Genomic DNA, 288,358 nt, shown 5'->3' with positions numbered 1-288,358 from the left:
AATATGTTGTTATTGCCAAGTAACACAGTTTAACATTTTTGTATGGAATGGCACTGAAATCTACATTATCCTTTTTTGTTGAGTAGGAACTAGTTTTTGAAGATCAAGGAGTTAATAATGGATGTGATTATACATTTTATTGAGCATAATTAATCCCTATGCAAAGGATTTCACCAATTATAAAATTGTAAAGCCTAAGCAAAAAAAGGATTGATTATAGATCATTGATTTGGATCTAGAAGGTTCACCTAGTTATCTATTTAAGGAGGGTCTATGACCTAATTTTAAAGAGAGAGAGAGAGAGAGAGAGAGAGAGAGAGAGAGAGTTGATGCATGCATGTGAAGTATGAAGGATTGGATCCATGCAAGGGTGAAGGTGGATCAAACAGAGTGTAGAAGCTGACTACAATAATGAAGTACAAAGTTATAGACATATCGGATTAGAGAGGTGATTAGTTAATATAAAAAGGAGAGATATGTTATATGCATGTTAGTGCAAACTAAAGGATCATGTACAGTACATTTTAATTGATTATAATCAAGGTTTAAATCTCTTAACATATTGGTCCTAACAAACCTTTTGTAAATCTCTTAATAGTTTATTTACTTAGTTGTAAGGTTAAATCATTTAATCAAAGTAGACTAAATAAGTCATGTTAGCTCTTAAAAGGATAGACCCTTCACAAGGTAGATCATTAGATGTGATCAAACTTGTATCCTTAATAGTGAACTTTATTGTTGTAGTACTGGATATTTATGGGTGTCATTCCCACCATTGTTTTCTCTTTACATTGGAGGGTTTATGTATAACCAAATATTTGTGTTTATATGTTATGAGTTACTTTACATGTCTGTGAGTTATTCATGATATTAGATGCTAGATCTGATTATACATTGTAGTAAATGTTCATTTAATTTATAGTCTTGATGAAGTAAGGGTTTATGGTGAAGCTATCAAATTTGATACCTTTTTGAAGTGTTCAAGTTTTCTAGATCTTGATTCACCCCCCTCCTCTCAGTATCTCACTTTCCTTATCAGATTTCCAATAGTTTCTCTGCATGAGTATTGAGTAACACTCTATCTATAACACCTCACTTGGGAACACAAGAGAAATTAACCTACTATGTTACAATATTTTAGTGAACATTTTTCTTTAGTTTATACAACATAAGATAATGATGTGGAAGCAATATATACATACACTTCAAGTACACATAAGAAATTATAAATACAATTTATTACCCTCAAGGATTCCTTCACATTGAAACACGTTAAAGAAATTTTTACTAATTAGTTTTAATCTTAAGTACAATATCCATAATAAGAAAGGAATAGTTCAAAGATATTTTATCATAAGCATATACATAAGTACAATCGATACAATGAAGCACATCCAAATAACCACATCCACTACACATATCACATGGTATATTAAAAAAAATAAAATTACATCAATTAATAATATATCATCTTGTAGGATCTTAGGATATAAGGTACATGATATATAGATACATCAAATGAACAGAATCTCCAACATAAAAATAAGAGTGATAGTGGTACAACTAAATCAATGAACATCCAATATTGGTGCCAATCTAAGGGGGACCCAAATGGAAAGAAGTCACTACCTCCCAACCATGTGGTCCCTAATTAGGCTCTCACTCTCACTATGTAGGGGAGATAATGTATGATCCACACACAGATAATCAAACCACAAAATCAATAATATAAATCCTAGTAAAGGATCCTAAAAGCTCTATACAAAAAGTGGTACTACTCATAGGAAAAGATGATCCTAGAGGTAATCCAGAATAAAAACATAAATATAAATATAAATAGGAAACCTAAGCTGCATATGAGTAGGTGTCATCACATAAGTCAACTAGGTATGTGCAAGATCATGGTGTGCCAAAAAGTGGCGATCTGAAAAATCTGTAGTTTTGAAATATCTCAAAGCATTTCAAAATCTATTCCAACTTTTTTCCCACCCATCCTGATACTAAATGAAAACAATTAATATCTTTATAAGGTCTACTAAATCTTTTGATACCAAAACTATATGGTCAACTTTAAAAACATCCTAAAAATGTGCTTTTGGCATGTTTTTATATGATTTTTACTTCAAACATGTAGTTGATAACTTTTTTTCACCAAAATTTGATGAAATGAAAAGGGTTTCTTAAGGGTTTCTTTCCATAATGTAAGGTTTGTCAAATTATGAGTTTAGTAAGTAATTATTACTTATTTTCTAATGGAGTACGTATAAAGTGCTAACTGACACACTACTTGAAAAATAACTATAACTTTCAAATGGTACAACATTTTTTAAATCCAAAAGATGCATCACATTCTATGTTTCTTCTACTATAAGGGAAAAAAATGAAAAATTGAATTTTGTAGAGTTTTCAATTAGTTAAGGTGGTCAGACACGAGAGTTTTTTTATTCCAAAAATACTAAAGTCAAAAATTGATTATTAATTATTTATTTAGAATAAAAATACTCAAAAATATGTGTCACATCTAGGCATGAGTCTACTACTTATATCTAGAATATTATTAAAAAAATTATCATTTGATTTTGATGAAGGTGGTCAAACATACGTCTACTTATTTTTTTTTAGAAATTTTTGTAATATTGCATTAAAATTTCAAAATTTTGACCAATCAATTTTTATTTTTTTGAGATAAGTCCTAATAGTTTAGAAACTAGATTCAATTTGCTAGAGACTCTTTTCTCTCAAATTTTTGATATAAAGTTAATAACAAGTAGAAAATTGCACATCAAGTTGACATAACCCTGATTTTCTAATTTTTTATTGCAACTTAAGAGCATAGTTTGGTTGACCATGATCCTACACATACCCAACTCTAAAGTTACCCTGGTAGTCTTTTTGGACTTTGGCCCCCTAATAAGTCTATGTGGCATCAATAATCCTTTTCATACATACAAGGAACCTAACTATGCAAGATCATAGCCCATAATAGTGCTCAAGGCATGGCTGATGAACACTTAATCTTGTTAATTCATTTAAAACCCCTCATGTAATGTGAGGTGTTATCACTTAATTCATAAAGTTACAATGAGTTACTTTGGCATCCAATTAGGGCCATGACCCCCATTGCAAGCCACTTCCCCCTATACACCTAGATAACCTACCCTAATGCTCCATTTAAAAATAATCTAAAAATACCTAAAATATTCTCCTAAACCATAATCATGAAAGTCGCCAATGTAAAATAATGGAGCATAGGAAGGAATATCACATCCATGCAAGGATTCATTATCCATCTCAATATAGCATCTCAAAGAATCATCCATCACATAATAGATCTATCCCATAATTATATTAACAATCCATAAAGTCACATAATCATGAGAACAATAAACCAATATGTCATGCCCAAAAATTTGAGGCAAAAGAACACCAACAATTTATTTATTTTTAGAATAGCAGTGACTAAGGTTATAACATACTAGCATATAATGTATTGTATAGAGATAAAAAACAAGGTAAGTCAAGTTTGAGTCACATGGTTTAGGTATTAATTTTGTATGGATTACATCACCAAAGCATACAGAGTCAGTATTCAATCATACTACATGGGTTTGAAACCCTAGGTTCTAATGCTACAGGAACATGTAGTATGGGTTGAATGAGTCAATTTATTAAACATTAATTTCAAATTACCAAGGTATGACATCAATTTCAAAACACATTTCAAGGTTTCCAAGTTCTTAAGTTGACTATGATGCTCTCCCTTTTAACACTATACTAGATCAATCCTTGGGAGAATCTAATTATACATTTAAGGGTTAATCTATCATAACACTAATACTTAATTTTGGATATTATCATAACTCATTTATAAAAAATTAAAATATTAAAACATTTATCATTAAACTATTTACAACATATAACTCATCTTTTATCATAGCTAAACTCATCATATTATGTTACCTAGTCAACTTGAGTTATAATAGTTCCCTATCCAACCACCTTCTAGGTTAAAATTCAAATGCAATATATCCCAATACTATAATTGCCACATAAATTTAGATCCCAACAAAAGACTAATAACATAAAATTTCTAACTAATCCAATTCCAATCCTACTCTTCACTTAATTATTGAGACAACTAATACTAGCCTTTGACATAATAGCTTTTAACCCTAATGCAACTTCAAGTTTACTAAACCCATAATTTATTCCATAATATAATTATGAAATCATTAAAAAAATAATTCCCTTGATAAGATATAAACATATTTTCAATCATGTTCTACTATGGAGTGAAAAATCTTTAAATGTATTATCAACCTCTTTACTACATACTAAACCTATCTAACATCTAACACTTTCAATTTAATGTAATTAAATATGTAAATAATGACACAAAATTTTTGAATGAAAACACTATTCACTAATACTAAATTTAAATATAAATTTTATAAAACATAAATTAAAATCTATTACACTAATTAAATCTACTTACATCATATATAAAATAAACTATCCTTAGTTAAAATAATAAACTTACTTTAACATTCTAAACTAACTAACCCTAATATTCTAACCATCCTAACAACTAACCTTACCCCTTAAGCTACAATAACATGCTAAACTATTGTCCTAACCCTTACTCAACACAAGTGGGCCACTCGGCCACTAGGCAGCCCTCTATCACATTTTACTAATAAAGAAATTCTACATAGCATCATGCACTTTTACTAATTCCAATCACCAAATTACTAATCAACATTAAAAATTATAATATCTTACTTGACTACTCTAAACATCTGCCTAAACTAGGCTACTTACCTTTTTCTCTTTCCAAAGACCCTTGGAGTGCTTCCCCAAGGCCTGAGAGCTTCCACATGTTGGCAAGCCTATCCTCCTTCCTTGGGTAGCAAAATTGTTCATGAAGTACACTTGATGTGGAGTTTTGAGATACATGGGGATGGGATAGGAGGAAAATAAGGTAAATAAACTAATCAATACTTGAGATGTGTACTTGCTGATTTTCACCAAACTTGCCCCAGTGAAATTTAGAGAGTTACACACGTATGATAGGGATTTGGCAGGTACTTCCATGCATGGGGTTGAGAGAATATTTTTTGGAGAGGGGAAGGAAACTGGAAGGGATCGATGGAGACATTGTCTAAAAAATGACATTAATTTTATAAGGCCATGTTTCTTTTTTTGGTGTTTGCATTAATGGTAGGCCTTTATCCAAAATTAGTATAAGACTTTAAATCCATCATTGCATTTCCTTTGACTATTAATAGATATAAATGATTATCTGTGTGAGTGAAGAACAGTGGGGGGGTTAAGATAAGATAGTGATGTGATCAGGTAAGAGTAGTTATGAGTAAAGTAAAGACTTTGAATTTACTCTATTTGTAAATAATATAAATTATTTGAATAAGGTTAAATGTTAAATGGTGAAGGTATCTAGGGAAGATTAATTGTTATCCTTTTGAATTTCAAATCCTCCCATGTATTATCTAGCATCCTGTAGATGCTCATTTTGAGTATTTCTTTCTTTCTTTCTTTCTTTCTTAACTTTCTAAAAGGAAAAAGTTACATGGTTTCAATTTCAACTTCCTAGTGATGATATTAGGACCATTTTCAATAATTTTAAGGGCAAATTGAGAGGTAAGAAGAATGTATTCCAACTTATATTTAAATCTAATGATTTATCGACTTGTTTATTATGCAATTTATTATATCCAATGTAGGTTAATCCAAGGACCATGTTCCCGATTTAATTTGCACTTGAACTTATATTGAAAATTAACACAAAATATACTTAAGATCAAATCCTTTCATTCCTTCATCATTTATACAAATTACAAGGGAATAAATTTGTCACTATAATGTAAATAAATATTTACATTTAGAGACTCGAATGACTACTGAAACATTTCAATAATTCAATGAAAATTCTCTTATATAAGGGACTATCATTTTATTTTTCTAAACAACAGTGGGCTAGCCACTTCATATTTATTTTATTCAAAACCTAATTCAAGGACTCCATAGGGAAAGAATCAGGGAAGAAAACCCGATATCATAGTCATTTCAAAAATAAGGTTAACAATGAATTTTACATAAAGATCCTTATCTGGAGGAGAAGTCTCCAAAACATTTGAATCAAAACACCAAAACTCTAAATCCAATTTGGCTCCATATCAAGGTATCAACTATAAAACTTGCAAATTTACATCAAGGTACCATATAGAAACTGAAACTCACCAGTTGACAAACAGATTCAACACATATACGCATTCAACCAATTACTCTCATCTTAGGTTCCTTATCAAACTAAGACTAGGGAGAAGGTGGATTTTTCTAGGGTAGGAGAAGTCAATCATAACACCAAAAATATGTCTCTTTCGAGACTAATAATGACAAGAACTTTTGTTCTTACACTTCTTATCTTCCCAAACACAAAATGGTTTGTATAGACAAGTAGGGGCCCATAACACCCTACATTTCTCCCTCTCCTCATCATGAGGAGAGACTCTACACTAACCCGGAGTTCAACTGAGGCCCTCCTCCCATACGTGGCCACTTCTACCCTATCTGAGGGTTAGTAATTCCAACACAACCCTTGCAATTTCATCACAAAAAAAAATGTAAAACATGAAAGGAACACAATTAAGAAACCCATAACAACCCATCTCTTACATGTTTCATTATATATACGAACACATGCACATGCAAAAGGCCTACTTAAGAAAATAAAAACATAGCATAAAGAACAAGACCTTGATGAATTCCTACATTTACAAATGGTTATGAAAAACTAAAAATTTGAGAAAAGATAATCCTTCTTCCTCCTTCAATCTTAGCTTTACTCTCTCTAAATGTAGAGATTGGGTGAACACTCTTCAACCCTCTAATTTACAACTAAATAGATTTCTAAACTCACCCACCTAAAATCGCAATAACTCCAAACTTGACTATAGCCTTCTAGGGTCTTACAACTTGATCCTACCATTAAGCCAACCTTTTTGGTGAAGTGTAAACTTGGCAAACTCATGAAGAAGTTCAATTTTCGCACTTAAGGAAAAATGGGATATTTAGGAGGTCATAAAAGTCAACAAAAGGGTCTAGAGGGGTGGAAAATATCCCCAACCCATACACATACCTCCCTAGGCACTTGGTTTGCACTAATTTAGGCCTCTAGGATCATTTTAGGACCTATATAATTGGTGTGAGGCCTCACTACTTTCTTAAAACCAACACCTATTATATTAGTAAAAAAAAGAAAAGAAATAATAAAATAAAAAAAGACCCATGACTCCCAAGTCACTATCACAACATATCAACAAAAAATAATAATAATAAATATATACTAAAGAACTATTCAAACTTTTTACATATATATCCTAGCGGCCATAAAATGGAATAAATAATACAAAAAGAATAGTCAAGTCAAACTCAAGCCAAGGCTCCACTTGGCGAGTTCCCTAGTCACATGAGAGAGGGGACAAGCATTAATCACAACTGATATGATTTTAAACTTTTTTCTTCCTATTCCTATCTTTACACCTAGCATAATCATAAAAGTGCAAGGTTTTGTTTGGAAGACATCACCCACTCCATCACACCTAGGTAGGGGGTTCCACACATGTGGAAGGGGAGAGAGTTGGAGGCATTGGGGAGGGTCCCTAGGGGCCTTAACAACATCAAATAGAGATGGAAAATCCTCCCTGTCAAGGAATAGCAAGTCCCATTATTTTAAAATAAATAATGATTAAAGAATGATGTTAGAGCACGTGACCTAGGTAAGCTCAAATTTTGGAAAGGAGGGAAAAGAGTAAGGTAATCATGAGAATGATTCTTATTGCTTCCTTGTTTCAAACAAATACTTGTTAGGGAGTAGATAAGGGTTGTTATTGTTTAAATAAAATTCAATTAGGTTCAAAGGCTAGTCTTGATTTATGATCATGTTCTAAGCAGTTTAGTACTAATAAGTTTGGCGGGGGTACAGAAAGAGTTTAGGTAGTGAAAAAGTTGAGGGAATTGATTTTAGGAATTTAATTTATGTATAGAGAAGGACTGAAATTCAACAATAATAAAGTATGTTATGTAACACAATTAAATAAATGGGGATGAATTTTTAATAATAAATAGGAGAACTAGGATTCATCTAATAAATTAATAAGTATTAGTGGGCTTGCAAATGACTAATAGTTATCAGTATGCAATAAATAGTTTATGAAATTAAATCAGTGAAGTATACCATTTAATTTATGATTAAGTCAAGCAACTTAACTAGCATTGAAAAAATAGGTATTAGTTAAGTGAATTTAACTTAGGATGTTACCCTATAATATGGTAATTTGAAAATTAACTAGGGGCTTCCATATTATTCTAATAATAGAATAGAATTGAATGTAGTAATGGTGTAATGGAATATGAGAGGCTTTATGTGAATTCCCTTGGTAACTTCTTTAACTAATCATATGCCATAACACATAGGAAGACCTAGATACATGTTGATATTAGGAGAGTTTATTTGAATAACCTTGCATAGGAAAATAAGGGAATCAAACTCAAGGATATGAATGTATAGAACTTGATGGAAACAAATTACCTAAGACTCTATACCATGTAACATCATAATGTACTAGATGATCTAACAATGACCCTAATGATTAAACACATAACATATATGTATTGCATCTTCTATAGGTGTACCTTTTACGCAACACTTCTTCAGGTGCAAGGCTCAAGTACATACCAGCTTGAATGTAGGGCAAGACAACTAGAAAACCCTAATGCATACTGTTATCCAAATTGAGTATCAATCAACTAAATAATTATTAGTTAATCTTTATTGATCAAAAAAATAATTAATAATACCTCATTAGTTATGAATCGTTATGATCAAAGTTGAAACCTGATAACATTCTTGAGTGGGTAGGAATCATTATCTGAATGTGACTTAGTTTGATAAGAATGTTGTTATAAGTAAAGACCCATTCATATTACCTTAGTTTAAATTCAAAATAAAAAATTGTTGTGTATTGTCTTGTAAAATTAGGGCATGACAATTGGCTTGAAAATTTTTATCTTTTAGAACCTTAAGAATGACACCTTTCCACTAAACCCTAATTAGGATAATTAATCTAGGTTCCCAACTAATTAGTCTTAGATTACTAACTTAATCAATCTTAGATTATCAAGTTACCCTGTTAACCCTAATTATCATGTTGATATAGATATATGAATTATGAGTGCCAAGTGACACCATAAGATTCATTATTATGTAACATTTAAACATTTTATGATTACAGAATGATACACACATTTAGATTATGATATAATAAAGTACAAAACATCAGGTCTGCATCTCTTCATTAGACTTGACCTTCATTTTACAGATTGAACATAGGGTCGATTATTGATTCTCCGTTAGATCCCATGGTTAATAATCCTATGCACTCAATTCACACATTAGTAGCTTGAGAAAAATCACATGTATATATTTAAAACTCATTTAGATAATCACATTAATCAAAACATCAACTTTCATTTAAATAATCCTTCCTCATTTCTGCACACATTAATCATCAGTAATTGCATGATTAATATAACATAACCTATTCATCAATTCAAATTAAAGTACTAGAATAATCATCATTAAGCATGCATATACCTAAACATTGTAAACATCATCAATAGGGCATACTGAACTATCTAAATGCATATAAACTAATCATCAAGGTACCATAATTAACATCGTCATCATAAGGTGAAACACCTCATATCATCGTTAGTGCAAATTAATGTTTAAACAGTCAACATAATGTAGAGGTTTTCAAATCATAGAGTATTTAAAACATGAATGTATCAACTGATCTCAATTTCCATTAGGACATCTCAACTATAAAACATTACTTTATATCCATTCCAATCTCATATAATAGATTTAATAGAGAAATTCATATTTAATAAGTACATATGAGGAGGAACCTTACACAATATCAATAACATCCATCTCCATCTTAGAGTAAGTAAATCACAATAAAGATAACCATTCAAATTATAGAATAAATCATAAAAAAACACACTCCACAACACAACCATCTAGAACATAGCTCAACATAAATGATAAAATAAGGTGACCAGGTAAATTAGACTTAACAAAAAAATGGTCGTCACCTAGTTTTGGTTAAAAGATATAATGATCAAAACAAGAAGGATTAATTACACTCACAATCCAAACCATACATAGATCAATCGACACATAAAAATGGTTATACCATTTCACATAGAAAATAAAGTCTTGTAGCCTCTAGTGTAGAATACTAATTAGTCAACTACATAACTCCCAAAATGTCATAAAGAAAATACAACAAAACTATATAGTAACAAATCACGATAATAAAACAAGTTTACTTTTGCAACAAAATTAATTTGTATTCTAAAGTTCAATTTGACTATAATAGTTTATGTTCAAAACATGCATTAATACCTACGGTATAGGTGTAAATAAATACTTCATATATATATAATCATCATGATTAATCAATATTATAATAATATTAATTCTTATAATTCATGGAATAATTTAATATTCCACTCAAACATTAACTCTTAATTAAATATTAATATTTTATTAATTCTAACTATAGGATATTATTTCATATTATTAATTTAAATGATCTTAGATTATACATGTCCTAATTAATAACATAAAGTATTCGATTAAATAGTAATAGAAATATCATTCTTAAAGTATTAATTTAACTTCCATATAAGTCCAATATTAATATACAATCTCCATTGAAATCATAGTTATATTATAAATAACTCAACTTGAATTGCAATTATAATTAAAATTTAATTTAATTTAATTCCACCCATTATATCTACTCACCATAAATAAATGATTATCTAGTTAACTTCACTCTAACCTCACTTAAAATATAACTAAAACATAATTAAATATTCACTAACTTACAACTATATATGAATTTATAAATATCTAATTAGATTATTTTCCACCAAGAGTTGATTGAACTTAGTTGTATAAATAAAAGCATTATTATTATTTATTTTACAACTCACATATAACAATAATTTAATTATTTGTTTAATTTTCTAAAATAAATAAATAATAATAATTTTTATTTTATTTCTAAAATGTGAAATTAATAATGAAATTTTATTTTTTTTATAAGTCTGAAAAATTAATAGATATAAAATAAAAATAAGCTTGCATCCATTATTTCTTTAAAATTAAATAATCGAGAGAACAAAAAAGGTACAGTATCAAAAGAGGGGGGGAGGCAAGCCTCAACCACCAAGCTCAAAGTCCAATAATCAGCCGAAATCAGCCAACTAACACATTAGGTAGCAGTTCTAACAAGATTACAAAAAGAGGAGATAGATAAGCTAATCCTAAACATCATCATGATCATCGAACCAAGCTGTCCATCCTAGCTCTCCTTCCATCCACACGACTTTCTTCCGCTTGAGAAGTTGAGCAAAGAAGTCAAGTCTATTAGAAAAGGGGCCTCTATTCTCATGTATTTCCTTGAGTAGCTCTTTAAGAATTTTTCCAAAAGCAGTCTGGTTATCAAGAATGCTGGCCAATTCCAACTCATGCTTCATCTCATAAATGAACATCGTAGCAAGCCCATCATGGAGGAATCTTTTTAGCTTGTCCATCTCGAGCTTCATAATGTAGCAAATCTATGAGACAATCTTAAAATGGATGAGTTTCAAATGATACAAAGTAAGGGATCTACCAACATCTTGAAATTTTTCCTCATTTCTACATTTCCAAATAAACCAAAGAATATGAGAGGATAGAATGTTCCAAAAAAAATTAGCATCTTTTTAAAGACCAGATATGTTGCCAAGAATGGTATCTAAAACAGGAACATGATCAGCTATATAAATTCCAAAAAACTTCCATATAATCCTAGCAAATTGACAAGTAAAAAATATATGCCTTAAATTTTCAAGAACCTGGCAAACAGTACAAAGTTCAGTATCACCAACATGATTTTTAATAGGAAGTCTATCAAGAAGAAGTTGCCATTTAAAATGTAAGATTTTGGGGGGAATATGTGATTTCCAAAATCTATCAAGAATTTTTTTCCATTCAAGAGAGTTCAAGCTCATATACCAAGTGGTATTAAGGTGAGAAATAATAGAGTTTTCTTTATTGAGCACCATATATATATCTTTAGCTTTAATTTTATGTAGGAGAGATCCATCATCCCAATGGAAATTCATAAATCTATGAGGGTCCACATCACACCTACAGGGAAGATTAAGATTGCAGCACCCATTGGCAACCATATTATATGTACATTTATGGGAGATAGGAAGATCGAACTTGATTCTAATATCCTGCCAACTAACAAGGTTATCATTCTCCAAAATGTCAATAAGACTTTGGATACCAAGGCTGTTCCAAAATTTTGCAAAACAACCTTGAGTCATGGCAAGAGGCTTACCCTTATGTTGCAGATTCCACCATATAAAACACTCACCGTTAATAGAGTTATTGCTAGAAAAGTTGGAATTATAGATGAAACCCCTCACAAGCTCCCAAGCTTTCCAGATAGACTTGAAAACCAGGGAACCCTGGACAGAGAAAGGGAAGGACCCAGCAACTAGATCAGCAAAAGGAAGATTTTTCCAATGTTTGGCTTGCTTAGGATAACTAGACTGAATGTTGTTTCTAAGAAGGATCTTCTAGGGCTCTTGACCATCAAGAGCCTAAAAAATCCACTTAGCAGCAAGGGAAATTCCTTGGATCCTAAGGTCTATTAGGCCTAAGCCACCAGAGTTCTTGGCAACATGACACCAACTCCATTTAACACATGTTTCTTCCTATGACCTTTGCCATCAGACCATAAGAATCTCCTAATGGATTTTTGAATCTCAAAAACTTGGTAGTTACAAAACATCTAGACAAAGGAGTAGTATATACTATAGGATGATAAGATTTTCTGACACACCTGCACTCTACCAACAAGTGACAACACCTTGTTATCCCACTTGTAGAGCTTCTTAAAAATTTCACCCTTAATCCAAATCCACATGTCTTTGAGAGACAAGGAGATGGAAAAAGGAACCCCCAAATATCTGACAATCTTATTAGGTCCACCCCATGAGTATCCAAACTGGAGAAACCAATTAGGAGGCTCCTCTTTCCAACCAAGCATAACAGATTTGGATTTGGAGATGTGAGCTCCAGAAATGGTCTCAAATAAATCAAGTTTAAGATTAATATGCTGAATATTACTGTCATGCCCATATTTTCCTACCCAAAAATAAGAAATAGATTTCTTTAAAGGAAGACATGATTAAGATAACTATTTTCAACTACAAATTTTAGATCCACACTATAAGGAAATTGAAACTTTGATTAACTAATTGATTTGAACTCAAAAGAGCATTAGATTTCCATTTAAAAGTCTTTCAAATATGCATCTTAATAAGACATAGAACTATTTCTTTTATTTTCTTGGTTTTCTTGTATTCAAATAGGAAACCTTTCATACATCACAAATGTAAGATCACAAACTTCTCTTTTGCATTGAATCATATACACAATCTTAAATCAAGTAGCAAGGCTTAGCTTTTATAAGTTTCATTTTCATTTCTTTGCAAGATACAACAATAATTATCAAAACCATTCACACAAGTGCCCTTTTCCACCCTACCATAATGGCATCATGAGGCTGCTTGTGCCCTAGCCATACCCCCGGGCAAGAGAACTCATTTCAACCAAGAGATCATGGATACAATCCTAAGAGTTCTCTCTAAACACTATTTCATAAATTTTCTAACAATATTTCATCTCAATAAGTAAGAACTACTCTAAATGTATATAAGTTACTTATCTTTTCAAGAGCTCTCCCTTTAGATGGATCTTCATCTTCAACCAAGAATCATTCCTCCTCTTCCTCCATCTTCTTCTTCCTCTCCATATTTCTATCATTCTCCCCTCCTCTTCTACATATATCTTCCCCTTTTCATCTCCAACAATGGTGAAAAAGTCCCTCCTCCAAAGTCTTCCTCCCTCTTTAATGAAGGCACATGGCTCTCTTATCAATGTGTCATAACCCATTGTTTCCCACTATTCATTTTCGTCACATTTGAAGTGGGGCTCTTTTGAGGTGCCATAATTTAAATTTTAACCATGATTTGACCCTCAACTAACCCCCAACCTTAGGTAGTATAAGTGGGTTAGGTTATTTTAACCCAGAATGCACTCTAGGATCCATTTTAACCCCTCTAAAGTCCAACTTTAGTTCATATCCGATTTTACAAAAAGTTTGCATTGAGGTCGACTTTGATTGTTGTACAAGAGTTGGCATAGTTTTCTCAAAGGTCTTCATAATCATTCGATTAGGCCTTCATAATCATCTGCTGTACAAATTCAAATTTAACATCAGTAACTCAAACATATAAATATAAGACTGTAAACATTAATACATATCCTTGAATTAACCATAGATCAACCCATTAGATCAAATATCATATTCCAACATCATTTCTTCAGAATCATTTGCATATGAAATTCATTTACAAATAAGTATCATTCTTTTTACTTTAATTTCTCTAATTACAAACTTTTCAAGAATAATAACCACATTAATAATTCATAGCATATGTATCAAAACACCTTACACCTTACACATACATTAATCAAATTTATCAAGCATAAGTACTTACTCTCACTAATTATAGGATTCAAATCATAATATCTCTTAGAATAACATAACAAGTATCACTAGTATTCATTGTGTTATCTATATACTATTCATTTCTGTACTTCTTTATTTTGAATTAAAATGATACATAATTTACTTCAAAACAATAATCACATAACACAAACTTGATTTCCATTTTCATAGTCACCTTATGTAGAATGTATTTACCACAACACAATATCTATTCAATTCAATTGGCCATAATTTCAATTACTAAAACTATCTAATTATCATGATGAGATAAGATGAATAATATAAATTATTTATCCATAAGGTAACTCACATTAGCTAATCAAGATGTTAACATAAATTACACAATTCATCATAGTGTGAATTAGTTCTAATGCTACCAGTCTCATAAACTATCTAAACTATCGTATCATATGTAAAGAGGTATGACCATTTCTATTTATAATTATTGTCAATTGTATGAACAAAATCCACAGTTGATCATAAGTTGAGTCTAACTTTGCACATTAATTAAATAAGTAGAATTCTTCTATACAAAGTATCACATACACATTTATACCTAATATTTAGATGGTTACGAATGATAAGTCAATCTTTTTTAAACAATACTAATCATAGCAAGTCACATAAGGATTCTCCCTAATCATATTATTGCATAAGTCTTATAATGTTCTTCTAATGAGAAAATTAAAATTTACTACTAATCAAATTATATTGTAGACAAATTAACAATCATACTAGTCCTTACTTAGATGGGACCTTACATTCCCCTCCACTAGTCTTTGACTTCATCCTGGAAGTCACCAGTGTTTGTTTGTTTGTTTGTTTGTTTGTTTTTTGTTCTATCTATCAATTCCTACTCATGTAAGTGATCTTTGCAACATTTAGCAATTTATAATTGTATGAGCATACATAAAACATGATATATTAAAAAAAATTGAAATACTCAACTAGGGAAACAAGGCTCAAATGAGTTACACTCAAGCACCAACAAGGCATACAACATATCATAACAACACATAAACTCCCTTCCAAGGCTTAACGCAATGATTCACCATTGGAATCATGAAACAATGGGTGAAGGTGCGCTCTCCAAGGAGGAGAATCTCTCAACTTCAATGTTGAGCCCAACTAAGCCCTTCACCTAAGGCATCTCTTCCCTCCCAAGGGTGAGTGAAGCCTTCACACCCATTGACATCCTATACACTCAAACACAAGCCACATCACTGGGATAAACACATCACAAGGTTCATGAATGGTCAAGAGGTAAAATGTTAATCTCATCTGAGTCTAAAGTGCATTGTACCATATAACTGTCTGAACCCACATCCATAGTCCAAAATCAATAATCTGTGATCCAAGCCTCACTTGGTGGCTCGATGGTAAACAGACCCATCACACAAGAGGTCATCCATACAAAACCACTTGTCATATCCCTTGTTTATGTAAGGTGGTTAGCCCCCAAGGAATACACACCACACGCATAGGAAGGTAGTGGATAATAACTACATAACTGCCTCACATACCCCCATCCTTGAGGGTTCCCTGTGTCTGCTTCCTCGTATACACTCATCAAGTTCATCTCCATCGTCCTTGATGAGGAATCACATTACAACACAAGACCAAAATCCACAAACACCAAGGAAACTAGTCTAGCCACAAAAAAAAAAAAATTCCAATGAAAGAAGTTAAATCATATATTTCAACAACAATAAAACAAGAAAATTTCAATGTATTGCAACAATAAGCTAAGTAAAAAAAAAAATGAAGATTAAGGTTGTGGCTAGACTATCAAAGAGAAAGTAAATAAACTTGTTGGTCTACACAATAAAATAAATCATAAAGTGCACATTACATCACTATGTGACTATATCTAGCCACCTCACGAGGAAGGAGGGAACAACGTCTGGCTAGCGCAGTAGCCCTTCATGTGGGCACTCTAGGTGCACTAACCACATGGCATGGGGTTTTCACCTCGGCAACACCTCACATTGAGTGGTATAGACTAAGCACGTTGACTCACCCGACATGACCATACACCAGGTGGAGAACACCCACTCTAGTCGTATGTCGCATGGCAGTGTTCCTCACGGAGAAAGCACGTGTAGGACACACTCCGCATAGCAATCTCATGTAAGCATCGCCGTAGCCAGAGGTATACATGACTAGGGTCCACCTATATGCACTTCTGCGTACACATGACCGAGCATCCATGGGTACCCCTCCACAAGAATGCAAGCATCTCCTATATGCTCTACATCAAGTGGGAACTGAAACATACAAAAACAATAGCGCCTTCACGTAACTATATACGTGGCATCATTTTCTCGAGCTCGGCTCGCTACCATCAGCAACACGACATCATTACCCATTGCATCATGTCGAAACATGTGCGGAAATGGTATCTATCACAACATGGGAAAATCCTCCTTCCACATGTTGGATCTCATAGGAGAATATACACAAATATGTCTAAGGAGTCTTATTCTGAGTATTGGTATTTTGTTTTCAACTATGGGAATAGGTAACAACATTATCCTTTGTAAACATCCTTAAAGGTGGTATTTAGTAGGGTTACAACCAAGCAATAACTCATACAAGGTATGACTTCCACATACTTATGTACAAACATAATTTCCAAGAACATTTGTTTTTAATTTACATGGGCACACATGACAATTGTTGGTTTTATACAACACTTCAACACAAATGGCAACACTGGTTTAATCGCATGGATGAGGAAACACAAGACATCATGAGTCATGGCTTCACATAGGTTACTAACATATATAAAGGAAGGTATGATATATTATATTGCTTCATGAACCCATACGCTTGCATCTACATAACCACATGTAATATTAGCATTAACCACAATGCTCATCTAATCTTCCCTAGATGAGGACATCAAACAATATTTATAGCCACATAAGATATTCCCACAACATTAAAAAAAAATCTTATCAACACAAGAACATATTAGCCCATGTACATCATTGCACGATTTCATTTTTCATTGGATCTCTACTCTACTCATTATTCCATCCACTAGTTTATTATTGAACAAAATAGCTCACATTGTCATTACCATAACATACAAGCTATCCACATACATATAAATTTTCTTCTCTTACAATACATACCTTAAATTAAGCAAGGAGCATCTATTGGGAACTTGCATAATCAACATTTTCAATCACTAATATAAGATGGTACACATAAACATTCAATTTTTGAATACACACCTAAGCAAGGAAAAAAATAGAGAAAATTAACCAAATGACATGGTATATCACTAATTTTAGATTTGAGAGTGAAAACGATATATAACTTATATTCCAATTCCTCTATAGGTATTGATTATCCTCATACTAAGGCCTTACTAAAGGTTTTAAGTACATTTAGCAATCTAATTCCTATAAGAAGTTTCTTATTACATCCTTCAAAATTTAAAAACTATGAATGACTATTAAAAATGATGTCGGTTTTCTATAGTCTTGACCCTTTGGTCTAGTACCCTCTTATATCTATCACAAGTAAACATCACAAAACTTTATTTATCTTCTAAATGTGCCAATACTAATTTAATTATACTCCTTGAGATTATGTTTCTTTGTAAAAACATGAAAAGTTGAATCTTCTCTCATAGTTTAGACTTTTAGCATTTGAACTAGAGTTCTCATGATATCTACTAATTTTGATAATCTCGTAGGTTAAATGTGAAATCTTATATTTAGTAGTTTCTTGAATATAACAATGTTATTTTTAAACTACACTTTTGTGGTATAAGATTAACATTAATCCCAAGATTTTATTTCAAAGAAAACAATTTAATAAAATTCACGCTTGACTAATTATACAACATTCAATATCTTAAAATTCAAACAAACTTGAACATCCAGTGTCTTCACTTCCAGCTATTACTTAATATAGGATTTTATTTATTTTTATCTAATTACCAATTTTATTTATTTATTTAATTATTTATTATTGAGTTTAATTTCACTTTTGAAAGTAAATGATAAACCAAAAGATAAAATGTCCTAAGCAAAATATTTGCATTCGACATAATATGAGTTGTATTTCTTTAAAACCAATATGAGATGCCATTAGTTATAAACTTATTGCCCCCTTTTTAAAAAAAAATCCTAAAATTCTAAATCTTTCATTGTTCCCTCTTTAATATAAGGATGGCATAGGTTGATTACTAATAGTACAATCCCTTCAACCATTAATTCAAATGTTCTATGCATTATCAATACAAAGTCATTTAAACCCATAAGAATCAAGTGACAAAATGATAACTATTATTATTTAACCAGGTAATAAAATGAATGCTCAAGACAATTAAATTACCAATACATATGTATGTATAAAAAATATAACTTACAACTAGGTTGCCATTTATGCTACTTCTTTGCAAGGTCACTTTATATTATTTCCTTATTGGTAGCTCCCCTTCACTTTGTTTTACAACATAGCAATAAATTTTCATTTATTGATTTTAGACTAACTTTATTAAAGTGAAATCATATATATATATATATATATATATATATATATATATATATATATATATAATTTTTTTGTAATCCCCAATGTTATTTTCATTTTAATGACTTAATATCTAAATGGATTAATTAATTCCATTACATTATTGTATATAAACTATTAATTATTTCCTTAACATCATAATGAATATTTTAAAACAACATTATTAATTCTATTAATTAAATGGACACAAATATTTAATCTAACAATCCTCCTTGTTAAGCTCACTCTTAAATGTAAGAAATACTAAAGATAGTAATGAAATATTCTAATTAATTACTCTCTTTAATTTATTAATTACTATTATAATAATACTAAATTTAAAATACAATTTCTAAAATGTTGTTTAGAAAAAAAACTTGCATTTATTAAATTTAAAGCATTTTATAAATTCTACTATTTACTAAAAGAGAAAAATCATGTTTCCCTCATAATAAATCAAAAAAATCATTTTACACCACTTAAATATTGAGCTTAGAAGGAAATCTTTTTAGATTAAAAGCTCAATATTTTACTAAATTGCTAATATTGAAATTAGAAAGAAATCTTTATTAAAATCCCACTTCAACATTTAAAATGAAAACACTTTCTTTTTTATTTTAAATCTGAAGTTTAAATTCACTTTCCAATAGAAAATTAAAAGTCAACAAGAAAATAAATAAAATAATCACAACCTAATTAGGGTTCTCCAAAAAAAATTATAGAAAGAAACCTAAATCTACTCTTTCATTATTTTCATTTCAATCTTGTTTCTTTTATTTTCTCTTCTTCTCCTTTCATATTCTAACCCTGATGCATGTTGTTCTTATTCATTATTGTTTCTTGCTCTTGTTTATTTGTGTTGCAGGTTTGGATTCAAGAGCTCAATGAAAGAGATTTAGCATTCTTTTCATCTCTATTTTTCAAAATTTTGTTATTCTAGATTTTGTTGCAGGTTGAAAATGAAGCTTTGATGAAAGATTCATGGTGTGTGTATATACTTGATGCATATTTACTCATGTTGGTTGTGTAAATATGCATAAAGCATATTCATCCATTAGGGTTGCAGATTTGAGCAGAGAGCCATGCTTATCCTTTTTGTGACATAATAATACCCATACTTTCATTTTGCAAGTTTGTAAATTTTGTTTGTATGCCCTCTACTATAGACGTTTATTACTAAACTTTATTTGTATTAATCATTCTCTATTTTCTCTAATCTAGACATATGATTACATGAAGAATTAATCTCTATTCTTTTTTTTTTTTAAGGCCCATACACTAGGCGTGGATGCTTCCTCCAAGGCATGAGATGATGTAATCTTTTTGACAAAATGAACCTATGGACTATGTTTGTTGTTATCTCTTTCCTTGCCTTGGCATGCGCTCCAAACAATGTCCTTTCTCCAAAATGTGATATGCCTTATTGCAAAAGTGGGTGGTTGACATGGACTGACAAAGTCATTTCTTGCATTAAATTATTTTCCCTTTTCTCCAGCGCCAACTCTCCCTTCCTAAAACTCATGGAGTGTGTCGCTGTCAAAAAGGACAAAGGGGGTTCAAGACATAGTCAGTAGCATTAATGTTCTCTAAGTACTCCTTTTAATATCCCTAAATGATGGCGCCTAGGATTGATTACAACTTAGCATGGAAGATACTTACTCTATTATATTTTTAGGCTTTGTTTAGTGCTATGAAAAGATGGCGCCTTGGGTTTTCAAAGGGCTGTCACAAAAGTCAAGAATGGCATTTATTTAGCACTATTATATATATCTTTTTAAATTTGTTTCTTTATTGATAGTGATGAGACATTTATGTCTTATAGTCTATTGTTTGTTTTGAATTTTGTTTCTAGCTAGGAGTTGTCAATTCTTTTAGAGTCTTAGGTAGGTTCTTATTCAATAAAATATTACTCTGTAATTGGGAGTAGGATATTTTCCACTTTTCATACAAATTCCAGAGAGTTAATACTCTCTCCCAGCTTTTAGTTTTCATCTTGCCCTTGTGTTTCTTTTTAGATTATTTTGTCTATAGTATTTGTTTGATTTATAAATCCTTCAATAATGATATTGTGAATGATATTAATAAGAGGGTATTTTAATGTTTCAAAGCAATATCTAAATCAATGAATCCATTAAAAATCTCTTAATCTATAAAATGGAATTAAAACATGATCAAACATGAACCTAATAAACTGGGTTTTTCTATCATAATGGTATTTTAATAGACTTTTTCTTATGGTACTAAGTCATGAAGAAATTTCATTATATTTTCCCATGCCTATAATGGTCCCAAACAATGTCCCAATGTTGAAACCAGGCTCTAATACCAAATGTCATGCCCATATTTTCCTACCCAAAAATAAGAAATAAATTTCTTTAAAGGAAGACATGATTAAGATAACTATTTTCAACTACAAATTTCAGATCCACACTATAAGGAAATTGAAACTTTGATTAACTAATTGATTTGAACTCAAAAGAGCATTAGATTTCCATTTAACAGTCTTTCAAATATGCATCTTAATAAGACATAGAACTATTTCTTTTATTTTCTTGGTTTTCTTGTATTCAAATAGGAAACCTTTCATACATCACAAATGTAAGATCACAAACTTCTCTTTTGCATTGAATCATATACACAATCTTAAATCAAGTAGCAAGGCTTAGCTTTTATAAGTTTCATTTTCATTTCTTTGCAAGATACAACAATAATTATCAAAACTATTCACACAAGTGTTCTTTTCCACCCTACCATAATGGCATCATGAGGCTGCTTGTGCCCTAGCCATACCCCCAGGCAAGAGAACTCATTTCAACCAAGAGATCATGGATGCAATCCTAAGAGTTCTCTCTAAACACTATGTCATAAATTTTTTAACAATATTTCATCCCAATAAGTAAGAACTACTCTAAATGTATATAAGTTACTTATCTTTTCAAGAGCTCTCCCTTTAGATGGATCTTCATCTTCAACCAAGAATCATTCCTCCTCTTCCTCCATCTTCTTCTTCCTCTCCATATTTATGTCATTCTCCCCTCCTCTTCTGCATATATCTTCCCCTTTTCATCTCCAACAATGGTGAAAAAGTCCCTCCTCCAAAGTCTTCCTCCCTCTTTAATGAAGGCACATGGCTCTCTTATCAATGTGTCATAACCCATTGTTTCCCACTATTCATTTTCGTCACATTTGAAGTGGGGCCCTTTTGAGGTGTCATAATGTAAATTTTAACCATGATCTGACCCTCAACTAACCCCAAACCTTAGGTAGTATAAGTGGGTTAGGTTATTTTAACCCAGAATGCACTCTAGGATCCATTTTAACCCCTCTAAAGTCCAACTTTAGTTCATATCCGATTTAACAAAAAGTTTGCATTGAGGTCGACTTTGATTGTTGTACAAGAGTTGGCATAGTTTTCTCAAAGGTCTTCATAATCATTCGACTAGGCCTTCATAATCATCCGTTGTACAAATTCAAATTTAACATCAGTAACTCAAACATATAAATATAAGACTGTAAACATTAATACATATCCTTGAATTAACCATAGATCAACCCATTAGATCAATATCATATTCCAACATCATTTCTTCAGAATCATTTGCATATGAAATTCATTTACAAATAAGTATCATTCTTTTTACTTTAATTTCTCTAATTACAAACTTTTCAAGAATAATAACCACATTAATAATTCATAGCATATGTATCAAAACACCTTACACCTTACACATACATTAATCAAATTTATCAAGCATAAGTACTTACTCTCACTAATTATAGGATTCAAATCATAATATCTCTTAGAATAACATAACAAGTATCACTAGTATTCATTGTGTTATCTATATTCTATTCATTTCTGTACTTCTTTATTTTGAATTAAAATGATACATAATTTACTTCAAAACAATAATCACATAATGCAAACTTGATTTCCATTTTCATAGTCACCTTATGTAGAATGTATTTACCACAACACAATATCTATTCAATTCAATTGGCCATAATTTCAATTACTAAAACTATCTAATTATCATGATGAGATAAGATGAATAATATAAATTATTTATCCATAAGGTAACTCACATTAGCTAATCAAGATGTTAACATAAATTACACAATTCATCATAGTGTGAATTAGTTCTAATGCTACCAGTCTCATAAACTATCTAAACTATCGTATCATATGTAAAGAGGTCCGACCATTTCTATTTATAATTATTGTCAATTGTATGAACAAAATCCACAGTTGATCATAAGTTGAGTCTAACTTTGCACATTAATTAAATAAGTAGAATTCTTCTATACAAAGTACCACATACACATTTACACCTAATATTTAGATGGTTATGAATGATAAGTCAATCTTTTTTAAACAATACTAATCATAGCAAGTCACATAAGGATTCTCCCTAATCATATTACTGCATAAGTCTTATAATGTTCTAATGAGAAAATTAATATTTACTACTAATCAAATTATATTGTAGACAAATTAACAATCATACTAGTCCTTACTTGGATGGGACCTTACAATTACTACAAGATAGTTCAAGGAAAAGCGAAGTATCATCCGCAAATTGGATATTAAGAAGCTCAGAATTATCAGGGAGAGAAATCCCATTAACTTTGGGAGAAATAGTGTTATCTCTGAGGATATAGTATAGGGCATTAGAAGCAATGACAAAAAGAGTAGGAGCAAGGGAACATCCCTATCGAATGGACCAGGACAGAGGTATGGGATTAGATAGAAAACCATTGATTTCAATTCGAGAAGATGAATCCTTAAGCAAGACTTGAATATACCAAAAAAAATCATCAGGGAATCCAAATGCCTAAAGAATAAAAAAGATAAATTCCCATTCAACATGGTCATAGGCTTTCTCAAAATCTAAAAGAAACATAGCAGAGTTCTAATGCAAAGTCTTAGCCCAATCCATTGACTCCCAACTGGTGACAAGGTTCTCTAAAATATAGTGACCCTTAATAAATCCTGTCTGAGTAGGACATATGAACTTAGGAAGAACATTAACAAGCTGAGAAGCCAAGGCTTTCACCAAAATTTTATATGAAACATTAAGCAAAGTAATTGGCTGCCAATTCTTGATAAGGGACTTATCTCCATCCTTAGGGGTAACTTTGATCATCCCCATATTGATAGAATTTCCAAGCATGCCACGATCATAGGCTTCTGAATATAAGTCAAATAAGTCCTTGGCAATCCAATCAATATTGGATTTGTAAAATTCAGCAGGGAGACTATCAAGCCTAGGTGCTTTATCTTTTTTGAGGGCAGATATAGCATCAGAGATCTCCTAAACCGAGATCCTATCCCTAAGGATGGAGGCAGCATCCTCCAAAATTTTCTTGGGAATAAGCTTTTGACATCTACTTCTGAGCTCTTTGGCATTGCCGCTATCCTCAGAATTGAATAAGGCTTTGTAGAAATTCTCAAATGCAGCAGCAATGTCATTAATATCACTGAGCTCCTAGTTATCGACCACAATTCTATTAATTTTCTCCTTACTCTGCTTTTGTTTAAGGTAATTAAAGAAGAATTTAGAACCCTTATCCCCAAATTTCAACCATTGATGATGGCTTCTAATAGAGGCTCCAATGGTTTTAATATGTTGATGTTTCCTCGGTGTATCTCTGGCAGCTGAGACACGTTCAACATGAGGAATGGAAGTGGGATTAGCTTGCATATCTATTTCAGCAAGATGAAGGCATTCATTTAATACATTTTCCACTCATCTATAGTTTTTTGCCTTCCTTTGGCCAAGGGTTTGGAAATTTTTTTGCCACGAGGAGACATTTCTATTCCACCTATCAACCTGAGAGGAGAAATTATTAGCAAGATTAAACAACCTAACCATATTAACAGCAACACAAGAGTCCTGGTCATTAAGCAATGAAGTATTAAGGATAAATTTTTCATTATGACGAATGCAAGGAGCAAGAGCATTTCTAATGTTAATGAGAGCATTTATAGGGAGATGATCCGAAAGAGTAGAGGAAGAGGGAAAAATAGGGGAATGTTGTTGGTTAGGAGAGAATGAGAAAAAATCAAAGTTCACATAGAATCTCTCAAACCTAGAGTAAATCCTCTTAGAGCCCTATTGAAAATTACACCATGTGTGCCAAAGGCCAGAGGTATCCCTTTTATGTCCATAGGATCAAAAAAATTAAATTTATGTTTACAATGATCCCAATGTAACTTCTCTTGATGTTTCTAGGCAAAAGGAAGACCACCAAACTTATCATCTTGATCCTCGACCATGTTAAAGTCTCCGAAAAGGATCCATCGAATGTCAGGCAGATTATACAACCAATTCCATAAAGTGATCCTATCCTTAACCTCATTAGGGGCATAAATAGAACAGACGCCAAAGGATGAACCTTTAAAATCAATAACAACCCAAGTTGCTCGATTACACGGGGAGCAACCAGTTGAGTTAATATATTTTTCCCAGTAGGGATTGATGAGTAAAACAACACCACCTTTCCCTTTAAGATGATTGGTGAAAATTTTAATAGCATCCCTCCAGATAAAGTCCAGAGGGGAACTAAGAAGAAAGTTAACAGCTTTAAGCTCTTGTATCATTAAAAAATCTATGTTTTTATGCCCCAAAAGAAATCTCTTAATGATAGATTTCCTATCAGGAGACTCAAGGCCTCTTATATTCCAAGATATGCACTTCATGATGAAGAATGCAATGAAGGGCCAATAAGAGGAGCTGATATCTCCACATTGTTCTTTTTATTTTTAGAGCCTAAGGGCCTGCTTTTTTTCTTAGAGCCAATAAATCTCGTGAGGGAATCATCGTCTTTCTCACCATTCAATGGCTAGGTAAAGTTAGGCTAGGGGCCAATCAAGTCAAAATCCCCAATAGCATGAGATCCATCTAGGGTCTAGGTCATCATGCAATCAGAATGTCCAATGTTCTCATTAAACTTAGCACCAACCTGATTCAAAAACTTATTATTATCAGGACCTTTGTTAGCAAGTATGACTTCAATGAAGCAATCATCATCCAATTCGTTAAGGTAGAGATGGGAGGGCTAATGGTGTTATCATGAGAAGGGGGGACTACATTCAAGTTAGGACAACTACCCAAGTCTGTAGTGACCTCGCTCATGGTAGCAGCACCAAAACTACCATGAATTAAGCTCTAGCCTTTTGAAATATTCTTACTAGAGATCATACTATCAATAGGGGGTCCATCTTTAATCAACAAAGTAGGAGGAGCCAACGCAGCAAAAGGGTTAGTTTTAGGGGTAGCACTAAGCTAATCAAGGGCCAATTGTTGAGCATTCTTTTCCCTAGGTTTCTTGTTTTTAATAGCTTGAAAATCCTCATTATCCCTCAAAGTGTTTCTTTGATTAGAGATGGTAGCATATTGAATCTTACTAGGTTGATTAACTATAGAGTTATTAGTGCTGGGTTTATCATCACCTTTTCTAGTGAGAGGACCGGAAGGTTTATCAACATTCCTATTAGGATTTGAAGTAGAGGGAATAATATCCAGTTCTCTTTTATTAGGGATGCTACTATCAATGTCCCCTTGAGTCGATTCTCTCTTCTTCTTATTAATAATTGGGCAGTTCTTCTGAATATGTCCTTTTTTACATAAATAATAGGCGTTAAGACCCCCGAGGATTTCAATCAGGCAGGTAATAGTTTCTCCATGAATTTTCAAGGTAAGTTTATGAGGGATATCAATTCCTAGTTTTAGAGAGACTAAAACCCTAGCATCCAGATTAGACACAAGCCTGGAGGTTTCATCAATTCTAATAATGGATCCAAACGATGTAAGCAATTGAGCAAGAAATTTCCATAAGAAAGGAGGAACCCCCTTTATAATAATCCATCTAGGTGAAGACAATGCCAAAAATTCTTCACAGACCGCATCATGTGACAAGGCCAAAGACCTAAAGGAATTTTTACTGACATTCCAATACTGTCACTTTAGGGCTTCAATCTAAACCTCATGACTGCCAAAGAAAATAATAAAAAGCCCTTTTTGGACCTATCTACAGAAAGAGATTTTAAGCCCTAATTTCAAATTCCACAAATTATGAAACCAATCATCAAGAAACTTCCTAGGAGGGCATTTTTCAACATCTACGTAAGCAAAAAAAATTGCTGTCTCACAGAGCTGAGACTTCTCTATTGCAATTTCTTTAAGCATAGCGTCATTGGGAGAGACAAAAAATTCAGTCAAGATGTTGGGAGAGTCCTTATCTTCATTGAACAATCTCTTGCCTCCAACCACCTGCACAAATCTCGCATCAATGGAGACCCCATGATTGTTGGGTGCTACTGTTTCAGCAAAGGACTTCTTCGGAGGTAAGGTCGAAGGGCTAGGGTTAGGTTTGGCAGCCGAAGGTGCGGTGAAGAACTAGAGGGTAGGGTAGAAGCATCAGAGGCCAAGGGAAAAGTATAAGTTGGAGGCGATACCATAACATTATCAAATTTAACGGGGCCATCAGAGCTTGTTTCCATAGGAAAAGTAAACGTAGAACTGAAAGAAATAAATGAGAGTAAATGAGAGTAGGTGAGAAAACTCAAACCAAAGTGGAGGAGCATTCTCCTCCACAAACTATATCCACGTGTCTAGGGCATGCGTCACTAGTAGTACATCATTGAAGACCAGAGATCTGGAAGGAAATTTGCCAAAAAAACCCTGCTAAAAAACACGCTGCTTCCTCCCGCTGCTAAATCTCGCTGTTTTTGCTCACTGCTTTCCTTTTGCTTCGCATCCATTATTTTCACATGCCTCCTTAATTTTAAACATGCATGATTATTTTAATTTTTTTTATAACATGCATTTATTTATTTTCACATGAATAAATATATTTATTTATATTCATTCATATATATGCATAACTACATTGATTTCCATGTATATCTTTATACGTGTATTTCAAAGATAATTGTTTCCATAATAAATATATTTTGTTTTATTTATAAACTACACAAATATATTTTCACATATAATCTTTCTCAAAAAAAATTGAGAGATTATATTTAGCTTCTAATTTGCATAACAAAATCTAATTTATCTTTGACATTTTAATCTATTTGATTTTTATGAACTATTTTCTAAGGCATTTAAACAGATTCTAAATTAGATGAAATTATCATTTTGTTTTAATTATTTTGCATGCAAGTTTTCTCAAGAAAAACCTACTATTTTGGCAAATTTCATGCAACTTGATTTTGCTAATTTAAAACAAAGGTTTATAGATTTAGGTCTTTCCAGAGTTTTCTACACAAGAACCGAAATATTCATTCTTCTAATTTCTTAAAAAAATATAACCCAAAAGTAATTTCTCTTTTACATTTCACAAATAGAACCATTTGTGAAATTTATCAATCACTACAAACCAATTCGAAAGGCATGAAGAAGACAATCTTTTAAAAGGAAAGATTTGCAAGGTTCTCAAACCCTACCTCAAATCTATCAATAGAATTTTCAAGATAACGCAAGCCACAAATCACACAATCCAAAATACTGGGCTTTGAATTTACTCTTTAACTTCAATATTAAATTACCATGAACCTCTATGTAAACCTGTTGATTCTATCTTTTCATCTAGTTGCTCTCCCAAAACTTGTCTAACTCTAAAATTATCATAAAGTATCTAATCAAGAGCTCTAACCTTCTAAGGTTTCCTAATTTTTAATTTAATAAAAACTCACTTAGTTTTAATTAAATATTAGATAACTTAATTTAATAAATCTTTTCATCCACACACAAAGCACTTTTAATTTAAACTAATATTTTCTTTCTTTTCTCCACTTTATTTATTTTGTTTAACACATTTATAATCATAATTTATTAATTTAATTAAAATAATAATTAAAGTCCATTATTTAAATACAACTCTAATTTAATTATTATTAATTAAATAATTACAATAAATCATTATTTACTTTTAAATATTTTAATTATCTTTCTACAATTTTTTCAAATTAGACTTTTAAATTAAAGCACATATTTAATTAATGTTTCAATTAATTAAATATCATCATACTTTAATATTTTTTTAATCAATTAATATTTAATAATTGTAATTTCATAAGATTAATCCAATCATCATAAATAAATCATTTATCAAGAAAATCACATAGTCAAGCCAAGCAACATAAGAAAAACTTACCAAAGTCAAAGTCAAATAACATACACAGAGAAAAACTCATGGGTAACAAAAGGGTAGATAGTGAGATAAATGTCCTCTTTAGGACAAGTAATTATGCTTTGGCTAGGATTTGACCTGAACATTATCTCCTCATTCTTATAAGAGTTATTGCAATAGGGCACACTCATCCTAGCAATTCAGGGAAGTCGATGTTTGGTACCTTCAACCTGCATAAAATACATGTGCGTATATATCTATGTTAAATAAGAAAAGGTGGAGAGTGGTACATTGTGTAGATCATGACTCGTAGGTGACTAGGACTCCCTCCCTCAACCATATCAAGCACATTAAATAGAAATGCAAAATAGACACACACACACACGAGCAAGTATGGGGTGAGTATAATTAATAAACATAACTATTCTAACATAAGAAACTCATCATCATAAAGATATGGTAAACATCATTTGAAGACACATCATATGACAACATTATGAAGGTAGTTGCATTCACTAACTAGAATAATTAAAGCATCACCATTGCAAGTAACCATTATTATGTGATATAATCAATTATCCTACATACCAAAATATTGCATTTCAATTATCAATTAAGGGTTAACATGTTTATAGAAGAGTCAGATGGAAATTTAACAACAAAATCTACAATGATAGTAAACAAAGGGTATTAAACTGTCTTTCTTTGCTAGGCTATCCAAATCATGTCAATTTCTATGTTGCTTCACTATTCAAGATCACATGAAGATTTATCACTTGGGATATTTGATATGGTTTTAGAGGGTGGTTTGTAACTTGGTCTATGAGATTTATAAATCTTGTAGTGCTATTTTATAGAGAAACACATCCAGAGGCAACTTGAAGACATACATAAAAATCTTGAGCATATTGTGGATCATCACATTAATTTGTATAGATGTTTCTCCATCTACCTATATTTTTATGAACACGTTGGAAACTAAAATTGGTCTTTCACTCTACCACCTTGTCTTTGGTAATGAAAGTGTGTTATTTCATGCAAAGGGTATCTCTTATTCTTACCAAGATAAGATAACATATCTTGATGTGGTGTTATCATAGAGCAATATGTCTTTCGAAGATTTTCATCATTATGAGTAATTATTTCAGCCAAGTATGTCAATATGTATTTCAAAGTTCTATAAAAAGCTTCTCGATTTAGTGACATGAGATACATGGATCAAGATTTTTTGTGTGGGAAAGTGGTTATCATGATCCTCGGTCATCATTTCAAGCTCATTATGTAATCTAGTTTCAAGCATGCCTTCTATTGGGACATAGAAAGATCTTAGGTTTTGGATGGTATAATTCTCCATTGTCCATATCTGGGTTTGTTTTTCTTTGGTAATTTTATGTAGTTATTCAAAAAAAAAAAAAAAAGGAAGCAGAAAAAGAAAAGAAATAAAAGACCCAACAATGAAAACCTTCAGGCGTTGTTGGCTAGTTGATATCTAAAACATTGATTTTTGACATGTATTAACTATAAAATAAGCTCTTATTAGCAAAAACTATTTTTACAACACCATTACACGATAAGTGATTGAAAACTAGCTTGCCAACTACCACTTCTCATGATCAAAATTGGAAAAAAAAAATGAAAAAAAGAAAACAATGCAATAAGTGGGTTGAGCTAACCATTTTTTAGGGACATTTAGTTGCTTCTTAGATTCTTTATCTTTCATTTTTTCTTGCATCTCTTGTTGCTTCGTTGTGTGGTTGTGCTTCAATTTCTAGCGATCACCTTTATTTTGATCATCCATAGTATGCACTACACATTCAGTCGAGGTGCTATGGAAAATGAATCAAGCTTCCTTCAGTGTGATCTATATTGCTTTCTCCTGAATGGTGATCTTCTATGTAGTGGCAATTCCAAAAAGCCATTTTGGTTCTTTCTTTGTTTGTGCTTCGCAGTTGTTGTGATCGCTTAGCTTCCAAATCTTGGCATCCATAGGCATGCCTATTGGTAGCACAATCAATTTTATTTTTCATTATTTTACCTCAACTTTATTAATATTTCTTATTATATTGATCTTTTAGTTTCCTAAGGATGGTCAACACTTTACCTTGGTGGAAGGTATACAATATTTATTGCATCTTTGAATCTATTATGTCTTCCCTCATATTTTTCATTCCACCCTCCATGAATCCAATCACTTCACCCATGTTATATAGGCCAAAGTGAAGATAAGCTTTTACGATACCTTCTATATATAGAATTGGAAAACAATTGGTGTTAAAAATGAATTTACAAATGAAATATGAAGAAAACACCAAACGACCAAAATGAGATAGATTGAGGGCTTGTTATGTGAAAGATGATGAAACATAATGAAAGATCGATCCATTAAACTTTTTATAGGAAGTATTGATTAAATATTTAAAGCAAAAAGTGATACAAAATATTAAATTTAAGGGTGAAAAGGAGGGCCCAATACATGAATCCAAAATTCTACTAGTTCAAAGACCTCTTGATTATAATGACTGCACGAGGGCATGTAATATGCTAAGTTGGGGAATGATGAGAGCTATTTGTGTCCCATTCTTTAACATATTTTAGCCTATTTTATTAGCCTTTATACATATTCTACTATTCCATGTTTTAACTCATGTAGTTTATCATTTTATCACATTTATGTTGCATATGATTATATATTTATAAGAGGTAATTAATATAATTTGAGATTAAAATGTGAGAATTAACTATTTATTGTGTTTGATAATAAGAATCATTATGTCAAGCCATAAAAGTATATATTTCTTCATGTAGATTTAATCTTCCTTTCTAATACTTTCTAGTCAGGAACTAATGTGAACCAGTTGTATGGAAGGAAATATTTTGCTTAATCAAAATTCATTTGGTAGAAATCAAAATCTACCTATTTTTTTATTTCATTTGTTATTATATTGAGCCCTTTCAAAATAATTATCATATGCACATAATAAATTATGGTTGAAAACACTTTAGCCACATGAGGAGAATGGTTGACACTTGGTCATTACATACTTCAACTGTTGTTATAGCAGCCATGTTTTATTATACTGTTGACTATATAAAGACAAACAAACATCCTTTTCAATATGAATGAATAACAATGTTTATCTCTAATATGTGATAAGAGACATGGTTCATGTAAATCAAGACCTCCCATTTGTTGACCACTTGCCAAAACTCGTGGCTAATTTGCAATTATATTTGTGGAAATAGAAATCCATGTGCTTGTTTTAACTGGGCCATTTTAATATGAGGACCAAAATGCACGTCATAATATTGTTAAGATGGCCTATTTTAGCTAGCTATTGTTATAATATTGAGCTATATATTTCAGCTCTACTCTAGCTTTTGAGAGCAGATTTATATCAGATTCGGAAACTTCTCTACACAAATATTCTTGCAACAGACTGTATAAATTCTACATTATTTATGGATGAAATAAATATCACTATTACAATTACAAAAGAGTAGAAGGTTGTTTGTGTTTCCTCATTGGGCGTACTAAAGAGGAAGAATCCACTTCTTGGGATGATTTAATTTAGATTGTTTGTATTTTATTTTTATTTTCTATGAGTTATTATTTTCATTTGATTTGATATATGGAATTAGTGTATTAGTTTAGAAATTTTAATTTATGTAATTATAATGAGGATTTGTTTTATATTAGATGTGTGTTTTATTTTCTCTGTATTGTTATTTTAATTTGATTTCATGCATAGAACTATAATATTAGTTTATATAATTTAATAAATTTTATTGTAAATAAGTATTGTTAATTTGTATTTACTTCAAATTTAAGTGTGAATTCATATTTGTGTGGTTTGTTATTTGTTGAGCAATCATTTTGCACGATGTCAATGACAAAAACCTTTACAAACTTTTCTCTTGAAAAGTTGATCAAATTGGCCAACTCCAAGGATAGTTGTTTTTTAACCTACTAGGTAGCTCAATTGAAGACAAATGTAAATGTTCACAAGGAGGCCTTTCTTGGTAGTTTAATCTACAAAACTCTGGAAAAAATGCAACCACATTTGTATTTTTTGTATTTTCTAATTTTAAGGATGAATGCAAGTTCTAACAATGCAACTATATGAATTAATATTATATCAACGTGTTCAAAAAAAATTGTAGAGATAAGGTAACAATAAATTTTTTTAAAATTGTTGAAAATGGAATTCCTAATGGACATAAGTCATAACCACAAAGCATCTACGAATTAAATCTTCAAAAGGATCAAGTAGAAACCAATGAGATTAGGAACAACACGTCCTTGACTCCACTGATGTAATTGTCAAAGGAAACAATGAAAATTGTAGGATGTTTCACAACTCATCAAATTGTATAGCCACCAAAAGTGTTCTTACACAGGACAAATTGCAATGCAAGAACTCAAAAGTAATCATTTCTCCAATTTGTCACAAAGAGAGGAAGTTGTTAGCAAATGTCAAACACTAGAACTAATTGATCGCACAAGCATCAATGTACAATAAAACCATTGGCTCCATTGCTATTCATGAAAATAAAATTCACAAAATACACATACATTCCAACAAGAAACACTACACACAAAATAAGAGTACCAATAACATACTTTAGTACATCAAAATATCGATCTTGAATACATATTACACCTTTGTATTTATAGGAAACCCCATCCTTAATGCAATTTTTGGATCTAGGGCTTTCCATTTGCAAAAGTATGCTAAAATCATTGATTTTAAGTAGATTATATACAAACATACTCCTAACTAGGTGCTAAGTAGGTTTGCACTCTTTATTTTATTTATTACACGATGCATAGACCTTTACATGACTTAAAACTCTTAAAGAAGAAGATAAGAAGAGAGAAGTTTGTAGACAATTTGGGAGTCTTTGGTACTTCTTTAGATACAAACTTGAGCTCCACGGTGTATCTCAATCAATTAAACTACCACCAAAATGCATTTTCAGTGCATGAAACACTAAAAAATAAAATTTGTAGTTAACTATAGGCACCACCGCAACTAGTCCAAACCTGTCGGTGCATTTTCACACCTTTCAAAATGGCACACCTTTGCACTAGCACCCCTATGCACCTTCAGAGATGATAGGACCAAAACTAGTGAAACTTGTCTAAGTGTCAAAATTTTAGTTTCTAGCATCTAGGTTTTGCGACCCTTCCACCAAAATGATGTTTGGATATGTTACCTTGGACATTTGGAGTATGGTAGTGATTTCTTGGGTATCAAAAGTCTAGGATTCATACTTAGTTCTCACCTCCTCGAGATATTCACTAAATTCTTGTCGCTCCCTACAAAATTCTCTAGTTTGGAGTCTAACTCTTTGAGTGATTTCTCAGTCCTGAAAAATGTGCTTGATGTCATCTGATGAGGATGTAGTTTCAAATAAGGCTCAAAACTATTGCACCATCTTTTCACTTGAGCACAATTGAGTTCTAGTCACCTTCAAAAATCTCCAAACTGGTCATGCTATAATATCTATCAGCATCCAAAAATTGGTTGAGGGTCCTCTTCTTCACATCCTAAATATCTTCATATAGCTTGATCATAACCCTATTGCCAACTGTTATTTTTTCTATCTAGATATCAACCTTATATAACTCCTCCACCAAATACATATCTAGCAACATTCAATATCTTTGGCCTTTGATTGTACATAGTTCTTCCAAGTTGTTGGTCCAAGTAGCCACTTCATCCATCAACCCAAAATCTTGATCCACTATAGTAACCAACCTAACACCATTCTTTTGTATACTAATGAGTTCATATTTGACTCAATCACCTATACTCCTTTATCTTCAAAATGGTCATGCCATCTTTTGCAGGCATCCAAAAATGAGTCCCTATGTTTTGTGACCAAAGCTCATTTGTCAAGGGTAGCTAATAAAGTGATCTTAGGATGATTTGGGTCTAATGGACCAACTACCTCCTTCACAACTCCCCAAACATATAGGTCTACTTCCTCAATTCCAAAAATTTTGCCTCATCTTTATCCAAGTGTCAAAACACTTGCTTAAGGTGTATAATAGTCAAAACTTTGGTCATATCTCTGGTGGCCTTTCCCTGTACTACCTCCTTTACCTTATAATCTTTAGGAACAATATCCTCAATAGTTGTACAAGGAGGAAAAATAGCTATATGTGTTATCAAATCATTGGTTTGGCTCCTCATGACGAAGGTTAGTTGCTTAGGATCACCATGAATGGGTATTGGTGTTTACTTCCTTTGTCAATGCCTCTAATCTTTTTGCCTTTGTGTACTCCACTTATCTCCTTCGGTGAGTCAATACCTCTCCTTTGAACTATGCCAAAGTAGTACCCATAGGAGGCATGTATTGACATGACGACGAGGTCATTTTTGAAGCTTGCCTCTTTCCCCTATCACTCCTCTCTGGGGTCTTCTCTATTCTAGATGACTCTACTACTGGAGTAACCATTATGGTCCTTGAGGGAGAGGATCCTGACTCTTCCACAAGATGGGTTTTCTCTCTTCCTCTAGAAATTTGGCCCTCCTCTGAAACTTCATTGGTATGCAATTGCTTGAAATTCATATCCTCCTATCATTTGACTTTCTGATTCTACAATTGGCGATGTCAGTGGGGTGGCTTCATGTTTTGGTGGAGGAGGAGGAGGTAATGGTGGATTCCCAAGTTGGGGAGGTGGTATGCCCATTGGTCCTTGCAAAAGTGGAGGTAACTAGTTCCAATCTCCACCTAATGACTCCCTACATAGAGTATCCTTCATTACCCATCTTTCTAAATGAGTCCTTGTAGGCATAAAGTCAAATTTGGATAGATGAAAAGCATCTCAACTATCTCCTTCCAATGACTTGGTCCACTCTTCATGTTCTTGATCTGTAGATTCTTCAAGGTGAATTGGTCATTCCTGAACAAATGGGGGTGTCTAGGTTGCACTCCTCTTCTATGATCCTAGCTAACTAGGTCCTCTTATTAAGCATGAGATATTCAATCTCTTCTCCTTTCTCTTCATATTCCTCTTCGGATATGGTTTCTAGGATTTGAATAGACAAAGCACTCTTCTTCTTTAGCTTCATCATTTTCACTTCTATCACTGTCATTTCAATGTTGGACTTCTTCAATACTGATGAGGAAGCTTCTTCTTGAACCGAGGCTTCTTTATTATGATTTGAGGATTCCTTGGGTTGGGCCTCTTCTGATTAGGTCTCATCCTCCCACATAGCCTTCTTCTGCTTGTTTCCCTTGACCCTATCATTGTGGAAGTATGCTACATCTTGCTTATACTTATACATGATCTTTGGTCTTACAAGGGACTTTTTCTAGTATTTCAAAACTGTAGCCTCAATTCCTTCACCCTTCTTGGGCCTCACAATAGCTTGTAAAGTTGGTGCACTAGGAACTGGCTCTAAGAGGAAAGGCTTCTCCACCCAATCCTTAGTCAATTGAAAGACATGCCTTGCCTGACATTCTATATCATCATTCTCTTCCTAGCCAATTTCGGCATTCATTATGGGCCTCTCAAATATATTTTCATTTTTGTAGATAGGATCTAGCACATCTAGGTTGTCCTTGTTCCATACATGCAAGGGTATGGTCAAATTGAGGGCTCTTTCTACAAGTTGTACTTATCCTACAATAGTTCTTGATCTAAACATTGTAGTCATCTATACAATTTATCCAATGATCTTCAATAATAGCATGGGGTATGAATTGCTTCCCTACAAGATGTTGGACCATCCCAATGTTGTTGAAGTAGGGTTGAAGCAATGGATAATCATCCAAGGGATACTAATCCCATTCTACTTCATATGTGGCTATATCTTGCTTTTATTTTACCTCAAAAGCTCCAATGGTAATTGGCCACACCCATGTTTTCTTATGTTGCTTCCTCACTCTAAGCTAAGGCCAATTGCTTAGTGATCTCCAAGAGTATAAGTCTATTTGAAAAATAGCATGGAAGCTTTTTGGGGCATAGGAGAGTTCCATCCAGTCAAATGTAAGTAAATGTGTTAGATTGAATAAACTAAGCACCCACTTGTGCTACTCTAGCGATAGCCTCCATAGACAACCTCTTTGCATAATTCCCTTTAAGGAACTAGATTATAGAAAATCATTCACTAATCTCTTGAATGAAAGCTTCTTCTTTACCAACCCTAGATAGTTTATTGGCCTCACTGTCAAGAGATATACAACATAGGAAATCATGTAGAATTGACGGTCTGACTTCACTAAGATAAGCTTCCCATCTATGTTGTTGCTAATGATTGCGGCCTAGTCAATTGAGAAGCCTCTCCTTTTGATGGTCTCTATGAAGTGGACCATGCTACCAAATGGCCGGTTGTGGGGAGTACCATGACTCTGCTCAAATTGACTATGCTATAAGTGATGTCATCTATCATATATCCCTAGGTCATGTCTACCTTTCCAACTCTTCTATTTGTAGGGGGTCTAGAAAGAAGGTATTTCTCTTGCACCAAGCCTTTTTCTTCTTGTTCATGCTCTTGGTACCACTTGTCTCCTATATCATAGGTTATCTTCTAGAATTTATCTATAGGAGGTAGGTGAAAAACCTCCTCAATGTTATCAGGGTGAATATCAAAAACTAGCTACTAGTGATGCTTTTCACTACTTTCGCCTTGGGCACATAATGATGAGCTAGTGCCATGATCAACTTGGAGGATTAAACATGAGGTGGATGCCACATTCACCAACTCATTCAGAATCAGTGAGGAGATCATCTATGATCTCTCCCTCGGCTTGTTGCAAAGGACCACAAACATGTTCCCATGTATGTGTCCCAACTTTGTGTCTCAGAACTGAATGTTTGTCCACAAATTGAGATTTCTTTAGTGCACCCCAAAATTTGAATGTCATTGGTTTTGGTGCAATGTTTATTGTTATGGATGATGATGTCAGTTTAACCTGCACAAGATATATGTCAATATACCAATGTTTAAAGATTGAAGAGTTGTTAACTCATGCAACCAGACTAGGAAATACTTGATGAAACAAAGAAGAAACTGATGAAAAGACCCTAAAACCAATTCTAGCACACTATCACACCTTGTGCATGTGTGCATAGTGCACTTCATCATCTAATGGAATCCTGACATGCACACATGCAGTAGACATGTGCATGTGCACTTTCTTCTTGGGTGCGTGCTCCAAATGTGGGGTGTCTTAAGTTATACATGTGCATGTGGCACACATTTTGCACCATGCTCACCTATGAGAATGTGCATGTGTACATATGCACCCCAACTTTACCTTGAGTGCTCAAGCGTAGTTGGTGCAAGTTGACCATTGTGCAGGTGCGACACTCTACTGATCTTGAATGCAAATGAATGGAATGAGGGGGGTTCAACCACTATATTAATAGGCAAAAAGTTTTAGGATTCTTGGGTAGGTCATGAAGTGGACCTTATAAGTTGATAGGTGAATCTTGTGCTTTTGCAAAGAAAGCCTTTGGTGGAAGTAATGGTGGCAAACTTTGCTATTGTGAGAAGTTCTTTGAAATGGTTGTGTTGAAAGTATTGGAAAGTGAGGTGGAAGATGATGATGGAATTTGTGGCGTAAATGGGTAGAGCTTTGGTATCCCTTTGTTGGTATGAGGCTTTCAAAAATGGTCAAGTTCTAAGAACTCGTGCTTTCTCTATGAGGACCTCAATGCTCGCTAAAAGGGAGATGTTGGATCAAGATCTCCTAGTTTGTGCACCTCAGAGATGGCACACTATTGTGTTTAGCACACCTTTGTGTCCAATGAACCTTGTTGATTGACACACCTTTACACTAGTGCACTTGCACACCTTAGAGATTGTGAAACTCTAGACTTAGAAATTTACAAATTTGTGAAATTTTAGACTTAATAGTTGGCAGAATGGCCCTCTTTCTAGTGCCACATCTGTTGAGTGGTTATTTTGCACAATGTTAAAGGCAAAAACCCTTAAGAATTTCTCCCTTGAAAATTTGATCAAATTAGCAAATTCCAAGGTTCTGAATAGTTGTTTTTCAATGTACTAGGTAGCTCAACTAAAGATAAATGTGAATATTCACAAGGAGGCCTTTGTTGGTACTTTAATATGCAAAACTCTAGAGAAATGCAACCATAGAACAATAGATGAATGCAAGTTCTAACAATGCAACTATATGAATTCTTATTCTATCTACATGTTCAAAAGAAAATAAAAGAGATAAGGTAACAAGAGATTTTAAAAAATTGTTGAAAATGAAATTCCTAATGCACATAAGTAATAGTCACAACACATCGCTGAATTAAACCTATGAAAGGATCAAGTAGAAACTAGTGAAATTAGAAACATCGCATCCTTAACTCTATCAATGCAATCATCAAAGGAAACAATGAAAACTATAGGATGTTTTACAACTCATCATATCATATAGGCATGAAAAGTGTGCTTATATGAGACAAATTGCTATGCAATAACTCAAAGGTGATCATTTCTCCCATTCATCACAATAGAAGAATTTGTTAGCAAACAAAAAACATTAGAACTAATTGATCATACAAGCATTAACATACAATAAAACCATTGGCTTCATCGCTATTCATGAACATAAAATTCACAAAGTAAATGTGCATTCTAGCAAAATACACACATAGAATGAGACCACTGATAGCATACTTTATTACATCAAAATATCAGCTTTGAATACATATTACATCTCTATATTTATAAGAAACCTCATCCTTAATGCAATTTTTGGATCAAGGAATTTTTCATTGCAAAAAACATGCTAAAATCACTAATTTTAAGTAAATTACATACAAACTTTCTAACTTGATAATAAGTAGGCCTACCCTCTTTATTTTATTAATAACATAGTGCATGGACCTTTACATGACTCAAAAAATCCTAAAGAAGAAGAAGACGATAAGAAGGGAGAAGGTATTAGACAATCTAGGAGTCTCTAGTACTTTTAGATGCAAATATGGGCTCCATTATGTGTCTCTATCAGTTAAACTGCTGCCAAAACATGTTTTTGGTGCATGAAATGCTTTAAAAAATGGCAATTAAATATCAGCACTACTGCAACTTGTCTAAAACTATTAGTGCACTTGCACACCTTGCAAAATGGTGCACCTTCGCACTAGCACACCTAACACCTTTAGAGGTAACAAGACCAAAACTGGCAAAACTTGTCTAAGTGTCAAAATTTTAGTTTCTAGCATCTGGGTTGTGTGACCCTTCCACCAAAATGATGTCTAGGTGTGTCACCTTGAACTTTTGGATTATGTCAACAGTTTCTTGGGCACTAAGCAAGTCTAGGGATTCATATATCATTTTCACCTCCCAGTGATATTTGCTAACTTCTTGCCTAATCCCTACAAAATTATCCTGTTTGAGGTCTAACTCTTTGAGTGCTTCCTCAGTCCTAAAAATGTGCATGATGTCATCTTCTGAGGAGGCAACTTCAAATAAAGCTCAAAACTATTGTACAACTGCTTCACTTGAGCACAACTAAGTTCTAGAGTCATCTTCAAAAATTTCCAAACTGGTCGTGCTATAATATCCATCGACTTCAAAAAATTGGTCAAGGGCCCTTCTCTTCACATCCTAAATATCTTCATATAACCTTATCATAGCCCTGTTTCCAACCGCTATCTTTTCTATCTAATCATCAACCTTATCTAACTCCTCCACCATATATATATATATAACAACATTTGGTATCTTTGGCCTTTGATAATATGCAGTGCTTCCAAGTTGTTGGTCTAGGTGACCACTTCATCCGCTAACCCAAAATCAAGGTCCACTATAGTAACCAACTTGTCAACATTCTTTTGTATACTATGTAATAAGTTCATATTTGACTCAATTACATGTACTCTATCTACAATACCATAAAACCATCTTTTGCAAGCATCCAAAAATGAGTTTCTCTTTTTAGTGGTCAAAGCTCCTTTCTTTAGGGCAGCTAATAGTGTGATCTCAGGATGATCTAGGTCCAATGGACCAACTACCTCCCTCACATACTCCCACAACAAATCGTTCTTCTTTCTCAATTCCAAAATTTTTGCCTCGTCTTCATGTAAGTGTCAAAACACTTGCTTAAGGCTTGTAGTGGTCAAAACTTTGGCTATATCTTACACAGCATTTACTTATACTACCTCCTTTTATGTGATAATCTTTATGAGAAATGTCCTCGATAGTTATATCAGGGAGGAATAGCTATATATGATATTAGAGCATTGCTCTAGTTCCTCGCGATGAAGGCTAGTTGCTTAAAATCACCCTGAATGGGTGTCAATGTTGCCATTTCCTTTGTTAATGCCTCTATATACTCTGCATATCTACTTTGTTGAATCAATACCTTTTCTTTCAACCATGTTGGAGTGGTACCCATAGGAGAAATGTATTGACCTAATGATGAGGTTGTTTCGAAAACTAGTCGCAGTCCCCTATCACTCCTCTCTATGGTCTTCTTTGTACTAGATGGCTCTGCTACTAGAGTAATTGTTATGGTCATTGGGGGAGAGGATCCTGACTCTGCCATGGGTGAGGTTTTCTCTCTTCCTCTAGTAATATGGCCCTCCTCTAAAACTTCATCAATGTAAAATTTCCTAAAGTCATCTCCTCTTGTCCTCTGACTTTCAAATTCTATTATTGGTAGTGGCAGTGAAGTGGTTTCCTATTCTAGTGGAGGAGGTGATTGTGGATTCCTAGGTGGGGGAGGTTATATACCTACTAGCCCTTGCAGAAGTGCAGGCAACTAGTTTCAATCTTCACCTAATGACTCCCTACGTGATGTATCATTTATAAATCCTCCTAAATGAGTCCTCATAGACATAAAGTCAAATTCTGATAGATAAAAGGTATCTAACCATCTCCTTCCAAAGACTTGGTCCACCCTTCTTGTTCTTAATATGTAGATTCTTCAAGCTAACTAGGTTGTTCCTAAGTAGATGGGAGCATCTAGTTTGCACTCCTTCGTCTTTACTCTTATGCGGCCCTTGCTAACTGGGTCCTCTTATTAAGTAGGATATATTCAATCTCTTCTCCTTGCACTTCACGTTTCCCTTCGGCTATGGTTTTTGGGATTTGAGGAGGCAGATCAGTGCTCTTGTTCTCTAGCTTCTTCCTTTTCACTCCTATCACCATCATTCCATTCATGGTCTTCTTCAACATTGATGGACAAGCTTCAACTTGAATTAGGGCTTCATCATGTTGAGTTGGGGCTTCCTCAAGTTGGGCCTCTTCTGACTTGGTCTCCTCCTCATGCACAACCTTCTTCCTCTTCTTCCCCTTGACCCTATCACTACAACAGTATGTTACTTCTCACTTGTGCTTATACATGGTCTCTGATCTCTCAAGGGAATTTTCCTCATATGTCAGAACTATAACCTTGGTTCCTTTATGCTTCTTGGGGCTCCAAGTAGCTTGTAAAGTTGGCACATAGGGCACTAGCTCCAAGTGAAAAAGGCTTCTTCACCTGATCCTTAGTCAATTGAATGACATGCCTTGCATAATGTTGTATATCATCATTCTCTTCCCAACCAATTTTGACATTCATTATGGGCCTCTCAAAGATTATGCCCCTATTGTAGAGAGGATCCAGTTAATCTTGGTTGTCCTTGTTCCATACCTTCGAGTATGGTCAGATGGAGGCTTCATTTTACAAGTTGTAGACTCATCCTACAATAGTTCATGATCCAAACATCATAGTTATCTACACAATTCATCCAATGATCTTGAATAGTAGTCTTGAGTATGAACTACTTCCCTATGAGATGTTGGACCATTGCAATGTTGTCAAAGTAGGGTTGAGGTAGTCAATAATCATCCAAGGGATACTGATCCCGTTCTATTTCATATGTAGCTATTTCTTGATTTATCTTTACCTTAAAAGTTCCAATGATAATCGACTGCACCCATATTTTCTTATGTTGCTTCCTCACTCTGTCATAAGTTGTGGCTAACTACCTAGTGATCTCCAAGAGTATTAGTTTATATAAGGATAGCGCAGAAGCTTCTTGGGGCACAGGAGAGTTCCAACCACCCAGATGTAAGTAAATGTGTTAAAATAAATAAAGCAAGCACCCACTTGTGCTACTCTGGTGGCAACTTCCACAAACTGCATAATCTCCTTCAAGGAACTGAATTATAGAAAATACAAAACCATCATTACCAGTTTGTATTCTTGGCTCTTGAATGGAATCATATTCTGCACCAACTGGGGGTACACTATGTATGGCCATGTGTTAGCGTCCTACATGCTCCCTCTGTTTACCAACCCTGGATAGTTTGTTCGCTCGATGCTAAGAGATATACAACATAGGAAGTCATGTAGAACCAAGGGTTTTCCTTCATAGAGATGAGTTTCTCATCTAAGTTGTTGCTAATGATTGTGGCCTAGTCAATCAAAAAGACTCTCCTTTTGATGCTCCCTATGAAGTAGGCCATCCATGTTTCCAAGTGACATATCGCAGGGAGTCCCATGACTCTTCTTAGAAGGACTATACTATAGCCAATGTCATCTATCATATATCCTTGGGTCATGTCTACCTTTCCATCTCTTTTATAAGAAAAGGTCTAGCAAGAAGGTATTTCTCTTGCACCAAGCCTTTCACTTCTTTTTCATGCTCTGATACCACTTGTCTACTATATCATAGGTTATCTTCAAGAATTGATCTACAAAAGGTAGGTGAAAAAATTTCTCAATGTTATCATAGCGAAAATCTAGAACAATCTCCCCAATAATGTTTTTCACTACTTTCTCCTCAAGCCCGTAATGATGAGCTAGTGCCATGATCAACTCAGAGGACTAAACAGATACAGGGTGCAAGGCCACACTCACCAACCAACTTAGAATCAATGAGGAGATCATCTCTGATCTCTCTCTTAGCTTGTTTCACAAGACTAGGAATGTGTTCCAATCTATGTGTCCCAACTCTGTGTCTCAGACCTTTGAGTGATTGTCCACAAATTGAGATTTCTTTATTTCACCCTAAAATTTGAATGTCACTAGTTTTGATATTATCTGAGGCAGGAGCATCTTGGGTTGCCTTGTTATCCTACTCATTTTGTTCACTCTTCATTAACCTAGTTACCTAGCCAAGTGACTCTTCATTAACCTAGTTACCCAGTGTTCACCAAGTGACTATTCATTAATCGAGTTACCCATTGTTCACCAAGTGACTCTTCATTAACCTAGTTACCCAGTGTTTTCCAAGTGACTCTTCATTTGCCGAGTTACCCAGTGTATGCCAAGGGTCAGCATTTGAATGTGATTTCTACGAGCCGAGTTACCCAATGTACACCAAGTGATTCTTCATTCGCCGAGTTACTTAGTGTATGCCAAGTGACTCTTCATTAACCGAGTTACCCAGTGTATGCCAAGCGACTCTTCATTCGCTGAGTTACCCAGTGTACACTGAGCGTCAGCATTTGAACGTGATTTCTACGAGCCAACTTGTGGAATTTATTTTGTTCATGACATTTGTGTTAAGATATTTTCTTGGGATGCGTTCAGGTCGTTGTTGGGTCAGCCTTCCTCTTATGTAATGTTCTAGAATAATCTGTAAGCCATTTTGGCAAGTATATATAGAGTGTTTAGGCTCAGAGTTAGGTAAGTTTTTGGGAAGAAGATTAGAGAGCAGAACTGAAAGTGTGAATTTGCAGTTGGATCACTGAATGTGAATGTATTTGTAATTGGTTGTAACCTAGAAGGCCTTACAGTTGGGCATGTATGAAGATATTTTGATGAATCAATAAAAGTAATTCTCTCTTCTTCCTCCTTTGGTTGATGTTCTTTGTGTTCGTTTCCATTGTGTTAACTCTTGCAAGGTGATTTGGATAGTTGGGTGAGCCTTTGGCCCTAGTTATTCACCCTTTTCCTGCGTCAATTGGTATCAGAGCTTGAGGTTTGTCCTCGTGGAGATTGGATCGTGTAGAACCTTGATTTAGATTTGGTTGTAGGGTGGAAAATCTACGGATTTGACCTATAACTTGCAAAGGGTTATGATCTTGCAGGAAGAGGAAATAATGTTGATAATGCTATATTGGATCAGTTGAGACAAATTGCAGTCAGATTAGATGTTCTGTGGAGACAGCCCAGAGGAGAGGAGCACATATTGATCATGTAAGTGATGATGAAGCAGCAGCACCAAACCATAATCTAGAACCTGAAGAAGATCAAGATGAGGAAAGATTGTTGCAAATATTGTCTAGGGAAAATTCAAAGCCTGTTGTAGAAGTTGTTCCTTATGATGGAAAATTGGACACCAATGCTATGTTGGATTGGATCTCTGATATGGAGAAGTTCTTTGAGTATGAAAACACTTCTGATAATAGAAAGGTGAAGATTGCAGTCACTAGGTTGAAAGGTCATGCATCACTATGGTGGGAGCACTTGCAAACTGATAGACAAAGGAGAGGAAAGGAGAATATCAGAACTTGGCCAAAGATGGTGAACAAGGTAAAGAACAAATTCCTTCCTACTGATTACCAAGTTAGCTTGTTGAGAAAGATGCAAAATTTGAAGCAAAAAGACATGACTCTGAAAGAGTATACTGAAGAATTCTATAGACTGGACATCAGATTTGGACATGTGGATGATGATGTTGAGAAAATTGCAAGGTACATTAATGGATTGAGATCTAGAATACAAGATGAGATAAGTTTTGTGAAGTTGGAAAGCGTGGAAGAAGCATACCAGTATGCCTTGAAGGCTGAGGAGATTTTGACAAAGAAGCATGAACAAAGACAAAGAGGTAGAGGTGGCAGATTCTAGAGAGGTATAGGTAGAGCTTATGGTGAAGGTGGCCGATCTGAAAGTTCTGTGCAAATCTGAATGGAAGAATGATGACAAAGGCAAGACCGAATGGGAAAGTGGTAATTCTTACCGAGGAGGCACTAGTTCTTATCAAGGAAGAGGTAATTCCTATTCTAGAGGTGGATTTCATGGTAATTGTTTTAGATGTGGTAAAGAGGGGCATAGAAGTTTTGAATGTAGATCCTCTGAAAGTAGGCAAGGTAATAGAAACGCTATGATTCAAGAAGATGATGAGGGTTCACCAAGTGGACCTAAGGCTAGAGAAAATTTGATGGTGAAAAGAACCTTATGTAATAAAGAAGGTAATGAGGAACCTATTTTAAGGAGAAGTTTTTTCAAGACAAGATGTAAGATAACTAAAAAATGTTGTAAAGTCATTGACAGTGGAAGTTCTACAAATCTGGCATTAGAAGAGCTAGTTACAAAGTTGTAGTTCCAGAAGCTGAAACATCCCAAACCTTATCATGTTTCATGGATCAAAGATGAGCATAAGATATTGGTAAGTGAGCAATGCCTTATGAAGTTCAAAATTGGACATTACTTTGATGAAGTTTTGTGTGATATTATGCCCATGGATTGTTGTCATATTTTGTTGGGTAGACCTTGGCAATATGATAGATATGTTGTACATGATGGAAGATTGAATCAATATACTCTTTGCGTAAATGGGAAGAAACAAACATTGTTGCCTTTGATCAAAAGTCCAGATGAGGTTAATTGTACTACTCTAAAAAGTTGCACTATTAATGGAAAACAATTTGAAAAGGAAATGAAAAAGAATCAAGTTTGTTTTGCTATAATTCCAAGAAAACTGAGTTTTGTCAATGGAGACCAAGTGCAAGAAAATAGTGTTAACCGAGTGCTACTCAGTGGTGACCAAATGATAGATGGTAGTATTGACCAAGTGCCAGAAGAAATTGCAGACTTGTTGAATGAGTATAAAGAAATTATTGCTGATGATATTCTTGAAGGTTTACCTCCAGTAAGAAGTATAAGTCATTGTATGGATCTGATCCCTGGAGCTAGTTTGCCAAACAAAGCACTATATAGATTGACACCTACAAAGAATAAAGAACTTAACAGACAAGTGCATGAGTTGTTGCAAAAAAGGTTTGATCAGAGAAAGCTTGAGCCCATGTGCTGTCCCTACTGTATTAGCACCTAAAAAGAATGGAGAATGGAGAATGTGTACTAATTCCAGAGCCATTAACAAGATAACAGTGAAATATAGGTTTCCTATGCCAAGGATGGATGACATAATGGATTGTTTGAGTGGAGCAAAGTATTTTACCAAGATTGATTTGAAGAGTGGCTATCATCAGATCAGAATCAGAGAAGGTGATGAATGGAAGATTGCTTTCAAGACAAAAGATGGTTTGTATGAATGGTTGGTTATGCCTTTTGGTTTGACTAATGCACCTAGTACTTTCATGAGGTTGATGAATGACGTTCTGAAAAGATTCTTAGGTAAGTTTGTGATTGTTTATTTGGATGATATTCTAATATTCAGCAAGACTAAGGAAGAGCATCTTGAACATATTAGACAAGCATTGCAGAGGTTGAAAGAGGAAAAGTTGCTAATTAATCTGAAAAAGTGTTCTTTTATGCAAGAGGAGATTGTGTATTTGGGATTTGTGATTTCAACTGATGGATTGAGGATGGATCCTGAGAAGGTTAAAGAAATTTTGGAATGGCCGACACCTAAAAATGTGGGCAAGGTAAGATCATTTCATGGTTTGGCTAGTTTTTACAGAAAGTTTATAAAGAATTTCAGTGTTGTTTGTAATGCTATGACTAAAACAATGAGGGGAGATAAAAAAGAATTCAAGTGGACACATGGAGCTGATAAAGAGTTTTGAGACTTTGAAACAAAAAGTTGTTGAATTACTTGTATTGGTTTTATCCAATTTCAACAAAGTATTTTAAGTTGAATGTGATGCAAGTGGTAATGCAATAGGAGCTGTATTAAGTCAAGAAGGTAAGTCTGTTGCTTTCTTTAGTGAAAAGTTGAATGATGCTAAAAGGAAGTATTCTATGTATAATCAAAAAATTTATGCCATTGTTCAAGCATTGAAGAAATGGAGACATTATTTGATTTCTAAGGAGTTTGTGTTATATACTAATCATAAAGCTTTACAATACTTGGGAAGTCAACATAAATTGAATCAAAGACATATGAAGTGGGTTGAGTACTTGCAGAGTTTTACATTTGTGATCAAGCATAAGAGTGGAGTTACTAACAGAGTTGCTAATGCATTGAGTAGAAGACATTCTTTGTTGACTGAAATGAAGGTTGAAGTTCTTGGTTTTGATGAAATGAAAGAATTGTATGATGTTGATCCTGATTTTTCTAAGGTGTGGAGAGAGTGCAGAGCACCAAATCTGATAGACCACATAAGTAAGTACGATGAATATTTCATTCAAGAAGGTATGTTGTTCAAAGGTATTCAGTTGTGTATTCTTAGAAGTCCAATGAGGTTGAATTTGATTAAGGAAAAGCATAGTGGTGGATTAGCTAGACATTTTGGAATTGATAAGACATTGAGTTTGTTAAAAGAGAAGTATTATTGGCCACAAATGTATAAGGATGTTTAGAAATTTGTAAAGAGTTGTAGAGTTTGTCAAGTTGCAAAGGGAGTGGAGTCAAAATACTGGTTTGTATACACCTATTACTATTCCTGAGAAACCTTGGATTGACATTAGTATGGATTTTGTTCTTTGATTGCCTAAAACAGTGAAGGGGTATGATTCTATATTTGTTGTAGTGGATAGATTTTCTAAGATGGCTCATTTCATACCATGTAAGAAGACATCAGATGCTGAGCATGTTGTTGAACTTTTCTTAAGGAGATTGTGAGATTGCATGGATTACCAAGAAGTATTATTTTAGACAGAGATAGTAAGTGTGTTGGTTATTTTTGGAAGACTTTGTGGAAGAAGATGGGTACTGAGCTAAAGTTCAGTTCTATATTCCATCCACAAACAGATGGACAGACAGAGGTTGTGAATAGAAGCTTGAGAAATTTGCTGAGATGTTTAGTTGGGAATAAGCCAAGTAATTGGGAGATGGTAGTGGCACAAGCTGAATTTGCAAATAATATTTCTATGAATAGATGTACAGGGAAGACACCTTTTGAGATTGTTACCGGAATGCATCCTAAAGGTATATCAGATTTGAGAGATGTTGCTAGTGAAAAAAAGAAAAGCGCTGCAAGAGAAGAATTTTCTGATTTTATGGAGTCCTTGCATAAGGAAGTGAAGTTGAGGTTGGAACAAAGTAATCAGAAGTATAAGGAGAATGCTGATTAGTCTAGAAGACACCATGATTTTCAAGTTGGTGATGAGGTGATGGTTCATCTAAAGAAAGGAAAAGTCTCAGTTGAAACATACAGTAAGTTGAAGATGAAGAAATTTGGACCTTCTAAGATCTTGAAGAAGTTTGACAGTGGTAATGCTTATGAAGTTGAGTAACCTGATGACATGGATATATCTCCTATATTTAATATTGTTGATTTGTATAAGTATCATGAGTCAGATGATGAAGTTGTTGTATTAGAAGATTATCCTAAGAAGCAGATTGAAGAAGTTGAACAGATATTGGATCAGAGAGTTGGCAGGAGCACAAGAGGAAAAGACTACTATGAATATTTGGTAAAGTGGAAGAACAAGCCTATAGAAGATGCTTCATGGATTTCGCAATTTGAGTTGGATTCCACTCAGATTGTGACATCTCAATGATTTACGAGAATCATTCCTTTCAACCCCAGTTGTATGATGCAAGAGCATCCTGGGTTGCCTTGTTATCCTGCTCATTTTGTTCACTCTTCATTAACTTAGTTACCTAGTGTTCGCCAAGTGACTCTTCATTAACCGAGTTACCCAGTGTTCGCAAAGTGACTCTTCATTAACCTAGTTACCCAGTGTTTGCCAAGCGACTCTTCATTTGCTGAGTTACCTAGTGTACGCCGAGTGTCAACATTTGAAAGTGATTTCTGCGAGCCGAGTTACCCAATGTACGCCAAGTGATTCTTCATTCGCCGAGTTACCTAGTGTATGCCAAGTGACTCTTCATTAACTGAGTTACCCAGTGTACACCAAGCGACTCTTCATTTGTCGAGTTACCTAGTGTACACCAAGCGTCAGCATTTGAATGTGATTTTTACGAGCCGACTTGCGAGATTTATTTTGTTCGCAACATTTATGTTAAGATATTTTCTTGGGATGCATCCAAGCTATTGTTGGGTCAGCCTTCCTCTTATGTAATGTTCTAGAATAATCTGTAAGCCATTTTGGCAAGTATATATAGAGTGTTTAGGCTTAGAGTTAGGTAAGTTTTTGGGAAGAAGATTAGAGAGCAAAACTGAAAGTGTGAATTTGCAGTTGGATCATTGAATGTGAATGTATTTGTAATTGGTCATAACCCAAAAGGCCTTACAGTTGGGCATGTATGAAAATATTTTGATGAATCAATAAAAGCAATTGACTCTTCTTCCTCCTTTGGTTGTTGTTCTTTGTGTTCATTTCTGTTGTGTTAACTCTTGCAAGGTGGTTTGGATAGTTGGGTGAGCCTTTGGCCCTAGTTATTCACCCTTTGCCTGTGTCATTATCTTAGGTGTCGAATGATGATGAAGATGTAATATTAACTTGCACAAGAGACATTTCAGTATAGCAATGTTGGAATATTGAAGAGAGGCTAATTGATGCAACCAAACTGGAAAAAACTTTATGAAACATTGAAGAAATTGATGAAAAGACCCTAAAACCAATTATGGCACATTTGCACAAGGTGTGCATAGTGCACTTCATGATCTAATGGGAACCTAGCATGCGAACATGTGCAGTGGCGCACATGCACATTTGTGATTTCTTCTTGGGTGCTCCATATGTGGGGTGCCTTAAGTTATAACTGTGCATGTGGCACACATTCCACACCTATGAGGGTGTGCATGTGGCACACATTCCGCACCTATGAGGGTGTGCATGTGTGCCCCAAGTTTACCTTGCGTGCTCAAGCAAAGTTGGCACAAGTTGACGGGTGTGATCGTGTGGCGCTCTATTGATCTGAAATGCAAAAGAATTGAATCCCGATTTGGCCCCTATTTATAGGTTCACAAGGTCTCAAGGTGTGCATCGTGCATCCTACACTATAGCACCTGTGTGTGCCTTGAGCTAATGGTATTGTGCGCACATGGTGCACCCTTAAAGGGTGTGCATGTGCGCACTTTACTTTTTGTTAACAAACTTGGTTTCCTGGCTTCCCAACCTCAAACAACACTAACCGACTAGACATCCTAGACTCACCTAGACCCATAAGGGCACCCACCCTCCAAGGCACCTAACTAGATGCGATGTTCTAGAGAGTGGACTCCCTTGCCCTAAAAGCAAAAAAGGGGGTCCCCAATTTTGTGTCAAAAAATGGGGCATGTGTCATGAAGCCACAACATTATTTACTTCATACAATATTGTGTTCTAGATTAAAATTGTAAGCTTTCTATTTCATTTAGATTCTTAGAATAGTTTTTCTTTAAGAGTTTCAATTTTTCTCTTGTCATCAGAAAGTGACACTTCTTGTTGTCAATTTTGTCTTGGTTTTTTGTAGGTTTATTTTCATGTGTTGAAGTTTGCATTCATTCTCACTTGGTGTGCTATCTCCATCCCTTGAGAAGAAAGCCAATATACCTTTAATTTGTCTACAACCTCGGATTGATATTAAATGCAAGATGAATTGGCTCATGAACTTTATCATTTATTATTAACACTCAAACCACAGTTTGTCTCTACTGGCATCACCATACTTGTACCACATTTACTATAGCAACCCTAGCAAACTAATTTCTCTACACCTGCTTTACCGTAGTTGAGTTGGCTTCTCATTGTTAGCTTTGCGCATGGCTTCATTAGCATACCCTCATGCATACTAGTTTCATTGTGCGATGGACTTACCTATATGATGCCTCGTTGTATGATGAGAAGCCAATGTATGGTGCTTCACAGTACCTGTCACGCTCAAAAACTTCCCACTTAATGAAGTACTAATATCTGTGGAGTTACTCAACAAGCCTAACACATGTCGGGGAATTTTAGCCTCATCGAGCTTTTGCACCATTTGAATTTAACTATGTTCACCAGCTTTATCAATGTATCTACAACATTCTCTTGAGTTCCAACCTTTTCTAGATTTACTTTTTGATCTTCAATCATGTCACATACAAAATGTTATTGCACATCAATGTGTTTGTCCTATCATGGAATGTAAGATTATTTGCATAACGTATTGCACTCCTATTGTCACAGTAAATTGTATTTGTCCTTGTATCATAGGCAACATTAGAACACAAGCACTTAAGCCAAACAACTTCTTGACATGAATGAGTAGATTCCATGTACTCTACCTTAGTTGTTGACAACATAGCTACACTCTTTCATTCGGTCATCCAACTAATAGAGCTGGCATTCACCATGAACAAATATCTACTGGTGGATCTTCTACCAATGTCCCTATCTTAAAGTGGCTTGCCTGAATTTTCCATAAACTAACTCAAGGCTCCCATTGCTTGAGAAATGTTTGGTCTCGTACTGACCATTGCATACATAGAAGGCTTCCAACACCACTTGCATAAGGTAACAACTTCATGTCTTCAATCTCATCTAGAGATTTTTTTATAGTCATTAATTGGTAGCTTCATTCCATATAACATTGGAGCTAGTTCTTGCTTGCAATCAATTATATTAAACTGCTCCACAACATTTGTAATATATTTTCTCTCGTTGAGCCAAAATTTTCTTCCAACCCCCTTCTGATTTCCATCCCTAGAATAAGTTTTGTTGTCCTAAATATTTCATCGCAAACTTCATGGACAACTGAGATTATGATCTAAAATCATCCCCTTAATATTGCCTATATACAACATATCATCTACATATAGAGCAATAATAAGTATCTAATCACCTTTCGCTTTATAATACACACAATGATCAAATTTACATCTCATAAAACCCAAAGATAAAACATATGTATCATACTTTTGATACCACATTCTAGATTACTATTTCAAACCATAAAGAGACTTCTTTAGATTGCACACCAAATGCTCTCTACCTTTTTCCATAAAATACTCTAATTGGGACATATATACCTCTTCTTCAATACCACCATGAAGAAAGGTTGTCATCAGATCCATCTGCTAAATTTCAAAGTCATGTGTTGTTAAAAGTGATAGAACAAGCCTAATGGATGTTAGCTTAGCTATAGGAGAAAATATTTCTTCATAGTTAATTGCTTCTTTCTAAGAATGTGCCTTTGCAACCAATCTTGCCTTGTACCTGTCAATGCTGCCATCTGGACCGTACTCCTTAAATACACACTTACAGCTCACAAGCTTTCTCCCTTTAGGCAAGGGTACGAGATCCTAGGTTCAATTTTTCTCTAAGGACTTCATTTCATGGTTCATGGCATCCAACCAAGAATCTAAATCTATATTAATCACTCCTCTAACAATGCTAAGCTCATCAACATCTACAAGCAAGGCATGGGCACAATTAACATTCAATATGGAGTAATTGAACCTCTCCAACAAATAGTCATACCTATTGAGTTATTTCTCTCCTGGGTAGATCTCCTTACTTCCTGTGGTGAAGCTTCATGATGTTCAACGTGAGGTTCATGATCATGTGCTCTTAGAACTTGTATGACTACTCGAGCTCTCCTCACATTGGGATGCTCATTATGGAGCTCATTTGGGGTTTGAAATGTCATTCTTTTGGAAGTTCAAGGGATTTCAACTGCTTCTTTTTTCTTTTGTCTTCTCTAGTTGGTCTATTGAGACAAGTTTCATCTCATGAAAGATAACACTCCTTTTGTACAACACTTTTTCAATGAGAGGATTCCACAATTTGTATCCCTTCATATCAATGTCATAGATGATGAAGATGCATTTACCGCTTTCTTATCCAACTTTGACCTACTCACATCAAGTATAATGAGCATACGCCTCATAGTCAAAGACGCACAAATGTCTTAACAAGGGCTTCTTACCAAACCAAGCTTCCATAAGCATTTTGTCGACTAGCATTCTAGTAGGAGAACAATTTAGCAAGTAACATGTTGTAGCAACCGCTTCATCCCAAAACTTCTCCAAACCAGCCCTACCGAGCACGCTCCTTTCTCTTTCCATCACAGACAGTATGTTTTGGAGTATAAGGTGTCCTCTTATGCCTCTTAATGTCATGATCTCCACAAAATTCGCCATAATCTACACTACAAAACTCACCACCATTATCCATCCTTAAACATTTAATCTTTCTCCCAGTATGATTTTCAACTAGTCTTTTAAATTCCTTAAAACAATTGAACACTTCTAACATACTCTTCAAAAAAATAACTTAATGTTCTTGAATAATCATCTATAATTGACACATTATATCTTGACATAGACAAAGAAGAAACATCCATAGGACCAAATGCATCAAAGTGTATGTAGTCCAACAAACCAAAAGATTTTTTAGAATTGGAACAAAATTGAACACTTCCATAGAGTTTGCACCATGTGTTGCTATAATAGTTTTAACACACTTCATAAAGACACTATTACAATATACAAGTTTGACATCTAACCTATACAATGTTCCAATGCATCCACCCTTAGCTAAAACAATGGAACCTCTAGTCGTCTTGCAACATTCATGAAAAAATGTTACCTGAACCCCAACATCATCCATATTGTTGACAAAGAGTAAGTTCCCAGCCAAACCAGGTAAATGAAGTACTCCATCGATTCCCTTTACTATGTCATCAAGGAATTTGATCCTGACTCTTCCTCTTCCAATGATATCTAGTGTGGAGTCATTTATTGGGAACACCTTCCTGCCATCGCATGGTTCATACTTTCAGAATCACTCTTCATGAGACATCATGTGGAATGATGCTCTAGAATCGACCAACCATACATCGTCAGATGTAGGCACTCCCAAGGCTACTACAAAGGCATCAATGTCACTCTAAGAAGATTCAATGTCAAAAGTTTATTCCTTCTCCTTTTTCTCCTCTTTGCAATCCTTCCAGATATGACCTTTTTGCCCACAATTTGAACACTTCACCTTGGACTTCTTTCCAAAAGTAGAGGATCTCTACCGAGACTTTGACTTTGTGTCATTCTTCTTACTTTTGTCCTTAGATCTGCCTCGTACAATAAAAGCTTCTTTGGCCTCCTTAAAGAACTTCCTTTATATCTCCTTTGAGAGAAGTGCAGCTACTGCTCATCCATTTTAGTTCTATAATATGTTCTATTCTCTTTTGAATCTTTAAATGCCACTTAAACTTCATGTCACTTGCACATGGCTATCAAACTGAATGGGAATATCAATATATTTTAGAGGTAATAAAACAAATTCCCATCAACCATTGACTGACTCATTCACATATCATTTCATACTAGCATATACCCAACTTAGCATGCATCAGATACGAGCCAATGGGTGTTCAAAAGCCCTGATGTGATTTCCTATGTTCTTTCATTTGTGGTTTGATTACCACCTCCATATTTATCAGCACATAATCAATCCATGTTGAGGCTTGACTGTGCTACTTTGATGAAAGATTTGTATAAATTATTATTATAAGAGTTTACATATTTATTTAAAATATTGACCTTCAATATCTCCATGCACCCACCCACCTGATTACACAACCCAAAAATCTAAGTTTAGATGGATGATAAAATATGTCCCTGTGCATCTATTTGCTCCTCTCAGTTGTTTAAAAATTTATTTGTAATCCACTTTTATAGATAAATTGTTGCACAACACTTCAAGATCTTTAAATGATTTGTATCACATGCTGAAGAACACAATAAAAATTCTCATTATGATGACCAGTCATCGACTGACCAATTACCATTCAGTTATAATATCAATAATAATTTGGTCACACCAAGATAAATTATGGTTTAAATAATATTACAAGCAATTTATGTCTGTAAAGAGTGTTTCTTTAGAGAGAGCGAACAGAGTACAAGGATCTTAAAAGTAGAAATGACTAGCAGGATAACTTTAGGGTTCACCATTTAGAAACAGCCCATTTTGTTTGAAAAGCCCTTCAAGCTGAAGGAAGATCAGAAATAGCTTGACTGGCTTTGAAGAAGTTGGAAATATGCCAAGATTTTGGCTGCAAGAGACCTTGTTGCAGGAGTCCCTTTCTGGGCAAGATCAATGAGTGGCATTTGGGCTTGATTCCCATATTCTAATCTGTAGTTTTCATTTCTGAAAATTTTTTCTAGGATCCATACAGCTTTCTCTTGAGCTGCTGCACTTCCAATAGTAAGCAGCCTTAAAATAGGTCTAACACCATATGCCCCTGCAATAGCATTGACACCCTTTTCCCAAATCTCATCACTAAGCAAAGTAGACAAGGCATCCAGTGCTGCTTCATCCGCTTGCCTATCTTTGTCATCCAACACCTGTAGTAGCGGAACAAGCGCTCCAGCCTCAACCAGACAAAATGATGTTTTCACTGAACAAACACCACCATGGACTTCACAAGTCAAATTTGAAGATGGAGAAATACAAAACCAACTACATTTTTTGGACACTGGTGTAGTCAATGATAGTGAATTTTGAGAAAGTTGTGTTAGTGAAGTTGATGCTCTGGACTTGGCAATCGGAGGCCCACAATTAAGTACTTGCACAAGTAATGGTATTGCATCATGCTCCACAGTTAGATGTTGTAATCTTTTATCTGAAGGAATTGTAAAGCGAATCAAGGCTCCTGCAGCATTCTCTACCAAATGATTCCATGCAGACCGAACAGTAGTTTCAGTGTTATTTATGTGAAGTAAACTAATTATTACTTGAAGAGCATTGGCTTGTAAAAGAATTTCTGTTATTATACAATCATTTACTGGGAAATTGCTGATAATACCCAAAACAGCAGCCTTTTCATCCTCTCTTAGCGATACTGAAAGAAGTTTCACCAAAGAAACAATGTATGTTTTTCCAAGCTGATCTGCTAGTTCTCTTCCTGATCCATCTAGAGACAGGGAGTAAAGCAACTTTAAAGCACTTATTCGGAGTTCTTTGTCTTTAGCATGAAAAAATGGTAAGAGGAGCTGTACTGCACCACTTTCTTTCATTTTAAATCTAACCTGAGAAGCCGTTGGTGGGCATGCCATACCATTAAGAGCTTGAAGTAGGTGACCCTGAATAACAGGCCCAACAAGGTTCAAAAGTGAGAGTAACTGACAAATTATGTCATCATTTTCCAGCACCCCATCTGATATGTCACATTTCCATTCATGACTACTGTTGGCAACAGCTAAATTTGCCAGTATTGCTGCTGCTGGCTCTTTCAAACTCATCAGAACTGAGGTAACAGAAAATAAAAGCTGGAGAAGGGGAGGTATGATTCCAGCATTGATCATATATTCTGTGTTTTGGGAAAGAGTAGATAAATTCTGCAAAGCCCTCAATGCAGCTAATTTTGCTTCAAGTTTCCCTGACATATACATTTTCACCAAAGGGGATATTGCCCCGTCATGCCCCAAGGCAGCTTTACTTTGATCTGTGAGCTCCATTCTCGCCAGTGCACTTGCCATGAGAATCTTGGTCATATCCGAGCCTAGAAAGAAAGAAGCATCAAGAACAAAAAGCAACAATAAAATAGCTATACTGCAATTTCATTATTCAGCACAAAAAGATTAGAAAAAAACGTGCATGTCTGGGAAAGTATACAGTGATACAAGATGAACGATAGATAAGTAGATATTAAACTCCATTTTCAGCATGCAATAGATAACATTAATAGAAGAAAATCAATATATCATCTAACTTTCACGAGCCATAAGTAGCTTCGTTGTGTCAAATTTATGTCTAAATGCCTGCTGAAAAAAGAAATCTATCATTCTATACATGCATATGCTATAAGGCCACTAAATGAAATAGATATCTGTGATGTAAGGAATAGATTGTTTAGTATTCACAAGCCATTAGGTGCTTTGTTATGGCATATTTAAGTCTAAATACCTGCTGAACAAGGAAGTCCATTTTTTTTTCATGCATATAAAGCCACTAAATGAAATGGATATCTGCTATGTAACGTAAACAACCTTCTCTATTCGCATTGCCAACTCTGGGAAAAATTCATAGCAAATTGATTGATTTAGACCTTGAACAAGCAAACCTACAGCTGTAAATGATACTCTGTCAAGATTCAAGTAGAAGGAGCTTTTAGTGTCAAACGGATATAGATGTGCCTAAACAAGTATAACCAAGGGAAAACAAGAAACAAAATGTTCTACAAAGTTCAAGAAATAAGCACTTCATACTATTAAGCGCTAAATTGGACAAAAGAAAGGAAGAAAGGGAAACTATATGAAATAGGATCAATAGGGGAATACACAAAATGTACAAGAGGAAAACCTATTTTCTCAGGTCCATCATTTTAGTGTATTGTCCCCGAATGAATCTGAAATGAATCCCAGTTTGGTTAGGGTACAGCCTCAAGTTCAAGGTAACCCCCTTTGGTTCCTTCACATTGGGGTGCTTATGCTGTCCCCCGGGCAACTAGGATAACCCACGCATGCTTCTCCCCTGCTGGTTCAGGTTTAACTCTCCTATAGCCCTCATCTTTAAAAAAAGGAATGAACATTCATAAGCCAGCAATGATAGTATGGAGGAAAAAAAACATAGGTTTAGCCTTTTGTGTTTATCAAATGAGGTGAAACTTTTGTTATGCCCTCTTTCCAAAGCTAATGAAAAAAAATGCTTTTGACGAGTTCTTTTGGGCCCCAGAAGTTGTATTGAATCAACAAAGGTATTTCAATTTTTGAATAAATTTTTTTGAAGATTTTTTTTTTAGAATTAAATAAATAAAGTCTTTTTTTTTTTTTAAATTAGTCTTGAATGCGCTTTTGAGCTTTTTATGCAAATAAGGGTTTGTAATGCTGTTTTTTTTAAGTTGCATGATTAATTTGTAAGATTTTTTTGTTTTACATTTATATAGAAAGGCTGGCAATTTTAATACAGGTGCTCCAAATGTAGAGATTACATTTAAAAATTAATGCACCATCACCTCTTACACAACATATGACAGGGATCAAACAATTTCCTAATGTTGGGGGTATCTTTGACATTGTTGCCAAAGTGCATAAGAGTACCAGAGCTCAAATTATCGAATGACCACTCATTTGTGCACTACTACTATACAAAGATTAAAAGTTTGTCCTTAGGCAAACAAAATAGGGTTGCCAAAGCATGAAATGTTGGCTTATTACAGGATAAGATCATAATGACACAGAAACTAATTAAACAAAAACACTTGCACATCGTCTTGCGATGAAAAGCTTGCGAAAACCTCCTTGTGGATTATTACAACCAGTTATCCCACATCCTTTTATGCCAATGTCACCATCTTCTAAAGATGAGGATGTTTTGGTTTTGCATAAAAGATGACCATTGGAAGGCCTTCTAAAATGAAGAGGGGGAGATTACAACTCAAAAGCATTGCTTGTTGCATCTATAGCAATAGGGTTTCCTTTCAAGCTCATTACATCACCATATTGGTGTGATATGATGATGGCCAATTTCAATACGTTATTCCTAGCTATGAAAATGTGCAAAACACCTTATCTACAAAGGAGAAAGCTTCAATAAAGGCATCATTGAGAGCAGTCAAGAATTCGTGGCTTGAATAGGTGTTTCCATCAAATTTGATGGATGGAATATTTGCAAAAGTAGATCATTGATCATTGTTTCTTAAAGTGAATGTTTTTGAAGGTAGTGGATTGTGGGGAGAAAAATCCTCAAAGAATGCATTGAAATGGTGGGTCCTAAAAAATGTCATCTAATTCATAACAGACAATAGTAAAGATTCTTGAATAGTTGGGTCTAGAGTGGAGGGCACATATAGTCACATTTTTTGAACACCATGTGTCGTCCACTCAATTTGATATTGCAAAAGATTGGCACACACAAATTAAGTCAAACATATCTACATGGAGGGTGAGGAGACACAAATGGTTGTGACTAATCATCATATATCAAAAGGCACTTTCAAGACCTTCTCCAAGCTGGAGGAGTAGAAGGCAATTTTACCAATTTTAATTGTTGATAAGGCATGATATTTTTTTCATAGTGTTAGGTTGTTGAAACTCAATTTGCATCCTACACAATTGTCTTAAGATGATTTGACATTGAATTCTATGTTCATCAATAGTTTGCAGAGTGTATGAAGGCAATCAAGAATAGAAAGAGCCCAAAAGTTAAAAGCCTTAATATTGGATGATGAGTAGTGGGCTTGTGTGAGAATCTTTTGAGATTCAATGAGTCCATCATTAGCATTATTATGGATGCTAAAGAAAATCATCCATGTTTGGGTGACATTTGAGATAGCATGGATTCCACTATTGAGAAAATGAGAAAAAAATAGTAGAAGCCAAAGAACATTATCCAACAAAAACATTTTTCGAAAGTGTGCAGATGAAATTGTTAGCCATTAGAACAAGATGACCACCCCCTTTCATATCAATTTGCTTGCTGGCAAACTATTATAGGAAAAAGATAATTTCCTTCACAAGGAGGGTGCCACCATATAGAGATGTGTCGGTTGTTATTTGCTACAAGGTTGAATTTAGAAGGATATTGCTAGATGATGATATCCAAAGTGTTGTCTTGAGTGACGTTCGCCACATCACATCTTCAAGGAATCATGATATAGCTTCTCTTCAAGACAAACATAGGAAAGAGGCTCATCACTGGAGGTACATACATGGTCAATGTAACATACCAATTTACTAGACTGAAAATTAGTACTTATTCTGAAATTTATAACTTGAAAATAAGTACTTATTAGGAAAGCAATGCATCTAAACTATATTTTCAAAGTAAACATCTATTACAAGCCATTTCATGTGATGATAATTGAATTAACTTTCAAAACTAAAACAACTATCTAAACTGATTTCTACAACTCCTCAAAAAGGAATCTAAATCATTTCAATATATTCTACGATTTATACAATAAGATAAATATACTAACAAGAAAAGATCCAGAAAACATACTGAAACTAACTGAAATATCTGAAGATGTTTAATCCTTGGCATTCTAGTAAAAGGAGAAGCATTGACATAGGCTTAACCTCTCAACCATGGATCTTATAAATCTCCACACGGTCTTTTAACAAGAAAGGCCATCCCTACCTCGGGTTAGGCTTGGGGCACTATAGTCCAGCCATCCGAGCATACTGGTATTTAGAATGTCCGCTCAATAATAGGCGGGCATGCTTGACTAACTGGCACCACCAACATCTTGTGATCAAATTAAGAAAGAATGCCTCAAATGACCTTGGCCAAAGATTTTAGATGGGTTTCTAGTACCCAATCACCACCACTTGACTTGACAACAGGGTACAAGTTGGACAATCATGAGCTAACTTCGATGTTCTTTTGGAAATCATTATATAGTTTACCATGTTTATATATTTACATTGAAGTTCTGATTGTTGTTACTTTTCCTTGCAAGGATTCCCTCCTCTCTACCCTCTTTCATTGGCTACACCAACCAGGGTAAGTCCTTGAAGAATGTAATTTCATTCTAATATAAAACCTCATAATGATCATGGATTGCTATCCATTGGTAGATGTACTGCGAGCACCAATCGTGTGCAATGTTGTGTTCTGTTCTATATAGCAGGCTTATATTACAGTATTTCTCTAGAATAGAATTCGTGCAACAGAGAGGAAAGCAGATAAACAGTGAAGTCGTGCTCTCTACACTACGAGCCTATAATTGCTAGATAACAAAAATGCAGAGATTCAAAAACAAAGCAAGTCATAGAGAAATCAAATGCAAGGTCATACAACATAACCTAGTCGGTAACGATTGTGGCAAGAAGACTGATGCCTCAAATCTGCATGGCTTGATTGTCGATTCTTGTTGATGACTAAAAAGATTTCAAATGAAAACCAAGCAGTTTGAGAATAAGAAGTATTTGTGTTCTGGTGAGATGAAGATTGTTCCTCGTCTAATGCCAACTGTGTTATACATATATCATCCCCCCTCCATTGGCTCAAGCGAGTAGCAACCTTAATCATCTGCTTTGCTCAAGATGACCGTTTCAAAATCATCGGTTTCAAGATCACCGAGTTTGAAAGGTGGCGCCAAGTGTACATGGTCGCCTCTCATGAAGAGATTATAGGTTCTGAATTATTAAAAGTTCCCTTTTCTCAAATCATTTATATATGTGCATATATATGTGTGTGTGTGTGTGTATGATTTCATCATGCTATTATTATATCTAAAGTTGCACCTATAAAATATATGTATATCTATATACGTGTGTAGTTTAGAGAAATACGGTCTATCTCTAACATTATATCCTCCTGATATATGCACATGTTTATATATATATATATATATATATATATATATATATATATATATATATATATATATATATATATATATATATATATATATATAAGTACAAACTATAGATATTATCTTAATATCATGGTGGCATCATATATATATATATATATATATATATATTTGTGTGTGTGATGATAAAGAAGTAGAGATGGCATCACAAAACAACAAAAGTAATGGTTTTGAATAAGAAATTTAGAAAATGACTGTTATTTTATTTTTATGTTTGCTCAAGTAGCTCATGGCTGTCCAATGGTGTACTCTAGTGTGAAGTTGTTAAATCCTTATCAAGGTAGTTAGAGGTCATATGTGGCGATCGAATAATGGACTAGGATAGTACCCCATTCCTTGAACCCCATTTAGCATTTTTCTCCCCTTCGTCTACTCCTGCAACCATGAGTGCAATATTTCCACAATAATAACAAGTCCTTCCATTTAAATCCAACATAGAATATATCACTGATAACTCTGACAACAGCTAACTAGTATTATCAATGAACAAGTAAACATGATAAATCAACGGCTAACTATCATTACAAGTAAACATGATAACAGTTAACCGATTCTATCATAACTACCATTTCCACATGAAGTAAATGGTTAACTTCCCTTTTCACATGCTCAAGATAATGATAGTTTTAACTAATCATTTTCAATGGTTATAATTAATTTTAATTAGGTCAAAATTTTGGGATGTAACAGTCAAGGTTCTATTTACTATCAATCTCTTGCAATTGAGATTATTTCTATCGAGTATGTACTATTTTTATTTTATATTTTTTTCTCATTTTCATTAATTGCTATTATTTTTATAATTTAATGCTAAATAGGTTCCAAACCTTTCTTCATCTCGGTAGAATTGGAGTACATACTCTTTCATCCACCTGGTTAAGTGCAACCATTTGTGTCGGAAAAAATGATTTGGTCAACGTACAATTTAACCTTTGTCTCTTTCCATATGACTGCTCATTACAATGAGGATATGCCAAAGAACTGAATCTAAATCCTAAGTGTGCTAATTTTGATACTAAGTTGCACAGCTTGCTAAAATCTCTATACATGAGGAAACTTGTGCACATGGCATAACTAGTGGGAGTGTCACTCCAATTGATTGTGATTCTAATGAAATAGAAGACTTTGATTCTTTTGATGAAGAATAATATGAATACTATTGAGCAATAGTAGGGATTTTGAATTTTCATTGTGTAATGACATTTTGACTTGACAAATCATTAAATTGTGAATTTACAAGGATTTTTATTTATGCAAATTCTGAATATGTGGATGTTGTGCATATGTGTGTGTGTTTATATATATACACACACCAAAGGGGGGGAATTCATACCGAGCACCCGTATGTATGGTTGTACCTACACCCATACTTAAAATAGGTAACTTAGAGAAAACCCTTTAGATTTAAAATACCTGAGAATGTTTGTATACACAACAAACATATCAAAATCGTGGATTTAATGTATATACAAACATTTGTTTATTTCTACTATAATCTTCCCTTTAACACATACATATTGTATTTACTGCATGTTCACTATATATTGAAAGCCATAGTGTTGATGCCCAAAGCAATAGTACTACTTCATAATTGCATATATTTAAGCAATCTAAGGGATGATGAATAGGTCGAAACCTTTCACCATATTTCTTTTTGGTCAAATATTTAATAAATAAAGCAATTATTTATTTGTAAATATAAACTTTATAAAGTACCCTTGACTTATTTTATAAGGATAAAACTTCAATTTTTATAGTCTTGTAAATCTTTTTTCTTTCTATCGGTAAATGGCCGAAGCCTAGATTAATTATTATTATTTGTTAGAATTAATAATTATTATATGTTAAGCGAGGTTAGATTCGAACCCAAGACCTCCCACATGGGAGGCTTGCAAGTTACCGTTGCATTGTGGCCTTTTGCCTATAGTTTTATAAATCTTATTTATAAGTACTTATATTAAATGCAATCCCCAACTAGACATTATGCTAGAATATGCTAATCATTTTTCAAGGTGATCTTGCCCTAATGGTTCCATTTGGGAAAATACGATTTAGAATATTGATTTGACTTTGTGATTATGTTTCATTAACTTAAATAATTAATATAATCAACTGCAATTATATTTCTATTTAAAGTAATATCCACTTGGTTCATCAAAATTTGCACATGCACAATTCTAATGATTCATATTAGTAAATATTACAAATGTGTCAAGTGGGTTGTAGTTTGCTAAATTGTATTATACCCTCATTCATATCCTTTATCTTGCAATGCGAATTCTCTCAAGATACCCAAGAAATTGTATTTCAAGGAAATTATGTTCCTCATTCATGAAAAGGAATAAATAAGTTTTTTGTGATTTTCATTGCAGATGCTCAACTGACAACGAAACCTTCATAGATGTCTGCCCCTGTAGCTGGATATGACATTCATAAAAACCCCATATGAATATAATCAACACAATTTTTTAAGTTGTTATTAATTAATCTAAAAGCAATCTAGACACATAATTGTATTGCTACGTACCTAAAGTATAAGTTGATTTAACAATTTAAAATATGAAAAAAATAGTAGAGTTGCATTGAAAGAAAACCCAAAAGAATGGGTTGCTGAAATAGAAAAATATTTAATTTGCCTTCCTCATTTGGTGTAAGCTTTGTTTTCTAAGTAAAAAAATACATATTCCATGATTGGAGTTATTTGAATCAAGTTCAGGAAGATTTATATCAACTTTTAAAAATCAAATCACAAAGTATTTGGCATGGTTCGAAAATCTGTTGATTTTTGTAGCTGCTAGATAGATCTTCATCTCTGTAGTTTTCTCTTCTAATGCTACTATTCGATATCTCTACTCTACTGCTCTTGTTTCTCACTCTTTTGTAATGCAAGAGCTGCATTATCTCTTCTCTCTTCTCCAACATTCCTGACTGTCAATCCTGCTATTGATTATCAATATGTTGTGTTCATGGCAGCATGTGTTGCTGGCTCAAGTCTTATCCGTCAACATATGGTTAACTCTTTCCTTCCTATTTGTCTCCTCTCAAACACTGACTTGGCGTTAGTAATGATATCATTTATTTGTTCACCTGTATGCGATTATGGCATTGTTCTTGCCTTGTTCTTCTCAACGTTCAACATTGTTGATGTCCCCTGTTTGGGACATTAGAAATTCTGAAGTTAAATTCAAATAATATTTAATTTGGCTTATAAGAGTTTAAAGCAAATTTATAAAATGGGTCAATTTAATATTATAAAGGGGGTTAAAAGGTGGCAAAAGAAGAAGATGACGAAAGACAGAGAAGTGAAAATTGAAGAGTTGCAGCTTGATGCATTAAAAGAAGGGAGACACTTTTTGGGCATGCTTGGGTCTGAAATTGATATTCTGGTTTCTCTTTGGAGAACTTTGGGAAGCCGCTAGCTTTCTCTTGTTGAAGCCTAAGGACATAAACCTTCAAACTTTTCTAGATGGATTGGGCATAGCCCCTATTCATCATCTGTGATGAATTCACATCAAAATGTTTCTTTCCAATCTGACTATGTAATTGTACTTAGATTGAATTTTCGATATTTGGTTATCGTATTGCTGATGTATAATGCAATAATATATTTTGAGGCCTTTTAATGAGCATTTGCTAGTTCATTGCTAATTAATTTTTGTTGGGTTTATTTGGAAAGATATATGTTTTATTCTAAAAATTATTTGTGAACAAATTTAAAAAGGATATTATAGTGGTATCAGAGTATATTGAATCTGCCATCATGTTGGGTATAGCCAGAGATTCGATCAAAACACCTCTCCCACCTACACCTCGAAAGAAATCCATTCTTTGCGCTGACCAATACTTTGACTTGCCGCTGGGGTTATGAGCAGGAGGCCCACCCATTTGTATCATGTCAACATTGGAACAACTTGCCAGTCAAGGCTCAATGCGCTGATGGACTGGGTGGATGAAGTAATAAGCATTTGCAGTTCTAAAACTTTTATCTGAGTTGGACAAACCTAAATTTGCTTGAGATTTCTATTCGCATGTTCAAAAATCTGAAGGGAAACTTCATATACTGGAAAGTGTCCTTACTAATGAAACTAATATTATCGCACTCCACATATTTGCCGCTCATTTCAACAAGTTTGGCATAAGTAATTTTTGCAGAATTCAGTTCAATATTAGGGGACATTGGGGAAATCAAAGCCTCTAGTCGTCATTGATAGTGACAATTGTAGCTTCCATTAGCATGTGAAAGGAGAATTGATATTTGAAAGGTTGGATATATCTGTCAAGCTTTCAAACATTCCACACAGTTGTGTGGTCGGATGCTCTTGTGATCTGTATTGTGGGTGAATATTGTCATTGTCGTGTTGAGACAAACATTAGTGGATGCCTTATGGAGACTTTAATATAACTGTCGTGAATGTCCAAGAAACAAATTTCGAGGAAGATTTTGTAAAGAAAAAATTTATCTGATGCAATATTTTTATCTGGAACTATTGAATGCTTTGAAGCATTTCTCTTAGTCGAACATTGGTGTGAATGTTTTCCAAACCTATTTGATTTTGTGGTTGTTCCAAATACTCTAGACAGAGGAGGAAATGGTCTTAAGTTATTACAACTTCTAATATATGCATGAAGTTTTTATTGAAAGTATTGACAATGTAAATAGTTCAATTGAGAAGAGAAAGTCAAAAACTATTAAGAGGATTGATAATAGAATGGTTCGATGATTGTGGTTATAAAAAAATATACGTCCATATAGAGAAAGATGCCTAGGGTGGAGCCGAGTAACTGATGATAGTCGAAGTATCAATGCAAGAAAGATAAGCAAAGTTTGTAGAAGGAAAACGGTAGTGTTGTAGAACTTGGTTTAGGCGGATGCAAGAATCATGGTGTTGTGAAATGTGGGAGCAATTTTACAAGTAATAATTGTTAACGGGAATTTTGATTGATACCACTCATCCTATTGTTACTAAAACATTAATCGCTTAGTGGTCGAAATGGTTCATCCTCCTGAGTATAATTAGTGGAACAAAACAAGGAAAATTTCTGAAAAAGAATTTTGTGGATACTAAAATCCTATAGCAACATTATTGGCACTAAATTTTTCTAGCGACGCTTTCCATTGGCTCATTCCTCTCAAGAGATTGAAACTCGCAAGTAAAAATAACTATTGGAGAGTAAATATCTTGAGATGTAATGAATTGGTAATAGGAATCTTCCTTGGCATTATTTTTAGATGAATAACATCCGTTTTAGTACAAAACACTTTACAATCATTGAAGTTGGAACAACAAATTGTGTCAAAATACGGGAAGACATCTTCAAAGGAGTCAGGATTAGCGAATGGTATGATATTGTTGCTAGGTATAGGCAAATTGTTTTTCCTTTCAATTTGGCAGTGCTCAAAAATTGTAATTCTTATTTTTGGAGAAGTCATTTCATATTCTGGGAAAACACAAAATAATGTCTTTGACATCTAGACACCATTGGAGAATCCGTACAACACATACTGCAATAACAGAAGGAGGAAAATGCCAAGAGTTCCCAGAATTAATCTTTCGACACAATTGAATGCTAACATAGGATAGAGAGAGGGTGTCGAATGCGCTCAAGAGAGGAGAATCTTAAGTTAGGAAATTCTGTGAGGCTCAAGTGTGAAGCAGGTTCCATTTTCCAGCTGTCGTATTTTGCAATCTCTCAAAAGGGGAGATTTCACAAAACTAGTATGGTTGGAAGGGTACCATCAGCGGAAGATATATGCCAAATCCAAGCAATTTATCTAAAGTATTGTCATGATAAATATTGATTGGAGCCTAAGCTTGCAAACTAGAAACTATTAAAAGTTATCGGAGTTTGCGTAAAGTAATTGACAAGTGAATTTTATAAATCTCCTACCCTTTTAATAAAGGATTGGTCATCAAAATAAAAAGTCCCAAATTATTTGGAATTTAACTTTAATATGCACAACATGCACACCATTTTTGTAGAACAGTATTTCCACAACATTACGATTATTATAAAAAAATAAAGATTTTGCCGGCTTGCTTCATTAATTGGCTTCTAAAGGGAACATTTGAAATCTTATTGTTTGCTAAGTTTGTGAAGGTCTTTATTTGATTCCCAAGTCTATGTGCCAATATAGCTACACATTATGGTAAATTATTATAGTGGAAGCCTAATAAACATTATTGGCATATCTTGCAAGAGGATGATATTGAGACCGTGTAATACAGGTATGATACACTTCAATAAAATTAGGTAACTACGGTTATCTTATTTATGATGCTAATCATCCATTCACAAGATTATTGAAGTGTATGAAGAATCATTCTATTAAAATGAGACTACCAGTTATATCTCTTAGTTATTGGCTTAAACTCATCTGAATACAAGTTTGAGAGTAATTTTAGAGCGTGGGGAAGTTGACTATGTTCATGGTTCGGGAAAATAAAAGTTATATCCCAATGTGATGTAGTATTCTATGTTTTGAAAGAAAACTTTACCTCGCAATTGTGCATGTTGTTACAAATGGCATTGGTATTTATGTGCGGCATATATTCAGCATTGCACTTACAAGGTTGATTTGTGTGGAAACTTATGTTGGTGAACAAGAGCGAAGATTGAATGTATTAAAATCAAACTATAGTTTGTAACAAGTCTGGGATTTCTTTCATCAAGATCAATAATCTCATGCTCATCATCATTTAATGTATCTTCTTCATTGAGATAAATAGCAATAGAATCGAAAATATGATTAACTTCCTCTACAAAAATGGGTTGATGAGAAGCATGCATACAAGCTTTAGCACGAGTTTGACAATTCTTTCAACGTTCATGAGCATGTCAATTATACTTAGCTTTGCTGGAAACATGTTGAGAAAAAGAAGGGTCTGATGGAGCTTTATTTTTTGGGAAAATTTAAGCTTCTCCATTTAAGAAATAACGTTGAAAATTTGATAAAGCATTGACATTGATGTCGAAAGCATGTTGACAGACTGTGAGGGATGGAGACATCCTAAAATTAATGTGACTGGGCAAATTCAGAAAGAAAGAAAAGGCAGAGTACATAGACATATGCAATGGCTCTAGTGGAATCAATTTTTCCTTCAAAGCCCCAACAGTTTGAGCATATGCAACATTAGCATCGCTCATATTGAACATCAACACTTGTATGTAGCAACACATATTTCGGCAAATATACTCCAGAATGAATTTTCATCAGGTCAATGATAGACAAAAACAAAAATGGTGCTCGATAAGAACTCGGATGTACTGAGTAGCCTGATAATTTCCAAGCCAACCAATCAAAACAAACAGCTTGCTCATAAGTTGCTGATAAAACTCTAGCTATGGCACCTTCATCATTGTTTTGGAAATCCTTGATATGGATTATGGTGGCAACTTGGAAGTTCAAAGGTTTAGGACTTCCTTGCTATGAATGGTCTCTACCCGCTTGTGAATATTCCAAGATGTATGTAGCAAAGGAGTCACAAATGAACGAAGAATAAAATGAAAGTTAATACAGTGAAGAAGCTTCTATCAAGTTGGGTGAGGAGGTTGGATATTCAATCAGGTTTGAAGATGCAACATCTAGAACAACCAAGATCAAGTACATGACAGATGGCATGTTGCTAAGGGAAGCTTTGCTGGACCCACTTCTTCTTAAATACTCTGTTATCATTGTAGATGAGGCACATGATAGAACAATGCACATGGATGTGCTATTAGGCCTGTTGAAAGATGTGCAAAAGAGAAGGGCTCTTTCAGTTGCTAGGAAAAATTTGGAAACTGATTTGTACTGCACTAGACACAAAAAGAAATAAAGAAATATGATTAGAGTGAACAAATACAATGGGTGGATAATTCTGGAAATCAAAAGCACCCGCAAGGGGACAGAGTTGCAGTCATGGATGAAGATCAAGTAATAGCGATGAGTGACCATCAACAAATATGGTCTCGTCAAAAGCCGTGTGAATTCCAATTGTTATTCGTGCCCAAATTTAAACACATATGCAATTCTATGAGAATCAACGTGCAGAAGATAGTATCGTGGTGAGTTGGATACGATGGTAAAATTCTTTCTCAATACACAAGGTAATTATTTGGGAATTCGATTGCTGCCAAAGAAAGGGCTGTCTGAAGTGGAACCTACAATAGTAGATGGATACACAACATTGGGAAATAACGGAAAGCAAATGGGAATATTGTATGGCACAAATGATAAATGGAAGGATCAATGACCATACACGTCAGATATGGGTGCCATCAGGAGTATGATCAAAACGGGAGTCTCATGTAGCAAGAAAGCGGCATAGAAGAGATATGACGCATAGTATCCACTCGTTCTTTGGATTTCCCGATTACTTGAGAATTATTACCAGTTTAGTATCTATGCAAAAAATATTATATTTGGAGATTGTCTTCTGCTTATGGTAATGGCGTGACAAGAGAAATATTCAGGAAAGAATTCAAGAGTTAATCGATGACAATATCAAAACATTAATCAAAGTATAATGTTAGGGAAATGGATGTATTTATCAATTACTTTAAGAAACATAATTAATATTAAAGTAGATGTGATCTACTTTTGAAGAGAGACCATATTTAGTTTTAAAAGGTCACATTCCTTTGGTATTTAAGATATAAAAGGTGTATCATTTGAAAATACAAAAGACATTCTACATCTTTTATAAGATATACGAACATTCATACACTCTTAAGGAGTATTTTATATATTTTTTATCTAAACAGAGGGATAAGGGCTATATTATGATTTTGTAATACAAATTCCATTATTTTATTTTTATAATGAAATAAAATGTTTTTGCTTATTATTAAAGGCATGGAGATTTAAACTGTAGGCGAATCGTCCTTTGTAATTATTTTTGGAATTTTGTATACAATTTAAATGTCAGATAAGTGGACATGGTCATCTAGCATTTAAATTTGATCATCACAGATATTGTGAAATAAATAATTGTTTCTGCATTTGTGTCCAGTTTGTCTCCCAAGGAGTTAAAATTCAATTTGGACTAATTTAAAGTTGCATATACATTTGATCTGTCGCATCTTGATCATTTAATTGTTGGTAGTATAAGTATGTGGAACGTTATGAAGTTGTACGTTAAAATTCACTAAAGTTGACTCTATTGCCCGAATGAGCAGAGGCACTGGTCTTTTATTATTAAGTCAGTAAATCTATATATTCCTTCTACAAGCATCAAATCCATTATTTACAAATATTATACAAAACATTCAACCATTATCCAACATCCAGTTTTCATTTTAATCGAGTTCGAGGACCTTGTCAGCCGGAGAACTCCAGAACTTTAAATTCGCTATAGAAAAGCTCTGAACCAGGTGATCAGGTTTGAGGAGGTCTACCCGCCTAGGTGTAGCAGAACCTGAAGTGCAGAGGAATTGAGAAGTATTTCTGTTCATTGGCCAAAACTGATTGAGAAGTCCTATCGGAGAAGTGGCAGGCTCTTGGATTTCCAATCTACGGTTTTGGGAACCAATAGGGTCAACAACAATAGGTTCCCTACTATCATTAGACAAGTTAAGAGGAAGAAAAACACCAGGTTGAGAACTAGGAGGAACCGCACTAGAAAGTGTTATACCCATCCCTACTTTTTGTGAGAAAAAAGTTGGGTCCCCTCTTTTCACATTTTGCCTTGCCTCATTTGAGGTAGGCCTTTTGTTTTGTTTATGCTTTCGGTGTTTAGGTTCCCGCATCCTTGTCAAAGATGTTGAACTCTCTTGTGGGGGAGAAGGAAGTAAAGATCCGCAATCTGCAAGGAAACAACTTTCTGATCAATTAAAAGCTTGTTTTGGAGATCTTCGACGGCAGGAAAAGGTTTCTACGATCTTTAGTTTGACACATGGCAAGTTTATTGAAGGAGGACAAGTACATATAATGCATCCCTTTAATTACCATGATCAATATGTTATTTAAGAAGCATCAAGGGATTAATAGTCACTTTGTTCAATAATCACAATTGTGCTCTGCAAGCAAAAAATTCGTTTTGGTCGCCACCCCGCCTGCAAGTGATCATTCGTAGGTCTACAAGTGTCTTTTCAGGTTGGGCTATTTTATAGTTCGTGTTTAGATGAGGGCTGTTATCGGCCCTATGACATTTCAGCATTCTAGTGCCCTAGGTTGTTTTTCTTCCCTTTCCTTCTTCTTTCCCTTTGCAATGCATGTTCCCTCTAGTTTTCGCGTGGTCTATCCTTTCCTCTTTCTTTTTGGGTGATTTTGTTTCCTTCGCCGCTTTTGGGCACTGTTTTGGTGGTTGCTTGACTTTTCTTTGATCGAGTTTTTTGTTATTGTTGTTTCTTTTGGTCATTTTTCATAGAGCAATGTTGTTTAGGCTCCACCCTCTTTGTGTGGAGAATAGGCAAGCATTCTTCCAAAGGAATGACTTGGTAGTCTAGGTTTTGACCACTGGTTGGTCGTTCAAACTCATGGTGAACGTGTGCTCCCTCATGGGGAAGGTAGGTCTGGTTTTGTTGTTTTCATTTGGGTTATTTGGCTTGGTGGTGCAGTTTCACTTCTTGCTGGTTTCTTGGGTGTTTGCCTTGCCGAAGGTGTGGTTTCACCATATAGGTGCCCTCTGGCGTGCCCTTTTGTCCTACTTTTGCCTGAGGTAGGATCTGATCGGCCAAGTTGGTCTATTTGGCTTGGATAAGGATTTTGAGGGCTTACTTTCATAGGTGTCTGGTTGGTGGTTTTAGCTTTGAAAGATAGAAAGTGTGGGATATGTTGTCATGGCTAGACGCACACGTGCGACCTTAGTCCTAGTAGGGTGAGTGGTGGCTTGGTGATGTTGCACTGGTGGTTCCATTGTATTTTTGGGTGATTCTTAGTGACGATTTTATGCCTTTGATTTTCTACCATGATGCAATATTCCTCTTTGGGTTGAGTGTATTGCCATGTCGCCACTAGATGGTCCGGGCGACGAACTATTGGTTTCCAGTGAACCACGAGCAGCTGATATTTTGCTAAGTTTGAGACTATCTATTTTGCACTCGCAAGTTTTGAAATTGCAGGTTCTCACGATTTGAGGATTTCATCCCCTACAACTGGTGAGAAATAGTTGTCATGCTTTCAAGGGATGGCTTCTGCATACCATTCTTTTATCTTTTATCGAATATTGCTTTACTTGTTTAGGCTTTCAAGTCATGTGTTCCTTCCAATGTGACATATTTGTCCTTTAGAAAGGACAGGGGGTATAAGAACTTGAAAACCCTAAAATCTTTAGTTTGGTAAAGAAATAAAACATTTTGAAAGGGATCATAATATTAATGTATATCCAGTCTTCGTAGGTGCTAATGGTTACTAGCTTTGGAGTACCGAAAAAATTGTTCGGGTATCATGGTGGGACAAGAACCGGTGCAAATTCAAGATGGTTGTTCTCTTGTAAAATAGGCATCTTCAAGCAAAGATGGGAAGACAATTCCCCAAGGGTTCTAGGCCAACCAGGTCCTGAGATCCAAACCATGGAAGGACTAGTTGCCAACACAAGAGACGAGGCTTCCAAGAAAGGAAGGCTTTGGAAGTAACAAGTGAGCAAACGGAAGGGTGATTGGATGATTGGCACACCGAGACATCAGATCCGAAAGCTTTATCTTCCTAGCCTAATGAGACCCCCCCATCTATATCCAATAAACCTTGCCTCGTCACATGGCAAGATACACAACAATGACCCTCCTACAAGCAATATTTTCAGCATTGATGGATCCTTTTGGTTTAATTTAGTACCTACTCAGAAGGAGCTTCACTTGCTTTCAGAAGCACCATACCTCTACAAAGTACGCATCTGGGTCTAAGATTCCTTCTTCCCTATGGCCTGGTTGGGCGAGCTTGCATTATGTGGTAGCCGACATTCAGCATTCCGGTCATCCACCATCATTATTGGCTGATAGACTTATTAATGACCTAACAGGCAGTTAATGATGGCAAATAAAGAATTATTTTTTATCAAATGTGTGTTTCCCTGCATATCTGATGCATTAAAGATTGTTAGAGAAGTGGAGTGCTCTTAGCAACTAATAGGCACCTCAAGGAGATAACTACCAAACATTTGATGGAAAAGTATGTGAGGGTCACCATTCAGATCAGATTTTCTTTGGGAAACCCTCTCTTCCTATTTCCCCGCTTCTTTCCACCCCCTTTCAATGCATCTCAATTGTGATTTTCCTATTCTACAGATGTTCTTAGATTTTGCTAACAAAGATGGTAGGTGAGTTAGTTAGGGCAACAAGTTGGCTTCCGCCCAAATTATATATACTCGCCTATAAATAAGAATGTCGATCGTTCTAGGGTGGGTAAAGTTGATGATTTTATTGTCAATTTCATTGTAACACCATTGTTATGAATGAAAGCAATACTATCTTTTCTAGAGTATTAGTTGTTTCACCTAGTGCATACTAGTATTTATAAGTTGTGTTTTGAGTTAAAGAATCTTGGAATGCTTGCTATGGGATTCATTTATTTTCGAAAGAAGTGAGATCTTTCTATTTTGTTGCTATTATTTGCAGCACTTGTGTATGGATTGTTTGATTGAGCATGTATCTAATTTATCCTACCATTCAAGCATGTATTGTTAATAATAATAGTGAAAAAGTAGACTATAAGTTGACTAAATCTCTAACAGAGTAGGCCCTTTTATTTATGTTATTTTCTTTCCTTGTACTCCCCTCTGTTTCATCCTAAGATATTTGCCCAACCCAATTCAAGTAATTCATTGCTTAACCAAGATGCATAGAGAACTGATGAAGTTTCCGATTGCCTTATGATAAATTCAGTCATCTCCTCATCCCACTTTGCCTATTCTTGCACGATTGAGACCCAGTCTATAGGGAGCTTGGGATTAGAGAGTTTTTGCTTTCCGCTCTTTTAGGTGATATTGGCCGCTCATTCCAATTTGGTGACAATTGTTACTCTATTGGCAGTACGCAAAACAATGTCATTTCAGTAGAAAGTGGCGCTAAAAGGACGGCACATTCGAACTTTCAAGCGCTTTCGTGGTAAGTCTTGGCATTGTTCAATTCTGTGCAATATAAAAAATGGCACAGGAAAGTTCGAGTTCACCTACTAGGCCCAATTGTGGTTTTGGATAGAAAGACCCTGACTAATCCCAACCTGAACGACAGTTTAGTGAATATGATAGCCCCCAAACCTTGCATAGACTCGGCTCCTTTTCCACAACTCGCGTTCGACAATTGCGATCCTCTATTGCCTCCGCAGAGTCTGTAGAACTCGAACCTATAGTCCCAAATAAAAAGAATAAACGAAAGAATAAGGGTAAAATGCTCGCGGCCCAACCCACCAGTACTTAAAGTATACCTACGTCCCAATTACCAACAAGGACTAGCTATCCCACAACAACTCACATTCCTCGATGGACTCTTGTCACCCTTGGCAACTTTCACTACAATGCATAATATGTTGTCCCACCCCAAGAAACTCTACTCAAAATATGTTCTTTGGGTCCTCGAATAGCAGAAGAACACATCTAGGTATTCAAGGATGCTCTAGATAGATATAATGTAGAGCACAAAGATGTTTCTTGCCACTTAATACCGATGACCCTAGCTCCCAATGAGCTGAACTAGTACCTTAACCTCCCGGCTAATTCCATCAGCAGATGGGTAGATATGGAGAGAGCCTTGCTCACAGCATTTCAGTGCCAAATCCACCCCTCCTTGTGAAAAACTTAAGAAATGAACACAAAGGAAATAAAGACACATGGATTCATCTCGTGGAAATCCTTTTGGGTAAAAACCACGGTATCACTAATCACTACAATGTGGGCTCCAACCCAATACATCTAAGAACCTAACAAAAAGAAAGCTTCAACCTGATCAGACTAAGGAAACTACCGCTAAAGGCCACAACCTCCAGCAAACTAATGAAGCAAAACTATTACAACCAGTTTAAATCTTGTTTTATCATAAAGTGATAAAACATTGTAGACAAGAATATAGATGCAGCAACACAACCATTCTCACATAAATGAGTTCACAGGTGCAGAAGATGAACTCCATGTATAAGACCTAACCACACAAATGATAAGTGTTCTTCACATCGTTGCAATAGACCTCCTTCCTTGAAAATATCCCTATCCCACCAAGTGTGTAATCCCTTGTTTACACCCTATATTCAAACCACCCAAGCAACCGACATCACTGCAAAATGAATCCCAAAAAATATTTGGTCTTCGGTCCACACAAAAATTGTACTCATCCTACACACCCTTGTCCACATTCTTCTGTCACTTATAAAAAAACGATAATTTGCAATTCAAAAATCTTCTGAGACTCCTTCTAGGTGCCTTCATCCCATTTTCTCTTCAAACAATTACATTTTTTAATCATTATTATCCTTGATTATTAGTAACGATTTTTGAATAGAAGAACTCATCATGCAACCAATGTCTAATCGCAAGCATTCATTTTCTAGAATAATTGATGCTTCTCCAAGTAGCTTTACCTAACGTGTAGACATTTTATCTATTCTAGGCAACCTGAGAATGTAACGTTGCATATCCAAATAATCATCACTTTTGGCATGTAGTATGCAGCGGCCCGAGCACAACAGATAGAAACACTTGGCAAACATACAAATTCTAAGAAACAAAGTGCCAAGGAACCCAAGCATTCGTGGACTAAGCTTTCTCCCATGGACGAAACATGTCCTTGTAGACAACCTCATATTCCCTTGGATAAAACACTTCCCCGTGCACAACCATTCTCCTACGGGCAACATTCTCCTATGGAGACATAGGTGGACAACTATTTTTCCATGGACTATCATTCTCCAGGGGAGACACAGGCAGACGACCATTTTCCCATGGATTACCATTCTCCTATTGAGACACTGGCGAACGACCATTTTCACATGGACTACCATTCTCCCGTGGAGACATAAGTAGACAACCATTTTCCTATGGACTACCATTCTACCATGGAGACACAAGCAAATGACCATTTTCCCGTGGAGACACAGGCAGATGACCATTTTCCCATGAACTACCATTCTCCCGTGGAGACACAAGCGAAAGACCATTTTACCATGGACTACCATTCTCAAGTGGAAACAAGTCACTCAACCAAGAAGAAAATGAAAAATACTAACAATCTTCACCTATTTTTCATTGATGGCAACCCATATTGATAACACAATATTTCTGAAATTGAGTTAATGGAACCCATGTTAATACCACAATATTCCTGAAACTAAGTTGTCCTAAAGCTGAATATACAACTCCCCCTACAACCATATGACATAACTTGCCCTTTGACATCAATAACCATGAGATATAGCAATGAAACTCTCCCCTTGAACATATGCCATTTAATGTGGCTGAAGAGTACTAAGCTTGTTTCAAAGATACTCAAAGCACTCCCAAGATAACAGTCTTCTGAAAATGTCAACTACTTGTTCCTTTGAACAAACATATTCTAGCTTGACCATTTTGTTAGAAACTTGCTCTTTTAGATAGTGATACTTAATAGGAATTTCCTTGGTGCGGGAATGCATAACAGGATTCTTAGAAATATCAATGGCACTCATATTATCACAATTTATGCAGATGGGATTATCAAACTGAATCTTGTAATAAATCAAGGTGTTTTGCATCCAATTTACTTGAGTACAACATGAAACTGCTGCAATGTTCTCCACTTCAGCAGTAAATAAGGAAATGCAAGACTATTTCTTGTTGAGCCATGAAACCAAACAACTGCCTAGAAAGAAAAACATGACCACTTGTGCTCTTCTTGTCATCCACCAAGCCACCCCAATCGTCATCTGTATAGGTTGTAAGAGAAAAATCAGAACTCTTAGGAAACCAGAGACCATATTCAACAGTTCCTTGTAAATATTCAAAAATCTTTTTAACAGCATTAACATGAGTTTGTTTTGGTGATGCTTGAAACCTTGCAATGTAACCAACAGCCTGCATAATATCAGGTCTAGTGGTTGTACAAACAGAAGACTACCTACCATTGACTTGTAGAATATTTAATTAACAAAGGGAGACACATAATCCTTACTTAGTTTGCATCCGGTTTTCATAGGAGTGCTGACCGGATTGCAATCCTCCATTTTAAATATTTTAAGCAACCCTCTAACATATTTTGCTTGTGAAATAAAAATGGCAGCAATTGTTTACCTAATTTGCAGCCCAAAAAAATAAGACAACTCCTCCATCATAGACATTTCAAATTGACGTTTTATGCAATCAGCAAAGTCCTTGTTCATTTTGAGGCTATTATTACCAAAAATCAGATCATCAACATAAACATAAACTATAAGCATATTGTTACCTTGATTGCCATCCACATATCCCTTTTTGAAACTTTGTTGTAGATAATTATCAAGCTTGTCATACCAAGCTCTAGGAGCTTATTTCAAACCATAGAGTGCCTTCCTCAGCTTGCATACATAGTCTAGATTATTAGTTAACATAAAACCTTCTGTTTGTTCGACATAAACTTCTTCACTTAATCACCCATTTAGGAAAGCAGATTTGACATCCATTTGAAACACTTTCAAATCTTTGGAAGATGCAAAAGCTAGAAATGTTCTAATGGCTTCGATTTTAGCTACGGGTGCAAAGGTCTCACCAAAATCAACACTTTCAATTTGTGAATATCCTTTCCAAACCAAGTGTGTCTTATCTCTTACGATTTTACCTTTTTTATACACCTTATTACGAAATACCCATTTTGTTCATATTACATTATTGTCCTTGGGTTTAGGCACAAACTCCCAAGTGTTGCTCTTGTAAATCTGCTCTGAGTCTTCCTTCATGGCTGCTATCCAATTCTCATCCTTGGCTGCATCTTTGTGGCATTAAGGCTCATACAAAGACATTAATCAAAATCATCACCCTCAAAGTAATTTATATCTCTTCTAGTAGCTCCTAATCTCCTTTCAGCTATTACTTGATCTATGGGATGATTCTTTTGAACAAACTTAGGAGTTTTAAAGAAGAGGAATCATCAATTTCACCTTATCATGCTTCGAACACCCATGTGAGGTTTCAACTTCATCATGTGAAGAGCTCTCACTTCCACTCGCTGATTGAGTCTTTTCTTTGGCATTTTCACCATCTTTGCTTGTTGTTCCAGCGTGTATGACTTAAGATGAAGAAGGTACAACAGTCCTGGTCTGAGCTTTTTCTTCACTATGACTATCCACATCCTCACTAGAAATGTTAGTGACTTCATGAATTTTAACATTAGCACATTCAAAAAAATTATGTAACCTTATGTTGTAACATTTAAACGCCTTACTCTTCGAGGAGTAGCCAAAAAAGATCCCTTCATCAGCTCTAGAATCAAACTTACCTAAGTTATCTTCATTTCTTCTAATATAACATGGACTACCAAGTAAATTTAAGTACTTGATTGTTGTTGGTTTACCTTTCCAAAGTTCATATTGAGTCTTATTGAACTTGGATCTCAACAAGGTCCTATTCTGAATGTACACAGCTGTATGAACAGCTGCTCTCGAAAATGTATTAACTTTCTTTCATTCATTAAGCAACGTATCATTTCTTGGACTGTTCTATTTTTTCTTTCCACAACACCATTTTTTTGTGGTGTTCTTGGGGCTGAAACCTGTCTTCACAAAAAGGTTCACAAAAAGCTTATAAACTCATTACAAGTGAACTCTCCACCATTTTCAGAACGTAAACATTTGATTTTTAAATCAATTTCATTCTCAACTAGAGCTTTAAACACCTTGAATTTATCTAATGCTTCCGATTTTTCTCTTAGAAATGCAACCCATGTCATGTGAGTATAATCATCAATCAGCAACGTCAAGTATTCCTCACCTTGAAGGCTTGCTGTCCTAGGTGGTCCACAAAGATCTGTGTGCACTAGCTCAAGTGGCTTATAGAGCTGGTATATTCTTTTTCTTTGAAGGAAACTCTAGTTTGCTTCCATTCTTGACAACTCTTGCAAACAATATCAATTGGCTTCTCTATCTTTGACAAGTCTCTAACAGCATCCTAAGTTATCTTTGACAAGTCTCTATCTTTGACAAGTCTCTATCTTTGAATCAAACTTACCTAAGTTATCTTCATTTCTTCTAATATAACATGGACTACCAAGTAAATTTAAGTACTTGATTGTTGTTGGTTTACCTTTCGAAAGTTCATATTGAGTCTTATTGAACTTGGATCTCAACAAGGTCCTATTCTGAATGTACACAGCTGTATGAACAGCTGCTCTCCAAAATGTATTAACTTTCTTTCATTCATTAAGCAACGTATCATTTCTTGGACTGTTCTATTTTTTCTTTCCACAACACCATTTTTTTGTGGTGTTCTTGGGGCTGAAACCTGTCTTCACAAAAAGGTTCACAAAAAGCTTATAAACTCATTACAAGTGAACTCTCCACCATTTTCAGAACGTAAACATTTGATTTTTAAATCAATTTCATTCTCAACTAGAGCTTTAAACACCTTGAATTTATCTAATGCTTCCGATTTTTCTCTTAGAAATGCAACCCATGTCATGTGAGTATAATCATCAATCAGCAACGTCAAGTATTCCTCACCTTGAAGGCTTGCTGTCCTAGGTGGTCCACAAAGATCTGTGTGCACTAGCTCAAGTGGCTTATAGAGCTGGTATATTCTTTTTCTTTGAAGGAAACTCTAGTTTGCTTCCATTCTTGACAACTCTTGCAAACAATATCAATTGGCTTCTCTATCTTTGACAAGTCTCTAACAGCATCCTTCTTGCTAATCTTGACCATATTGTCAAAGTTAATGTGCCCAAGACGCTTGTGTCAAAGCCAAGCATCATCCATGCTACTTAGACAACAGGTTTCAACATTAGAGTCCTCAAGAATTTAGAGATTGTTAACTACTCTAGTTGCATTTGCTATGACATCTTTCAATTTCTTAATAGTGCAAGAGTTTGAACCAAAACGAAGATCATATCCTTGATCACATAGTGGACTCACACTCAATAGATTATGTTTCAGACCTTTAACATAGAGAACATTTTCTACAACAGTTTGACCATTATTCAACAAGAGATTACCTATACCAGCAGCTCTAGCAGAGGAACTACCAATGAATCTTGCTTTTCCACTCTTCTTGGGTTTAATGGAATGAAACTTACTTAAATCACCCGCCATATGTCTTGAACAACCACTGTCAATATAACATATATCCTTTTCATTTTTAGCTAGAGGAGCAGTTAGAACAACTAGAGCCTTGAGGGAAGCCTCTTGATTCTTCTTCTTCCATACCTTAACAATCCTTGGCATGTTTTTGGTTCAACCTTAGAGAGTGAGGTCACTCTATTATTTTTGTAGAACCGTGAAGTATGACCAAACTTGTTACAGCTGTAGCATATTGAATTAAATCTTCTACAAGAATTTAAACCATTCCTTTCAAAACTATATAACTTTCTCCTAGGACCAGCCTTGCAATCCATAGCCTTATGACCAAAGTAATTACATGAGAAACAATACCCATAAAAAAAATGTTTGTTCACCTTAATGGCTTGATTTTGTTGAGTGGCAATATGGTGTTCACCATTAGAGTCTAGCTTCTCCTTTCCTTTTAACAAAGAGCACTCACCTTCATCCCAACCAATTCCCTTCTTGTCAAAATTTGGTCTTTGAAAGGCAAGAATGCCATTCAAAGACATGCTTTTGTTGATGTTTGAGAATTCCAAACTGGATAAGGTAGTAGATTTACGAATGTTTCTAAATGAGACAATCTCATCTTTCAAGCTTAGCTATGTTGTCTTGTTTTAGCTGAATCTAGTTCTCAAGATTTTCATGAATTATCTTGCCTTCCTCATTCTGGATTTTTCAACCGGTCAAGTGCTTTTCAACTTCACTAAGAGCCATGGCGATCTTCATCTTTTGTTCACTCTCAACTTGCAACAGGTCAACAAGATTCTGATTTTTATTATTGAGTCTTTTGATTTCAACTAAGCTAATAACTAGTTCAAGCTCTAGGTCAACTCCATCATCATCCATATCTACATCTTCAAGAAACTCTTGGTCTTCAAGCTGAGCATCTTTTGTAGCTATATGAGCCATATCCTCTTGAAGATCCATGCCAAAATAGTTATGTAATTGCTCCCAAACTTCTTGAGCTGAATTGAGAAGAAGATATTTGTCACGCAAGGGATCAGCAAGGCAGCTCAAAATAGCACTCATTGCTTTTGCATTAGTTAATACTCTTTTCAGAACTAGGAGGATATATAGGGGGAACATATTTAGCTGAAACCTAAGTAGCCGAATCGCTCCCCCCAGCCCATCGTTTCCGGGTACGAGTCGATTCGGAATCAGAAACCGAGGGGAATCGACTGTGGGCACGAACAGGAATCGGATTTTCATTTCGTTTTGTTTCAAAGCGATTCTGTGCTGACGTGGTGATTCCACATCGACTCCAAGTCGACTCCTTGACTTTGACCGCGCATAAAACCCTAAAATATCTTCGTAAACATAACGCGGCGCAACTTTTTTTTGGGTTATTTTCACTTCGCGCGGCCGCGTTTTATTTTCTCCTACGTGCGTTTGTGTTTGCCGAGTCTAGGGTTTGCAACTCTCTTGCATTTGCGCGGACGACCTCCATTAATGCGACCTCTAACTCGACCTGTGTCTGCGATCTTCAACCACGACCTGTGTTTGCAGACTGCGATCTTCAACAACGTGACGCGACCATTATCCAGGCAAGTCGGCGACCTTCATCTGGTTTTTCCGACTCCATTTTCGACCATGGATTTTTTAAAATTTTTACTGCCACAGTTTCATTCGTTTTCAAGGATAGTTTTAATTTTTACTACCATAGTTTCAAAATTATTATTTCATTTTCGGGTTCAAAAATACATGTTTATTAAATTATATATTTATCATTAGAAATATGATAAGGTTTATAATTTATAAACTTGAGTTTATAGTATATCATATAGTTTATTTAAAAAGGATATACTATATATAGTTTAGAGTATATCATTTAGTGAGTTTATAAACACTAAAATAATCATATTTTTATAAACATATATATATATATATATTAGACTATTACTATTAGTAAATACTAAATGCTAAATAAGTATATTAAATATTATTTATTTCAAATTTTATTATTTTACTATTGAAATTAAATTATCTGTTTTAAAAGTTATTCTTGTATGAATTGCAGGGTGCTAGCAGTTATTCAAATTTAACATGGCAGACACTACTCCTGCATTTATTGTCGACCCAGCTTCACCATTATGGAGGCATGTGAACATATTAGAACATGTTCCTGGTGGAGGGACATGTATTTGGATATGTCCCGGATGTGATGTGCAGTATACAAGTTCATACAGCCGAGTGAAAGGGCATTTGTGTGCGATTCCTGGAAAGGGAATCAAAGCTTGTCCAGGAAAAAATAAGGTACCCATACCGGTTTCTAAAATAGTAGCATATATTAAGGAACAAGAGGAAGCGGATGCAAGAATTGAAAGTAGGTATGGGCATCCATTGTTGAAGACCAAAGGAAGGGGCTCACGGAAGTCACGTGCTTCATCATCTCAAAGCTATACACCTAGTGCTGCTCCTGATATTGTTGTAGAAAGCCATCCATTTATGACGAGAAATGAAGATGAGACAAGTAATCTGAAGAGAGCAAGAGGACCATTGGAGATGGCATTTAGTAATGATTATAGAGATATTGCTGATGAAGCGATTGCTAGGTGCCTCTATGCAAACGGTTTATCATTCAATGTTGTCAGATCACCCTATTGGCAAGACATGATAAGAAAAATAAATGAAGCTCCAAAGGGGTACACAGGCCCAGGTTATGAGAAGGTTCGTACCACTTTATTGACAAAGGAGGTCAAGCATATAAAAACTTCATTGGCTCCTATTAAAGCCTCATGGAAAGAAACAGGGGTGTCCATTATTTCTGATGGGTGGAAGGATGCAAAAAACAGACCCTTAATTAATGTGATTGCAATGTCCCCTAAAGGGGCAATGTTTCTAAAAGCTGTTGATTGTGAGGGTGAAGTAAAGGATGCACAATTCATTGCGAACATTCTCATAGAATGCATTAATGAAGTAGGCTCTCAAAATGTTGTCCAAGTTGTAACAGACAATGCAAAGAACTGTAGAGCAGCTGGTATGTTAGTTGAGAAACAATTCCCACATATATTTTGGACACCTTGTGCCATGCATTCACTCAACCTCATGCTACAGAAGTTGGGTACTAAAATAGCTTGGATCAAACAAGTTTATGATGAAGCTCAAGATATCCAAATGTTCATAACGAACCACCACTTCTCCCAAGCCATTTTTAGATCATTCTCGCGCCTGGAGCTATTGAAGGTAATCCAAAATTCAAATACTACAATTTTATGTTTTACGTTAGTTATAAGTTTATAACTTATTATCTTATTTATTTCAGCAAAACTATATATGTACATATTCTTTATTTTTAATTACTTGTTTTTTTAATTTTCAAATAGGTTGCTGAGACTAGATTTGCATCAAATACAATTGTCTTGAGACGGCTTGTGAAGGTTCAAGAGGCACTTTCTAGTATGGTGATCAGCCACCAATGGAACACATGGAGGCAATCCAATAATGAGAGGGCAATTGATATTAGGAGAAGGATTTTGGATGAAACTTGGTGGAGTCGTGCAGAATACCTTCTTAGTTTCACAGAGCCCATCCTAGGTATGATACGCTTTACTAACATGGATAAGCCATGCTTGGGGGAGGTTTATGATGGAATAGACTCAATGATTGAGAATATGAGATCTGTCATAAATGCAAAAGAGCAAGACCCTGAAGAAACCTTCTTCAAGGAGGTGCAATTAATATGTGTTGAGTGATGGAACAAAATGACCACCCCACTCCATCTTCTTGCCTTCTCATTGAGTCCCAAATATTATAGTGAAGAGATTCTTGCTTTGCCAACAAGGGTGCCACCATATCGTGATGCAGAAGTAGGTGAAGGGGCTAGGAAAGCTATTTCTAAACTCTTCCCTGATATTGAAATGGAGGATGCAGTTACAAGTGAATTTGCTGATTTTGTATCATCCACTGGTCATACTCTTGCTGCTATTCGTGACAAGTATAGGAAGGATGCTCACTCTTGGTGGTACCTCAATGGCCACAAATCGCCAAACCTCCAAATTCTAGCAATCAAAGTTCTATCACAGGTAAGTTTGTATATACTATAAACTCTAAATCTGGTTGTCATTTTGAAATTAACAAACTCATTTGATTTACTTAAATTTTAGAGACTCCAATGAGATCTTCCTTTGCTTCATTAGGTTGCTAGTTCATCTTCAGCTGAACGAAATTGGAGTACATACTCCTTCATCCATTCAGTGAAGCGCAATCGGTTGGCATCAAGCAAAGCTGAGGATTTAGTCTATGTGCATTCAAACTTGTGCCTTCTTACTCACAAATCTGATGAGTACAAGGAAGGGGCAGCAAAATTATGGGATGTAGAACCGGAGTCTACTGACTTTGATCTTCCTATTGGTGCACCAGCTTTACCAATGGAGGATTTAAGTAGCCAGCATATTTTTAGTGCAAATACCAGTGGGATTCAATCATCTAATGTCAATGTTAATGACAATCTTTCTATTGATGATGACCCATATGGTTCTGATTAGTGAGCTGATCAGTGATACTGATTTCTAGTATTATTTCTATTGCAAACAATAACTATATTTCATGACACTAGCTCGATCTTTTTTGATATCGAAAACTGAATTTCAGATTAATTACTTATGCTAATTAGTACTTATGTTTCAAAGTCTGAAATTTATAATGGTTTTGTTTAGCTGCTAGCATATGTGTTGGTATTTAAATTCTAAATTTAATTTGTTTTTGATATTGGTATGTTTTCTAGCAGCACACATACATATATTTTATCTATATATATATAGATTTTTTGTATATATATGTGGACGTATCCGTACCCGTACCCAACACCTAAAAAGAATCCTGTCGTACCAACGTTTCGTACCCACGTACCCGTACCCGTTCCCGTTCCCAATTCGGCTACTTAGGCTGAAACGCATTCCCAAACATCTAACCCAAGAGCTTTGATATAGATCATCATTCTGAAACGCCAAATAGTGAAGTTGGAACCATCAAATTTAGGAACTCCACAATATTCATGCAATTTCACATTCAAGTTATTAACAGCCATGAACAAGACCTCATCATTTTGAGGGTCATCCTCACTGCTAGAAAAAAATTAAGAGTCGTCTTTTGAATATAAGACCCTTTTTGATTTATCACCTTCCTAATGTCACTTAAGAAATTTTCTTGTTCTCCTAGCCTTTGTGTTATTTTCCTCTTGGCTGTCATCTTCTCTATCAAACGGACATTTTGAAGCAAAGTGGCCATGTTTCCCACAGCCAAAACACTTCAAAGAGATCTTTTCTTTTCTCTTACTATGACTATTTTCCAGCTCCCTCACAAGATCTGCAATATCATCATTTGAGCCTTCATCTGAACTTTCACCTTGTTTCTTTCTTTGTCCTTACCGGTGTCAGAGGCTTTGAGTGCCATCTCACTTTTGGAGGTGCCTTCAACATTTGTTCTCATCTCATAGGCAGTTAAAATACCATGCAACTTATCAATGGAGAGAGTATCCAAATCATACATTTCTTCAACAACAAATACCTTAGCATTAAATTTCATAGTAAGAGAGCGAAGAATCTTTTGAACCGTTGTTTTCTCACCAATGTTTTCTCCCAAGCCTTTCAATGCATTTACAACTTCATCAACCCGAAGAAAATAGGCAGCAATGCTCTCATCTTCTTTCATGTGAAGACTTTCAAAAACAACCCTATGTGTTTGAACTGTGGCGTTCCTAACTTTGACATCTCCATGATAGGCACTGAACAACTTGTCCCATACTTCTTTGGCTGAGGTGTAATACATGACTTTCATAAATTCAGATTCAGTCAGCCCACATAATAAAGTAATCATAGCCTTAGCATTGTTCTCAAAATCCTTTTTGTCATCAGGATTAGTGGGTGGTTGAGTTGGAATGGTGCAGCCATTGATCATACTAAGATAAAAATCACAGCCTAAAGACATAATGTGTGTTTTCATATGTACAACCCAAAAGGCATAGGCATAGTTGATTCCATCAAATATGGGTGCATGGTTTGTGGCAAGACCTTCTAAAGCACTGATAGAGACACATGACAAATCTACTCTCAGGCTTTTAAGCTTTGGAGAGATTTGGCTCTTATACCAATTTAAAAACTTAAGAAATGTTGAGAGGGGGAGGAGGTGAATCAATATTTCAAAAATTTAAAAGTAAATGCAACTAAATGAACACAAAGAAAACGACACAGGGATTTATCTCATGGAAACCCTTTTAGGTAAAAACCATGGTATCACTAATCACTGCAAATGTGGGCTCCAACCTTCTAAATAAAAAGCAGGCTTCAACCTAATCAGACTAAGAAAACTACCTCTAAAAGCCACAACCTCAGGGTAATTGATGAAGCAACAATATTACAACTAGTTTAAATCTTGTTTTATTATAAAGTGATAAAACATTGTAGATAAGCATACAGGTGAAGTAACACAACAGTTCTCAAATAAATGAGTTCGCAAGTGTAGCAGATGAATTTCCTGTATCAGACCTCACCACACAAATGATGTGTTCTTCACACCATTGCAGTAGACCTCCTTCCTCCTTGAAAATATGCCTATCCCACCAAGTGTGTAATCCCTTTCTTACACGCTATATTCAAACCACCCAAGCAATTGACATCACTTCAGAATGAATCCCCAAAAATATCTAGTCTTTGGTCCACAAAAAACTTGTATTCATCCTGCACACCCCTGTCCACGTTTTCCTGTCACTTATAAAAAACCAATGATCTACTCTTCAAAAATCTCCTGAGACTCCTCTTCCAGGAGCCTTCATCCCATTTTCTCTTCAAACAGTTACGTTTTTTATTCATTATTATTGTTGATTATCAGTAATGAGTTTAGGAGAAAAGAACTCATCATGCGACCAATGTCTAATCACTAGCATTAATTTCCAAAATAATTGATGCTTCTATGATTAGCTTCACCTAAAGTACAGACATCTTATCTATTCCAGGCAACTAAGAATGTAACACTACGTATCTAGATAATCATCACTTTTGGCATGTAGTCTGTAGACCCAAGCACAACAGATAGAAACATCAAGCAAACATACAAATTCGAAGAAACAAACTGCCAAGGAATCAAGGTATTCATGGAACCATTTCCCGTGGACTAAGCTTTCTCCCGTGGGCGAAACATGTCCCCACAAACAACCTCATACAACCTTGGATGAAGCACTTCCTTGTGGACAACCATTCTCCTATGGAGACATAGGCGGACGACTTTTTTCCCATGGACTACCATTCTCTCATGTAAACACCAGTAGATGACCATTTTCCCATGGACTGCCATTCTCCAATAGGGACAAAGGTGAACAATCATTTTTTCGTAAACTACCATTCTCTCGTGGAGACACGAGCAGACAGCCATTTTCCTATGGACTACCATTATCTCATGGAGACACAAGTAGACGACCATTTTCTCGTGGAGACACAATGGATGACCATTTTCCTATGGACTAGCATTCTCCCATGGAGACACAAGTAGACGACCATTTCCCTGTGGAAACATGCTAATGACCTTTTTCCCATGGACTACCATTCTCCCGTTGAGACAAGTCACTCGACCAAGAAGAAAATGAGAAATACTTACACCTTGTGCCACCGTCAGTTCATTGGAATCCGAAAGGAACCCAATGAGCCTCAGTCTTCTTTTAATAATCGGTTCCACCATGCTCTCAGGTAATGTTCAAATGCCTTTGGACCTACACCAGAACTCGCCCAGAGGACTTACTTGGATGCTATTGTCTAAGTCGTGTCAATATTTATCATGCAAATCGTATCTCAAGGGGACTAGGATACCTTGGCCAAAGTCTACGCCTTGGAGTTTGAATTCTATGTCCAACTTACTGACCACCCTTTCGATGCTTTACGAAGTATGTCATACCATCCTCACCCTGGAGGAGCTCCTTACCCGACTATTTATAATACAATCCTTGTGGCAGGATTTCAAGCCTATTTGACCTCTCATTATACTTATGCACCATAGGCCACTCCTCCCCCAACTTTGGAGTACTCTCATTGGACTCAACAAGTAGTAACTCATGTACTCGGGACTTAGTTCCCCACCACAACCCCACAAGGTGTATCACCATACGAAGTCTCTGCTTTTCTATCCACCAAACCAAGTGGGCAAAATCCTAGCATGCAGGTGCAGTCATTACAATCACCTGATCAAGTTACACATCTCGTAGCTAACATAGAAGCCTTTTGGAGGATTGTCCCCATTATGGCTAATGACGTGAGACAACTCAAAATAGACAAGACTGTGGAGACCAACCAACAATCTGCTCCCCTGCAACAGGAGAATATATTCTTCAGACAAAGAGGTTCCTATAACTTTGGTCACCATGGCACCAATAACGGCAATTACAACCAAGACTTGAGTAACTGGTAATGTGTTACATCCCAATTTTTAACCTAGCTTGAAATATAGCTGTTAAGGTTCACATGAAGTCAGTTGGCAGTTTAATTTGATATAATCTAGCGAAATGGTAAGAGAGTTAGTTGCTATGATTTCAAGTGAAGATGACATGCTAGTTATTCGTTAATCGCGAATTCATAGAGTTAAGATGAAAGGTTAACTGTTATGATTATTTATGAGTAAATAATATATAAATTAATTTTGAAGAATTTCCTTGCAGGGAGCTTGTCGAAGGGGTGGAAGCATTGTCAGAAAAGAATTAGGCAGGGCATCATCCTCACTGGCAGACTGATAGAGGACCTAGCAATTTGAAAATAGGGTACATCAATAGAATTGCATGAGTTATTTAAATAAATAATTTAATTAGAATAATTGGGTTAAAATATATAAAGTATTCCAAAAGACTTTAATTTACCTTTTATCATATTATTTTTTAATTAAAATTTAATTATGTCCATTTAAATATAAAAATGATTTAGCGCTATTATAAATTAATAATTAATAACTTGATGTTGCTTGTGCATATAAGAATTTAACAATTATAATAACATTTGATTATTATAATTTCTAGTCATAACTTTTCAACTCCTTTTTCTATTTTCCATTCTTTTGTGTTTTCCTTGTTAATCGATTAAATGCTTGGAAACTTGAATCGATTGTAACCTTCCAACTTGTGTTTTTGTTTTTAATTGACTTTCATTGAATTAAAATGTTTGGGGAAAACGAATAGTTTTCTTGATAACGTGTGTAGCCAAGAAGTCTCAATTTCAGTTTATTTTTAGAGCCATGGTCGGGTTTGTATATTAGAGTGTACCTCTCGAGTTCTAGGGGGAAATACTGGGAGAACACCTTCCATATCGCTGAGCTTCATCCTGTTTCCGGCATCCTACAATTGTATCCATCATCGTCCTCCTTTTCTTGGCAACCCGTGATTTTATGTTAGCCATATTGCAAAGGTTAAGTTCGGCCCTACTCGTAATCTATTGGGAAAGTTATAACTTATATCAATTGTATTTCAACCACTGAGCTAGGGTCGATAGTTTACACCAAGTGCGGACTCTTTCCAGGTTGGAATGAGAGAGAGACGAGTAAGATTACCCATTTCTTATGATCATTTTCTTTTAATTATACTCTCCTTGTTATCATGTCTACTTTTTGGGTCGGCAATTTATTATGAGAAAGGAAAGCCGTACAGAATATAAGATACCGCATTTTTTTTATACCAGTAAATCATTTTTCCATATACCTTCGACTTGAAGTATGAATATTCCAGTCTTTAATTATGGAGCTTATGTTTCAGTCTGTCGTCTGCTTACTTTATTATCATTGCCATTAACATATGATAATTCAAGCATTTTCCTATATTGCTTGAAAGTGTAATTATTTATTTTCCCTTTTAAAGAATGTTATCTACTCTAGTAAATCAAATATATCCTGTTATAAATTGAAAAACTAAGATTGAGATAATGAACCCATAACATGATATATGTGTTTTCATTCATGGGATAGAAAATAGATTCATTCTGTAGCTTGATGTAATTCATGACATATGCAAAAATTAACCATCTCAGAATCAGGTACTTCCAATTATATATTTGCAATGGAGATCTTGAAAATCAGAACACCAAATCATCCGCAATGATGCATGTTAAGGTGAAGTAATGAAAGGCAAATCCAACTTACTGGAACTAATTTAATCATAGATTGAACCATGATGGGCGGAAATAGATTTCTAGTTCTTGGAAACTGTTCTTAAATCATAAATGATACTATATTCATAAGAGTATATCAATCGTGCATATAAGAGATAGAAATGCAATGTAAGCTGAGAGCAATTAAATTTGACTTAGAATGTTATACTTTTATTCAAACCATACAGAGATGTAAATGTTATCGTAAATCCGAACACCATGGAACTTACCAGACAATAGGGTGGAGTTAAATAATTAGTCATTCAATTTAGAGATCTTTAGAGAAATAATTATGTAATCACAGTTAATGAAATGTTGGATGCATGTTTAATTGACAAACCTGGTTGTTCTAAGGATTCCTAACACCTGGGATCCACCCGACTGTGTAGCCAAGAAAAAGGATGACGAGGTGAAGGAGAGGAATCCATAATGATTTGAGCTAGAATCAATTAAGACATTTCAATACTTATCATTAATATGAATTAAGTAATAGCTTATGCTTAATCCTGTTATAGTGATCTCTTGCTGCCAAGTTGTATGGCATGTTATATATCATGATGCCCAGTGGATGGTAAGATGTACCCTAACAATTCCAGGTAGGGAGGGCCTTTCTCGTTAGAGATCATGTGGGGACAAGATTTGGTCCGAGGTTGGGTGGTAAAGCCCCTGACAATGTTTTCACCTCACTTAAGATGTCAGATATGAGTCAGACAGAGATAAGCTATGCATTCAATTGTTTATCAGGAACAGGTATTATCATTTTTGTTTATGAAGAGGTAAGATTGAGTTGAGTTAAATTCAGTATTATCATTATTTTACCCCTGAATTGATTTGTGAATTGTTTTCATTTATATGAATGTTGATTATAAATATTTATCTAATCTTGAAAAATAGTCATAGATAAGTAATCGGAAGGAAAAGAAATATGAAGCCCTAATTGATTGGATGACAGCTGGAACCTTAATTGATATAGTGGTATTGGAAGCCCTAACTGAATCCGTGGTATCGAAAGCCCTAGTTGAATCCGTAGTCTCGGAAGCCCTAAATTGAATCCGTCGTCACAGAAACCCTAGATAGAATCTGTCGTCGCGGATGCCTTAATTGAATTCCGTGGTCGCGGAAGCCCTAAGTGGTAAAGCGGTATCAGAAGCCCTAAATAAACTGATGGTAATTGATGCCCTAATTGGTAAGATGATATGCGATGCCCTAATTTAAATTATAGTTGTAATCATCAAATGAATTTTTGAGATAGCAGTCGATTTGAGAAATTGTTATAGTGTATTTGTGGACTAACCCAAGTGGTTGTAGAAGCATACTAATATGATTTTCAGTCTCAGCTTTTCTGAGGTATGTGATTTCAATTTATGAAGTAATTTCATTAAAAGGTATTTCAAGTATTTAGTTAAGAAATTTTTGTTTAACTGACTTTAACGGTAAATCTTTTTCACATGAACATGAATGATGTAACTGCTTTCTTATGAAATCGAAGTTATAACTGTAATTCTATGCTTATGTTAGATGTTATTTTAGACCTGAAAAATCTGGATGTTACACAAGGAAACAACACACCGAATAACAAGGGTGATTCCCAAGAGTCAGCCGGATCATCAAGGGATTACAAGACCTAGTCATTTCGCCCACCTGGAAAAATTTTACCCCTTGACGAATTGGTGCAAGTTATACAATATCGGATTGCATTCAAAGGCCACTTGTGCCACCCTGGAGAAAGTAATTCAGATTTCCCACTCAGACTTGCAATCATGGTCCAAACAAATATCTCCAAAGGCTCAGTAGAATCCCCCAGTTTTTCCTTAGTTTGCAAGACTATCTTTTACGGGAAGGGTGAAAAGGAAGATGAGGAGCTCGTTCTCCAAGGGTTCTTTGATGACTCCATCCCTACTAACAAGGCCAATGCTTTCACCAATTTACGGCCTCCTTACAACACAAGGAACTAGTTCAATAAGGGCCCCTTTACAATGTTAGTCCCACCTAAGAATACATCCATACCTCCAAATCCTCATGCCAACGTAAATCCACCTCCTCCCAAGGAACCAGCCCATCAACCTCGCAATTTCGTAATGAAAAGCTTCGGCCCCTCTAGAGAAGTTTTATATCAAACGGGTGATGGAAAGTACTAACACCACCATGTCCTTGATGGTTGTATTGTTGAGCTTCCCTAAGCAGAAGGCCCTCATACAATAGCTTGACTTAACCAAAACAGGCCTGGCCTGATGGAGCCCAAATTTTTGCAAAATTTAAGGCCTCCATTTGTGGACCCTACCTGATATTTATCCTTCAACCAGTAAGATAGAATTTGGTAAAAACTAATACGTTGTTGAAAAATGGGAATGCATTTGACACACTTTATTCGAAAAAGGCCACTAGTGCAATTTAATTTAGCTTGGATACTTCTTTGGAGCCTATGGGTTCTATCTGGATTTCAAACAACACTTTCAATAGAAGAGCTGCAATTTGACTGAGAATTTGATTCAACTTCTAGATGAATTCTTGGACTTTGCAATAATGTTACAGCTGGTATGTTTTATGCTTATGATGAAATCTCTATTCTTGAGATATCTATGAGGCCAAGGTAAGTGGTAAATACTTCTTAGACATGAAGAAAGATGTTGCTGCTTTATAACATTGCAGAGACACATTGAAGAAAGATATTAAGTTTGTAAGGATTGTTTCTACAAATATATTTACACTACCATTGTTATTGGTGTTTTACAAATGCAACTCCCAATCTCTTATAAGTTTATGAGGAGACATGTCTCTTCATGAGACATGTCTCTATGATTAATCATTATTAAATAATATATCTTAACAATATAAATCACAATATAACATATAAATTATATATAATATATATGTATTATATAGTATTTATATAATATGATATAATATATATAATATTATATATTGTAAAGTTTCTCACCAGATTTAATCTATTTGCAAACTGATGCACAGTTGTGTTGCAAGTATGATCACTAATGCCAATAAACATGATTCGCTTCCAAAATCAGCAGAAGTTAGTGCAGTGATAACAGAGATAAAACAATATTATTGAACTCAGAATTTCCTTTGATCCTTTGATGTGCTTGCATTAATAGATTTTGATGCCTTGTTACATTGGGCAGATTGGATATATATTAAGTGGAAAGGGTGTCGCAATGAATGGACATGTCTCCTAATGGAAATCATATACTTATTGAGATAGGTAAACTCAAGTCCCCCCTCTAAAAACTGTATGTGAAAATTTCTTCTCATACGGTAATTTTGTTGCTCTTTCTAATAAGCAAGAATGTAAATAGAAAACATCTCCTGGATAAGCTTCCCGAAATAAGGAGTTTTTATAACCCGTTATCACAGACCTCGTTTAAAAATCATAAGTCATCTCAGCTCTCTAGGCTGAATTGGCGATAAACGTTTTCAAAAAGAATGCTGATTTGGAGAAAATCACTTAGATGCATTTCAAAGTTAGAACTCCAAAATGATTATTGACTGATCAACTCATTACAAAGCATTTGTGCTTTTTAAGTTTTTTTTTTTGCTAACAATTAGCAATTGGAATCAATATCCTATTTATTATTTATGAGAACCAATCCTTTTATTTTTGGGGTTTCCGCACTATTCAGTGGTAACTAATCTTCATGATTTGTTACATACTTAAACCAAACTAATCAAAGTAATACCAATCATTAAATATGCTGCCCAATATAAAGGATTGATCAATCATGATCTAAATATCATAGGAATCAAACATAGTTTCAATCATATGCCTTAATGATCTCAGGAAATATGTCATCGGTTTTGAACTATGAATGATGACGCACAGTAATGTCAAACCGAAGCTACATGCATTAACACTCCCTCTTAGCTCGGGAAGACAAAGTGCATATATATAAGTTTTCCTTATTAGAAAAGCAATATCCTCTAGATTTATTTAAGAAAATCAAGTCACGTGATATTCTTTCCAATTATGGTGTGTATATAGATTATCAAGTCACATGATATCCACCATAAATCCATATTACATATTTTGTGATCACATAACACATGATATGAAGTATCATCTAACATATAATACCTAGTTATACATATCACTTAATACCATGAAATGAGGAATCACCTAACATGTGATAAGATGAATCACTCAACATGTGATACCCAGTTTTGCATATCACCTAACACGTGATATGAGGAATCACTCAACATGTGTTACCCAGTTTTGCATATCACCTAACACGTGATATGACAAATCACTCAACATGTGTCACCCAGTTTTACATATCACCTAACATGTGATATGAGAAATCACTCAACATGTGATACCCAGTTTTACATATCACCTAACACCTGATATGAGGAATCACCCAACATGTGATACCCAGTTTTACATTTCACCCAACACGTGATATGAGGAATCACCCAACATGTGATACCTAGTTTTAGATATCACCTCAATATGATATCAAAGATATGGTATGACCAAGAATATCAAGTCTCATGATATTCACCATAACTCAAAAATGTTCAAAGGTAATGTGCACTTACCATAGGAACATTCATAATCTATTGTGATATGTTTCAACTATCGCATGATGTCTATCACAATCTAGAAAGTCATGGTCTGTTTTAGGGAACTAAACCCGCCATGCTAGAAATCATCTATCATGATCTGTTACAGCCATCACACAATGTCTTATCATGATTGTAAGATCGTCATCTTCTAATAACATTAACAAATACAAGTGAATCATATGGAAGTCGTTACTTCCTCATGATTACAACAGGGCCCATAAGGCATTAAATGATTTCATTAGTATAATAATCCATTAAATAAAGTTTACCTCATAAGTATTTCACCTTCAATAGTGAAACTCCCTCTCAATCACTATGATGAGGATTGTCACAAGTTGACTAAACCCATCTGCTCCCTCTGAAGCTTGAGTTCATCAACATTTAGACCTCTTGAAGATGTCGGACTCCCTCTTAATTTGAATTCCAAATGCCTTCATCATTGTGTTTCAAATATTTCCTCTCATAAGGTGAGCCCATATAGGAAATATAACACATGAATCAATTTTCATCCTTCATGAATATTTATCGCTTTGAGGCTATCATCCGTTGACTGGATATAAGGTCTATGTTTCTTATTGTATCTCCAACCCATAAGGTTGTTGATTGTAGAGATTTGTTACAAATGTTTATTCCCCATCGATTCATGGAATGATATAGGAAGATTGCTACTATCCATTAATTTTATCAAATACGTGTAGGAATGTCCCATTCATACACTTGTCCTCCATGTATCACCCATTCGGCTTTTAATTTCAACAATCTTCCACATTTTTTCTCTATTATTTTATTGCCGCTGAGAAACGTGGGAAACCTATTAACCGAGATATTTGAAGATCATATAAGCGATCGATTATCCATCCAATTATATGCAAACTCATTCATCAGTGGCTTTTTTTAATCTATCGTGACAATCAAATGAGTTTCTTAAACATCTGAAATGATTGTGTCATTTCCTCTATGCACACCCAACCAACGGGTTTTCTATGTGGAGCAATCAAACATCAACTAGCCCTCGTTAAATTGTCAAGCACTCAAATCTCTTAAGGCCATGAGGATTAGTTTCAGCTGTATGCCCCCACATCACAACAAACAATTACTTTTGAGCCATCTTAGTGCATCTTTATTGTCTAATATTGCTAGCAAACTCCTTTCAACAAACAATGAACTTAGTCTTGAAACAATGACCTGTCGGTATCAGTATGATTCAATACTGACCATATATTGCACTACTCAATCCTGCAGAAATTAGTGGTTGGAAGTAGCCTCTACTTGTAGATATTCGTGCAATCCACACACTGCCAAGCAAATTCATCATATGTGAATCAACCTTGGCGTAGGCACATTGGGCATGTTTTGTTGCATCCTCTTTAGTGATCCATATTTTATATTGCAAGTGATCTCTATAGAACCAATCCTTGTTGAAGATCACGTTACATCAGATAGAGCACTCTGACCACCATTTTGATTAGTCTTGATCTCTACTAATTTCTACAACTTGGAGACCTTGATCCACATTTATTCGACATTCTCATCCCCCCAAGCGACATTTCAATATAACTATAGGATCTCTCATAGGCCTATGATTTCTCATACATAGTGAATACTCATTTCCCAAGCCCTTATTCACGCCCATTGTGCCAGCATTAGAGCCGAACGATGACACGTTGACATCGAATTTGGGACATCGATCAAATAGCCTGGCCAAATCAATTTGCAGCTTCAACTCATTTTCATAAGCACATCTACACACTGCACTCTCTGCAAAATTGAACATCATTTGGATCTAGTGTGCAAGTCATTCACATCGATCCACAATAGATGCTTCAGTAGGAACAGGCCTGGGGTTCGCCTACGCTGATACCATGTAAAGTTTCTCACCGGATTTAATTTATTTGCAAACTGATGCACAGTTGTGTTGTAGGTATGATCACTAATGCCAGTGAACATGATTCGCTTCCAGAATCTACAAAAGTTAGTGCAGTAATAACAAAGATAAAACAATATTATTGAACTCAAAATTTCCTTTGATCATTTGATGTGCTTGCATTAATAGATTTTAATGCCTTGTTTAAATCGAGCAGATTAGATATATATATCAAGTGGAAATGGTGTGGGGATGAATGTACATGTCTCCCAATGGAGACATGGACATTTATTCTCACACCCATTTGATGGTAACTAATCTTCATGATTTGTTACATATTTAAACCAAACTAATCAAAGTAACACCAATCATTAAATCTACTGCCCAATATAAAGGATAGATTGATCATGATCTAAATATCAAAGGAATCAAACATAGTTTCGATCATGCCTTAATGATCTCAGGAAATATATGTCATTGGTTTTGAATTGTGAATGATCACGCACAGTAATGTCAAACCAAAGCTACATGCATTAACATATATGTGTGTGTAGGATAATATTATATATGATATATTCTATCAAAATTGTATCTTACGGTTAAATCAATCTAACTATAGCTATAATCTTAACACTCCCTCTTAGCTAAGGAGGATTTGTTAAGGAACACATTATGCTCTCAAGCATATGGAGGTATATCGTCTCAATATGATATTCCTGGAACGACATATATAAGGATATCAACATAAATCCATCAACACACACATATATTAACATATATTACATATGAAATTTGCTTCATTTCACTATGAGGCTAAATGTCTCAACACTCCCTTTTTAGCAAGGAGAGAATTTCAGCAATTATAATACAAGATTTGAATACCACCTTAAGTGTGGTCTACGATAGATTTAAGTTATGGTGTTCGACAAGATCTAGCTCGAAGAACCATAACAAATTGACTTTCATCATGTCCAGCAAAATCCAGCCTGAAGAACTATAATGAGTTGATTATCAAGGCGTCCAAAAAAATCCATCCCAAAGAACCATGATAAGTTGTTTATCAATGTGTAAGGCAAATTTTTTTCCAAAGAACCATGATAACACTTGCTCCAACACATTTTAGTGTTAGGAGATAGGTCAACTATTAATAAGGTCATAACCTTACAATGGTTACCTTCTGGTTGATACATTCGTTATCATGACTTCCAATTATCTAGGACAACTTAATGAAGTTTGTCATGATAACACGTCTACCATTTATAAGATCGTCACCTTACAATGGTTACCTTCTATTTATATATGTCAATGAAAGATCGTCACCTTTCATTACATATGTGAAATAGTAACCACCATGAACCCAGTCAGAGGGTGGTGCAAAGGCTTTCACCTTAAATGTCTCTCACAGAAAAGAATGTATTACAAAGGACTTTCACTTAGAACTTCTCCTCATAGAGAAGATATCATTCACAAAGGATTGTGCCTCAAAAATTCTCCCTCTGAATAATGATCTTAGGAAGTGAGGTCCTCTAGTTATTCCATTAGAAGCTCTCTTCACCCAAGGATCCCTTTCGAACTTCTTCTAAATCTGATACCAATCTTCCGACTTTCTTGGTGATAAGTCAATACTTCCTCATGATGCACTCAAGAGTAGGCCCATCAAAATCATGCAGTCACACACATGTATTTCTAGACTCCCTCTAAGTATTAATCTTCTAAGCTCATGTGTTTCCTTCGAAGAAGTGTCATACTCCCTCTTAATGTAGAAGGATACTCATAATCTCAATTATCAAAGATATTTGCTTCAAGAGCCTCACTTTATCCAGCCTGATCACAACTTCTTTTAAGCTACTCTCACAAGCTGTCTAATGTGTCATTCTTCTTTTCCCGCAAGATCAACTTTAGATACGAAGGAAAAAGATCAATGCAAATAAATCTTATAGTGTGTGTAGAATTACAAATAAGAGAGAGACTATGATAAACAAGTATATACTCAAGATAAATACTTATATGCACATTAATGTTCTTGATACAAGTTGCTCCAATGACGGTCCATATGTATCAAATAAGATGATGTCTTTGCATAAACATTTCTCAACCAATGGGAATGAAACACTGGTTATTATTCCCCCCCTCAATGTAACATTCCCACTCATTCCATCAACATTGTTGTGTGATAGTATCTATTTAGTGAAACTTAGTTCTCATGAGCAATAGTTTCACTTTATGCAATTTGTATCTTGAGGAATGAAGTTTTGCTTCCATGTGTGATCCTTGTAGTTTTCTTGTAGAATATTTCTAACCTTTCACTTTGACAGGGTTTTGCCTTGGTTTGAAGGAGATCATATATGTTAAATTTTAGAGATCATTAACAAAGGTAAGTGACATCATTTTGAAGTCCTCCCCCTTCCTCATGATGTACATAGGGCTAGGGCCATTAAAATCACATAGGCACAAGGTATATTCATGAATCACAGTCCTCTTGACTACTACAATTTATTGATCATTGGAGACTCCATCTCAACAGGGCTTACTCCCTCCAAATCAATAGGACCGAGATCGCTGAAGGTTGAATCATATCCTCTATCTGCTCCCTCTCTTTCAAAGTTGTCTCAAATGAAATGTCAGGCTCCCTTTGAATCTCAATCTCCCTGTTCTTGCGATAATATTTTCGGAGGAAGAAGATCAAGGCAAACAATACTTATAATTCAAATAGGAATGTTAGTAATTTAACTCATGTCTATTACTAATAGTAACATTACTATATTTCTCATGATTCACATTATAATTCTCAATTATATTGATATAGATTCATATTCAATAATCTACAATTGTGAGAAAATAATTTCTCATTTATAAAATGAAAATTCATAATAATCTAATTATATAACATATTAATCTTTATATAATTTCCAATTTATATAGATCAAATAATAAATCTAATTTAAATAGATATTTAAATATATACATATATTGAATATATGTATATTTTAATCTATGCTTTCAATACATTATTTCTTCATTTTATTATCAAGTATAACCATATCATATTAAACATATGAGTAAATCTTTATAAAATTATCAATACAACATATCTTATGTTCTTTTATATACTATTTCCAAGGTTATTATATCACACCTTATTACATATTAATAATGCAAAGAACTTAAACAATGAAGAGAAAACTTTTCATATTACACCATACATACTTCCCTTAGTTATACTTACCTTATAACTTGGTAGGCATGTAGATTAGGGTAGAGTATGACATGTCAATGATATTCCCTTTGCACTTTTATATGTTTCTCTCTAATATCAAAAAAGGGTCTCTCACCCATCGATCTTTGCTTGTTCTTCGCATTGAGTACCAAATATGCAGTCCATTGGCAGTCCACGTGGATCTTTTCTCTATATGTGTTGGACAATTCAGGATTCATGATGATGTAAGGAAACCTTTATAATATGTTGTCGTCATTGTGCATCATATGGTGGGGTTGTGCTACCCGCTCCTTCATTAATTTGCATTGGTCTTTCCACAGTGGCTTAAGTTATGACATCAAGTTGCGAAATGGTCTGATTGCCTTTGCCTTCAGGCCCACCCATGTTCATTCCACGTGACCTAGAAAATCGTGAATGTAGTTAAATATAGTGTAGTTACCTTCCTCGATTAATGGCAACCCATTCGCTTGGTGTCTTGGTTCAACATAGGACATTTTTTTTATCTCTTCTACAATAGGCCAAACACATTTCATTCACTATGTTAAGGATTCTAAGATGACAATCTTTCTCCCCTTTTTAATACTTTCTCCTTGTAATAGGTTCAATCTCAGAGAGAGTTCATATATTATAACCTAATCTTTCCTAAATATTGATACGTCTTGACTATTGCTATTCCCCCTTTCATACTTATTACTATTTGATAGCTGCTTGAATCCTATTAACTTTCAAAGACTTGGCAGTTTATATTTTATTTGCTTATTCAAACTTGTATTTCGATGCTTTCTATTTTTCCTCTGTAACGCTTAATATGGACATCAATTGCAGGTTCACCAAAAGTGCAAATATCCCTCATCTCTCAATATTGTTGACCTCGTAGCCGAAATGAGAAATGTTATAGAGTGCCTTTTTCCACTCATTGAGCTTTTTATTATTCTATCTTCCTTTCTCTTAGTGCTCTAAGAATGCATCAACATACATGCCTATTTCTTGTTGTACCCATCGGAGATCAAAGATGTCAACATGATAGAAAATAAGAATGATTATTACATTAGTTTTGAGAATGAAACATAGCTCAAACAGACACCATTAGGATTCGACGAGTTGGGAGAAAATATGGTAATGTGAAGGAAGGATTTCTCTATTGTTTCTTGATTTTCTGTGGGAATGAAATCACCAAGCTCAATTTCTACATCGAGGAAAACTCAAAATCCCATGTCGACAAGTGTGTGATAAATTTTGGTGGCGAGTGTCATTTACATCTGCTCAAAATGCTATGGAGGGTTGGTAAATTCAAGTATGAAACTATTTAGGGAGTTCATAGGCAGGCCTCGAACTATCACCGAGAATTACCATGTCTCGTGGAACCATTGCTCATCCTTGCTCAAATTTGGATTATTACTACTATTCATCTCCATGATATCTTGTACCATGAGTAGTTTAAAATTTCCTCTCAATTCATTTCCTTCATTCGCTGACTGTTATGTCTACTACCTTTCAGGAAGCCTCGGTGTTTGTTTATTTTTATTTTTTTCTGACTTCAAATATAAATCCAATACTTCAATAATAAAAAGGCTAGTGCTTTAGCTTATTCGAACAATAGAGTCAACTATAGTGGACTATGACGTTTGCGCAGAGGATTAGGTGATGAAGTTGTTTGTCAAAACATTGAAAGACAATGCGAGACAGATGTATGAATCATTTACCTACACAGTGTATCTCTTCTTGGAAGCAATTTGAACAATGGTTCCTATGTGAATTTCATGATGGTAGTGTGGAGGATAACATGAGTTATGAACCAAATGAAGACCAAAATTGCAACATGGAAGAGGATCTTCACATGTCTCCACTTGATGCCTTTTTCAATTCGGAAAGATTTAAAGGGAGTCTTCAGTGCGAAGTTGCCGGTACGGGTACGGGCACGAATACGGGAACGTTAATACGATACGCTGTTACGACCATTTTTTGGGAGGAGTTTGGGTACGTTTGGGTACGTTCGTAAAGAAAAACATTAAAAATCATAACTATATAAATATTTGTAGGCTTAAAAGTTAAAAGTAAAAACAAGATTAAATTTAGAATATCACAGATCATACATGCTAAACAAACTCAGAACTTCCATTAATATTAAAAACCCAAAATACAGTAGTATCAATTTGCTATCAATTTGTCAAAACTTGAATTTATGATAGATTATTCAATTCATTGTTCATTGATTCAACTGCAACATTAAAATAACACAAATTATTCAATTCATTGTTCATTTATTCAAATGCAGCATTAAAATCACACTTAGTAGCTACTAATTATCCATCGATGATATAGGCATCATATAAGATCATCAACATCAACATCATCAGTGACATTAGTTGATATAAGTAGATTAGAATCACATGCAACCCCACTGAGACTTGCGCTAGGACGGTGGCTACCCGGCTACACATCCAGTAAAGATTGTGTGGCAGCTGAAAAATCCAAATCAGTTCGCTCCAGATCTACATCCCAAAACTTTATGCCCCCTTGTACTCATTTTGACTATGAGTAAGAAGGCGCAAGTTGGAATGCACATAAACTAGTTCTTCTACCTTACTTGCAGCCAATCGATTGTGTTTCACTAAGGGAATAAAGGAGTATGTACTCCAATTTCGCTCAGATGAGGAGGAACTAGCAACCTATATTAACAAAGTGAGGGGCATAAAAAATATCATTGAAATTTTATAGTTGATAATTTTTGTTATTTTTACAAATAGTAAACAATATAACTTGAGTGCAATGAAAATGGAAAATCAAAAACAAAAAACTTACTTGTGATAAAAGTTTGATTGCAAGAGTTTGGAGGTGTGCTGACATATGACCATTAAGATACCACCAAGCATGAGCATCCTTTGTATAATTGTCACAAAGAGCGGAAGCACTTTGACCATTGGAAGCCACAAAATCAGCAAACTCACTTGTAACTATATTCTCCATTTCACGATCGGGGAAGAGTTTTGTAAGTGCTTTCTTGCACCCCTCACTAACTTATGCATCTCTATATGGTGGTACCCTTGAAGGCATAGAAAGAATTTCATCACTATAAAATTTGGGAGTCAATGCAAATGCAAGAAGATGAAGAGGGGTGATCATTTTATTCCACCTCTCAATACAAATTGTTTGCACCTCTTTGAAGAAAGTTTCCTTAGGATCTTGCTCCTTTTCATTGATGACATGTTTCATTTTCTCAAGCATTCAGTCAAGTCCATCGTATACCTCTCCTAAACATAGATGATCCATGTCAGTATAACGAATCATACTCATGATGGGCTCAGTGAAACTAAGAAGATATTCCACTCGTTCCCACCAAGTGTCGTCCAAGATCATTAGTTTTACATTTGTAGCCCTTTCAGTACTAGATTGCCTCCATAGTGACCAACTTTGACTAATAACCATACTAGCAAGTGCCTCTCGCACCTTAACAAGTCTCCTTAACACAATTGTGTTGGATGCAAATCGAGTCTCGGCAACCTATTCAAAACACAAAAAAATAAAGTTCAAAATACGAAGATGTCCTCACCTTTAAAAACTAATTCATAATTATTATTGTGAAATACAAAATTTAAAAGTTAAGAACTAAAGTATTTCAATTACCTTTAGCAACTCCAACTGCGAAAATGATCTAAAAATGGCCTGTGACGTGATGGTTTGTAATGAACATTTGGATCTCTTTAGCTTCTGCATAGATTTCTTTGATCCAATTTATTTTCCTACCCAACTTTTGTAGCATAAGATTGAGAGAGTGCACTACACAAGGTGTCCAAAATATGTGTTCGAATCGTGTCTCAATCAACATGCCAGTAGCTTTACAATTCTTTGTAATGTTTTTTATTACTTGGGCAACATTCTGAGGGCCCACATCTTGAATGCATTGTATATGTTAGCAATAAATTGTGCATCCTTCACTTGCCCTTCGCAATCTACAACTTTAAGAAACATTGCCCCTTTAGGGCACACCGCAATCACATTGATTAGAGGCCGATTTTTGGCATCCTTCCACACATCAGAAATAATTGACACCCTAGTTTGTTTCCATGAATTCCTAATAGGAGCCAATGCAATATCAATGCTTTTTACCTCCTTTGCTAATAAGGTGCTACGCACCTTCTCATATCCTGGCCCCATGTACCCTTTTAGAGCCTCATTTACTTTTCTCAACATATCTTGCCAATATGGTGATCATACAACGTTGAATGACAAACCATTTGCATATAAACATCTTGCAACACTTTGCTCTACAATCTCCCTAGCATCATTCTTAAATGCACTCTCTAATGGCCCCTTGATTCTCTTTACATTATCAGGTTCTTTAGTTCTACCCAAAAATGGGTGACTCTCTACTACAACATCAAGAAAGTCACTATGAGATGGAGGATGCTTACTTGATTTCTTCCCTTTCTTTAAAGGATGGTTTGTGCCACGAGAAACTCTTGCATCTGCTTCTTCTTGTTCTCTAATATATCCTGCTATTTGTTGAGGTGGTAATCCATTACCATTCTCTCCTGGACATGCTTTGATTCCCTGTTGCAGAATCGTACAAAGATGGGCTTTCACACAACTATATGAACTTTTGTACCTCACATTACAAAAATTGCATATCCAAACAAATGTTCCACTCCCTTTTACCTGTTCTATCATTTGGACATATTTCCATAGAGGTGAATTTTGATCGGTCTTGAAGGTGGGAGAGCTAACATTAGTCGCCATTATCCTATCAACGAAATTTTTTTAAAGCAATTAATAATTATTAAATAATAAAGGTCAAATATTTGATCAACTATTAAAAAAATTAATTAACATGATTATAAACATATATTATAAATTTATAAGTCATACTTTAATAGAAAATTTACTTTATTATTATTTATTTAATACTTCTAGTTCTATCACTAATTATTTTATATCTATATTTTTTAATTAACACATTAAAATACATTGTACAATATACTAGTTTCATTATTTATTTTTATTTTACAAAAAAAATTACTAAATATTAGAATTAATTTATATTCCTAGATATTATAAACTTAACATTGCTAAATTCTAATATATGAATACAAATTAATTGATAATATTTTATTAATTTAATAATATGATTTTTTATTAACTTAATTTTTCCAATATAAAAACATCATAATATTAAAATACATTAATTGACACCATAAAATTACATATAAAATAAAGATTTGTACACTTCAAAATGAAAATAAAATATTATTAATTCTATATAAGAAAGAATTATCAAATATAGAGAAAATAAGACAATGTAATGAAATTTAATGAACAAATTATTATTATTAGAAACAAGTGAAATTTAATAAACAAATTATTATTCGAAACTATGGAATAATTGAAATTTTAATTTAATAAATATGATAAACAATATAAAGTCATAAACTATAGTCAATCTTAGATTTTCGATTATTACAATTGACGAACAGGGAGAATGAATTATTAGAAACTGTGTGCAGGAAACTTTAAAGTTGCATTCAAGTGCCTCGCCTGTGGTTTGACTGAAGAAGAGTTGGTTGGCTCTTGCCTCCTGCCGCGTTGTTTTTCCTCTGCAAAATGCAAAATTATTCCTACCAGGCGTTTGTTCGTTCTCCTCCAAAAACGTCTACAAATTGTGGTGTCCAACACAAAGCATTGCCGTCTATTTATTTTGGCAAATCCCGTGTATGAAATAGAAGGTTTTTTTAAAAGGTTAATAAAATAGAAAATTCGTTCCAAAATCACGGCAAACCCCAAAAACCGAAAAAACTTTCCCAAATTCGTGTAAATATTTCAGATTTGTTTTGGAAATTTCCGATTGCAACTGGATTCGACGGGATTCACGAGGGAATCCATTAAAACAATTCAGAGAAGGAAAATACGATTCAGATATGAATCTAAATGATATTTTAAGCGCATCCGCTTCCAATACGTTTCGTGTTTGGAAACGATTGGATGTAGGCGCCGAATCTGCAATGTAGCTTCAGTGCATTTGTACATGAGTATGACAAACATTTATCATGAGATACCATCAGACATCAAGCCTCCATATGTGGAATTTATAAGGAAATTTTTTGAATTGGGAGTCTCGCCAAGGGACTCTAATTTGAAGCCTTTTTTCCAAATATTGGAAGAAGGTGGTACCGAAGTGAAACAAATGCATGAGGATGTTCCTAATTTGAATGGGGAAGAATTTTTGGGCCAAGTTGAAGAAGAATTCATCCATGATGAGACCTATGCAATAATAGATGACAGTGAATGTAAAATTGAGGAAGAAGATTCTCTTGGTGTGGAAGAAATTTCAGCATTGTTAGGTTTAGAATATCAAAAACATGTTGAAAGAAATAGTGTAATTTTTTTCTCAATTCACCATGGTGAGCAAGTTGATGGATTGGTGCATTCTCAAGGAGTGGAGATAGTAATTCACAAGAATCATATAGTGAAGATGAAATAGGCTGAGTACTCTATGTTCTTGAATCCATCATTTGAATAACATATTCAATGCAATCAAATCCATCAGCCCTGTGATGAGGATAGCATGCCTAATAATGATTGAAGTTGATAAAACTCATAACATGGATTCAAAGGGTGAAACATCTTTCAATTCATCCAATGAGCTGAAAATACATCAAACTTGCGAAGATGAGATGAAATCAGATATGCACGTTTCTGAAAATTTCCAAATTATACTATCTAATCAAACTCTTGATGAAAAAGAAACAATAATTCCAGAGTGTGAGCTATCTTTGAAACGATATTATAAAGAGAAACATGTGGAGTATGAAGACGAAGAAAATTGTTTGCAAGAAGATAATAAAGCCAAGAAAACTCATTCCAATGCTTGTATGACTGTTCCATTGCGTAGGGATCTTCCATTCAGCAAAGACAACAAAGCACCTAAAGATTCCTTGAAGGTTAAGTCAAAAGTTGGATACCAAATATGACATTGATGAAGTTAGAATAGAATGACATACTGTGACCAAAAGAAAGAAAGTGTTACACGATCAGAACTATGTGTTTAATAGAGGAAAGGAGTGAGGTTCACTTTTGGGGGGCCTAGGGCCACCCAATTTCACCTTCCATCATGTGAAACATGGATGCTTGGTCTGCTCTTCCAGAAATAGTTGGAATCTCATTATGCCCACAAGGAGCATATGTCCCCAATAAGAGAGCCACTGATAGAGCCCAAATTTTTACAAAATTTAAGGCCTCCATTTGTGGACCCTACATCATATTTATCCTTCAACCAATAATATAGAATTTGGTAAAAACTAATACGGTGCTGAAAAATGAGAGCTGGAATTTGACTGAGAATTCGATTCAAGTTCTAAATGAATTCTTAGACTTTGCAATAATGTTATAGCTGGTATGTTTTATGCTTATGATGAAATCTCTATTCTTGAGATCTGTGGATGCCTAAAATTTGCACCTTGCCAAATTCAGTGAAATGAACAGAAAATTTTAGGTAACATGGAATCACTCATAGGTAGTGGGATTTTCCTATTGAACTGAGTGAATCTTTGGGTTATAGGCCGGCTCCTCGTGATAAGCACCTAAGCTCTTATTACTAAAACGAACTGAACTTGAGGAAAAGGGGAAGAAATACAGAAATGAACATCTAAACCCGAATCTAAACTTAATAGGTGATACACCGAAACTTGTGGATGACTATTAATAAACAATAAGACTCTCCTTGTTGACAAACACTTCAATTCTACTTTGGTTTGCATCAATATTTCATAATAAGGTCTTGACAATGAGAGTTAAGGAAGACAAAGGCATTCACATAACTATCCCAAAAAATAGAAGACACAAATTATAACTTGCAAACAAAGTACAAACTGCAACTAAGTGATGGACGTGACAAAAAAACAAGGAATCCTAAAGACTCACTTTCCACTTTATCAATCAGATATTTTCACACACAAAAACAGAAAGGAAAGAAGGCTAGATTTCAAGAAGAAACTGTCACAAAATGATTCAGTCCATATATTGAGTATCCCAAAACTGAATTACAAAGAATGCAGAAAATACACCAAGGACACAAGAAAATGTCACAAAATCTTCCTTTGCATAATCAAAACTCCCTCCCAATGAAAGAAGTCCAAGAGACTAAGTAATAACCCCCTTGGGGTCGAATCCATGAAAAGAACCTCCATAATAGGAGTCATAATCATCAAAAATGATGACTAACTACTAATAACTACCACTAAGTCATAAGGGTACCTATGACTCACTCCTAAATGCCCATGAAATGCTCCAACTGGCCATAAAGACCCCCAAATTACCTAGTCAAAGTCAAATCCGACCCAAATTGACTCCTATAATCATTCCTTACAACTCTAACTGAATTGCAACACTAAGTCAAACATAATGATAGCTCAAACCACTTTTTATCTCCTAAGACAAGTGTCATATTTGACACTTAAATTACTAAAGAATAGAGATATTCAAAACATGAGAAAGACTAGAAAAATGCATTGAAAAAATGGATTATTAAATGATTTATAAAAACATCATTAATAATAATAATACCATTTTGTATTATCAAATGCAAACATATGTCATACTTAGGAAATAAACTTAAGACCACTCCCCCTTTACCAAATCCACAATGCATTTAACCAATACCCAAAAAATGGGAAATAAATCCCACCATATATCTTTGGATTCCAAAAGATATTGTAACGCAGAGTTTATAACGCATTCCAACCCTAAAATTATTCATTCTTTCCTTTTCTCATTTGGCATGAGCATTCTAGAGAATTCGCAAGAGATGAAGGCATAGGATTTCTGTGGTCTTTTAGCTTGTCAATCACCATTGATGACTTTGAGCATTTCTCCTGTCTTGTACACCTTTGAGAAGATCCTTGTCTGGTGTATTGGGTCTTTGTTAAGCACTTTTGGAGAGCACGAAAGACAAATACATCTAGTGTCTGCTGTCATTTTTCTTGGCCGACATGAAAGGAAAGCTCTTACAGCATGAGTTCTACTACTTCGAAGGTATTTTCATTTATTATGGAAGTCGTTTTGAAGTTCTTTTCACCTGCTATGGATGAGTTTCTTTTTGGAACAAGTTGTAGTTCTGATACACGTGACTTAGCATTTCTTTTCATTTCTTCTGATGCTGATGTCATGACCAGGGTAGACGTTGTCATTCCTTTTGATGGAGTTGGGCATTTTTCTCACAAAACCATGACTGGAGTTTATGGAATTACTTCTTTCATGACATTCCTTTAATGCCAAATTTATTTCTTCTCTTTCTTCTGTCTGATTTTCTGCTAAAACAAGCCATGGCTGGGTTTTGCATTGTAACACTTCTGCTACAGCTGGAGAATTGTTGGTGAAGGTTACCGTATTTGCTTCTTTTCCATGCATTTCCCTGCAGTTGAGGTTTATAGTTTTCCTGTAGCTTCCAGAATCTTTCATGGGTGTCTCTGTATATTCATTTTGAGAAAGGGGGTTCTTTGAATTCTTGTTTTTTTTGGATAATTTTCTGAGCAAATCTACACATACATACTGATGCCGCCATGGAAAAGGGTCTCACACAATTTTTCCGAGTACATCTTTATGTTTGATACAAGAAGATGCAATCATTTTCCTTTCATGCTGTTAGTTATGCAGATTGGACTCTTTGACTTCATCCATGTTGAAATTCTAATATATTTAGAACCCCCAACCCATAAAAACAAAATGACAATTTCCTGCGGTTTTACTACATTATATTGCTATATATTTCCTTAGTTATGAAATATCTCAGCTCTTTTCCTTGTAAAAAGCTGTCAGATATGCTTTACATTTTTTCCTCTTTCATGTTCTTTACCATCACTAGTTCACTCTGTGTTTATCCTTTGTACTTATTTTTCAATTCGCATTCATGCCTTCACAACTTTGCTGATTGATCCTTGAGTCTTCCTGTAGCTTGATGGCTATTTTGCTCATTCTGTGCTCCTCTATAAGTTGAAAAATTATCTCTGCACTTTCGCCTGCAATATCACATGATAATATGTTTGAATTGGAATCATTCTGAGTGTTCACTGCTTCACTTGTGTGGTAACTAAAATGCCTTCTGTAAGTTTCAATGCTTTAAACCAAAAGGCTTGCATGTTCACAAACTCTGCTCTGTTTATTGCTATAGATACAAACCATGTCCTTCGTGTTTTATCATTGCTTTGTATAGTGTATATAAGAATATACAAATGTTATTTGTTTTCATTAGTGCATATGATAAATCACTTATGAACAAGAATTTGATCTTTTCACAAGACATATGCGCTGTCATGCCCTTTGCAACTGAAGGAAACTTGAAGCTTTCAAATGTTTGCATCTAATGTTTGACATATTTCAGCTGTCTGACCTTTATTATTATAAAATCCTCATATGATCTGTAATGTCCCTAAGTTAGGACCTTATGAATTTCTCGTCTAACATTGTCTTATTCCGACTGATTTATACTTTTCCATATTTCTCAAGTTCCTAATTTTGTATATATATTCATTTACATTACATTTCATATTCCTCATATGTAGTCATTATCTTTAAAGGCCTCTCCTCAGATTTTAATGTTTCTTATTAGAAATAGTCATATAAATGTTAATCTATTCCTTTATGTTCACTCCCGACTTGTTCACTACCAATAGCAAGATTGTGAATTCCCTTATATTAAATCTATGCTGTATATTTATGTGTACTGACCTATCCACTCTCTTCCTGCTACATCATCGCTCACTGCTGGATTTGAATTGTGTGTTGTTTGAATTCATATTTGTTGACTTGGTCTTTAGTAGCAGATTGACCATTCATTGGTAACCAATCTCAGATTCACTGGATGTCTAATGTTGGAGTTTTTTCTCTTTGATATTAATCACTAGATATAATGTTCACCGCCAGCTCCATATTCATCCCTTATATTTTCTTCGATTATCACTTATAGTGATATTAACTGAGTAAGATCGCAAAATTTATGTAATTGTGACTTCCTTTTGCCATATCAAAGCCTCTGGTCACTGTACTTATCCAATTTTTACCATCAGATCTCTACTTGTTAATTGTATGTGCTGTTCAATTCTCCTCCTCTGTCAAATATATACTGTTCGATATCCACTAATCTCAGTCACGTCCTCTTCTCCAAAGTAGTTGGGTTTGGTAGTGAACTGCATCTAGTCTTCATTCTAAATCGTGTCACCTTTTCTTAATAATGGTGTGATTCCTATTTGCTTCTCATTCCTACTCCATCTGCTCAATAATTTATGAATCTACAACCTCCAGTTGGCTATGTCTGAGATGTTGATGATTCTATTATAATGCTGTTAAGTTGAGTTTTAGTATTGATGGCTGTATGAACTGGCACTAAGTGTAATTGCATATTAGTATTTTTCTGATCTGGTTTTATGATGACAGGGCTGCAGCTTCTCTAACTTGGTATATAAAGCATTGAATCTGTTCTTCCTCCCTGGTAACTATTCTTCTCTCTTGTGCCATTGTCTGTCCACGTTATCAGGTTCGGGTGTTTATTTTCTGTATTATTGTCCCTGGCTGATAATCGATATCTTTGGTATTATCCTTAATGGTAATTTATGCCTGAATGATAATCAATGTCTTTGGTATTATCTTTAATTTGTTTGGGGGCAGGTTTTATTTCCACTGTAACGCTGACACCCTAATTCTATTGTCTTTTCTTCCCAAATATCCTATGTAAGATACTTCAGAAACGATAATCCCTTCTCTGCAATATGCTTGTCTAATGTTTTGCTTGTTGTGCCCTAACTAGGACTCATGACTCCCATATGAATTGATGTATGCACGTAAATGTGTTCATCTCAGATGTGTTGGTGTCCAATTTTGGTGCTGAAGATCCCTGTCTACACAGAATAACCAATACATGTCCTTTGATCTGTCTTACAAAATTTCCACACCTCCAGTTATGGTTTCCAATCCCCTTTTTTATGCCTCAGAACTATCATCCTTTATATCTACACGGGAGGAACAAGGATGGGTTTCTCCAAAGGTCACAACTATTACATTTAGTTGAGTAATTATGATTATTATAATTTCCACTATCTTTGATATTATAATAATATTTATTATGATATGTCAATCTTAATATTAATGTTTGACATTATATATTATTTTAATATTATATTCATTATTTACAAAATATTTAATATTTGATTTATATGAATTAGATAAAGAATCAAATAGAAAATATATTATATTTATTAAATAAATTATTATCTATTTATTAAACATTTGTTCCATACATTATTTCTCTTATCATGAAATGATATCATATAATGAAAATACCATATTATATCACGTATAATATTGTTCACTATATTATATTATATTATATTAATTAGTGTTTTAAATTGAATGATAAATTATATTATAATTTATTCATCTATTATTATTATTATTTTATTATGACTTATTATTAAATTCTACTAGAGAAAAGTAGGGGACATGACATGATCTTGTCATACATTTTAAACCAGTTGTGCATTTGTTTATGTTCATCAACCTGATTTGTGTAGCTGTATTTGTTTCATCACTGCAATGGCAGCTTATTCAGTCTTATTCACTTATTTGATATGAAACGAAAGGTTTCAAGTAGGAATTACTTGTCCCTTTAATGTTCTTCTTTTCTGATGTTGTACTTGTTGAAGCAAATTTTATTTACAGAAGGTTTCATAAGTTGATATGTCCCTTTAATACTTTTGTTCTTCTATTCTTACTTGTTTTGATCAGCTTCATAAGTCATGTTTCTAATGGGTACATTGGGTTGAATAACCCATGTGAGAGCCGACTGTTATATCCGCGTACCTGTTAGAGACAGGATGCTACAAAATAAACAAGCATGTTAGTAATAAAACATTTGGCATAATTGTTTTCCTTTCATTGCTGATATATATTTTTATTTTATGATGATGAATGGCATGATAGGAATATGAATACGGCAAAATGAGACACTTTGCATTGCTTAAATCCATCGGATCTAACAATTTTTTCTATGAATGCAGGGTTTGGATGCGAGGATGGGATGCGGTTCAAAGCAGTGGACAGATGGAAACGGATTGATGCATGTCAACTAGTCATTATAGGCAATGACTGGTGTCCATGACCTTTTCCCCTCTCTTTTTCCTTTTGTATTATTTATCTGTCAGAGTAGGAATATATATCAACAGTTTAGGGACTACTCTCACGAACAATTGTATGAGAGAATTTTACTTTCAGCGTTCTTTTATCATTTCCTTTCTTTTGTAAATATCAGTTGTATATTCGGAATGAATAATACAAGGACATTTCCTATTCTTTCAACATGAATAAAAAGTGTTTTCTGCAATTTGTAGTATGAGCTGAAAATGATAAACATGTACACTTTACTTCATTTGATCTTTTCAGAACTGAATTTTAACATGAGTTAAAATTAAGCAACAATATCTATACATGATGGGGGCCAAGGTACTTGGCAAGTACTTCTTAGAATTTTACTCTCAGCGTTCTTTTATCATTTCCTTTCTTTTGTAAATATCAGTTGTATATTCGGAATGAATAATACAAGGACATTTCTTATTCTTTCAACATGAATAAAAAGTGTTTTCTGCAATTTGTAGTATGAGCTGAAAATGATAGACATGTACACTTTACTTCATTTGATCTTTACAGAACTGAATTTTAACATGAGTTAAAATTAAGCAACAATATCTATACATGATGGGGGCCAAGGTAAGTGACTTAGACATGAAGACAGATGCTGCTGCTTTAGAACACTGCAGAGCCACATTTCAGAGAGATTGAGCACACCCATTCCAGGTTCAAACAGTAAAAATATTGCATCAGCATTTTACCCCAGCTCATCTAGTAGATATCAAATTGAATTATACGGAAGGAATTCAGATATTATTCAGTGTAGCAGTACATTTCTTCCACATTCAGAAACCAGAATAGCAAATTCAGTTTGTTGTAGTAGATTTGGATGTCAAAATTCTTATGGTTCCTCAGTTCAGAAACAAGGGAGTTTGCCAGATATTACAAGTGTATACTATTGTAGATACACATTCAAAATATGGTTCCAAGCAAGATGTGGTGCCATCAACATGCATATGGAGTATAAAGTCATGGACCCTGCACAACTTGACCAAATGGCAGACCGCCTCAAAGAAATGTTGTGGAGTTTGATAAGCAGGAGAAATCATCAAGCCAGTCATATATGAATTTGTTTGAGAGTATAAATTTATTAAAACATGGTGCTATTAAAAATTTTAAACAATACTAAATCCAGATTTCTTACACAAACACTTCATAGCTGAATCAATGGCAAGGAAGAACCAATTAAAACAAAAATCCGTGAATGAAGAAAGGTGTGGTGGGAAGTTTGATGTCAAACACAGCACACCGGTGTAATCGTTAGCCATCAGCGATAACAAAAAACAGATAACTCAAATATTATAGCTAGTACCCAACAACACTTCATGAGCAGTTAGTTTAAAAGGATATCATTCCCCAAATGCCACTAAACATAAGAAAAAAGTATCAAAAAGCTTCAGTCACAAGAGCCAAACATTATCAATGACAGAAGTTTAGCGCCTATGGAAAGATAAGCAAATCAGCCGGATGAAATAATGAACAAGCAAAATATGCAAATAACAGTCACAAACGATGCCCACAGGAGTAAAACCAGTATTGTGGGCTAAATGTCTGATAGAATAAAGACAATGCAGCAAAGAATGCAAGTCAACAACAAAGATTCATGTAAGTCTGGATAATATCATGCGTGGGTGACATAAAGACGGCAAGGTACAATATGGAGTCAAATATATATTTTGTTCTAAATACACAGCAGTATCCAATCATACAAGAACAAAAACAAAAGAGCCACATAACATGATTGAAGTATATATTAAGATGATGTGAGAACATAAGTATACATCAATTAGAAGAATATTTGCACAGTACACCGCATGAAGATTCCCAAGTCATAGCCAGGATAAAATCAAAGAACGATAAAAGAAAAAGGCTGCACTTAATAAATTGATAAGGGAAGTATTACGTTAATGTTTAATCAAATCAAAAACATAATAAAGTGTGATTATAAACATTATTTAAAAATCAGAGGTTATGACTTCTAACTTTGGCAAGTCACATTCTTTTATATTATCAATATAAATATGGAGTGGTGTTCAAACAAGATATATTCGACAAGCATTTTATAAGAAGAAGACGAACATTTATACGAAGGGATAAGGAGCTCAAATATAACTTTATAATGTAAATTGAAATATTTTATTTTAATAACAAACTAAAATGTCCTTTGTTTATTTTTATTAAAGGCATGGAGATTTAAACTGCAGTTGATTCGTCCTTTATAATTATTTTTAATATTCCATAAACAATTTATGTCAAATAAGTGGATGTGGTCATCTATGGCATTTTAAACTTGATCATCACATATATTGTGAAATATTTAATTGTTTTTGAATCTATGTTTAGTATGTCTATCCAACCTTAGGAGTTAAAGCACAATCTGAACTAGTTTAGAATTGCATATATATATTTGATCTATTGTGTCTTGATTATTAAACTATCTATAGTTTATGTGCATAGAACATTTAAAGTTGTACGTTATAATCTTCATTGTAGTCGACTCTATTCCCTGAATAAGCTAAAGCACTGGTCTTTTTATCATTTGAGTATTGGATTTATATTTGAAGTTAGAAAATCTATAACTTCCATCTTACAAATCTAAAATCCATTGCTAAAAACCTTAAACAAAACATTTATTTCAAACTATCACATTACTCCATATTAACTGAGGTCAAGGACTTTGCCAACTGAAGAACTCTCCAAAGCTTAGATTAGTTATAGAAAAGCTCTAAACCAAGTGATCAAGTTCGAGGAGAACATCTATCCACCTAGGTGTAGTGGAGCCCGAAGTGCAAGGGAATCAAGGTGATTCTCATTCGTTGGCCAAAACTGATTGCGGAATCCTATCGGAGAAGTGGCAAGCTCTTGGATTTTCAAGCTGTAGTTTTGGGAACCAACACGACCGCTACCGAAAGTGTATGCAATGAGCCTCAAATAAGATAAAAATGTAAGACTTTATCAATTATATTGATATTAGTTAATCAATAAATTAATTTCTTGAGCTATATTATATTGTTTGGTAATTACTTATAGATCAAAATAAAATCAATTTATTATATAATTACTACTTATAAACCAATGAATAATAATAATATTAAATAATCAAGTAATGAGAGACAATTATTTAATAAAAAATGTATAATAGATGAACGACACTTATAAAGGCAAAACATGATAAGATAAAGGGTCGTGACAAGACCTTTCCCCAGACATATATAAAAAGAAAATAGTCAGAATAAAGGATCAAAAAATATCAAAGCCATTCAACTTGAATACGACATGGATGAACAGATCAAAACAAAGTGGAAGGCAGATAATTATACATTGCCATGCCCATAAAGTCATTCCCTTCAAACGAGGATTAAGTCAAGTTATTGACAAGATTAATTACAAGTACTTGATAAATGTGGATGAAGGCTTAGGGAAGAACACACGACAAATAAATGTAAAGGCATTCACGTACAAATAAGAAAGTATATATAAAGGAGAATCTAGCTTATAAGAAGGTACATATAAGGTAGGGGACCACCAAATACAAAGGGCAAATAAACCCGAAATTATAGGAGGTAATAGATTTGAGGTATGTGATGTTAAAATCAATGCTTTTTATTATTTAGAAAAGTTAGATTTATTAAAAGTTTATTATTATATAATTTCCTTTTAAGGATATGTATATATATATATAAACATATATTTAAGAGTAATATGTTGACATTATAAAATAATGAAATCATTAGACATATAGAGTTAATTGAATTTGTAAGAAATTAATATAATATTTTTATTGAGAGAGATTGACTCAAATGCTAATAGTGTTAGTATGAGGGGGAAATAATCTTCATCTGAATGATATGTCCATATGGTCTCTATGATGTTGGTAAGTAAGATTAATGATCTCCATCTGACCGACATGCTTGAGAATTAAGGAATCCCTATAATGTTGGTATGTGAGATTAATGATCTCCATCTAACTAACATGCCCGAGAATTAAGGAATCTCTGTAATGTTGGTAGGTGAGATGCAAATAATCTCCATCTGACTGACATGCCTGAGATTGATGTGCCAAAATATTCTGACAATGTCAACATATGCATATGTGAATCTTAAAGGGTGCACTCTAGAGAAGACGGTCAGATAACCAAGGGTTAGGAAACCCAATCTAGAGATGTCTTTAAGGTTTAGATTAAGTTATAGGGTAAAATACTATAATTAGACATACTATTGTTTTAATTCTAACATTAATTTTGTAGGTGTTACTCTCCCAATCAAACCCTAAATAGCAAGGGATATTACAATGTAACCTTTGCCAATGCCAACACAGGGGAAATACTAAAAATCCTCCCTACTTAACTTGAAAATTTACGGTAAAAACTTGCAAAACTGCCTGGTTGACTCTAGAGCTTCTGGTTCGTGCCTCTTTCCATATCTAAGAAGCTTGGATTGGTCCCCACACCAACCAAAGGTGCGGTGCAACTTGATAAGATTGTCTTCAAGATAATGGGCGAGCTAAAAAATATTCAAATCCAACTTGTCCAAGAACCCCAGGTGTCCAATGTTATTGACATCCAAGTGGTAGACATCCCTAAAACTTATGGGATGTTGTTAAGTCGGAATTGGTCAAAGGTCCTCAATGGGTATATTTCTACAGACTTTTCCCATTTATGACTTCCTTGGAGAGGGGAAGCAAATCAAATCAAAGTTGGCAGCGACCCCAAATGAAATACTCTTATTGACTATGGTCAAGTGAGGTCGCCTATAACCAACTAGAACCTGGCCTGTATCATACCATGGAGACTTTGACCCTAGATTTCCTTCCATGAGGGACATTCCTCGATGAGGACCTAGCTATTGCACAGGGGATTCAAGACCTCATTGTTCAATTGAAGCATGACATCAACCTTCAGGGTGATTGTGCCTCCCTATCCAGCCTCCTATCTGATTCATGGTGCAGGATCCATTGCAAAAGGCACCTCAAATTGGAATGTGAGCCTTGTAAAAATGCAGCCTCCATCTGCTTTTCTGACATTACCAAGAAAGAATAACGAGAAGAAATTCCCACTCCAGACAGCCCTCCAACAATCATATCTGAAGGGCTAACTATTGAGGGACCAATCTTGGTGTCGCCTCTGGAGGTAACTCCTACCCCAATGTCCCCCACATCAGAGGATAGGTTTGAATCTCCTCCACCACAAGTCTTACCCTTTACCCCGCCCTCGAAGCCTTCTCCCGCGAAAACTAGTCTATGGACCCTAAAATTTGACGAATCCCAGGCTAAAGTTGAATCAAGTGTAGGGTAGAATTGATCGAACCAAAGGGAAGATCTTTCCTTGCTTCCTCTCAACTGCAATTCAAATGACGGAAAAGAGTCACCTGCCTTAGGGCACTCGGAGACTTAGAACTCATTGTCAAACAAGTTTGGAGCCAATATACATTCCATGATAAACGGCTAGCAGCCTATCGCAACCGGATTTGGGGCTTACTTGAGGACTTTGACGCCTTCTGTATCAAAGTCATCCCACGGAAATGTAATTATGTCCCTAATGCCCTTGTCGTATCTGCTAGCACTCTTGAACCCATGGTTGGCTATTGCCTTCAATGCTTTTCGATAAAAATGATAAAAACCCCATCCGTTCAAAATAATATCAAGCACTTCTAGGTCTTCGAGGATGACCGACATATTCTAGCCTTTTTGGCCAATAGTGGCGTATTTGAAGACCAAATCTTGGAAGAACATGACGACACAAGACAAGAAAATGGTCCAGGAGAGATCCTCAATCTTCCCACAAACACCATAGGTTTCAGTATCGAGGGATTCACAAGAATGAATCACAAGTCAGGAATTGTTGTTGAGCACTACGGCTAATAAAGACCAGGTTGAAGCTTATTGGTGGAGATGGTTTGTTTCTAGGAGGAGAGCCCAATATAGAGAGGTATGCATGAGCCACTGGTAACGTGAATTAATTTTTGGACTATTTGAACCAGCTGTAAGGATTGTGAGCACTAGTGAACATAATATAGTTGGATATTCATTAAGAGGCATCAAGTGGAGCAAGAATCGCAGGGTGAACTGTCACTCAACATGAATTGCATACAAGAGTAGGAAGTCTACGTTGGAGTCACAGTGGAAACTATGATCTATAGGATCTTTTACTCTATAAACAGGTCTAGAAACAACCACTTATACTGAGGGAACTGAAGTGTGGAAATCTAATACCTTTAATGCATGTTGTTGACAAGGAGGATATTAATAAAGTGTTGAAGTACTTTCTTTATGAACACTTTTATGTGATATACTGCAAATTTTGGCAGTTGGATACAAACCATGATATTTTGATCGATAGAGACAATTTTTTAAAATATTGTTACCATGCATTGACTTACCGAAACGTTTGTAGGATATATTTTGAGATTCCTAGAAAGTTTACTTATAAAGTTAAAGGAAATATTAGTAGATTTGTGAATAAATAACGATTATATATGTAATGAGCCTTGCTGCCTCTCAAATAACCTGTGTTGAAGAATTGATTTTTTTTTTTTTTCAAGTTTGGCAATTTTTGATACAACAATATAGCAACAAAATAGAGGATATTGCAGTAATAATTTCAACTCAAATATTTGGATATTACATGGGGAAAATAGAGCTGAAAATTTCAGATTTTAATATCAACTTAGATACTGAATATTTCACATAATATCAACAACCCAACTGATAAAATATCCCCTCTTATCTAAATTAACAATACCCAAAAAAATTAGAAGCTACAATCCATGAGCTTACAGGTAAGATATGTCTTGAAACCCTCTCAAATGAAGACTAATAGCAGCAAAAGAATTCTTCAACAAACAAATGCCACTGCTGATGTGGAAAGCGCTACTCTCAAAGTGCAGATAGAAAATAATGCCCAACAGCAGATACAAATGGGCACTCAACCAACTCCAAATTAACAAGCACACAACTACTTATCAGTAACAATAATAGCAATATGCAAAGACGCCAAAATCCAGATTCTCAACACCAAAATATCTTCCAACCAAAGTGTATACAGCAATGAAGATAAAGAACAATTCTCAAAAAAAAAAATTCACAATACCTTGGCTGTGAATTGCTGAGCTTCTCAAGAACAAACGCTTATACTTTAGTCAAGGCACAGAAAATCAGAACTTTAGGAAACGTCAAAAAGATGACAAAGCAAAATAAGATAATCAAATGATCGAATGTCTTTCCCATCAAACGGGCTCATATTTATAATCTCCAAATGGCACAAGTTTCCTAAATTAATTTCACTTAAAAAGCTTCCTCCACACAACATAAAATATAATAAAGTGACATTATAATATAATTTAATTGCTTTTGGCTCCAAAACTGAGCTTTTTCACCATAACATAATATTCTGACATACAGGGCCACAGTTTTTTGTGCCCGTGATTTAAAACTTTTCATCCCGATTCCAACACGCTATGATACTGAGGTGACCAACATACAACACCAACAATAAAGCAACCTCAGCATATTTAGATGAGCAATAATAATTCACTCATCTTGCGAAAACAACCAAAGAAGCACCAGGAGTGATCCTAATGAAGAAAGATGATGAATGAACTTGACGAGTTGACTTACTATAAGTAGACGCTCTCTTCAGTACTCTTGGATCCCAAACAAGAAGCACGAAATAAAAACGGAGAGCATCAGTCAACTCCTCTAACTCAATTGTGCTCATCAGAACAACAACTTGACTTATTATAAATAATAAGTCTCTCAAATGGAACCAAAACACACCATAAGCTATTGAAAAGTCTATAACCCCACAACTGAGACCCTCAAATCCCACTATCAGCTTACGAGAGTTGCAATGGTGAACCAAGCAAATCAATAGCAGGACCTTGCTAAAAATGGGGACATTACAGTCCTCCCTCCCTAAGATTGCTTGTCCCCAAGCAACCCCAGAGCAAAATAAACATCACTATCCACCTAGATCCCAAAAGGTAGAACTACGTACTATCCTTGTTGTATACGCTTTATCTGAAAATTGACCCTAGGAGGTGGTGCAAACAACAACTCATCAAAACTCAACCCAACTGAAATACCAATTCTGTCCACACCTGAGTCCCCATCAAACTGACACTCACACCCAACTGCAGTGTGGAGATGGTAACAACCATAGGTACCTGAAACACTACCACCAACTCCAACTTCTGCTAAGTTGTCTTGGGTGTGTAGATACTGCAAGGGGTTTAACTTGTAGTTGCCAATCCTATCTGCAAAAGATGGTGCTAACCCATCCCACAATGGATGGTATGAAACCTGAGCCAACCCACACCGACGTTGAACCAAATCCTATACATGTGGATCAAAAGAAAAGTAATGAGCACTCCTCACACTAAAATGAAAATAAACACTCCCAATCTTTGTCAAGGGCTCATCAATATCAAACTGGGAATCACGAGACTGCTCCAATTTCTAACTCCAAACTACTAATCGAGCAGGATCCTGGTCAATCCTCTCAATAAACCCAACCCCAAAATCCCTATGGGGAAGCATGGTAGACAAGATCTCTACAATCTTTCCCACCAATCATCATATAGCACGAGAGCTTCAGATTAGAGTACCCTAAGACACTTTGTATGAATCATCTTGCAAATCTGTACTCTCAAGTAAATACTCCATATATGACTCAGTGCAGTAGAAATTGTATGTGGAAGCATCAACATGCTCCCCTGTGACCCACAGCTGACCGCTCTAAAAATTTGGCACTGTCAACTATCCAATGGTACCAGCTACATGATATAACGATATAGATTTGCTTTCAACAAAAGGAAGCAAATCACCATGAGAGTTCATCTCCACTGATGCTCTCACGTCCTCTATATCTACTACACCCATATCACGGACGGATGTGTTTGCCACATCATCACACCCATCATCCCCAATCGTGGAGGCAAACTCACCACCAGCCACAATATGCAACTGAACAGGGTCAGAGGTTGGTGTCATCTGTACCCGCTCCAACTCCACAATAACCCCATCCAACCATGACTGTGACTCTTGAAGAGCCAACTGAGTACAATGAAGAGAGTCCACAGTCAGCTTAAGCTCCTAGGTGAGCTCAACCACCTCCTCTTTCCATAACAATGCCTCCTAACTGGTGCTACCCCACTCCATAAGGTAATCCCTATTCAGAAACTAGCTGTGAGTAACTATGCTTCAAGATCCTGAAAGCCTTGCGAAGCACAAGAGCCTCTGCTAGGGAAAGACTACTATCACCGTGCTTATCTAACATGGAAGCACCCCAACCATATACAACTAACATTTGGTGAATCTTATCATAATGCTCAAAAGATGAAGAGATGTCACTATCACTCACCTTCATTAGACTAAATGATGCATATGTAACCCCTGCCTCCTATGCAAGCTCACTGCCTCACTATTTGCACTATGATAGGAAACTAAATCAAAACTACTCACCACATGTTTGCTACTATCCTCGCACTCATCCACTATTGAGATACAATCAGTACCTCAACCAACACTTCCTCTAAAGAAGTGGAATCCCTCACTGTATCAAACTCTTCGCATGACTCTGCTTCCTGTAGGTCCTAATCGTGGGACCCATCCAAAACCTCCTCGAACTCACCATCCAATAACTAGCAAGGGTTATCATACCCAGTGCAACTCATAGCATCATTAAATGGATCATAAGATGTCTCCATACTATCTGCATCCACATCTCCTAATAAGATCTCAATTGTTGAAACTTGACTCTGCACACATGACTCTATGTCATGTTGTAAATCAACAATGCTAGAGCCTAAACCAACATCCACTAACTTTTCTATAACACCCAGATCACCAATAACACAACTCGGTGACTTCATACATGCATCAATCCCACATGAGGGAGCAACTGCCTCCCGCAAAGGAGCAACAATGTGACAGCTGACATACAAATCTCTAATAACAATCCCCTCCTCAAGAGAGTCTGAACAATCAGTGATAACAACTGCCCCAATAGCCTTGCTCCATCTGCAGTGACAACTCTGGAATCCTAAACCTATTGAAGCTCAGTGTCGCTATCCACCAGTGGCACTGTCACATCCACGTCTCTGTGTGGAAAGTCCATCATTAGAATTAGAGATAGGACTAGTGGATGTCATACTGAACACACATAAATCTGCCTCCTGAATGTCATCTGAAGAGAACTCAAGCTTTCTTCCCTACATCCTCGATGTCAGTCTCCTAGAAAAGAAAACCATATACCTCGTTGCCCTAACAATTGTCTCTGGATTAGACAAGGTCTCTGTCAACCTCTATTGATGAAGCTTAATTTTCTCCATACTCTCCCGCAAAGAATTCATTTTCTTGGTAACTTCCTCATTGCTCCACCGGTTTCCAGAACTACCAATCCTCCTATGTCTATCTATCACTAGAAAATGCTAGAGTGTTGGGCACTCCAGATGCAATAGTAGATTTGAAATAATAAAACAATTCTAATCCCAAAGGATGGCAAGAAACCACTCAAATACCACTGTAATGAGCCCTACTGGCTCTCAAACAATTTGTGCTAAAGAATTGATTTCTTTTTTATGTTTTTTAGATTTGGCAATTTTTGATACAACAATATAGCAACAAAATTGAACATATTGCAATAATAATTTCGACACAAATATTTGGATATTACATAGGGAATATATAGCTAAATATTTCAAATTTTAATATCAACTTAGATACTGAGTATTTTCACATATTACCAACAACCCAATTGATAAATATTCCCTATTATCTAAATTAACATTACCCAGAAAAATAAAAAGTTACAATCCATGAACTTACGAGTAAGATATGCCTTGAAACCCTCCCAAATGAAGACTAATAGTAGCAAAAGAATTCTTCAACAAACAAATGCAACTGCAGATTTGGAAAACATTGCTCTCAAAGTGCAGATAGAAAAAAACGCCCAACTGTATACAAATGGGCGCTCAACCAACTCCAAATTAACAAGTACATAACTGCTTTTTAGCAACAATAATAACAGTATGAAAAGACGGAAAAATCTAGATTCACAACACCACAATATCTTCTAACCAAAGTGTATACAGCAATGGAGATAAAGAACAATTCTCAAAAAACTAATTCACAATACCTCAATTGTGAATTACTATGAACTTCTAAGGAACAAACCCTTATACTTTAGCCTGGGCACAGAAAATCAAAACTTCAGGAAACATCAAAAAGACGACAAAGCAAAATAAGATAATCAAATGATTGTATGTCTTTCCCATCAAATGGGCTCATATTTATAATCTCCAAATGGTACAAGTTTCCCAAATGAACTTCACTTAAGAAGCTTCCTCCACACAACATTAAAATATAATAAAGTGTCGTTATAATATAATTTATTAATTGCTTTTGGCTTCAAAAATGACCATTTCCACCATAACATAATATTCTAAAACACAAGGCCACAATTTCTTGTGCTCACGATTTAAAACTTTTCATCACAGTTCCAACGAGCTATGATTCTAAGTTGACCAACATACAACACCAACAAAAATAGGAACCTTAGCATATTTAGATGAATGATAATAATAATTCACCCATCTTGTGAAAACAAGTGAAACACTAAAATCGAAATCTGACAACACTAGAGTGATCCTGATGAAAAAGATGAATGAACGTGACAGGGTGACTTACTATACATGGACGCTCTCTCCAAGATTTGTGGATCCCAGACTAGAAGCCCGAAATAGAAACTAAGAGCATCACTCAACTCCTCTATCTCAAATGAGCTCATCAGAACCAAAAACCTGACTTACAACAAATAGCGAGTCCCTCAAATAGAGTCAAAGCACATCATAGGCTGCTGAAAAGCCTATAACCCCACAAATGAGACCCTCAAATCCCACTATCAGCTTACGAAGGTTGCAATGGTGAACTGACCAAACCAATTCTAGGACCCTACTATAAATGGGGACATTACAATACAACCGTGTGGGAATCTTTGTAGACTGCTAAACCACTTAGAGAACTGGGTAGACAAGAGATAAAGGTTGGGTTTACTTACAAATTCATGCATTATCAGGGGGTGTAGTTGAACCAACCAAAAAACAACCGTTTTACAAAATATCCATTAAAGGAACTACGGAAGTAACATCGTAGTTGACCAATAAAAACCGCTGCTGATGCAATCTCCATGTGTTTTGATGCAAGCATTAAACTCTACAGTTGACTTTTGTTTGGCCCGGAGAAGTTTGGGAAAACTGAAACATGCGCTTAATTAGTAGTATATATGTTCAAGTGTTAAAATATTTGAACAAAACTGGGCAAGTATTTGTTGGGATTTGATTGCATTTTATTCGACCAATTCGTTGTGTGCTGAAAGACATGTCAAAGCAATAGTAGAGAAGGAATTTTCAATGGAAGCAAAAAGTGAAAAACTTAAGATGTATTAGATTTGCAAATTTCAAAAAGAGGCATCTAATAACAACTTGGCCAAAGTACTTTATGGAACAGGTAGCAAGTTGGTGTTGGATTCGCAAACAAGTGAACATACTCTCATCACTTTGATTAAATTGGAAGGACGTTCAAGCATAGTCGAGCATAGTCGAGCAATCACCCTCTAACTTACTGCGGATTCCTCTTGTTCCTAAATCACTATAATAAATTCACATAAGTGGCTGAAGCATTCAAACAGTGAGATAGGGTGGTTGGTTACTTCTTGTCTGATGGAGGTCATAATAATTTTAGCAGCACAGGAACCTTACGAAGAAGACACCATGAAAGATGTAGTTCAGCTTATTGTTGACAGTTTTCAATATCTCAGTGACAGCAGTAGTCGTCATTTCCCAAGAAGGACAGGCATACTGAAATCTTTTACAGAAATCAGATTGTGTAATCTACTGCTTGACTTGGGATTGTATGATTTGATTCATAACATTTTTTAGCATTTCGTGAGCACAATAGGGGAAGAGTACCATGTAGATATTTTTGCAGCTTTGGAAACTATTAGGGTTATGACCATAAACAAGAGCAAAACTCATTTCTAACCTTTTATGCGTATGCTTCTAGCAATTTCAAGGCAAGAACAAGAAGCTTCAACTACTGCTTGTAAGTTGATCAACCAGGTGCTGATGCTATGTGATCCAAAAATTGAGTAGTACCAACAATAGTGGGCTAGAAGAAGCAAATGCAAAGGAATTACAGATTGTAAGATCCCTAGAAATGAGCAAGAACCAAATGAGAAAAGAGCGGATATGTTTTACTTGCAAGCATTTTTGGTCACTTTGGTCACACTTGTGGGGATAACAAGCAAGAAGAGTCATCTTGAGAAGTGCATATTAGCATTGAGGAAGTTGAGGATTCATTAGTCCAGCTTCAACATAGTGAAGACCATGAAAGTGCACCTGCTATGGATCATAGTAAGATTTGTACTAGCATCTTATTTGGTGATTTGGAAGTAATTATTGACAAACATTTTCATGAGAATGTCTATCTACAAGATATATCCAGAGATGAGAATGAGCCTACCTATGAGAATGAACTGCTTAAAAATGATAACGTCATAGTGGATGAGAATACATTTTGAGTTGGGGAACAATTCTGAAAGGAAAATTATTCCAACCAAGAAGATTTTGAGTCTAGAATACAAGAGTTAGAGCAAAAAGAAGCTACACTAGGGGCTGATTTGAAGGGTCAATTATAAATTCCATTTTTAGTTGATGATCTTCGAGCATCTAATTTGGAGGATAAGCTGAATGTAACAAATGATATGGTCATTGCAGCCTTTGCACATTTTGGTAACACCCATAAAATCATTGAAGAAGTCATTTGGGAAGTTAAATGTATTGAAAAGTAGAAGGGGATGATGAATGGAACCAATAGTGCAAACCTTCACACTCTTAAGAAGGCATTGGAAAGAATGAAATCAGAATACTTGAAATTGTTCAAAGATAAGGATAAAGCCATCAAATATGCAAAAGATAAAGAAGAGATGGATGAGTTATGTCTCCAACTAAGTATGACATGATACTTATTACATCAGGCTGAAAATCAGAATTCTAGGACACCCACTCACCAAGATAATGATCAAGAACCTAAGACTAAGGAGATTATACAAATAATAGAAGGAATTCACACCCTTAGTGAGAATGAAGGGGAGCATAATGTATAAACTTCACCTTATCAATATTAGGTTCATTATGCTGAACAGGACCTTAAGGATCAGCAAGTAGTCAACTACAAGAATCCTGATTTTTATATCAGTAGCTATACATTCGTCACTACAACATGAGGACAATGTTGGTTCAAGTGATATAGTTTGGAAGTTTCTTGTAATGGTGATCATTTCATTAATGGAGAAGTTGATTTGAACAATGATACTTATGGTGATGCTGAAAAACTCAGAATTATCCTTAACATATATTGATGGTTACCATAGGTTATCTAGAGATTCCTCATCGAGTCTTCATGAGATCAAAGCTATTCACTTATTGGTTGTTGATTGTTTCTTCATCCATGCTACAATTATTAGTGGCTACCCTACTTCGACTAATAGTACATTTTGAGATTTGGCTTGGCCTACAAGGGTTAGTGAGTTGGAGATAGATGAGTAGGGAGAACACACATTGTGGGACAACACGCGACATGCATTTCTGAGCAAGACAACACTATTAGAGGGCTGTCTCTAGAATTAGACGATTCAACATATTGAGTAATTTCTGGCGATTTGCAGGAGATAATAGAAACAAGTTTAAGGCATCACAATCATCATCATTGGCTAGAGAAGTTAGCTGTAACGTAACCAAGGCACCAAAAGTTGAAAAAAATTATATCCTCCCATAACATGTTATGGTCAAATTTTTTAATATTTATGTGAATGCCATGTCTTACTTTCCTAGTACTCCTGTAAAAAATCTGAGATTTTATTAGAGCGTTGTGACAATTATTGAGTTTGACGTTACATGCAATGGATTTATAATTGTCTGAATTGTTTGGATCCTTCATCAATATGCATTTTCCAAGTTGGGGCATCCAGTTGTGAATGACATTCAACTATTTGAGCTGGAATTGTATGTTACTTTGTGCTCTTGGTTACAAGTGAACAAATCAGAAGAAATACCTGGAGATATGAGTTCTGTCATGGCATGCCAAGAAGGGAGTTTGTCAAAATTCACATAATCACATACAATGCACTGGTAACTTTTGATAGAGGTTGATTGTGCGGAAAGGCAGGGGAACAAATGTCTAGAAAATGATAGAAGCACTAAATCTCTTAGAATGATAATCTGCGAGCTGTGAAGAGATAGATGAACTTGGAACTTTCAAATGTGCACAGGCTTGTAATAAAAATATTTCTTTCGGCTATCTATTCTATGGTTGGTGCCGCCCATCGAAATCTTTTGGAAGTATTTAGCCGAGTGTCACATATTTATATTTTAGTGAAAAGTATGAGAGGCACAAATAGTAAGTTTTGTATGGGTGCAAAAATAATCATATTTGTTGAGTGATAAATTATAGGTGTGCAGCGATGCATCATGTTGACAAGGAGGAGGATATTAACAAAGTGTTGAAGTACTTTTCTTATGAACACTTTTACGTGATATACTGTGAATTTTGGGAGTTGGATACAAACCATAATTTTTTGATCAATAGAGACAATCTTTTAAAATATGGGAACCATCCATTGACTTACCAAATCATTGATAGGATATTTTCTGAGATTCCTAGAAAGTTTACTAGTAAAGTTAAAGGAAAGATTAATAAGTCTATGACAAAATAAGGATTATACAACCGTGTCAGAATCCCTGTAGATTGCTAAACCACTTAGAGAACTGGGCAGACGAGAGATAGAGATTGGGTTTACTTACAACTACAAGCATTATTGGGGGGTGCATTTGTGCCAACCAAAGAACAACCATTTGACAAAATATTAGTTAAAGGAACTAAGAAAGTAACATTGCTGCTGACCAATAATAACCACTGCTGATATAGTCTCCATGTGTTTTGATGCAAGCACTTAACTTTGTACGTGATTGTTGTTTGGCATAGAGAAGTTTGGGAAAATTGAAATATGCATTTATTCAATAATATATGTATTCAAGTGTTAAAAATATTTGGACAAAACTGGGCCAATATTTGTTGAAAGTTGATTTCATGTTATTCAATTGCTTTGATGTGGGCTGAAAGACAGAACTGAGCAGTATTAGTGCAAGAATTTTTAGTGGAAGCCAAATGTGCAGAACTTTAGTTGTATTAGATTTGCAAATTTCAAAAAATGCATCTAATAATAGGTTGGCCAAAGTACTTCATGAAATAGGTAGCAAGTTGGGGTTGGATTCACAAACAGGTGAACATACTCTCATCACTTTGATTAAATTGGATGGATGTTTAAGCACTAAGTCACGCAATATGCCAATTTTCATCCATGAAGTGCGAATTTCAGCTAAGTTTTACACATGAAGGCCAACAATGGATGATGTTATAGGGGTCATGTCTTGTTAGACACTTAGAATATTTTCATCATGCATTCATAATTTGTAATTGACATATTACATGTAATGGAAAGACAAGATGTAATTGCATGTAATAGTATCACACACAAAACTGTTATATGTAATCATGTTGCAAGTGCTTCAAGCTTTATAGCATTGAATAAGTCAAGGTTAGTTAGAGAATAATTCAAGGTGGTTAAGGGTTTCTCCCTTCTTTCTCCACTTTTCTCTCCATTTTTTTACCTATATAAAGGAGGGAGATCATTGTAAATAATCATCTTTTGGCAAGGCAAGAAAATTTTGTCAGTTTGTATGTTAACTCTAAACTTTGGGCTTCAGCTGGAAGTGTTTTTATTAAATTTGAGAGTATCTAATAAGAGACTTTGTGCCTTATTGGTTATTTTGCTTGAATCCTCATTCAAGACAAGCATATAAGACTTTGGGTTCTTTTTTTGTTTCACAAAATATAAATAGTAACCTACAACCCGTGGTATTGTTCTTGCATCAATTCCAAGGTCACCAGTATTATCGTAGCAATAAGACACTTCTTGTTAAGTTAGAAAGAAGTAGTTATATGTAATGATTCTTGAAAAAAGAGGAATTGATTAAAGGAACTGCCTTTTTGTAATTTCAGCTAGGTTCTTGTTGAAACCACCTATAGTAAGAAGGGAGTCTCCCTAATTGCTGAGAGGAGAGAGATTTCATGAGACGTTGCTTGAAGTCATAGTTTTGTAAGTTTTGGTCATAGTGACTTACAAAAAATTTAGCCAACAGTATGTATGTGTGTTTGCATGTGTATATATATGTATACACACACCACGGATTCAAAAGTAGAAAATACAAGAGCATATGCCCTCATGTTTTCAAAAATTTATGAGTTTGTTCTCATGGACGACATAGTAAAGTCAATATAAAAAAAGAATTCACAATACAAGGGTGAGGCTTACTATTTCAACTACTCTATATACAATATAGATTGGGCTTTAATCATTCAAGAACAACCCTAGATTGTCTTATGAGTAAAGAAAGAGTTACAATACATAAATTCTTAGGACATCTCGTATTTATAAATAAAATTGTACATCGTGTAACTCATTACCTACAAGTAATTTCATTTCTACCTATTTTCAGACCAAGCTTAATCTTAGGTATTCACCTAAAAAGCTTTAACTAGGAGAAGTGGCCCTAGCAGGTATATTGGAGATCCGAGTTCCTAGGAAACAGAGAGGAAAAGTACTGGTTTCAGTAACTAAAAGTGCACCTCCAACAAATTAACCAATTGTTCTTCCCAATGATGTCTTTTTTTTCCTCTAGGATCTTGTAAAATTGAATGCTACACCTAAATTGGCACAAAGTATACAAGCATAATAGTTTCAAGAAGCAAAATAATTGCTGCCACATAAGGTCTTGTTCAGTGATCTACATTATTTATACTAGTGATTTATTTGAGCAATATTTAGTCACTTGCAATATAACCTAACTGTGCGCACCCGCCCTAAAACCCTCCTGCATAGGGTGCGCATATGTCCCATGTGCTGGTACGTCACGCACCTAAGTAACCCAACTGCGGCCAAAATGTGGTCGTGCCTTGGCCATACCAGTCGGCGCACCCAAGCGAGACGTAGGTGTGTCCCAAGTGCAAGGGTGCACATGGGGTGTGGCTGGCGATTACCTAGAAAAGTTTTTTTTAAATAAAGTTTTTGCTTTTGTTTTTTTATTGTTTTTTAAGCATAGGGTTCCCATGGGTCACTGTTTCATGCTACTTGGCTCATTGTCATCATGAGAATCTTTATGATATATGATATTCATATTTAAACAATAAATTTTGAATCTTTCATCTTTGTCATTTGATAAATTGATAGTCATGTACTGACTTACATAGTAATGTATGGTTTATATTTTTCATTTATATTATTATGTTTAAAAGTTTTTGTATTTATAATTTTACTAAGTTCAATGGTCATTGGTAATGGCTATGATGTTTCAACTCTCAAGTTTCAAGTTTGAACTTATGATTCATGAATCGCATTTCAATTCTCTATATTCAACTATATTTGGTATGTTATATTGAAGTATCATTTCATAATAGCACTTTCAGTCATATATGTATAATATGCATCCTTCCCCCATCCGCACCCCTGTCACCCAACCCCCCCGTCCCCCAGTCCACAAATTGAGGCCCTTTTTTTCTCGCACCCGAAACTCATCCCCTCGCACCGTCACACCCCCACGTCAATACATAACACTGGTTGTTTGTTTAGTTGTTCATTGATTTAGAGACTTCAATATACTATGCAACCCATAGTTGGAAAACTTGCCAAAGCCAAAAACTCGCCAAGGCCTGGAAAAAAAATTTGGGGAAAACTCGGCCAATTTTCGGCATAAACTCAGTAACTTAAAAATTGCTTGTATTTAATCAGAGAAGTATTTTTTTGCAAAATTCAATGAGAGAATGCATTCGATGAGCCAATAAATAAGAACAAAAAAGAGGCAAGCTTAGCCTAGATATATCTAAACACAAGGTGGGTACAAAATTGCATTCTCTTGAGAAATACTAATGGTTTTAAGCAAAATAGTAAATACATCATTCCAATTGCATTGTTCGCTTCCCAGATCTAGTAAAAACTAAGGGGGAGGTAGAATTATAGGGTCTAGTCCTAGAAGTCTGCACTGGGCATGAGTGTGCCTCCTCGCTGGGTATATCTGACTAAGTCTATAGCTTGTCCTCCATCTTGGATGTAGCTCTAACTCTAACTTCTCTTGGCACTAGTAATAACTACTCTTTCAACTCAATGTCATCCACTATGAAATCTGCTTGAAACCTACCTCAAATCTTCTTCAAATTGATATAAATGAGTTTGCAAGTGTTTGAACCTTGAAAGACTCTTTTTCCCCTCTCAACAAATACAAGTGAAGAATTGAAAAATGAAATTAACTTGAGTCATTTTTTGCTTTTAAGTGTTATTATAAAACTACGACCAAGTTTTTAACAAAAACTTGTTGCATTTTTGGCAAAAAAATCGACAAGTTCTTGATGAGTTTTTGCCAAAAATTCGGCAAGTCTTGGGCACTAGTAAAAGTTGTAAAAAGTCGCCAAGCTAGAAGACTCGGCCAGTTTTTTAAACAAGTGATTTTACTTCGAACTTCTCTTGCACAAAAGAACTCATAACAAGGGATTGCACCTTGAACTTCTCTTGTAGAGAACTCCTTACCAAGGGATTACACTTCGAACTTCTCTCACAAGAGCATCATTTCCCTAGGCAAATGAGCATGAAATTTCAACACATGCAACACAAATCCACTAACTAGGACTGCTCATAAATAACATGCAATGGTAACCCTCTTGATAAACTGCTCCTCAAGTGACATGCAATCATCTAGGTATTCACCAAATTGTCATGCAATAACATCTGACACACATGCAACTGCAAAATATGACATGCACAATTGAAACTCAAATAGGTTGGTAAGATCATCCCTAATACCACTAATATATCCCAAACTTTGATAAGGCTTCAAATCTGATTTTGATTTTGATTTTTGCTCATGTTTTCCTCCATCATAATGTAATATTGCAACATGCAAACATCCAAATCAAACATGCAAGATAAACAATATAGAGTTTCAAGAAAATTAATTTGATTGAATATAAAGAATCAAAGTTAGCCAATGGGTATTCTTATGATATAGAAATGTATTGTTGTTTACATATACCTACAAATATTATTGTTATCTCCAAAATTTGCACCCTAATTTGCTTTAAGTCCTGAAACCCTCAGCGATTTTAGAGAAACATTGGATCAACCAAAGGTTGTGGGTAACCTATGACCTGACTGAACCTCTGGATTCTAGGTCGGTTCCTGATATCTCAACTATGTTAATGGAGACGTGAAACCTGTATGGAAACGAGTAAAGATGTAAACTTAAAAATGAAAACCTAAAAGATGAAAAATAAGGTGATACACTAGAATTCATAATGCAAAACACTATTATACTTGTAACACAATGAAAGATTTTGAGAAATTACAAAAATCCAGCTTGAAAGAACTGTTAATTCATATCAATATTTTAAGAGAAGGTTAGAATCTGAACATACGAAAGGAAATCGATCACAATCGAATATATCAATAAGAAAACACAACTCAAAACCTATGAAAACAGATATCAGACATGGAAGATGCAAAACAAGACATAATTCTAGTGTTACCCCGGTGCGAGGGTGCGGCGGTGCGGGGGACGTCGGGACGAGTTTTGGGTGCGGGAAAAAAATAGCCTCAATTTGGGGACGGCGGGGGGACGGCGGGGGTGCGGCGGCGGGGGAGCGGAGGGGGGAATTCGGGGGTGGGGGGGAGGAAAGGGAGTGGGGGGAGGGGGTTGCATAGTATATATATAATATTATTAATATATATGATTGAAAATGCTAATTATGAAATGATACTTCAATATATTATATAACAATGTAACATTAACATACCAAATATAGTTGACTACAATGAATAGAGAATTAAAATGCGATTCACAAACCATAAGTTCAAACTTGATTCTTGAAACTTGAAATTTGAAATTTCATAACCATTACTATTACTAAAGACCATTTGACAAATTAACTTAGTTCAAGATGCAAGATTCAAAATTCATTGTTCAAATATGATTTTATGAATATCATATATCATAAAGATGCTCATGATGACAATGAGCCGAATAGCATGAAACAGTGAAATAATAATATGTATCATAGCCATATCAAAGTGAGTATAATCAACAAAATGACAAAATGCCAATAATGAGAATGGAATCATGATACCATCTCAAGTGCTCTCTAATCATCCCCTATGCCAAAGTCCTCATCACTGGAACTACTAGACTCCTCATGGGTAAGATCTTGATCCTCTAAAGGAACACCAACTAGCCCTACAGTGGCTTCTGCATCGGCATCCTCATCAATTTGAGCTGGATCCTCTGGCTCCACATCCCATCGTGCTGCAGGGCTCTCCTTGTACTCGCGTGTCTTGCGATCTTTGAGTCGCAAGTGACCATGTACAGCAACCAGCTTCTCCGCTCTCTTAGAGGTAAGTTTGTTCCTCTTAAGAGAGTGAATGAAGCTATAGGTGGACCAATTCCTCTCTACAACTAAGGAGCGAGACACCAGAGATAACAAAGTTGAAAGTTACAACTTACAAGTTACAAACAAATGTTCATACAATTTGTAACAAATGATAAATGGTAAATCGATGATTAATAATTATTGAATCAATGAATCATAAATTAAAATCAACAAGGTAAACCTCTTCAAGTTAAGATTATAAAGGGCTGAAATTAGTTATTAGTATTACAAACCTGAGACAGCAGTCGAATGGCTAGTGAGGTGATCTTTAACTTTTGTGACCCATGACATTTCCACCACAAAATGGGATTCTTTTGTGCCATGGTTTTGAGATCCACCTTTGCAATATCCGAGTATCCTACAAGTTACAAGTTTTAAAGTTTACAACATAATATTAAAATTATAAATAACTTAAATAAAGTTATAACTTATAAGTAAAGTTACAATTAATTATTAAAAGAACTTATAATTATAAAGAGTTTAGAGCACTGAATCAAGATTTAAGGATTACCTAAAAGACTAGCAAATTCGGACCACTCGATGCGAATCTCACTAGCAGTCTCAGTATCATACATTTTGGCAATGCATCGAAAGAACCCATTCTTCACCTCATCATCCTGAAGTGGTGTGACTCTACCAGGCCTAAGTATGTACCACTTCGGGTTCAATGCATAGGCAGCCATGTGCAAAGGAGTGTTCAACTTCTCCCACCTGCGGTGAATGATAGGCTCAATGTGCTCCGTATAGAATGCTAGAGTGGGGTCTCTCTCACGCACAGCAGCCCTCATCTGCCCAAGCATGGAATCAATGCACTAATAAACCTCTCCAAGGCTAGGTGAATCTGCATCTCCATATCTGATCACCTGAAACACTAGAGTAATGATGGAGACTATGTATTTTGCATCACTCCAAAACTGATCACTCTTCACTGTCTCCTTTACCCTCTTCCCCTGCTCTGTTTTGGACTCCGGCCATCGATTCCATTCTTGTGTCATAACCATGAGTTGCAATGGCTCTTGCAACTCAATCATTCTCTCCAAGAGAATATAATATGATGCATAACTGGTTTCAGGAATTGCTTCTTTGCGAAGCTCCTAAAAAGTGCATGTGATGTATGGTGATTGCAGATAAACATCTGCACCTCTCTCCCATCATTAACCACCTTTCTAATCCACTCTATTTTCCCCATGTCTTTGAGTGCATTGTTCATGGAATGCACACAACATGGAGTCCACCAAATATGCCTATAAGCTGCCTCAACAAGCCTCCCTGCAGCTTTGCACACATGTGCTGCATCTGTCACAACTTGGACCACATTTTTTGGTCCAACCTCCTCAATGGCTTCCCTAAGCACATGAAACTGAAAATGAGCATCTTTACGATGCCCTGAACAATCAACTACCTTCAAAAAGTATGGGCCCTCCGTGCATGTAACCATAATGTTGATGAGTGGACGATGACTAATGTCCGTCCACCCATCCATGATAATGCTGCAACCTGACTCCATCCAACATGCTTTCATTTGCTCCATCAAGATCCCAACCTTGTCATAGGCTCTATCCAACACTGTAGTCTTCAGCTTGTGGTCACCTGGTGGCAAATATGATGGCTCTCCCTCATTCACTGCCATGGTCATCATCCTCACAAAATAGGGAGATCGAGCCACATGTGTAGAGATGCCATTGGAAAAGAAGAAATCACCAACAGCATCATCTAACAGGTCCCTTGCATGCATGTTAAATAAATGAGCAATGGGGTTATTATCACTATGACTTGTAGTTGCTTTCCGTTTCCCCCTACTGCTGTCCGCTCCTGAACTGTGTGTAGGTGAGGAGAATGATGGTGTAGGTGACATAGTCCCTGCTCTCTGATGCAAGATACGAGTAGATGTATCTCGCTGCCCCTGTAACTACTGTATATGTTGTACCTGTTGCCTAGCAAACAAAGATCTAGGCACTGGAACTTCACTATCATCAGGAATGCCCCATAACTTATTCACTTCAATTCTGTATTTGACATTCTCAGGATTTGACAAGAATATGCATGGATTCACACCATAGCCACTCCAAAAAAGGTGTGAATTAACTCTTGTAATGCTGTCAAACCATTCTGCTCCACATATATTGCACTTCCATTTGCGTGTGCCACCCCCTGAAAGTGTAGGACGTGTAATTTTTGTAGCAAACTGTTTAAGAGGGGACTTTGGGTCATAAGGACCCCTAGCATACTTCCTCAAAGTCTTTGACGGGCAATCAATAGAAGGCACCCCTGGTGCAACATAAGGAGTCTCAGATTGACCACCTACATCAGCCCCATGATCACTTCCTTCAGGCTCAGGTTCAAGCTCATAATCAGATGCACTTGGCTCATTAATTTCCATGTCTTCTGCACTTTGGTCGGATCTAGAAGCCATTTATAAAACTGCATTTCACAAAATGAAAATAAAATTATAAAAATGATCATGATACATTTCAGCCCAAGTAAAAATAATTTAAAACTTAAAAATTTACATATGCTGAAACGTTTTACTAAGTTACTTTCAAGTTTCAAGTTTCATTCTTGAATCTTGTTGATAGTTGATAGTTCTTAGTTCTATGATTCAGATTTTTTAAATTTTTATTTTATTATCTATATTAATTTTTAATTTTTTTTATTGTTCTTAAAATAAAAATATGGCAATATGGCATATGCCGAAACGTATTTAATAAAATTAAAATACGTTTCAGCATATGCCATATTGCCATATTGATATTTTTATTTTAAGAACAATGAAAAAAATTAAAATTTAATATAGATAATAAAATAAAAACTCATAGAACTAAGAACTATCAAGATTCAACTATCAACAAGATTCAAGAATGAAACTTGAAAGTAACTTAGTAAAACTAAATACTAAATACTAAATTTTAAAATTATAAATTGATTTTTAAAACAAAAAAAACTAAGTAAAATAAAAAAACCCTACCTTGAAAGCTTGAACTTGAGGAGACACTTGCCAAATCAAACCTTCTTGCTCCTCTTGCTCCTCTTGCTCTTGCAATCCCTTGCAAAAACACCCACTAATCTCTTACAAGCTCCTCCAAACAATCTTTCTCACTTAGCTCCTTGCTGCTCCAAAATGGTGAAATGAAAATGAGATCTATTGGTCTTATTAAGCCTTCAAATAGACCACATGGGACCCACACCCAATTAGGGTAAGCAAACTTAAAAAACAATAACAAAAAAAATTGCAAACACACATGTTTTTTTTAACTTTTTTGGGCCTCTTCTCGGAGCACCCCGTGAGCACCCAGGAAGCACCCCACGAGCACCCAAGAAGCACCCACGCACCCACGCACCTGGGAAGCACCCGAGCACCACGTCCCACTCGGGTGCTCGACTGGTGCGGCGAGGGTGCAGCGGCGGAAAAGGTGCTGGCGGGGGTGCTCGGGTGCATGACGCACTCGCACCGGGTGCGCCGGGGTTTTGACCCGGGTGTGCGCACCCGGGTAACACTGCATAATTCAAAAGGTTTATAAATAAAACACAAATGAATTACATCAATCACCACAAAGCATACAAACCAAATCCTTTACTCCAAAAGCTGAATCCAATGAAAACTGTACTATGATCAAAGGCCCAAATAACAATATCTTTGCATAATAGCTTAGAACAATCGAGAAAAGGATGCTAAGGATGAATCTCACATGCACATCTCTCTACTCTCAAAATTTGAAGCCCTTCTCCATAAACAAGAGGGGTATATAACAATATCAAAAACAACACCATCTTCCCACAAAATCAAGAAGTGAGGGTCGAAATTATGAGTTAACTGTTTATAAAAATAGTCTAACAACTCCAAAAATATGTCTCATGCACCCCAAACTGAGTCTTGACCATCCATGCATATAAAAAAGTCCAAGAAGACTCTAAAAATGCCAAAAATAGCTCCATAATTGACTCCAAACTCCTGAATTTGAACTATCCATCCAAAAATAGTCATTGAATGTCCACCCTCGAACTTAGGCATTTTGATCATGCAAATTCCCTTTTGAACACACTTTAGTTTAAAAATAGCCTAATTCAATTTTTAATATTTGTTGCATTAAAAATATAATTATTATAAAATAGTTGATTTTAAAAATTTATCAACTCAAATAATAATAGTTTACAATAATAAAACAATAATGCAACAAATAATAATAATTTGCTAATGATTATAATAATAAAGACTTTAACAACAAGTCCTATACTACTATTTTAATTGATAATTTAATCATTCCTATACCAAGCAAACCCAAAATGCTATGAATTAAATCATAAAAAAGGGAAGGTAATCTCTAAGTCTTTGTTTTATGTTGTTATTTGAATGCCTTAGAAGAAATACGAGAAGACATATTTGCTGAAGGTCTTCAAACCCTAGCCACCATGAAGGTTTCTCCTTGCGATTTTCATTGTTTGTGAGTTTGGACGCCATGAATCTACTGTTATTGTCTGCTCTGCTGGTAGCCTTGATTCTGCTAGACGCCATAAATGTTTATTTCTTTATGGGTTTCTGCTGTAAGTGTGTGGGTTCCTTCATGGCGTGAGCTTCTTGTGGCCACCACTCTAGACTCCTCTCATTTCATGGCTATGAGATTCTTTATCTAACATAAGTGTTGGTTCTGTTGTAGGTTGCTGCCGAGAGCTACTACTGGGTTGATGCTGTGATTGATTTGGTTTTGATTATGGGCTCTCATGCGGTTTTTTGCGATGACTCCATTGTTCTTTCTGGGTCTCCAGTCATGACTCCATTTCTTAAGCTTCTCTGCTATTTTGTGATTACTGTTGCTGAATGTCGTGAGCTCCTTGGATTTGCTTCATGCTTGTTGTGATTGGTATTTGTTTTTGCTTACATATTTCCTACTTAACCGTAAGTACTGATAAGCTTTGTAAAACTGTTTTTTCTATGTTATAGCCAGAGATTTTGCATTTAAAATTATGGTAACTTCTTTTCTTGTAGCTGTAAGTACTAATATTCCTTCCTTATGCCGTGAGTCGTTACTATTGTTATGAAATCTTCTCCATTTTCTCTTCCTTGGCACTTATAGTAATAATCATCTTAACCATTGAAAATTTTGACATTTCTAAATATTTCCTTCTACCATAGATTCAAATGCATTTGCTTATCCCAATCTTATTAATCTTTGAGAAGCTTTAACATATGGATCTGATTGCAGCTAAAGCAAAAATCTATGATTTTCTTTATCATTTATGAATCTGAATGTTTTCTCTATTCTACATGTAGCATACACATGCTCAGTTTTGATGTCTTGATTGGAACCAATTTGCTACTCTAAAAAACTTTTATTAATTTTTCCTTTTGAAATATAGCTGTATTTATCTCCTCAAAATTGCACTATTTTGCCATACATCTGCTATAGCATTCAGTAGTTTATTGGTAACTCCTATTGATTTCACTCTCTTTTATACATATGTGAAACAAAAAGTTTCAAAACTATTTTGGTTTGTCCCTTTGATGTTTCATTTTCTTGATTCAAATATGTATCCCAATCTCTTTTGTAGCTTTTATTCTAATTTCTCCCGTTACTGATAGTAAAAGGTTTCAAATCAAATTGACTTGTCCCTTTAATGCTTTTGTTTTTCGTGATTGTCCTCTTTATTTGCTGTTGTATGTCTCTATTTTACTGCGATGAGTAGCATGCTAGAACTATGAATGTGAGGTGAAGCAAGGTACTAGCATTGCTTAGATCCATTGGATCTAACCTATCTTTTTTCATGAATGCAGGAATCGGATGCATGGAAAGGACGAGATTCAGGGCAGCGAATAGATGGACATGGATAGATGCAACTCCACCAGTCATTACAGGCAGTGATTGGTGCCCATGACCTTTCCTCTCTTTATTCTTCTTTCATGTTATTCATTTCAATAGAGTAGGAATATATATCAGCAGATAGAGACTACTCTGATGGTCAAATGTGTGAGAGAATTACACTTTCAGCATCTTCATTCCACACTGGTAAACATCAATTGTACCATCATACAAAACATTGTATACTATTTGAATATGAATAATATGTTTTTCTCTTTTGTCATTCTGAGTATAACTTGAGAGTGATAAACATATATGCTTTACTTCATTTGAACATGTGTCAAAATTGGGTAACAATTACAAAGCAGAAAATCCACATTGTCATCATGTAACACATACTAAAATGCCTCCATACATAAATAATAAACCCTCTGAATTTCTGCAAGATAGATCAACAAATCTCCATGCAAACTGATCGATGTTGTGCAACTATGGATCCTACAATGAAACCACTAAGTGGGCTGATGTGGGTTTTCGTCTAGAAAGCCAAAACCTCTAGGGTTTTTGTCCTGCAAGTTAAAACTCCCAAACTCTCAAGAAAAAGTTTCTTTGAAAATAAGAAGTCAATAATGATTCCTCATTTCACCTTTCCTCCTTTTATAATGCTTTTCCTTTTCAAAAGTAATACTTTATTTTATTTCTCTTAATTTATTTATCTCCCCTCAAAAGTGACTTTACATTATAATTTGGCATTGATATTACTGTAAAGTCACTTCATTAAATAAAACCTGTCCAGCTGCTGAGTAATTAAATTTAAAAAATCCCATAGGACTTAGGACTATTTGACATTTAATAGATTAGTTTATTCCCTTCAATAGACTAGGTGATCACTTGGGCGAGCGGGTATTACCATTGTCAACAAATATCCATATTGTGCTGCTTAACCAATCTTGACATTCATTGATGCTCCATTGTTCACAACTACAATGTAATTCTTCCTTTGCTCTACTTCTTTCAATGCCATTGAACACTGCCTCCTTAAGCTTATTCAAGAATGCTTTTATTATGTTCATGACTGTCTCTTCATGAAATAGCACTGCTTTTTGACAGTGGTTATCACCACTATTTAACACTGTTGACAAAAAAACTCACTTCTTTTTGCCCCATTGATTTTAATAGTGTTTAAGACTCCTCCCACTACTCTATTGATCATTTCTTTTATCTCATTCTTTGATTACTTATTTTGATATATCTATGATCTCTGGATTTTTATCCATTCATTGGCTTTAACAATGTAACTCACTGTTTTGCCTATGATTTTTTTGTCAAGAATGGTCAAAACTCAAAAAAAAAAAAAATGATAGTTAAACTACTTTTAGATCATTACTCATCATTGTGCTCTTACAATATCCTATCTCAGAACACACTTTGACCTTGTCTATGTTGCACCATCACACCAATGTTTTGAATAAGTCCATTACTGACTTTTAGTCTTCTACCATATCATAACTATGTTTCCTTCATATCTATCACTATTTTCTCTTGTCAAACATGCCTTAGGACTATAATGCCTAAGCTATGACTATTGCAACATGCCATTCTATCTTAAGGCAAGACCTGCCTTTATTCTAGAAATGTGTGCATGTGTGGATATGCACTGCTCATCCCTATGTATATAGAGACTAGCACTGTTACTTATTAGCAAGTTCGCTGTCACAATGTTCTATCCTCAAATCTGCGTTAATGACCTTTTTCATTGTCCATGGTGATTTCATGTTGTCCTGTTTCTTATATTTCAACTCTTCCCCATCATGACTTTCCTTTTTCTTATTTGTCTTCTTTTAAGCTTGGGCTGCCCTTTGATGTTCATGCTTAAGGCACTCTACAAAAGATGCTCTTCTTTGATCCATGCTGTCCATTAACTTCCTTCACAAAGGGACTTGCTGCTGCGGAGACTTTGCTATGTAAATAATCTTCATACTGTTCACTTCACTTGCATCTCAACTCTGCTCTTTAGTTTAGGCCAGTGTCACATTCATTCAACTGCTATTACTGATGGTGGACATTCTTCATGAGTTTTAGACCTTAGATATGCCCTCCTCTTAGCTTATTGTAAGGAACTTGAGATCTATTATGCATGTTCAACTACTTGTCATAGCTAATGAAGCACAAATGTGTCTAGAAATGTGTGCATGTGTGGATATGCATTGCCCATCCCTATGTATATAGAGACTAGCACTGTTACTTATTAGCAAGTTCGCTGTCACAATGTTCTATCCTCAAATCTGCGTTAATGACCTTTTTCATTGTCCATGGATTTCGTGTTGTACTGTTTCTTATATTTCAACTCTTCCCCATCATGACTTTCCTTTTTCTTATTTGTCTTCTTTTAAGCTTGGGCTGCCCTTTGATGTTCATGCTTAAGGCACTCTACAAAAGATGCTCTTCTTTGATCCATGCTGTCCATTAACTTCCTTCACAAAGGGACTTGCTGCTGCTGAGACTCTGCTATGTAAATAATCTTCATACTGTTCACTTCACTTGCATCTCAACTCTGCTCTTTAGTTTAGGCCAGTGTCACATTCATTCAACTGCTATTACTGATGGTGGACATTCTTCATGAGTTTTAGACCTTAGATATGCCCTCCTCTTAGCTTATTGCAAGGAATTTGAGATCTATTATGCATGTTCAACTCCTTGTCATAGCTAATGAAGTGCAAATACAAAACAAATAGTGAAAAACAACATCCGGGCTTGCTAGTATTCTACATATTCTAGAGAATCTGAAAATCATCTTTATAACAGCACCTCTGCTCACTGTTTTTTGTGCTTTAAAAAATCTTTAAACTTTTTTCTCTAAGATAACACCCCTCAAAGTTTTCCTATCGCTGATTGTTTCTTTTATGATTTTCAGAATAAATGCATGATTGTGCAAAACAATCACAAGAAGTAAAACAATCTAAAGGAAACCCTGCACTTGGACTTCTTCGCCAAAACTCACTGAAATGTCATGTATTCTTTTGTCATGATAAACTCCACATTATATTGTAGCAATACTCACAATTTCTTGTTCAGTAGCCTCCACATGATGGAAACAATCCCTCTGACTCATTCAAGCTCCTCCTCTGTGATCTAAAATGTGGATAAACCCCCCTTTGATGGCTGCAATTTATCTACCCTCCTCCCAAACATTTGCAACATGGGACAAACCAAGCAATAAAATATTGATTGAACTTGAAATTAAGGACCTTGTCAACATGCTGAAACCATGAGAAAACTGATCTAAAACATCCCATATATCATCTTATACCTTTCCACGTGATGAAAGATTTTAACCTACTCCATGAGTGTGCAAAGTGGACAAAATTTCAGATAGTAAAAAGCCATTCTGTTTGCAATGTGCCATCAACCTTCCTTGCAATCTGTTGGATGCCTTTACACCTGATGTAGGCCACCATGAATGCCTGAACCTGTCATGAGAAGAGGGAAAATAGGAAACACTCTATCCATCTCAACTTGGTCAACAAAAATGACTTCCCTCCAAAACAATTTTCTAATATCCAAACCTTGCAATGTAACTGTAGAGGAAATTATAATAGATGCAAATAAACTCTTCAACTTAGGTAATACACTCCATGAGATATGAGACCCGGTTTCTGAATACATTCTAGGCTTAAGCAGACTTCATGATGAATTGGGGATTTTTCTTTCTTCTAATGCTTTTCCATGAAATTGAAGGCGAACTTCATAGCTTGATGAGAATCTTCACAGCTTTCATTGTTTATAATCAGGATTTTTTCACAACTCTCAATGTTTTTCCATGAAATCCCAGATGAACTTGATGATGAAAATAGGAAATTTAACACTTGGGGGCAATTTCCCATGACACTCCGTTGCAAACACAACTCTTGGCCTTCCCAATATATAAATTTCTAACAAAATAAGTTTCAAAAAATCAAAAAAGAAAAAAACAGCAGGCAAGAAAAGAACAATTCCCAATCAGCCTATCAATGCCAAAAATGCAACTTTTGAAAATGAAAAAAGCAGAAAAAAATCTTGTTTCCTTAAAAAATAGGAGTTATCAAGATTCGTCCTAGAGAATTGCGATCTTTACCCCTTGACCTCTCTAAACACTTATGTAGCATCTGAATACTATTTTGGTCATGCTTTCTTCCTTTTACTTTTTGACCTTTTTGAAATCGATGAAAACTCCAGGAACTCGACTCGTGTGTTGTGAGGTTTTCACACCATTGCCCCAAAAATTTTGGGGACCCCCTTTTTCGGGCAAGCCTTCGCAATTTTTGCGGATTTTCAAAAAAATTTCGATTGCCTTAGCAAATTTTTTCGAGTTGTTCAAAAGTTTTTGATTTCAAAGATCTTACACCTTGGACGCCTTCGGGCTAGGAGGGATGTGGTTGGATTTATTTTTTCACCTGATGCGAAACTTTATTTTCCGGAACTTGTAATTTTATCCTTAGGCCAAACAAATTTCAAGAAACAACATTTTTCGGTGGTTAGAACAGTATTCGGTAGGACAAATTTGCAAAATTTTGGGACTTGGACGAATTCTGAAAATTGGATATAATTATATAATCTTTAGCATTTTCAAAATGAAATTTTTTTTAGATTTAATTGTTTCGAAAAAAATTTATTTTTTTGGTGAAAAAAAAAAACTTTGTGATGGTAAAATTAAATTGGAAAAAACAATTTTGAATGCTAAAAAAATAGTTTATTTTTGGTAAAAAATTGAAATTGCATTGCAAAATCGAAAATGGATTAAATTGCAAAATTTTGCATTAAATTGGTTAAATTTGCCTTGAAGATTTCAAAAATATTTAAAGAGGTTGGTGAATTAAAATTGAAAATCGATTTCAATCCAATTTTAATGATATTTTAATTACCAAAACACTTTTAAATGATAATTTTGGCATCTCCTAGGCTTTCTTAATTTTATTTTGCAATTTTTGGTCCTAACCGGCAATTAAAATTGCAATAAAATTAACTTTGGCTTGGCATTTAAATTGGGACCATTAATGAGACACTAATTTAATTTTCTTCTCCTATAGGGCTAGTCAGCCAACTTGGAGGAGTAAAGGGAGTGTGGTATAAGAGGCTTCCTTCTCTCCCATTATCTCATCCCTTCTCAGCGTTGTGTGCTTGGCGATTTTCTCTTGGAGGAGCAAATTTCACATGCTTTGGCGATTTTCTAAGGGCGGGCAACTTTGTGTGTTTGGCAATTTCTCTTGGAGGGCAAATTTCAACCTTGGCAATGATGGAGCAAACCTGAATATTTCTATGCTTGGTGATTTTTCCTAAAAGGAGGCAATTTTCTGCCCAAGCCAATTTTCCCTGAGGCAGATTTTCATGTGTTTAGGCATTCTCCTTCCTCCAACTTGAACGAATTTCAGACCTTGGCGATTTTGTTGGGGCAGATCTAAGTGCTTTCCTCTTGCTCGGCGATTTTAAGGAGTTTGATTTTCTTACTAGAGCTGCGATTTCAATTTCAGATCTGAGCAATTTTTATTTGGTAGAGGATACATGATCAAAAGTCTGATTTTTGGGCAAATGTGGGCAGTGTCAACAAGATCGAAATTTTGATTTTTTGCTAGGAGGCTTGAATTTCTTAAGGTCTGATCCGAATTCAAAGAGGGCCTGGCTATTGGTAAAGGTAAAATTAAAGTAAAATTCAATTCATTTTAGAGCTGAAGATTGGTTCAAAAGCGGATTTTACTCCTTGTTCTTACTCGGTTTCGTTTCTCTTATGTTCTTGCATTCATCATCCACCACTTCATCATCCTATTGATAGGTTGAAGTTTGGAGAGGTAAGTGTAGATTTCATGATAGGACACTTGGCGAGGCAGTAATAAGCTAGACCACCCTAGGAATAAAGTTGGGAGATATAAGTGTAGTCCATCGTAAAGTAACGAAGAGGCAAAAATAAGTGGTAGTCCCACCTCTAAGTTGAAGATTGGAGATTGATAAGTGTAGTGATAGAACTTGGTGAGGCAGTAATAAGTTAGAATCCATTGATAGAAAAAAGGTTGGAGATCAATAAAGGTAGTCCATATCATTTAGAATGAAGGGGCAGAAATAAGAGTTTAGGATAGTAGATGTTAGTGCAAGCAAGAACCCCAAGGGAACAAATACCAAGAAAGATAAGGAAGACATGATGCCTAAGGCCACCTTCTTCTCGAAAGTGAGGCAAATAAGTGATACCAATATCGGCACAATAAACATGATACAGCTAAAGGACAGATTGAAGGAAGGGCACTCCCCCATGGTAAAGAAGATCTACAAAAGCGGAATTGTACATGCAGCGGCCTTCCCTCCTACCTTGCCTTGTCCTGAATTGGTAATGAAGTGGGCATACCGGTTTGATTTGGTTAGTAAGTGCATCATTTTTTATGAAGGGAAGAGAGTGTTAGCCAACATCGGCGGACAAGTGGTTGAAGAAGCATTTAATATCCCCCAGTACAAAGGCATGATAGTAGTAATGATGGATTAGGCAGCTAAGTTATTCCAAGACAACCAGGAGGCTTCTTTCATTCATCTAAAGCAGGATTGGCTACACGAGGGCAAGAAGGGAGTGACCAGGTCATCAAGGCTCACTATGTCAGATTTCAAATCAAAGTATAGTGACCTCATTGTGCTTCTCAGCCAGATCATGGGCTTAGCTCAAGGTATGCAATTCAAAAACTGGATATACTTCTTTATTGATGAAATTGAAAAGGGAAAAAGAAGATTTGATTGGGTTAGGATCATAAGCGAAAATCTAGAATTGCAACTTAGGACCGTGCAAAATCAAAAGCAATTCTACATGGGGTCCTATCTGTTCTATCTGATTGCAAAATTGTATGAAAATCCTGGACTTAAGGCCTTAGGAGTAATTGGCAATGGGTCGGGGCAATGTTTGGTGCACGAGTGCTATCCACAGCTTCACTCGCACAACAACAAAAACTATAAGATATTTTGTGACGCCTTTGCCATGAAGATAGTAAGGATATTACAAGGTACACCTGCTAAGAGGCTCTCACCGGAAGCAGAAGCAAAAGTTAAGATGTATGAGAATTGGTTCATCCAATTTCCACAATTCACTTATATTAGAGTAGTAGGAAGTACAGTACGTCCCAAGAGACTTCCAAGGTACCCATCCAACAAGGTAGTTTTGATGGAGTTGGCTAGGCAACTTAAGCATTATGACAGAATGATGAAACTTAAAGGTGAGACATCCATTACTTTCTCATTTGGAATTGGCAATGATAGTTGCCCCAATCCTGTCGCCTTTGAAGCTACGGAGAAAGAATTAGAATGGTATCATTTAGCATGGTATAGAGCAAGGCAAGGATTTGATCCTAATGGTCTTATCAAGGCATCTCATGGAAATACATTCAAACATGTTCCTACTATAGAAGATTTCTGGGCCAATACATGGGATGACTTTCACATGAGAAAGCTAGCTTTCTCAAGATTGTCAGTGAACATGATGAGGGCAATCAAATGGAGAGGCCTTGATATTCTCGATTAACTATTAGATGATGAAAATGTGCTGAGAGAAGATTATGGTACAGTGGATGGAACGGAGTTGAATCCAATGGATTGGAATTATCACCAGGATCCTTCCTTGGAGGCAGTCACAAGGATAGTCGATTTGCACACCGAGTTGTGGTATAATGAAAAGTTAAGGAAATTACAAAGCTAGAGGGTACACCATACTTGTGAGAAGATGAAGCCAAAGGGAGGTCCAACGGAATCAGTCGGACCGAAAGGTGAAGGAAGTAGCCAGTAGCAAAGAACAGTTAAGAGCAAGAAGAGGGGTTTGGAGGTTGAAAAGGGTAGAGAGCATCAGGAACCTCCAGTAAAGAGACAAAATGCAACACCATCAAGGGAAAGCATAATTGAAGCTAGAGGCTAAAAAGATAATACAAGTGGACAAGGGGTCGTGGTAGAGGTGAGCTCTGATTCAGAATCAAGTGGTTGCAGTGATAGCACCGAGTACTCTCCTCTCTCAGAGAATCAATGTGAAGATAACATGGCAGTTACTAGTGAAGAAGAAGATGGGCCAATTGATATTGAGGAAGTAAGTCAGGCGCCCGAGGCCGTTGGTGATGATCGGCTAATTGAACCAAATCCAGATTTGGGAAGATGCACCGCACCACTATGGTTAAGGCAAATGCTTATGCCAAGAGGCGAGGTAGTGACTGCCCGAACAGTTGAAGACATCCAAGGATTAATGGAAAAGGGTGATAGCGAGAACCAGAGACAAATTGCAAAAACAGTGGCGAAGGTAATTAGGAGTGACAGTGATGGTCACCGAAAGTTTCAGATTGCTATACAAACGGGTAACAACGCATTGGATGAGATTGTAGCTCAGGAATATGAAATAGTAGGGCATAACTTGGGAAGAATCATGGATGACATGGAATGTGATTAGATCTAGGAAGGTATCGTTTCAATCAGAGAAAGGTTGAGGAAGGCAAATGAAAGGATCATAAAGTTGGAAGTCGAGAACAAGTATTGGAGAGATTGCCAGCCTATCCAACAGTTGCACCAGGCAGCCCTTCCTCAAGACAGTGGGAGCAACATAGAACAAATATCAGCCCAGTTGCATGAAGTCAAGGATTGGATCCATGATACGATCCAAGATGGGCAAAATTTCTCGCCTTCCTTTGTCTCGACATTCAGGTCATTGGTGGCTATTAAAGATAAATTCAAAATATTTGAAGGTGAGTGGAAGGATTCCCTTCTAGTCAAGGACTTAACTATTCCCAGGCTACAGGCATTCATTGAGCTACCAGAGAAATATTTGGAAAGAGCCAAGTTGGTAGATGAAGGAGGATTGAAAACGGTGGAGTCTTGGTTTGTTGCCTTGACTATCAAATTGAGAATACTTGAAGAGGTATAGAACAAGATTGCATAGCACAGCCCAGGCGTAAACACTTCCATTTCAACCATGATGAGCGATGTTGGGGCTGCGCTTGATTTTGAAGATATCAAAGAGGAGAACATCAATGAGACAGAATTTGGATCGAGATTGGATGAGTTGGGGAAGATTGCCATCAAGAAGACACATTTGGGCACCCTTGCCTCCCTCAATGCCTTTATCGGATATGCGAAAGAATATGAGAAGGATCACGAGAAAACAGTGCAAGCAGCAAGCAACATGATGAATTCAGCTGAGCTCAAGATGAAACATACACCTTGCCCTCCCATGAAGGCAGTCAACGACAAGCTAGCCAAGTTCATCACTTTGGCTAAAAAGATGAAAGAAAAGGGTAGAACTATATTAGAAGATTGTTTGATGTAAACCCAAGTGGCAAATTCTCCCTTTTTTTGGGTAGGATGTGTCTGATTCTAATTGGCTACCATTTTAGTGCCTTCTCATTGGTTGCCACTTTTCCTTTTTTTTCATTGGTTCATTGATGAGGTGGCATCTTCTCATTGGCCGATGGGGTGGCAACCCCAATTAGGGTTTCTAGGATCCAATCTAGATCATTGGTTTTGCCTCTTTATATCTCCTGACAGTTGTAATTTGGGCATCTATATAAGGCCATTTGCTCTCATTTGTAAAGGGTCGGAGAAAATTGTTGCTAAGATAATGCCGAAATTGTTTTTCTTTCTCATTGTTGTGACTTGCATGGTGATTAAGAACTTTTGGTGTTGTTGCATGGTTTCTACTTCCAATAGTTGGAATAAGATTTTCTTTGAAGTTGTTAAAATAGATTTCATTTCAAGTTGTTCAGTACAGAGAAAAGCAGATGGATAGTGGACGTTTGATAAGGATCTATGACTAGGCCACTAGCATCCTAGCGGCTTGTTGGGAAGCCTTATGTGGTAAAATAGTTCTTTTCCCTTGAATCATTGCATCTATGGAGGTAGAGCCGCTGGTTAGCTTTCATTAGATTCGATCTCTGTCCATTTGCTAATCTTTCCATTCATAGTAGGAGTAGAGCAGTGAGTAGTTTAGTATTTGGAGGACACCCCCACCATCACCACAATCAACATCATTTAGCATTCGCACCAAATCACAATCACCATCATCCCAAAGTCCAATTTATCCTCGAATGAACAACGTAAGGCCACCTACGTGATTATCAACAAATCACATCTATAGTTGAGTTAGTATCCACAGGTGTAAGTGTTAGCCTCAAAATAGTTTTTGACACTTGAGTGCCAACACACTTAACCACTTTCTATATTGGAGCCGAGTACACCATGTATGCCGAGCCACAACATGAACCGAGTCAGGAAAGCCTTCAGGTGCCAAGCGATCTTCAGGTGCCGAGCAGCCTTTAGGTGCCGAGTGAAGATCAGGTGCCGAGTGAAGTTCAAGTGTCAAATGACTTTAGGTGTCAAGCATGATATAAGTGCCGAGTGACATTTGAGTGTCGAGTCATAGATGATGCCGAGCAATACAAAAATACAATAGGAGCCAAGTAAGCCAGTTTGTTATATGTGCCGAGCATCTGGAATCAGTAAGTGCCGAGCAACACAGAATGCACATATGAGTTTGTAACTTTACAAATGAAGATGTAAACCGTTTTCATGGCCGACATATGACGAATCTCGAAGGATTAAAAAGATAAGAACGAATCTTTTGTTTTTCCTATGCAATCTACATACAGCCACTAAGAAAAATGGAGAAGGCATGCAACCAATAGTAAATGTGCAAGGAATGAGCGGAAAATAGAGATTCAATATGGATCGTAGATCCATACCTAACCCTAAGTCTTCGAGTGTCTTTATAAGGAAGACTAAATCCCATTGTATGTGTGTGGATGGACGAGGGTGTGTAAGGAAAACTAATTTTCAGAGTAAAGAGTATCAGATCACAGAGGATCAAAATTAGAGAAAGCAGATCAAGTGCCTGTATTCAGCAATCGAAGGATTGTAGGCTATCAAGTTTATTATACCTAATACTCTCCAGCAATTGTATTAGAAAGAAAACCCTATGGTGATAGGTTAGCTTAGCAGCTATTTTGTAGATCCTATAAATAGGTGATTAAATCCTTTAACAAGGTAACACTTCATGTAAGGTGTTTGAAATCTTTTAATCAGGTCACTATTGATACAGTGTAAAGCCTTTAACAGGGCAGACCATCAAAAGTGGTTAAACATTATTGCTGCAGTAATTTTTGTGGGTATCATCCCCACCCTAATTTTACCTTCTTATTCCTAGAGGGTTTCTGGGTTACCAAAATCTCAAGTGTTATGTGGTGATGCATATGTTTTTCTCATAATTGTTTGATGTGTTTATATGCATGCAATCTACTTTCAGTTAAAAGTTTTAATGGTAAAGGTACAGTACTTCTGATTCACCCCTCCTCTCTCAGAAGCATTATTCCTATTTGAATATTTCAACAGTAAGGAACATTGGAATTATTCTCATGTCTTCATGAGTATTAACTTTTCATGAGAGGAATTGAGTGTTTGATATCCCATATCAAATGTTCAATTACTATATGTTATGTAGTGGTACAAAACCGACATCAAAAATGCGCAGAGGCAAGAGACCAAAGACTAAAACTAAGACCCAAACACGACCCTAAAAACAAATATTGGGGGTCCCTATTTACAATGGGGCAATGTGCAATTACATCACAGCAAGAACCAATGGCAATTGTGTATGTGATCAATCCCTTCCATATGTCATTGTTGACTACTATATTGATGTGTTCATGTGACCATATTACATACTTATGGCTTAAGGGATTGTAATCCCTTTGCATTGTGGTTGAGTGACTGTATGGGACATATGATTATCTTTGTGAGCACAATGGAGTGAGCCTAAGGGTATGACATGGTCAGATGGCATGGCCAACTACCATTGAGCATACAAGATTCGAGCGGTCGTAGAGTTTATATCATTTTCACCTTATACCATTTCATTGTGTATTCATGATCTTTGTATTGCACGTGTGGTTCCTATAATTAATAGATATTGTAATCATGGCTATTCCATTGAACTCAAGTGAATAGGGTCTCAAGATGATGCAATTTAGTGTCCATTCCATTAGATGATAATAATATTATGTTTTAAATTTGGTTAAACATCATGTAAATTTCCCTTAGTATTTGGGCTAGATTCATGAATCAGCACCAAAGACTGTCATTCAACGTCTACGCTAATCAACATCTCTGCCTATTGATCGGCACATCCAACCCATTGGACTAAGACATATCAATCACTAGGCCAAAACAAAATACATATTGGCGATTGCATCTGCAGACTAGCATCTACACCTAGGAATTTTCCCCTTAGCTCTTGTGCCTATCCTGCAATGTCTCCACCTAGCTATGTAAAAAAAAATAGATTTGTTGACTAGTTTGCAGATGTAGAATAATTTGTGCTTGCATATTGGGTGTTTAGCTAGCTAATTGGCCTCGTTTATAGTTTGTTTAAATGGTTATCGGCATCTGGCCATAAGGAATAATTGGGATTGGTGTTTATAATGAATCTTATGTCAGATGTTGTGGAACCCTTGGAAGTGCTCGTTAGTCACTTGGTTATGGTCAATGCACATTGTTCTATCATTTATCAACTTGCTATGTGTAAATGTCATTCATTATGATATGTTCATATGCAATTGATCAAGAAAATGTTAATCCATCTCTGCTAGCATTGGATTCCTTGGCAGGGCACTATATCTAGCACATAGTAAAGATAAGCATCAACCAAAGGTTTGAAAGTTAAACATATTACAACAGAGCAGTAGAAAAATTGTAAATCTTTTGAGATGTTAGATTTACTTTCTCAAGACCAGCACATAACCAAGGGATTCAAAAAATCATAAAGACAAAAAACCTAAGTTGCACGGGTACCTCCACCCCCCCTTCTGCACCCAAAAAAGTTTGAACCAGTTCGCAGTTGTTTTGGCATTGCGGGTTCAAACTAGGATTGAACCCAGGCGAATCAACTCCAAAATTTCAAACCTGCAGCAAATGAGCCCCGTGAATGGCTGGAAAAGTGTTTTTTGGGTAAAAATTAAATGTTTTTTGACATCCACAACCCTAAAAGTTGTTATGAATTGCTCTTTGTGGCCTCTCATTGTCATTTTATGTTTCCAAACAGGTTATTTTGTCTTAAGGAAGAGCACATAAATTTTTGAGCAAGCATCTAGTTGTGCAAGAAGGAGTTTGAAGATTGATTTGTTGGTGTTCTTGAAGTGTTTGTGCATCATTCATACAAATTTGCAAGCTTGCAATGGCTGGAAAAGGTAAGATTTTATTCCATTTGCTATTGTTTTTGTTCTAGTTTTTTCATTTTTCCATTTCTCTTTCAATCTTCATATGTTCTTTTCCATTTTTCCAAAATTTGTCATTTTCTTGCTTATAAATTATAAACATGTATCTAGTTTCTTGCCATAGGGAAAGGAATGACATCTACCCCTTCATCAATAGGCAATACCAAACAAAGAATGGAACCCAACTCTGATTCTCCTCTATGGAAGTATGTGGACATTATAAAACCCATTTCAGGAGGTGGTGCATTCTGTTGGAGATGTTGGGGTTGTGGTGCAGAAAGAAATACTTCTTATTATCGTATGGTAGGTCATTTATGTGGTCACACTGGAAGAGAAGTCAAGAAATGACCTGGCAAAAAAGGTGCCCCTATACCAAATGAAACTTTGTTAAAATATATTGAAGAGCATGAGGTAGCAAAAAAGAGAGAAGGACATAGGGCAACAGAACTCAATAGCAATAATAATAAAAGTAAAAGAGAAAAGGGAATGCAGCCCCCCCAGATTTTATAGAACAAGACCACCCCTTCTTTAGTACCGCAACGGACACTGATAGTAAATCTGTCCCCCTTATACACAAAAGAAAGGGTCCACTAGAAACTGCTTTTCAAAATAAGAGCCGGGAAATTGTCGACATTAAGGTGGGAAGATGCTAGTATGCAAATGGGTTGTCCTTTAATGTTGTCTGCTCTCCATTTTGGAAGGACATGTTGAGGGGTACCAATGAAGCTTCAAGAGGGTATTGCAACCTCGGCTATGAGAAAGTGCGCACCACCTTGTTACATCAAGAGGTCCAACGGATTGAAGATCAATTGAAGCCCATAAGGGACTCATGCATTGAGATAGGGGTGACAATTGTTTCAGATGGGGGAAAGGATTCCAAGAACCGTCCCTTTATCAATGTCCTTGTGGGGTATCCTAAAGGAGCAAAGTTTTTGAAAGCAGTGGATTGTGAGGGAAAAGTAAAAGATGGGTCATTTATTGTTAATATCCTAATTGAGGCCATTGAACAAGTGGGTGCAAGAAACATTGTCCAAGTCATAAGGGACAACGCAAAGAATTGTAGAGCAGCTGGTTTGTTGGTTGAATTGTGATATCAACATATCTTTTGGACACCTTGTGCAATCCATTCACTCAATCTTATGCTACGAAAGATTGAGAACCAAATTGAGTGGATCAAAACAATGTATGAAGAGGCTGAGGACATCTAATTGTTTGTCACAAACCACCACATGACTCAATCTCTTTTCAAAAACCACTCAAAATTGGACCTATTGAAAGTAAATGAACTTGAACTCAAGTTAGTAATTTAATTTGTAATATTTGACAATTTATGATTTTTCATATTTTACTTGTGCATATATATACTTTTCTAAAATATGTATCTAATAGTTGTTTTTTGCTCTAATTTATGTCATAGGTTGCTGAGACCCGTTTTGCATCACATATAATCGTCTTAAGACGACTTGTGCAAGTAAAAGATGCACTTCAAGGTATGGTAATCAGCCACAATTGGGGTGTATGGAAGCAAAAGAATTACTAAAAGGGCAAACAAAATAAAGGAGAGGATATTGGCTGAGTCATGGTGGGAACATGTGGAATATGTCCTTAAGCTCACCGAGCCCATTATGAGCATGTTTAGGTACACTGACATGGATAGGCCTTGCTTTGGAGAGATCTATGATGGCATAGACTCAATGCTTGAGAAGACCAAGCCAATTATAAATGAGAAGGAGCAAGATCCACAAGAGATCTTTTTCAAACAAGTGCAAAAAATTATTTTTGACAAATGGAACAAAATGACCACTCCATTCCATTTGCTTGCCTATGCCTTGACCCCCAAATACTATAGCTCACAATATTGTAGTCTACCAGGAAGGTTTCCACCATATGGAGATATGGAAGTGTCTGACGCGTACCAGGCAGTATTTAGAAGAATATTTCCTGATGATGATATGAGAGATGTAATCATGGATGAGTTCATATAGTTTGTCAATGCTAGAGGTTAAGTAACGATGCTCTTCGTCATCGATTCAAGAAGGATGCTCATGGTTGGTGGTACCTTTGTGGCCAAAAATTCCAAACATTGCAGACCCTTGCAATCAAATTTATATCACGAGTTTTATTTTTTAAAAATTTGCTCACTTTATCTTCAAAAGAATCATGACTAGAAAGTGATTTTAAATTTTTTATAAGATTGAATTAATTCTTTTTAATTGTTTACCCTATGTTATCTTCATAGGTTACTAGTTCTTCTACATCAGAAAGAAATTTGAGCACCTATTCTTTTATCCACTCAGTGAAACGCAATAGGTTGCAATCAATAAAAGTAGAGAACCTGGTATTTGTGCATAGCAACTTGCGCCTTCTTTCGCACATGGGTCAAGAAAACAATGAAGGGGAGACAAAGAAGTGGGATGTAGGTGCAGAGATTGCAGACTTGGATGCTTCCACTGCTCGGCTTACAATTGATGATTTTGATGACTACTATGTTACCATATGATGTTATGATCACTATGATTACAGGTTTAATTGTTTATAGTGTTTTAAAGTTTTTGTTATTTAAATGTGTTTATGCTACTATGCTACATTCTAATTTTAACTCATGCTTCATAAAAATGTATATATATATAATTTTACATGTTTTTGTACTAACAAACCCAAACCCCTTTCCAAAATTTTGACGAACTTGCAATCCGATTTTTTAATTTCGAACTTGGAACCATACCCAAAGAGGCAACTTAGCTGAAAAAACATAAACATTCATCATATGTTCATACAAACTCCCAACATAACTCTTTCATACAAAAATCTAGTTGAAACAAATTATCAAGCAATCTTCTTTTAGTCATCACTAAAATCTAAAGATTAAAGGAGGAGGATTCTGACTCTTATGATCTCCACAGAGTGTATAAACCTAGTTGGTGGAGCACAAGGAAAAGGTACAACAGGTGAAGAAAATTAAGTTGTTTGAATGTCAATGACCATGTGAGGCTTCACATCAATTGAAAATTCCAAATCATGGACTGAATTTACAACCATTAATCGTCCATGACAAGGGTGCAATCAGTTTGGTCAAATGGCAAGCTTAGAAGTTGAATTAGAAAAGGATCAGCTTATACGTGAAAAATGCTTATATAACAATAGTATATTAAATAAAAAAATTGGTCTGTAAAGTTAAGAGAACAAATTCCAGCATTATAGTACGAATTGCTATGAGTAGACTTGCTTATGCAATAGCTTCAACCTAGGATAATAAGAAACAGAATTAGGAATCCCTGATTTTCAGGATTAAATATTATTTCCATTTCTTGTGGATGAGAAGATTAAAAAACACAAATAACATGGGATTCATAAGAATTTAAAATGTAGAGACAGAAGTCTAAAACTTTCAAAAGTAATTGATGCAGGAGCATCCTGCTTGCCCTGCAAAAATGGGGAGCATCAAAATAGGGTATGGACATAATAACAGATGCAATGCCAAATTCCACAACTTTGTCAGCATCCCTGTAGGTACATGCATAGATGGAAGACTCACCGGTTACTCGGCGAGTTTTAAACACTCGCCGGGTATTCTGGGACAGCAAGTAAATGGGCCAAAAACTCGCTTGGCCAAAAACTCAACGAGTGTTTTTTAAAAATTCACGGTTCTGAGAACCCGCGGCCAATGACGCCTAAATAGGTCAAAATGCATTGTTTTTTGCATTGTTTGTTTCATTTGTGTGGAGCAAAGAAGGTTTTAGCTGATTGCAAGTGATTCAAGGCAGATTGGAGTGGATTTTGGAGGATTCTAACGAGATTTAGAAGAGAAATTTCTTTCCAGGTATGTTCATCCTATCATTGTTTGAAAACTTTTTATAGTTTTAACTTTTAAGCAAAGTTTATATTGTTTTTGTTGTTTTTTGTAAATGATTTCAAATCATTTGAAAGTTGAACTTGAAACCCTAGTTGTTCTAAACTTCTAGCTTCTAAGTTCTAACTCTAAGTTCTAACTTTGTTTATTCATTTTTCTATAAATTTATGTGTAGGGCAGCAGTCAAGCATTAAAAAAAATGACAAATCCGCAAGAAGAGTGGCCACAAACACCATGCCCATCTGGATATATAGGCACTCGGCCTAAAAATGCAACAGATAAGACATGGCAGTTTGCCTATGAAGCTCCAAATGATGTTAGGAAAGTGATATGCATTCCATGTGAGAGAATTATTTCTGGAGGCATAAACCGCCTCAAATACCACCTTGCAGGCATAAAGAAACATGATTCAAATCCTTGTCTCAAAGTAACTGATGAAGAAAAAAGATTCATCAATGCCCTACTTGCAGTTGCTAAAGAGAAAAAATTGAATAGGGGGAGGGCAAAATTAGCTATGAGAGCAGCCATAGCTGAATCTGAAGGAGCTCCTTTTGATATGCAAGAGGAAGAAGAAGCACTTGAGAACATACTAAGATCTCTTTGTGGCCCACGGATCCGCAAACAAAATTTATCTTTTACCAGTTCTACTTCTTCTACATCTCCTACTTCTTCATCACCATCCGGATCCCCATCAGGGATAGGGGGTTATTTTGTGCCCAGGAACACACCTGGAGCACAGCCATCATTAGAGGGCACTGCATGGTTTAAAGAGGTGCATGAGCAAACTGATATTGCAGCATTTGATTTTTGGTTTTTCAACAATATCTCAATGAATGCCGCTAATAGTCCCTATTGGGTCAATATGGTGAATGCAATAACAATATCAAGTAAAGGGTACAAGCCACCTAATCACAAGGATATGAGTGGAAGGTTAGTATTTTACTATTTAAATTTTAGTAATTGTAAATAATTATGATTCACTTTAGTTCATTGTTATATTTTAAATCTTAATTGTTATAACTTATTTCCTATTTTTTACTAACACTTACACTTTATTTAATATTACACCTAAATTTTGTAGGTTGCTTGACAAAGCGGTTGGTAGGGCAACATTATTGATAGAAGACCAAAAGAAAGAGTGGAAGAAGTATGGCTGCACCATTTTATCTGATGGGTGGACAGATGGAAGAAGTAGAACCATTATTAATTTCTTGGTTGCTTGCAAAAATGATGTGGTGTTTTGGAAATCTATCGATGCCTCCAACAAAGTGAAAAATGCAGTCACATTGGCTTTAATCTTGGATAATGTTGTCATGGAGGTGGGAATAGAGAATGTGGTGCAAATAATCATGGATAATGCAGCAGCAGGTAAATTTAATTTTTTATATTCGAATCAATATGAATCATGAATGTAATGCTATGGTATTATTCAATTTATATTTGATGTAATTTGTAAATACTAAATATGGAAAGTTTGTTACTGATTATTGATTTTTTGCTAATCTTTTAGGTAGAATCCTCCAAGAGAGGCATCCCACACTTTTTTGGTCACCTTGTGCAGCACATGTCCTTGACCTTCTTTTGGAGGACATAGGAAAACTTGATTGGGTGAGTCCAGTCGTGGAAGATGTTAGGTGAGTCACGAAATATATCTATAATCACCCATAGGTTCTCAGTTTGATGAGAAAAGCCACTAAAGGCAAAGATTTGATGAGACTTGCTATTACAAGGTTTGCAATAATCTTCTTGACATTGCAAAGTATTCTTGACCACATATTGGCTTTGAAGCAAATGTTTGTGTGTGCTGATTGGGTTGCTTCACCTTACTCAAAGAAGCCCGAAGGAGAGGCTATGGCAAGGATAGTCTTTGATGATAGCTTTTTTGCAGGCTAAGGAGATTGTGGAGGTAACTTCAAAAATCAAAACATTATATTTTTAGTTTATTCAAGTTTCATTATCAATTTATAACTTACTATGTTATTAACTAATTTGTATTTTTCAAATTTCAAATGTAGATGTCTCTACCCCTGGTTCTAGTCTTGCGCATATGTGATGGGTAGCAATCCCTAATGGGAGGTCTTTATGAGGTCATGGATAGGGCGAAAGAGGCTGTTAGAAGTTACTATCATGGGGACAGTCTCAGATTTGACCCCATTTGGAAAATAATTGATAGGAGGTGGAACAATATGCTCCACCAACCTATTCATGCAGCAGGCTACTTCCTCAATCCCAAATTTAGGTACTATGATAATTGATTGTCCTTAAAGTTGAGATTTTACTAAGACTTTATTTTACTTTACTTTTTAAGGTTGTGTAGTAAGACTTGATATCATTTTCTATTTGTTTTAGGGCTGACGATTCCTACTCAGATCCTAATGGAGAGGTCATGGAAGGCCTCTCTAAATGCATTGAGAGAATGATATCAAGTGAAGAGGAGAGAGACCTTATTGTGACCGAACAACAAATCTATGTGGAATCAAGGGGTCCTTTGTTCTCTTCTATGCTAGCAAAGAGAGCAAGATCTACTCAAACACCAGGTAAAGCGTCAAATTTTAAAACTTTTGCTAATTGATAAGTTGTGCTTTTGATTATTTTTTTTATTGCTTTATAACTTTTTTTATTTTGTTTTGCAAATGCTTGGTGGGCAAGTTAGGGTGGCAATACCCCCAATTTAAGAAAATTTGCTCTCAGAGTCCTATCCCAACCTTGTAGCTCATCCCATTGTAAGTGCAATTGGAGCTTATTTGAGTCCATCCACACAAAGAAAAGAAACAGAATGACTCAAAAATGGCTTAATGACCTTGTTTATGTGCACTATAATCTTAAGTTGCGCATAAAACAGGCACGGCTCTTAGAACTACCTGGTCCACTTGATCTAGATGAGATAGATCCTTATTCTGATTGGACAGCACAGGAGCCAAGTCCATTGTTTGCACTAGATGAGATCGTTGATTTGGAGAGGCAAGCAATGGAGGGGGAGGCTGACACTGATTTTCAGTTCACTATGGATGACATTGAGGATGAGGACGAGGATGAGGACGATGATGATTCAGGCGAGGATCAGGCATTACCATTAGGAGGAGATGCATCCTCTTCTAGGACGCCGAGCCAGTCAGTAGGGACGTCGAGCGAGGGGGCACAGCCACAGAGTTCATAGTCACACAGCTCACGCCCTATCCCAGTGCGGGGCACTTCTTCTAGGACTAGACCCCCTTGCTTTCCTACTAGTGCAAGTGGAAAGAGGAAGATGTGATTGAGTCATTGACATTGTATTGATGTATTTAGACTTTTAGTATTTACTTCTAGTTTGACAGATTGAAACTATTTACTATTTTGCTTCCTACCATGAGCATTCCGCATGAGAATGCAATTTTGTACACACTATGCATTTATATATATCTAAACTCTGTTTGTTTCTTTTGTATTGTTTTTAATTAAATTATTAGATGCATCTGCTCATTAAATTTTGCAAAATAAATGTATTTTTTATTAAATTTCAGCAGTTTTTTAGGTTCCCGAGTTTTTTTTTAAAATGACCGAGTTTTTCCCGATTAAACTTTTGGGAGGCTTGGCGAGTTTTTGCCTTTGGCGAGTTTTCCAACTATGGGTACATGGATATCCTCATGGTGAACATCAATGAAGTTTTTTTTATTTTTATAATGTTAAGAATCTACTGATAACAATTCAGGAAGACATACTTGGAATGGGTAAATTGAAATGACAGGTTTAGTTTAGGCAAAGAATCAAATTAAAGTCAAAATTCAATTCAGCTTGGCACTTGTTTGGTCAAAAGGCAAATTCAATGGTAATTTGACGGGATAAACGAGAGGAGATGAGGTGGTTACATATGATACGAGTGGAAGAATAAACTAGAGGTATAAAATGTGAATGGAAAAGTGGAATGCAGGAAGACTTGTGGATGTATGGCTGCTGGGGTGTGGTTTGCAGTCAAGGTAATCAGAGTCTTAGAAATTCAGATGTATAGCATAAGGGAATTAGCCTAACTAGGGAAAATGGGCAGCAACCAAAGAGGACGGAAGGAAATCATGTGGCTGCACAGAGGTGTGGGCTTAATCTAAGAGGGTTCAATGGACAGAAGGGGGAGAAGAAAGCACGGAGTGAACTAGGAGTTTTTTTTTTGTTATGAAATGAATGTTAGGCTATGAATGCCAAAATCATTTTGATGGATGCAGACTTTGAATGTAATTGTTTTCTTATTGGATTTAAATAAAACCTATGAATGTTTGAATGTATCTCTTTAGGTTCCTTTGTGTATGGCTGTGGGTTTTGTGGGTTTAAAGTTGCAGAGGAAGGGAAGTCGTTTTATTCTCTGCATCAGTAATATAACCATAGGTTCAAAAATAAGTCATAATCTTGAATCAGTTCTCAATAGTTAGAAACTAGAAGTCGTCTCAAGATATGCCTCTCCTCCATAAGCATAATAACCGACCTTAGGATCATTACAACTAAATAAACTACTGGCAACTACACTCCCACTACTCCGCCCCTCCTATGTAGAAAGTCCCTTTGGCTTGGAGCAGGTCACAATTTGAAGCTACTTTTGTGTTTTCAAGAATTAGTTTTTTTGCCTTTGATTTGATAGTTCTTTCTGTGAGATAGTTCAGTTAATTTTTATTTGCTATATATATATATATATATATAGAGAGAGAGAGAGAGAGAGAGAGAGAAGTTGCCCATGGCTAAAATGCCCTGGAAACACCAGGATGTTCACAAAGGTGACTCCAAGAACTATGATGTCCAATTTTGGGCACTGTAGAGGCTTTCAGGATGATTCCCTTTCAAGCATCATTCCTAAACCACAGAAACATAACCCACAACTGACAGTTCCTGCAAGTTAGTCTGTACAATTTTAAATAGTTGAATAATAATATAGACAGCTGGAACTTTCTTCAAGGTTTTGTTAAGACTTGTCTACAAAGAACAGAGATTACCTTCGGACAAGCATTGTAGAAGTGGCTTGAAATAATTAGCTTCTGCCATTTGGACTACATTCTGATTATCATTTGATAAGATGTTCAGCAACTCCCCAGCATCCTGAGCAGCACAAGGATCTTCACTATTAAGCATGGTGACTAGTAGCAGAATGCAGCCTTGAACTCTCCCAATCTGCTGACATATTTTTGAACTTCTAGATAACTCTAACAACAGCGCCACTGCTTGCTTTCCTTCCTCAATATCTCGTGCTAATGAGCGTACTGCACAAGTCACTGCCCCTGCATCCGCTATTTTCTCCTACACAACAACAGCCAAACTTACAGATTGGAGTGAAATCAAGGATGCATTTTAGATAAGAATCAAGAAATTTAGAAATTGACAAAACCAATCCATATTTTTGTAGGGAATAATACCTTGTTTTCATTGTTATTTATTGCAATGCTCCGCATTGTTGCATATGTCCGCTTCCTGATGTCACGCTTGTCAGAATTCAACAGCTGTGCAAGAACAGGAACAAGACCTTCAGCACTTATCCAGTCTCGGTGGACAGGTTTTTCCCCACTTAAGTTATACAGGTCTAATAATGCAGTTGCGATTTCATCATCAGAACCACTCCGAAGCTTCGTACTAATTGCAGCTATATCGAATAGTGTATTTCTGTCTTTCCATTCACGAATAGAGTTTTGAAGAGATATATTAGGCTTCAAATCTAAAGTTGAAATATGTGTCTTTGTCACTGGACATATTCTATTTCCTGATGAAAACCAATTGTCAATTGCACTGCGTTCAAATGTCTGCCCAGAAATGAGTCCAACAGGATCTTCCATTATTTCTTGTGTTATTGGACAAAAGAAAGATTGCAGTGGAGGTAGTGCTTGATTTCTCCCATTATGCTTCTCTCTCTGATTATTGCTTCTTTTCTCATTTACAGGCTGCGCTGCATCAGCCTGGCTTAGAAATGCAATTATCTGCTGAAGTTCCATGGCCTCTGCTTGACTTTTACGGATCTGTGCCTCCTCTTTCTCTTTCTTGAATTCATCAAGCTCTTGTTTTAAAGAAACTGGATCCACTGGAACACCCACAGCTCTAGCAATCAGCAACAGCATTTCATTTGCATAATCACTATCAATCCGGTGATCTTTCACGCCGGAATTGATCTTATCGATAATTTCTTCTTCTCTAACCGCTGCCTTGAACTGAGCATTCACCATTGCTTTTTGCAGAGCAATTGTCTTCTCCTTGATATCCATGGATATATCCAGGTTTGCAATCGGAATGAGGCTTAGACATCGTCCAATCTCATTCGTGATATCCTGAATCTGTTTGACAAAACTTCGACAATTAATTAGCAAGTAGAACCTACTTTTTGATGAACAAGTGCTTATCAGTTCTTTTGCCAATTTGAGCTCTCTTTCTAAAGATTCAACTGAAACTCGCATTGGGGGCGTGTCTCTCGTGTTTTTATCTCTAAGCTCTTTCAAGATGGGCCTAAACTTCTCCAAGTATTTGGCAAGTTCAGAAAAACTCTCTTTCTCAATCAGGACATCCTTCGCAGCTAAAGCCGTCTCAGCCACCTGCACCAAAAGCCTTGAAAGTAACTCTGACACAGGAGCCAATACAACGTTCCCAAAAGCGTTCCCAACTCCCCCACGAAACACTTGGAAAGCCATGGCTTTCACCTCTTTTCCTACAAATTTCTGCCTATCTCATCCTGATAATAGATCACACTGTGATCCAAAATATTGATGTAAAAATGTCTACGCAGATTTATCCAAAAATGTTCGCAAATTCGTGAAGTGTTATCTTCTCAGCATCGTCATCTGTGCAAACTTTCTTCAAACAATTTGTCGGCACTCCTTGGCATTCAGATGCCTTCAAATATAACTATTCAAGCAATTCCGTTTGCCAATTTTAATCAGTTCCTCTCCTCCAGACCATAAATAATGCCACCAGACAAATTTGATGCCAGTATATCCTAATTAACAAAACAAAACCAAAAGGAAACCTCGTGAGCTTTGTTCGTCCCATCCGTTTCAATTTTGAAAAAAAATTCAATTATGTGAATATGTTACGTGTGGATTTTGGTACTCATGTCCAAAGAACAACATGGCCTCATTCGGTGCTGTTTTATTCCATCAAATCCTAATTTGTTTCTCCAAATTCTCTCTTCTAACATTTCCTAATGCAAGGAATTATTGTGTCGACAACTGAGAGTAACAGTGACATATAAAGAAGCAGAATCAAATATGCAAAAGCAGCAGAGAAATACCGTCATGTCCGTGAGAATGGGCTGGTCCCCGAAACGCTAACCCGTCCAGAGCGGAAACATTCTACTTTCTTCTGCAATAGACTGACTTTTTTCCCTCTGCGTATTCTGCTTTTCCTCTCTTTGACTTGCCCTTATAAACAATAATCGTGATGATGGATCACGCACACAATCTATTCCACGATCACGCACACAATCTATTCCAGAAATTTAGCATTATAAATCATGGATTGTGGAAATCTGATTACATTATTAATCGTGATTTTAAGTTTTTATATTAAATAATAAATAATAAAAATTATATTTCTATATATTTAGATAACATATTTAATTCTATAATCAGTTTGCTCTTCATTTTGTTATTGGAAGTTCTGTATTGATCATTATTTTATACTTTCTTACTTCATTTTTATCATTTTTTTAAAGCTGGTTTTATTTCTTATAATTAATATATTCAATCATATTTTATTACTTAATTCATTTTAATAATTTAGATTTCATAATTTAAAATATATAATTAATTTTCCATTATTTTGTGTTGGAAGTATTTTATTGATCTTTTTTTTTTTATATATAAGTTAATGTATATACATATATTTTATGTTATCAATATTAAATTTTGATTAGAAATATATGTTTAAAAAATTGTAAATTTCAATATTTTTTTTATTTTGGTCTTTCTCCATTTTGTTTTCCATCCTTCTCTTCACACAAATGGAGGATGAGGATCCTCAAATTTTCTCTTGCTAAGTTTTGCCCCTCCCTAGATGATCTTACTAGTGAGTGGGATATGGTAATCAGTAAATCCCAAAGAAAGAAGTTTTGAAGCTAAATTTGGTTCCCTATGTCAAATTATGGTCTCCTGCAAGGAAGGGATAGTAGAAGGCATATCCATCCTCTTATGGAAAATAAACTAGTTTTCAAGAGAAGGATCTTACCTTGGTATCTAGGGAATCGTTTATCCCCTAAACCTACTCCTTCAACTCCTTTAAATCCAAACTTGTTGCATAGGGTTGTCGGAATATAAACAATCCCGTTATCTACTTCTATCCTCCTCTTTGCTTCAAGGGATAACAAGGCCCCTCTCGATTCTTCATATGCCTCCTCTCTGTCCAAGATTGATTCACCTCTTGTTCCATAAGAATGCCCTTCTTTATTTCAGGAAGTTCCTCCCCAAACCCTACCCTCTCTCCCCTGAAGATTTTGAATGTAGCATCAAATGTTCAACCAATCATGTATATCATTTCACCTTCTTTCGAATGGTGTATGTCATGTGGTCTTGTCCTAATATAGTTGGCATGGATGAGTGGTTGAGCTCTTCATTTTTGGATCAAGAAAGTATATCTCATCTAACAGGAAATTCCTTTTGTTAGAATGTTACTCTGAAGCTCTTAAAAGTTATTTCCTTTCAGAATGTAAATTGATGTTTAATTGCTATGCTTTTTATTTTTTCGATTGGTTTTTGAATTCTAATCCCCTTTCCTTCAAACCAAGGGCTCATCCTATGTAGTTTTGTCTAGGGCATTTACCTATTAAATTGGTTGTGTGGGATAATTTAGCTAGTACAGGTAATTGTTTTGGTTCTTTCCTTGGATTTGAAAACCTGATTCTGACTTAGGAGAATGCAAAATTTTAATTAATATAAATCTCATTTATAAACCTTAGAGGATGTCCATATCTTCATATATTTGTAGCTTTGATATTCTCACTAAACCCTACCTTGGTTATATTGATATGAATAGAGTTGTTCTATTTGACACCTTTGTCTCTCCCTTTCTTATTTTCTCCTCTTTAGAGCTGGTACCCAGAGCATAAGAAACTACTTCAAAAGCCTTAAATGTTAAATTCATGAATAATGGAGGATTTGTTTTCAACAATAACTCCCCTCTCATCTCCTCTCATCCCTATGAGGTAAGTAATCCCACCCCCAAGCCCACTCTCAAATCAGTCATTGTTTCTAATGTTAATCTTATTTTCCTCTTCCTCTCATTAATCTTGATGATAACGAAGTTGTAGTATCTTTCAATAACAACCAAGATGAGAGAGTTCCTTGTGGTTTATCATTGTTAGCTATTGACATGGTTTGGAAATCATCTTTCTACCCCCTATGACCTTCAAAAATAGTCCTTAGTGCCAGTTTGTTCTTCTGAGAATAGTGCTCTTTTGAGGATAGTCATTCAGTCATTCCTAGCATGGGTCAAGCTAAGGAGGTAAGATTTTTAGAAACTAGAATGGGACAATTAAGTGATTTAACTGAAGAAGTCATGTATACTCAAGAAGAATTCAAAAAAGGAATTGCTTTGGTGGCATGATTGGCAAGCCCTTTCCTCGTCCAAGCAAGTACCTCTAGGCATGATAACATATCTCTTAAATCCTAGGAAAATTCTAAATCAAATAAAATCCCTATGGAGTTGGAGGCAGTTTATAACATGATGGTCATTAATCAAGCATTTGAAGAGCAGAATGCCCTTTTCAGTAAGTCCCTTCCCCCTACTAATTTAATGTCTTGCAACTCGATTATGAATTATTTAGAATCTAATTCAAAATAGGAAAATGAAATATTGAATCCTAATAACATCATGAATGCATTTCTAATAACTTAGGGGTCGCTACAACTTTGCAAGGGGAAGATTCTCCTAACCATGGTAAGATTATTAAAAAGAGAGGAGGGAAATTGTGCTCTAATTTAAGGAAAAAAGATAGATATGCTAAGAATCAGCCCAAACTTATTGACATTCTTAACAAAGGGAAGGGGAAGTGTTTTCCCCAACAATAATGAAGATTACTACATGAAATTTTGGGGTTGCAAATGCCCCTAATAAATAGTGTATCCTTAAATGTTGTCTTAAAAAAATTGAGTTTGATATCATTCTTTTACAAGAAACCAAGCTAAATTGAGATGATCTAACAAGATTAGAAAGGAAACTAAGCATTTGGAAACTAATTGGTTTTGGGGTTGCCTATGCCTTTGAAGGTCTTGCTTTCCTTTGGAATCCTACAAAAGTAAAGATTGTATAAAATATATGTATTCCCAATTGGCAAGGAGAATGGGTAGGAAGTACCTCTAATTGTTTATCATTTTATCTCATTAATATTTATGGCCCCATTAACAGTTGTGGGAAACTAAAGGTTTGGGAAGAAATCAAAGATTTTCCCCCAGATCATCATGACATAAATTTCATTTTTGGTGGTGATTTTGATTCTATATTCTCTAATCTTGAGGAGAAAAGAGGGGTGTCAAATTAATTAACCAGTCCTTGAGGAACTTTAAGGATTGGATTGCTTCATGCAACTCTTGATATGTTTTAAATGCAATGAAGTTGGTCATATTGTTACTAGATGTCCTAACAAGAATATGAGTGACAAGAAAGACAAGAAGGAGAACAAATACAAAAAGAACAAGGATTACAAGGAATATAAGGACAAATGGAAGAACTTATGCTTTATTGTTGAGGAGGAGCATTTTGAGTCAGACTCTAATGATGAGAATGAGGTTAAGGAAATGGCATATGTTGTTGTTAAAGAAGATCCAAAAGCATAAAGGTATGGGGAAGGACAGTCTCTTATTTCTCATATTAGTAAAAATGATACATGGATTATTGATAGTAGATGTTCACATTACATGACTGGTGATATTAACAAGTTTGACAAACTTGAAGAATATGATGGTAGGACTGTTGAATTTGGGAATGATACTCCATGTCTAGTGAAAGGTAGAGGTTCATTGATGCTAAATGATAAAATCAAATGTGATTATGTATATTGGGTTTGGGGATTAAAGTATTAATGTTGCACAGTTGAATAATACACGTTACAGACTACAATTTCATAACAGAAAGGTAAAGATCTATGATGATGATGGAAAATTGATTGGTACTGGAGAGAAAACAAGAGGTAACTTATTTTACCTATATCCTACTATTCGTACATGTCTATTTGTTAAAATTGAAGATGTTTGGTTATGGAAAAAGAGATGGTGTTATGTAAATATTAAGAATATGGTCAAAGTGAGTAGAAGGAAGAAAGTGAGAGGCTAATCAAGCATGCATAAACCTGATAGTACTATCACTAGTAAATTTGCACCTTTTTTCAATGAGGGTTGGTCAATTTTTTGACCACCAATGGTAAAAAAAAATTATCGCTATTTAAATTTTGATGAAATCTAGGGTTGTCTATATATCAACGAACAACCCCTTCAAAAAGGAGCCTAATCTCTGTTAGGAGGCGACATCAGACCATAACTACCAAATGCCAAAACTTTGATGATTAGGAGTGGTTATCGATGAGCTTGTCATGTCATTGATTGTGGGCCTCATCAAAACATTGACTAATGGTCGTCAAAGCTTCAATAATAGTCCAAGTTTGTAAAAAAAGAAAATCATAAGAATCCTATTTGTTTGGTTATCTAAGGTAATTGGTGAATGTCATGTTGGCAACATTAGGAGTGTAAGAATCCTATTTGTTTGGTGATCCAAGGTAAGGCAATTTTTGGTCTATGGGGAGTAAGTGTCCCTATTGATTTAAGAGTGGGGGAATACATTTTATAGTTTGATAGGTGAGTGTTCCACATGTTTAGTTGACTGTCATAAGTTTGACAAAGTTAAAGATGCATTGGGGGTTTAGTATCAGATATTAGTTCAAGGATATGTCACAACTAACATCCTTAGGCCTAAAGAGAGTTAAGGTTTGATCCAAGGACTGGATAAATGAAAAGATGTAATGTGGGTTGGTTGGGAGAGAGCGAAAGTTGCATTCTATTGTCTACATGTTGATAGTGATGGTAGTTGTCAATGGGCATTAAGGATGGAAAATAGTGTGTTTGAATAGCCCAAGGGTGTGGACATAGGGAAGGACAAGATGTCTCATGATGAGAGTGTGATTAAAAAAATTGACTGATATCAGAAGTTGGACCTTGCAATATGATCAACAGTTGATGGACTGATCAAAGTTTGAGTGCTTGATGTTTAAGGAGTTGAGTTTTGAATAGTGTCATTAGTAAGGGTAGATGATGTGAGAAGTTATATCTTACAAATAGTTGAGAACTTATCCTTATTGAAACATTGTGTGTAACGTCCACTTATAACCAACCAATCTATGCTTGGAGGGATGTGTCCTTTTGCATCCTTGTAAGATATAAGATGGGATTCAAACTCTTTTTAGGGGGGATCAACCATATATTTTTATATTACAATATTATCCTTTACAGATTACTATAATTAGAGCAGCCCTAATAACATTCTATTTGATTGGAATAAGAAGGAGAAGATCATCGATTGACATCCCTCATTCAGCACCAAACATGTAACAAAATAACATTATGTAGGAATCTTAAAAAGAAATTGTCATCGATACTTTCCTTCTAGATTCAAACCATAAATATATTTAGTCCTTACCTGGAATTACCCTCAAATGATGTAGAGATGTTTTCTTTACCCTACAACCTCAATTTCTCATTCAATTTTGCTACTCGGTACCCTATAACCAAATACAATGAAATCATGATCATATAGCATTACAAAAGATGTTGAAAAGTTTCAAGATATTTTCCATTTTTTCTGCATTGGTGAGTGTTTTATATGCATATTAGGATCTATAGTGTTATAATAACAACTTTAAGAAGACTAAGATCAGCATGTTACCTGTACACTCAAAGGTGTTACAATCCAAACCCTTCTATCCAAGTGATTCCATGGGTTTGGAATGCTTGGATGTTGGCTTGGAGCTTCCTATCCATGGAGTGCAAGGATGCATAAAATAACATGAAATGGGTTCTCAAATGAGCCTTAGAATTGCATTCATTGCTAGTCAACCATGCAATGGGAGGTTCCAAAGACAAGATGCAAGAATGCAAATGTCCATAAGGAATTCCTCAAGGATGCAATGCAAATGTAGACTAATCTATTATGAATATGTAAAATGCAACTAGATTTAGACAAGATGAGAGTGTTACAATCCAAACTAATTACTACGTGAGCTAGATTATTGCAAAATGAAAGCTACACTATATGAATCTAAACTAGAATGCTATGATATGATAGAATGAGACAAGAAATTAGAAATTCTCCACAAAAGCTCTCAAGGATTCGAATGGTAAACCTACAACATAACAATACTCAAGAGTATGGATCCTTTGACAAGGGGAGAGCTCTTTTTTTAAAGACGTATACATGATGGAGATCAAGATCAAATGATGGATGATCAAGGGTGGAGTTTTAAAATGAGGTTGATCCATGTACACACACAAGTAAACCAATAAACAAAGAGTTGACATTGCATATGAGACAAAAAGAATCTTTTCCTTTAATTTGCAAAATAGAAATAATGATTTATGTGTGCACATTGAGTTGGTTAGAGAAATGGGGTCTTTCATTTAATTAAAAGTGGACATGTTCTTTTAATCAAATAATGAACTTAGGATAGAGTGGTCAAACTATAGGATAAAATCAAATAAATAGATTTTTGAAGATTTGATCAAGGATAAGCATTACATAAACTATGCAAAAATGCTAGAAAGGGGCTCATAGTCTTCATAACCATTTTTGGGTGATTACGTTTGCCCCTCTTTTACTAATGTGTGATTGGTCTGGGAACACATTACATCAAAAAATGAAGAAGCCAAGAAAGAAAAAAATAGAAAGATCTAACTCTAAAGATCCATGTGCACAAGCATCTCAATAGGTCAACCAACTACATAGAAAGATTTGACTCTGAAGATTTGAAGATAGGATAAAATCAAATAAATGGATTTTTGGAGATTTGATCAAGGATAAGCATTAGATACACTATGTAAAAATGCTAGAAAGGGGCTCATAGTCTTGATGACCATTTTTGGGTGATCTCATTTGCCCCTCTTTAACTAATGTGTGATTGATTTGAGAACACATTATGTCAAAGAATGAAGAAGCCAAGATAATAGAGAGATCTAACTTTGAACAACAAAGTACAGAGAGATAGAAAATCCTAAATGCACAGTATATTTAGCAGCAATACTGAACATTTGGAGAGATAAGAGACAATATTAGTGCCCAAAATGAGCATTGATATATCAAGGAAAGAAAGTAGATAGATCAAGAAAAAATAGATAGTTGTAGCAGAAAATAATTTGCAACAATGATATGATAGTCATACCCCCGTGGGATTGAAACCAAAATGAGATAGAGGAGATGTAGAAATAGGCTAGATTTGATCAAATCATAACAAAGAAAAGTTCATGATGGTAGATAAGAGATTAAGACCAAAGAGTGACCACTAAGCAATGAAGATATGCCCTAGTTCAACTAAGTTTGACCAAGAAAGATAAAGCATAAGATTTAGGTTAAAGAAAGAAGAAAGATGAAATCAGATGAAAGTGAAATGAAAGTGAAGAGTGGAAGAGATTAGAAATGATGAAGAAATGAAGAAATGATGATTTCCCCAACAAGATTCAAAGATTAAGCCTCAATAGGTTAGCTAACTACATAGAAGAAGGAAGAAATTTTAACTAGCAAGATGAACCAAAATTTGGATTTCAATCTTGAAAATGGATGCAGGATGTTGAGATTTGAAAAGATAGGTCAAAAGCATAGATGAGATGGTAAGATATAAAAGAGGAGAGAAATAGGAAAGAAGAGATAAGATAAGATTGAGAAGAGCCAAGAGAAGGATCAGCAGTTAGTTATCAAGTTCATGAAAGATAAAGAAGAGAGCTCTCTCAACATGCAAAATGCAAAGCTAAGCTAGAATGAATCATATAGTGCAAGCTAGTATGAAATGTGCAATTGCAAGAGTTTCATAAGTGGGTCCTAGTTTGTATCATTGAGCCTTCTTAGGGACATCAGAAGATCATACAATCTTCATTAGTATGACTATGGGGATATGAATATGATATATATTAGATAGAAATGTGGGAACCCAACCTAAGCATCAAAAACATGTAAGTCAAGATGACTAGACAATTAGATTCCCTAGTTTTAATGTAGCAAGATTACACCTATATCAAGGCATAAGTGCCAAGATACCCCTAAGTGTAGTCTTGTGAAAACAAACAAGGACAATACATTGTAGATCCAAAGTGTTAAGTAGGATAAGCATGAATGCTCAAAACACTTTAGACTAACAAAGTATACCAATAAGCAAAAAGCAAGTAAAACATATCCCATGCCCCTAGTCTTCTAGTCCATGACATCCTTGAAAGACTATTAGGGAGGGAACACATAGCAAAATAAATTGTCATAGTCATCACACAAAGAAGATAAAGTTCATCATAGCTCAACAGTTAAACCATTTAAGTGTGTGTGTGTCACTTGGCTATTCCTCCAAGAGTTGATTTTGATAGTGAGAAATATCGTACAACCCTAGACTATAGGTAGACTATTCGAAAAGTGTTGAGAAACACTTGATGCCAAGTTGGGGTAGTCTTAAGAAACACTATTTTGTGAGTTGCCAAAGAAACCCTAATGCACAAGGAGACCTCAATAGGCTAAGAAAGTGTTCCCAATGATGAGGACAATAAACAATTCCAAGATAGGAAAATGTTTTGCAGAGTAAATGAGTGAGACTGATAAACATGGTAGAAGGGTCTCAAGTAGCATATGTTTCCAGGTTTTTACCACTTCGTAGATTTTTTTAGGATTTTTTTTTTAAATTGTATTTTTTGAGATTTTTTATTTTTTGGTGATACATTCAAGTGCCTATTGCTAGGTTTTGACTAAGATGATCACTTTTTTAGGATTTTTCAAGATCATATCTGATTTTAAAAAAAATAAATTAGAATGATTTAGAGATCACTAGTTCTCAAGAAAGATTGCATCATTTTCTCCTAATGAATAGCAAGGTGTAGAATATAGAGTAGGAAATCCTCAAGGACTAGCTCTCCTCAAGAGTACCCAAGCTAGGGAAAGATAGCCATATGAAGCAGGTTTTGGATAAGCAATGGAAGCAATGAGCAAGATAGCATGTATGATAAGCAATGAAGCCAACAAGTGAGATAGCATATGGCATAAGAAAAGGAAGCTAATAAGAAAGATAACATGTAGGATAAGCAATATAATCCAATAAAATGAAAGCATATAGTCCAAAAGGAGTAGACATGTCAAGAGGCCTATGAGAACCATGTTTTTCTTTGTGTGATCAAGACCAAGAGGTTGACTGGTTAGGATAGAAATGGGCTAAAGAAATAAGAATGAAGTTGGATATAAAGGCTATGAATGAATGAGAAAGAACAATAGAGAATCTTATGGATAAGATAGTCAATATGCAAGGATAACTCAACATTGTCAAGATCAAAGAGAGAAGAGGGGATAGATGGAAGATGGAAGAATTACGCATGATGCCTATTTACTAGGTTTTCATCGTGGCACTTATCCAAGATGCCACAAGAAATGGTTTTCACCATAGGTCAAATTTATTTCTCTTTACTTTTTCTAGCAAGGTGCCACAAGAAGTGGTTTTCACCAAGGCACATTTTCTCCTCTCTCTTTTTTCTTTTTTTTTTGAAGTTTTAGAAAGAGCTCAAGATTGTTTTCAATTTAGATAGTGCTCCTATTAGAAGGATAAGTTGTGATAAGCCAAGACCATAGAAAGGTATGTTCAAAGATGCTAATAGGGTGATGGAAGAGAGATAATAGTAGGAATAGTATATGGAGGATAAGAGTTCATGTCTTGGAAGAATTGAACGAGCATGGATAGCAAGTGTAACTTTTAGAGGATTTCATAAAGGTAGCTAAAATATTGGGCAAGATCAACAACAACACACACATTGAAGGGTTTTGGAATGATGGAGGAATCATAGAGGAAATAGCTTAGGTTTAGATGTATGAGGTAGCAGAGCAATTTTGGGAGAAGATGGAGTGGAAGGCTTTGGAAGCCTTTTATGAAGATGTTTGGAAGAAGATGGAGTGGAAGCCTTTGGAAGCTTGAATGTCAACTTAGATTTATGTTCAATATTCAAGTCTTTCAAGAGAGACTTCAGAATCCATATAGCTTTAGATTTTCCTTTGGATACTTTAGAACAGATTTCTTCAATAATGGGTTTAGGAATCCATTTTTTTTTGAATTAGCTCTTTGGATAGTGGACCTTTGCGGTCTCTTGAATTTTTTTTCTTTCTTAGCATTCACATGTCTATTAGATGGGACATAATGATCTTCATTTTTCAATGGATTCTTATGTGTGTTCTTAAGTTTATCATCCAAAGTTCTTCCAAAAAACTTGAGATTCATGGATGGATAAGGTTGATATGACTAGTTTAGATGGTTGAGTGGATTAATATTTTTCAAGGATGAATGTCTTTATTGATCTGGAGATATGATAGGAGAGCTAGGAACGAAAAATGTAGGAGATGATGGAAAATAAGGTCCCAATATGGATGGAAGGTTTGAAGACTTTAGGTTAGATGGATAAGGACCAAGGATAGATTTAGAAGATGCAAAGGGATAGTGAATAGGGATATCAACATCTTTAGAGTGGGCAACATAACCATGAGAATCAATATAGACTCATGAGTAGGTTTGATAGGAGCAACACCTTTGATAGGAGTAGTATTGAGGTGGAAATGAAGAAGTAGAACAAGAAGGGATGCTTTGATCTTGACAAGTTTCTTTGGATATCATAGGCATATAACATTTCTCATGATTTTCAATAAGCTCAATAGAAATAGTGGAAGTGGTGTCTTCATTATACTTAGGAGGTGGATAAGACATAGGATATGGAAGAATGACCTCTTGAAGGAGATGAAAGGGTTCTTGATCTTGATCTTTATTGACATTTATAGCTTTAGCTTTTTGAGACCCCTCTTTACATGGAGCCACTTCCAAAGACATGGGAAAATATGAGGTTTGTATGAAAGGATCTTGAAGAGGTAATGGAAGATTAGCTAAACTGGGCATAACAGGGATAAAGAAACAATGAAGGTTGAGGATATTTAGTCTTATTAGCATGAAAAGGTTTGCAGTTGAGTGAATATTAGCTCGAGATTCTTTTAGAGGTATCCGTTGAGGGTAGGCATAATGTACATGAAAATAATAAGGTTCTTTATTTGATTGAGGCATGTTAGAAAGATTTGAAGCTTTGGGAGATGCATAAGTTTTGGAAGAAGTGGAGATATCAAGGAAACCATCACTAGACATAGGTTCATCAACATGATCTTGCTTAAGAGAAATATCCTTACCACATGAGTCATTATAGGTATCAACAATCCCATCATCAATAAGATCTTGGACTTTCTATTTCAGCTCAATGCAATCTGAAGTACTATGCTCATTATGTCAATGATCAAAACAATATATATCCAAGAATGGGTTTCCATATGATTTAGACTTAGGCAATGTAATGAGCTTAGTGCTAAGAAGTGTTTGCAAAGTGTTATCATAAGAATATTCCAAGGGAGTAAAACTTCTTTCAAAAGTATGTCGAGGATATTATTGTTATTTCTCAAGTGAATAACATGCATCCATGTCTTCATCATATTGGTCAAATATAGGTTTATCATGAAATTTTAGCATAAAATTCAAGGAGGTTTTACTTGCTAGCTCTCTAAAGAGGTATTTAGATCTGGAAGATAAAGACAATTCAAATTGATGCCTTGGAGTGGAATAAGTAGGCCTTGAAGAAGATGGCCCATGTGTATTTAAAGGTCTTAAGGGAGATTCATTTAAGAATGAAATCTTCTCCTCTAACTTTTTCTCAAGTTTAGACTTCATTTCTATCATGCGCTTAGAGAGATGAAGGTAAGAAAGATTATTTGTCTCTTCTAGTTCTTTGTATTGAGCATATAGATCTTGAAACTCTTTAGTGGCATGGAGGATATCATGATTATCTAGATTTGGTTGAGGTTTGGTCACACAAGGTTTGAATGCCATAGTGGTAGATAGATAATCAAGCATGAAGAAGACTTGATGAAGCTAATAAGGTAACACAAGATAACTTGATGTCCAAACTAGAGAGATAGAGTGTTCACTTGCCAAAATAGTAAAGATAGAGTAAAGTAACTTGTTAAGGAAGGTGTCCAAGAAACTTATGACACTAGTGACTCAAATCAAGAGCTAGGCAAGAAGCCAAATAGCCAAATAGATAGAGCAAGGGGGGTGAAAAGTGTTCACAACTTTCCCAACCCAAGAGTGTAGTCAAGAAATCAAGGTAACCATTTTAGAAAAAGATAACTAGCAAGTGGAGATAGACCATGAAGATAGAAAAAAAAAGAGAACTAAAACCAAAGAGTCACTTTAAGCATGTTCAAGCACTAGATACATATAAAAGAAAATTCAAATGATGAGACTCCCCTTAGCAAGCAACACAAGAAAATGTTTGCACTTGATGTTTTGACTTAGTTGACAAAGTTTGACAATAGTTGATAGCATAGAAAGTTCAATTTTCAAAAGCAAGTTTTTTCTAAGCAAGATAGTGACACATGGATTAGTCTTCAAACAATCAAGCAAGGGACAATGCAACCTAGCATGATACAAGCATATGTGAGGTGTCAAAATAAATCCCTAGAACTATTGTCATGTGTATGTTCAAAAGATTTACATGGGTCTAGCACATTCGAGATCACATCAAACAATATCTACCTGAAGGACATGTGTCATTACTCAACAACTTGGGCCATGCTTAATGCCCCTTTGCCTCACACCAAGTGGTTATCCACAAGAGATATTGGCTTTTTCATGGAGATATCATTGGCATAACCAAGGGGGCACAAATGGTGAATGTAAAATCTTGGGGTGATCCAGGTAATCCATTAGGACCGATCCTTGCACCAAGATGTTGAGTGGAAAAATAAGGTAGCTACTAAGTTAGAGTGTTTAGAAATGTCTTTCATTCATAATGTTCCTCTTGCACCTAATTATGGGACACTCCACCTTGTAGTGGGTAACAAACCTTGCAGCCACAAGAGCATCTTAAGCGTTCTTGCTGAGCATTTTCCTCATGGTCTCAATCCCACAAGTACTCATAGTAAGTGAAGACAAACAATATGTCTACCAAGGTTTTGTGTCCTTGACATCCTTGATATTATAGTGGATTGGAATAGCCGGGTTCACTTGTCGCCACTTGGGTCATTCCTCTTGATTGCTCAAGAGTAGGCCTGCTAAAGGATTCTAGACTAAACAAAATGGATCCTGTTTCAAGAGTCAAGATTTCTTATTCATCACAAGGGTGAAAGAAATTCTCTCCTATCTCAATTTTTTCTCCCAAACACACCAAAAAGGTTCAATTAGTCCTCTCATTTTCAAAATCCAAAGGTGCGTCAAGATTTTTGATTCACCACAAGGGTGAAGAGCATACTTCCATATCACTAAAGGATCCTAATTACAAGTTTATGTTCCTATAAAATGGAAACAACTAGTAAGATTCCACATATAAAATAGAAAAAATACAAGCAAGTGTTTGGTTTGTATGCATTAGGCAACCCTACAAATAAGTGTTTGTAGCCTTTGTGCATTTGAAGTTTTGGCATGCATTCTTTTTAGCAATGAAATGAGAACTCCCTACAAAACAACCAAGGTTAGGGCATAATAACCAAGTAAGACTTGCAATAGGAAATGATTAGTTTTCTCAAAAATCCAAGTTATCTTCCAACCAAGTGTATGCAAAGAAAGTGCAAGCTAGTCATAAATGTTCTCACGTTTACTCTTTGCTTTTGACCTAGTCAACAAGATTGGACTTGTTTTCTATGATTTAAGATCCAAAAATAGAAATGAAAAGAAGAGATCCCTACTAAAAAGCAGAGAGATTTCCAAAAATGCAAGAAATTTAGAAATATCTCTTCATTTGTGCCCTAGGGACCCATTTTGTCAAAATAGACTAGATTTATAAAATTGAGTTTTTTAGACCTAATATAACCTGTAAATTCAAAATACAAAGAATTGACCCCCTGTGGAATTTAAAATCCTCTCAAAAAATGTAGATTTTTCCAAAAGAATTGCTAATTTGTGATAAAAAATGATTGTTTATAAAAATAAAGAAAAAATCATAATGGGCACAAATCAACTCAAAACAATCCACAAACTGGACTGAGACATTTCGAATGCATCCACAACCTACAAAAAAAACTTAGATCCCAATTCAAAGTGGTTTAGAATATATGCTTGAATCTTTCAAAAACTAGGGTTTTGGCCTTCAAACAAATATGCACAAGGGTTAGCCTTAAAACAAAAGTAAAAAACCTACAAAACCACTTGATTGGATCCAACAAGTTGCTATAAAAAAAAGTAAATGATAATGAAACCAAAATTCAAGAAAGAAAATGGAGCTAGAAACTTGGTTCTAGCCCTATGGTGGGCACTAAAAATGTGTCATATTTCTTTGTGCAAGGATAAGCATTTGATAAATTATGCGAAAATGGAGCTAGAAAACATGACAATCTCCAAAAATGTACACTCAAAAGGTGTCATACTCTAAACCATTCTATCCAAGTGATTCCATGAGTTTGGAATACTTGGATGCTAACTTAGAGCTCTTTATCCACAGAGTGCAAGAAAATATGCTTGAATGTGTGAGGGTTCTCAATTGAGCCTTAGGAATACTTTTCTTTTTAGTAAACCATGCAATGAGAGGTTCTTTAAGAGACAAGATGCAAGAATGCAAATCTCCACAAAGGATCTCAAGAATGCAATGTAAATGTAGACTAAAAGTAGTATGAATATGCAAAATGCAGCTATGCTAAGCAAGGATGAGAGTATTACAATACAAAATAATTACTATGTGAGCTAGATTATTGGAAAAGAGAACTAAGCTACATGAAACTACACTAAAATTCCATGGATGATACAAAATAGACAAGAAATAGAAGGTCTCCATAAAGCTCTTTTTAAAGATTCAAATGAGAAACCTACAGCATAACAATACTCAAGAGTGTGGATCCTTTGACAAGGGGAGATCTCTCTCTTTTAAAGACGTATAAATGGTAGAGATCAAGATCAAATGATGGATGATCAAGGGTGGAGTTTGAAAATGAGGTTGTGCACACACATCTCCATCAATCACAATTAATAGTTGACTTTTGAGAGGGTTTGAAATGTGTGGAGGAGAATTAAAGTTATTTTTAAAATAGAAGATTCCTTCCACCTAGAAAATTGTGCATTCATGTGTAGACAAAAATGTCTTCTATTTTATTTTTAAAATATGAATAATGCTTTATGTTTACACACTTAGGATAAGTGGGAAGTGGAGAATTTTATTTAATTAAAAAGCGAGACATGTTCTTTTAATTAAATATGAACTTAGGATAAAGTGGTCAAACTATAGGACAAAATAAAATAAAATAATTGTTGGAGATTTCATCAAGGATAAGCATTAGATAAAGTATACAAAGATGCTAAAAAGAGGGATCTCTAGATGACCATTTTTGGGTGATTACATTTTCCGCTCTTTGACTAATGTGTGATCGGTCTAGGAACACATTACATCAAATAATGAAGAAGCCAAGATGATAGAGAGATTTGATTATGAATAATGAAGCAAAGAGAGATAATAGATCCTAAATGCATAGTCTGATAGCGGTAGTACTGAACACTAGGATAGAGACAATATAAGAACTCAAGAAGAGTACTAACACCAAAAAAAGAAGATAGATCAAGAGAAAACAGATACTTATAGTAGAAAGCAATTTGCAAAAATGATAGAATATTCCTGCCCCTTTGCGATTGAAATCAAAATGAGATAGACTAGATGCAGAAAGAAGCTAAATTTGATCAAATCAGAACAAAGAAAATTCATGATGATAGATAAGAGATTAAGACCAAAGAGTGACCACCAAGCAATGAACATATGCCCTAGTTTGACTAATTTTGACCAAGAAAGATAAAACATAAGAATTAGGTCAAAGAAAGAAGAAAGATGAAATGAGATGAAATAGAAATGAAAACGAAGAGTGGAAGAGAGTAGAAATGCTGAAGAAATGAAGAAATGATGATTGCGCCAACAAGATTCAAAGATTAAGCCTAATAGGTCAACCAACTACATAGAAGAAGGAATAAATTTTGACTAGCAAGATGAACCCAAATTTGGATTTTGATCTCAAAAATGGATCCAAGATGTCAAGATTAGAAAAGATAGGTCAAAAACATAGATGAGATGTTAAGATAGAAAATAAGAGAGAAATAAGATAGAAGCGATAATATAAGATTGAGAAGAAGAAAAACAAGGATAAACATAGTTAGTTGACAAGTCCATCAAAGATAAAGAAGAGATCTCTCTCAACATGCAAAATGCAAAGCTAAGTTAGAATGAACCCTAGAATACAAGCTAGTGTGAAAAGGTGCAATTGCAAGGGTTACATAAGTAGGTCCTAGTTTTTATCATCGAGCCTTATTAGGGACATTGGAAGATCATAGAATCTTCACTAGCATAAACTATGCGGATATAAATATGATCTATATCGGATAAAAATGTGAGAATCCAAGCTAAGCATCAAAGACATGTAACTCAAGATGACTACATAATTAGATTCCTTAGTTTTAATGTAGCAAAAATGCAATGATGATGGAATCTCTTTTTGCATTTTGTTCTCCACAATCATATATCTTTATTGCTTCCTACTTGGCTTCTATTTTCTTTGATGTAATATGTTCCTAGATTGATCACACATTAGTCAAAGAGGGCCAAGTGTAATCACCTAAAAATGGTTATCTAGACTATTAGCCCCCTTCTTAGCATTTTGGCTAAACTAATTAATCATTTGCCTAAGCCAAATTGCTAAAAATTAATTAATTGATTATAACCTATATTTTTACTACACTATTCTTAGTTCATTATTTGATTAAAAGAACATGTCTCCTTTTAATTAAATAAAAGACCCCATTCCTCTAACCCCACGGTAGGTGCCCTTATCCATCTAAGTTCTAACTATGCCCATAAGATTTTGGAGATAACAATTCCATAGATTTTTCGAACAGTAAAAATGTAAACTCAAAAAGATGTCACACTTCTATAGACCATTATTCTTGAGAATTCCCTTGAAAGAGGGCATCTCAAAAGGTGACTTATAGCTCTCTATCTATGTTGTGCAAAGGCTATGAGATGGTGGCTCTCAAATGAACCAAACTATGCAACCCTTGCAAGGTGTACCATAGAATAAGAGATTCAAAGGTGGGAACAAAAATGCTAGCATCCAAAAATCTAGAATGAAATGCAATGCAAATTCAAGCTACCAAAAAGAACTAAGCTAAAGCATAAAGGAAATGAAGATAAAAAGTATGCCATAATGTAATTGGAATGAAAGCTAAGCTAAAACACAAAAATACAAGAATGCTTCAAGTCTCCAAAATTACCAAGAAAACCTACAACATAACAATAGCATGAGAGACTAAGATTTTTAAATGAGGAGAGAGCCCTCTCTTTTAAAGAAAAATGGATGGTAGAGATTAAGAGGCAAAAGATGAATAATCAAGGGAGGAGACTACATCTTGAGTGATCCATTTGCACAAGCATCTCAACCAATCACAATTAATGGTTAACTTTTGAGAGGGTTTGAAAATGTGTGGAAGAGAATTAAAGTTATTTTTAAAATAGAAGATTCCTCTCACATAGAAAATTGTGCATTCATGTGTAGACAAAAATGGCGTTTCTTCTTATTTTTAAAATAGGAATAATGTTTTATGTGTAGATACTTAGGATAAGTGGGAAGTGGGGATTTTTATTTAATTAAAATGGAGCATGTTCTTTTAATTAAATATGAACTTAGGGTAAAGTAGTCAAACCTTAGGTTATAATCAAATAAATGGATTTTTTAGGTTATAATTAAATAAATGGATTTTTAGAGATTTGATCAAGGATAAGCATTAAATAAATTATGCAAAAATGCTATAAAGGGGGCTCATAGTCTAGATGACCATTTTTAGTTGATTATATTTTCCCTCCTTGACTAATGTGTGATTGGCATGGGAACACATTATGTCAAAGAATGAAGAATCCAAGGTGATAGAGAGATAAGACTATGAAGAACGACGCACTGAGAGATAACAAATCCTAAATGCATAGTCTCTTAACAACAATACTAAACATTTGGAGAGAGAAAAGAAAATATCAGTACCTGAGATGAGCACTGCTATGTAAAGAAAAGAAAGCACATAGATTAAGAAAAAATAGATAGTTGTAGTAGAAAGCAATTTGTAACAATGATAGAATATTCCTGCCCCCTCAAGATTAAAATCAAAATGAGATAGAGGAGATGTAGAAATAAGCTAGATTTGATCAAATCATAAAGAAAAGTTCATGATGATAGATAAGAGATTAAGAAAAAAGAGTGACCACCAAGCAATGAACATATGCCCCAGTTGACTAAGTTTGACCAAGAAAGATAAATCATAAGAATTAGGTCAAAGAAAGAAGAAAGATGAAATGAGATGAAATAGGAATGAAAGGGAAGGGTGTAAGAGAGTAGAAGTGATGAAGAGATGAAGAAATGATGATTGCCCCAACAAGATTCAAAGATTAAGCCTCAATAGGTCGGCCAAATACATAGAAGAAGGAAGAAATTTTGACTAGCAAGATGAAATCAAATTTGAATTTCGATCCCAAAAATGGATCTAGGATGTTGAGATTAGAAAAGATAGGTCAAAAGCATAGATGAGATGGTAAGATAGAAAAGAGGAAAGAAATAGGAAAGAAGAGATAAGATCAATAAGAGGTAAGAGAAGGATGAACACAATTAGATGAAATGCCCATGAAAGATAAAGAAGAGATATCTCTCAACATGCAAAATGCAAAGCTAAGCTAGAATGAACCTTAGAATGCAAGTTAGTTTGAAAAGGTGGAATTGCAAGGGTTACATAAGTAGGTCCTAGTTTTTATCATTGAGCCTTATGAGGGACATCATAAAATCATACAATCATCACTAGCATAAACTATGAGGATATGAATATGATCTGTATCAGATAAAAATGTGGAAATCCAATCTATGCATCACAAACATGTAAGTCAAGATGACTAATGCAGTTAGATTCCCTAAGTTTAGTATAACAAGATTACACTTGTATCAAGGTATAAGCACTAGGATAAACCCTAAGTGCGATCTTGCAAAAACTGTCAAGGATAATACAATGTAGTTCAATGTGTCAAGTAGAACAAGCATGAATGCTCTAAACACTTTAGACTAACAAAGTATACCCACAAGTAGAAAGCAAGTAAAAATGCCCCATGCCCCTAGTCTTCTAGTTGATGACATCCTCGAAAGACTATTAGGGAGGGAGCACATAACAAAGAAACTGTCATAGACAACACATGAAGAAGATAAAGATAACTCAGCCATTTAAATGTTAAAGTGTGTGTGTGTAAGTCACTTGGCTATTTCTTAAAGACTTGATTTTGATAGTGAGAAATATCATGACATCCTAGACTATAGGTAAACTATCTAAAAAGTGTTGAGAAACACTATTTTATGAGTTGCCAAAGAAACCCTAATGCACAAGGAGACCTCAATCAGCTAAGAAACTATGTGCCTGAGATGAGGACAAGAAACAATTCCAAGCTAGGAAATGTGTTACAGAGTGAATGAAGAAATTGGTAGATTTAGGTGCAAGGGTCCCAAGTAGTGCCTATTTCCAGGTTTTCGCCACTTGGCAGATTTTTTCAAGACTCTTTCCACTATTTTGTATTTTTTGATTTTTTTGGTGATACATCAAAGTGCCTATTGCTAGTTTTTCACTAAGATGATCATGTTTTTAGGACATTTTTTTATTTTTAGGGTTTTTTCAAGATCAATAAATCAATTTTTTTAATTTTTAGAATGCCATAGAGATCACTAGTTCTCAAGCAAGATCACATCATTTTGTTCCAATGTCTAGCAAGGTGTAGAACATGATGGAGTAGAAAGCTGGTGGATAAGCAAATATGGATAAGAAAGGAGTATGAAGTGAGTGAAAGCGATCCTCAAGGACTGGCTCCTTAGGAGTACCCAAGCTAGGGAAAGGTAGTCATATAAAGAATATTTTGGATAAGCAATAGAAGTAATGAGCAAGATAGCATGTAGGATAAGCAATGGAAGTCAATACACAAGGATAGCCCAACATTGTCAAGATCAAAGAGGAAGAGGGAATAGATGGATGATGGAAGAATTATGATTGGCACTTGTTTACCAAGTTTTCATCATGGTAATTATCTAGGGTGCCAAAAGAGGTGGTTTTCACCATAGGACAAATTTACTTCTCTTTACTTTTGCTACCAAGGCACCACAAGAAGTGGTTTTCACCAAGGAACTTCTTTTCCCCTTTTTATTTTGAATTATTTTATTTTATTTTAATGTTTATAAATAGGTCAAGCTTTTTTCAATTTAGATATTGTGCCTATAGAAAAGATAAGCCATGATAAGTCAAGACCATAGAAAGGTATGCTCAAAGATGCTAATAGGGTAATGGAAGGGAGATGATAGTAGGAGGAGTATATGGAGGATAAGAGTTTATGTCTTGAAAGAAATGAACAATCATGGATAGCAAGTAAGTATAACTTTTAGATGATTTCATGAGGGTGGGTGAAAAAGTGGGCAAGATCAACATTGACACACACCTTGAAGGGTGATTTAATGATGGAGGAATCATGGATGAAATAGCTTGAGGTTTAGATGTATGAGGTGGTAGGAGAATTTTAAAAGAAGATAGAGTGGAAGCCTTTGGAAACTTTTGAGGAGGTTGTTTAGAAGAAAATGCAACGGAAGCCTTTGAGAGCTTGAATGTCAACTTGGATTTATGTTCAATATTCAAGCCTTTCAAGTGAGGCTTGGGAATCCATATAGCTTTAAATTTTCCTTTGGATACTTTAGAACACATTTCTTCAGTAATGGGTTTAGGAACCCATATTTTCTTTAATTTAACTCTTTGGGTAGTGGACCTTTGTGGTCTCTTGAACACTTGTTCTTTCTTTGTATTTACATGTTTATTATATGAGACATAATGATCTTCATTTTTGAATGGATTCTTATGTTTATTCTTGCTTCCAAAAGACTTGGGATTTGTGGATGAATAAGGCTGATATGAGTGGTTTAGATGGATAGATGAATGAAGATTTGTTAAGGACGAACATCTCTCTTGATCTTGAGGTATGATAGGAGATTTAGGAATGGAAAATATAGGAGATGAACATATGGCCCCAATATAGAAGGAATGTTTGAAAGTTCTAGCTTAGATGGATAAGGACCAAGGATAGTGCAAGATAATCACTCTAAATTCCCCATTAACATCCAAGTGTGTTTTAACCTAATTGTTTGGTTTATATTGCATCGTGCATTCATTTTCTTTGTCAAACTCTCAAAGAGCTTCTTAGGTGATCAAAGGTGGTAAAAAAAGCACAATAAGGTCATAAGAATTAAGAAAGGTGGAGTGAGGTGTAATAAGGTTTGTAGATTATTAAGAAAGTTTACAAATTAAAGCCCAAAAATCTTATTTGGAGGCTCATAGTCTTTAAGAAGTCTAAGATCAACATGTTACCAATATGGTTAGAATTAGCAGAGATCAATTTTAGTGAAAGAAGGCATGGCACATTTCAAAAAAGGAAATAAAATATTACTTTTAATAACATCAGAATATAAAATGTAGCAATGGTCAAAATAAGGAACTTAGTGATATAACTACAATGTAAATAGTGAAGAATCATTGTCTATAGCCACTAAAGCATCCATATGTATTTGGCTTCTCTCTCTCCCATCCAAAATAAGATTCAACCACTCTAAATCAAGAATGCACGTGCAATAGTGTTACAAATGCATGGACAGTACTTGGAGCTGAAAAAATGCACCACATTTACATTAATGACCTATATAAAAAATGCAAACATGTTATGTTTTTCAGTTCCACCTAAAGTCCTATGCATATTAATTAAGATTTCATATTGAACTAGGGCCTCATTCTGCATTTCCTGAAAACAAGAGATTGACATAGTTAACATCTAATATTATCTCCAGTAATTTGGTTCACTAAAGCATAATATTTTAATTTTTCCTTGAAACATGAATAGTAAAGGATATCCAACATATTAATTACCAATTTCTCTTAAATATGTTCACTAATAGGATCAACTCATAGATAGAAAAAAAAGTTGTTAGAAATGCTTTAGAATAACTGGGGGGGGGGGGGGGGGTGAATCAATTATTCAAGGTCCAAATATCCAATTCAAACTTTTTCACTAAGTGTAGTGAGCCCATTCAGCCATTCATTCATCCAAGCTTTAACATTCCTATTCAACAAGTTACTGTAAATCAACATGCAAGCATAACACATGAAAGTATCAACACATAACACAGTGATTTATGTGGAAACCCAATTTGGGGAAAACCACCAGTAACATGCTACTCAATTCTCACTCTTCTGAAGTGATGCCCTATGAAAGGCCTACCTTGTTAAAGGCTTACAACACACTATTAAATGTGACCTGGTTAAAGGATTTAACCACCCTATTAGAAGTGGCCTGGTTAGAGGACTTTAGAACATTCACTTGGAATGCCACCCTGTTAAAGGATTTAAAAATGGCTGTTAGGCCAACCTAAGTCCATAGGATTTGCCTTCTATCCTAACTAATACAATAGGTAGAGAGTAACAATTAGGGATTTTGACCTGATTACAACATACAACTCAACTTTTAGATCTTGGATCACTATTAAGCTCATATCTTTGCCTAGCTTTTAATCTCTGCAACTTTGTCAGCTTGCCCTCCTTTCAAACATAGTCTCCTTTAGTCTCCATGCTCAATATACCAGTGCAATCATCTCTTCTTGACCACTTGTAGAAGCAGAGTCTCAGTGCTTTGTTCTTCCTTCTCCTAGATGTCTTCTCCTTAACACCCTTCTAACCACTTTGTAGCAATAACACTTGCTTCTTGGTATGTGACTCCTTAGATAGAAGTCTTTGAGTTCCTTTTCCTGCTCAATTCTTCCTTCCTTTAATTTCAATTCGTATGGATTAGGTAGGATTTATTATATCTAACCCATATTTTGTTTCCTCTAGAAACATCATGAAGAATCCTCTTGAATTTGCTCCAAAATGGTTTACATAGAATTTTGTGCCACTAGCTCATCATCCTTATCCTCCAAATGATGCACAAAATTCTAGGTAACAACTATGTCGGCTTAGATTTGGCGAATCTTCAATTTTTTAAATAATGTAGCAGCTCAACACTATTGAAATCTTGATGCTCAGCACATACTATGTTACTTTGCATCAACTACATTTTTACTGATGCTCGGCACCTAAAGTTCACTTAGCACCAACTAAGATTTTATGATGCTCGACACTTGATACTTTTCTTGGCACTTGAACTTCACTCGGCACTTGAAGATCACTTGGCACACACTAGATTTTCCTTTTGCTTGGCTCCAACTAAAAATTTGCTCGGCTTCAACTAGCTTGCTCGACACCCACTAATGAACTTAGTTTAAGCTTTGCAGTCAACCTTGTTACAACTTATTCCTCCAATGTTTCTAAGTGTGACCAACCTCTGTATCTTTGAGTATGTTATCAATACATCATTTAACCATTGTCTTAACTGATCCTTGCAATTCATTACAACATCATAACTCAACCTTTCCCTAAGGTGCTTTTGTTACATCTTGTTGATCAAATCCTCTTCATCAATCAACTAAGTGATAGTGCTTGGATCTTATAAGCAAATGTCATTCCTAAAAAGAGTAGGTTTAATATCAATGACAAAACAATGATTTAAAATATTCTTTTAGCAACAATCTCCCTCTTCAATCTTCAATCTTCTTCTCACAGTGATCTTTTCAATCAGATTTCCAACAAAAGTGTCTAATGTAGATGCAATGAAGAGTTCAAGTGTTGCTTTAATTATTTTTGATAGCTACAAAATAGAAATAGAAGAAAAAAAATTTATTAGTTTTAAGTGTAAGATTCTCAACAAGGTATGTAAAGTCATCATAGATTCTGGCTCTGTTGATAATATAATCTCTAATGAAGCAACAAATAAGCTAATTATGGACTTGCAAGATTCAATTTTGGGTCATAGATATGGAATAAGGGTTTCTCAACACACACTTGCAGGATTCAATTTTGGGTAATAGATATGGAATAAGGGTTTCTCAACAACCCAAGTGTGTGTTTTAACCTAAATGTTTGGTTTATATTGCATCATTCATTCATTTTCTTTATCAAACTCTCAAAGAGCTTCATAGGTAGTCAAAGGTGGTCAAACAACCACAATATGGTCACAAGCATTAAGAAAGGTGGAGTGATGTGTAATAAGGTTTGTAAATTAAAATCCCAAAAACCTTATTTGGAGGGCTAATTGCAAAGGGCTACTAGGAAGTAACCAATGAGTCTAGAAATCAGTAGAGAAAGGGAGTTTGGGGTCATTTTGATTGCTCATTCTAGACCAAAACCAAGTTTTTAAGACCTTATTGAACTTCCTCTAAGACCTTGAAAAGAAAAGAGTTAGTTTAAGAAATTTAGGATAGAGAAACCATGTTGGGAAAATAAGTCAATTTTTGGGTATTGTAAAGGGCCTTATTATAAAGTTGATAAAAGTGCATTAAGTGGAGTTTGGTGATGATCAAAGGAATCAATTAGACCCTTCAAGAAGCTTAGAAATGGGTTTGTAAAGTTTCTTTTGATTTCACATCACATTGTTAAGAGCTTCAAAGTGACAAGTCTATTTACCAATAGATAATATTTATCACAAAAGAGATGATTGTGATTCATTATGGAAATGTAGTGATAATAACTAATCGTGTAGACATGTGATGAAACTATAGTTGTAATTGATATGGAGTCTATAGCAATGAACATGATAGGAATGGATACATTAGCATGGAAGAAATGATAGTCGTTAGTGACTATGGTGAAGTTCTCCAACCACTCGATGATGGGACCATATATTGGTGTTTAGTTTTGATAGGTTTAGTTTGAGATTCACTTGGTTTTGAGAATCCTTTCATATTCTCTACTTAACAAGGCCAACCATGTGAAGGCGGAATCTCATTTGGCCTCTCCTCTCTATAATCACTCTAAATGCCCCATTAATTGTTGGAAATATTATGACAGATAAGTTATTGAGAGGGGAGGGGCGAATCAGTAACTTCTAAAACTTTTATCTCAATTAGCAATTAATTCTTTGTAGGAATTCTGATTTGACTTCATGCATGAGAAACTTAGAAAACATGAAAGCATACATAACACTATGACACATAGATTTGGTGACTAGAAACTTTCCAAATAGAAAGTAAAATTGGGGTGGGGATGATACCCACAAAGCTTTAAACTGCAGTATAAAGTTGGCTAGTTAAGGCTTACATTGATCACTTCTGATGATCTACCCTATTAGGAGCAATAAGGACTACTAGGTCCACCTTGTGAAAGGATTTAAAAACATACAATAAAGTATGCACTTGGTAAAGAGATTTACGTAAGGTTGTTAGGTCTACCTTGTTATAGGATTTGACTGATCCACCTATTAGAATGAAGCAGTAGCTGATCTTTGATCTACAACTTGGTTTGCTAAATGAGATTCCTTTGAGTGTACAAATCTCCTTGCTATAATAGATGAATCTTTGTTGCTCCTTATACTACTTTAGCCTTTTTAATTCACACTTTTGCTCTTTTGTAATGATTACATTGCTTCCTCTTCGATTCCATACATATATTGAATGTGGTACAAAAAATTACATATATATCAATCCAATTACATAATTACAAAGTTGGCCATAATACAAGTTTACACAAAATATTACAAAGTTGGCCAAAGTGTAGAAACTCGGGCTTTAAAGATTGACTCGATGAGATTCTGATACTCGACATCCACTATCACTACTTGACATCATCACACACTTGGTAGAAATAGAGGCTCAGTCCATACTAATCACTTCCAACTAGTCTTGAACTCGGTCTACACTAGTGACTTGGTGAATACTGTAAAACTCAGCATATAAACTGAATCACTTGGTTCACATTGTATAGCTTAGTAAATACTGCACAACTTGGTTTTCACTAGTAAACTCAACATACACTAAGATGCTCACTTTACATTGCTAATCTTTATAATAGTTGTATCTACTCAGCATACATTGGAATCTGTCTGTCCATAGGACTCAGTAGCAATTGAAATGCTTGGTTAACACTGTTAACTATATAATAAGCTCATTTTCAACTTACAATCTAAATAAGTGTATGTCACTAATAACAAACATGACTGGAATGTCAACATCAACAACTAAGTAAATATTTCATTCATTTAAGAACTATATCATTGAATCATTATAATCACATAACATTCATTAACATGACATACAATTCATTAATACATATAAATAAATATTCATCAATAACTTGTGAATACATCAATCATTATAATCACATAACATTCTTAGCATGACATATAATTTATTAATATGTATAAACATTCATCAATAATTTGTGATCACATCAATCATTATAATCACATAACAATATTCAATAACATGACATAAAATTCATTAATAAGCAACATTCATAAAAAAATCATCAACACATTCATCATCAAACAAGGTTTTTAATATTCATTTCTTCTTTTATTTTTCTTTTGTCAAAGATAAAGGATAATAGGCACATTGTGACTATCTTTGGCATTCTCTTGTGGTTCTTGTGGCTCTGATATTATGACATGAATCTTCCTCTTCTTTTTTGAGCACAAGGTTGATGCACCCATGCAATAAGAAATAAATGGGTTTAATTCTAAACATTTAAAAAAATGTTATAAGTATTTCATTAATCTAAAGAACATAATAGGGATTTTTCTTTACCTAATAATGCCACATCATCTACTATCACATTTTGTTCAGCCCCAAACCTCAACACGCTCAACACTAACATCATGCTCGACTCTGCCACCATGATGTTCTACATAGTAAAAAATTATCACATAAAGGTTACACAAATTACAATTTAAGATGTTAAATTTTATTAATAATTACATAATTAATTTTCAATAGAAATTGAATATGTACCTCTATCAATGTGATGCACATCAGGGCCTTTGTCATGTGTAGGATCTATGCCTTCATCATCATGAGTAGGATTTGTGCCATGAGTAGAAGGCTACAGTGGAATGTCATACACATTGTTATCATTGTTCAAAATTAACATCAAATAGATTATTTCTCCCGAAGTTCTCAATTTTAGTTATTATTCATTAGCCTATTTACCTGTGTGTGAACTAATGCACCGGAATCTTCTACATCTCTTTGACCATTGGAATCTGTGTAGTGGTGGAAAACCACAACTTTATAGCCTTGCTTGAAGCCAATTTGTGGGCACTAGAATAAATTCAATGCCCTGCATTGTTTGCATAATATTGACAATATTGAATGTATTTCTTCTTTGTAATTTTATATATAAAAATTGATATGAAATTTCATTTAATACTACTTACAAGTTGTGAGTGAATTTTCATATATCCACCAGATCCAAGTTGGGGTTGACCAACCTCATCTTTTCTAGCTTGTGTAGCCTTTGATGTGTCATGGAGCCTATATATGTAAACTTTGAAATATGTTAGAAATATGTTATATTATATAAATATAAAGATCACTAATTTGTGCATAATTACATTAATACTACCACATACCTATTTTTGTCGGGTAGTGGTTTAATTCCTTTATCTCTTTTGCATCTTCAATTATTTCATTTTACTCCAGCTCTGGAGCCATAGGAGGATGCTAGTACTTTGGGTTGAGCTTTAGAGCGCTTTTGTATTGGTCTCTCACAGTTTTTATATATTTGTAAACTTTTTTAAGAATTTGGACTATGTTTAGAAAATATTTTGACCAAAGATATCCTCTAGAGATTTTGTGAGCTGATCTTTTAATTCATGACCTTGCTCATTCCACCTTTTAACAAAAAAAAAAAACTTATAAATAAAAAAATTAGTTCAAGCTATGTACCTTGAATATATTACAACAAATGGATGAACGGAAAAATGTAGCAACCAATTATATAAGCTATGTACCTTTTACGTAATGTGGGCCCAAATATCTTCAATGTTAAATCATAAAAAATTTCATAACAAGATCGTTTCTTGCAAACAAGATCATTAGTCAAAAATGAGTTGTTTCTTGCAAACAAGATCATTAGTCAAAAATGATTTATGAATAAATAAACTACAATTAAAATATAAATAATTACAATTTTAAAGTACCTGAAAACTTAAAATTTTAAGGGAAACATATCTTTCTTGCCATCAACAATGATGCCTCCAACGATCTAGTAAAAGTAACACAGACTGCTCCAAGAAAGGCTGGTAAATTATCACTAGTATTGGTATCTATCTTATCATCATGAGAAGGTGTACCTATCACTGCACAAATTTAATCAATGTCACACTATGATCAAATGAATAAGAAAGTACAAATCAAATCATATTTAACACATAATAAAATATAGCAAAGAAAGGATTTACCAGATCTTGTAGTAGGCGTGGATGTTTGTACGGTCCTTGTCAATCCTGCAATCGATAATCTTAGAGTGTTGGTTAGCCTTGTCGAAGGAGGCATATGCACGTCATCAAGACCTCAAAAAAATCATATATACAATGTAATGTCTTTTTGAAATATAGATTACAAAAATATGACAACAAAAATATAAAATTGTCTATAATAATTATGAAGCAAGTAATGGTGCATTTTTTACTATTAATGGACTCCAATAGAGAAGAATTGGTGATCTTGATGATGTCCCTTCTGATAGTTGAAAATTGAAATCACATACTTCTAGGAGCTGCACTAGTAGCTTCATTAGGTGGAACAACTCGGTGAGGTCTCAAAAAATGTTGTAATACCACATGCATATTTTGTTTCATGATCCATAAATTACTATATAACATAAAGCTTTATTGAACTATTATCCTAGCTAAAGATTCATTTTTTCTTACTTCTAGACAATATGCTCACTGACAAAATTCATTTCTTGTCACCTCTTTCTCTTTGGTTGGATTTGGATCCATCACAAGCACAAGAATTTGTATATTGATGCTCTTTATAAACATGCTTACAGGGTCACTAGTATATATGTGATGTCATCATCACACAATACTATGGCCTCCATATCAATAACTAATTGTTCTTGTGTAATATGTTCTTGTCCCTTTCCCTAAGCATTAAATTATGACAAAAACATAAACAATCAAAACAAGTCCAAAACCTGAACAAAAATGATAAAATAATATGACATTTTATAAAATTACAATTACAAAAAAAATTAGACAAAAGGTTTATATGCACTAAAGAAGGGGTGGGAATGACATCCCTACCTCTATCATTTGATGGATCAACCATGTTGTCGTGTGACAAAAAAATAAAATAAAAACATTAGCATAATGAAAGGAATAGTTGACTTAGCAAAAAAAAAAATTAATAAATGGTATATTGTACATTAAAGTTAATTTATTGGAAGTAATTAGTTTAAATATTACATATATAGTACTTATAAGTCCCATGATAGCAACTTTCTTTGTCTATATGTGATTCAAATTGTAATAATCTATTAGCAACTCTTCCCCTAAACTTATTGATTTTATCACACATACAAAAACATGATTTCCCTCACATGCCTCAAAAATGCAATTGGTTTGCTTATTAGTTGACCTAGGATGTACACTATTTATAAAACTTGCAGTGGTCCCTATTGCTTTTGGCCTTCCATCAATGTATACATCAAGTCTTTTACTTTGATCATTTTCTTTCCATTGTAGATAATTTTCTAATAGTGCATACCTACACATACTTTTATTTATTTATTGAACTATCTGCATCCAATTATTGTAATTGCAACAAGGTCCTACATAGTCCATCAATTCAATAACTTTGTTATAAATGACTTTTATGCCACCCATGGAAAATAGGCCCAAACCGTGTAGTGATGATGGAGCTATACAATATATCCTCTCGTTAACACAAAAATCAATGTTAATTGGAGGTAATTACTTGGGTATCCATTCTTTGTGAAGATGTGTGTACCTCAAGGGAACCTTTATGTCACTCTTTGTCTTATCATCATAAGAACATGACCCCCCTTGGGCAAGGAACAATTGCATGTGTTTATTGAATTTTCTTCTAATCTTTTGACCTCTAGTTTTTCTCTCTTTTGTAGACCTACTACATGTCTCACTATCCTCTTGTATTCCCATATTTCCCTCACTCGAGGAAGACAAATATGACAAATACCTATTTGGTGTTTCATGCCCATCAAATAAGAGATAGTATTGAAGGAGAAAATTTTTTTTCTATAAAATGAGGCCAATATTGATAAATTTTTCCTAAAGTTAATGTTGATAGTAAAGAGAAAGCAAGCATGTAATAAACTTATACCTTTTGATCCATGTCATTGTGTACGATCCTCATCAAAGGGGTATAATTTCTTGCATATGTAAATCATTTGTCTTAAGTTAGTTACAAATTACATGATGCTTATGCTACAAATTACATAGAACATAACATGAATAATATGCATACATCATAATCATTGTATACTTTTTAAATTCATTACCTCTACAAAAAATATATTATAAGTAATCAACACTTAGAATTGAGCATCGTAACAAATATTTGTACCTAATTAGCACCTAATACATTTCCATTGATCATGTCATTGATTATCTTCTTCATCCATCTCATCATCATGAACTGATCATCATTATTGCCATCATCATCCAAATCATCACAATGACCATTATGATCATCATGATCGTCACTATGACCATCATCGTCATCGTCGTCGTCATCATCATCACTATCACCATCACCATCACCATCACCATCACCATCACCATCACCATCACCATCACCACCATCATCATCATTCCCACTACCACCACCACCATCACCACCACCACCACTATCATTAATGCCATCACCATCATCACAAATGTCTTCACCATCATCATCATCATCATCATCATCTCCTTCTTCATATTTGCCATCATCATCATCTACTTTGTCTTCCACTTCTTTGGTATCTTCTTTTTCAATCACATTATACTCTACCTATCTTCCTCTTAGATAATGTCTAACAACAAATGACCAACTCAGTTTATGTGGAGTGTCAAAGTAAAACACTTGCTCACATTGGCTTGAAAGATCATAGGGCTTATTTCCAACTGGTTCAAATGACCTTGAATTGATCATTGTAAACCTATTATCATGTTCAATAAAAGTTCTATCAAGATCATTTTGATTCAGTAATAGCCTGTATCATTTGACAACAAATATAAATAGTTTGAAGGAATCAAAGTCACACTCAATTATATCATCCAAAATGCCATAGTATCTATTTTTAAATTTTATAGGACACATGTCATTTCTAAATGAAATATTAGTGACCTCAAATAATGCAGTTATCCTAGAATCACAAGTTCTCTTAGTGTCATCCACCTTTTTTATGTGAAATTTATGACCATTGCAATACATAGCTTTGTGGTGTTTAACCTATTATTTTTCAAACATGTCAAAAATTATGCATCTATTCATGAGTTGATATTAAACAAATGGGTCATGATAGATTAACTTATACATACCTTTCCACCTCTTAAACTATTTGCTAGATCAATTACCATTAGCGTAACATTGGAATCTCCATTATGATGAGCTTCTTTAACTAATGAAGCAACACCTTCCCATGTTTTTGATTAAGTAAAATAGGTTTTACAGGGATCCTAAAACCCAAAAGTTTTATAGCATAAAGATAGAAATTTAAAAAGTCTAGCTTAAATGAAACTGCTATGAAAAGCCAAAACCAACAAAAGGCCCAAGGCTAGGAGGCAAAAGCCGACACCCAAAAAAAAAAGAGTAAAACCAAAAGAGAAATAGACTAATGGTTGTCCTTATCTAGATCTTGCAGAGTTTCTATAGCTTCATAATCCTTCTGATTGTCTGTTCCTTCCTGGTTCTTGTTCTGGGTTTCCACCTGGTCCCTGGAGTCTTTCTGAGTAGCCTCTTCTTGGCCAAATTCTAGCCTGGTCTTCTGCATCATGTCCCCACCAAGGCCAGCTCTCATTAGAGAATCCCCCAGATTGACAATGTTCTCATTTAGGGTGTGCAAAGTGTCCATGATTTGTTTTGTCATGATCTGGTGGATGGAATCAAACCTCTAGACTTTCTATTCAACCAAGGAGAGTCTGTCCTCCTATTCATCTCTGGTGTCCTGGCTGTTGCAGATATTTTGACTGCATTCCTGATCTCTCTTCCTTCTTGTGGTCACCTGGTCCCTGTGGATGTTCTAGCTATTGTCCTAGTTTTTCTTTTCCTTTAGAGCCTCAATTTCTTGAAACAACCATTTGATGGAATGGAAGTTATCAATCAAGCTATTCTTTGTGTTGTTCAAGAGGTTGAAGCCGATTTATCGTGCATTGTCAAAAATGACCAACAGAGCAGGGTCAATTAACTCATCACAATGGGTTCTGCTGTCAAGGTCTTCCAACACCTAGATGTTCATTGGCTCTCTAACAATAACCAAACCTGCAGTATCCAAGTTAAAATTCCTCCAAGCCCTCCTCATGTTCTTCCTAATCACCTCCCCACTTTTTTCCACCATAATTTCAATCACCTCCTCAAGCGGTGATGTGGGTGGGACAGGGCCAGGGGTCTAAATACACTGGGCTTTCGGGTCTACCTAGGGCAAGGCCTGGTCAGCTTTTCTTTTCTTGGGGTTTCTCGAGGGGTATCACGGCTTTTCTTTTCCTGGGGTTTCCTGGGGGGCATCAAGAGCCACCTCCTCCTTGTTGCTTTCTCTCCCCTTCTCCTCTTCTATCAAATTATCCTTCCCCAGCTTCTTATCCTCATCCTCAAAGTCCATGTCAGTCTCCTTGTCTTCCTCATTTCATGTCCCCTAATTAGCATAATATAAGTAAATTATTATATTAATGTTATAATATATTGATATATTATTAATGGTATAATATATTATTAAAGAATAAATAATAATATATTATTGATATAATAATAATACGTTACTAAGGTAATAAGGTAATATTAAAAGGTCAAATCATTATTAATAAATAAAATAATAATAATAATAATATAATGTTATTATCATACAGTATGATATTACATTATAATTATAATGTGATAGTAGTATTAAAATATAATAAATAAAGGATTGATAATATTAGTAAGGTAATCAAGATTCATGGATATCAATGGTACACATAATAACAACAATAATGTTATTAATAAATTATGTACACTATTACTAATTAAATATTGAATATATAAATATTAATAGCAGTGCATCAAGCATTATTATATAATATTGATATATAATTATTATTATGATAGTATAAAAATATATAAATAAACGATTAATGATATTTTATTATGAAATGGACATATTCAAGGATAATATTATAATATAATTGAGAATAAAGTATTATTATAATATAAAAAAATATACCACTAATATTCAATTATGTAAATATAAATTAATAATCACTAAATAAAGTTAAAGAGCACAACCCTTCTAAAGGATGTATCAAATCCAACACATATATATTAACCATGCTCGGTATGTGAAAAGGAGGAAGGTAGTTAGTCTACAAACCATGTAAGAAGGAGGACTACATAGTATCCAAGTACAGAAGGAGGTTTTACTTAGGGATGTGGAAATGACCACTGCCTAAATACGAATACATTGATAACATAGGGATGGTAATCTTCATCCATTGTGGATGGGAGAGATGAGAGGCTCACCAAATTAGTGAAGGAAGCTAGCCAAATGTTAGACATAGTTGAAGTGCCTTCATAGTGATCACATGGAACAAGGTGGGCTAAAAAGGAAGGGTGAACAAAACATACTACCCAAGTCAAACATAACGCAACAAGTGAATATTCCCAAGTGCATAATGCTTCACCCATATTGTGGCAAGATACAAATAATATAACTAATAATAAGCAAGGGAAAGCTTCAAGCTTAGAAGCATCACGACTCACGAGGTTTAAGGAAGGAACCCATGAAGATAAATTCGGCAACATTGGAGGCTAAGTCCACGTATGTAATGCCCCGCCTGGAGATCCTTGGAAACAAGGATGAAATACAAGCCAAGAATTTTTTTTTTACAAGTATGAATGCACATGACAACATCATACAGGGATCACAACGATCGCAACAGAAGACTTTGCCACAATCCCGACAACCAATGAATCTCCAAACACCACTACCAAACTGACACACACAAACAAAGACAACAACGACAACACACATGATGAGGGCACAAGAAACAACCACTCATCAAAAAAAAATCAAGCTGGGGTAAAATGCAGAATAATGAAATCTGGCTAAGCTTGAAATCTCCTAGAATCCATACCTTATCTCTAAGAGGTCTGAAACCTATCTCAAAAGATTCGTCGCATATATTAAAATATATCTTAAGTATAAGAAATTGAATATATGTCAACTTATACTTAAACGATATATTTTAAACCCCAAGAGACAGAAATAGAAACACAAAAACTAGATTTCAAGAGAAATCGACAGCATTCAAAAAGCAACAACATAGGGTTGAAGAACACCCAAAAGGGTATTGAAAACAACTCTTAGAAAGTTTGGACCGCAAAGAAAAGTGCCCGCTGTCTACCCACACAGGTTTTTACAAAAAAACCGTGCGACACTTCTTACTAAGAGAGGGCGACACTTCTCCTTAAGGCGTGTGACACTCTTCCGGTGTTGTAAGACATTTCTCAAGAAGGCGTGCGACACTTTACAGTGTCGTACGACATAGTTCGCACGGGCATATGATACTTTTTAAAGTGTCACACCATGCTGAACAAATGTCGCCCATAGAAAACAAAGACACTTCCAAAACTCAGAAAGGCGAAGAATAGACCAAAGAACCTCCACACCAGGGAGTACCAGATCCACAAAGGCTCGAGGAATGAACACTCGAGTGCAAGAAAAACATGGAAAGAAGAACATCTATCCATCTAAACTACAACAGTAAGGAACACACTAAAATAAACATCACAGTAAATAGAAATACTAGAAGAAATTAAATAACCAAATTAAGTGCGCAGATCCTCCCAACCGTCAATAGCATCATAAGACCATCGTGGATCCTAGCCATCCTCCGTGCATAACATCCCAAGCCACCAACCAGATCGTCAATATTATCATAATAGGGACATCACTACTAAAAACATGCAACAATATAAGCATAAGGAAATCTAACATGCTAGTAGAAAAGCATAAGATAATCCTACAGTAGATAACATCACCTATCACATGCTAAACAACAATAAGCAATAGATACGCTAATACAACAATTCACAACATCTAATCATATGCTAAACATCATAATAAGGGAATGCATCAAATAAAATAACATCATCTAAACATGATATACAAGCATCCCAATGAAAGCATAAATCACAAGGAAGCATATGTCGGAACCCGAAGTACCAAGTGAAGACATCCAGTAACGGTCGCACTAGGACAAAAAGAGCATCTCTGTACACCGATCCCTAGTAGTGGTGAAGGTAGCTATGCCTCCCAACCATGTGGAACTCATAGGTCCATACCCGTCGTGCTGATGGAGATAAAGATAATGTAATGCCCCCCTAAGGGATCCAAAGAATTAACCTAGAAATTCACTAAGTTTAGTAGCATTTTTTTTTTTTTGAAAGTAAACATCACATATAACTTATGCATGATAACGGAAGCAATAGCAATGTCCATCTAAAAGTAAACATAATAGATTACATTTTTTAAGATCCCTTAACGTTGAATTACATACATGAATCCATCTAGAACAACGTCCATATGAAACAATAATGATAAGTCCAATGTTTATACATTACATTACAAATACTCAATCATCCACTGTACATGTCACAGGGTATGACAAGCTCAAAAGAATATTCATACATAGAATAAGGTACACCATCCTATTCTAATCCATGATACATAAAAGTAAAGATAATCACATGATACAACATCATAGAAGACATATACATCCATCATCAAGATCAAACATAATAAACTAAGTGCACGGTTCCTCCCAACTGTTAATAGCATCATTAGATCATCATGGATCCTAGCCATCTCTCCGTGCGTAACATTCCAAATTATCGAAGAGATCATCAGTATTACATAGTAGGAATGTCACTCCTAATATATACAACATCATATGTAGAAAGTAATCTAGCATGCAAATAAAAGCATAAGATAACATCATCTAACATATGCTAATCATCAATGAAAAAGGATACATATCCACCATCATGAAGGACACATCAGCCACGATGTCTCAATGAATCTCAAAATAATAAGAGTGAAAAATACACTACCACCCGACCGCATGGTACCTAAGTGGTCCACTCCCACCGTGCTAAGGAGATAGTCTCAAATCCCAAACAGGCTTTCAAAACCACATAGCACAAATCTCCATAAGTCTAGGAATCCTAAAAGTATACTAATTCAAAGGTTCCAAACACAAAATCTGACATCTAATCCTAGAGGCACACAATGACATGTAAGAACCTACTATGCAAGTGGGAAAGTGTCATCGCAATTATCATGTACAAGTTACCCTGGCAGTTAGCTAAATTCCACGGGTCCATACTAATTTCATGCGGCCACTAGTATCCTCTCATACTGACGAGGCATACTACGGAATGCAAGGTCGCAACCATGTGTCTCACTACTCCCATCCTAGCTTGTACAAGCACTCAAGGCATGGGTGAGAACAAAACACTTATCTTTTTAGGTTCATTCAGTTAGTATTAGGTGTGAATGTTATCACTTATTAATCCAACTTACAATGAGTTACCCTGGTAGCCTCTTAGGGCCCCGACCCCCATTACAAGCCACTTCCCGTCACTACATGCAGATATCCTACCCTAATGCTCATGGACTCATAAATCTCAAAATCACAAAAGATAATCCATAAGAAAATCATCAAATATGCATAAAAGCATCAATTCCCCATGAGCAAACATCCATAGAAAATCATGAACACAATAGCTCTCTATTGGCAACTGAAGTATCACTGATAATCAAAGTATCCAATGGTTCTCAATAACCAAAATATCTCAATCAAACTGATTGAAGACTCCAAAAATGGTTGAGTCAAACATGTCACAACATGACATCATCAAGAATAAATCCACATTTCAGTCCCATTATGGCGACTAGAAAATAATCAAGGATAACTGATCGATGACCAAAATAATAGTTAGGTCAAGTATCTCATACATAAGAATCTCAACTATAATCAATCAATAATTACAAACAATGCATAGAGCATTCCATCACATAACCATGGTTGGGTTTATAAAGATCGAGATTAAAACATCATCACGTCACCATAATCACATAACCCCCAAGCCTCTGGTAGACGTCCTATACTGGTCAACACTAGTCAACCCAAAACCCAAAATAATAGCATAAAGAATACACAATGCAAACACATGTTTTGGTTTTATCAAGTTTACAACTTGAATTTAAATGTAGAGATCTCAGTTTAAGTTTCCAAGTTTTGAAGAATGAATGGAGGAACACATAAATTGTTTTTGGATAAAATTTTTCCTTAATAGAACTAAAAATCCATTTTCCAATTTATAATATTTGTTTGATACATCCCCCACCAAACTATCAATTCTTTATTTAATAATTTAAAACAATTAAATTATTAAATAGTTGAAAGTTATTAAAGAGTCACCTTTATGAAAATAAACCTTCAATATAAATCATTTATCAAATAATATTAACTTAAATTTATTAATAACATATTTACATATTACATATATACATATATATATATTTAAATATATATACATACATAAATATGTAAATATATAAATAGTTATTACATTTCATAAAATCGAATTAACAATTTCGATTGACACCATATATCATATGAGAATCGAATCCGTATAACGTTTGTTTTAAATGTTTAACATAAACGGTTATACATAACAATATTATTAGTTAATCCCCCCACTCTTGCTGTGGTACGCAGTACCTGAGGTCGCAGGCACTGCGTCGACAGTGGGTACGAAGTACCCCTATCACTGTAGACCTGCGACGACAGGCCTCTACCTTCCGCAAGCATGGGGTACAAATCGTGCCCATGATATTTAAATATATATACATACGCGATATGAATCACGATGCAATTTTATTAAGTTTTCCTACTATGATTTATCAATCGCTCATTCAGTGTATTATATATAAATATATATATATATATATATATATATATATATATATATATATATATATATATATATATATATATATATATATATATATATATATATATATATATATATATATATATATATATATATTAGTATATATATATGTATGTATGTATGTATGTATGTATGTATGTATATATATGTATGTATATATATATTCAAATTTTATAATAGATTCATAATAAATGTATACATATGCATATATATAAATATATATATATGTATATGTATGCAGATCTGAATATATAACCATGTATGTTTTTTTTTTTTTTTTTTCCACAAAGATTATATCTACAATTTAAGAACAAAATATTTGCATTATAGAATGCATATAAAATTCTCCAATAAATTAATCTACCCATATTGAGAATGCATATAAATATGAAACTTCTCAGAAGACATATGGAAGACACGAAGAAGACAAAGAATGAGTGATGCGAAAATAGCATAAATAAAATTACAAGAATCTACCCGGATTTTGATGCTAAATCGCTATTCCTCAGAAAATCCGCAGAGCAAGCTTCTCCCTTCTTTAGAATTCTTGAGTCCTCCAATGCTCTAATTGCACTCCCAACGCTGTTCTCTAAGCATCTATGAATGCCCGAATATAAAGAGCTTTCAGGAAACATCTAGAATGCTTCTAGAAATAGCTGGAAGGTGTCACCAACTAAGCATGGGTCTTTTTACAACCTTCAAGACGAACCATAGGGTTGTAGACACCATGTGCTTAATTGATGCACTAACCCCCGTGTTGTTGACACATGAGAAATAGAGAAGTGTGTTAATTCCCATGCAAGCTTATAACTCCAATTTACTTTTTATATAATTTCTATTTAAACATTTATAACTTTTATTTTAATCTTTATAACTTTCATTTTAATTTTAATAACTTTTATTATTATTATTTATTTATTACTTTTATTATTATTTTATAATTATTATTAATTTTAATTTCTCATTTTCTTTTTATTTAATTCATTTTTCCTCAATAATTCACATTTAATTAACTATAATGAAAATATCAAATAACATGATATTTAATATTAATTTCCTCAAATAATGAATTTATTAATTAAATCTATCTATTAAGACTTTAATTAATAGAAAATTCACCATAGACCTCTAAGATAAAATATGAAAACCCATCATAGAGAAAATTACTCAAAATCAGTCTAAAGGGTTAAAAATCACGAATCATGTCATCCGACACATTCGGTGGGTAAAATATCCAGATACTTGTCCTACCTCACTAGGACAATTGGCTTAAAGGTTTGAGATTTGGACTTGAGAATTTATCTCCCTTCTCTTATCATTGAGATAGTATAATAGGGTACGCTCATCCTGGCAATTCAGGGAAGTCAATACTCGGTACCTGTAACCTGCAGAAAAACCATACATGTACATACAATATATATAATGCTAAGCTAAACAAACAATGGCAGGAAGTGGTGCATCGTGTAGATCCCGACTAAGCAGGTGACTACGACTCCCTTCCTTAACCACATCAGAAATGCCATACAATAAGAAAACATGCACACCATACACATGCAAGTATGGGGTAAGTATCCATAATAAAACACATAAGATACTAAACCATCCAACTAATCATCAATAATAACTGAAAATAGTATAATGATCATCATGTATGCATAAAATGTAAAGTCTAAATGATCTCATCATATAACCACTAAATCCATAACATAATGTCTGATAGTCTCAAAACAATACCACTAATCCATCAACATAATACTAGTCCATCAAATTCTAATAATAATAGCAATAATATGTCCAGAAAAGATGTGAATGAGGGTAGGCACTACAAATCCAACCAAAAACACACAAAAATCACAACATCCATGGCTAACACTCACGCCAAACAGTATGATGGTTGAACCAAGAACCTAAGACAATGCAAGGAGTACAGGTCCTGGTCAGACACTCAATAGGCTACTATGTAGGGATTAACATCATGGAGAGTCGCTTGGCATCAAAAAGCCCAAGCTTGGATCACGTGTGGAAACTCTCGCAAGGTACTTCCCTTTTGAGGTACTCCCTTGGAACCATCACACGAAGTTTTATTATCTTAAGTTTTATTACCAGTCACACATTTTCTTTAGTTATCACTTAATCAAGCTCCTCTCAGCCATACCCATGGCATCATGATCGCTGGGCTATGAGATAGAAGCCCCCTCCATATGCTACCCTACCCTACCCATGCTCATCCTACGACAAGTGCCCGTGGGCATGCATACTCCCATCCCAACCTCAATGATCATAACTTCTGGCAATATCACGAAAGATCGAGCCTTGCAAGTCACCTGACAAATGTACGCACACATACTCATGTGTGGTGCACCACCATCACGAAGATCACAACACAAGGATAGGAATGAGAACACAATGCAAAGAAAACACCCAACTGAAAGCAACATAGGAAGGATGGATTCTACATGAATCCCAAAGCCAAAAAAACCCATACATCATTAAATCACTCAATCAGCCTCAATCTGAGAGTATGGATTCTACATGAATCCCAATGATGCAACAAGACCAAACATCATGAACTCACTCAACTGGCCTCAATCTAAGAGTATGGATTCTACACAAATCCTAGCATTCACAAAACAAAAGCAAAGGTCCAAAAGAAACTATAACATTAACAAATCACTCAACCAAACACAAAGTCCAAGTCCACGACCCACATTGTGCTAAGAAAACCCAAGAAAACAGGGCAACATGTAAAACGAGGTAAAACCCCAAATTTTAGAAAAATTCCAAAATTAAAACCCATTTGACCTTTGGGTTCAAAAATCCTAAAAATCCAAAAAATAAATGGAATTGGACACTGTATGCAAAAATGGCTAGCATAACGGTGTAAAATCCCAAACCCTCATCCCAAAAAATAGGGAAATGTTCATACCCACCCAATTGGGTAGAACTAGCATACAGAAACGGAGGGGAACACTAGTTCTCAACCTCCAAACAAATAGTTACCAAAAATAGAAGTAGAAATGGAGCATAAATAATAAAACAGGAAAGCCCTAACTCACAGCCAAAAGGGAAAAATGGGAATCTGAACCATAAAATAAATATCTTGTAGAAGTAGCTAAAAATTGCTGCAATCCAAGCTTTCCCCGAGCTGGATCCAATGAGCCCAACCTCGGGACGATCCCACGCTCGTAGCTCCCACAACGAATAAAACAGTAAATCCTCATGAAGAGGATTTTGGATTTTACTCTCCAACTTTCCAATTTGAAAGTGAGAAGTGAGGAATTAAATTCCTCTTTGGATACTTATTCACTTTTCGAGTGAATAATCGATTAGGGCATTTAATCAGCCAATCTAGTTAAACTCCGAATTGACCCAAACAAAAATAGGCTATTTCTATAAATAGGAATTCATCTATGGAAAAGATGCCAAAAATTAAAATAAATCAATTAAAAAGCTCGAAAACCCAAAGACACATAAATCTCCTTAATAACTTTCGCGACAATGCGAACCTCTAAATGCACAGACACGCTTACTGGTCTAATCACATAATGCAAATGAGTTCGGATTTAATAATCACCGAAAGGTTTAATTTAAACACTTTAATAAAGGATACATCGACCATATAAGGACGACATTGGTAACATATGAAAGGCTGAATCACTAACTCCATGTGCCACTGCCAGGGATATAAATCCTGCACACTAAACAACATGATCAAGTGAAATTGCATATAATAACATAGCTAAAGCAATAAATACATTAAATCACCTAATTTAACCATTTATTTAATTATATTAAAATAATCTATTTACATCACTCACGTTCGCATAAAGCATAACAACGTAGGAATGAAGTAAATTACCATAGCATTAAATCCATGACATAAAAAAATCAGAGGTATGTCCAAATACCAGATAACCAAATATCATCATAAAACACACTGTCATCTCAAAATGGCGTCATCATGCAATATGATTAACTGAACAACATAGTAGTCTAAAATCTATGATACTAGAATCAAGATGTAACATCTGACCCTCAAGTCCTCTCAAATATAAACATAACATGAGTAACAAATATCTCTCTAATCAGAAATGTAACAAGGTAAATGTCCGCAACACATAACCAAATAATCTCACATGAACAATCCATTTAATTACTTACGCATTTAATAATGATTGATTACTCTGCATTAAAAAGGCATTTAAAACACATAAGCAAACACAGTCATAAACATAACTAACCACTGCTATAGGAACCTAGTCTAGTGTAGCATGGTAATAGAACATAGTGCAATCTCTATACACATCTCAAGGTAATCAAAAAACAACCTCATGATACCACATTGATCCTGGTAACCACTGGCACAAACCTCAGTGAACCATAAATCACATCATAATCTCATAGATCAGTCAAAAGCATAATCAAAGCAACTGATATAGAAACATAAATCGAAACACCTCGATGGTGTAGACCACTCAGGGTCACAATCATGATCCCATCACAACAAAAGATCAGCAAGGTTGTTTCCATCAGGATGACTAACAAAAGTAAAATGGGAGAGGCACTACAACATAAAGGAAGCTGCTAGTCACAAAGTAAAGAGTATTGAATGTCTACGGAATGTTGAAGGAGATGGTTCTTATTCAAAATATAAGATTACAGATTATCAAACATTGATTTTCTCATTGCTATCATTAACGCTAGCCAAGTAATTGTCTTCACCATTACCATGATGGTTGCCAGGTATGTGCATGACTATCACAAGGCTTTGTAATGACTCAAAGAAGAACCATGCTGAATGAGGGAGGTCACATAATATTCAGAAGGCACCCACATTCACATAAAAAGAAAATACACTACAATGGATGCCAACATACTCAATGCAGAGATGTGAAAAAAACCCACACACACCAAGAAAGGAAAACCAAATGCAATGAGAGAAAGTATCGAATAATAGAGGATCCATAGTCAAAGAGAAAGCCAAAAAAATGAATGACCTAAAAAGGGTCATTACACCTCACTATCCGCCTCTTAAGGTTTAGGCTTGGGGAGAGGGGAAGGGAGGCATCTAGGACTCTTTCTACTAGGAATGCGAGGATTACAGGTAGAGATGGCATTGGTGGCATTTTCCTCATCCCCAATTTTCATTATCTAAACATCCCCAGAATCGAAACTGGCAGTGTCCTCTAAAGCACAACCTGGGTCACCAAGGGATTTTCCTTTGGTTTGAGTTTTCAAAAACTTGTAAACCAGGAGAAGAAGGCCTTTGTGGAGGGTAGGGTTGGTAATAGGTTTTTCCTTGAAACTCTTAATACTCTTGGACATGGAAGTGTAAAGATAAAAGGGAAGAGAAATTTTAACACCATGCCTAAAGTGGTTTAACAAAACAAAATAGTGCGTTCTTATCCTGTCAAACTTGGGGTTGAGAGTGATATACTCAATGAGGATCCTAAGAACATACCTCCAATTTTTTTTCATGGATTCAATGTCATAGTAGGTGTCAATCTTGACAAGATTATCTTTCTCCATTTTGTCCTTAACAAAAATGCTAATTGCATTGGCCGACATCTTTTTGTCCCTGTAGAAATTCATGCCTTCTTAGGGAATGTCCATCACTTCCACGATCAAGCCCTCAAAAATTTGATGTGTCAAACCATCAATTTTGACTCTCCCATTGCTCCATGTTTCCACCATGATCTTGGTAACCCCAGCTTCAAAGCCATGAAGCTTCTCCATGAACCTGGTGATGCCACCTTTTTTGAGTTTGTGCCACACCTTATTCTTCTCCTTCTAGCTCTTTGACTCCCTCCCAAGGCTCTCTTCTGATCCTCTCTTCGACCATGGTTGCCTTAAGCTTTGCAAACCCTATACTAGTAGCTATTTTATAGTGCTCAATTTTCCTTGGGGCACTTACAATGAAAACATTTTTATGATATTTAGTGGTTCTGTTCTTGCTAGCCCTCAAAGCATGCCTTCCGTATGCATAATTATGACTTGAAAAGGGTTCCACATGATTTCTAATAACTCCCCCTCCGACGTGCGATTTAGCAAATCCTTTCATTATTAAAATGGGATTACATTTGTATCTTGGATTCTATCCTACTGAATCAACTCAATCACCATAACTAAGATTTCATCTCCATTTGTCCACGTCACCATCGAGTTTTTGGTGACGACGTCATTGGCAAACTAGTCAGCAACCAAGTTGGCTTCCCGGTAAGCATGGTTGACATGAGTCTTTTTGAACTTGCCTAAGTAAGATTTGATGTCCTCTACGATGTTGGTAATCATCCAGGAAGGCACAAATTGACCTTTGATGTAATTGATGATGTTTAGGGAGTCACCCTCAAGCCATAGGTGCTTGATCCTAGAGGCCTAGGCCGGCTCAACAATATGTCTGGCCGCACTTGCTTCAACAAAGTGGCTTGTCTGGTGACCAAGAGGAAAAGAAATGGCCACAATTCCTTCGTCTAAACTATTTCTAATTATGTCTCCACTTCCCGCCAGACCAAGGTTCCCCTTTGCCGCCCTATCAAAGTTGGCTTTGTGCCATTCCTCAGGGGGAAAAGACCATCTTGCTTCCTATCTTCTCATGGCCTTGTCTTCCTTACTGGCTTTTCTGATTCCACCTTCCTTGATATTTCCTCCTTTAGTTATTGCAAAGTTCTCTAGAATGAGAGCTTCTATTTTCTCAGCAATTATGAACTCTGGAAACTTTCTTTCTCTGAATATTCTTTTGTTGCACTATTTCTAGATTCCCTAGTAGAAGTGTGGGAGAGTCCAGGAGCTCATTAACTAAGAGTTCAAACCAGAGTGATGGCTTCTCCACTAGCAAAAGAAATCTAGGATACTAGCCGGGGGGCACCAACTTAATCCAAGATCCTTAGTCAGGAAGATCCACACCTTGGAAGAGTAGGGGGAGTGGATGAATAAATGATTGACCATTTCCAGTTTGTGCTTGTAGAGGCAACATCTATTGGGGATAATTTGACCTCTCTTGACTAAATTATCCAAGGTGAGAATTTTTTCTTCTAGGAGGAGCCAGAAGAAAATGTTGATTTTAGGTGTGAGACTAGAAATCTAGGCTTTGGCCCAAATAGGTTTCTCCATCTTGTCCCATAAAGAGAAATAGCCAGAAGCAATAAAATAAAGTCCATTTGAGCTGTCTCCCAAATGATGGAGTCCCTATCATTGTTAATGAAGGTGGCATTTAGTAAAACCATTAGGGGGTTAAGGTCCAGGGATATCATAGATAGGTTGTGCCAGCCATTCTCTGATCTGTACTCACTAACTTTCATGCCAAACCTTTCTATGTATTGCTCTGCCCATCTTCCGTAGCTGGGGTGGTTGATTAGTGGTCCCTGACATGTCTAGTTGTCCTGCAAAAATAAATTTTTGTCACCTTTTCCTACTTTCCATCTGGCCTTGGATTTGGCTAGGGGTTTGGCCTTCAAGATCCCATTCCAAATGTAGGACCCCTAGGGAATCTTAGTCTCATAAATTAGAAAAATGAGAGATTGTTTTCTTAGATATTTCTCAAACAAGATATCCCTTCAAACACCTGTGCTTTAGAAAATGTGCCATAGCTGTTTAGCTAAAAGGGCATTATTGAGATGTCTATTTTTTCTGATACCTAGCCCCCTGTGGCATTTGGGAAGGAAAATGAGGTCCCAAGAAACAAGGTGGTATGCCTTGTGAACTTTAGACCCAGACTAGAGGAAGTCCGTCTGAATCTTCTCCATTCTGCCCGCATGTTTGGCTGGGATACCAAAGAGGATTAAGGTATAGGTGGAAGGTTCTGGAATATGGATATAGCTAGAGTACACTTGCCAGCCTGACTTAAGGTGGCCCCTTTCTAGCTAGTGAGCTTCTTGTTGAATCTAATAATGATGCTATTCCAAAATGAATTTAGGAGTCTAGTGCCTAGAGGTAGGCCAAGATAGCTGGCTGGGAAGGACCCAATGCCACTTCCTAGGATGTGAGCAATTTTCCTCTATCTCTCCAAAGGGGTATTGATAAACTAAACTAAGCTCTTCTCCCAATTGATAGCCTGGCTTGAGTCCCTAGTATAGGTGTTAAGGAGATCCTTAAAAACTCTAGCCTCTCTAACAGAGGCTTCTCCTCCCAAGATAGTGTCGTCCAAAAATTACTGATGAGTGAAGGAATGGGGACCCGAATAGGGCTTGAGCCCTTATATACTCCTGTCCTAACTTTTCCTCTAGATAAGTCTTCCCAAGCATTCAGTCAGGATGATAAAGAAGATAGGGGATAAGGGATCACCCTTCCTCAATCCTGCTGAAGGGAAGAAGAAAAGAGAGGGGGAGCCATTAACCAAAACAGATAAAGAAGGAGAAGTAACAAGTTGAGAGATGAGCTTACAAAATTGAGCATCAAACCCGAAATCCTGAAGGAAAACCATAAGGAAATTCCAGTCCACCCTGCCATAGGCTTTAGACATGTCTAGTTAGAGTAGAAAACCTTCCGTCTTACTAGCCTCAAGAGAGTGGATGCCCTCCTGGACCATGATAATGGAGTCAAGTATTTTCCTTCTAGGGACAAAGCCATCCTATTGAGGAGAAATGATTAAGTGAAGAATGCTGAGGAGCCTAGAAGTAAGGACCTTAGATATGATTTTGTAGAGAGAATTGCAAAGGCTAATAGGCCTGAACTTGTCCATTGAGTTAGCTCCCAAAATCTTGGGAATGAGAACTAGGAATGTGATGTTGATTTCTTTCAAAAGATTTTTGGCTCCGAAGAGTTCTTGAACAACCTTAATCACATCCCCATTGAGCACCTCCCAATAGACCTAGAAAAAGAAGGTCAGGAAACCATCTAGGCTAGGAGCTTTGTACCCCATAAGAGATTTGAGAGCTTGGAAGATTTCCCTTGGGGAGGGAATAGCTTTCAACATCAAATTGTGATGCACTTGCAACAAGGAAGGAATAGCAGACAAAATGTCTGCTTGATTAGGTGCTTAGAGAGAAGGGTCCTTGGAGAGGAGGGAAGAGAAGAACTAAACAACTTCATCTGCAATCTCATCATCCTTGAATAATTGAGCCTAGCCCTTCTTAATTTTAGAGATCTTGTTGTTTTCCTTGTGTTTAAGAGTGGTTAAGTGGAAGAATCTTGAGTTCTGGTCACCCTCTCTCAACCAGTTGACTCTAGATCTTTTTTTCCAAAAATGTTCTTTCTTTGATATAATGTTGTGGAGATTAGAGAGGATGGCTCTCTCTTCCATCTTGTTCTGGTCATTGTATTTAGAATGCTGAATTTATTCTTAGATGATATAGAGCTGGTCGGTCTTCTCATTTTTATCCTAGAAAATTTGGCCAAAGTTTGACTTATTCTAGATCCTAATGTTTCTCTTCACATTTTTCAATTTTTGGGCAATTTTGTACATTGCAGTGCCTTCGACCTCAATATTCCACCATGAAGAGATCTTGGATTCTAGAGCTGGGTCTATAATCCACATTTTCTCAAAATGGAAAGGAATGTCCTTTGGACAACAAAAGGAGAGACAGAGAGAGAAATAAGAGAATAGTTTGAGCCTATTCTAGGGAGAAGGGAAAGTCTACAAGAGAGTGTTTGTAGAAACTTGGGAGAGATGAGGGCTCTGTCAAAATGAACCTGGATACATTCATTGCCAACTCTTTGGTTAGACCAAGTGAATCTTCCTCCCTAGAGGTCCACGTCTATGAAAGCTAGGTTGAGGATGAAGTAGGAGAGGTCAAGCTCGCTATCTTGATCTAGGGAAAGACCACCAAATTTGTCATCATCTTTGAGAGGAGAGTTAAAGTCCCCCATGATGATCCCTTTGTTGATGTCATTGTTGGTGATGACAACAAAGATCTTATCCTAGTAGGCTTTCCTTTCCCATTTAGAGTTGGGGGCATATAGGTTCAAGATAAACCAAGAGTCATCACTATGGATATGAGACACCTTGCATAAGAGAGCATTATCATCATTGAAGATGGGGATCAACTTGAACACCCTATTGTTAAAAAGAATCATCACCCCTCCTAAGGCACCGACCGAGCTAGTGGCCTCACAGTTCATGAGTTTGCTAAAAGAAATCTTTTTAACCAACTCCCTTTTTATCTTGGTCTCTTGGATTGACAAGAAATTGGGTCTTTGATCTCTGATCAAATTTCTAACTAGTTCTTGTTTATGAGCCCTATTAAGGCCCCTTATGTTCCAAGAAATAACCTTAATTACTTACTTCCTGAGAATTCCTTGATGGTTTTGTGGCTCCTGTCTGCCAGGTTCCTTTTGGTTTCTTCTTGCAATAGTTGATTGGATTTCTTCCTTCCTTGTTTCTTGGGGGTTGTCCCAACATCAACCCTAACCTTGCTTCTGGTTGTCATAGGGGACAAAGGGGGGTGGTCATAAAGTTGGTTATTCTTTTTCTTTTTTCTCATGCACCAACTATTAAGGCTATTAGGAGAGCACTTATCAATCCATTCTTCCCAATGAGAGATCTGGTTAGGAGATGCATTGTTGATGAGTTGAAGGAGTTTTGCCTCCAATCCCTTGGGAACATATGGGGCAATCTCCTTCTTAGAATCCATTTTGAAGGGATGGGTTAGGGAATCCAAAGGCCTAGGGGAAATCTTCTAAGGAGAGACCTGCTTGCCATTAGAGCAGGGGGTCTCCATCCTCAGAGCTTCTCTCTTGTTGGAGAGGGTTGGTTCCTGCCTCTTGTCATTCTGCTTCTTGACGTGTTGTTCAAGCTCTTTCAACGATATACCTCCCTCTTCAGCCACGACTTCCTTGGGGGGCGCTGCATCAATTGACAAAATTTGAGCTGGATCACCCACGTTAGCATCAATCTACCTAGATGCATTCTGATTTTCTTCCTTGGTCTTCCATGACTCTGAAGGCTTGGAGGGTTTATGCCTCTAGATTAGCTTCTTCTTTCCTTTTGTAGGAGAGTGAGAAGGGATAGATTTCTTCTTAGATTTGTCTTAGGTGGTTAGCTCCTTGGTCTTCTATTTTTTTGCCCTGGGGCACTGATGAGCCTTGTGACCAGCCTTCAAAAAAAGAAAGAAAATGAAAGGAATAGTTTCATATATCAGTTTTTGGATGTGCACTCCAAGTTTAGAATGAAAGACCATAGTCTTAGGCATGTCTGTGCCTTCTCTAACACCTATGCAGATGTGTGCATAGTTGAGACAATGCTTGGAAGCTGTGATCAGATTCGTAGAGAGGAGTTCAACAAAAGTCCTTGCAATCCCCACAAAAACATCCTCATTCCAAAATTCTAAAGGCAACTCAGGTAATCTAATCTAAATAGGGGCTTGAACAAAAAAGGAGTCACTCAAATTTAGTTTGGAAGACCACTTCTACAGCACCAGAATGGATTGACCAAAAGCCCATTGTCCTTCACAAAGAATATTGGCCAAATCTTCCATGCATGTGAAATCAAATGACATGAAACCCTTCACCATAGTCGTGACTGAGACTTGGCCTTTGAGGGCCCAATGCTTCTTGATGTAAGTCCTGACATCATCAATGTTTGGTCTAGGCCCTAGAAATTTCCCAATCAGTGTTGAAGCCATGGATCGAATGCTATGATCCATAATCTCATCTAGAATGGAAATGGCACAAGAGCCTTTCTTAGATTCAGGTAGAGTTTTGATAGGCAGGAAAGAGGACTTACCTAAGGGTTTGACCCCAAAAAGAGAGGACCATTTTGTAGCTCCTTGCTAGTCTACTTTGGGAATCGAAGGAATCTTGACCACTTCCTTGGGGGGGACATGGGTCCCCATCCACGATCTCTGACTGGTCCCTAGTACCTAAAGTTGCCTAATCATCCCCCCTATGACTCATGTTCTAGTCCAGGGATCCAATCTCGACAATCCAGAGAAATCCCACCCTTACATGAATTTAAATTTTAAAAATCTCTATTCCCTCCACTCCCTCCACTCTTGCTCGACATTTTTTTTAGCACTTTGATGACTTTTGCAACACCTTCCCATGTTAATGAGAGACCATTTTGTTGATATTGTTCAATCCATACCATCATCCAATCAAGATTGTTTACAATATACAAATGAAGTGCATCCCACTCCTGAGCAACTGTATAAAACAAATAGACTAGTTAGAAACAACTTATATTGATGATGGATTAGAATTAATTAACTATGATAATATATTACAATTACCTGTCACTTTCCTCAATCTACCTTTTCCCATCAAGTACTCCTCTTCAAATTTGTTAATGTTATGCAGAGTGCACAATAAGAAAAATGGTTTCTTCAATGTTCCCTACCCACTTCTCCAAAAGAGGATTGTGACTTCCCTCTTTGTATGGAATGGTTTCTAGGGTCTCCATAGAAACCCCCCAAACATCTCGAACCTACCCCAAGGCTTCCCAAACACTTGGCTTAGATTTGAAGGTTGAAGAAACTTTTGGTTTTAGGACCCAAGTCCCTCAAATTACTAATTTTGTCAAAATCCACCATAAGCCACTCACTGACCCTTCCTTTCATTTGGAATGGTGTCCTAGCCACTAAACTCGGGTGTTCCAATCGTTGGTTTGATCCCCAACTCCACACAGGTCTCCAAACCCAATTTGGGCTAGTAGGGAAATTAGGCCTCCCTAATTTGTTTTTCCTATTCAACTTCCAAACTCTTGAAAAGGATACTAAAAAAAAATCACCTTTTTAGATACTCTTTTTAGTCTTCCTTCAGATTCCAAGAGATCAAATCTTGAATCTGCTCCAGCATCCCTTAACTCTTACCTTGTATGCAGACCTAATAAGCCTAATTAGGCTTGGTTTACAAAGAAAGTGCAAGTAGATGGGTGCATAGGACCTGTTCAATCCCCTAGATATGTTACTCCACACTATTCCCCAATTTTCATGTCCTATTGACATGAATTGCTCACTCAAAATCTTAATGTTGCATTCTCTAGTGTCAAATACATTAAGATATTTAACCTAGGGCTTGTTAGTAAAAATAGAAAACCATGGAGACTGACCACCAACCTTTAGAATCTAGTAGTACACATACCCAAATTGATTTCCCTAAATGGTCATTGAATTCCATTGGTGGAAATGCAAGCTAGGCCTCCATCTTTGTCACACACCCTAGAAATGAGGGTTTCTAGATCATATGATATAACTTTAATTGTAAAAGTCACAAAAATATGAAATAAAGTGCAATGGTTAATTACTTGATTCCTCTATCCAACTATGCAAATTTATTCAATCTATCAATCTATGCAAATCTATATAATCACAAAAAGCAATAAAGTTGATGGTAAGTCTATTTGTATTGCTCTTCAATGCCTCAAATATTCATACAACTTCATCTTTGGTATGAGATATGTCTAATATGATTATATAGGCCTTCCCCAATGGTCACAATAAACCAAGGCCATTTATAACTAAAATTTGAAAAGGTGCATCAAAATTGCAACTTTTCAATTATGCAAAATTGACAACTTTTACAACTCTTCACTTAATTACCTCTTAAGACACTTTGATTAGTTAGAATAAGTTTTAAATGACTTGTAGTGTTCCTAAAAAATTTATTCTAACTAAATAGACAATAAATGTTTGAAATCCTATGACGACTCAAGGAAATCCATGATTTATAATGCATCATTGGATCCCTTGGCCTTACAATTCTAGATTTTCAAACCAAATAGCTTCTTATCAACTTTCTTCTAATCTCCTGTGACCTTTCTAGGGAAGTTTCTCATGTTGTTGCTTGGGTGCTCTACACCATACTCCCCTGGTCAAAAGAAACTCAAGTTTATTGAGTTGGAATGTCTACAACCTAGTATCCTACCTTCAAAATGTCCTTCTTAGTCATCCATGTTGCATCTGCTACTCATTGATCCTTCCACTTGACAAAGTAGTCATAATAAGTGGCTCTCATAGTGTTCTTGTTTACCCTCTTGGTGAGGATGCATTCAATCTATGGTGACTCCTTGGGAACAATTCACACTAATTGTTCATCATACTGACCTACAACCTCCTACTTCTTCCATGCCACCTTTGTAAGGAAAGATGCTTGCTACATTGAATATTGGAGATAGACCAATATCAAAAAGCAAGTCTATCTTTTAGGCATTATTTCCACACTTGTGAATTATTTTGAAAGGTCCAATCTTCTTCATCATGAGTTTAGTATACTTTTTTTTGGAAGTCTTTCCTTCTTGAGGTGAATCATCACCATATCTCTAACTTGGAATTGGAGTTCATTCTTCTTCTTGTTTACTTGTTCTTTATATATGCTTGAGGTATGTTTCAACCTACCTTGTACCTACTGGTGGATATCTCTCATTACCTCAGAAAAGTCCTCTACTTGTGCATTTATCTTCTCCATGTCCTTGACATCTCTGAGTCCAATAACACCTCTTGGGTGCCTCCCATGGACTATTTGAAATGAGGTCATCCCTGTACTCCTAATAATGGAATCATTATAGGAGAATCTTGCTTGTGTCAGTATGTTATCCCAACTTGTGTCATGCTACTTTGTCAAACATCTTAGAAGGTTTCCAAGAGACCTATTTATTACCTCAGTTATCCCATCAAAATAAAGATGGTAGGCTAATGAAAGCACAAATTTGTGCCAAGTTTTCTATACAACATCCTCCAAAAGTGTCCAAGAAACTTTGGATCCCTATTTGATATGATGGATAGTGGCAACCCATGCAACCTAACAAAATATTTAAAGAATAATCTTGCAATATATGATGGATCATGTGTTGTCTTACATGGAATAAAGTGAGCCATTTTTGAGAATCTATCTGCAACCACATAAATGCTATAATAATGAGATTTGGTCCTAGGAAAGCCTAATACAAAATCCATGCTTGTTGAATCCCAAGGTTTATTAGGAATAGGAAGTGGAGTATACAATCTTGTATTTGAAGTGTGACCTTTGTCTTTTTGACAAATCAAACACCCTTCCACATAATTTTTTACATCTATCTACAACTTGGGCCAAAATAAATGTCTTCTTACTTGCTCCACTATTTGTCCACTCCAAAATGTCCTGCCATGCTCCCACAATGCTTCTCTTTTATGATTTCCTCCATTACTGATCCCTTGGAAATGCATAATTGGCTCCCCTTGAAGAGTAATCCCTCTTGTAACACATATTCTACAAATTCACTATGATATATGTATGACTATTCATCGCACACCTTATAAGCTTCTCCAAAGTCCTCATCTTCTTGTACATGTCCTTGATGGAATGAATGCCACCATTGTTCAACCTTATCTCCTGCACCATGAGATTCCTCCTACTCAAGGAATCGACAACCTTGTTTGAGGTCCCCTTTCTTGTTCTTGATGATAAAGGTATAGGATTGGAGAAATTCCACTTGCTTGATATACTTGTGATTTAACTTCTCTTGCTTGTTCAAGAAAATCAAAGCATGATTGTCAGTAAAACTAATAAATTCTTTCGGCAATAAGTAATGTCTCCACTTTCTTAAAGATTGTACCATGGCATGCATCTCAAGATCATAAGTAGAGTACTTTTTTTTAGCTTCATTTACCTTTTCACTAAAAAAGGCAACATGCCTTCCTTATTGACTTAGGACTCCATCAATAGCCCTCTTGCTTGCATCTCATTCAACTGTGAAAACTTTTTGAAAATCAGGTAACACCAATATTGGTTGTTGTACAACCCTTGTCTTGAGGTATTCAAAGGATTTATTTGCTTCATTAGTCCACACAAAATTATATTTTCTTCCCCCTTTTATGGTGTCAGTCATAAGGGCACATACAACACTAAAGCTCCTAATAAATTTCCTATAAAAACTAGACATACTATGAAAATTCTTTACCTCTTAGGTAGTTCTAGGTGTGGGCCAGTTTAGTATGGCCTCAACCTTTTCAAGATCCATCTTGAGGTTGTTGTGAGAGATCACAAAACCCAAAAATACCAACTCAATCTAAAAAAACACATATTTCTCCAAATTTATCTTCAAGTTCTCCTCATGCAACCTCTTCAAAACTTGATCTAAAAGCAACGAGTGCTCCTCCTTGCTCCTGCTAAAAAATTGTATATAATCTAAATATACAACAATTTTTTTTTCAGTGAAAGGCTTCAAGACCTCATTCATAAATCTCATGAATATGCTAGGGGCATTGGAAAGCCCAAACAAAATCACTAACCATTCATAAAGTCCCTTAGTGGTTTAGAACTTTGTTTTCCACTCATCCCCTTCTCTAATCCTTATTTGATGATATCCACTCTTTAGGTCCACCTTTGAGTAATATTTGGATCCTCCCAAGAAATCCATTAACTCTTGTATTCTAGGGGTGGAGAATCTATACCTGATAGTGATTATTGTTAATGGCCCTAGAGTTAGTGCATAGCCTCCATGTGCCCTCCTTTTTGGGTGCCAAGACTGCAGGAACTGCACAAGAACTAATACCTTTCCTTATGAAACCTATGCCCAAAAATTCCTCTACCTACCTTGCTATCTCCTCATTCTATTTTGGGGTCATCTTGTATGCTACTTCATTGGGAAAAGTGGCTTCTGGTATGAGGTATATGTAGTGGTTGATCTCCCTATGTGGTGGCAAAGTCTTTGGCTTACTACCTGCAACCAACCCCTCATATTGATCCAAAAGATCTTTCGCTTCCTTAGGCTCAACATTCCTACCTTATTTACTATTCATGTCCTTAGTTATTGTCTCCTTTGGCCTGACAATTAGTCCAAAATATAGGGTGTCCTTCCATTTGATGCTCTACATAAACTCCTCTCCTACCAAGATTATAATACTCTTGATTGGTTTGTCACTTTTTTCCTCATGGAGAGAGTTAATGGTGCACTCAACTCCTCCCTTAGTTATATGGTACACATTGGTTTCTCCCTCATGCCTAGATTTTGTACATCATATTGCTAAGGTCTCCCTAATAGGAGATGACATGCATCTATTTCATAAATATCACAAAGTACTTTGTCTTTTGTACTCTTGTATTGAACTCTACCCAACTTGTTCACTCACCAAGGTTGTTTATCCCTAGTCAACCATGAGGCTTTATGGATAAGGATGAGGTATTTTCTACAACATCATCTTATCAACCATCTCTATAGAGGCAATATTGTTAGTTGAACCAAAATCAACTATAACCCTACAAACCTTTCCATTCATTTTACATGTTGTCTTGAACAATGTCTTTCTTTGGGGTGGTTTTTTTGCTGTAGTTGTCTTCAACAAGGTCCTTTGCATCATTAAATGCTCTTTATGCTCTAGATCTGCTTGTCTAGTCATTGCAGTATGGTAAGAAGGCTCACTGCCATAACCATCCTCTTGAATCAATTGCACCCTTCTTTCTCCTCCTTTCTTATTTGAACCAATCTTTTTAGGGCACTTAAAAGACTAATGGCCAATTTGATTGCAGTTAAAACACTTACCAGTGAAGACATTTGGTCCTCTTCCTCCAAATCTTCCTCCATTATTTGACCTTCTCCCTCTGTAGCCTCCTCTCTAACTTGATTCTCCCACTTGTTCTAAAATAGGATTCTCATCTTCTACCTTATAGGAAGTTCCTTTTCTATTAAACCTCCCTCTTCCTTTAAAGTTATTTCCTCTACCTCTTGATTATTGCTCTCCTATCCTCCTTTGCTTTTCTTTTACCTTTAGTGCCATTTGATACAACTTATGTATTGTATTTTGTCCAAATAGAATGATCTCATCTTGGATGTTGTGTTTCTACCCATTCTAATACCTTTCCAACCTATGCTCTTCACTTTCATTGATCTTTTCTTCGAGGGTCAACCTATGCAACTCCTTAGTATAAGCACTCACATCCAAGTCTCTTTGTCTTAGGTTCTGCAACTTCTAATGCAAGAACACTTCATAGTCCTTAGGGACAAATTGTCTATTGATCTCCATCTTCATCCTTTTCCATTTGCAAATAGGATTAGTCTCTTTGTCTACACTCTCACTCTAAAATAAATTCCACCAACTCAAGGCAGGGCTTTTGAGTTTTGATTTTCCTAACTTCACCTTTTGGTTCTCCACCACTTCTTCACATTAAAAGTAGCTTTCTATGGCCTCTAGCCAATCCATTCATTCTTATGGATTCATCTGCCCATGAAATTCATGTAGCTCTACCTTGGCTTCTCTCCTTCCTAGTTTTTTGAGGGCTTCTATGAAACTCTTGTTCTCCAAGTCACCCATGTTTGTTGATTTCTCCTTAGGTTCCTCTTCTATGTCCATTTCATCAACATTTCTACCAATACCTCTCATCTCCTCCAACTTCTTGATCTTTTCTTCCATCTTCTTGGTCTTCTCCATATGCTTCTTCATGATCTTAGCCAATTCAACATTGGTGACTCTTGAGGGCATCTCCTCCCCAACATCTTTACTTCTATCTCACATCCTTGTCTTCTCCTAAGACCTTTGCTGCTATGATACCACCTAATGCAGAGTGTACATCAAGAAAAGTGGTTTCTTCAATGTTCACTATCCACTTCTCCAAAAGAGGATTATGAATTTTCTCTTTCTATGGATGGTTTCTAGGGTCTCCAAAGGAACCCCCTAAATAACTCCAACCTACCCAAGGCTTCCCAAACACTTGGCTTAGATTTGAAGGTTGAAGTAACTTTTGGTTTTAGGACCCAAGTCCCTCAAATTACTAATTTTGTAGGAATCCACCCCAAGCCTCTCATTGAACCTTACTTTCACTTGGAATCATGTCCTAGCCACTAAACTTAGGTGTTCCAATAGTTTGTTTGATCCCCAACTCCACACAAGTCTCCAAACTAAATTTACGCTAGTAGGGAAATTAGGCCTCCCTAATTGTTTTTTCCTACTCAACCCCCAAAATCTTCAAAAGGCTACCCAAAAAAATCACCTTTTTAGTCTTCCTTCAGATTCCAAGAGATCAAATCCTGATTTTACTCCAACATCCCCTAACCCTTACCTTGAACAGAAACCTAATAGGTAGAATTAGGCTTGGTTTGTAAAGCAAGTGCAAGTAGATGGGTGTATAGGACTAGTTTAATCCCCTAGATATGTTCCTCCACACTAATTCACACTATTCCCTAGTTTCCATGTCTTGCTGACATGAATTGCTCACTCAAAAGCTTAATGTTGCATTCTCTAGTGTCAAATACATTGAGATATCTTACCTAGGGCTGGCTAGTAAAAATAGTTCAAACCATGGATACTGAACACAAACCTTTGCAATCTATTAGTAAACATAGCCAACTTTCTTTACCCAAATGACCATTGAATTCCATTTGTGGAAATGCAAGTTAGGCCTCCATCTTTGTCACACACCCTAGAAATGAGGGTTTTTGGAACAACCTACACAAAACTAATATAAGTTTAATTGGAAATGTCATAGAAATATGAAATCAAGTGCAATGGTTAACTATTTCATTCCTTTATCCAACTATGCAACTTGATCCAATCTATCAATCCGTACAAGTACATACAATCACAAAAAATAATGAAATTGATGGTAAACCTCTATTTTTATTACTCTTCAATGCCTTAAATATTCATACAAATTCATCATTGGTATGTGATGGGGACACAACACAACAACAAAATGGACACAATAGAAAAGGGGAATTATATTAACTGAGAAAATCAGCTAGTACAATAGTGAAGAGAAAATAAACTTCAAAACATGCCCTACTGGCTTACAATAGCATAACTCTGGAGAATATTTCTCCTTTTAGCATCTCCTCTCAAGCTCCAATCCGAACTGCCTTTTACAATGCCAAAAATCTCCTTAAATAGACCCCGGAGGGTTAAGGACTAGGAGTACATTCTAGAAAGTGCTAGTAGGCATCCACCGACAAAATAGAAGGTTCCAGAAGCCGCGTTAGAAGTAGGTGCAAATCTAGAAGAATCCAGAAACGATAGCCGAACTTCCGGGAGGCATAACTTTTGAACCGTAGCTCCAATTGACGAACCGTTTACATTTTCGTAAAGCTCTCAAAGCGCTCTATAGCCCTATGGACAGGCTTCGCTCATCCCCCATTTTTTGACCCTTTTCGAAGTCATTTAATACCCCAAACCTAACTTTGAAGCATTCTTAGGAGGTCTCCAAAACCCAAAAAACTGCAATAACTTTCAAACCCTGGGGCCTTTTGACCTGATTCTTTTTTTGGAATGCTCTAAATCTCAATTACATTCATCTGGCCAAGTCACACCTTCTAGGTCACCAAAATGATGGCCAAATTGCATGCTCCTATTTTTTTGGGATTTTCAAATGCACTGATAGTTGAACTATGAGAGTTGGAACCTTTATTTGAGCCAAATGGGTATCCAAAAATGTAAAGACATGAAACAGAAACTAAGTCTAAGTACATTTTTTTGGGTGACACAGGATTGCCCTTATACCTCTGGATGCTCCTGCATCAGTATGAGAGATGTCTAATATTATTATATAAGCCTCCCTTAATGGACACAATAAACAAAGGCCATTCATAACCAAAATTTGAAAAGATGCATCAAAATTGCAACTTTTCAATTATGCAAAATTGACATCTTTTACAAGTTTTGACTTAATTACCTCATAAGACACTTTGATCGGTTAGGACAAGTTTGAAATGAATTTTTATGTTCCTAAAACCTTTATTCTAACTAAATAGTCAAGACATGTTTTAAATCCTATGGTGACTCAAGGAAATCCATGATTTATAATGCATCATTGGATCCCTTAGCCTTACAAGTTTAGATTTTCAAACCAAATAGCCTATTATGTACTTTCTTTTAATCTCCAATGAACTTTCTATGGAAGTTTCTCATGTTCTTTCTTGAATGCTCTGCACCATAATGGAGGTGTGATCCCAAATGCAATCTACATGGATCTTTGATGAAAACTTGAGAAGATATTCACTAATGTACACCATCGTCTAGTATATCATATATCCCTCAACCATGTGTTAGATTGTGGTGACTGATTAGGAAAGTACTGTACATACTTCATAAATAGTTTTTTTTTTTTTCGGAAGTAGCTGACATGGTAGCCGACATATGGCCAACATGTTATAACCCTAAAGCAGTTTAATACTTGTATAAAAAGGGCTTAGGGTTGGGTATTTTTTATGGGTGGTGATACGAAATTGGTTCTTGCGGCGGTATTGAGCTGTAAGGGATTACGGATTGTAATCAGGTTGTAATCACTGGATTGTAATAAGATCTGACTTGCTATTTGGTGGACGTAGCCCAGGGATTGGGTGAACCACGTTAAATATTGGTGCCTTGTGTTCATTTCTGTGTGTTCTATTATTTTTGTTATTGGTTATATTTGCATGTAGTTTTTTATTTTTGTCCGTGGTTTATCCTAACAAGTGGTATCAGAGCCTAGTTGTTTCTCAGTTATCCTCTGCAGGAAAGTCTCATGGTTAAGTGGGAGTCTCACGGTTGAGTGGGAGCAATGGAAGATGATGGTAAGCTGAGGGTTGATAGGTTTAATGGGCAGAACTTCCAGTTATGGAAGATGCAAATGGAAGACTATTTATATCAGAAGGATTTATGGAAGCTGTTGGAAGGAAAAGCCAAGAATCAGGGAACTATGTCAGAGGCTGAATGGGATCTTTTGGACAGAAAGGCACTCAGAAGCATTCGGTTATGCTTGGCACCATCGGTGGCATTTAATATTACAAAAGCAAAGACGACAGAAGATTTGATGAAAACCCTAGTGACACTATATGAAAAGCCCTCCACTTCAAATAAGGTATTTCTCATGAAGCGTTTATTTAATATGAAAATGGCAGAAGGTGGATCTGTTGCAGATCATTTAAATGAGTTTAATACTATTACTAGTCAATTATCTTCTGTGGGTATCAATTTTGATGAAGAAATTAGGGCTCTCTTGATTTTGTGTTCTTTGCCTGAAAGCTGGAATGACTTGGTAATGGCGGTGAGTAATTCTGTTCCTGGATCAAGTACCCTAAAATATGATGATGTGATCGGTGTTATTTTAAGTGAGGAAACTCGTAGAAAATCCTCAGGTGGATCTACATCAGGAAGTGCTTTAAATGCACAAAGCAGGGGTAGAACGACTGAAAGAGGAAGTAACTCTAGAAATCGTGGGAAATCAAGAGGAAAGTCAAAGGGGAGGAGGTCTCAATCGAGAGGACCAAATGATTGCTGGTACTGTGGGAAACCAGGGCACAAAAAGAAAGATTGCTGGACTTGAAAGAAAAATGAAGGAGATAAATCAGATGGAGACAAAGAGGCAAATGTGGTAAGTAATAAATCCGAAGAGGATGCTTTGCTTCTGTCTTTAGAGAGTGTTGATGATTCATGGGTTTTAGATTCTAGTGCTTCTTTTCATGCTACACCTCATAGAGGTTATTTCATTGATTATGTCCAAGGGGATTTTGGGCTTGTTTATTTGGGGGATAATGAACCCTGTTAGATTGTTGGAAAGGGAAAAATTAAGATTAAGTTGCAGAATGGGAATCATTGGCTACTACATGAGGTAAGACATGTTCCAAAGCTGAGTAGGAATTTAATTTCAGCAGGGCAACTCGGTGATGAGGGTTGTGTAATTACTTTTAATAATAAAAATTGGAAGGTTTCAAAAGGTTCCCTTGTAGTAGCAAAAGGTGTGAAAGTAGGCACCTTATATATTTGTACAGGTCATATTGTTCCTTCTACTTTGATTGTTTCAGAGAAAAATGAATATTCAGGAACAATTACTGCAGTTGAGCAGGGAGAACAAATAGCTGCTGTAGATTCTGATACAGCGCTGTGGCACAATAGACTTGGGCACATGAGTGAGAAAGGTATGAAAGTAATTCATTCAAGGAAAGTTTTACCAGGTCTAAAATGTGTGAATATGGATTTCTATGAAAGTTGTGTGTATGAAAAACAAAAGAGAGTGAGTTTTGTAAAGACAGGGAAGGAAAACAAAAAGGAGAAATTAGAGCTTGTGCATACAGATGTATGGGGACCGGCTTAGGTATCTTCCCTTGGTGGCTCTCATTATTATGTTACATTTATTGATGATGCAACTAGAAAAGTATGGGTTTATTTCCTTAGACAAAAATCTGATGTATTTCAAACTTTTAAGAAATGGAAATGCTTGGTTGAAAATGAGACTGGTAAGAAATTAAAATGTCTCAGATCTGATAATGGTGGTGAGTATTGCAGTCATGAATTTGAAGATTATTGCTCCACTAATGGTATTCGTAGATAAAAAACTATTCCAAGGACTCCACAGGAAAATGGAGTGGCTGAATGCATGAATAGGACTATAATGGAGCGCGCAAGGAGCATGAGGTTGCATGCTGGGTTGCCCTTACACATGTGGGCGGAGGCTGTCAATACTGCAGTATATTTGATTAATAGAGGTCCCTCTACTCCTTTGGGCTGTGGTATTCCAAAAGAAGCATGGACTGGTAAGAAGGTGAGTCATTCTTTTCTCAAGACCTTCGGTTGTGAAGCTTTTGCTCATATAGACTCTGAAAATAGAACTAAGCTAGAAGTGAAATCAAAGAAATGTGTCTTTGTTGGATATGGCATTAATGAATTTGGCTATAGGCTTTGGGATTTTGAAAATCATAAAATTATAAGAAGCCGGGATGTCATATTCAATGAAAAAGTGTTGTACAAAGATCTGTTGCAGCAACATGAGAAGAAAGAAGATGATTATGTAGTGCTGGATGATACTCCAAAAGCTAATATTCCAGCCATTCCTCATGATGTGCAACAACTGCAACTACAAATACCACACACACCAGTGAATGTTAGACGGTCAACAAGGTCAATTAGACCTCCACAAAGGTTTTCTCCCTCTTTGTATTCTATTTTACTTACTGATGCTAGTGAACCTGAAAGTTATGATGAAGCTGTGCAGGTGGATACTAAGATTCAGTGGGAGTCTGCAATGAAAGATGAAATTGACTCTTTGCTGAAAAATAAGACATGGGATTTGTGCAAGTTGCCTGTAGGTAAAAAGGCTTTACAGAATAAATGGGTTTATAGGTTGAAAGAAGAGGAAGGAGATAAGAAAAGATTTAAGGCCAGGTTAGTTGTAAAAGGATTTTCATAGAAAAAGGGAATTGATTTTGATGAGATATTTTCTCCTGTTGTTAAAATGACTTCTATTCTTACTATTTTAAGTCTTGTGGTTACTAAAGATTTGCATTTAGAGTAGATGGATGTTAAAATAGCCTTTCTTCATGGTTATTTGGATGAAGAAATATATATGGCTCAGCCACAGGGTTTTGAGGTCCAAGGTAAGGAGAACTTAGTGTGCAAATTGAAGAAAAGTTTATATGGCCTGAAGCAAGCACCTCGGCAATGGTATCTGAAATTTGATAGTTTTATGCATGAGCATGGATATAACAGGTGTCATTCAGATTACTGTGTTTATTTTAAGAGGTTGGATGATGATAGCTACATTATTTTATGTCTATATGTTGATGATATGCTTATAGCTGGGTCTAACATGCATCATATTAAGGGGCTAAAATGCCAGTTAGCACATGCATTTGCTATGAAGGATTTGGGGGCAGCAAAACAAATTCTTGGTATAAATATTTGCAGAGATAGGAAGAACAGAACATTGACGCTATCTCAAGCTGATTATGTTGAGAAGGTGTTGCAACGTTTCTCTATGGAGAATGCTAAAGCTGTCAACACACCTTTACCTGGTCATTTGAACTTGACTAAGGAGATGTGTCCCAAGACATAGGAAGAGGAGGATAAGATGTCCAAGGTACCCTATGCTTCAGCTGTAGGAAGTTTGATGTATGCTATGGTATGCACTAGGCCAGATATTGCACATGCAGTGGGAGTCGTTAGCAGGTATATGAGTCATCCAGGTTTTGAGCATTGGAATGCTGTCAAGTGGATTCTCAGATATTTGAGAGGAACATCCAATAAGTGTTTACACTTTGGGGGCTCTACTACTGATTTAAAGGGCTATGTTGACTCAGATTTGGCTGGGGATATTGATACCAGGCGAAGTACTACAGGTTATGTCTTTACTATTGGTGGGGCAGTCGTGAGCTGAGTTTCTAGGCTACAGAAGATTAATGCTCTCTCCACTACAAAGGCAGAGTATGTTGCTGCTACAGAGGCAGCCAAAGAGATGATATGGCTTTAGTTCTTCTTGGAAGAATTGGGACATCCTCAGAAGGATAATTATTTTTTCACAGATAGTCAGAGTGCCATTCATCTTGCTAAGAATTCAGCTCTGCATTCTAAGAACAAACACATACAGTTGCGGTACCATTTCATTTGGTCAGTTTTGAAGGATGGACAGTTAAAGCTGGAGAAGATACATACCAATGAAAATCCAGTAGATATGTTGACAAAGGTTGTCACAAGGGAGAAGCTGAACTCCTCTTTAGCTTCGGTTGGTCTTTTAGAATAAATGTGAATAAAAGAACAGTAGAGTCCAGGGTGGTTTGATCCAGTGGGAGCCCCATGCGGTAGTTGTATTGCTACAGGATCAGTCTCCAAGTGGGAGATTGTTGTTTAGTGTGGAGCCTGATCAGTCCCCAAGTGGGAGATTGTTAGATTGTGGTGACTGATCAGGAAAGTACTGTACATACTTCATAAATAGTGGGGTTCAGGGCATCGCCCCGAATTTTTTTTTTTTTTTTTGGAAGTAGCTGACATGGTAGCCGACATATGGCCGACATGTTATAACCCTAAAGCGGTCTAATACTTGTATAAAAAGGGCTTAGGGTTGGGTATTTTTTATGGGTGGTGATACGAAATTGGTTCTTGTGGCGGTATTGAGCTGTAAGGGATTACAAATTGTAATCAGGTTGTAATCACTGGATTGTAATAAGATCGGACTTGTTGTTTGGTGGACGTAGCCCAGGGATTGGGTGATTTACATTAAATCTTGGTGCCTTGTGTTCATTTTTGTGTGTTCTATTATTTTTGTTATTGGTTATATTTGCATGTAGTTTTTTATTTCTGTCCGTGGTTTATCCTAACACCATGAAACCCTCAGGATGTGTTCTTTGTTGAACCAAGCCCTTCAAAAATTTCAAGTGCCTCTCAACCATCCACATTGACCTAGTTGGTACAGGTCCACACAATTCAATCCCCTCAACTAGATGTGTGAGGCAGTGTTCTTGTGCATTGGAAAAAGTTGAAGGTAGACACTTTTGCATGTCACACAAAACCTGAGGTATTTTGCTCTTCCAATGATTTATGTCTTTTTTTATCAATTTCTTTGGATGAAAATCACCTAGAAGATATGCATCATGCAAAAATATATTGACAAGACTCTACAAAAAATTATACAATAACTTATAGAATAAGAAGATCAAGATGCAAAAATAATATCTATACAAAAAATCTAACAAATAACACTTCTAACCTCATGTATTTCCGAAGATCATATATAACTTGTTTGACACTCATGTTGTCGAAGTTGTTTGGGAGAGATAGAGGTAGAATATACTACAAAAATAATAAAATAATCTTTTCAACATATTATTAAATAAAACAATGAAAAGTGTTGAAAATAATTGGTTAATTGTGTATTTTCTTTGATGTTACACAAAATGTGATGTAGGAGCATCCCAGGCTTTCTTGAAATCCTCCATGTTGGAGCTAAGTGCTAGTGGTTTCTAATTTTCTGTTGTTGCTAAGCTATTTAGTGGAGGCCAAATTACTATAGCTCCTAGTGGATGTCGAGTTACTATAGATCCTAGTGGGTGCTATTATTATAGCTCTTAGAGGATGTCAAGTTACTGTAGGTCCTAGTGGATACTAAGTTACTATAGCTCCTTGTGGATAGCAAGTTACTATAGCAATCTTGTATTGACCAAGTGTTCTTGTATGTGTCAGGTGCCAGTATTGGTCTTGTTTCTATTTGTTCTGAATTATTTGTGAGCTGACTTTTGCAACTTAATTTAGTGTTGTAGTTGACTTATGGATTAACCTATATTTAGTGTAAGGGATTGAATTTAGTTTGTAATGAGTTGGGCCAACTTGTGGCTTAGTTGGGTATAAGTAAAGGGTTTTGTGGAGTCTTTAGCATAAGCTAAAGAATTCATTCATTTAGAGGAGTCAAGGGGATTGTGTAGATGCAAATTTTATGGAGCTAGGGCTATGGCTTGAGGACCAGAGGATTGCTTGGTGGACCTTGTTAGGATTAAACCACGAACAAAAAAAATATTTACATGAAAAAAAAATTTAAAAAAATAGATCACACAAAAAAGAACACAAGACACCAAGATTTAACGTGGTTCACCCTATCCCTAGGCTATTCACCAAATAGCAAGTCTGATATTATTATGATCCAATGATTACGACTTGATTATAATCCGTAATCCCTTACAACTCAATACCACCCCAAGAACCAATTTTCACATCACAAATTTGAATCAATTCCTAACTCTAAGCCCTTTTATACAAGTATTTTTACCATTTTAGGGTTATAATTAATAATTACATGTTGGCCCAAAATCTCAATAAAATAGGGCCCAATTTTTTTTCTGGGGCAATGCCCAAAGCCCCAAAGAATTTTTGAAGTATGTACAATACTTTTCTAATCAATCACCACAAACTAAGAATCTCCCGCTTAGAGACTGATCAGACTCCACACTAGACAACAATCTCCCACTTAGAGACTGATCTTGTAGCAATATCACTACCACATGGGGCTCTCACTGGATCAAACTACCCTAGAATTTGTTGTTCTGTTATTCCTGTTTAGTCTAGAAGACCAACTAAAGATGAAGAGGAATCAAACTTCTCTCATGTCACTGCCTTTGTAAACATGTCTAATGGATTATTATCTGTATGTGTCGTGTTCAGCTGTAACCGTCCATCATCCAAAACTGACCAAATGAAATGGTACTACAATTGTATGTGTTTTGTCTTTGAATGTAGAGCTGAATTCTTTACAAGATGAATGATACTTTGGCTATCTATAAACAAATAATTATCCCTCGAAGGGTTTCCCAATTCTTCCAAGAAGAACTGAAGCCATATCATCTCCTTGGCTACCTCTGTAGTAGCAACATACTTTGCCTCTATAGTGGATAAAGCATTAACCTTTTGTAACCTAGAAACTTAACTCATGACTACCCCACCAATAGTAAATACATAACCTGTAGTACTCTGCTTAGTATCAATATGCTCTACCAAATTTAAGTCAAGATAGCCCTGTAAGTTAGTAGTAGAGCCGCCAAAGTGTAAACACTTATTGGATGTTCCTCTAAAATATCTGAGAATCCATTTTATTGCATTCCAATGCTCAATTCCTAGATGATTCATAGACTTACTAACGACTCCCACTGCATGTGCAATATCTAGCCTTGTACATACCATAACATACATCAAGCATCCTACAACTGAAGTATAGGGTACCTTTGACATCTTCTCCTCCTCTTCTTGTGTCTTAGGAAACATCTCCTTAGTCAACTTCAAATGACCAGGTAAAGGTGTGCTAACAACTTTAGTATTCTCCATAGAGAAACATTGCAACACCTTCTCAACATAGTTAGCCTGAGATAGCATCAATTTCCTATTCTTCCCATCTCTACAAATCTTCATACCAAGGGTTTGTTTTGCTTCCCCCAAATCCTTCATAGCAAATGCATGTGCTAACTAGCATTTCAACCCCTTAATCTGATCCATGATAGATCCAACTACAAGCATATCTTCAACATATAAACATAAAATAATGTAGCTATCATCATCCAACCTCATAAAGTAAACACAATGATCTGAATTACACCTATTATATCCATGCTCATGCATAAAACTGTCAAATTTCAGATACCATTGCTAAGGTGCTTTGTAGTGCCTCTCGTGTTTATAGTCTATACCTTGTCTATTTTGATTTGAGAGATACTTGATACTCTTATTTTGTACCTTATGATAACCCGAGGGTTAGATTTTATACTTTGACTCGATTCCATAGATGTTATGTTGCTATGATGTTCAGTTTATCATTTTGCATATTGATGCTCTTTTGAGATGACAATAGATCTATGATGATATCTGGTTTTATGGTTTATTAGACATATTTGTTGAGTATGTTATGAGATGGATTCTATGGTATAGTTATTTACTTCATTCTTGTATCTTTATGCTTTCTACGAATGTAAGTGATGTAAATGGATTAGATAGGTATTTTAATACATGTTGCTTTGGCTATGATATTATATGCAATTGCACTTGATCATGTGTTTTAGTGTGCAAGAATTATATCCCTGGTAGTGGCACATGGAGTTAGTGATTCAGCTGTTCATATTTTTCCAATGTCGTCCTTATATGGTCAACATACCCTTATTTAAGTGTTTAAATCTAAACCTTTTGGTGATTAGTAAATCCAAACTCATCTGCATTATGTGATTAGACTAGTGAGCATGTCTGTGCATTTAGAAGTTTGCATTTTTTGTAAAAGTGTTAAGTGATTTTCAGTGATTTTGAGTTTTTGGGTTTTTAATCTTTTTGGATTTAATTCTGGCAGCTTTGCCTTAGGTGAATTTCCATTATGGATAATAACCTATTTTCATTTGGGTCAATTCAGAGTTTAAATACTCTAGCTGGCTAATTTCCATAATTGACTATTCACAAAAAAATGAATAAGTATTGGAAAAGTGAATTCATTATGGACTTCTCACTTTTTAGAAATAGAATTTTGAGAGCAAATTTGTAAATCCTCTTCTAAAGGATTCTTGTTTTGTTTATTGTGGGAGCTATGAGTGTGGGATCTATGTGAGGTTGGTCTCATTGGATTCGACTCAGGGAGTTTATACTTTGTCATCATTTTCAGCAGATTCCATAGGTGATTTATTTTATTGGGTGAGTTACTGTTTTGGCCCCTTTTTCTATCAGGTAGGGCCTTCTCATTTTATTATTTTCGCTTTGTTTCAACCTCCATTTCTTGTAGCAGTATGTTAGGAGGTTAAGAACTAGTATTCCCCTCCATTTCTATTTGCTGGTTCTGCCCGGTTGGTTGGGTATGAACATTTTCCCTACTTTTGAAATGGGGGTTTGGGTTTTTGAGCTGTTATGCTAGCCGTTTTTGCATATAGTGTCCGATTTCAATTATTTTTGGATTTTTTAGATTTTTGCACCCAAAGGCCAAATGGACTTTAATCTTAGAATTTTTTCAAAATTGGAGTTTTTGCCTCGTTTTGTGTGCCACTCTGTTTTCTCGAGTTTTCTTGGCACAATGTGGGTTGTGGACTTGGATGATCTATTTGGATATTTGTCAGACCACTTTTGCACTTTATATTGCATTGGGATGCATGTAGCATCCGTCATCTCGATTATGCTTTTGGTTGATTAACTTTCTATTTGTGTTCTCATCTAGTCCTTGTGTTGATCTTTGTGGTGGTGGTGTGCCACACACAAGTATAGTTGTTAGGTGACCTGTGGGGCCCAATCTTCTATGGTATTTTTGGAAGTTATGATCATTAGGGTTGGGTTGGGAGTTTGCATGCCTACGGGCACTCATTACTAGATGAGCATGGGTAGGGTAGCGTAGCATATGGAGGGGGCTTCTATGTCGTAGCCTGGTGATCTTGTCCCATAGGGTTGGCATGAGGAATTTTTAAGTAAGTGATAATTAAATAAAACATTGGATGGTAATAAAACTTAAGATAATGAAAAAGTTCTATGCGTTGGCTTTCAAGGGAGTACCTTGAGTGAGTGTCCACATTCGTGTGATGGCCTCCAAGGGAGTACCTTGAGAGTGTTTCCACATGTCATTCGAGCTTGGGATTTTGGATGCCAAGTGACTCTCCATGATGTCAGTCCCTACATAGTAGCCCACTAAGATGTCTGACCAGGACCTGTAGTTTATGCATTGTCTTTATCTTGGATTTAGTCATCATATTGCTTGGCGTGTGTGTTAGCCATGGATGTTGTTTTGGTGTGTTTGTGGTTGGATCATTACCTTCATTAGCACGGTAAGTGTAGACCTACAGGTACCACATAGTTGGGAGGTGTAGCTACTCACACCATTGCTAAGGACCGGTGTACAGAGACAGTCTTGTATCCTAGTGCGACTGTTGTTGGATGTGTTCACTTGGTACTTCAATTTACAGAGTATGCTTCTTGTGATTTATGCTTTCATTGGGATGTTGTTTATCATGTTTAGATGATCTTAGTTTTGATGCATTCCTTATTATGATGATTAGTATGTGATAGGTGATGTTATCTACTTGCAAGTTTATCTTCTATTGTACTACTAGCATGTTAGATTTCCTTATATTTTTGGTTATTGACATGTTTAGTAGTGACAACCCTATCATGATAGTATCGACGATTTGATCGATGACTTGGGATGTTACACATAAGGGATGGCTAGGGCCCACAATGGTCTTATGACGCCATTGATAGTTGGGAGGAACTGCGTACTTAGTTTGGTTGTTTTGTACATTGTGATGTTATTTCAGTTATTACAATGTTGCTTTAGTTCACTACGATGTTCCTTCTACACCTTTTCTCTTATCTGTTAGATGGTTAGATGTTGTTCTTTCCATATTTCCTTATTTTGTTCAAGTGTTCTTGCCTTGAAATGTGGATCCGATACTTCCTAGTGTGGAGGTTCTGAACTCAATTTTTTTCCCTTTGGTGATTTTCTTAAGTGTTCATGTGTCTCTATGGGAAACCTTTTATCAGCATGGTGCGACACAAAATTGTATGCACGCCCATTGAAACTATATCGTGCGTCCCTTGATTCTATCACACACCTCTTGGAGAAATATCGCATGACACTGGAGAGTATCGCACCTCCTTCTAAAAAATGTCGTATGACACCCTTAAAGTGTTGCACACCTTTGGGAGAAGTATTGTCCAGTCCTTGAAAGTGTCGCCCTCCTTCTTTAGAAATGTCATGCGATACTTTTCTGTGCTGTATAAAAGTATCGCCTGATTTTTGTAAAAACCTATGGAGCAGGCAGTGGGCACTTGTCAGTCTGGTCTGAATATTTTGAGAGTTGATTTGGATACCCTCTTCAGTGTTCTTCAATTGTATGGTGTCGCATTTTGATTCTAGTTGTGTGTATTTCCATACTCAATCTCTTGGGGTTTAAAATATATCATTTAAGTATAAGTATTCCTTATACTTAAGATATATTTTAATATATGTGACAAGTCATTTGAGATGGGTTTTAGACCTCTACGAGCTAAGATAAAGATTTTAGGAAATTTCAAGGCTTCAGAAATTCAGACTTAGCCAAATTTTAGGGCTTTAAGATTTCAAACTTAGACATTTTTTAGGAGTCAGCATTTGTTTGTCAGCTTGGTTGATCTCGTATGTCTTCTTATTTTGTTTTGGTTAGTAGTGGTGTTTGGAGATCCGTTGGTGTTGGTTGATTGTCAGTCTTCTATTGTGATCTTTATGATATGTGTTGGTTGTTATGATGTGCATTTACACTTGGTTTTAATTTTTTTTTTATCTTGCTTTTTTTTATCCTTGTTTCCAAGGATATTTAAGCGGGGCATTACATGCTTTCTTCAAGCCATATAAATATTTCTTCAATATGCACACTAAGTTCTCCTTACTTTTGACTTTAAATCCCTGTGGCTAAGCTGTATATATCTCTTCATCAAAATCATCATGAAGGAAGGTTGTTTTAACATCAAGCTGCTCTAAATGAAAATCTTTAGTAGCCACAATACTTAAAACAATATGGATAGAAGTCATCTTAATAACAAGAGAAAATATCTCATCAAAATCAATGCCTTTTTCCTATACATATCCTTTTACAACAAACCTGGCTTTAAATCTTTTCTTACCTCCATCCTCTTCTTTTAACCTATAAACCCACTTATTCTATAAAGCCCTTTTACCTACAAGCAACTTGCATAAATTCCATGTCTTATTTTTCAGCAGTGAGTCCATTTCATCTTTCATTGCAGACTCCCATTGAATCTTAGTATCCACCTACACAAATTTATCATAACATACAAGTTCACCAAAATCTGTTAGTAAAATAGAATACAAAGAGGGAAAAAATCTTTCTGGAGGTCTACTCATCCTTATTGACCGTCTAACATTCACTGATGTGTGTGGTATTTGTTATTGCGGTTGTTGCATATCATGAGGAATGGCTAAAATATCATCTTTTCAAGTAACATCCAACACTACATAATCATCTTCTTTCTTCTCATATTGCTGCAATAAATCTTTGTACAACACTTTTCATTGAATATGACATCCCTGCTTCTTACAATTTTATGATTTTCAAAATCCCAAAGCCTATAACCAAATTCATTAATGCCATATCCAACAAATACACATTTCTTTGACTTAACTTCTAGCTTGGTTCTATTTTGAGAATCTATATGAGAAAATGCTTCACAACTAAAGGTTCTGAGAAAAGAATATCTCACCTTCTTACTAGTCCATGCTTCCTCTAGAATACCACAACTCAAAGGAGTATAGGGACCTCTATTAATCAAATATTACAAAAATATTGACAAAATCCACCGACATGTGTTCGGGAAACCCACATTCAACCTCATGCTCCTTGCACGCTCCATTATAGTCATGTTCATGTGTTTAACCACTCCATTTTCCTATGGAATCCTTAAAATAGTTTTCTATCTACGAATACCATTAGTGGAGGAATAATCTCCAAATTCATGACTACAATACTCACCACCATTATCAAATCTAAGAAATTTTAATTTCTTACCAATCTCATTTTCAACCAAGCATTTCCATTTCTTGAGAGTTTGAAACACATCAGATTTCTATCTAAGGAAATAAATACGTACTTTTCTAGTTGCATCATCAATAAATGTAACATAATAATGAGAGCCACAAAGGGAATATACTTGATCCGATCCCCATATACTGGTATGCACAAACTCTAATTTTTCTTTTTTATTTTCCTTCCCAGTCTTCACAAAACTCACTCTCTTTTGTTTTTCATACACACAACTTTCACAGAAATCCATATTAACACATTTCAGACCTGGTAAAACTTTCTTTGAATGAATTTTTTTAATACCTTTCTCACTCATGTGCCCAAGTCTATTGTGCCACAATGCTGTATCAAAATTTACAGTAGCTATTTGATCTCCCTACTCAACTACGATAACTGTTCCTGAACATACATTTTTCTCTAACATAATTAAAGTAGAAGGAACAATATGACTTGTACAAAGATACAAGGTGCCTACTTTCACACCTTTTGCTACTACAAAGGAACTTTTTGAAACCTTCCAATTTGTATCATTAAAAGTAATTTAATCCATATTGAAAGCTTTTGCATTCATATTTTGAAACCATCATCACCAGTTGCCCTACTAAAATTAAATTCCTATTCAACCTTGAAACATGTCTTACCTCATGTAGTAGCCAATGATTCCCATTCTACAACTTAACCTTAACTTTTCCCTTTCCAACAATCTAATAGGGTTCATTATCCCCCAAGTAAACAAGTCCAAAATCTCATTAGACATAATCAATGAAATAACTTCTATGAGGTGTAGCATGAAATGAAGCATCAAAATCTAAAACCCATGAATCATCAACACTTTCTAAAGACAAAAGCAAAGCATCCTCTTTGGATTTGTTACTTACCACATTTGCCTCCTTGTCTCCATTTGGTTTATCTCCTTCATTTTTCTTTCGAGTCCAACAATCTTTCTTTTTATGCCCTAATTTCTCATAGTACTAGCCATCATCTCATCCTCTTGATTGAGACCTCCTCACCTTTGACTTTTCTCTTGATTTCTCATGATTTTTGGAATTACTTCCTCTCTCAGTTGTTTTGCCTCAACTTTGTGCATTCAAAGAAATTCCTGATGTAGATCCACCTAAAGTTTTCCTACAGGTTTCCTCACTCAAAATAACACTGATCACATCATCATATTTTAGGGTACTAGATCCAGGAACAAAATTACTCACAACCATTACCAAGCCTTTCCAGCTTTTACACAAAAAACACAAAATCAAGAGAGTCCTAATTTTTTCATCAAAATTGATACTCACAGAAGATAACTGACTAGTAATAGTGTTAAACTCATTTAAATGATCCGCAATAGATCCACCTTTTGTCATTTTCATATTAAATAAATGCTTCATGAGAAATACCTTGTTTGCAGCAGAGGGATTTTTATACAATTTTCCTAGGGTTTGCATCAACTCTTCTACTGTCTTCATTTTTGTAATATTAAATGCCACCAATGGTGCTAGACATAATCAAATGCTTCCAAGTACCTTTTTGTCCAAAAGATCCTAGTCATCATTTGACATAGATCCCTGATTCTTGGTTTTTCCTTTCAATGACTTCCATAAATCCTTCTAATAAAGATAGTCTTCCATTTCCATCTTCTATAACTAAATGTTCTACCCATTAAACTTGTCAAACCTCAACTTACCCTCATCTTTCATCACTCCCACTCAACCATGGGACTTTCCTATAGAGGATAACTGAAAGAACAATCTCACTCTAATACCACTTGTTAGGATTAAACTACATACAAAAATAACAATTACATGCAAATATAAAAAATATCAAAAAATAATAGATCACATAGAAAAGAACACAAGACACCAAGATCTAACATGGTTCACCCAATCCCTAGGCTACATCCACAAAACAACAAGTCTGATATTATTATAATTGAGTGATTACAACATGATTATGATCCCTAATCCCTTATAGCTTAATACTATTGCAAGAACCAATTTTCACATCACAACTCTAAATTAATTCCTAACCCTACGCCCTTTTATACAAGTATTTTTACCATTTTAAGGTTATAATTAATAATTACATGTCAGCCAAAAATCTCGATAAAATAGGGCCCATTTTTTTTTAGGGTGATGCCTTGAGCCTCAAAAAATTTATGAAGTATGTACAATACTTTCCTAATCAGTCACTACAAACTAATAGACTTGAGGGTACAAGTGTGTATTCTTCTTGGTGTTTTTATCTAGTTGTGGATCTGGACTAGCTGGAATTGAGTTTATATGTGGATCTTGTGGGATCTTGCAGAACAATTATTGTAATTGTTGTTTGTATTTGGCCCTAACCTAGGAGGCCTTACAGGCAAGCATATTGCATGTAATTAGTTATTTTATGAATAAACATATGTGATTTGTTATCAGATCTTACATTATTGCTACTTTATTCTATCGTTTCTACGATGTGGTTATTTTCTAAGGGCTAGGACATCTCCTTTGGAGATTCTCTTACCTTGTACTACATTAGGTGGTATGAGAGAGGAGGTTTTTTTTTTTCCTGTGTGTTGATAGATCATCAAAGTTGAGGTAGTTTACATGAAGATTTGCAGAGAAGGTTGATCTAGTGTAGCTAATTCATCTTTTGGATTGGTGGATCTATTGCTTAGGGTTTGAATTTTTTTTGGAAGATTCCTTCAAGAAGATTCTACCCTAGCAAAATTGATGATCTTAGTGATGCTATAGAAGAAAAGATCTTAGAGAAGATTAGAAAAAAGTTAGATCAAAGATTACATTGATGAAGAGTGATATGATTCTTGAAATTGTGAGTGCTTTAGGTGTTGTACATAGGCATGTGGGTACTAAAGGTAGTTACGGGGATGTTCTTGAAGACTTTGAAGTTGCTAGATCTAGTTGTGAGGACAAAACTAATCGTGTTGAGAGACTTATTGGAACTAGGGCTGGTCAGTTTGCTAGACCTATATCTTAGTTGAAGCTAAAGCATAAGATGAAGGTTTCTAATTTCTCAAGTACTTTGACTCCTGAAGACCTGATTGATTAGATTGGTGAATTGGAAGACTAATTTGAACTTGATGATATTGAAGATCCACTCAGAGTGAGGTTGGCACAAACTAAGTTGAAAGGACATGTTGCTCTTTGGTGGAAAGAATTGCAAAGAGACAGAGAAGAGGAAGGTGAAATGAAGATCAATAGATGGAGGTTGATGGTGACTAAGTTGAAGGCTAAGTTCATTCCTACTAATTATGAACTTGAGTTGTTCAAAAGGTTACAGAATCTGAAACATAAAGATATGATTGTGAAATATTAGACTAAGGAGTTCTACAAGTTGACTATGTTGACAATCGACTAGTGAAGATATGTAATTGTTGTCATTTATGGAAACACATGATATACATGCTTAAAGGAAACCTTAGAAATAAAAATAAATAGCTTTTGGTACTCATAAAATTGTCTATGTATGAATTTGTTTTACAAAAATGTATTGTTTTGTATGTAACTTGTTACTGACGTCATATTATGACTATCAAAGTTAGATGGAGATTGTACACATGTTTATGATTATATGTATAACCTCAAAAGTTAGTGCAGACTGTATGTTGAAAAAGTATATTATGGTCTTAGTTGACCTAGCAATTTTTGAAAAAAAGTCATGGTATTTATGCAAGGACATCTTGTGAATTAAAAGTGGAAGTGATGTGTAAGTTGTGCAAGTATTATGATATGTGTACTTTCTGTGAAAGCAATATATGTGAAGTTTGAGAAGATATTTTCGTGATCTAAGATCAAGGAAAAGATTAGAGATCAGTCAAGAAAGAGGTTATAGTATCTATATTCCTAAAGTCTAATTACTTGTTTGGGCAATGAGCTCTTCTTGTAATTAGAAGTGCATGTATGGGCAGTGGGCTCATCTTGCATCTACTGTACTATAACTCCTAATAGGGTTGGCACAACTCCTCATAGGGTTGGAATCTCCTAACAGGGATTCAAAGTCTCCTAATAGGGTCTCTTTTTACTAAATTTTCTCATTGACTCCTAACAAGGTCCATCCTCTAATAAGGAACTTATATATCAGTAAATTATCTAGTGGGTATCATCCCCACCAGGGTTTTCCCTTGGCCAAGGTTTCCCTAGTTAACAAAATATGGTGTTATGAGTTATCTTTGTGCATGGTTATTGTTATTGTTTAGCATTGCTTGTTTTCTTTTTTTTTGTATGGTTTAAAGTAATAAACAATATCTAGTTGATGACTAAAGTTTGTAGATTATTAATTCACCCTCTCTTAGTAATTCCTATTTCTAACAATTGGTATCAGAGCGTAGTTACTTAGAAGAGGCTTAACAACTTGAGTAAGATCCCTATGGATATGGAACAATTGATGAAGAACCTAGAAGAGGCACTTGAACAAATTGATCTCCTTACTAAAGAAAGAGATAAGTTGAAAGATAGATATGAAGACTCCAAAGTATACAGTGGATAATTGAAGGATAAGATTGAACATCTCAAATCAAAGCCTAAATCTACTAAATCTAAAAATAGTGATGATGATTATTGAAAGCTAAAGAAAAAGTACAAGATCTTGAAGCATAAATTGAAGACTACCAATCTAAAGTTGATTTTGAGGAATGATCCTATTAAAGTTGAATCTAATTTGAAGACTAAGAATACAGATCTTAGAGCAAGTCTAGAAAAGAAGACATCTGAGTTTGAAACATTGAAATAAGATCATGAAGAACTTCATAAGTACAAAAGTATTGTGAAAGTGAAGTAACTCAATGCAAGCAACAACTTGAGAAACTTTATTCTAACAGAGAAAATCTTAATGATTCAATGTTAGTATAGAGACCTACTTATGATAAGACTGGTCTTGGTTATCTATTTAGCATGTCAAAAAAGATACCTGAGATTAGATAAGATCTGAAAGAAAAAGATAAATCTGATGATAAGATTGAATCTAATCAATCTTCTGATAAACCTAAAGAAGTTAGACAAGACAAGGAAGTTGAGATTTTGGATGAACCAAAGCAAGTGGAATCTCTTAAAGAAACCATGTATGAATTTAGAGGTAAGTATTTTTCATGTAATGAAATAGGTCATATGAAAAGAGATTGTACAAACAAGTCATTTAATCATGATAAGTATTTTTATTGTCATAATTGTCATGGCATGGGTTATAAAGTAATTGATTGTAGGAAACCTAAATATGATAATGATAGAAATAATAGTAGAATGTTTGGAAATACTAACCCCGTAGATAGAAGAAGATGTAATGAAAGAACATTGAGAGAAGGAAGACCTTATGAAGAAAGAAGATAGATTGTGTGTTATAAGTGTAACAACTTTGGACACATAGCTTAGAATTGTCATGCACCCGATGACAAGTAGATCCTAGAAGTAGAACTCTAGTATATCTATTATGCAACAACTTCATACATATAAAAAATTATTGTAGAATGGATAGAAACTTTGAAGATAGAAGGAATAATGGAAGAAACTTCAAAAACAAAAGGAATGATGGAAGAAACATCTAAAATGATAGAAGGAACCATGAGAGGAACTCCATAACCAACAAAGATAATGAGGAATAAAGAAATGTAGTCAGTGAACTTTGAGAAGAACTCAATAAGGCATTTTAAAAAGGATTAGACGTCTCAAAAGAAAAGATAAAAGATGATGAAATAGGAAGATTGAAGTTAGTGATTGAGTTTGAGTCAATTAAGTTGAATTAAGCTTGTTCACAACACTAGAATTTGAAACTTCATTTAGAGATCGAATGATGGGTAGAAAATTTGGGAAAAGGTGTATCGAGATAAGTTTAGATGGTATCTAAGCTCACTTGTAATTTGGAGCTTATTTAAACTAGTTATGAATGAATTAAGGGTCACTGTTATTAATAATGAAATTTAATTCTGTAGCAGAAGATGAAACTATATTCTTAGTAAGAATTTTATATGTTCTAGTGATAACTTTGAGAAACCCCTCCAAAAAGAAAAGCCTAAAATGCTGGCAAATCAAACATTTTGTGGGTAAGAAAATTTTAATGTCAAAGACGATATTTTTGTTCCATATAGGGAAATAAAATATTATATGTTGGCAATTTTTTTCTTGCCCTAGAAAAAATTATTTTAAATGTGGTGAACCAATATTTTTCTTGCTGATATATAAATAAATGATGGATATTTTTTCCTTTACCAAAAATGAATTAATAATGTCAGAGGCGAATTACTTTTTTTTAAAGGAAAATGAGTAATAATGGTCATGGATAATCTTTAGTAGTAAACTGAAAAATTGTTTAATCTAAAATCGAATTTACATGTGTATTGGCTAGTGACTATACCGACTACTGAGTTGTCACTTCAAGTTTCAACTTGTGTACTGTCTTAGGTCTATTATTAATAATGTCGTAATGTTGTTATGTCAGTGCCACTATTACCAAGTCGATTACCATCACTTTCATATTGTTAATAGTAAATACAATAGTTTTATTGATTGTTGATTAATTAGAGATCAACGACAAAAGATGCATTTCGGGGCCACTCACTTGAAAAGAACTAGAGTCACATAAAATTATTCAGAATGGAGACATGTGAAAAGTTTTGCATAGTAATCTCTGACTAGAATTTAATCAATGTTAGACACTTTCGACTGTCTGACATTAGTGCTAGTACATTTTGACATTTTGCACACTTGAAAATTAATAGGAATACAAAAAAATAAAATATTAAAGATTGCAAATGCTAAAGAATTTAATGCAACTACTATTATAGCCTCTTTAATTCCTCTTTGATTATTATTTCTCAAATTCTTCAATTTGAATTTGGTTTGCAGAGTTTCTTGAATCTTAGTCATGGATACACCAATTCACCTAAAATGCACTACAATAACTCTACAAAAGCCCTTTTTGGGCAGGATTCTTGATGATGTCCTTGCCATGGTTTGCAAGCTAGATACCCAAAGACCTTTTATCCATCATGCTATATTCATGGTCCTTGGCCATGTATTCTTAATAAATGATAAGAGGTACCGTGTGTCCATATATATTACCTCCCACTTCCTCATATCTCTTCTCGACCTTGCAGGTAGTCAAATAGACATTCTGATGCTTTTGGGTAACATTTTTAGAAGATGATGTCAAAATTCTTGTATTGGCTAAGAAGGTATTAGGGCTAGGCATTGGAATTCCTTTTGCAGATGTAACAAAAAAGTGTTGGGAGCAAGGCACAGGGAGCATTATAGAGAAGCATCCTTTCCTATTCACCATGCACGAATGACAAATGACTCGCCATCGAAAGTGAGCACGACTCAGAAGAGATTTTCTATGGAAATGGTTGTTGTTGGATGACATCAACGAGACCAACTTCACATGGTTGGACGAGTTTAGTGACATCATCTTCTCCAACAGATTCCTTGCAGACGGACTTGACGACCTTTTTGATTGAAAGCTTCAAGCCCTCGACCCCTCAGCCTGCTGATGCTTCCAGCCTCCCTATTCCTTGGTTTCTTGTTCCCTGCTTCTTGAATCTTGTTTCTTTAACTATTGCGACATTGCCCTATGGCAAAAAAATGTTTTTACGATGTCTATTTTTTCTTTGGATTGGGCCTTGCCCTTTAATATAAATTACAAAATAGTTAAACCAAGTTGATTTAATCAGCTATTTTGAATATCTATGCTTTGTACATTCTAAAATATTATTAATGAAAATAATAGTTTTTGGCTTCTCAAATTGTAGTTTCAACATTCTGTTAGTCTACGACTTTGTTTTTGGCATCTCGATTCTTAATGCACTGTTGAAATGTTAGTTTGTGACTTTGTTTAAAATAATTAACTATTAATAGTTATAAAGTTAGAACTTAGAAACACAAAAAAAAAGTTTCAACAATCCCTTTATTGTTTCATATAATATATTTGATTAAAGATTTATAGTAAAAAATTATTGAATCGAAAATAATTTAATTAAAAGTTTTGTAATTTCTAAAACTATTTTTCTTTAATCTGATTGGTTAAATCAAATGGAGTGATAAGAGCAGATTGCAAGGAAAACTAAAAATTATAACCTTAACAAAGTTAAATAAAATTTTGATAATTTATGTGTCATTTTTTTATTTCATACCTATCTTATCACCTAACTTTTTTTTCATTATAAAATATTTTAAATGATGAAGAATAGTTTATAAACAATTATCACAATTTTTAATATATGTTAATAATTTATAGATAATTAAACTATATTACATTTTAATTTTGAAACTAAATAATAAATATGAATAAAAATATAAGACTTGTAATTAAATTTTTAAATTTTAATTATTTTATTTACATTGAACTATAGTCATTATTACTTCATATCTTACACCAATTTATTTTATAAAATTTAATATATCTTTATTAAATTTTTCATATCATCTTTACAATAAAAAGTTTATAATAGAAAAGAAAATTATGTCTATAATAGAAAAGAGAATCCTTTATTTATATTATTTCATAACTATTATAATAATTATAAATTATATATATATATATATATATATATATATATATACATATATATATATATATACATATATATGTATGTATATGTATGTATATATATATATGTGTATGTATATGTATATACATACATATACATACATATACATATATATACATACATATACATACATATATATATGTATGTATATGTATGTATATGTATGTATATACATATACATACACATATATATATATACATACATATACATACATATATATGTATATATATATATATGTATATATATATATATATATATATATATATATATATATATATGTATGCATGTATGTATATATATGTATGTATATGTATGTATATATATGTATGTATATATATATATATGTATATATATATATATATATATATAAAATATTATATATATAATATTTTATGTAAATAATTAAATTAACATCATGATTTTGACATGGTAAACTTAAAAATATAATAAAAATAATTAATAATAATTTCTTTAACTAGTGGAGGTGGAAATTAAGGAGTTGGAAGAGGAAGGAGGTGGAAAGGGTAGGAGGTGGTCAGGAAGGCTTGCAAAAACACAAACAAGGTATAAACAAAAAGATAATAGATTTAGGGTTGACGAGGCAATGGAGGAGAGTTCAGAAAATAATGAAAGAGAGTTGGAGGAGGAGAAACATTTTGACTGCAAGAAAGAAAAGGAGAATGATGAGAAAGACAAAAGTGAAAACTCTATTGATAATACCCAGGTGTCTGCTAGTAATACCTAGGTGTCTGCTGGTAATATCAATACCACTGAAACCACATGTGTCAGCGAGCTTTACCTTGCAACCTATTACCTTTTGTAAGGACTATGGCAAAGTGGACACTTATCCTATCACCATCTCCTCTCTAGTAAAGGAATAAATCAATGTTTTTACTAACCCTCAGGTTTTGCAAGATGAGAACCAACTGTTAACAAAGACTAAAGAGGTGTATAAAAATGATGAAAAAGAAAACAAGGAGAAAGAGGAAGAACATAATGAGACAAAGAAAACTAGAAAAAAGGGTCAAATCTTTAGAGGAGGGGTTCTACTCTAAATTTTCACTAAAGGTTACCCATGCTACTGCTACTGCCCTCCAATTGCTAGTACAGGAGAAGGACAAAACATGGCTGGACATGGAGGATAACAAGCCCCTCTATAAGTTTCTAGCTAAGGATTGGGCTAGGGTGCTTCTGGCTAGGAAAAGAAAAGGAAGAAAAATAATATGGTAGCCTTTAAGGGTATTATGACCCTACTTGTTTTTTCTATTTTCAGCTACTATCTGGTTTTCTTGTTTACATTTCTTACTCAGACTTGAGTTGGCCTTTTTATGCCAATGGTTTTATATTCTAAAATTTAATAGTATGATTAGTACTATATTTTTCAACACTAGAATAAATGTTATTCTAATAGATGTAACTGGTAGTGTATTTTTTTCGGGATGAGTTGGTTTGCTTATGCCAATAGTTTATGCTTTGAACAATCATAGTATGGTTAGTACTATAGCTATTAATTTAGTTTGGTTAATTCTTTGCAAGCTATTAGTTTCGTAGTTGTTAGTGTGGTTCTTTGTTGCAATGATGCCTCTATTGGAAATATTCAAGATATGATAGGTTACTGAGAGGGGAGGGTGAATCAGTAACTTCAAAACTTTAAACAATTCAACACTTTAATTATTCACCATTCATTCATCTAATCTACTGCATATATGAGAAATCAAACATCCATAACACATGTACACAGTGATTTGGTGACTTAGAAACCTTCCAAATAGAAAGTAAAACTAGGGTGGGGATGATATCCACAAAACTTTGTTATTGCAGTATGAAGTTGGCCTGTTAAGGCTTACATTGACCACTTTTGGTGGTCTGCCCTGTTAGGAGCATAAAGGACTCCTAGGTCCACCTTGTTAGAGTTATAAACATACACTAAAGTATGCACTCTATTAGGAGATTTATACAAAAATTTGTTAAGTCTACCCTGTTAAAGGATTTACAAAATTGATTCATCTATTAGGATGAAACAATGGATCTACTTGCAAACTTGATTTGCAGATTAGATCTTTGAAGTATATATCACCTCTTGTGACTGATGAATCATTACTGCTCCTTGTAGGCCTTGCTGAATATTTTGCTCTTTTGCTGATTTGCATTTATACTTCTCAAAACATTACATGTCACTTTTGATACATTGATCCACATCACATGCATATTACAAATGATATAATACATTACATATATACCATTCCAATAATTACAATTGTAAGGTCGGCTAAAACACAAGTGAACAAAATATTACTAAGTCGGTCAAATAGTAAATAACTCAGATTCACTGAACTGACTTGGTGACCTTCTGATACTCGGCATCCACTGCATTACTTGGCATCATCATGCACTCGATAGAAGTGAAGGCTTGGTCTATACTAATCACCTGACGTAGTTATGAACTCGGTAACTATTGAAAACTTGGTGGATATAGTATCACTTGGTAAAAATTGAAACCTTCATTTACCTTGCTTTCACTCGGTAAATATTATACTTTCATTAATCGGTAAACACTACACTTGCATCACTCAGTAAACACTACGCTTCCATCACTCAGTAGACACTATGCTTCCATCACTCGATAAATACTGCAAAGCTAGGTGAACACTGTAAAATTGGTAGACACTACTAGATTGCACATTCACTCGGTAGCTATACTTAGCTCGGTTAACACTAGAATGCTCAGTGTGATCTGTGAGGCTTGGTGTAAACTGCTTAAGTGATGAATGTACAAGGTAACCACTGAATGCTTGGTATACATTGTAGACTGAGTGATGAGCCCGGTAGCTATACTGATACAAATAAGTGTTGTCACTAATGGCAATAATAACTAAATGCCAACAAGCTCGTGCTTATTTTTGTTGGTAGTGTGCTAGTTGCCAGCATTTTGTTTGTAAGGGTCGACCCCCTTGTTTTGGTCACTTTATATTTCAAAAATAGTTTCTTTAACAATATTTATTTCAATATTTTTTTGTATATTAATTAATATTCTATTTAAATTCTTTTCAATGACCATGGCTCTATTTCAGGCCAAATTTTAAATGATTGAAGTTAAATTCTATATGTACCCAAAATTGGGACATGTGTAATTGAAGATTCTACTTGAAATCACGACCGTTGACTAAAAGAAAGATCAACAACCTGAGATGAATTTTGGGCCAATTTAGAGAATATTTTCCCATATGCCTAGATTCATTTAGAATCATGACATGTGTTCAGTCATTGCAAAGCTCAATAAAGTGTCAGAACTTGGTTAGTATTATTAATAATTATGTTTATAAACAATTATCACAATTATTAATATATGTTAATAATTTATAGATGATTAAACTATATTACATTTTAATTTTGAAACTAAGAAATAAATATGAATAAAATTATAGCATCTGTAATTATATTTTTAAATTTTAGTTATTTTATTTGAATCAAACTATTGTCATTATAATTTATTATTGGTACTTGCCGATAGGCTTAAGGCTAAGTATTATTGTGGCATATTTTGGATTTTAGACTTTAACTAGTGATTAAATTTGTTTCATGTTTTTATAAGTAAGAATAAATCATTGTAATTTCTATTTTCAAACTAATATATTACATAGCATAAATGTAAAAATTTTAACTTTAAACTTTTTATAAAATATTTTTTTAAGTTATGATTGGATGAATTCATTTAACTCTTATATTAGCCAAATTTAATAGATTTCATTTAGCTCTTATATTGGCTGGATATAAGAGCTAAATATTTCATTTTCAATGTCATTCATTAACATTAATATTTTTATTTTTTTAATGTAAGTGCATTGGTTTATATTTTATATTTTAATAATGTATTTTTTATAAATTATAATATAATATTACTTATATTATATAATCATTTAAAATTTATTATTATTATAAAAATATTATTATTTTTATATTATAATTATTTATTATATAATAGAACATATAATATAATTATTTATAATATAATAATATAATATAATTATAACCATATGATATATATGTAATAGAACATATATATCAAAGATTATATTTATGAATAAAATTAAAATTAAAATTAAAATTAACATCATTACAAAAAAATATAATTATATAATATTTTTATTAATTAAAATAATTTATATATTATAATAAATTTATTAAATTTAAATTAGATTTATATAAAAATTAAAGGCAAGTATTAAACCACTATGTGGCGCTTGTTTCATATCTTACACCAATTCTATTTTATAAAATTTAATATATCTTCATTGAATTTTTTGTATCATCTTTACATTAAAAAGTTTATGATAGAAAAGAAAATCATTTCTATAATAGAAAAGAAAATCCTTTATTTATATTATATTATAACTATTATAAATTATATTATATATATAATATTTTATATAAATAATTAAATTAACTTGAAATTAGGATACGTATACTCGAAGATTCTACTCAAAATTTCAACCATTGACTAAAAGAAAGATTGATGACTTGAGATGAATTTTGGGATGATTTGGAGGGAATGTTTTCCCATGTGCCCAGATTCATTCGAAATTATGACATGTGTCTGGTAATTGCAAAGCTCAATTAAGTGTCAAGACTCGGTTAATATTATTAATAATTATGTTTAGTCTTTTAAAAAAATTATTACTTAATCCTGACTCGACAATGCCATGATTGTTAAGTAAAAGGTAGATCAATGCAAACGACAATGGTCTGGGATAAATTTTGGGTCCACCATCACTGTTGTCAGGAAACATTCGAAATTGTGACATGTGTCCTTAATAAGTGTCACGAATCTGGATGACTCTTGACAACAACGATAGCATTCCACAAATTGACTTGAAAATCATATCGATAATTAAGTTTGATTTTTATAAATATATATATTTAAAATGAACATTAAACAAATTTCAAAATTTAAATGTATATTAATATAATAAATTTTTACTTTTTATTATTATAGTTATGTAAAAAATTACATTATCGAGTCTTTATGTCGTTTACATGTACATTGTACATACTATTAGTAAAGTACCTAAAACCATCAATTACTTAATACTTTTATTTTAACTTTTAACTATTAACTTTCTATGTTTTTAGAGTATCAAGTTCTGCAAGTCGAGAGTGAAAGTTCTGCAAGTCGAGAGTCTGATATGATAGGGTTTTCAAATTTCAACTTTTCAAAGACTGACATAATTTCATTTTGTGTTCTGAAGACTAAATTCTAAAAGTGTGAAACTTGAGTATTAGAGGACAACATCAATTATCGAATCTTGATTTTGGGTAATTAATTTAAAAAAAAAATTTTTATTGCAATTTGCAGCAAGAGAAATCTTGATTTTCAATGTCTTAGGTTTACACTTTACAATTTTTTAAAATAGGCTTGAAAAAGAATTTTTTGTAATAACTAGTAGCAAGCACGGGAAAAACAAAGTCAAAAACCTCCCCTACGAATGCAAGCATAAAGGAAAAGAAAGATATTAAAGAACTCAAGCAAGTACTACAAACCCTAAGTTTCATTGATGATTGTCATGATATTTTTGATCCTGTTATCTATGAAGATAGGAATTAGACATTCATTATTTAATAAGTGGAAAGATCTATAGAAGGGGAGAATTTATTACAAATATAACAATAGTATTTGTGTACATACAAATTGTATGCACCCTAAAATGGTTGCCTAGACTATGGGCCCCCATTATTCAATTTATCAATTTCCTGAATCAAGTATTAAATCAATTCAAATCAATTTCCTCGATCAAATTTGATTATTTCAATATTTTCTAAGGTTGATCATTTTATCCTAAATCTTATTTAATTAAAAGAAATCTCACTTTTAATTAAATAAAATAAGTCCCCATTTAATTAAAAGAAAACCTCTCTTTAAATTAAATAATTTATCCACATTTAATTAATGAAGAGAAAAACCCCCCTTTTAATTTAATTAAATATTTCCTATTTAATTAAAAGAACTTTCTCCCTTTCAATTAAATAAATCCCCACTTAAAGAGGAAATAAAATAATTAAAAATTAAAAAATCCTCTACACTTAAATATACATATTTTTAAGTGGGGTTCCATTTAATTCTTTTCCTATTTTCTCATTGGTGAATCTTTATTTCACATGGATCTTTCTTTCTCCACCCTCGATTAAATCTTTTTGCCTCTTAATCTTGATTGTCCAATTTTTTTTATAAGGGAGAGCCCTCTCCTCATTTTACATACACACACTCTATGTTATTGTTCTGCTACAAGTTTGAGAAATGATTTGTGAAGGAGGAGTTTGAATACTCAAGCTTTTTGTGGAGAATTTCTATCTTCTTGTCTTCTTCTCTCATGCATCCATGGCTTCCATCATCATGATCCATATTTGCATTTTTATGTTAGCTTAGATCTCATATTTTCTCTCGTAGATTAGATCTTGCATTGATAGATTAGATCTTTGCATTGATAGATTAGATCTTGCATTGTTTTGTATTGATATCATATAGATTAGTTTTCATCTCCATTTGCATTCATATTTTGATCTTTGAATCTCTCATTTTATGGTGCACTTGTTGAAATTATAGATGGAGTAACTAAGAGGGGGCAGGGGGGTGAATCAGTTACAAAAAACAATTCCAAAAATATCTTAGATGTCTATAATGCTTACTTACTACTGATACTCAGTAAATAGTGCAGGAATACTGTAACTCGATAGATTAACTAGTTATTGATCATCTAGCATTCATAGTTATTAATGTGTATGCAAAGGTTAAATAAATGAACACAAGAGACACCAGATTTAACGTGAAAACCCAATATGAGAAAAATCACCAAGTAACTAGTCACCAATTTTTTCACTCTTCTGAAGTGAGCCCTGTTAGGAGCCAACCTTGTTAAAGGTTACAATACACACTATTAGGTGTGACCTTGTTAGAGGATTTAATCACCCTGTTAGGAGTGGCCTTTCTAGAGGTCTTTAGAACAATTCAACTGAACTATCACCTTGTTAGAGGATTTACAAAATGGTTGTTAAACCAACTCTGTTAAGAGATTTGAAATCACTGCTACAATGGTTAGAAAGCAACAATAAATTGACCTGAACAAGATGCAACTGAACTTATTGGATAAAGGTCTCTGTTCAACATCATTAGATCCTCCTTGATTAGATATGGCTATGCTACTCCTTAGTGATCTCTGAACATCTTTCAAATTCGTTTCCATAATAATCAGTCTTCATATCATATTAACTTCTCACATCTCCACACATACATCTTTGAATTCAAAACTTGACTTCTTACTTATACCATTCAGATTGTCAAGTCAGCTCATTTACATGTTACATTTACCAATAAACCATTCATCAGTCAGCTACATATATTATTATTAAACAAATAAATGTCCTTTACTAGCTAACCTTGCTCGGTAAATATTGCTTGCAAGAATTTTCAGAGTTAACCTTCTTGACTCGGTTAACATTACAATATTCTTGAAATCCTTTGGCTATCGAGTTTGCTCAATAAGAACTAAATCTTTTAAATTTCTTTTGATGATCGAGTGAGCTTGGTGAGAACTATTTCTGTCATATTTTCTTCAATTACCGAGTTAACTCAGTAAGAACTAAAATTCTTTGATTACCTTGAAAGCTCGATAATCAATTGTCTACTTGGTAGACACTACAAACTATCTTTCCTAATCTTTTGGACTCGGTAGACAATGTTTATTGCCTTGCTGACCTTCTAAGCTTGGTAGACACTGTCTATTGCCTTGTTGACCTTCTGAGCTCGGTAGACACTGTTTATTGCCTTGCTGACTTTCTGAGCTCGATAGACACTATTCTTTGCTTTGCTGACCTTCTGAGCTCAGTAGACACTAATTGATGACTGATATGACATTTGTGTGACATCAAAGACAATACACAATTGAACAATTGTATCCAACAATCTTCCTCTTTGGCATTGATGGCAACACAACATGTCATAGTAGAATGAAATTTGAAAAACAAGTCTTTTAATGATAGAATACAAAACTCCCTCTTACATAAGTTCTTATTATTTGCAAATTTCAGGAAGATATGACAATATATATTCTCCCTTTTTGACAACACATGCCAAAGATATCTCAAAACAACTGAGTAGTATTGTACCTGATGTACTGATTCATATGCAATGTCTTCATTGGTTTGCTGCATCAACTAATAGATCTTCAATTCTGTTCCTATTGATGCATCACTAAACTATATTTTAGTGAGCTCCAGATAGGGGAATGACCCCTAACTTACCTCTTAGATACAAGAATGCATCCTTAGGTAAAGGCTTTGTGAATATATCTGTAATTTGTTCTTTTGTATGCACATATTCCAATCTTATTTCCTTTTCTTGCACCAATTCTCTAACAAAGTGATACTTTATGGCAATATGTTTGGTTTTGGAATGCATCACTAGATTCTTGGAGATATTAATTGCACTAGTGTTATCACAAAACATAACAATTGGTTCTATGATTTCTTGCTTCATACCTTTCAATAATTATTTAAACCACACAATGTTTGAGCAATTTACTACTACAGCAACATATTTAGCTTCTGCTGTGGATTGAGATGTACACTTCTACTTTTTACTTGTCCAAGAAACAAACCTTTTTTCGAGAAAGAAATCTCTTCCACTTGTGCTCTTTCTGTCATCAATATTTCCTGCCTAATCTACATCAGTGAACACCTTTAGATCTAGTTTTTCTCCAAGTTTATACCATAATCCATATTCTTTTGTTCCTTTTAAGTATCTCATGATTCTTTTGATTGCCATCATGTTATTTTCTTTTAATTTTGCTGAGAATCTTGCTACAATCCCTACTGCAAGGGCAATGTCTGGTCTTGTATGCACTACATATTGCAACTTTTCAATCATAGATCTATACAATGTCTGATCTACTTCCTTTGATTCATCATCCTTGGTGAGTTTTAATCCAGTACACATAGGAGTCCCAACTAGTTTGCAGTCTTCCATACCAAACTTTTTCAGTATCTCCTTGATGTATTTGGATTGAGTGATGTAAATGTCATTCTTATTCTACTGAATTTGAAGAGCAACAAAGAATTTGATTTCACCAAACATTAACATTTCAAATTCCTTGTTCATTTGTTCTAAAAATTCTTTGCAAAGATCATCATTTCCTGTGAACAAAGTATCATCTACTAATATTTCTGCCAAAACAATCTTATTATTTGGTCCTTCCTTTATGTACAAACTGTTGTTGTCATTAGTTCTTTGAAAACCAATCTGTATAAGATAGTTATTCAATCTTTCATACCATGTTCTAGGAGCTTGTTTCAGACCATATAATACTTTATGCAACTTGCAGACCATGTCCTTCCTGTCTAGATCAACAAAACCTTCAGGCTGCTCAATTGAAACCTCTTCCTCCAATATACCATTGAGAAATGCTGACTTGACATCCATCTGATAAACGTTGTATCTTTTGAATGCAGCATATGCAAGTAAGGTTCTGATACCTTCCTATCTTGCAACATGAGTAAAATTTTCTCCATAGTCTACACCTTCTTCTTGAGAATATCCTTTGCATACTAGTCTAGCTTTGTTCCTTGACACCTTACTATCTTCATTTAGTTTATTTCTGAATACTCACTTTGCTCCTATCAAATTCTTGTCTTTGGGTCTTGGTACAAGAGTCCATGTCTTATTTTTCTCTATTTGTTCTATCTCTTCATTCATAGCTTCAATCCAACTTTCATTGTCTAGTGCATCTTTGATATTTCTAAGTTCAAAATCAACAAGTAAACAAGTGCCTTTCAACTTACTTCTTGTCATTATTCCTTCTAATTTATCACCAATGATCTGATCTGGTGCATGATGCTTTTTGACATATTTGGCTAACATGGGCTCCTTTCTTTTTGAATGACTGACATTATTATCCTTATGTATCTCAACTTTTGGTTTTGATTCTATTTGCTCGGGCTCGATAGATGCTAACTCGGTAGCTACTGTTTGCAACTCGGGTTCTTAAAACTCAGTAGATGCTAACTCGGTTTGAACTTCTTGTGACTCGATTAATGAAGACTCGAGAGTTGAAGATTCCTGATTGATAGGTATACTTGGTATTATATCAGGTTCAACGTAAACAAATCTTTTGTAGTCTTCAGGTTCCTTCTTGCTTTCTTCTTATGTTCTTTCTGCAAACTCATCAACTTTCACATGTGCACTTTTTATAACTTTGTGTGTAGATAAGTTCAAACATCTATATGCTTTGCTTTTGCAAGAGTATCCCAAAAATATTCCTTCATCACTTTTTACATTAAATTTTCCTTTTCTAGATTCTTTCAAAATGTAACATTTTCTTCCAAATACCTTTAGATAACTTACATTGGGTTTGTAGCCATACCATAATTCATAAAGTTTTTTGAATGAGTCCTTTTTCAGCTGTACTTGGTTCAAAGTATGAACTGTACTGGTGATAACTTCCTTCCAGTATTTGATTGAAATGCCTTTCTTAATCAATAAGGTTCTTACAGAATCTATTATAGATCTGTTCCTTCTTTTTGCTATTTCATTTTGTTCTGGAGTTCTAGGTGCTAAAACCTATCTTTTGATTCCTCTTTCAATGCAAAAATTATTGAACTCATGTCAAATGAATTCACCACCTCTGTCAGACCTTAAGCATTTCATTCTTTTGCCTGTTTCTTTTTCTACTCTGGCCAAATACCATTTGAACTTTTCAAACGCTTCTGATTTCTCTCTAAGGTACATGATAGTCATCATTCTTGAATAATCATCAAAAAAAAGAATGAAATATTTTTCACCAGTATAACTTTCAATGCCAATAGGTCCACACAAATCAGTATGCACAATTTCTAGAACTTTTTCAGAGTGATAGTTCTTGCTTTTGAAACTTGTTTTTTCCATTTTTCCAATTTGACAATTTTTGCATAGACCAATCTCAAGTTTCTTGATTTTAGGAATGCCTCTTACTTTCTTGAATTTACTTATCTTTACTAAATTATCAAAGTTTACATGACACAACCTTCTATTCCATAACCAACTTTCTTCAGCTTGAGCAATGAAACATGAACATTCACCAAGTTCAAGATAAAATAAGTTACCTTTTGTTTGAGTGTCTGATCCAATCAATTTTCCTTTTTCATTCAACAATCTTTCTTTTCCATGCATGAATTCTACCTTGAATCCATTATTGAGTAGCTGTGCCACACTCAAAAAATTGTGTTTTAGTCCTTTTACCCAATATGCATTATTACACACAAGTTCCTTGGTTAGAGAGATTTTTTCTTTTCCTCTTATACAACAAGGTTCATTGTTACCAAATATTACATTGCCACCATCATAGTCTATAAAGTGTTCAAACTTAGTTTTATCACCAGTCATGTGATGAGAACAACCACTATCTATGATCCATGTATCATTTCTGCTCATATGGGAAATTAGTGCAATTTCCTCATCATTATCAAACTCATCTTTCACAACAATGTAAACAATTTCATCTTCTTCTTCATCATCATAATCATTAAAATTTTTAGCTATAAAACATGTTTTCTTACCTTTATCCTTGAATGATTTGAAATCTCTTTTTCCATTGTACTTGTTACCTTTCTTTTAATCTTTATTCTGCTTATTTGGGCACCTAGTAGTAATATGTCCAATTTCTTCACAAGAAAAATAGATTAGAGGAATCTTACCTTTGTATTTTCCTTTGCCTCTAGAATATTTCCTTGCTAGTAGAGCTTCAACCACTTCAAGATCACTATCTGAACTCTATTCAGATTCTTCATCACTGTCTAATTGTAGATCCTTGATCTTTTTCCCTTTTTCTTTGAGTGAAGGCTTGGCTTCAAATGCTGATTCAACATTTTTGGTAGCTGGCACATAATTGTCAAAGTTGTCTAGCTCAAATGCAGTCAATCTTCCAACTATGGCTTCTAGATTTATCTTATGATTTGCTTCACATCTTCTTTCTTGAATTGCAGAAACTCTGATTGCATAAATGGGAAGTAGAGTTCTAAGAGCTTTATTTATGACTGTCTCCTCCTTGATATCTCCTCCAAATGCTTTGATTGCACTAACACATGCTTTGACTCTTTCAACATATTTTGCAATGTTTTCATCCTCTCTCATCCTCATTTGATCAAATTGTCCTCTCAAACCTTTTTCTTTAGCTCTTCTTACATTATCATCTCCTCCATAGATTTCTTTTAGCTTTTCCCATATTTCAAAGGCAGATTTGCAGTCCTTGATGTCATCAAATTCTTCATAACTCAAAGCAGATGCTATATCTATCATCATAATATTGTGAGTCTTCTTTTCAACAATATCATTGACATATAGTGTACTAGTTGGTTCTACATATTTTTCATCAAGGTATTTTAATCCTGTATCTCCAATAGAGGCTAGATGAAGTCTCATCAATCCTTGCCATGCTAAAAAGTTGTCCCTGTTAAGTCTTCAAATTTTTCTCTTATAAGACATCTTGACTTTTGGCTTAGATCCTTGAAATCTTATCCTGCAAGCACCAAAAGCTTTGATACCAATTGTTGGAATTATAGATGGAGTAACTGAGTGGGGGGGGGGGGGGGTTAATCAGTTACAAAAAACAATTCCAACAATCCCTTAGATGTCTATAATGCTTACTTATTGCTGATACTTGGTAAACAGTGCATGAATACTGTAACTCATTAGATTAACTAGTTACTAATCATCTAGCATTCATAGTTATTAATATGTATGCAAAGGTTAAATAAATGAACACAAGAGACACCAGATTTAACGTGGAAACCCAATATGGAAAAAACCACCAAGTAACTAGTCACCAATTTTTTCACTCTTCTGAAGTGAGCCTTGTTAGGAGCCAACCTTGTTAAAAGTTAAAATACACACTATTAGGTGTGACCTTGTTAGAGGATTTAATCACCTTGTTAGGAGTGGCCTTGCTAGAGGTCTTTAGAAAAATTCAACTGAACTGTCACCTTGTTAGAGGATTTGCAAAATGGCTATTAAACCAACTTTGTTAAGAGATTTGGAATCACTACTACAATATTTAGAAAGCAACAATGAATTGACCTGAACAAGATGCAACTGAACTTGCTAGATAAAGGTCTCTGTTCAGCATCATTAGATCCTCCTTGATCAGATATGGCTCTGCTACTCCTTAGTGATCTCTGATCATCTTTCAAATTCATTTCCATAATAATTAGTCTTTATATCATATTAACTTCTCACATCTCCACACATACATCTTTGAATTCACAACTCGACTTCTTACTTATACCATTCAGATTGTCAAGTCGGCTCATTTACATGTTACATTTACCAATAAATGATTCATCAGTCAGCTACATATATTATTATTAAACAAATAAATGTCCTTTACTGGCCGACCCTACTCAGTAAATACTGCTTCCAAAAATTTCTAGAGTTAATCTTCTTGACTCAGTTAACATTACAATATTCTTGAAATCCTTTGGCTGCCGAGTTCGCTCGATAAGAACTAAATCTTCCAAATTTTCTTTGATGACTGAGTGAGCTCGATAAGAATTGTTTCTGTCATATTTTCTTTGATTACCGAGTTAACTTGGTAAGAAATAAAATTCTTTGATTACCTCGAAAGATCAATAATCAACTGTCTACTTAGTAGACACTGCAAACTGTCTTTACTAATCTTTTGGACTCAGTAGACACTGTTTATTGCCTTGCTGACCTTCTAAGCTCGGTAGACACTGTCTATTGCCTTGCTGAGCTTCTGAGCTTGGTAGTCACTGTTTACTGCCTTGCTGACCTTCTGAGCTCGGTAGACACTGTTCTTTGCTTTGCTAACCTTCTGAGCTTGGTAGACACTGTTCTTTGCTTTGCTGACCTTTTGAGCTCGGTAGACACCAATTGATGACTGCTATGACATTTGTGTAACATCAAAGACAATAAACAATTGAAAAATTATATCCAATAGAACTTACATGGGCATGAACTAGGTTAAACTGAGGGCCTCCATTACAAACCCTTGCACTCCATGAATAGAGAGCTATGAGCCACCATTCAGGACCTCATTCTTTTGCTTGTGCATCCTTATAGAAACTTGAATAGGTTGTTGGTGTGTTTGATGTGCTTGAATGTTTAGAACCTTCCCCACTTTGAACAAAAGGGGACACATCCATCAAATTGAGCCTTAATTATTCTTTCCTTTTATATGCTTTCAAAACCACTATGGGCTTCAAACCTTGTGTCACCAAACTTCAATCAAGTCTAGATGATTATGTGTTCTCCTTTGCCATTAAAAAATATCTAGACTTACCTGCTAGTTTCTCTTTTTCAAGGTCTACATCTTCTACTCCAAGACATCAATTGTCTTTATCTTATAGATCCAAAGACCTCTTGAGAGAGAATAACTCCTTTGAGAATATGCAAATATTTCATGATGGGCCTATCTTTGACCAAGACGAGAATGACAAAAATGGTTTTAGACATACTTTTGAGAAAAATTTACTCCTTTGGGATTTTTCATATGACATGGTGCTTGAGACCTTAGTTGCAAAAAAGATCATTACTTTACCATACAAATTTTCTACACTTTATGAACCGGTGGTAAAATCTTATTGGTGGATAGATGATCATTATTGTGGCTACCATATATGAAAAGCTCATAAAATTGAAGATTATATTGCATTTAAATGTATAATTCAAGATCTTATTGATGATGGAATCATTGATGTTGATATTCCTAAAGACCTATGTAATAAAGATGCTTCTCTTGAGCAAGATCATGTTGATTGTACACTCAAAAGTGTCCCACTCTAAACCCTTCTATCCAAACAATTTCATGAGTTTGGAATGCTTGGATGCTGACTTAGAGCTCCCTATCCACGGAGTGCAAGAGAGTGTATTTCAAGTTCAAGGGCTCTTAGATGAGCCTTAAAGATACTCTTCTTACTAGTAAACCATGCAATGGGAGGTTCCAAAGACAAGATGCAAGAATGCAAATGTCCCAAGGAGTTCCTCAAGAATGCAATGTAAATGAAGATTAAGCTAGAATGAGATGCAAAGTGGAGCTATGCTAAAATATGTATGAGAGTGTTACAATACCATTATTAAGCTATGTGAGATTAAGCTACATGTAAAAGTGAAAGCTAAGCTAAGCTAGAGTGCCATGATGCCATGGATGAGAGAATGTAGACAAGAAATAGAAGTTCTCCACAAAGCTCCAAAGAAATCTATTAGAAAACCTGCAGCATAACAATATTCAAAATGAGGATTGATGATTTGAGGGGGAAAGCTCTCTCCCTTTTAAAATCGCACAGATGGTAGAGATCAAGATGAAGATGGTGGATGATCAATGGTGGAATTTGAAAAGAGGAGTGATCCATGTGCACACACAAGTCAACCAATAAAATATAAGTTGACTTGTCATATGAGACAAAAGTCACAAAGCTTTTTCTTTTAATTGCAAAATAGAAAAAGGACTTTATGTGTGCACTTTAAGTGGGTTAGAAGAATGGGGTGTTTTATTTAATTAAAAGGGGACATGTTCTTTTAATCAAATAATGAACTTAGGATAGCATAGTCAAACTTCAGGTTATAATCAAATAAATTGATTATTAGCAATTTGGCTTAGGTAAGTGATTAAATTAATTTAGCCAAAATGTTGAAAATGGGGCTAATAGTCTAGATGACCATTTTTAGGTGATTACATTTGCCCTTTTTTGATTAATGCATGATCGATTTGGGAACACATTAAGTCAAAGAAAATTAAAGTCAAGTAGGTGATGATAGATATAGATATCTGATTCCAAAGAATGAAATGCAGAAATAGATAGCAAGTCTTGAATGCACAACCTAATAATGGTAGTACTGAATATTAAGAAGAGAACAATGTTAGAATTCAAGAAAAATGTTAACACCTAGAAAAGCGGATAGAGTGAGAGCAAGTGAGAAGATCAAACAAATGCTCCTAAGAAATAGATAGCTATGGCAATCAATGATAAAGTATTTTTGCCCCCTCAGGATCGAAATTGAAATGAGGTAAGGGGATGCAAAAATTGGCTAGACATGAGAAAATTAGAATATAGAAATGTCCAAGATGAAAAATAGATGATTAGAACTCAAGAATGACTATAAAAAAAATTGATAAAATGCCCCAGTTTGACTAGAGTTGGCCTTGAAGGATATATCATAAAAATTAGGTCAAAAAGAGTAGAAAGGTGATTTTAGACATGAAATAGTGAATTGAAGTAGATATGAAGTATGGAAATGATGAAGACATGAAGAAATGAAGATGCCCCCATGATGATTCAGAGATTAGACCTCAAAAGGTCAGCTAACTGCTCAGAAGAAAGTAGAATTTTAAAAGACAATTTTGACCATCAAGATGAACTCGAATTTGGATTTCGATCCCAAAAATGAATCTAGGATATTGAAATTATTTAAGAGGTCAAAAATTTATATAATGTGATGATAAGATAGAAAAGAGATGAAGTGAAAGATTAAGAAGGTAAAAAGACATGAACAAGAAGAAAATAAAGAAATATATGAAAGGAGTTAGCTGATATGTCCACAAAAAGATGAAGTGAGAGCTCTCTCCATATGCAAGAATGCAAGACTAAGCTAGAAAATGAACCTAAAATGCAAGCTAATATGAAAAGTGGTTTACCAACAAGAAGTGCATAACATTTAGACTCTTAATTTCATCATTGAGCATTTATTAGGGACATCATGAGATCATACAACTATCACTAGTATAACTATGAGGATATGAATATGATCGATATCAGATAGGTATGTGAAAATCCAATCTAAGCATCAGAGACATGTAAGTCAAGATAACTATGCGATTAGATTCTCTAAGTTTAATTTAGCAAGATTACACCTGTATCAAGGCATAAGTGCCAGGATAAACCCTGAGTGTGGTCTTGCAAAACAGTCAAGGATGATACATTTGTAAGTCAACGTGTTGAATAGGACCAACATAAATGCTTACAACACTATAGACAAACAAAAGTATACCCACAAGCAGAAATCAAGAAAATATGTCCCATGCCCCCAGTCTTCTAGTCAATGACATCCTTGAAAGACTATTAGGGAGGGAACACATGGAAAAGAAATCATCATAGATAGCACACAAAGTAGATAAAGATCAGCATAGCTCAGTCGTTTAAATGTTAAAGTGCATGTGTGTAAGTCACTTGACCATTTCTTCAAGACTTAATTATGATAGTGAGAAATATCGCAACATCGGAGACTGTAGGTAAACTATCTGAAAAGTGTTGAAAAACACTAGATGTCAAGGTGGGGGAAGTGTTGAGAAACACTATTTTGTGAGTTGTCAAAGAAACCCAAATGCACAAGAATACCTCAAAAAGGCTAAGTAGTTATGCCCCCAAGATGAGGACAAGAAACAATTCCATGCTAGGAAATGTGTATCAAAATAGGTGATTGAGATTGATAGACATAGGTGCGAGGGTTTGAAGTAGCACCTGTTTCTAAGTTTTCACCACTTGATAGATTTTTTTCAGAACTTTTCCTGATTTTTAGGATTTTTCAGCATCATATATGATTTTTTGAAATTTTTAGAATAATTTAGAGATCACTAGTTCTCAAGCAAGATCACATCATTTTCTCCCAATGTCTAGCAAGGTATAGGACATGATGGAGAAACAAGCCAGTGGATAAGCAAAGATGGATAAGAAAAAACTATGAAGCAAGTAAAAGTGATCCTCAAGGACTGACTCCTCAAGAGTACCCAAGCTAGGGAAAGAGGTGAAATAGTCATATGAAGCATGTTTTGGATAAGCAATGGAAGTAATGAGAAAGATAGCATGTAGGATAAGCAATGAAGCCAACAAGTGAGATAGCATGAAGTGTGTAGTCCAAAAGAGTAGCCATGTCAAGAGACCTATGAGAACCATGTTTCATTTATTACGATCAAGACCAAGGGGTCAACTAGATAGTATAGCAATGGGATAGAGCAATAAGGATAAAGCTCAGGATAGAGGCTATGAGTGAATGGGAGAGCACAATAGAAAATCTAATAAGATAGCCAATATGCAAAGATAGCTCAACATTGTCAAGATCAAAGAGAGAAGAAGGGATAGATGGATGATGGAAGAATTACGCATGATGCCTATTTGCCAGGTTTTCATCATGGTACTTATCTAAGGTGCCACAAGAAGTAGTTTTCACCATAGGGTAAATTTATTTCTCTTTACTTTTTCTGCCAAGGTGCCACAAGATGTGGTTTTCATTAAGGCACATTTTCATTTTTTTCATTTTTTGTATTTTTTCTTCTTTTTTTTTTTGAATTTTTACAAAGAGCTGAAGCTGTTTGAATGTAAATAGTGCTCCTATAAGAAAGATAAGTCATGATAAGCCAAGACCATAGAAAGGTATGCTCAAAGATGTTGATAAGGTGATGAAAGAGAAATGGTAGTAGGAAGAATATATTGAGGATACGAGTTCATGTATAGAAAGTAAGTGTAATCTTTAGAGGATTTCATGAGGGTAGTTGAAATATTGGACAAGATCAACATTGACACACACCTTGAAGGGTATTGGAATGATGGAGGAATCATGGACGAAGTAGCTTGAGGTTTAGATGTATGAGGTGGTAGAAGAGATTTGGCAAAAAGTGGAGTGGAAGGCTTTGGAATAATTTTAGGAAGATTTTTGGAAGAAGATAGAATGGAAGCCTTTGGAAGCTTGAATGTCAACTTTGAAGTATTTTCAATATTCAAGTCTTTTAAAAGATACTTGGGAATCCACATAGCTTTAGATTTTCCTCGTTCTTTGGGTGCTTGAGAGTGCATTTCTTCAATGATGGATTTAGGAACCCACATTTGCTTTGATTTAGCTCTCTTAATAGTGCACCTTTGCAGTCTCTTTTGTGCATTCTCCTTCTTAGCATTCACATGTCTATTAGATGGGACATAGTGATCTTTCTTTTTCAATGGATTCTTATGTTTATTCTCACTTCCAAAGGACTTGGGATTTGTGGATGAATAAGGCTGATATGATTGGTTTAGATGTATAGATGGGTGAAAAGTCATCAAGGATGAGTGTCTTTGTTGATCTTGAGGTATTATAGGAGAGCTAGGGAATGAGCTATGAGTAAATGTAGGAGATGGAGGAACATAAGGCCCCAATATGGATGGAAGGTTTGAATGCTTTAGCTTAGATGGATAAGGACCAAGTATTGATTTAGAAGATGCAAAGGGATAGTGGGAAGGGATATCGACATCTTTAGAATGAGCAACATGGTCAAAGCCATCAATAGACTCATAAGTGCTTACCTTTGATAGGAACAACATTTTTAATAGAAGCACTTGAAGCTTGAGCACAATTTTGAAGTGGATGTGGAGAAGTAGAACATGAGGCGATGCTTTGATCTTGACAAGTAGCTTTGGATAGCATATGAAGAGAACTTTTCTCATAATTTTCAGTAAGCTCAAGAGAGATAATGGAAGTGGTATCTTCATCATACTTGGGGGATGGAAAAGACATAGGATATGGAGGGGTGAAATTTTGAAGATGAAAGGGTGCTTGATCTTGATCTTTCTTGAAATTTATAGCTTTTTCTTTTTGAGAGTCCTCTTGACATGGAGCCACTTCTAAGGACAAGGGAGAATGAAGAGTGAATGAAGTAGTGTTTAGATTAGGCATAGTATTGCATGAAGGTTGAGGATGTTTAGGATTAGTAGCATGGAAAAGGTTTGCAACCAAGTGAAGGTTAGCTTGAGTTTCTTTTAGAGGTAGCCCTTGAGGATACACATAGTCAATGTGGAAAGCATTAGGTTCTTTATTTGATGGAGGCATGTTGGAAAGCTTTGTGTTGGGAGATGCACAAGTATTGGAAGAAGTGGAGGTATCAAGGAAACCATCACTAGACATAGGTTCATTAATATGATCTTTCTCAAAAAAAGTATCCTCATCACATGAGTCATTAGAGGTATCAATAATCTCATTATCAATAAGATCTTGGATTTTATGTTTCAGCTCAATGCAATCTAAAGTACTATGCCCATTATGCTGATGATAAGCACAATAGATATCCAAGAATGGATTTCCATAGGAGCTAGACTTAGGCAACATGATGAGCTTGGTGCCAAAAAGTGTTCTCAAAATGTCATCATAAGAATTCCCCAAGGGAGTAAAATTTCTCTCAAAAGTATGTCTACAGTCCTTTGGTTGTTTCTCAAGTGAATAGAATGCATCCATGTCTTCATTATTATCTTGGTCAAATATAGGTCCATCATGAAATTTTGGAATAGGCTCAAAGTAGGTATCACTTGCTTGTCCTCTAAAGAGGTCTTTAGATCTAGAAGATGAAGACATTTGATGTCTTGAAGTAGAGCATGTAGACCTAGAAGAAGAGGATGACCTCAAAGAAGGTGACTCACATGCATGTAAAGACCTTAAGGAAGATTCATGTAATGATGCAATCTTCTCCTCTAACCTTTTCTCAAGTTTAGACTTCATTTTTGTCATGCGCTTAGAGAGATGAAGGTAAGAAAGATCATTTGTCTCTTCTAGTTCTTTGTATTGTGCATATAGATCTTGAAACTCTTTAGTGACATGGAGGATATCATGATCATCTAGATTCAATTGAAGTTTGGTAGCACAAGGTTTAGATCCCATAGTTTTAGATGCAAAGCTAAGCATAAAAGAGCCTAGAAGATAACTTGATGTTGAAACTATAGGAGGTGGAGTGTTCACTTGCCAAGATAGTAGAGAGAGATTAAAGTGACTTGTCAAACAATATGTCCAAGAAACGTATGACATGAATGACTCAAGTCAATAGCTAGGCAAGATGCCCAAGTAGCCAAATAGATAGAGCAAGCAGGGTGACAAGTGAACAACTTTCCCAACCCAAGATTGTAGTCAAGAAATCAAGGTAACCATTTTAGAAAAAGGATAACTAGCAAGCATGCATAGACCATGAAGACAAAAAGACCAAGAGCACTAAGACCAAAGAGCCACTTTAAGCATGTTTAAGCACTAGAGACATAACAAATCACAGCCAAATGATGAAACCCCCCTTAGTAAGTAACGCAAGAAAATGTTTGCACTTGATGTTTTGACTTGGTTGAGAAAGTTTGACAATAATTGATAGCATAGCAAGTTTGCTGTTCAAAAGAAATTTCTTTCCGAGCAAGATAGTGACACATAGAGTAGTCTTCAAACAATAAAGCAAGCGACAAAGCAACCTTGCATGATACAAGCATATGTGAGGTCTCAAAAGAATTCCCTAGAATTATCGTCATGTGTATGTTCAAAAGATTTTCATAGGTCTCCACATCCGAGAACACATCAAGCAATATCTACCAAAAGGACATGGTTCATTACTCAACAACTTGGCCCACGCTTGATGCTCCTTTGCCTCACACCAAGTGGTTTCCCACAAGAGATATTGGCTTTGTCATGGAAATGCCATAAGCATGACCAAGGGAACATAGATGGTGAGTGTAAAATATTGGGGTGATCCGGGTAGTCCATTAGGATTGATCCTTGCACCAAGAAGTTGAGCGGCTAAAAAAGGTAGTTACTAACTTAGGGTGTTTAGATAGGGCTTTTGTTCATAGTGTTCCTCTTGCTCCCAATTACGAGACACCTCACCTTGCGATGAGTAACCAATCTCGTGATTACAAGAGTACCTTAAGCATTCTTGCCTAGTGATCTCCCCTATGGTCGAAATCCCATAAGCAATCACACTAGGTGAAGAAAAAGACTACATCTACCAAAGTTTTGTGTCCTTGGTAGCCTTGAGTTTATAGTGGGTTGGAAGAGCCAGGTAATCATAATGTATTCTTGGTAGCTAAACCAACTCTTATGGGAAATATGATAACACCCTTGGAGAAGTGTTCACCATCATCATAGGTCTTTATTGTGATTTTTTGAGATGGATCCACATCTTCTTTAGAATAACACAAAACCTTGACAACTTTAAGGGTATTGATGTTTAGTCCCACTCCTCCATCTATCAAGATACATTTGACCTTGGCATTATGGATAAATACTTCAAGATAAAGAGCGTCATTATGGTATGGTCTATCTTTAGGAATATCTCAGGGTGAGAAGGTGATATGTTGTAATGCAGATAGGTTCCCAATCATGGTCTAGAACTAGGAAACATCAATTTGATCTAGTATTATGGACTCTTTTAAAGCTTTTTCAAGGACCTTCTAATGTTAGGGTAATGCATGCAACAAATCTGGGATGGATATTTACACAAGGGTTTTTACAAGCTAGTCGACAAGGCTATAATCTGAAGAAGTAGGATCAACAAGTCTACTAGGGTTTGTAGGTTTAGAATATGTGGTAGGTCTAACTATAAATGTAGATCTAACTAAGGCTCTAGGTAAGGTAATCCAAGTCTAGTGGTGGTAGGTGGAAACAACACAACAAGGGTCTTCATCTTTTAAGGAGAATGTGGATATGTGAGATTCAGACTCATTGAAATAGTTAATGGTATAGTCATATCCAATGTGTGTAAGTAACCTGAAAATCATAGTTTCAAATGGAGGATTTCTTTTTTCATGATTACCCAAATGATCTTTAAAAAAAGTATGAGCAGAATTAGATTCTAGTAATGATTAATCAATTCTGATCACATCATCATCAATAAGATCTTGTATTTCATGTTTCAACTAAAAACATTATGAGGTCTTGTATCCTTTGGTGTGATGGTAATCATAGAATTTGTTGTCATCCCACAAAGAAGCCTTAGTTAAAGGTTCATTTTTTATTAGGGGTAACTACAAGAAGTTATTACTGAGTAATTGTTAAAGTGCAATCTCAAGAGGTATCCCCAAGGGTGTGAATTTCATGCCTTTGTTTCTAGGATGTCTTTGGAGTCTATCCTACATGGAAGTCTCAGTTGTTTGTTGTTGAGGTGGTGGTTGATTGGGATTTTATGAATTTGTAGAGTTTGTACCTTTTAGATTTAGTTGAGGTTGTGCTACATTGATCATTCATGCATCCACAATACCATCATTGGTTGCATTCTTGTTTTTAGATAAAAATTTCACCTTGTCATTAGATGATTTTGTATTTGTGTTTTCATTATTTTTCCTGAGGATTCCTTTTCAGATACAGGCATCTTCAATGCTAGATCCCTTTTTCATTAGCTTAGTAATGGTGCTCAGACTTTTGATCTTAAGTTCGTACATTAAATCAGGGACTAGGTTTTCAATACATAAATTAACTTCTTGTTCTTCAAGGATATTCAATGAGCATTGACTCACTAGGTTTCTCCAACATAATAAGAATGTGATGAATGGCTCTCTTGTCTTTTTTTTAGTTGAGCACAAATTAGAAAGTGTCAGATTATTTGTAATTTTGAATGCAAAGTGGGAGATGAATTTTTCTACTAATTCTGACCAAAATTTTATGTTACTAGGATGTTTGGAGTAACATTAGAGTATAGGCCCATCAAGAGAATGAGGGAGCAATCTCATCAAATATGTGGGTGCATCACTGAGTTGATTACAAGAGGCACAAAATTCCCTAATGTGGTCAACTAGGTTGCCTTTTCCTCAATATTTTTCAAATCTTGGTGCCTCAAAATGTTTTGGGAATGTAGGAATATATAGACTATTGTCAAAGGGTTTAGGATGTAAGTCCCTTTCTGTCTATAGAGCATGTTTCTTCTAGACTCCCAATGCCTTGACTTGTTTGGATAGTTGTTTGAAGTAATGTAATAAGCCCTCATTAGGGTTTTAAATGATGGTCCTTTCTTCAAGTATTTTATGTCTACAAGTAGATCTCTTGCTATGATGGGAAACATGTCTACTATGCTCTAACATTTCTATATCTAAAGACTCGAGTGATGTGTCACTAGGTGGTGGAGGTATGTTAGCATGTTAAAGAAATAAAGGACCTTATTGTGGTACATGTTGAGGAACTTTTTGTGGTACTTGTTGTGGTATTGATTGTGATGGTTGTACCATGGGTTTTTGTTGCATCATTTGTTGTGGTTGTTATTGTGCCATTTGTTGAGGTTGTTGTTGAGATACCTCTATTGGTTGAATGTGAGACCATGTATGTGATTATTATTGTGAGGTATCTATTGAGGATATTGTAACAAGTTTTGTTAATAGGAAATGTGTTTCTCTAGACCACTTTGGTATTCTAACTATTGTTTAAGTTGCTCTTGTTTTTTAGCAAAAATGGCTTGTTATTGTTAGAATTGTTGTTGGTATATTGCATGTAAGTCAAGTGGATTTAAACTAGGTTGTGCATTAGGGATGTTGGGTCCTTGTACTACTTGAAGTTTTTTTTTGTTTTTGTTGATATGTTGTATGCATGTTATGTGGATTTTTATTTGGTTGTATATTAGGGATGTTAAGTCCTTATACCATTGTAGGTTGTTGTCTCAGTAGTTGGTTATGTCCTTTAGAGGTGAACATCATGTTTGGGTCTTTGATTTGATACTTTTGTGTGCTAGATGTTTCACCATGGGACATCATATTGATTTGGAAATGGGATGTATTCCTTTAGGGAATGGGTGAAATATTGATAAGGATCTTCTTTGTATATCAATAGGGGTTTTTACAATTGATTTTTCACATGGTATACTCATAGGGGGCTCCATAACATTTGATGTCATAATAGTCAGTAGAGTTAGAAGTAAGCTTGCATTTTGTTGATTTTCCTCCAAAGGAGGTATGCTTGGCATCCCTAGAGTGCAAGTTCCCTTAGGAACATCTTGTTGTTGCATTATTTGATTGATGTAAATTCTTAACATCGTTTTGGGATATTTTGGAAGAGTCTTGTTGTCATTGATTAATGGAGGCTCATCAAATAAGGGATTGATATTAATGTGTTTGAAAGTACTTTGGAGAATTTTGATGGTTGATTCTTGGTGAGATCTTATAGGTGTTATCTAGGTGTTTGAAAATTCCAAAGGTTTTTTCCCTTGTCAAAGTCCAAATTAATCATCGGTTGTATGTTTTCAAATGTTGGGTTGTTTTGATGTTTGGAGTTAGGTCTCTCAAAATTTGGATTAAATTTGACAATTTCTTGGGCTGCCAAAAGTTTAACGTTTTTCTGAAAAGTATTATCATGGTAAGCCCTAGCCATTTCTTCATTAGTGATGCCATAATCTAAGTCAAAATTATCACTAACGTGCAAATTACCTTGTATATTTGGATGATTGAAGGTATTTGTGTTAGGTTTTCTAAATTCAAATGAATGATGTTCTCAATCCTCAAGATTTGTAGGTACATGTTCCAGGGCACTTGTTGTGGTACTTGTTGAGGTATTTATTACAATGGTTATACCATGGGCTATTGTTGCATCACTTTTTGTGGTTGTTGTTGTGCCTTTGTTGAGGTTGTTGTTGAGATACCCCTATTGGTTGAATGTGAGACCATGTATGTGATTTTTTTTGTGAGGTATCTATTGAGGTTGTTGTAACAAGTGTTGTTAATAGAAAATTTATTTCTCTAGGCATCTTTGGTATTGCAACTATTTTTTAAGTTTCTCTTGTTGTTTAGCAAACATGGCTTCTTATTGTTGGAATTGTTTCTAGTATGTTGCATGTAAGTCAAGTGGATTTAAACTAGGTTTTGCATTAGGGATGTTGGGTCCTTGCACTACTTGAGGTTGTTTTTGCTGTTGTTGATATGTTATATGCATGTTAATTGGATTTTGACTTGTTGTGCATTAAGGATGTTAATTCCTTGTACCATTGCAAGTTATTATTGTCTTGTAAGTTGGCTATGTCCTTTAGAGGTGAACATCATGTTTGGGTCTTTGTTTTGATACTTTTGTGTAATAGATGTTTCACCATGGGACATCATATTGATTTGGCAATGGGACATATACCTTTGGGGAATGGGTGAATATCAATAAGGATATTCGTTTGTATGTCAATAGGAATTTTTACAATTGATGGTTCACATGGTATACTCATAGGGGGCTCCATAACATTTGATGTCATAATAGTCGGTAGAGTTAGGAGCAAGGGTGTGTTTTATTGATTTTCCTTCAAAGGAGGTATATTTGGCATCCCTAGAGTGCAAGTCCCCTTAGGAACATCTTGTTGTTGTATTATTTGATTGAGGTAAATTCTTAATGTCCTTTTGGGATATTTGGAAGAGTCTTGTTGCCATTGATTGATGGAGGTTCATCAAACAAGGGATTGATATTAATGTGTTCAAAAGCACTTTGGAGAATTTTGACAATTGATTCTTGGTGAGATATTATAGGTGTTATCTATGTGTTTGAAAATTCTAAAGGTTGTTTTAACTTTTCCAAAGTCCAAATTAATCATCAGTTGTATGTTTTCAAATGTTGGGTTGTTTTGATGTTTGGACTTAGGTCCCTCAAAATTTGGATTAAATTTGACAATTTCTTGGGTTGCCAAAAGTTTAAAGGTTTTTTGAAAAGTCTTTTCATGGCAAGCCCTAGCAATTTCTTCATCAATGATGCCATAATCTATGCCAGAGTTGTCACTAAGATGCAAATTACCTTGTATTTTTGGAGGATTGAAGGTATTTGTGTTAGGTTTTTTGAAGTCAAATGAGTGAGGTTCTTCATCTTCAAGAGTTATAGGTACACTTCCACATCTAGGTGGTTATGACCCTGTTAAATATTCACCCCTTAAAGAACTACTTAAAAAAAATATAAATACCACCTAATCTTTACTAACTATCCTAACATAAACATTACTTATGAACTACAATTACTTAATCCAAACTATCTCCCAAGACTCCCACTAACAAGAGCTAACCTACACTTACTAATCTAATCAATAAATTTGATTAAAATATCCTCTAAACCAATCATTATTTCATGCAAGAGTTCTAAGCACATGATCCTAATGGTTTATGGGTGGATTCCTAGGCTTCATCTCATTTTTCAAGAATATGGTATGTTTGTAGGGCCATATTAATGGTTTGTAGTCACCCAAAAAAAGGGGAGAAGGAATTAATGCTTGCAGCACTCAAATTCTTTTTGCAATTTTTTTTACAAGCCAACATGTATGTGGTGGAGGGTACAAATGGTAAAAATGTGACAACGGGGGTTGGATTAAGTTTGAAGAAGATTGGGTCCCACTAGCCAATGCAAGGAGTTTAAAAAAATATGTTTTTTTTTCAAAATTTGCACCCATACCTCTATGACCTGTCCCAAAATTTTGGAGATGTGGTTCCACTTTTGGAGGAAATAATATTTTCTCATACATTTTCCAGAGAGAAAATGTGCTCTCCCAAGTAATGTATGGGAAATATGCATTTTGAAGAACTTTCTCTTATTTCCTTTATTTCCTTCCCTAGGAAGCATTAACATGATCTTTTAGATTAGGTAAGTATTGAGAAGAAATAAGGATAGCATAAACTTTATATGAAAAATTTAATTTCCAAGGGTTTAGAACTCAATTTAACAACTTAGGAAATCCATGGATAAAATGTATCAGTTCTTCTAGGTATTCTTTTTCTTAGAGACTTATTAAGTGAGTCTATTCATTCAAACTTAAAATGAACAATGAAATAGATGTATTAAATTGAGTATTGAAGTAATCACAAACCTTAGGATCCTATCTTTATTTGGTTTTAATACTTTTATGCACAAACCATGAGCTTACTAATATCAATCTTTCATTTTCATTGTTGTAATTCAAATTAAAAGGGGATGAGTGAAGAGTAAATTCATCATGTAGCTATTTGTGCTTTTCCATTAGATTTAAGAGAAAAACTCAAAATGAAGCCACAAAGGTAATAATACAACAAGACCATATATACTTCCTTCTTAAGTAAACTTTTCCTTATAAATGAATTTGCAGTCAACAATTTGGAATCTATTTCATACATCATCATTAATTTATAACTCCATCTTCAAACATGAATGCAAAAATACACAAGAGATTGAAATAATGGACAAATATCCATATAAGATGACTCAAGGAACATCATCAAGACTCCAAAACTAGGTTGCTCCATCAAGAACCTATCCAAGCAATCTACAAAACACAAAGAAAAACCATGGAGAGTTCACCTCCCATCCTAGGCCCTGAAAGGCCACCCACTAAGCTTGGAGAACCAATAACTGATCAAGTGACATTGAGAACCCAAACACAATGACATAACACAACATACAAATCTCATCTATGGTATGCACAACATGTTTCATAATGAACCTATGACTAGGGAGAAGGTGGATTTTTTCAGGTAAGAGATTTCAATCAAGAACACAAATTATATGCCTCTTCTAAGGCTACCAAATCACATAAAACTTCCATTTACTTCTCTCCTTATTTCTCCAAAATGAACACATTTTTCCAATTACAAGCAAGGGCCCATAACACCTTGCTTCCTCCCTCTTCTCATCATGAGAAGAGACTTTACACTAACCTAGAGTCCAACTAAGTGCTCCTCCCATACATGGTCACTTATTCCCTATCTGAGGGTGAATAATGCCAACACACCCTTCATACTTTCCCCAAAAAAAAAAGAGAAAAACATAAAATAAAGGAAGTAAAATCCCACAATACCCATCCCTCACATGATACAAACACAAAATGCTACAATATACAAGAATTTTACACATACAAGTAATGAACAAAAGAGCATAACCATGGCAATGGAGAACTTACCTTCAAAAAGGTTATGGCAACAAATTTTGAGATGAGCTAAATCCTCTCCTTCTTGCAATTCCAAACTTGACTTCTCAAATGTAGAGAATGGATGAACAACCTTCAACTCTTTAAAGGGACTCTAAACAACTTCCAAACTTATCTACCCAAAACAAAAATAACTCTAATCTTGACTTTATGCCTCCAATGGTCTTCCCACTTACCCCTATCATACACAAAACCACTTAGAAGGAGTGTGACCTTTGGTAAACTTATGGAGATGATCCATTTTTGCAAGAAAGGGAAATTCGGATATTTTAGGGGACATAAATGTTTCTAGGAAATTCTAGAAGGGTGGTAAAGGTTCTTAACCCATGCATATAAAACTTGTTCACTTGAATTACATTAAATTTGGCTTCTAGGATCAATTTATGTCCTATACAAGTGGCTTGAAATATTTTCTCTTGAAAAACCCTAAGGATGTAACCTATCCACTAAACCCTAATTAAGGAGAATTAATTTAGGCTACTAACTATTCGGTCTTAGATTAATGGGTTACTCTGCTAACCATAAATTGACATGTCCATACACATATAAATATATAACATGCATCAAGTGACACCATAAGATTTACCTTTACATAACATTCCACATGTCACAATATATAGAATGATACACATACATATAATTTACAATACAAATTAAATACTTGATAATGAGGTTTGAATCACTTTATTGGATTCAACCTTAGTCTTACAATTTGAACATAAAGTCAATTACCAATTCTTTGATAAATTCCATGTTTAATTATTCTATACACTCAATTCAAATATCAATAGTTTGATAACATCACATTCATATATTTAAAGAAAATTTGCATAATCACATGGATTAAAATGTTAAACTTTTATTTTTATAACCCCTTCTCATTTATACACACACACACTTAATCACCACTAATCTCATAATTGAATCATCATAACATATTCATCAGTTTGAACTAAAATACTAAAATAACCATCATAATGCATGCGCACACCCAAAACATCATAAACATCATCAATAAAGAATACTGAACTGTCTGAGTGCATATATCCTAATCATTAATGTACCATAATTAACATCATCATCATAAGGTGAAAGACCTTATATCATTGTTAGTACAAATCAATGTTTAAATAGTTGAACAATGTAGTAAGTCTCGATTCATAGAGTATCAAAACATGAAAGTATCAACTAATCTCAATTTCTATTAGGACAACTAAACCATAAAATATTAATTCATATCCATCATCATACTTATTATATATAAGATGGCCATAACTTATCATTATGTCCTCTACATGGTTTCTAGAAAGAAAAAAAATATTTCCCGATACCATTGCCTTGTTATGCTCATATATCCATTCAAATCTCCTATAAAGAATATACTAGAAAAAATCATATTTAAATAAGTACATACAAGGAGGAGCCTTATAGAGAGCTTTCTAATTTTAGTAAGCTTTTATTATGTACTTAGATCATTCTAATGTTAGATGTGGAGGATCATCTTATGCATATCATCCTTCCATATGAGTTTCATTGTCATATCATATGTATTAGTGCAATTATTATAGATTTTTGGTATGAATTCTTGCTTTCAAAATTTTAGGTCCAGAAATGAAGGCCTAAATGGATTTGAAATGAGGTCAAACCTTGACTAAAGAATGCTTCCACCATCACTTATTGTAGAAATTTATTTGAGGATTTTGGAATGGGGTTATAATAGCCCATCAGGTCAATGAATTGCTAGTTATGGTCTCTAAAAGTGAACCCATCCAAAAATGTAATTTATAAATTGTCTTGATCCAATCCTATGTAATAAAGTGTAATAATATAATATGAGCTTGGTTGGCCTTAAGAGTTAGGTCTTAGTGTCTAGAACCTTCTTGGGTGGTGAAAATGCCTTTATAAGAAACACCTATGGGTTGTCTAGGGAAGTTTTGGGTGAAAGTCATAGCTTTGTCTTACAGACTCTTGTAAGAAAGGTGCCATGTTGGTTTGCATATTGAGATCTTGTAATTCTATATTTGCAGCAATAATAAGAAGCCCATATTTTACTCTCTCAAATTTTTTGTGTGTTTCTTTGTTTATTTTTTTGTGTTGTGGTATTAAGGGGATGACCATTCATCAAGTAGTATTAGAGTAGGAATTCCTAAGTGTGTAAAAAAATCACCGACTATGAAGTAGTTTGCACTAAGACTATGGTTCAGGCTAAGTGTGTAGATAAATCACCAATTGTGAGGCAATTTTTACTAGGGTTTCAATGGAAATACAAAATATTTCCATGAAGATAGAGTGGTGCTAGAGGTGTTACATCTAAGGTTAGAGCCCTCCATAGACAAATTGAAGAATTACAAGAATAAATCTATAGATGGATGAATCTTATTGTAAGAGATGAGAGTGATGATGATAGAAAAATGGAAGGACACATTGATTAGGAAGAAGATGAAATTTTGAATCTAGAAGAATAAAATAATTTTAGGGTCATTTACAACCTTTGAAAAAGACCTAAGTTTGAGGCTCTCACATTTTTAGGAAATCTCAACCCATAGGAATTGATCAATTGGATCAATGAATTAGAAGAATATTTTGAGTATGAAGATATTGAAGATCCTAATAGGGTCAAGTTTGTGAAAGCCAAAATGAAGGGTCATGCAAGGATTAGGAGATTCAATTAAAGCAAAATAGAAGAGAGAAACATAAAATCAATAGATGGAATTAGATGATAGATAAATTGAAGTTATAATTCATTCCTATGGATTATGAGAGGTTAAAATTATGATCAAAAGAATAAGGATGAGGCTAGTAGTAGGTTAAAAGCACAACCTTGTATCACCTTTCATAAAGAAACATGATATTAGAGTGTGACAGTTCAACATTAATGACAAAAAAAATGGTATTTGTGTTTAGAATTTGAAGATGATGTAAACTAATGAAATGTGTAGAATTGGATGAATTTTATGGCTATAATTTTTATTATTCTTTTGAGTAATAATTTATTCATTTTATTTTATTTTGAAGTCCCTTTTTTAACTATAAAAAATATAGGGTGTAGTTCCCATCAAAAAAGTATATGAAAATCACCTTTTTTGTTCTGATTTCAAAATATCTTATAGATGACATCTATAGCTAGGGAACAAAAAAAGAAATAATTTATTTTTATGTATATTTTCTTTTTTATAAGTACTCAAGCTTGACCTTATCAGAATCCAACAGCTTTTCCCTCCCGTCAAAACTTCCTTATCAAATCTACACCTTCTTGAAAAAGAATTACATATTCATGAAGGGGACTCTCTCCTCTAGAGATAAATATAATTTTTTAATTTTTTGATAGGATTTACTATTTTTTCTCCTTTTTTGAGGGAGAATCTTCTAAAATGTTGAAATATCAACTTATAATATTTTAAAATTATAACATATTATAACTAATCAAAACACTCAAAAATTTATATAATGATGATATTGAATATGATATCTATAAAAGAGTATTTTTAGTTTTTGAAAAAATTGAGTTTTGATAGTGAAATGAGATTTGACCAAAATAGGTTTTTGATAACATAAACGATGACATAGATCTATGCTTTTACCTAGTAGCAATCAGAATAAAAGGGGAAAAAATCATTTCCATGGTTAGAATGATAGAGATCAAAGAGGAAGAAGAGGAAGAGGGAAAAGATCTAGTAGAGGTAGGATTTATGGAACCTATTTTTACTATGGAGAAGAAGGGCATATGGAATTTTAACGTCTTCAGTGCCAAGGAAAAATATGAGATCTAAAGGCCAAGCCAAAATTATGTGTGTTGATGAAGATGTCAAATCCTCACAATTTGAAGATGTTGAAAGAGGAGAAGTCTCAATCAACAAAAGGGTCATGTTGAGTGGTGACAATGAACCTGATCAAAGGAGGACCACATTTTGCACAAGGTGCCAATGTGAAGGTAATTGTTGTTATGTGATCATTGATAGTGAAAGTATTGACAATTTGGTGTTATAAAAGATGGTCATGAAGTTAAATCTCAAGAGGCAAAAAAAACTACATCCATACCATATTTCATGGGTTTAGGATAACCACAAGGTTATGGTTAATGAGTAGTGCCTAGTAAAGTTAAAGATTGGAAGCTACTAGGATAAGGTGATTTGTGATATCTTACCTATAGACATATGTCATATATTACTAGGTAGGGCATGAAAGTTTGAAAAATATGTTGTACATTATAGGCATGCAAATACCTATGCTTTGAAAAATGATGGAGTGAAACAGAAGTTGAAGCCATTGAAGGACAAAGAAGAAAAGGTATGTAATGCTGCCACAATATCTTTTATTGATGGAAAGAAGTTCCTAAATGGTATGAGGCATGATCATATGTATTTTTTTGTAATTCCAAAAGATATTAAAGAAGAAGTAGAAGAGGTGTACCTATAGTATATAAAAAATTGTTGAAGGAGTTTCCACATACTATATCTAAAAACGTAGTAGATGGATAACCACTAGTAAGGAAGATTAGTCACTGGATAGACTTGATTTTAGGGGCTAGTTTGCAAAACAAGGTAGTGTATAGAATAACACCAGCAAAAAGTGAGGAGTTGAATAGACAAGTTCAAGTGTTGTTATAAAAGGGGTTGTTTTGAGAGATTTTGAGTCCATGTTTTGTACTAGTAGTATTGGCACCAAAGATGAATGGATGATAGAGGATGTGCATAGATTCTTGAGCTATCAACAAGATCACATAGATGGATGTTATTATGGACTATTTGAGTAGAGCTATATATTTTACAAAGATAGATCTAAAAAGTGGATAGCATCCAATTTGCATCAGAGAAGGAGATGAGTGGAAGATTTTCTTTAAGACAATGAAAGGATTATACGAGTGATTAGTCATGCCTTTTGGGCTAGCCAATGCACCAAGCACTTTCATGCAGCTCTTGAATGAGGTTCTAAAGGAGTTTCTAGGTAAGTTTTTCATTGTTTATCAATATAATATTTTTATCTTTATTAAGAAATTTGTAAGGTGGTTGATAAATTAAGAGAAGAAAATTTGCTGATAAATTTGAAGAAGTGTAGTTTTGTGAAAGATTTCATCTACCTATGATTTGTATTTTTAGAAGAAGGTCTAAAAATGGACCCTAAGAAAGTGAAGGTTATCCTTGAATGATATACTCTAAGGAGTATGAATGAGGCAATATATTTTCATGGAATAACTAGTTTTTATAGAAAGGTCATCATAGATTATAGTAGTATGTGTGGACCCTTGACTAAAACAATCAGAGGAGAAAGGAAATAATTTAACTAGAGATTAGGAGAAGATAAGAGTTTTCATTTATTGAAATGGAAAGTTATAGACCATCCTATTTTATGAATTCAAGATTTTAATAAGGTGTTTCAACTAGACTCTGATGCCAGTGGTACTATAATAAAACCTATTTTGGGCCAAGAAGGTAGACATGTTGCTTATTTTAGTGAGAAGTTGAATGATGCCAAAAGAAAGTATTATATTTATGATCAAGAATTGTATGCTAATGTTTAGGCATTAAAGAAGTGGAGAAACTATCTTCTTTCTATGGAGTTTGTTTTGTACTCTAATCATCAAGCTTTATGATATTTGAATATTCAAGGAATATTAAACTAAATGCATTTGAAATGGGTTGAGTTTTTTCAAAGTTATACATTTTTTTTGAAAGACAAGGGTTGGAAGTTTAACAGAGTTGTAGATTCTTTTAGTAGAAGATAACTTTTGCAAACATGGATGCAAATTGAGCTGGTTGGGTTTAAGGAACTCAAGAATTTATATCTAGAGGTTCCTAATTTTGGTGAAGCTTAGAAGGCTTGTACATAACCTATTACACTTGATGGGACAAAGTGGTTGAATTTTATAATCCAAGATGGTATAATGTTCAAGGGAAGTTAGTTGTGCATTGCAATAAGTTCTATGATAGAGAATCTCATCAAGGAGAAGCATAGTAGAGGATTGGATGGACACTTTAGAGATAAAACCATTGCTTTGGTTGCTAAGAGCTATTATTTGCCATAATTTTAGTAACATGCCAATAATTTTGTATAAAGTTGCAAAGTATATTAGATGGAAAATAGAGCCAATAAATATATGGGGTTGTATCATCCATTACCTATACTCAAGAATCCATAAGAAGATGTCAACATGGACTTTTGTTCTTGGTTTACCAAAGAAACATCAATGGCACAATTCTATATTTGTGGTGGTCAATGGGTTTTCAAAGTTGACACATTTCATTCCCTACAAGAAGACAAGTGTTGGTCTTCATGTGGCAGAGTTATTTTTTACAGAAGTGGTGAGTCTACATGGTCCTCCATAGTGTATAGTTTTTGATTGAGATACCAAATTTGTTGGGTATTTCTAGCATACTTTATGGAAAAAGTTAAAAACAAACTTGAGGTTTAGTTTATCACATCGCCTATAGACTAGTGGACAAATAGAAGTTATGAATTAGAGTTTGGGAAATTTTTTGAGATGTTTGGTTGGAGACAAACCATAAGGATGAGATCTCATTTTACCATAGATAGAATTTTCATACAATAATGATGTCAATAAGAGTACTAGTAAATCACCATTCTAGATTATATATGGGAGTAGCCCCAAAAATGCTTTTGAATTGGGGTAGTTTGATAAAGGAGAAATAAGTAGTACTAAAGAAAAAAAATTTAGTGCACATTTGAAGAACATCAATGAGGAGGAAAAGAAGCACATTACTAGGATAAATAATATTTTAAGGCTAAGGAAGATGTAAAATGGAGGTATAAGTAATTTCATATTAGAGATGATGTCATTATTTATTTGAGGAAGGAGAGATTTCTAGTTGGTACATATAATAAGATAAAAATGAAGAAGTTTGGACCATGCAAAATAATTAAAAGGCATGATTCTAGAAATGCTTATGAAGTAGAGTTGTTAGTTGAACTAAATATTTCACCAATATTCAACATTTCATAATTGATAGTATTTTATGAAGGAAGTGATGAAGATGAATTTTAGAAGCACAATGGTGTATTTTGGCACCTACTTTAGCTACAAAAGAGATTGAGGAGATACTAGATAGTCATGTTGGAAGAAGTGAAAGGAGTATAACATATGAGGCATATTTGGTCAAATGAAAAGAGAGGCTTGTAGAGGATTCATCATTGTTAGCAAGGGAGGAGGTTGGCATACTTGTCTTTCCACTAACTACTTAAAATGTGACAAGGTCACTTCTCAAATTAACTCAGGTGTTTGATATACAAGCATCTTGCATCTAAGGGAAATTTTACATCACACACAAATATTTTTATTCCAAATTTTCTAATTTTGTGTTTTCAATAAGTGGTATTCTAGTGTAGAGTTTCTATTTTTAGGAGCTTGCTAATTTTAATAAGTTGGTATTATGTGATCAGATTGTTCTAATCTCATATGTGGAGGTTCATCTTAGACATATAGGCATGAAATATGAGTTTCATTGTCATATCATTTGTATTAATGGAGTTATTACACATTTTTAATATGAATTTCTGCTATCCAAACTTTAGGTCCAGCGATGAAGGCCTAAATGGCTCTAAAACAAGGTCAAACCTCAGCTAATGAATTCTTATGTTATTAGTTGTTGTAGAAATTTAGCCGAGGATTCGAGAATGGTCTAAAAATTTAATTTGTAAATTATGATGAGCTGATCATATGAAATAAAGTGTAATAAAATAATATAATATGAGGTTCATCAGCCTGAAGTGTTAAGGTTTAGTGTCTAGAACTTATTGGAATACAAACACCACTAAGAGGGGGGCGAATTAGTGGTTTAAAATACTTTGAAAAGCATGAAACAATTACAAGTTATAATAATTTAACACATGAGAAAGATAGTTAATGAATGACAAAGTAACACAATATTTTAACATGGAAAACCCCTTAGGGTAAAAACCACTTTGAATCTGAAACTTTATTGGCCTCTCGGACATATCTTTTAGAGCTACAACTCTAGGAAGCACCAACACCCTATTTTAGAAACATCAATTTATAACTTCACGAATACAAGAAGCACCAACTTCCAAACTGAACAAATAAGATATAAAATTAGAGGATCATCTCTGTTACAACACAAATCATGAATCACTAAATTCTAAACTTCTTGTTGAAAACACAATGTAGGATATGCTTCTATTCTCCTCAAAACATCCAATATCCAAATATATTTTCTTTTTCTATCAAAATATCTGATTAAATACTGATATGAATGAATGAAGTAGTAATATATAACCCTTCTCCTACCTTTGATAAACTTCTTCAATAAAAATCAAATCACAAATATGAGAATAGAAACATAAAGCATTACCCTCTTTGCTGTTAAAAATTTGCCTACAAAATGTTCGGTCTACAAAAAATTTCACACCAATTCTGCAACTTTTATCAAAACCACCTATTATATGTTTTAGAGGAATGTATCCTCTACTTATAAACTAAAAAAGTCAAAATTTTGGAGGTATTTACATACCCCAAACTTCCACTAGACCAAAACCGCTCAAAACTATCATAAAAATTTGGTACCTGTTTATGATAAATAGACCTTTCTTTTTCCATACATGTGTTATGCAAAAACTAATGAAGAACCATTTTATCTAACTCTGAGAGCTTTCTAAAAAGTATGATAGTTGGGGTTTATCTGATAAAAATACTTGTCAACTTTCTAATAGACCAAAACTATTTTTTTAATATCTATTTTCAAAAACAATGTGAACATTAAGTGTTAATTATATAACACTTAAGTATTTGTCTTGAATATGTTTTGAACACTATTGAAGGATATCAAATAAGATAATTACATGATGTTAGCCATACCATATGCTCATTATTGACATCGATGACAACAATCAAAGACAAAATATCGAGGGTTTAACATACTCCCCCTTTGGTATTGATGTCAATACTAACTTCCACCTATATATCCATGTGTACCTGTATATCTTGTATCTATACCTATATACCTATATATCCATGTGTACCTATACATATATATCCATCATGTAGACATCTTCTTCATTTTTCTCTCCCTTTGACATCGATGACAAAGGAGATATACCAAGGTTTCAGTGCAACAAAAAGATAAGAAAAATATGCTCCCCCTGATGCCTATCACTCATTGATGAACTTATGCAAGAGAAGAGAGGTATAACACCCCCAATCTTTTTCTTAATCCATTAAATGTAGCTTTTGAGAGAGGTTTTGTAAATATGCTAGCAAGCTGATCTGAAGAAGGAACAAATTCTAATTCAACATTACCATTCAAGACATGTTCCCTTATGAAACGATAACGAACATCAATGTGCTTTGTGCATGAATGCATAACTAGATTCTTAGAAATGTCGATTGCACTCTAATTATCATAATAGATAGGGAACTAGTTTAGACACTGTTACTTTCATATCTGATAAAGTTTAAACCATCCAAAGAACCTATTGACAACAAGAACATGTGGCTATATATTTAGCCTCGGCAATAGAAAGTGTAGTAGATTCTTGGTTCTTACTATGCCAGCACACTAACCTATTACCAAAGAAAAATTATGGTCTTGAAGTATTTTTATTTCATCTAGACAACCTGCCCAATCTAATTCAGTATGAGAAACAAATCTAAAGTCATCATGTTTAGGATACCAAATCTCATAATCCAAAGTACCCTAAATATATCTAAAAATTTATTTAACTTCCATAACATGAGATTCTTTAGTTGAAGATTAAAATATTGCAACCAAACATACAACATGCATGATATCAAGCCTTGAAGCTATGAGATATAGTAAACTACCAATCATGGATCTATAAGTAGTTTGATCAACATTAGGAGAATCATCATTTTTAGTAAGTTTACATCCCGTTATTATTGGTGTTTCCATAAGCTTACAATCTTCCATATGAAATTTCTTTAACATTTCTTTTGCATACTTAGTATGGGATAAGAATATATCATTTTACAACTAAGAAATTTGCAACCTAAGAAAATAGGATAGTTCTCCAAGCATGGACATTTCAAATTTTGATTGCATAAGCTTTGAAAAACCTTGACTTAAAGCATCCTCATTGGGTGCAAATACTATATCATCAACATAAGAAAAATAATGAGAACATCATCACATTTACCATTATGTACAAATTGATATCAACATCACCTCTTTTGAAGCCATTTTTGATAAAATACTGATCTAACCTAGAATACCAAGCCCTCAGAGCTTGTTTCAAACCATAAAGAGCCTTTTTTAACTTGTAGACATGATTAGGATGGTTTTTGTTTTCAAATCCTTTAAGATGATTCATATAAACCTCTTCATCAAGATTACCATTAAGAAATGCCATTTTAACATCCATTTGGTACACTTTAAAACCCTTGAAAGCTGAATATGCAAGAAAGATTCTAATTGCTTTAATTCTATCCAGTTTCATCAAAGTCCACACCTTCTATTTGTGCATAACCCTTACAAACCAATCTAGCCTTGTTCCTTGATATCTTTCCATTTTCATCAAGTTTATTTCTAAAGACCCATTTAGCACCTATTACATTTTTATCTTTAGATCTAGGCACTAATTCCCATGTTTTATTCTTTTCAATTTGAATTAGTTCCTCTTTTATAGCATTAACCCAAAACTCATACATACTAGCTTCTTTATATGATTTAGGTTCAATTTGAGATAACAAACAGAGATTAGCACATTCACTAGGTGTAGTTCTTGTTCTTATCTGAATACCTACATGTTTATCTCAATAATCTATTCTTGAGGATGATACTTCTTCAATCTTGTTCCTATAGCCTTTGTACCTATGAGTTCTGGTGTTTCTATTTGATCTTTTATCTCTTCTTCACCTTTATCAACTTTATTATCTACTTCTTTACCTGCTTCTTTCAAGTGTCTATCATTGCCTTGTAGGAAAGTATTATCCATTCTTATTTCCTTTTTATCCTACACAAATTCATCCACTTTCACATGTACACTTTCAATACGTTTATTCAACCTTTTATTAAAACATTTTGAAGCTTTACTTTGAGAAGAATATCCTAAAAACATTCCTTCATCACATCTTGAATCAAAGCTTCCTACTTTATCATCATAATTCTTAATGAAGCATCTACTTCCAAAAATTCTAAAATTCTTAACAGATGTAAGATGTCCATACCATAACTCATAAGGAGTGTACCTAGTTTTTACCCTTAGTTGTGCCCTATTTAAAATATATATTGCTATTTGAACTGCTTCTTTCCAATACCTGTTTGGTACTTTAGATTCATCTAACATAGTTTTTGCCATTTCTTTCACTATTTGGTTCTTTCTCTCAACAATTCCATTTTGTTGAGGTGTCATGGATGTTACATATTGTCCTTTGATGCCATGTTTTTGACAATAATCAACAAATTCATCTGAAGTAATTTCACCAATTTTATATGATTGTAAGCATGCAACCTTCATGTCAGACTCATTTTCAACTATTTTCCTAAAAATCTAAAACTTGTTAAATGCCTCTGATTTATATTTTAAGAATGTTAGCCGTGTCATTCTTGTATAATCATCCATAAAAAGCATGAAATATTTTTCACCATTTAATGAAATTTTCCTTGTAGGGCCACATAAATTAGTATGTACTATTTGTAATGGTTTAGAAGCAAAATATTCTTTTGAAGGGGAAGATGCCTTTTTTTGTTTACCATGTTGACACCCTTCACAAATAAAATTCTCTGGCTTACTTATACATGGCATACCTCTTACTTTCCGATGCTTACTAGCTTCTACCAAGTTGTCAAAATTCAAGTGCTTGAGCCTTTTGTGCCATAACCAACTTTCATTCACCTATCCCATAAAACAAACATCTTCATGATTGTTAGTATTTGCAATATCTTTTAAATTTTATACATTCCCTTTAGATCTTTTACCTGATGCAACCAACTACCTAGATTTTAATTTGATTTGGAAACCATGGTCATCAAAAATAACTTCATATCCATGATCACAAATTTGACTAACACTTAGAAGATTCTACTTTAATCCATCAACATAATACACATCATAAATGGACTTTTTGTCACTAAGCATCAAAGAACCCAAACCTTTAATTTGCCTTGAAGAATCATCACCAAAACTAACATTGCCACCTTTGTAGTTAATCAATTTGTCAAACTTCATTCTATGTCTTGTCACATATATAGAAAAACCACTATCAATTATCCAAAAGTTATTTTCTTCATAACGTAGAGCCATTTGAACAAACATAGACTTACTAATCTTAAGTCTGTTAGGATTAAACCACAGATAGAAATAACAATTACATCCAAATATAACTAATATTAGAAAATAATAGATCACATAGAAAAGAACACAAGACACCAAGTTTTAATGTGGTTCACTCAATCCCTAGGCTACGTCAACAAAATAGCAAGTCTGATATTATTACGATCCAATGATTACAACCTGATTATAATTCATAATCTCTTATAGCTCAATACCACTACAAGAACCAATTTAGCATCACCTACTATAAAACAATCCCTAACCCTAAGCCCTTCTATATAAGTATTTTTACCACTTTAGGGTTACAATTAATAATTACATGTTGGCCCAAAATCTTGATAAAATAGGACCCAAAAAATTCTTCTTCTTAAAAGTTTGAAATACATCAAATTTATGTCTAAGGAAATAAACCCATACTTTTCTAGTTGCATCATCAATAAATATAACATAATAATGAGAGCCACCAAGGGAAGATACTTGAGCCAATCCCTATACATCTATATGCACAAGTTCTAATTTCTCATTTTTTTTTTCCTTCCCAGTCTTCACAAAACTCACTCTCTTTTTTTTTCCATATACACAACTTTCATAGAAATCCATATTAACATGTTTCAAACTTGGTAAAACTTGTATGTGTTTTATTTTTGAATGCAAAGCTGAATTCTTTGCAAGATGAATGACACTCTAACTATCTATAAATAAATAATTATCCTTCTGAGGATGTCTTAATTCTTCTAAGAAGAACTAAAGCCATATCATCTCCTTGGGTGCCTCTGT

The 288,358-nt window shown here is 34.9% G+C and overlaps 3 protein-coding genes across 3 annotated transcripts; 2 read left to right on the top strand and 1 right to left on the bottom strand.

Moving 5' to 3' along the window:
• Window positions 1–56,038: 56,038 nt before the first annotated feature.
• LOC149556992 (U-box domain-containing protein 44-like) lies at window positions 56,039–166,538 on the bottom strand. The gene is made up of 4 exons (XM_089831637.1): window positions 166,432–166,538; window positions 164,576–166,137; window positions 164,159–164,459; window positions 56,039–57,813 (listed from the first exon to the last, which is right to left on the bottom strand). Exons 2-4 carry the CDS (start codon window positions 165,830–165,832, stop codon window positions 56,312–56,314), a joined length of 3,060 nt encoding a protein of 1,019 aa, XP_089687763.1. The 5' UTR covers window positions 165,833–166,137; window positions 166,432–166,538; the 3' UTR covers window positions 56,039–56,311.
• On the top strand, window positions 83,840–85,488 carry LOC149556994 (uncharacterized). The gene is made up of 2 exons (XM_089785944.1): window positions 83,840–84,979; window positions 85,120–85,488. Exons 1-2 carry the CDS (start codon window positions 83,840–83,842, stop codon window positions 85,486–85,488), a joined length of 1,509 nt encoding a protein of 502 aa, XP_089642070.1.
• On the top strand, window positions 85,326–86,404 carry LOC149556993 (uncharacterized). Its single transcript, XM_089831638.1, has 2 exons — window positions 85,326–85,818; window positions 85,933–86,404. The coding sequence occupies exons 1-2, from the start codon at window positions 85,498–85,500 to the stop codon at window positions 86,278–86,280; spliced, it is 669 nt and encodes a 222-aa protein (XP_089687764.1). The 5' UTR covers window positions 85,326–85,497; the 3' UTR covers window positions 86,281–86,404.
• Window positions 166,539–288,358: the final 121,820 nt, after the last annotated feature.

The sequence above is a fragment of the Cupressus sempervirens genome, chromosome 5 (genome assembly GCF_028749045.1).
Source record: "Cupressus sempervirens isolate cs-2001-9-10 chromosome 5, ASM2874904v1, whole genome shotgun sequence".
Classification (NCBI taxonomy): Eukaryota; Viridiplantae; Streptophyta; class Pinopsida; order Cupressales; family Cupressaceae; genus Cupressus; species Cupressus sempervirens.
This window is presented reverse-complemented; position numbering and strand designations above follow the sequence as displayed.

Bases quoted from the DNA above. Each gene is read 5' to 3' on its own strand.
- LOC149556992 (XM_089831637.1), bottom strand. From the start codon at position 165,832: ATGGCTTTCCAAGTGTTTCGTGGGGGAGTTGGGAACGCTTTTGGGAAC. The intron at 164,460-164,575 runs GTATTATTCCCT...GTTGTTGTGTAG, and splicing joins TAAATAACAATGAAAACAAG to GAGAAAATAGCGGATGCAGG. The intron at 57,814-164,158 runs GTAATCTCTGTT...CTTTCTTTCTAG, and splicing joins TCTACAATGCTTGTCCGAAG to GCTCGGATATGACCAAGATT.
- LOC149556994 (XM_089785944.1), top strand. From the start codon at position 83,840: ATGGCAGACACTACTCCTGCATTTATTGTCGACCCAGCTTCACCATTA. The intron at 84,980-85,119 runs GTAATCCAAAAT...ATTTTCAAATAG, and splicing joins CGCGCCTGGAGCTATTGAAG to GTTGCTGAGACTAGATTTGC.
- LOC149556993 (XM_089831638.1), top strand. From the start codon at position 85,498: ATGACCACCCCACTCCATCTTCTTGCCTTCTCATTGAGTCCCAAATAT. The intron at 85,819-85,932 runs GTAAGTTTGTAT...TTGCTTCATTAG, and splicing joins CAATCAAAGTTCTATCACAG to GTTGCTAGTTCATCTTCAGC.